Source organism: Sylvia atricapilla, chromosome 26, assembly GCF_009819655.1.
Source record: "Sylvia atricapilla isolate bSylAtr1 chromosome 26, bSylAtr1.pri, whole genome shotgun sequence".
NCBI classification, from domain to species: domain Eukaryota; kingdom Metazoa; phylum Chordata; class Aves; order Passeriformes; family Sylviidae; genus Sylvia; species Sylvia atricapilla.
The window spans coordinates 4,780,344-5,062,550 of NC_089165.1; the positions used below are offsets into that span (position 1 = coordinate 4,780,344).

A 282,207-nucleotide genomic window follows, 5' to 3' on the forward strand; every position below is an offset into this window, starting at 1 on the left:
AGAGCTGCTCTCTGCTGCCCTGGAGAGAATTAACACAACTGGGGGAACTGAGGCATCAGCTTTGCATTCAGTGTTTGGCAAACAGAACCTCCTCTGGTGAACTTTCCCCCCTGATTTTTCCTTTTTCCTACATTGTTTTCCCGTCTTGAGCAGCAGGAGCATGTCAGGACATTTTTTCCCACATGCCTTGACACATCCTCCTGTCCTTCCAGGTTTGCCATGTCCTGATGGTCCCCTCAGCCCTCTCAGATGGGGACTGTAACCTGCACGGGGCACCCCAATCACAGCACACCCTGAAATGAGGGAGAGTGCTTTATGAACACTAAAAAAATCCCCTTTCAGCGATGCATCATCATGCATGTTTTCATGTCACAGTTAGGGAAGATGATGAGATTCTGTAGTTGGTGGTGCTGCTCCTGGATCCCTCTCCCTGGGAAGCCGAGTTTCCCTGGTTACCAGGTCCAGGGCTACGAGCAGTAGAAAAATTAGAATCATTAAAAAAAAAAAAAAAAAAAAAAAAAAAAAAAAAAAAAGCGCCTGATCAAAATGATCTGAAATATCTCATTTTACAAACTGGGCACTCCCACTTTTAAGGTCTTCAGAGAACTCGATCAGTGAGGTGTTATCCCAGAGCCCCTTGGAGCAAGGCTGAGGTTACAGGGAATTTCATCAAGCTCTGACACTTGTGATGGTGTCACCACCTCGGGGCAGGGTTTCTGATCGAGTGGGAGGCTCAATATCCTTCTGGTCTTTTGTTTTTGTTTTTGTTTTTTTAAAAATCTTTTTTAATCTTTCACTTTTTAATTGTTTTATTTATTTTATCTCTTTTTTATTTTATCAAAGGTTGGACTCGATGATCTTGGAGGTGTTTTCCAGCCTTAATGATTCTGTGATCTACTTAAGGGGAAACTCTTCACAGCACATGGGAACAGGGGAGAGCTCCCACCGCCAGAGGGTTGGGAGGGTTTCGTGGGGGATTTTGGATAGAGGCAAGTGAAATGTGAAGTGGGACTTTATACCAGGATATGGAGAGATGGGATAAGAGGGGGAATGGCTTCCCACTGCCAGAGGCAGGGCTGGCAGAGAGAAAAGAGCTTTAGTTCAGCAGGCAGGACGCAGAAGTGGCTGTCCTGCCCCCTGTCCTGTGCCCAGGGGCTGGGCTGGGGGTGCCAGCAGCAGCCCTGTGCCCTCTCTGCCATCCCCAGGCAGGAGCTCGGCAGCTCCTCAGCCATTGCCATGGTTTCCTGGAGCATCCTCTCACCCCTGCTCCCAGAGCTGCAGAAAGGGATCTCCTCACTACAGGAGCCCTGCTCCGTGTTTTTCTTCTCTTAGGAAGCAAAAAAAAGAGGCTTTTTTATTATTATTTTCTGTGACATCTGCAGTCATGAATTGGGCCTATAAAACACTGTGTAGGAGACTGTTCCTCCTTCACTTGATCTCCTTTCATTCCCAAGAACGTTTTTCTCATCAAAGCTTGCAGATTTCAGACACGCCATAAGATATTTTTAATCATCTTCTGTCACGAAGTTTCCAAGTTAAAGGAGCCTGTGCCATGCAGAGAAAAGTCTATTTATTCTCCCTTGTTTAAAATACCCTGGCAGTCATTTTAATTACAATGCCTTTTCCCTACCCCTCCTGGGATGTGCAAATATATTTACACAATTTACAGTAGAAGTGGTTTCCTTCCCCCCTCCCCTCACGCCTTCCCCGTCACCTCCCTCTTTCCCCCGTGTGTGTAACGTGTGCAGCTCCAAATATCGCAGCTTGGCAAATAAATATTACAAGATTCAATAAGAGGGAGCTGCATTTGCAAGTCTGAGGCTAATTTAATAAATGATGGCAGTAGCTTTAAAACATGTCTCCTATTTAAAGAGCACAACACCGATCTTTGGAAGGAGCTGTGAAGTGGGCTAAATTTTTTAAAGGCTTTAAATGAATCCTTTTCATCTAAAGCTTGGAAAATTAAACATCTCCCGAGCTGGTTTTTGTGCAGCTTCGTCAGAGCAGGCGTAAAGCAAAGCCTGGCACCGAGCAGGGCGCAGCGTAGGACACCCAGTGACGTCTGCAGACGTTTGCAGGGGAAAGGAAGTGAAATTTGGGTGGAAGGAGATGTAACCAGCCTTTATATTTCTGGGAGGCTGGAGGACGCCCTGCTGCTGTGCAGAGCCCCGGTGGCTGTGGGCTGGGCAGGAGATGCTGCCCAGGGCTGCAGGGATGGCCGGGCTCCTGCTGGACAGCAGACAGCTCTAGGGGAACACGGGCTGGTGTGTGCATCTCTGGTTCAGATAACAACCAGGGCAGAGGGCAGGGCCCAGCCAGGTGTCCCCACCTCTTTACCCTCTCTAAATCCCCCACAGCACTGCCCACGCTGCCTTTATCTCTTGTGCCTGCCTGCTCTCACACTGCTCCTCCAGCACGGAGCAGCCCCAGCCACCTCCTCTCCCTCCCTCTCTCCATGCAGAAACACCGATTTAGGGGATTATATTGGAGCCTTCTGGCCTTGAACTCTATTAAACTGTGCAAGTAGGAGATGGCTCTGGCAGGCTGGCTTGGGTTGGATTACATCTCTCAGATCTTTCGCTTGTGAGATGTTTCAAAGACCCCCTTTAGCCAGAGCTTGTTTCCTCCAGCAGCCTGAATGTGTCCAGTTGGGATCTTGGCTGGATTGGATCAGAGGTGACCAGGTCTCAGCAGCAGAGAAATCCCTGTAAACGTGTGGCTGACTGGGTGTTTACATGGCACACGTGGTCCTCCAAGCCAGGGACCACAGTTTTCCTGCTGTGGTGTCCCCAGGAGCCCAAAGTCCTTGGAGATGCCAGAACACACACGAGGCCCCTGGGCTGGGACTGTCCAAGCAGGAGAGAGCAAAGCAGCTCCCAGGGTCAGGGAGGACACAGAGGACTTTCCAAACACCCATTGGGAGGATTCCTGAAAGCCTCGAGGGCTCTGAGAGCTCTCCATCACTCCAGTGTGCCCAAGGAGCACTGGCTGCCACCACGTCCCCTTCTTGTTCTCCTGGGGGGTCAGGTTATCCCCTTCCCTCTCCTAATGCCGGCAGAGTCCTCACACAGCTCCCTTCAGTCTTGGTTTCAGACTAGTCTCTTTGCTCAGCAGGGTGAAACGAACTCCAAGTTTGAGCATCTGGAGCTGGGAGGGGGCAGTGGGGTAAGAGAGGACAGAAAATATGCAGAAATCCTTCTGTGGGCTCTTATCCACAGTGACAGCTACAGAAAAAGCACTTTATGGCTCAAGTCACATCACATGTCAGCATGATGTGCACCACAGGGAGACCCACCAACGATGGCTTGGTGATAAGAAAATGGGAAAAAGCCTCAGAAAAGACCCAAGAGACTGATGTAATTCCCTGGAGGAGAGAGGGCATCAGAGAAACAAGAATGGCCTGTTCTGGAAGCTCCTGCAGCTCCATCCTGAGGCTGCTGTGCTCCCCCTCGGCCACTGCCCCAAACCAAACTCCACTCCTGCAGGGAAATACCCATAATTATATGTTTTTCCCTTCCTGCAAGTTCACAATTCAGGAAACCCTTCAACACACCAGGTGAGAGGTGGGGGGAAGGTGTCCAACAATCCAAGTTCTTTGTTGTGGTGCACCCGAGCTGTAGATGCTGATTAACAACAGCTGCTCAGTGGCTACAACTCCACAGGACTGGGAGGTGTTTGCAGGCTCTGCCTGAGCTGGTGTTTGCTGAGGAGCTGAGGAAACCCCCCTGAGGAGGCTGCTGACCAGAGGTAAGGAATGAGCAGTTTCTTTGCCTGAGTTTGAAAATTAGAATGACACCACTGGGAAAGAAAATAATAGTTGAGAGAGAGCTTGTAAGGAAAAGCAAATCAAAGTACACCAAGGATCTGTCAGTAAAGAAGCCTTTTCATGCCATATTTTAAAATGTATTTCTTCTTTTGAATTACGTTTTGTGTTTTTCATTATATAAAATGAGGAATAGGAGCCCCTGCAGCACATGGTCTGGTTGGATGTCTAAGATATAAACTGAATATTTTCCTGCCCTAAGGGTCCAGCAGTAACTAAGATTTCAGCCGTTACCTCCCATGTTTCCCAGGTATTTGAATAAAATTAATGTTACTCAGAAGAATTGTAAGAGCTTGCACAAAAATCAGGTTCCTGGAAGAGCTGTGCTGATTTTGGGGCTATTATCGGTGTGATAAGGCCTGTAGTGAGAGCAGGGACAGTGCAATCTGCTTGTTAATCATGAGGTTTGCAGCCTGGTTCAGGTGAGGGCTGCCCCAGGAGGGAGCTTAGGGAAGAACACTGGGACGTGTGGGGTGTGTGCTTCTGCACTCTGCAAACGGGGAAGAAATGGATTTACCTTGTGAGGGTGTCACGAATGGTTGTTCCCCCTTGTGACTGTTCAGGACCTTTCCACCAAGGGGGAAGCTGTCAGATGTGGGGGTTTGCTGCAGCCAAATATTTTCATAAACCCTTGAAGAGTTTGGGTTGGAAGGGACATCCAGAAACCATGGCTGCAATGAGCAGGGACAGTTTTAGCTGGTTAATGTGAACCCCGGTGAGGAGGGGGATTTGGGGAAGATGTTTTGGTTTTGATGGTGTTCATTTGTGTGTTTTGGTGGCGCTTTTTTTTTTTTTACATTATCACCAGGAGGCAGGGGGAGCCCCCAGTGAAAAGCTGAGCCCAAAATGGAGTTCTAACACGTTCCTGTATTGCACAAGGTTTTAAAAGGCTGTGGCCTGTAGACAGAAACAAATGCCATGGTGAGAAGCTCTGGGAACCAGCTTCGCTCCCTGGAGCTGTTCCGAGGGTTAAGGGCCAGGGGCAGATGCCACATTTGTGCCGTTCTTGGATCAAATTTCCAAGGAGCTCTTTCCCACGGTGTCACTTTCTGAGCCCTCCCCAGGCACAGGATTCCACTCTGCCCAGCAGAGCCCAGTGACAGAACAAGCCTGGTTTTGCTGCTGAGGTTTGGTGCAGCAGCACAGAACGTGCCTGGGGGCTCAGCTCCCCGCTGCAGCAATCGGAGCAGCCCCAGCTCCATCCCGGGAATTTCGCTGCATCCCAGTCAGGCCAAGCCTGGCCCGTGGACCCCATCTGCAGGAAACCTGCTACTTAGATAAACATTTCCCCTCTAAGCCAAAGAGACTGGAGCAGTACCAGTTTTTCCCAGTTTGTGCCCTCAGGGAGCCCTGGGTGAGCTGTGAGGTGCCTTTTGCCAGGCTCCCACTGGAGATGGCTGTGGGGCACGGAGGGCTGTGATGGGGGATCCCACAGAAAGGTCGGGGATCTGCTTCCAGGCCCTGCTCCTGCTCTCCAAGAGAGCTCGGTGGAGCTGCCAGGGAGGAGTCCCCTGGGGAACAACACCCAGCTGCAGCTGGAGGAGGATGCTTTACAGAAAAACTGGAAGAAACACTCCTCCCCACGCTGTTATCACACCCCGCTCCAGTCTGGCAGCTCCTGTCTGCTGTACCTGCTGCTCTGTTTTCTGCTTCTCTAATCTGATTTAGATAATAACCCCAGGAGGTGCAACAGATCCACTCCCCGGGAGCGGGCAGCAGTTGGAGCTTGGCTGCCACTGGAAAGGGCCAGGTCCTCCTCTCCTACGTGTAGCAAGGCAGGAGAGGTCAGCTCTAAGACCCTTCAAGGTGTTTTTTTAATGCTCTGTGTAGTGAAAGAGAGATCAGGGCTGGCCAGAGGCTGTGATAGAACAGACTGTTAGTGATCTGTGGGTGCATTCGGTAAATACATTTATTTTGTGTGGGCAAAGGCACCCACTGCCCACTGCTGCTCCAAAGGCTGCTGGCATCATCCTGATCCCGGTTGGTCCAGGGTATATCCGGGTTTGAACAAACCAGATATATATCTGTTTTGTCCCTCCAGTCTAAAGTTTTGTCAGGGAGGATTTGGGGATCCTGCCCGTCTGTGGGATTTCTCCCCAGGGTGTCAGACTTGCTGTACAACTGCAGTGGGACTCACCTCCACGGGCCATCTGCTCTCCAGGCTAGCTGTGCTGCATTTGGTGCTACACGCTTCCCTGATGGGAAAGTCTCGGCCAGAAATAGAACAGCCTTTCCCAGCTCCTGTGCTCGGGGCTGCCTCATCGCTCCCTGTGCTGGGAGAATCCCTGCACAACTCAGGGGCTTCCCCTCTGCTCTCTCAGCCCTTGCTGTGCAGCCCACCACACCGCCTCGGTGGGACGCCAGCGCTGACCACACCTGCCGAACCTGCTCCTGGTGTGAGCAGTACAGCTCTGACCCGCTCTCTGGGGTGGGCTTACCCCAGCCGCGGTGGCTGTGGTGGGTCCCCCAGCTGTGCCATGGCAAAGGGAAGGAGCTGGAGAAGCCCAGGGGAGCAGGGCAGCAGCCCCTGCCCATCAGCAGCAAAAACAAGCGCGTGTTTGGCCCCGGGGACCTGCGTGTGTTGAGCAGAGATTAAAAGCCCAATCAGCACCTTTTCATCTGCTCCTGGATAACTGCTGTGACCTGACCACTCACACTGCCTTTCCTCCCAGACCTCTCCTGCGCCTCTCCCCAAAGCCCTGCGTGGGCTGTTGATATGTTTTTATTGATCGCTTTTATGTAAAGCTCATCCCTGCCGTTCCCTCCTGAGTAATATCCAGCGCTCTTTGTTCCCCGGCACAATGGAGCGTCCCTGGACAGCCCCGGGGACACCGGGAGATGCTTTCAAAGGTTAATGTCTCTGTTAGGTTACAAATCACTCCCAAACATCTGCTGTCACTCACAGGAGGTGGGAAATAATCACCTGCATCCTCGGACTAATAAGTGAGCCCGAAGAAGATGCGGTCCCAGCTCTGGGAGGATGCTGTGTCAGTGCTGCTGCCCCTGGCTGTGGAGGGAACGCCGCTTTGGTTTCCTGACGGGAGAAGCTGAGCAGGGCAGGTTTGGCTGGGCTGCACCTCCCAGTGCTGACACCCGGCAGGGAAATGGGGTGCTCACAGCGAGGTTTGCGAAGGTCCTCCAGGGGCTGGAGTGCTGCTCTGGGATGCTGAAGGCTCTGCCTGTGTGCTCCGGACCCCGTCACCGTGTGGGGCTGATCCCTGTGCTGGGTGCACGGTGTGTGTGGGGCTGATGGCTGTGCTGGGTGGGGACGATGGCTGTGGGGCTGTGCCCTGACTGTGTGAAGGACCCTGCTCCACTCTGAGCATCCCAGCCAGGCAGGGAAGGGCAGGGCAGAGAAACAGCTCACAGAAGGGCACACAGAGACTGAGATCCCAGAAGTGAATCTGAAATATTGTTACCAGAATTAAAAAAAGAAGAAAATATCAAACTAGACGTGGTTTGTGACATTGGTTTGTTCGGGGAAACAGCTGGGCTGGGCTCTGCCTTGACGATGAGAAACAAATCCTCTGCAGTGCCTCCTTTCACCTCTGTCCCCAAGCCCCCGCCGCAGCTCCTGGGCACAGCGTGGTGGGAGAAGCCTCGTTAGCATTTCATCCCGTCACATATTTTTTGTGTTTGTTGTGCTCTTGGTTGAGTTGGCTCCTAATTTGTCTGTCTTTGGGGGACAGCAGACAGCTGCTCTAATGAGGTAACAGTAGGGTTTGAAACAACAGGCATCTGCTGTGTGTGAGCAGGGGATCTCCCGCCTGGAGGGGAGCTGTGTGCTCGGGGTCTGCTCCCTGCGGGTGTCCCAGCCCCGGCCTGTGCTGCCCTGGTGATCTCCTCTGGCAGCACAGGGAGCCCAAGGCTCCCCCAGGCCTGCACAGACCCTGCAGCCACACTCCGTGCCATGGGCTCCTGGTCAGACCAGTCTGGCACTGCCAAGGTGCCTGTGGGTGCTCATTCCTCCCTGTCCACCTGGTCTTCGAAGCACTTTTTCCTGGCAAACACCGGCGTTCTCTGCCCTGGGCACAGACTCAGGGAGCAGACTGCAGGGTTTGTGTGTCACCTCTGTGTGTGACCTGGCTCCATTCACTCGTGGAGTGTCAGAGCTCAGGGAGCCAGGCCCAGCACTCAGAGATGTCTGAACCCTGAGAGAGGCTGGCCTGGGACCCCACATCCCCTGGGACCCCACATCCCCTGGGACCCCACGTCCCCTGGGACCCCACGTCCCCTGGGACCCCATGTCCCTGAAGCCCCAGAGCCAGCCTAGCTTCCTCCCCTCTCCTATTTATTGGGCGTGGGAGGTGCTGGAGTTTTGTTTTCCCGGATACACCCAGCGCAGCAGTCTCTGCACGACACCAAATTAATTAATGTTGGGCAGGCGGAATGCAATTAACTACCCTGGAGCCTGGCCAAGGCAGGGGCAGCATTCCCGGCTCCTCCAAGAAACAACCCAGGAGCTTTCCTGGGCAGGACCTCGCTCTTTGCTGCACGGCTCTGGGGCAGGAGGCTTTGACAGGGGCACGTCCCTCTGGACATGCCTCCTCCAGGCCCCTTTGGTGCCCTGCACTCAGCCCCCACCCCATGTGTGACCCCACGGCTCCTCCTGCCTGCTGCAGCCCGGGGAGGTGGCAGGCACAGGGAGGCAGCATCTGCAGGAGGCTGCAGCACAGTTGGCAAAGTCCTGGGCAAAAGTAATCAAGCCATGGTAGCGTTTCAAGGACCAACTGGCTGGATTTTATTTATTGCTGCCACTCACTGAGAAAATGGACTCGGGAGGAGATTCCTGGGCTGTGGCTGCTGTGTGAGACGAGCAGCTTCTGTTAAATAGAGCATCGCCTGACAGAGCTGTGATTGAGCTGGGGCTGTTTAGAGGGGTTTGGAGGCCGCCAATGCAGAGCATCTGCAGGCAAAATGGGCAGCTTTGGCAGGTCAGCTACTTTGAAAGTCAACTGAAAAAAACATTCTTCTGCAGAAACACACGGAAGTTGAGGAGGTGGCTGCACTGATGGATTTGGGGTTCAGCTGAACCCCATTTCCTGTCATTCCCCTGCACTCTCAGCCCTGCTGTGTCTGGGCCACCACCTCCTTTAGCCTTTCCACTTTCCCTGCTGTCTATCTGTGCCTCTGGATGTGTTCCACACACGGGACATGGGTGCTGCTCCCTGAGCCCTGCTTGCTCCGTGCAGGGGATGGGTAAAAACCCGGCGGCTCCAAAAGACAAACAGGGCTGCAAATCCCCACGGTGACGGGGTGTGTACAACCCCCAGAGCAGGGCTTGGCAGGACATCCCATCATCCTGCCAGTGACAGGAGCACCCTCCACCCTCTCCTCCCACAGCGCCCCATGGGTTTGGAGTGAATACTTGGGATGGATCTTGTTGGATCTGAATTCCCAGCCTGGGTGAACAGCTGGTTCCCTCCAAGGATGACACCCAAGGTGCCCAGTCACCAATGCTCAGCTCAAGCCCTGGGTCTTCCATCAGCCCATTGTGTCCTTGGGGTGATCCCAAACCCTGAGCTGTACAGGATCTGTGGCACTGGGTTCCATGGGGAAGTCAGTGTTTCTGTCAGGATTTCATGGGCTGGGGCATCCCCAGGAGCAGCCCCGTGCTTCACACATTATCTTCCTCCCCAGAGGGCAATTTAGAAGTGTAAGGATCAAGATCAAAACGTCAAATCCACCTTTCTTTGTTCGTGTGGTTCAATGCTTTACTCCACTGAGGCCAACCTATCTCTCACCGCAGGTGTTCATTGTGAGCTCCTTGAAGCTCTGGTGCAGTGAGAGCTTCTCCCACACTCACGATGAAACAATCCGAGTTACCAAAAATGCTGGATCTGCACCTATTTCAGACAAGGCTGAGCTGTTCTCCCACAGCACCAGTACCTCAGCCGGCAGCCACCTGGTTCTTCCCCCATGGATGGTAACTCTGCCTCCGTGGCACAGGGAGCTGCTGGAAGCTGTTCTCTCTTGCATCTTGGCCAAAACTTTGTCGTTGAGAAGCTATAGATAGCAAGGGCTGGATCAGATTTTTAAAGCATCATATTTCTGGGAATATTCCCATCAAAGAGTTTATTGGCAAGGCAAGCTAGGCCAGGAGTGTCTGACTGGTGACAGTTTATATGTATTCAGGCTCCTGTGCTAGCCGGAGTCCTCCAGACATTGCAGTGAACCTGCAGAGAGGTTTTTCTTAAAAACTCCATGATAACAGAAGCATGTATCTTGTGGATCATCCTTCCCCAGAGGAAGGCACCCAGCGAGCCCTGGCCAGCTGCATTGACAGCTTGGATGCTGCAGGGAACAAGGCTGGGGAAAATCACAGTGTGGCCCCTTCCTCCACAGGGCTACCAAGCTGCCACAGCTGGTGTGAGCATCTGTGTCACAGAGATATAAACGGGCACATGGCTCAGCCCTCCTCCACCCTGCCAGGCTCTCCTGGGAGCACAGATCCCCCAGAGCCCACACACGAGTCCCCTCAACCCTGGGAAACAGGATCAGAAACCTTGGACACACAGGTTTGCTTTGGGAAGCCCAGGCTTCTGCCTGATGCCAAAGAAATTTTTTTATGTGCTGTTCTTCTCCAACATGACACAAGATTAATTACAGCCATAAAAACATTAGGAGCTTTCTAAATATTTTATGTGAATAAGCATACACAATATGAAGGTTTTACTTGTTGCATTTTCGTAAAGGACGTTATGTTTGTAATAACTAGGGAAGCTGACAGGTGATTTTATTTTTAGTGCTTCTGTCTGCTCTGAAGGACTCCAAACACAGAGAGGAGACAAGGGCAAAGCAAACCACACTCAGAGTCCCAGGGAGGGGATATAGACCTAAATTAGAAGGGGATTAAAAGGAGAGAACCACAAATTTAAACCATAAACTTAATTGCAGTTGCCCTTGGGAAACTGCCTCCCTTCCCTTGTTCCAGAGGAGATCTGGCCTTTGTTTATCTCTGACTGGGAGCACTGGTGCTGTGGGAAGCAGCTCACAGGCAGGGGAGGCTTCACAACTGATGTTTCAAATGCAGAGATTTCAAGCACAGTTGTAGCAGTGGCTGCATGTGCCAGCAGAGATGATTTGCACCGGGACAATTTGTGCTGAGGATGTTTCACCTGCTCTCTTCTCCCAGCTGTTTTGTGATCTGTAAATACCAGAAGCCAGGCCAGCGCTGGAGGGCAGATGTTTGGTCTCTATTTGGGTCGTTGGAATTCCACAGGAGCCCTGTGTGTCAGTGATTTTTCTGTCTGCTTTAGCATCCATCTGCCACTGGAAATCAGAAGGCATTAGTCTGGTTTTCTCCTAGGATGAGTTAGCAGCTAAATCAGGCTCTGTGTGATGGGGAATGTGGAGGGATGTTTGGGGTGTTTCACCCACCAGCACCACCCAAAAGGAGCCCAGGTCCTGCACTGCCGAGTGGGGACATCCCAGCCCCTGGTGCTGCAGGAGGTTTGGCAGAGCTGCCCCTGGTGGCTTTGTGCCAGGAGCAGATCCCTGCTGGGGCACCCAGGGAAGCCTCAAAGCTCTCTTAGGCAGCCAGGGAGGGTTTGAGGATTTGACTTGTCATCTCTGTGTTTGAGAGACTAGAACTTGCTCGGTGTTATCTGGAGAGACAGGACTTCACCAGCAGCTCCCGAAGCAGGACCTGCTCCAGCCAGGTAGGGCTCATTTGCTGCCAGGCTCGCTCAGAAGTTGCTACATCTCCCTCCTTGTTCATGCCTGGCTGCGGTCCCAGGCAGAGCAGCCTTGGACATGCAGCAATTACAGCACAGAGCCGCTCTCCTCGCCGCTCCTGCTCTCTGCAGCCATCCCAATTCCTGGTGTTGCTGTGGCAGCACAAGGCAAGCAGCCATCAGCAGCTGGGTCTGGATGTGTCTCATCCTGGGTTTAAATACTGAGGAGGCTCGGGGCAGCTGCCCTGGAGTGGCGTGTGCTGTGTGGTGCAGCTGTTACCTTTGCTGGGTTTCTGCCCGTGCAGCCCTGACACGCAGCAGGGCCCACCGCTGCTGCTGAATATTTCATGCAGACACATGCAGACAGAGGCACCAGCCTGTTTTCACTTCTGATTTTCTCTGCTTCTTGAGGTGCATAAATGATGCATATTGTTTAAGCTTCCTGGTTTTGGAGGGGGGAAGAGTGACAAATGCCTTTGCTGCTGGTTGTCTGAGTTTTGGGGGAGGCAAAACTCCTGTCTGCACTTGCCTGTAGAGTTCTATAAATAAAGCAGTTTTCTGGCTGAGCCCCGGGCAGCCCAGCTCCATCCCCTGGCAGTCAGTGGTGACAGCAGGACTGTGGCTCTGCAGCCAAAACAGTGACCAGAATGGGTCAGATGGTGATCAAATGCCTCTCTCCACCTCCCCGAGCGTCCCAACATGATTCCTCAAAGCTCTGTGCTCTCCCACGTGCTTTTATCCACGTTTCTCCTCTGTTTTCACATTTTGTGCCGTTTCACTGAGGCAGGAGGCTCCACATCAACCACACGTGGCTCACGGTTGGGCCAGATGAATTTAGGGGTCTTGTCCAACCTGTGTGACTCTCTGACGTTCAGCCCTCTCCTGCTGGATCCCTCCCACTCCAGGGTCCCTCCCGGCTGTGGTCTGGGGCACTTGGCCACCGAGAAAGTGTCAGGAATCACCACCCAGAGCCCCAGCTCTCCTTCCCCTGCCTTCCTCTGGGACATTGCCTGTGGAGCCACAGAGAAACTGCCTCTCAGTGAAAGCCCTTCGTGGCGTTTTCAGCAGCTGGGAACGGGGATTAGGGGAATTCCCGGTGTCACCACAGGTTTCCTTTGTCACACTCTGCTGGGGGAGGCTGCCCACCTTCTCCTCAGGAACTTACCTGAGACTGACAGGACAAAACCAGCTGTCACCAAATGAGACAGGGACTGGTTGTCGATCAGAGCTTTTCTTTAAAGTCAGACCGAAACGATAATGCAGCCCCCAGAGGTGTGTTTTAGAAGGATCACTAAAGGCAAAATCCATGTCTGCAGAGGGGTGAGCGAGGGATGGATCAGCCAGGGCCTCCTCCTGCCCACAGGGATGAGGCACCACCTCCATCACTGGGGATGAACTGAGCCTCTGGTGCCTTTGGAGATGGCAGGGGCCAGAGGGAATATTTTTATTCATTTTCTTGATTCTGTAAATAATCATCCATGTCTTCTTTTTTATGTAAATCAACAGAAAGTCCCCTCTCCCCCCACCCTTAATCTTTTTTCTGGAAAGGTTTGGGATTCAGTGACTTTAATTATGAAGAAATTTATGAAGAAAAGTCTTAGTTAAATAGTTGAATTAATTAGGAAGAAAAATGTTAGTATTAATTACTAAGAATTAATTATTATTCTTTGTAAATTACTAAGAAATTCTGAGTTAATTAATGCTAGCAAAGGCCCGTTAGACCTGGGGAGACCAACTCATGTCAGCCTGTGCCTGCACAGAGCTAATGGCTTCTTGGTGTCTTTTACCAGATCAATTTTTGCTTTAAATGATTGTGCAAGTTAATAAAAAAACCTGTCAGAGTAAAAATGAAACATCTTGGCCAATATTTCTCCAAATTGTTCTGAGGGCTTTGACCTTTCTTTCCTTGTCCCAATTCCAGGCTTGAAAAGCTTTGCAATATCTTGACATTTTGGGCAAGAGAGGGGAAAAAAACCCCAAATTTGCACCTAAATTAGGGAATGAAGCAGTAAAAATGTAGATTTAGTCCCTTGGACAGGCTCCGTGGTTCAGCCTCACCTCCTTTATTCCTTGGTTCGTATCTACTGCTACGTTCTCCATAAATAATCTTCAGACTTCCTGGGGCTTTTAATACTAATTAAGTCTTCAAGTAGGCAGAAACGAGCTAAGGGACATTTATATCACAGGTTTCTCAGTCAGCGTCGTGAGCACTTTCCTTCCTGGCTTCAAAGGATTTTCAGGGGAAGGTTTTGGAGCAGTTTGTAAGGACCAGGTTTGGAGTCTGGAGTTGTTCCTCCCTACAGCCTGTGTGATCCATAATTACTGGTTTGGGGAAACTTCGTTGCTGTTTCTCCCCATTTAAAATAACGGAATTGGCTTTGGGGGATTGGGGTTTTTCTGAGATGCTGGAGGAGGGTTGGAGGACAAACCCTTGTGAACTACAGAAGTGGCTCTGGCTGCACAATCTGGTCCCAGTGGGAGAGGGCAAAACCCTCTGTGAGGGGAAATCTGCCACGTGGCAGCTCTGCAGCATGTGCAGGGACTCATGGCTGGAAAACAACATTTCCAGCAGGTAATTAATTATTCTTCTCAGAATGACCCTCAAGAGCTGCCGGGTGCAAACACCCGATGAGAGACTTTGTGTGTGTGAGAGAGGACCCAGAGACCTTTTTCTGTTCTTCCTCTTTGTGTTTCCAATCCCTTCAATGCTAAAAGCCCTCATTAAAGTTTAATCCTCCACACCAACTCCTCACATCCATGATGCTGCTGGTTTGGAGTCACAGAGCTGCCATCCTGCCTGGTTTATTGGGTTTGCTCCGAGCCCTGCAGTGAGCACCTTCCCAGCAGCATTTTCCCTTCTCTCTCCAAACAAAGTCTGTTCTTATCTGTCACAGCGAGTTTAGCCCCAGTGTTTGCAGTTGTTTTCTGGAGAAGATAGTTTCTCTCTGTTGACTGAAGGGAAAAGGAGTGAAAATCAGTAGTTAATTTGAAACACCCAAGAGTGAGCACCGGGAGAGGTTCAGAGAAATGCCTGGGGAGAGGGAGGGGGTGCTTGGTGGTGGCGGGGCTGGAGGGCCAGGCTGAGCCTTCAGATCAGAGTCACATCGAGAAAAAAGTGCAGACATTCCCCAACCAATGTGTAGGTTGCACCAATGTGCAGGAAAACGTCATCTAAAACAGACCTGAGATGTATCTTTTTGGTGAGTTGGAGAAAATCAAAATGATTTATTCTCCGTGCTCTTTTGAAGCCACTTCACAAATGGATTTAATAATTCCTAGGTTAAACTTTTCATGGCTTTACATGGGAAATGTTGGGGTTTGAAATGCTGAGAAAGAATTTTGACTCCTGAAAGAACTTTGGCGTGTCCCCATTATTGCTTCACCAAACTGTAATGTGCTTTTCCTGGTCAATTGGATGCAGAAAATGACCTCGCCCAGGCCTGGTTAGATGATAAACAACAGGTAACAGAGGTGAACAGGGGAAGGGAAAATAACTAGCCAGCTTCATCCAAAATCCCAGGCAATCAATGCAAAGTCTCCAGTGGGCTCAAGGCCATGGCCCGGTGAGATGGAAGAGATAAATAGGACAGGCAGATCAATCACGGGCAAGAGGAAGGAGAACAAACGTCACAAATTCAATATTTTATAAAAAGAACAATCCAGAGTTAAAAGCTTTGGCTTGATGGGTTTGGCATTACAGTTCAAAGCTTTTGTCAGCACTGGAAAATATCGCACCTAAAGTTGACTCTCTTTGGCAAAAATAAGGTGGGGGAATGAGATGGGAAAAAGGGGAAAAAAGCAGTTTGTTTTTTTGTTAATCCTGTACAAAGAAAAAAGCACCTCAAGAGGGAGATTGCTTGGATCAAAAAGCTGTGTAGCATTGTGTGTCCTCCCCGAGAGACCACGGCGAGCAGAGCCCAGTCAGTAATTTGAACAGAGCAGCAGATAAATACACAGATCTTTGAAATTCCAGGCATGGAACAGGGAATGTGGTGAGTCACAGAGCTGGAACAGATCTGGCTGAGAAAGACACCAGGGCAGAGGCAGGCAGGGCTGCAGCACCCAGGTTTTGCCCTCAGTCAAAAGGTGCATGTGGCCAGGATGAGGGGAAAGGGATCCCTTCTTGGCTATTCCTACCAGGAAAACAAACAGCCGTTCAGATAATGCAGAGGATCTGTTTAAAAACATGAGTAATTTTAATCTGGGAGATGGCCAAGGAAACCCTTGACAACATGCCCTTGTTAAGGCTGGTGGATCCTGAGCAGGACTGGGTAAAAGAGTTTTGAAGTTCATCCCTCCAAGTATCAGTTATGGCTTCAAACCAAACCAAACAAAGCCCTTGACCCAAATTTCCGAAGGGATGGGATGGGTACGAGCCTGACAGCTCTGCTAAAAGCATGGTCTGCTCAGCCATGCAGCGAGATGCGAAATGAGGGCACAATTCCAGCTCCGTTTGGGGCACAGGAATTAGGGAGGACAGGGAAGGAGACTAATGCTGGCATATTTTATTTATTTAACAGCAAAGGGATGTGTTTTCTCTGCTGCTGCTGCTCAGAGATGGTGGAGGCTCTCCCAATTAGCTCCCAGCACTCCAGCACGCTCACACCTCTCCCGAGAGGCTCTTGCTTAGGTTATCTGGCAGGGATTTTCTCTTTTCCAGCTTGTTGGAGGTGAAAGGTGCTGTTTTCTCTCCCGTTTAATGAGCTGTTTTGTGCATGTCAGCACTGGCTCCTCATTGTGTCTTCGTTCACACCTTGGTGCAGAATTTCGAGATGCGACGTCTCGTTCCTGCTTTGGGCTTTCAATCCCTGCACGCACTCGATGTGCAGCAACAGGAATTGCTTCTTAAATGGGTGGGGGGAAAAGTAGATTTTCTTCAGAGAACGTATTTGCAAATGGCTTCTGTCCCCTCTCACTGTGCTGGGTCTAAACAGCAGCACGAAAGGAGCAGCACAGGAGGGAAAGACACACAGAGACAAAAGCTGGGGCAGCCTCCTTACACTCACTTCCCAAAGCCAGGGCGTCCGAGTCTCACAGGTACTTTTTCTTGTTAAAACAAAAAAGAAAAAGGTGCTCTAAGTAGCTTTCCTTATCTCAGGGCAGTATATTTGGAGTTTGAAAGGACTTGAAGGGGAGATTTGGGAAGCTGGTGGCAAAGCTGGGCAGGTTCTCCCAACTCTTGGCTGCTCATGAAGTTCAAGCCATGCTCTGAACTGAGGGGATCATCTCTGGTCTGGTCTTGGGGCGAGGGAACTGTTCCCTCTGCAGGAGCCAACATAAATTCCCTCTGACTGTAGGGTAGGACTTGACAGGGGAAGGTTTCAAGGCAGGAATTCAGCAGAGGCACTCTCCAGGGTTCCAACAAGAAACCACTCTCTAGAACCTCACCTGAGGAGAGATTGAGATGTTCCTCAGCAAGGACCTGGCTGTGTAGTCTTGGCTCTAGTCACAAAGCCTCAGCCACTTTTCCTCTAAAGAGGTGGGATTTGTGCTTGGAAGGAAGCCTGAAATTTGCCTTTTCACTGGAACGGTGGTGGATGGTGGATCTGAGTCTGTGGGAAGTGCTCCAAGCTCACAGCACCATCCCAGAATGCTTTAAAAGCACAAAAAGTCAAACCTCGTGTGAGCAGCTCAGCTGCTCCAAATAACACAGAAGGAGATAGGGCAAAAAAATAAACAAACCCAGATTTTAACAAACATCTTCTGCTAAAGCCTGTTCTGGATTTGTTGGCAAGGTGAGTGCACTTTCCAAAAAGCCATTTAGATTTTTGAATGGGGAATTCATGTGAGGGGGAAATGACAGAAAACAGGAATGGGGCAACAACACAAACTGCCCCCCCATTTTATAGAAATCGAATCATCAGCCTGAAAGTAGACAACAAAATTACAATATAGCTCTTGACTTTCGGCAATTAAAAGCATTTTGTGATGACTCACTTGATTAAAACAAGATCATCCATTTAAAATGAAAATTCAGAATGAAAATTGCTTTTGTTGCACCGATTATTCTATTTTAAAACTCCTTGCCGTTATCACCCTAATAAAAAGCTGTCACTTCTTCTGTCAAGCATCTCACAACATGAGGCATTTGCATTTCTCTCCGACTTGTGTTTATTTCAGTAATTACAAATGGATTCTTCTTTTAACCCCCCTCTCCCTCCATCCTTCGCTGTCCTCTCCTCCCTCACCATCTCAGGGAGAGCTGCTGCCCCTCATCGGGGCTGTGCACACAGAAACCCCACACAGGGAAATTAGGAAAAATAAGACGTATCAGCAGAGTCAGTGGTTTCTAGCTGTCAAAAGCGGGAGTGGGTTTGCCCTGTGCAGCCAGGGAGGCCAGGAACCCCCCAGCATCTCCGTGGCTGACAGGGAGGTGCTGCAGGAGGCTGCCCAGGGCTGGAATCTGCAACACGACAGCCACTTTGTAATAGATTAAAAAAAAAAAAAAATCCCACCACAAAACCCTCTTTGTGCTGAATGGAATGATAATTCCCTGCCATTAATTGAAATTTTGATTGAACAAGTAATGATAAAAGCCAGTTTCACTTCAAGATCACGGGCTGGATGGTGGGTGGGTGTGAGCAAGCGAGCCAGGCTTGGGGAAGATGGGGAATCATTTCATTTCTGCTGTTAGCCTTTCCCTGTCCTGATTCAGTGCCAAAGCACATCAGAGCCAGAAGTCATCCTCCTTCTCGTCCTGCCAACCAATCCAGCTGATGAGACTGGCCCAAAACCTGGTCCTGCCATCCCCATCCCCTCCCGGGAATGCTAAAGAGGCCTTGGGGGCTGTCACTTGCAAAATGTGAAAGGATGGGCCTAAAGGAGTTAATTGGGAAGGGTAATCAGTGCAATCGCCGCCGGCGGAGGGGCAGAGTGTCCCTGCTGCAGGCAGAGGGGGCTACTGGAGTTGTGCTCACCCCGTTACATTGCTCAGCCCCAGCTCGTCCTGGGCTGCGGCTCCTCCTTGGCTTTTCCTGTGCCACCAATGCTGAGGAAGCGGCTGCAGCCAAGTGCTCGGCAGGCTGCTGCACCCGAGGGGTTCGGTCCCGCGGTGTTCCTGCTCTGCCCATCTGCGGCTGGCCTGGGGCACACACTGCAGGGAGCCAGCAGCGGCTGAGGTGTGGAATTCTCCCAGCACGTGTCTGTGTGTGGATTTGTGTGCACGCCTGGGTAATTGTATTTGGGATCCGCGGAGCTGCGTGTGTGGGTGTGTAATACAGAAATAAATACATATGTTTCAAAGTTCTGCATTTTCCCGTCTCAAAGCCATCTCCGGCTCACAGTTCAAGACATAAAGGCACACCAGTCTCTCTCTCAGCTTTTAATCTCCCTTTCCATAGGCAGCTGCTCTCTGTCCTCTCGAACCTGACAGCGCCGTTCCACCAGTCGCTGTTCCAGGGCCGAGGGTTTTCAATTTATCTGCACAAAGCACTTGTGCTTAATCTGGAGACTGCAGGGACGTCCTCAGCCCCTCACCCGGGCTGTGCCAGCTGGCCTCAGCAGGGCAGCACTGCCACCTTCTTTTTTCCTCTTCTTCCCTTTGGGTAAACTGCAGCCAAGAGCTTAAAGGAAAAAAAAAAAAAACAAAAAAAAAAAAAAAAAAAAAAAAAAAAAAAAAAAAAACAAAAAAAAAAAACACCAGCCATGTTTTCAAGGACAGTGTGCTGCAGGTAACTTTTTTCCTCTTCTCTTTTAGTGTATTTGGCCTAATATTCTGAATTCTGAGCATGGCATAACCCTTCTCTCTCACCTGTTTTTTCGTGTGTTCAAGAGATGTGTGGATGTGGCCCCTGGGGTCATGGTTTAGTGCTGGGCTGGCAGAGCTGGTTTAATGGTTGGACTCAATACTTAGAGGGCTTTTCCAGCCCTAATGATTCCATGATTCCCTGTGTGTCCCCTGGGTGCAGGTTCATGGCCAGGGCTGTGTCCTCGGTGGGGTTTAGCTGAGCCACCTCCAAGGTGGAGGAGAAATCCTCACACTTTGTGCCCCAGGTGCCCAGAAAGCTCCTGTCTCTTCCGAGCCTGTCCCTGCAGGAGCATCCCAAACCTTAGTCAGGTTCTGAGGTTTCCTCCCAGGCACCACCAACCAATGCAAGTTTGGGATGAGGCAGATCTGAACACTGAAACACAGGAGAAGAATTCCCTGGGACTCTTTTCCCAACATTTCCATTTCAACAGAAAAAATGTGCTGAATTTGGAGAAAAGGCTCTCTGGGGCCATTTTTTTCTGTTTCCCTGGGTGCAAATCTCAGTGAGGAAAAGAAGAAATAGCAATAAAAATACCATCTGAGTCTTACCTGTCCAGGTTAATAACCAGGTTGGAGAGGCAGATACAGCAGAGGCACTCAAATCCAAAACTTGTGTTTTGGGAAAGAGGAGCACACAGTGGCTTGTGTGTTCTCTTCCAGAGAACAAAATCAAGATGTAAGGAACCAGTGAGGAGGATGAAGGGGCCACTGAGCAGAGTATGATTAATCTGCAACCTGCTTAATCAGCCTCAGGATAACTGAGAGTTGTCTCTGGATAATTGAGATCAATGGAGTATCATTAGCCACTGCTTTAAAGAGCACCCGGCTTCAAAGGCTGAGCAGAGCCAGCGGGACCAGGGGAGCGAGGACAGAGCCGGGAGAGCGGGAGGATGCCGAGCAGCCTCAGGGAAATGGCCCTTGTGCCGCACCGGGCAGCTCAGGAGAAGGTGGTTCAGGGTGCTTTTGCTCAAGATCAGGAGCTATGACTTCCCAAGCACCTGATCTCTGCCAGGGGGACATTTGGGAGCTTTGTTCTCAGCTGAACAAGGCTGTAACTCCTGCCCGTGCTGAGAGGACAGAGCAGTTCAGGTTTGCTGACGAGTGTGAGCTGTGTGTCCCATGCTCAAGGGATGCACAAATCTTTTAATGCTTCCAGCTACAGAGATGTGCTGCCCAGAGCAGCTGTGGCTGCCCCTGGATCCCGGGCAGTGTCCAGGGCCAGGCTGGGCAGGGTCTGGGGCAGCCTGGGGCAGTGGGAGGTGTCCCTGCCATGGCAGGGGTGGCACTGGGCAAACCGGTCCGTGATTTTATGACAGCTGCCCCGACGGGAACATCAGAACTTCACCCCACTCTTGCAGGTACCATATCTCAGGTTGTGCCTGGCCTCTGAAAGAGGGCTGGATCAGACATTCCCATGAAGGGTTTGATTCCCTTCTGCCTAAACTGTCTGAAAAAAGAAAACGTGTCTAGTTTGTTTTGTTGTTGCTGTTTTTGTTTTTTTTTTTTTTTACCCCACTGTGCTGATGAGGTCAGGGAAAGAAGGTTGTTAATTCCAGAGTTTGTAAGAGGAAGCTTTTAGCCATTGGTTTCTGTCCAAGTCCTGGCACAAGAATCAAATACCCAGAAAACAAGACCCCAGTGAGGGAGAAAAGTGTCATTTCAGATCAGGGCAAATCCAAGTGCTGGTAGGCACAAACAAAAGGCGATTTGGCAGCCGTTGACCACGCGGGCTGTTTCTTTCTTCCCTTCGCCGTGGCTATGGAAACTGCCTCGTTCGCCTGCCGAGGAAGGGCGGAACGAACGCGGAGCTGCCGGGGAAAGGACGGAGCCGGGGGCCGAGTGAGGGGCTGCGCCGGGCAGAGAGCGGCACACACACCCACAGCCCCGGGTGTCCTGCCTGGGGACACTGCTCTGTGTCCCCGCTGGCCCCTGGGCTGTGCCCATGTCCCCGCTGGCCCCTGGGCTGTGCCCATGTCCCCGCTGGCCCCTGGGGTGGCCAGAAGGCACTGATCCGTCCAGGGAGGGAGTCCCTGCCTGTGCCTAGCCGTAGGAATGAAATGGTCTTTGAGGTCCCTGCCGAGCCGAGCCGCTCTGATCTGAGCCTGAGTGGCCACGCTGCTGCTGCTCCCCTGAGAGATTGCCTCCCTTCCCACTCTGATTAATTTTAGTCAGCAAACTGGAGATTTTTATATTATCTGATTTTTAGTATCTGTTGTCAGCTTCTTTTGGCTCTGAGTGGTTTTGTTTTTTAAGACCAAAAGCCCTTTACAAACTGCTTCTCACAATCTCTCATCTATCGAGGACTTTTTTTCAATGCAAATCCCTGGACTGCAGAATCTCTGGTTTGAAAAAGGAAAAATAACTGTCATGAGATTTGAGCTGCTGGGCTCAGGAATGGGCTGACAAGTTGGAGGTTTGCAGATTAAGTCTCGGGGAGGCTGCCCCGGCCTCAGGGAGGTCTCAGAAGAGCTCAGGACCAGCCGCTTTTACAGCAGACACTGGGGAGGAACTGCTCTGATTAGCACTAGGAGCAGTTCGGGACCGGCCCCTCTTTTGCCCCGTGCAGTGCAGGGTGCGAGAGGCTCCTCACAGCCCCTGCATCAGCCCTTGCTGCGAAGGAAGTCTCTTCCAGCTCTTTTGAGTGCTTTGCAAAGGTTAATGAATAAGGAATCAATTAATGGTTTCCTAGCCTTGCACTTTTTCTTTTCATTTAAAGGGTTCCCTTTTTGAAGATTAGTTTAATGTTTAGGAATAACTTGGGTTTGCTGAGAGCTAATTAAGTGTGGCACCATCTCTCCTTGCCCTGTTCTGGCTCCTCAGAGCGCTCTGGATGGATGGATGCCGGAGCTGCTGGCCCTGGGAGCGGCCAGGAGCCCCCCAGCCCCTGCCCGGGGCAGCAGAGGGGCTTTGGGCCCCCCCAGCCTGTGTAGGGCAGAGTTTTGGGGTCTGGGCAGCCCCTTTTGGCTCCAGTTTGCTGAGCTGGTGGCTGCAGCCCAGGGCAGATGCCCCTCAGACAGACACTCACTGCTCGAGGAGGGCTTGGGGCACCAGGAGCTGGGCAGGATTAGGCCCACAGGAGTTTGGAACAGCCAGGAGAAGATTCCTCTCCTGTCTCAAGAGGGATCCAGCCTGAGACACTCAAAGCAGTAACTGGACATTTCCTCAGAAAGACAAATACAGAGCAGGAGCATCAAAGGGAAGTGGGAGAAGCTCGTGGCTGCTCCTTGCAGCTCCATCCAGCAGTGCCAGTTCTGTCAGGGGTCAGTCCCACCACGAGCTCAGTGTGATTCCAGCAGCCACAGCTCACTTGGGACTGTCTCTGCACCAGCACACTGAATTCCCGTTTTCCCTTAGCATAGGCACTGCTTTTCCAGGATATTTCCCCATCCAGGGGAGACTGAAGTGATCACGATCTGTGAACTCAAACCCAAAGCCATCAAATGCCCAGGCAGGACCCACTGAGCTCAGCACACTTGGCCGAGTTTCTCCATTAATCTGGCCCATTTTACTGGACCTACCCTGAAGTAAAACACTCAGCACACATTAGCAGTGGTATCAGGAGCAGCACCAGAAAACTCAGGGGTTCAACCTGGTGGCAGTATTTAATCAAGAAAGTGCTTTTAATCTCCCCTTCTGCATTGGAAACCCATCACACCTGGGCAGAGCCTTTTGGTCTGCGCTGCTTGGCCGAGATTTTTGTCTGATTTATTAACGTAGTTCCCCTATTACCAAAGAGCTGGAGCAGAAACACCCATCAAAGGTTTAAGAGCCTAAAATGGGTGTTAATTAGCCCAGCAGGGAAGGCAGAGGTTCAATGAGGTTTGCCTTTAAACTACTATTAAGTTTGACAATGTAAAGAGATAAATTCGGTACTTAATCTGAGCCTCACCTAATCAAGTAGATTATGGTTGTTACCCGTACCCAAAATGTAAATAATCTTTAACTTCACGGGGTTTTTATGGAAAAGGGGTCGTATCTACACTTGTGACAAAGCCCTGCTGGCCTCTCTCATGTCCCCCCACAGCCTCCACCACCGAGTCCCCCTTGAACCCTCTGCTGGGAAGCGACTGGGGAGAGGAAGGGGTGGAGGATGGATGGAGGATGGAGGGATGGATGGAGGATGGATGGAGGGATGGAGGATGGAGGGATGGATGGAGGGATGGATGGAGGATGGAGGGATGGATGGAGGCATGGAGGGGAGCAGGGCAGCACAGCGAGGGCCGGGGCTCTCGTTGGGTGCTGAGGGGTTTTGGCTCCAGCTGTCCCTGGGCACAGGTACCCCGAGCTGGAAGTAGGCACTAGTTTGGCTGCAGTGGGGCAGATCTCAGGGTATTTTAAGGAAAAAAAGTCTATTTTAATGATTTTTTTTTAAAGTGTGAGGGGAGAAACCCTCCCAGATGCCTAAACCCAGATGAACCTTGCCCAATATTCCCTTTCTATCTCAAAATTCTGCATAAGGACCACATCTCTATCCAGCCTGCAAGGAAATTCTCAGCTTGAGCATTGTGTCAGAAGGAAAAGCCACTTTTCTAAAGCTCTATTCCTTTTCTTCTCCTTTTTCTCCTTTTCCTCCCCATGTTAATGTAATCACCTTGCACAGGAAAGTCAGGGGGAAAAGGCAATGGGAATTTACATGCAGCAGGATTTTCACTGGGACTTTTAGATATTTACAATACCTCATGGAATAAAGAAAACCATTATGGATTATGGACTTGGAAACCAGGCTGTGCACTGTGTGTGTGTGTGCATGTGTATAGGCACTGAGATATTAGCCACAGACCCAGAAGAAGAGCCCACAACAAATTTATCTTTACAACTCTTAAATTATCTTTCAGTTGACACTTATTAACCTCCTGCCAAACTCATTATCTACGTGAATAAAGCCCAAGCTATCAAACAGAAATGGTTCATAAGGCTGCTGCCCATGCTTGGGAAAATTTGATTGTGAACAGGCAAGCTGAAACAAGGTTTTATGTATTATTTTTATTTCTCTAAAAAGCTAAATCCTAGACCTTGCTGAAAGAGGCTCCCAGCACGACGCAAGCAGAGAGTGCAAGTGGCCAAATTACCATAGAGAGAGCTGTGAAATCCGGGCAGAGGAGGCACATTCTGCTCTGATTTACACTTCTATGTCTCGGAGCAAGGAGTCCTCCTATCCCTGTTCAGGCTGGGCTCGTTGCTGTGAGTTTCCTTGGGCTGGAACGTGACACCCAGAGATCAGGAGTGGAGCGGGTTTTGTTTGCTAACAAGGACACTTTGGGTCTGGGATTTGCAGCCTTTGTGAAGGGGGAATATCTGTTACTTCATAACTATTAATTTATCAGTGGAAATGAGCATTTCTTTTGGCCAAATAGCACAGCTTCAAAGATTAATTCCTGGGTCTGGACCAGCATTTTCCATCCTGCTCTGACACTTTCCTTCTGGGTGACTTCAGGGGAAAAAAAAAACATGTTACAGACATGTTTCAGTACAGCTCCCACGTAGGGCACAATGAGTGTTAGTGTCTATAAAGACTAGGAAATGGAGGTTTTTGGGAAGGGGTTTTGTTGTTGCTTAAAGGAAAAAGGGATTTGCATACCCATACCTCCTGGAGAGGCAGAAAGCCCCCTACTCAGCAGCTGCTTGTTGAGCCTTGGTATTTGATGGCTCCAAATTAATCGAATAAACAAGGCATTTCTGTGCAAAGAGCAATTAGAGGCAGCCAAGTCCTGCTCCTTTCCCCAGCTGCCTCTGTGACAGGTTAAAGCCCCTTCCCAGAGCAGCTTCTGGAGCCTGCTAAGCACAGCTCGGGGCTGACAGCCAGGCTGAGATCGCCCTGGTAAGGCAGCGGCCAATTAACCCGATGAAAAGGAGGGAGATGGATCAGACAAGGCTTCTGCAGGGGCAGGCAAGGCCTTGTCAAGTGAGGGGAGAGAGATAGAGAGAATTCAGAGGTCCACAAACCCCCACTTCATAAACTGGTGTTTTATAGGACACTTTATCTCAGCTATCCCTACAGAGAACAGCACATGGGACTCCTGTTCTGAGATTCCCTGGTTCCCAAAATAGTCCCCCCTGGATATTTGTGCACTTCCAAGCTGTGATTCCCAGGCCAGCGATCCCGTGGCTGTTTAATCCACAGAATCCATCGCTTTGGTGTGGGTGTTTCGGTGTCTGTGTTCACATTTTGGGTGTGCTGGTGTGCCACAGACCTGGCAGCATCTGCACGACGTGCCACCGACAGCCTGGGCACACACAGAAGGGGACACAGGCTGCCTGCAGGCAGTGGAAGGAGCAGGGCAGCAGAGACAGGAGTGTGGCCATCCCTGGGGACCCGGGGACGTGCTGTGCTGTGGCTGAGTGTGCTGGCAGCGAGGCCACGCCGACGGCAGGAGCTGCAAACCTAATTGCGTGTGGCCAATCTGCACCACTGACTGGGCCTCGTTTCCATCTGGCCTCTACATGTGTGAGCCACGCAGCAAATACGTTTTCTCTGTGAACTGGAAGGCTGTGCATGTTCTGCAAGGTCAGTTAATGAAGTGATGCTGGAGGTGGGAGGGAGAAGCCATCCCCGTGCTGAATCCCTTCGTGAGTCAGAAAAATGTGCTCAGAGCATCTCCAAAGCCAGAAGGAAACCAAGCCCCTCCTCAAGCAACTGGCTTTCAGGCTGAGCCAGGGTTTTTTGGATTTCCCCTTGTTAGGCTCTAAATTACTTCCTTCACTCTCGTCAGCCCTGGCATTGTCTCCAGCCTTGGGGCAGGCACGGGGCTGATCCTCTGTGAGCTCTGCTGGCTGGTGGGCTCCGGAGACAGGAACAGACTGAGGCAGTGAGAGCAGCATCCATCACACCCACGGGAGACAGCTGTCAGCAGAGCTGAGCATCCCCCGTGCTGCTCCTGCCTCCGGGAAGGGCTGGCTCTTGCTCAGTGCCACCAAAGGAATCCAGACAATCCTGAGAGTGGAGGGCAGGAGGGTCAGAGCCTGGCCCTTCCTCCTGCCTGTGCCACCCTGACAGCCCAGTGGGAGCTGGCAGGGCCACAGCTCACTGCTGGGGTGTTTGTTGGCAGGGAGAGCCCAGCCTGTGCATCAAGCTTTGTCCCAAATAACGCAGAGAGTGAGGGTGGCACGGGAGGAGAGAACTCACGGGAGCTGATCCTGTTGACCCCAGTGGAGCAGGATACCTGCTGACCCATGCCCTGCCTGTCCAGGTGAGCACTCCTGTGTCCACCCACACACAGGAGAGCTCTGCCCTCAGCTGAACTTCCTGCTGGAGGCAGATGAGAGATTGCAGCGTGTTTAATTCATGGTCCTGTGTTTCTATTTCTGGCCGGGCTGTGTGAGGGAGGCTCCTCTCAACCACTGCTTCTCGTGTCCTCTGTATGCTGCTCTCCCAGCTGAGCGTGCTCAGGGCAGGCTTCTCGGCCAGGTTTGGGGTGACCTGGGCCACAGGAGTGGGGACAAGGGCAGAGTCCTGCTGGAAAGGGCCACCCTGCTGCAGAGGGGCTGCAGCTCCAGGCTGGGCTCTGCGGCCCCACGTGTTCATCCTGTTGTGTTGGGCACTGATTCCCATTTTAAAGGCAGAAGGACTGAGACTCAGAGGTGCCAAGATCATACACAAGTATCATTTTGAGTTCAGGCTCCCCTGAGTGTGTGAGATAAGGCTGGAGATCAGCCTTGATGGGTCAGATCCTGTCTTTGGCCTGGGTTCACCCTCATGTGGGGTTTGTAGGAGGACACAGCCTCTGCTGCAGCTACCCCTCCTCCCCAGGCTGCTCCTCATCCATGAGATTATCCTCCAGACAGAGCAACCTGCACAAGGGCAGGTAATTCATGGCTGCAGATGGGCTGTTGCATCACTCTAACCTACAGCACTGCAGTCCCTCCTGCCATTGGCTTCTGCAGGAGTTTCCTGGGCCAAGGCAAGCTGCAAGATCAAGATATATGGAGATACAGATATATATATTTATTTTTTTTCCTCTCCTTTTCTCTTCTGCAAGCTGCTTGAGAACAAAGTCATTGGCATAGCATGAATAGGGAGCACACTGGGCATCCACCGGCTGAGCCGAGTCCCCCGGCACCCCCTGCCGTTTCCAATTTGTAGCCCACGTTTTAATTCCCTGCCCCACGGTTCCCTTCCTGCTCTGGTGAAAGGCACGTCCCGCCCGAGCCGGGCTGGCAGAGCAGCTGCCGTTCCCAGCCAGATAATAATGGAGACACTTTGGTTCTCGTTGGGGTTCCAGCTGCAGGAGCTGCTGCTGCTACCACCAGAGGACAAAGTCGCTTCTCTTGCTTTTATCCTTTTCCTCTCTGCCTCCTTTTCAACTGCAGGCTTGGGGGTTTTTTGGTAGGGTTTTTTTGGTTTTGGTTTTTAATTATTTTTCTATATACACTCGGCATCTTGTTCTGTTAGAGGCGGAGGAATGGAAATGTTGGCAAGGCAGGAACGGTACCAGAACTGCTCGTAAAGCATCCTTGTGCCTCCTGGGGTGTCGGAAAGCACGGGCAGATCCGCGCCTGAATTAAGAGCAGAATAAGGCTCTTGCATCCTTCCTCCCCACCACACGGCAGAGGATTTGTGCCGAGAGGCACAGCTCCTCTCGCTGGCAGTCCTGAAGTGCTCGCTGGGCTGGTTTTGCGGTCTGGGAGGGGAGCGAGGGGAGAACGTCACAGGAGCAGGAGCAGCCGCGTAGGGAGGAAGGCTGGGGATGGATGGAGCATCCTCAGCTCCCTCCGCTCCAGCTGGGCCCCAGGACAGCCTCCGCAGCCGCCCGGCACGGGCCAAGGCGGGGAACCTGCGGGCCGTGGGCACGGGAAGGTCTCCAGAGGAGGGCTCTCGGCAGGAGAAATCCTGCCCGCAGCTCCCGGAGGAGCCGCTCCCGTTCCTTGCGAGGTGGGCAGGAGGGTGCGGAGAGTCCTGGAGGCGCTCAGCTCTCTCCCCGCAGTTCGGCTCTGCCTTCGGGCAGGGGCAGCACACCCGAGAGCCAAAGGATCTGCCGGGGGGTTCCGCCTGCAGCGGCAGAACACAGGTGAATATTTTCCTGGTTCTGTCTCAGATCCTCAAGGCTCTCTTCATCTCAGATGGACAGGCATCAGTAGAAACCCTCTTTCTTCTTTCTTCTTCTGCTGGCTCATGAGTCAATTCAGTAAAATCGTGGGAGATTTGTTAGGATTAAGGTCAAATAAAGAGTGAAAAGGCAATTGGATTTGTTTTATGATTGATTATAGAAAGTGCAGATATTTATTAACAGCCAACAGGATAACTGTCAAAATGATTCTATATCAACAAAAAAGAACCCCCAGCAGATGAGTCAAATATTTTCAGCGTTGTGGGAACAAGATTAAATCAAATACAATTGATGCAGCAAATAAAGATGCCAATGTTAACAGCTACTATATAATTTCAACTGGTCAATCTCTATTTATTTATATATATAAATGTATTATGCTTCCCCCACTCCCACTTTTTAAGGAGTCTCTTCCAATTGCAAATGCTGTCCATGCCTTGGGTTAGGGGTTGAGTCATCTTGTGTGTTCAGCATCTGATACGTGTCAAACACAGGGAGAAACAGAGGCCACAGGGAAGGGCCACGGGGCCTTGGAGAGCTGCAGCTCTGGTCACTGCCAGGTGAACCTGGGGCAAGGACTTACCTGTTTCTTGACTCAATTTTCCCAATTTTCTGTTTGTTTTTAAAAGAGTGCTTTGAACCTGCTGGGTGAAACAGAGCTTGGGGGAACCCTGGAAGCTTTGGGTGCTGCCAGCCCCTGTGCCCACGGCGACCCATCCCCAGCCACTGCCACCACAGAGTGGTTTTCCCTCTGCCAGCTCCCCCAAAGCACACTGCTGGTGGCAAGGGGTGGCCACACAGGGTGCTGCTGAGCCTGGTGTGCCTTGGCCAGCCCAGCCCTCCCTCCCCCAGGCTGTTCCGGGCCTCCTCCTTCCCTCTCTGAGTGGCTCCTATTAGTACAGAGCCATTAAAATTCAAGGTCAGATTTGATTCTGTATTGATCATTACCAGGCAAATTAAAGACATCTTTCTTCTCTTCCTCCTGTGCAGTGCCAAAAGCCTTCCCATTGTTCACTTTCACAGGAGGCTGCTGCTGCCTGTGTCTCCTTGGATGGGATGTGCTCCAGCCACCAAGGCTTCGTGTTTCCTGTTAGAGAGAGATCCTCCAGGCTTTAACAAAAGCAAAAGTGACTGTAAGTTTGAAAGACTGTAAAGGCTGTTGGTTAAGATCTCTGGATTGCAGCTGAATGCCGGAATCCCTCTCAGAAGGGGTAACTGCAGCATCAGGCCTGTGGCAGCTCTCTCCTCTGCTGGGTTTTGGCTCTTCACAGGCACAGCGTGGGACACCTTGAGACTGAGATTTTACCTTTCTCCCCTCCCTGTTTCACCCAAAATAACCTGCACCTAAAATAACTAAAACCTCCCCTTTCCTTCCCAGTGCTCAGCCCTGCAGGTCTCAGCCCCTGGTGCCCACGGGGGACCCCCTCTCTGGGCACTGGGGCACATCAAAGCCAGCCCCAGCTGGGAGCTGCTGCCCCAGCCTGTGCAGACACACAGGAAAATCTGTTCTTGCCTGAGCCAAGGCCAAACCACTGCCCGGTGTTCCTGGTGTTCAGCTGCCGGGTCTCAGCTCTGCTCAGGCTGTGTTACCCCTCCAGCTCTCCCTGCCTGATGCTGCTTTTGCAGCTGCCCTCTCCCTCAGCCGAGCTCTGGGTGACAAATGCCGGCTTTGACCTTTCAGGGAGCACTTGGAGGGGAGTCTTGACGCCAGAGTGAGATCAAAAGAGAAACTCTCTGACAAGTCCCTTTGTAAAGCATCAGGACAGCATCTCCCAAATTATTTCTGTTTATACTTCGCCAGTGACTCATGCGTTGATGTTCTGTCCTGTAGGTTACTCTAAAAACAGGAATAATTACACTGCTAATTATCATTTGAATTATTCATTTTGTTCCCTTCTTCCTTTCTCCTGGAAGAGGGAGATGTATTGTCAGTTGTGGCTGTCTTTGTACGGCGTGATTAGATCCTCTCTTGTGCAGTGACGGGAGAGATCTCATCAAAATCTGCTTCCAAAAATGGAACCGGGATGGGGAATTTCACAGGTTTCAACAAGTGGAACACCTCTCCCCTGCAGCAGTGTAAATATGCACCTACATCTCCGCATGGGTACACACACATGCACACACACCTTAACCAAGCACAAAACCACATTCATCCCCTTCATCAAAACAACCCCCTCTCCTCAGCTGAAGGAGAAAGCAGGCTCTAATGAGACTGGGAGCATGTGGCACACGTGTTTGTGTGTGTTTTCCTAATTATCGCCTTTCAAGTAAGATTAAACATCTCTCAAAGCTGGACATCTTTCCAATAGGTGAATGAACTCCAGGGCTGATGGCAACATGAAAAATTTTCCCTGTCACAGGCAGACAAACAAATTGTGGGGGATTTTTTCCTTAGGAAAAACATTGCAGTGAAATTACTATTCGTTTCTTGTTGCCAGAAGTCCAGTTGAAGGGAGCCCAGTGTTGTTCTCACTCAGGCTGGGGCAAATCAGGACAAAGTGCAAAGGTGGCTGTGACAGGAAGGAGGTGTGAAGCTGGTCTGAAAGGTACCTTTGGCATCTGATTCTCACTCCCAGATGGCAGATCTCAAAGTCAGGGCCCTGCTCTGTGGATTCAGCACAGGCTGAGGATGGAGCTGTTCAGTGGCACAGTCTGAGTAGCTCACACTGAGGGTGTTCCTGAAAGACGCTCACCTGGAGGACATATGCTGGGGACAAACTCTGTATCATCCCTCTTTCCCCTTCCCCAAGGAATCTGGTCACTTGAGGTGAGATCCAGGGCAGAGCAGCCCTGAGCCAAGACCCGTCTGCGCTGTCCCTTGGCCCACGGCTCTTTCAGGAAATCACTCCTTGTCCAAAGGCCCAACAGCCCTGACACCCCGGGGGCTGCTCTACTGAGCAGGGCTGGGGCTGCTCCCACCGGCTCATCCCCAGCACCTTCTGCCCTGTGCAGAGCGTCCCTCCTCTTGCTCCTGCCCCTGCCCTGTGCAGAAGGTCCCTTCTCCTCTCTCCTGCCCTGTGCAGAAGGTCCCTTCCCCTGTCCTGCTGCAGCAGAGGTGTCGGGCCAGGCAGACCCGGCCGGGGCAGCGCTCCCCGGGCTGTGTGCGCAGGGCGCGATGAGCAGCAGCAGCCGCAGCCAAGATCCCCATTCGCTCCACGCTCCCTCTCTGAGCATCACCCGAGGATATCCATTAACTTGAGCAGGCTTGTTCCTTTATCAGGGATTCCTTAAGAAGATCTTGCTGCCTGGGAAGCCGAGCGTGTGCTTCAGACAATATGTCTGCACTTCACAGCTTTATTTGTTTAACAGGTCTGATAACAGCGCTGCCGATTGCACCGAGAGACGCCCCGTTCAGGCAACAGGTTCGCTCCTTTATCATGCATCAATCTAAACTGATTCACCCTGGAGGCTCTAGAAAAAAGGTGCACAGTCAGGTTATTCCTCTAACAGCTTTATGTTGATATCAGGTCATTGTTTCACTGTATTTAAATTATCAGAAAAAAAGGACACGATGTCTCTCTCTTTCTCTCCCATTATCCTTTGCTGAAACAAAGACAGAGGAATGTGTCAGGGAAAGGATTTATCAAAGCCAACAGTCCAATAGTTTTATTTCCTTCTTGTCAGACACAGGGCCCTTATTCAGCTCTTTTATAGGAACCCTGGATTTGCCAGTCTGGATCAAACCCAATCTCTGTCTACGACAGCAGCCACTTCTGTTGGCTTCCACGGTGGCACACAAATCCCCTGGAGCACTGGCGGCACCCCAGGCAGGCAACACCCCACCTTGGGAAGGTGTAGGCAATGCACTGGAACACTGAGGTTTATGTCCTTTCTGGAGATTTTAGTGCCCATCGATCCAGTGCCTTTGCCTTGTGCTTTTGTTTACTTCAGAGGAAAGCAAATAAATCCCATCAAGGTTGGTAAAAGGCCATTATTCTGATTCCAAAACTGCTTGTGCAAACACTGCTCTGGTGTGAACGGTGTTGCAAGGTGGGCAACAGGCTCGTGGGATGGTTTGATCTTTTCACGACCACGGAATATTTTAACTAGCTGTATGTATGGCCTAACATTACCTGGTTTAGTTTTATTTTGCCTTTGGCCCAAACAGAATTCTGAGACCAGGCTGGGAAGAGGGGAGTGATATGGGACCCTCTTTTCCCAGGGCCACCCTACGAGACTCCTGTCCTTGCCCAGGCAGGGGAATGGTGCTGGCAGCCCGGTTCCAAAGCCACCCTGCACTTCCCTCCTGCTGCTCCTCCCCGCAGGATGCCAGGAGACATTCCCAGGGGATGCACAGGAGCAGGAACCATCTGGCTTCAGCTTTTCAGTGCTGACACGACGTCCCCCTGACCCCCCAGCTCTGAGCCTGGAGGAGCAGTGTGGGCCCGGCTGGGAGCAGGGAGAGGAGCAGCGAACGGGAACCCCTGAGAGCAAAACAGGCACCAAGGGAAGGGCAGCAGGGACAGGGAGGGGAGAGGAGGAGGGAGAGCACTGAACAGATGGCTGAGGAGAGATGGTGGAAGAGGAGAGAAGCAGCCAGATGGAGGACAGAGAGGAGTGGGGTGAGTGACATAAGCGATTCTCTGTGCTTGTTCATATTTAATCAAGAACTTGCTGCTGCCGCTATTTGCATTTTGGCATTATTTGCTTTAGAGGAGCACCTAATCTCTGCCAGAGGCCAGGCCCTGGAGCTGTGCCCATGCTCAGGGAGCTGGTCCTGCCTCCATGAACTGTGCCCCAGAGCCAGGGGCCTCTTACTGCTGGAACGGGGCAAGGAACAGAGATGCCTGGGCACCCATCTGACATCAGGCGTGGAGGGGGAACTTCAGTCCCTGCTGTGGCTGTGCCAGGATGGGGCAGCTGGTGGGGATGGTCCAACCTCCTCCAGCCTTTCCAGACCTTGGATGCACTTCTGAGAGTCTCCCTGAGCTCCTTCATCCTCAGCACGGGGAGGCAGCAGTAAACTGAGGCACGGTGTGGTCACTGCCAAGTGTCCCTGGTCACACAAGGGCATCACAAACCCGTGTGAGAAGGGACCCCAAGAAGTGGGATCACTGCTCGTGCTGCTCAGGGAATGAGGCTAAAGAGAGCAACACTCTCAGCAGAAAATGTGGGTGTTTCTATCCAGCAAAGGACTCTGATTTTTAGACAGAAATTCCAGCTTTTTCAGAGATCCACATAAGCCATAATGTCTTGCCACTTTGACACATCTCTAGCTGATGATGCCTTAGACCAGTTCTAGGAGGAATAATAAGAGTAATCATTATTATTTGTCACATCTAATCCAAGCTCATATCCTGTGGGATCTCAGAGCTTGTTAGCAGAGCACAGGGCTAATTCTGCTCATCTCTGCCACCTGAGCCCTGCTCCTAGAGGCAGGGTTTAAAATACTTGGTATAAGCCTGTAGTATGCTGGATAAAAATACAAAAATAGCTCCTGGAGTGTCTTCCATTGCAGATTGGAAACTGAGGCACAGTAACTTGCCTCTAGGGGAAACAGTGGTAGAATTAATTACCAGTCTAGTTTTGCATCTTTCTGCAGTTAATGTTGCCTGGTACTTTATCAAAAGGGAAAAAAAAAAAAAATGGAGGGAGGAGGTGTTCTAAGGAAATCAAAAGGGAGGATGGACTTCCCAAAATGAAGCTTGGGCACAATGGTTTCGGCATCACAGTAAGATGAAACCGCCCTCTCCTCTTGTTTTTAAAATATGTTTTAAAGCAATCCTTTAATTTCTGGGTGACAAAGACAAAAGCATCTGAAAACCTCTCCAGTTTTCTCTGGCTCCAATATTTTTTTTAATTGTAATTATGAAACTGTCCCATTATCATATTGTGATGTGGAGCCTTTCAAGTAATGAGAAATTCAAGTGAAGTCTTGATTACCTCCCTTGAGAACAAAATGTGATGGGGAGAACAGAGAAAGGGGGAAGGGAAGACACAGACAAGTTTTATAATAATAAAATAAAGAAAAAAATTAACCATGGATCCTTTAGTGTTAATACAAATCCTTTATGACTCACCTCAATCATTTCATATTATTTAATAACAGAAAGTCATTATTTCCTGGGAGAATTAGGATAAAGATTGTCGAGGGGAGGGGGAGTTGTGTAGGTTTTGTGTGGTTTTGGGTTTTTTTTACAATAACTTGGAATTGGACTTTATGTACAGGTAGAGCAAGACAAGGTGTGTGGCAGGGAGGTGTTTTAACCCCTCACAGCCATCACCTTCCTGAGCTGATTGTGCTCCCAGGGATGGGCAGTGCAGGTGAACCAAGAAAAGGGAGTGGTGGTACCCAGGGCATTGGGAGAACATCCCAAAGCCCTCCCTGGGCAGGTCTTGGGGCAGCTCAAGTCCTCAGCTGGGTCTGGCCGTGCCTCAGGGGGGTGTTGGCTTTGCAGGAGCAGGAGGTTCAGCTGCTGGGACCTGACTGTGAGGTTGTCAGATGGTCAGTGCAGGACCCTTGGGCAGGGGCTGGGCCGTGGGGAGACACTTCTGGCTCCCTCTCTGAGTGTCTCAGCCTCTTTTTGAGCTGACCTCACATCTGCCTGCCAGACTTTAATCTTGCTTTCTCTCTTCTTGTTTCCAGAGATGGTGCTACGCTCATTAATGTTGTTCCTCCTGTGGCTTTTAAATCTCTTGCTGTCTGCCTTCAGGTGGTGTTAGGAAAGGATTGACTTTTTGTAGGAAAGGCATCCCCTGAAAGAAGGGAGATGCCACATTCCTGGCCAGGTGGATGGTCCACAGTTGTCGCCAAAAGAAGGACAGGAACCCCAATCTGATGCTGGCCAAGGCACCCTGCACTAATTCCAGAAGCCCAGAGCAGGCCAGGGTGTCATTTCCCCGGGAATGTAGATATGGGGAAAGTGGAGGGAACCATAAGCAGGACATTGTTCACATGCAGGCCTGTGCCCAGGCTCTGGATAACACAGGAATGTGTCTCTGGCAGCTGTAGCTGATCCCTGTGTGCTGGTGGGAGGTGAGGGAGTGAGTCAGCTCCTGGAGTGGCCTCCTCTCTGCAGGGGCTGAGTTAGGGACCATCTACCAGCCCGGAGGTGGAGCAGCACAAGGGTGCTCTCTGCTGATCCAGGCTGGGGGAGCTCCCCTGCTTCTGAACTGCCCAGCAGCTGTGTGTCCCTCGAGGCAGATTTAAACCAGATGGTTCTGTGCTACCTGCACACAACCCAGTGAATGACAAGGTTCCACTGGAGCCACTGCACTTTCCAGTGCCTCAGTTCCCCCATGTGTAAATGGAGATAAGTGGTTTGGTTCAGGTGTATTCTTTTGTAAAATGCTACAGCACCTGTTTGCTTCTTGCAAATCTACCCTTCCACTTAAAAAGAAGGTTAAATTATATATGTTTTCTACCAAACCCAGTTAAAACAGGATTTCTGTCTTGCAGGTTTGTGAGTGCTGACGTTGTAACAGCTTGAGATGACCTTGCTGTTGAAACTGGAGCTGTTTATATGATGAGCATCTTCCCGCCCCATCAGGTACTTACTGCTGTTGTGGGGTCCTGGGTGCTTTATGTGCTCAGGTCAATATTCAGTGTCTGCCTTGAAATGCTCAGAGACAATAAGCAAAGGAGGAATTATTCCTTTCACCTCACTGTGAGCAGCAGAAGGACAGACACAAAGGCAATTTTCTGGGCAGCTCAGCTTCTGCATCAGGGCTGGGGAAGGTGCTGACTTCTGCGTGTGTCAGGCAGTATTTTAAAGAAAAAAAAAAATCCATCCTTTCTATCTAAGGAGAGACCAGCTGCTTAATCTAACCATGGGAAACATGGCATGTAACTGCTCAACTGCTCAGTGAGGGCTGGGAAAAGATCCTGCCAGACTGAGGGCATCCTGAGGAGGCCTTGCCAGTGTCTGTTTACCTGAGCACTGTAATTGCTCAAGCTGTTTGCTACTCAAGGAGTTGAGAAAGTGTCAGTGGCATACAGGACACCCAATTTTCGGTGGAAAGTTAACTTTTCCGATTGCCATTGAAAGCTTGGTTCTTTTGACCTAATTTCACACTCCAAGGGTTAACTGCTCTCTGTGGTACAGCAGCCCTCCAGTGAGTGCAGCCAGACAATGCCATTTAAGTGAATATTCCTTGCCTACAGAAGTCCTGGAGATAGCTCCATCTTGCTCACAGTAGGTGTTACATTAGCTGCTCAAACCATATTCCAGTAAATTAGAGCTGGGCTGATTTAGACAATCACTGGGTCATTCTTTCCTCCAATTCCCCGTCTCACACAGAGATAACAGCAGCTGGGGAAAGCAGGGCGGTGGACGAATGGCAGTTTCCCTGCTTATTAGGGGTTAGAGGCAGCCTTGAGTCTGTGATTTGCAGTACACGACTGATACCAGCAACAAAAGCCTCAAAGTTAAATGATGTGGTGTTTGTTTCAAGTCTAATAAAGACACTTAAACAAGCACCAGGCACTTTCTTCCTCAGAGGCAAGTCAATACATTAAAATGCCTTTATAAACCAGAATGAAACATATGGTGAGCTGGAATTTAGAGGTGAGGGCTGGTCAGTGCCCATGGGAAAGCGTGGCCAGAGCCCTGGACCAGGGGTCAGACCCTCTAAATCCATGGTGTTTGCTGGGTGGCTCCAGATGTTTGTCTTTCTCTTCACTGCCTCAAGCTGTCATAAAGCTTTTGCAGTGGTTTTGCAGCTCACCTAGTGCCAGAGGAACCCAATTTTCATTTGGCCTCTGAATACAACAATAAACTGCTGCTATTGGAATGATCTGACCTGCTTGTGTCAGCCAGTGAGTAAGCAAGAGAGCTTACAACCCTTCTGCAGCCCTTTTATGTGATTTGCTTTTTTCTTCAGTCAGAAACGTGTACTATGTTCTTTAGGAAGTGGGTGAAGTGATATCAGAGCAGTGTTGTACCAAGGAGTTCTGCAGGTGTTCAGAGGCCTTTTTTTGGCCCAGCTTCAGCCTCCAGCCCAACAAAATATTGAGCAAATGCTTAAAGAGAACTCTTCCTCAGTGTCTGTGGTTGAATAGATTTCTCAGAGCTGAGCTGCCCCAATGCCATAGAGAGGGGCTGATGCTGCTCCCCAAGGCAGCCAAGCCATGACCTCATTTTCTCACATTGTAATATCCCTGGCACTGTAAAAATGCAGCATAAATGCTCTGAAAAGCAGTGACTGCAGGTGTGCAACAGCTTCAAGGGATTAAGAAGTGGGAGGAAGCAGCAGAAGACAGGAGCCAAGGTGAAGTATAAGTGCCTGTAATTTAAAGGGGAAAAGGCTGTTTTCTAAGCTCCGGAGGAATGGTTGGTGCTTACCTTGAATTTTTTCAGCTCTGGTGTGAAATGCTGTATTTCAGAAGGTGTGTCCAAGGCAGGGAACTGCTCTAAGCTTCAGCATACAAATAGAAAGGGCACCACAGAGAGAATTATTTATCTTTCCTATTCCCATTGCTCTCTTTAAAACTCACTGTAACGATGTTGCTGTGACCCAGGCCTCTGTAATATGTGCCTCAGGTAACGCAGATTGATATATAAATACCTGAGTTTATTACGCTTGAAAAACCTTTTGAAAACTCAGGGGGAGAGAGAAATTGTGGGATCTAATCTACTGTCCCTGAGGGAGAAAATTAGTCCATGGGTAGTGCTAAACGATACAGCAGCATTTGGATGCTGCAGGAAGAGTGTTGTTTATGAACTGGGTCAGTTCTGTCCTGGAGACAGCACCGAGGCAGATGGAATTCAGCTCTAGAGCCCCATTTCCAGGCTTGTCACCCTCCTGAATGGCACAGGTTGTGCTTAGGTGGTCCTGGACTGGCTGCAGGCTGTGCCTGCTCTGGTGGCAAGTGAGGAATAGAACATTTCCTCTGGCAGCAGGTAACAAAGAGCAGCGCAGACTATGCCTCAGCAGGTGCAGAATCCCACCAAGGTCTCACTGGGAATCATGTGAAAACCCCTCAGCTGCCTGTGCCCAAGGCATATTCCAGTGCTCAGGGCGGAGGCTGGAGGTTCCTCCCGGCTGCCCTACAGTGTCCTGCAGAAAACACTGAATGCAATGGGTGTGACAGTTCTCTGCTCTGCCTGTTCTGCCTGGCTCTGGTGACCTCAGCTGCTCTGATAAATTTTTCTCACATGTTAAATCATGTTGCACCCATGGTTATAAATGTTCTTGCTACTACCAAGTCGTAAAGTTCTGAAGGACTCATTTTTTGAGCAACGTTAGAAAGTGACAAACACAATCATGTGGTTTCCTTTTGAGCAGCAACAGTTACCCCAGGGACTGGCTGGACTATGAGACCTCCTTCTCTGTTACTCATCAGCTTGCCTGGCTGCTCACAGGCATGTAAAATCGCCCTGCTCCGAGCTGGTGGCGATTCACACTCTGTTTGTTTTAGCACAGCAGAGGCCGGGGCACGGGGGATGAGCTGTCTGCAGAGCTCCGGTGGAACTGGGAGCTCTGCTTGTGCTCCCTGCAGCAGTGATCCAGAGGAAAATCTCATTCCCCGGGGCTTTGCACACACGGGCCCTCCACGGGCAGCCTCTCCTCTCCCTCTGTGCTGAGCCCGGGGACAATCTGCTGATGGCCACACGGGGACTCTTGGTGGCACCGATGAGGGACCAGACCTTTTGGCATAAGCTGGGAGCACAGATGTAGCCAGAACTGTATTAACTGATTTCAAAAGTGCTCTTTAACACAGGTCATAATTACCTTGAATTTCATTGCCACAGGAAGCCACTGAGGCCGGGCACGTAACAAGAGTCACCAAAGACATGGGCACTGCCACAAAAAGGCAAAAATATATAAAAACACGGCAATATATTTTGCTGCAGGTTTATTAAACCATGCATCTAGGCCAGTCTCTTCCCAGCAGAGTCCAGCATGGTTCTTGATGTGAGGAGGAGAATGGGCAGACAGACGTCGGATGTGATGCAGTTTGACAGTCCCCCAAGGGAAGTGTGTTTGACACAGACCTCGTCTCTGTGCCTGGCTCAGTGTCACGGCTCTGGCACTGCCTCTCCACACTGTGGCAAAGAAATCTTCATAGCTCGTGAGCAATAAAAGTGGGAGCACAAAGTTGAAGCCAGTTTTCATCCCCCTAAAGAGGAATGCATTTCCCAGATCATTACTTTTTTGGTTCATGCGCTGAGGGTTTCTCTACCTGGGAAGTTTTCCCAGTAGATTGAATCTGATCATTGAAAAACTCATCTGGAAAACAGGCTAGATGCAAGAATAAAATGCCTCCCTCCCCTCCTGCTTCTCTCTTCTTTCTTCTTTGTACACCAAGAGAGAAAAAAAAATATTGTAAATTTAGCAGGTTTTAATTATCATTTATTGCCTGAGTGAAATCTCAAGCCTCCCTTCCTGGGTTCATCTCTAAAGAATGAGTCTTAACTTCTCATTACCTGCTTGAGGTGAATGGGTGTTTCAGCTAAGCACAGATATTGCTTCTGCAAGGTGAATCTCAGGAATCCCATAGTGCTGCTCACTTTAAAAGCCAAGGAGAATCCCATAGTTGCTCACTGTAAACCAGCAAAAGCTAATGTTACAAATTAAAATTATTCCATTTGCACCTGGAGATACAAATCAGGACTCCAGAGGGCTCGGAGAGATCAGATGCCTTATCAGGGGCAGCAGGGTCAGGCTGAGGCCCTGACATGCCAGGGTGGTCAGACCAGGGTGGGTTTGGCTGCCAGCTGCAAGGGCAGGGGAGTCCTGCTGGGAGGAAAGGTCCCCTCACCTGGCTGAGCATTCTGAGCCATGTTCCTGGAAGTCAAATCACTTGTGGAGCCCTGTAGGGGCCTGTGCTGGATTGTGGCTGTGCTTGTAGGTGTTGTCCCTGCCCAGAGGGTGCCGTGGGGCACAGATGAGGCTCCAGTGGCCAAGGGAGGAAGGTGAACCGGGCCTTGCAGGGAGCTCTCAAAAGTTGCTGGCACTCAAATCCAGGCTCAGCCTGCACCAAAATGCTCTGGAAGAGTCCTGGAGGATGGGTAGAGTTAATGTGAAAGCTGGCCTGTCAGTGCCTGCTTTTACTCCCTGCACTGCAAACGCTTGTTCTGGTTATAAATGGATCCATGAAGAATTTATTTCTTTTGCTGTTTCTGGGTTCTGTATTCCTCTGCTTACATTTTTGAGCACAGAGGGATATCACTCTTGCTTTGTGCTTTGCTGTCCATCTCCTTCTTGTGCACTTTTTCTTTCTCTCCTACAGCAGAGCCATTTAGGCATCCATAAAACTCCCATAAAATTTTCTCTCCCACAACTTTTGCAAGAGCAAAAAAATGTCTGCTTCACTTCACAGACATTTTGATGCGGGGGGAACAGACTTTATGTTAAAAAAATGAACAGTGAGTAAAATAACAAGCACAGAGAAAAAGGGCAGCCTTGGCAGGGCTGACATTCTCCCGCCAGCTCACCTCCAGAGCAATTACCCCATGTAAATCTCCCCTCTTTAAAAAAAAGCCAAGCAGAGCCAGAACCACCACCAGTCACTTCCTCTTGTGTCCTGCATGGAGAAACAGCCCTGGAATTAACAGAGCTTGGCTGTGGGCCAGATGCCTGTGCAAGGAAACATATTTAAACCATTGAATGAGCAGGGGATAAACAAGAATTTTCAAAGTTTGGTGGTTTTTGCAACTCCAGGCAACGCGAATTAGAGTCTACAGTTATTAAGTTCCCATCTGGTGGCTTCTTTATGAAGGAATGATATTTGCATGTTTCCAGCAGAGAAAAGCTGTTTTTAGTTCAGATAAAATGGAACATTTTGCGACAGTATGGGAAATAACAGACGATGCTGATTTTAGCAACTGGGGTTGTAGGTTTCACCAGCTGCCCTTTAAAAAAATTATTTATCTTTAAGTAATGTTTTTCCAAGTGCTCTTAACACCCGTTGATTTGGAAGACTTTGGTCAGAGGAAATGATGGCATCTTGCGGAGAGAGAAAACAGCCCATTGGGTCATCTGTAAGTGCTGGACCTCGGTGCATCTTTTTTCCCCTTTAATTTGAGCAGGTTTGGGGGCTGGTGTAGCCACAGGTTATCAAAATGCAAGAGGATCTGATTATTTTCTTTCTTGCATGGGAGTGGTGAGCAGGGAAGGCTCACAGCTGCTGCACTGCATTGCAGCTGTGGGGACTGTGAATATTCCCAAACACACCAGGCAGGAAGTGCATGGATTAGCCTCGAAGGAAACCTGTGCCTGGCTTGTTTTGAAATATCCTCTTCCACCACTGCAAACTGAGTGTGGTTCTGGAACTAGACACAGTTTCTAAACCAGCCTGTTCAGGCAGACAGTGCCAGCTTTGAGCCTTGAAAACCATAAATACAGCCTGGGCACCAACTGAGCCACACCACTGCTCACACACAAGTGCTTTCCCACCCAAACAGCTGCTCTGCTGTCACAGCCAAGAGCAGAAGGAAAAGTAATGCCCCAGCAGAACTGCAGCAGGAGGTTGTACCCAGGCTCAAAGTAGTGCCAGCATCACCCTCCCCACCCTGGACTCAGGTGAGTAAATGCAGTTTAGGGGGGAGAAGGGAAGGTGTTCTGTGTTCTGCACACAGCAGAGGAGAATGTCATCTGCATGTGAGATTCAGCAGTGGAACCACAGACTTGGTTAGGTTGGAAAAGGTCTCCAAGATCATCACACCAACTGTTCCCCCAGGCCAGCCCTAGCCCATGTCCCCAAGTGTCACATCTTTTAAGTCCATCTGATGGTGACTTTACCAGTGCTTGGGCAGCCTGTGTGAGGGCTGGAGACCATTTTGGTGAAGAAATTTTCCCTCATATTCAGGGCAAACCTGCTCTGATGTAACTTGAGGCCATTCCCTCCTGTCCCTTTCCCTGTCCCTGTCTCCTGTTCCCAGAGCCCAACTCCCCCGGCTGTCCCCTCCTGTCAGGGACTTGTGCAGAGCCACAAGGTCCCCCCTGAGCCTCCTTTTCTCCAGGCTAAGCCCCTTCCTCAGCTCCCTCAGCTGTTCCTGGTGTTCCAGACCCTTCCCCAGCTCTGTTTCTTTTCCTGGACATGCTCCAGCCTCTCAGTGTCTTGCTTGGCATGAGGGGCCCAAAACCAACCCCAGGTTTTGAGCCCCAGCAGTGCCCAGCACAGGGAGATGATCCTCTCCCAGCTCCTGCTGGCCCTGTTGCTGCTGATACAATCCTCACAAGTCTCTGGATGTGTGTTTGCACCCCCCTCTGGAAGCCTTTCAGCCTTGGTGTAACAGCACCAGCACTGCACTGCACTCCAGAACTCTGCAAGGGTGGAATTTTTTATAGCAATTGGAGCTATTTGCAGCCTTCTGATAGTGAAGTGTTCTAGAAGGCAGCAAGTCTGTTACTCCCAGAGAAATCTCTGACCTGCCTCCGAGTCTTATAAGATCTTTGGGGTATTGCTAGGTTTGAACAGTGGCCTTTGGGGAAGATATGTCTTTGGAGAGGAGCTCCTGCTCTCCTCTTTTGTAGAAAGCCACAGCTCATGGTGTATTTAAGACTTTTGCCAGTGGTGGTACTAGTGTCCAAGAGAGCCCATGTTTGGGAATTCCCTCAGCTCTTTTCTCTTGCTCCTGTTCTAAAAATAATTTCTAATCCTTCCTCGAGCACTGAAGAACTGAAGAAGCTTGCACTGGCTCTGTGTGCAGTGTTGTAGCCTCCACCTTTCTCCAGGACCTTTCTGGGCACAGGTTGGAGATTCACTCAGCTGCTGGTGACAGGTCCTGGAATAAGAGTGGTGCTGCACTTCAGGGCTGCAAATACATGAGCAAAAGAACTCAGTGCTCTGCAGTGTACTGCTGAGGGCTGTTCCGTTAAACTCTTCTCCTTCTTGCCTCCTTCAAGATTTTCTGTTCATGGAGGAACATGTGAAGCAACAAGTCTGCAGTTCTGAGTGTCCTGGGAGCTGCTCTTCCCACAGGTGTGGACAACCAGAGCGTGCCCAAGAGCTGAGGCAGGTGTGTGTGATCCTGGATCCTGCAGGTTGCCTCCCTGCAGAGCCTGGCAGTGGACAGTCCCGAGGCACTGAGCTCATTCCATTTGTAAGCACAGCCCAGCAGATCCCACACTCAGCTCGGGGCTGCTGTGCAGATGATCCTGCGCTGTTATGACAGTCCAGAGAGCCATTATCCCCAGCTCTTGCCAATCACCAGACTGCTGCCAGTCTGTGTCAAATGAAGCATCCCAGGCCCTGTCACATTAAATCCAGCAGCTCTTTCATTTCGAGCAGAGCAGTTTGTTTATTTGTGTTGCCTCCCCTCCTTTTGGGATGCCACACTCAATCATCTCCGGGGCTTGCTCTGCTTGTGCAAAGCCTGTGAGCACAGAGAACCTCAGTGCCCCTTGCAGGGCCCCTTGTTCAAGCTGTGGTGGTGTTTGGGGAAGTGTCAGGGTGTGAGGGAGGGGAAGCACAGTGCTGCTGTGGCTCCAGACCCAGGACTCACACGGGTTCCAGGACAGGAGGTCTCAGCCTGCTGGATCCCGTGACTGCTGTGCTCTGCTGGGAATGGAAATGATGCAGGGCAGGAGCACATCTGGCTGCCCCACCCAAGGCTGGGCAGCACCTCTGGGCCTCTCTCTCCCCTGAGAATAGGAAGGGGAGTGAGGAGTGGCCCATTCCCTGGGAAATGGAAGATTGAGACAGGTGCTGTGGCCATACGGAGGATTGGAAAGGGGAATGGTGAGATTTCAGCTGAGGATACAGAGCTCACTTCCTCCACCAGCATTTGGGTGCACAGCTGGATTTTTCCAAGGTAGGACTGGCAGTGAGGCAGTGCCCCTGATGCAGCACCCACCCTCTGCAACCTGTCCCTGCCCCCCTGCCAAGCACGACAGAGCTGCAGCAGCTGGGTGCAAGGAGTGGGAGTGCTCCTGGAGCAGGGGTTTCCCTCAGGCAGAGATGGCTCTGAGAGGAGGATTTTCCAATTCATGCAGGGAATGCAGGTGTACAGTGCAGGGAAAGGTCTGTACAGAATGGAAAAAAGAAGGGAAAAATCATCAAGCACTGGCTGGAAACATGATTCTAGGGAGGAACCAGCGTCCTGCACATGGTGTTCCTCCTTAATCAGCACAAATCCTCCTGTTCTTGCAGGAAGCCTCTTGAATCAAGCCTCTCTGTGCAAAGGCTGTGAAGTCTGGTCAGCTTCTCTGGACTTCTTGGCTTGGGAGAACAGGAAGAAAAAAGGATATTCTTTGGGTTTTTTTATTTATAATGCATCTGCAATAAGAGGTGGTTCATTTCTTGTCATTGCTTCCTTTGGTGTCTAATTTGCCTCCTGTAGGATTTGAACTCAAATATTATGATGAGAGTATTTTCCCTTTACAAGAACTAAAAGCAAATGCACAGTTAAAAGACAGAATTCCAGGCCTTCCAATCATTTGACAGAATGAAGTCTGTGAGCCAAATTAACTGAGCTTCCTCATTACGGGTGTCACTTTGTGTGCCGGCTGAATGCTCTTGAATTCAGCCCTGATCCATCACAAAAAATACTCTCCTCACCTTTCTTGTGAGGGGCCCTCAAGCTGATTAAAAGCAAAAGGGATTTCAACTGCAGTCTTTTTCCCCTTGAAGAGTGGCTTTTATCTGTTGCTGCTTGTTTCACAAGAGAGTTTCTGGTTACTTCATGCTTATTGTGGAAATTCATGGGGAGAGCTTCCCTATGGATGAATGGAGATTTTTTAAGGAAGAAGGATGTCTACTGCTTTTCAGGAGTCTCATGTAACCTCACACAAATCCCCGTTTGAGGTGCTGCTTCCATACCAATGTCCCTTTAAGGATGAGCAATGGTAAATCCAGCTTCATTATCCAGCATGTCCAACAATCAGCCGGGTGACATCCTTCCTTTTCCTGACACGGGACAAGGATTGACTCACTGGGTGACTCTGGTGCAGCTGAAGCCACACACAGTAACTGGAAACCCAGGGAGACTCTGCAGTCTCCATGGAGACAGCACACTTACAACTTAATGTCATCAACAGATGCTGCAATAATCTTGAAAGATGGAGAAAATGTTTCAAACTGAGTGTTGTTTATGGTGTTTCAGTGGATGTTCAAATTTGCTCTGTTATGACTGAGCTCCATGCAAACACACACTCCAGAAAACACACAGACCTCTGTGCGTGTGTGTGTGGAGGGGGAAATCTCTCACGGGGGTAAAGCAAGAGGAAGTGGGTGACCATTTTTCTGTTCTCAGCTTCTGCCCTTGGGGAGGTCACCTGACTTTCTCTTCTATACCAGTTTATCTGTAAAATGGGGCAGTCACCCAGGTAATGGCTACGGCATCTTTTATGCTCTGGGGTGGATGACTGTAATGAGATGAAACTGGTGAGACTCTGATGGATGAGCCTATAATCCCAGTGAATTGAATAGGGATCTCCCTCTGTGCTGCATGACCTAATGCTGGAGCTGACGTCAGGATTTGCAGAGCAGATTTATACTTCTGCTTGATTTTCCTGTGAAATCTCTAATGAGTGATCATTTCCCACTGAATCTCATAAGCTGTTGTAAAGAAATGACCTGTTTTCTGTCTTCCCTGCTCTGATACTGCTGCAGCCCCCCTTGCTGTCACATCTGGACCCTTGCACCAGTCCCAGAGGGAGGAAGATGCACTCCTCAAACAGGAGGAAGGGCATGCAGATGCTAGTTTCAGATCAGAAAAATTCCTGGAGCATTACTACTAGAAAGAATGTTCCAGATGTAAGAGCTGGCTCAGCCTTCATTTCACTGACTTACTGGTAAGGTAAAAATTCATGCTGTACTTGTTTCTTATTCTTTCCCCAAGCATCCTCTGCTGGCCACTCCTGGAGATGGGCTGCCAAAACCGCATTGCTAGGCAAACTTTATTTATAAGCACACAAACCCTTGGATTAGTGGGCTGAAAAGCATCAGGACCACGGCCCCAAAGGCAATTCATCAGCACTCTGATGAGGACCACTTTTCCAAATACTGTCAATGCCTCTCCCCCTGCCCCCTGAAGGGGCAACACAGCTGAATATGAACTCCCTGTGGCAAAGCTTTGCATGGTCTGGTATCCTTCAGCAGGGGACCAGCTGCCCTGAAGCTTTGCTGGGCATGTCGCTGAAACCCTCTGCAGATGGGCACTGATTAGTGCTGCATGAAGGAGGAGGCATCTCTGCAATCCAAGCACCCTGCTGGAAACCACCTGTGGGGGCTTCAGCAGAGCAGGATGCAGTCCCTCCCCCTGCTGCTGCTTTTCCTCCCACCCAGGGCCAACCTTCTCAGCCTGCAAGGCTCCCCTCAGCCAGGCTCCTGGGCTGGGCCCTTGTCCTGGGGGAGAGGTGCTCAGCACTGAGAGCTCTCCTCTCCCCGTGCACCAGGGGCCAAGAGTTTCCAGGGAGAGACCTCCACTGATGCTTTTTGGGCATCCACCCCAGAGAGACCCTCGCCCCTGCAGGCATGGACTCCTCATCCAGTCACTGCTTCCCACGTGGCTGTACAGGTATGTACAAGGCACTGCGACCCGGGGAGCAGCCATAAATACCAGTAAGAATTATTGACTGGGGTCTGTCTCCAAATAATGATAGAAATGCATCTCCTTTTCAAACAGACATGATACCTAATTCAGTGAAAGGAATTCCTCATTGAAATCCCAGCTAGGCCCATAAGATCAGCCTGATTATTTTTTGAAACCTTGGTTCCTCCAAATAAGACTGAAAATTGAATTAGTTCAGAGAGAGACAGCCCTGGCCAATCACTCAGGGAAGCTGAAGGACAGCTTATTGATTTTCATGTTTCAGAAAAATTAAATGATATCCCTTTTTGTTATTTAAAATGCTGCTTAAGCAATTTAGTAATGTGGTGTTGGAGGCTCAGTTCCAGGTTTTGAATCAGCTGAAGGAAGGGGAGGAATTTCCCTTGACAAGAGAGCTAGGTGGAAGAAAGATTTAGTATAATTGCCTTCCCTTCCAAATAATTGATGGCACCAAAAGAATGGTGATATTTTGCTGGCTTTCTTTCCTGCATACCATTTATTAAAATACAGTAATTAATTATGTAAATAGTTGATTTATAATCAGCAACACTGTGGTTAATTGATTTTTGTGCGTGTGAATTTATATGACAGGGAAATACTGATAAGGTGATTAGACTGTCCTGCCAGGCCACAGCATGCTTGAGGAGGGGAGGAGGTGGTCTGGTGAGCCTCAGCAGATGGAGTTTTGGTCCTTTCCTTGGGAATTTAAGTCTTCTCCAACTGGTTGGGACCCTATCTGTCCAAAGCAGACTCTACTCCAAGGGTGTGTGGAAAGAGAACTTCCAAGAGCTGCTGTCTCCTTCAGCTGAGAACGAGCTCAGCTGCCTCTGAAGGGGTTGTGTGGAGAGTGCTGCCCTTCGCAACGCTCTGCTGGGATTAAACTGTGGTGCATGATTTCTCTCCCCTGCTGCCCCACCCCTTCCCTTCATACTGTTTCAGGCAGATCTTTCAGATACAGCTCTTAATCAAATGAATGTGCAGTTATAAATAAAATATCTTCTCCTCCCTCTTCTCCCCTCCAACCTCAAATCGTGAACCTTTGCCTAAGCAGGAGAATGGGAATTGCTTCCAAATGCAAAGGGTGGCTGTAAGAGGATGTTTTTGCTGTGGCGCTGTGTCCAAGGCACTCATCAGAGGCAGGGAACAGCCTGAGGACACCTGGCTGGTCTTGGTCCTTTAGCATGGAAGGAGGGAAGGTGTGCTGTGAGTTGAGTCTCTCTAAGAGTATCTGAATGCTACTCCTGTAGCTGTTTTAATCCCCAGTCCAGGTGTGTTCTGTGCCTTTGTTGGCTGAAGGTAAAATGCTCTTCCATCCCAGTGGCTGCCAGTGTGGGGGGAAATCTCTGTATGCCAGTCTGGGGGGAAATCTCTGTATGCCTTTCTCCCCCTTCCTGCAGTGCTGCTGGGTTTGGGATCAGCACCTGCAGCTCATGGCTCCATCCACCTGGGGAAAAGGCTCCTGCCCTGGGCCTGGCCTCTCCCTGTGTGCTGGGAAGCTGGGTGCTGTGTAAATCTGTCCCCTGCTGCCTGAAGTTCCTTGACCTTCAACTAAGACCTGAGCTCCCTCTTTTCTGTGATGAGTCGATGCTATTAATTGGAAATCCAATTTTGGAGGATAGCCAGGCTAATGCTGAGCCAGCATCACTTGGCTCTGCAGGCAGGATATAGGACATGCCTTGGTCTATCTATAGCCAGGGAAAGTCAGCTTGTTCTGCCTTATTGCAGGGGAAAGTGGGGTAAATAGGTCCCAGTTCCTCCCTCACCAGTCTGGCACCTCACATGGTTTTACTTTTTCCTATTTCTAGCTTGAAGCAATAGAAACTGTACAACAGAACTGCCAAGCAAAGATTTATTTTATTTTACTCAGACAGAAAACAGGATAAAATGACATCAGTCCTCTGCAAGGAAAGCATCCCACTGAGGTTCCTCCAGCACAGGTGAAGAGCAGTCAGTGAAGGTCCTCCCATCCCAAACACTGACCTTGGGGCAAGTTCATTCCCCTCAGAGGGGCTGGTCCTGCCCCCCTGACTGCAGGGGGAGGCACCACTCAGAGCACTGTTGTGAAGTGTTTGATGTGATGGAAAATGAGCTGCTCCCGGGAGTGCTTGCTGCTCACACACACGTGGCACATGAGATCACACTCCTGTGTCCCAAAGAGGGGATTCTTCAGTGCATCCTCAAAATGCAGAACAGTTGTAGGGCTGCCTCTCAGAGGAACCTGTTGTGTTACATCACCCGAGGGGTAAACAAGACAAACAGACCCTGGTGAGCAGCTCCTCCAATCTCAAAAGCCCCACTTAGCAGAGACCTCACAGTCAGAAAAGTGCCTTCTACTGGCATCCAAGTTATCCCAGAGCTCCAGAATAGTTTGGGTTGGAAGGGACCTTAAAGCTCACACATTTCCACTGCTGCCATGTGCAGGAACACCTTCCACTAGCCCAGGTTGTTCTGTGGATATCCCGTGGTGTGGAAATGCTGCAGTGGTCCAAGGGGCAGTGGCTCACTGCTGCAGGGGTCAGTCCTGGGCTGGACACAGCCCTGCCAGGTAACCCAGTGCTGGCAGTGAGCACTGAGCTGTGACAGTGCCTGACAAGGCAGAGCCTGAGCTGGTCAAACTCAATCTGATTAATACTAACTGCTTATAAAGTGTGTCAGGCCCAAACGTGTATCCAATATTAATTAATCCTCTGAACTGTCCTGGGAAGTGAGGAGGAAAGGAAACTCGTATGTATTTTTACAGGAAGGAAACAGGAGCATTTCATTAGGTGGTGCTTGGAACTTATGGGTTGTTTCTGCTTCTCCATTTGTCTTGAAAAGATTTGGTGGGCAGGGCACAGGTTTTAAAGCAGCACTGGGGGAGAGGTGGCTGCACATTTGGCTCTGCTCCAGGAGATGCAGATGACAGATTCATCAGAAGTCCCTGTTGAATTGTGAAGGAATTCCCTGCTGTTGGGTCAGAGGTCCCTGCCTGTCCCCCGCAGTGCAGGTTCTATCCAAGGGCAATGCGAGTCTCTGTGGGTGCATTCAGGGTGAGAAGGCTGTTAACGCCTCACCAAGGGCTCTGCAATGCTGGGGCTGTCCCTTCAGGCACCAGAGCCAAGTACAGAGGTTTGGGAGTGAGGGAATCTAGCTCGGTTTGCTCTGGACCCCTGGGAGAGCTGAAAAGGATCTCTCTGCTCCAAAGCTGTTGCCTTGTGCACAATCTCTCTGCTTCTTGTCAGGCACCACTGTATTATCTCCCATTATTGTCACATCACAATGTGCAGCTGAAACTGCAAAATCTGGGCCTTAGTTTTAATTTCAGTCAGGCTTTTGATTGATGCAGTAAAGCCAGTGGAAACCTTTGGTGCAGGCACAGCTTGGTGACTCCCATGCAGGGCACCACATCATGTACCTGACCAGCTTTGAGGGCTGCTGACAAAGAGCTTCCAGACCCTGCAGGTGGGAGTAATAAGGTTTTCAACTGCTTTGGCTAAAAGCATGTGAGTGCCAGGGTCCTCGTTTGGTGTCTGTGTAGACACAGTGCATTGTTAAAGATGGAAATACATATCAGAACATCCCAGTGGAATCCTTGGGAACCCCTCCAGAGCTTGGGCCAGACCTTCTGCTGCTTGTGACAGCCCTGTGAATAAACAGAGCACCTTGTTCTCCATGCTGGGAATCCAGGGCCTTTCACACGCAAGAGAATTTGCACAGAACACTTAAAACTGTAAGGTACAAAAATGTACCTTTAGACAGCCAGATCTTGCAGGAGCCAAATGAAATAATAAAGCTCTGGGTTTTAATTAATCTCCCACCTCTGCTATATCAATCATCATTGCTCATGTCAAACCAGTGCTTATTCTGGGCTATAAAAAGGCTCAGTCCCCTGACATGGCTGAGGGATGTGAAGCTGGAGAAGGGGACAGGAACAGCCTTTTGGGCTCATGTGGTTCCTGGGCTGTGCTTTCCCTGGCCCAGTGCTTGCTTGGTGCTTCTAGCACAGATGGGCCAGAGTTCCCCCCCTTACTTCTCCTGGGATGGGGCAGAGAGCTCCAGGGAAGGACCTGCACCCTCAGTTGTCCCAACCCCAAGGAGCTGAGCAGGGTCAGGGACGTCTCAGTGCCTGGGGACCAGAACTGTGCGGCAGGTCCCAAACCAGCACAAGGTTCCTGACGGCCCCTGAGGACCCTGCAGACGTCTGGCACACGAAGCTTGTGGGTTTTTTTCTCTTCTCCCATCATTCTGCCATCCATGGATGCACAGATGGCTGACACAGCTCTTGTAAAGGGTTATTACAGATTGAGGGTGGTTTTTATTTTTTTGGTCTCCCTTTGATTGATGCATGAACAGACCTATACAGATGTGATAAGGTCAAATGTAAATTTAATCAGTTTTGTTAATTTTTTTTAATCCCTCTGTGATGCATAAATAGATCAGAGTGTTGGGAAGAAGCTGGCAGTGGGGGAGCCTGTGATAACTTTCTCTCAGCTTCTGTCCAAATAATTTTAATGACAGACTGCTGAACTGTGGGGTTCCAGAGCTTTGCAGGAAATTCTGGGCACAAGAGCTTTTAGACCCATGAATTCCTGGAAAGCACCAGAAAATTTCTACAAATTTTCCACAGCACAGCATCAGATCCAGCCCTAAAATAGGTCTGAAAAGGACACACTGTCAAAGGTTTGTACATCCTGCCCTGAGCTCTGCCTTGTGCTATTTTGGGAGGTGAAGCTGGGGTGCAAAAAGGGGCTTGCAGAAATACAGGTGCCTGATGCTGGTAACCACTGTCAAAAGGATTAGCCCTGACTTCTCTGTTCTGCTGCTCAGCAAAGCAAGGCTGCAGCATGGGAGGCTGATGGGGGTTTTGGCACGCTGCTGAGTCCTTTGGTCACAGGAGCAACTTCAGGGCTCAGAAACAGCAGTGAAACAGTGGGGTGGGCAGGGCTTGCGGCCACACTTGAGGTGAAATGATGATGTCCTAAACAGTCGTTGTGATGCTCCAAACCCATTCCTGTGCCATCACTTCCTCCCCTCAGGCAGAGCAGTCTGTGCTGTAGACAAGCACTGATGGGTGCCACAGTTGTGGGGCTGGTGCAGGATTTATGCATCACGTTCATTTGGTGAGTTTGGCTGGTTGTAGAGTCAGGTGAATGCATCAGTCCCAGCTTTTTATTATGCCTCAGCCTCTTCATCACCTCCATAGCCCTCCATAGCTGCAGGAGCTCCAGGTCTGTCCTGAGGAGCTCAGAACTAGACACAGCACTCCAGATCGGCCTCACCGGGACTAAGAGGGGTGGCATCACCTCCCTGATAGACACAAAAGACACTCTGACTGCAGCAATGGGGAGGGCTTTGGAGGAGAAAGAGGAAGAGTTCAGCTACATGGCAGTGGGCCACGCAAGGCTCTTCACCCTCAGGCAAAAGAGCAAAACTGTGGCCTGTTTGTTTTGCTTTGCTGTATTTATAGCTGCAGCCCGTGCTGGGGGGAAGAGCTGCCAAGTGTATGGCCGGGGCAGAGGCGTCCCCTGGGCCGGGCGTCCGTCCCCTCACCCGGGTGTCCCCTGGGCCGGGTGTCCCCGCACGGACCCGGGTGTCCCCGCAGGGAGGCTGGCTGTCCCTGGGCCGGGTGTCCCCGCACGGACCCGGGTGTCCCCGCACGGAGGCTAGCTGTCCCCTGGGCCGGGTGTCCCCTGGGCCGGGTGTCCCCGCACGGAGGTCGGCGTGGGGCCGAGCCCTGGCAGCAGCAGCCTGGCGCCGGGTTTAGGGACAGGCTGGGCCCCGGTGTGTCTGTCAGCGCGGCCTGTTCTCGCTGCCGGGTGGAACAGACCCTCTGTGTTTCCCCTGGCAGCCGATGCATCTGTCCCTGCCCGCGGGCAGATGGCGACAGCGGGGACGCCTCAGGTGAGCCGGGCTGGGGGACACAGGTGTGAGCAGACACAGGTGTGAGCAGACACAGGTGTGAGCAGACACGTCCTTGCCCTGTCCAAACCTGGGGCTGTGTCCTTGGAGCAGAGCAGACGCGGCTGCGGAAGGCAGCAGCTGGGGCACACGGGGTGGGTCAGTGCCCCGCTGCTCCGGGCCCTGCAGACAACAACACGGACACTTTAATGCCATAAAGCTCCTCTTTAGCGGGGAGATGGTTTGTAATGAAAGAGGTTGTTGTGCACGGCTCCTTTGATGGGTCTCGGCAGATAGAACCAATTATAAAATTATTAACAAACGAATGTGCTCCTTCGCTCCAATTAAATGATAAGAGCCGAAGCAAAGGGGCAGATTTTTATCATTATCAGATTACAGGCCCATATTGTGCTGATAATAAAGCGGGCACTTTCTAATGCGTTACCTCCAATATGGCTCCTTAGATTATTGTTTGGCTGCAGAAGAAATAAAGAGAACTTTGCAAAAGCAATAATAATGTGGAAGTGTCTTTATCAGAGGCCGTTCCAGGGAGTGTAACAAAAAGAGCTCACAATGACTCAGGCCAATGACAATGAGGATAATAAGAACATCAGGAGTGGGGAGGGTGCCCGCACAGCAGAGCACTGGGCCAGAACATCTCCAGTCTGTTCAGGAGATAAAGCCTTAAGAGGGAGTTTGCTTCAATCGGGGAGGCAGTTCACTGCAGCCTCTGGAAAAGTGAAAAGAGCCACAGGGGGAGGAAGAAAGGAATATTAAAAGCTTTCCGGGGTGTGGAAGGAGTGTTTCTCTCCTATTCTTTTTCCTATGTAAAGTCAGGTAGGATCCTGGATGCAGCTACAAATACACGGCCCCTCTTTCACTGCCTGAAATCTGATGTTCCAGAGGTGATAAAATGTAATTAGGCACTGTAGTACTAATTCAGCTGCCATGTGATATGTTGAAGGAGGAGAATACCAACTGCAAGGGAGGAGAGACAGAATGAGTTTCCCCTTTCTGACCCTGAAGCAATCATACCTAGAAGCCTGAAAGCTGATTTTATTTTCTTCTCTGCAGGTGAGAGACAGCAGTTTAAAGGAGTCCTACTCTGACTCTGCCTTGCTACGTGTTAGGTTGTTAGGCTGGTAAAATACGTAGGGGATATGATTCCCTTCCTGTACTGACATAAATCAGAAGTCACTCGAGCTGTGCTGATTTACACAGGCTGAGGGTTTGCCTTAACAAAATTGTAACAGCATAAAGCCAGTGAGGAGGAAAGGTCAAGCCTGTCATCTCTGTCTCAAAGCATGGGTGATATCAGCCATGAAGCTGTGATCATGACTGATCAGGGAACCTCGTCATTAAGTGATTAATTATTATTAATTATTATTTATTACTCTAGCACCAGGGAGCCCTTGTCACATCTAAGTTAAGTTCCCTGGAACCTGGATCCCCTCCAAGTTTTCTGAAGTCCTTGAGCTTGCAAAGCAAAGCTGCTGATCTTGTAAGAACAGGTCTTGGAGTTTAATGCTCTCAGGATCTACAGTCCTCAAAGGAGAAGTGCCATAATGTGTGTGTGGCTTGGAGTGGGAGGAGAGGGGTCCTGGAAGGAGCACAGCAAAGTAAACTGGGGAATAATAATGCTGTGGAAGTGGTGAGGGCTGGGGAGGCTACAGGCTCATGTGCTTCTAGTTATCCATCCCTAATGATGAGATCAAACCATCTCAGAGGGCTAATTCCAATGAATTTTGCTCTCATTTTCACCAGTATAAGTCACCTCTCTCCTGTCAGTGAACTGGGATGGATTTACACCCAGTGTAAGAGAGGCTGGAAAGCCTCTGCACTGAATTCCTGCCAGTTCTTTCCTGAGTCTCCCAGCAGAGACTCCAGACCCAAGTGATATTGGCCTTCCTGGGCATCAGAAGGCTGCTTGAAAGGCAAATTAATGTTATCTCTATGCCAGATCACAGAGGTAAAAGACTGTTTTCTTGTCCTGATGCAGCACCAACATGTGCAGTTTTACAGCCCCAGCCTGTTGGCTGCTGATTCTGCTTTTACTACCTGTTATTTACAACCCTGCACTCCACAAGGTCTATTTTGTGCATTTGTATGTTCTTGCTTCCTGGGAAGATCTTCACCACGAGCTGAGTCAGCAGGATCTCTGGTCAAATAGGGAGCCTCTGTCCCTGCAAGTCATTGAAATCCTGTGATGTTCTGTCTGACAGGAGAGAACTCTTTCCTTTCAGTGTGCCACATCACTGTTTTGCTTCCCATCTTTCCCTGCAAGCAGGAAGCAGCCCTCTTGAATATAATTTCTATTGAAAGCAAATGGTGTCTATGTCTGATTAGTTCTGGCCTGAGGCTGTATCAACAAGCTCGCTGTTGGTCCTGCATTTGCAGCCTGGAATATTTTAGGGCACTTGAATCTGACAGATTCATGTTTATTACATGAATAAAACCATTCTGTCATTGACTCCCCAAAGTGTTATTTTCTCAGATGGGAAGAGGCAGTGGGGAAAAAAACCCCACAAAGCACTGACACCACTGGTGGCAGAGAGGACAAACCCTGCAGCCTTCACTTAGAACATTGGAAGGTCTGATTCTGCTCTTGTTCAGAGACGGATCCTGCCTCTGCTCCAGGAAGTGCCAAAGCTGTGGGAGAAGGGCCACACTGAAGGTACACTGATGATGCTGATGAGGAGAAACCCCTCTGAAATCAGTGGGATTAGACTGAGACAGGATGCTGGGGGAATAAGAGGCAGCCCAGACAGGTTCTGCTGTGCTGTGCAGACCCAGTGCAGAGCCCTTCCACCCTTCAGGAGCTACATTTCATATCAGCACAAATCCTCTGTGTCAGCAAATAAGACTTGCAGGACAAAGACGGAGCTCTGAGGGAAAGTGTCTTTGTTTTTACTTTATTCTTTCACTGAGTGGTTTCTGTAACTAAAACTGAACAGATTAAGTCACCTTTCCCCCAGAAAAGCCCAGGGCCTCAAGACAGGGTGGGATTCTGTTCACATTTCCTCTCTGGGGACAGGGTTTCCATTATACCCCTCTGCCTCACTTTGGCAGCCTACAAAGGTCTTGAAAAGATTGGAAAAAGCCCCCTGATGGCTTCTCTCATCCAGGAGAGCTCGTGGCTCACACAGGGCTGGCAGGAGGAACCTCGGCTCTATGGGAAATCCCAAGGGGAGGAGCTGTGATCTTTTTCAAAACAAAAGTGTACATTTCAAAACATTCCATGGAAGGGAAAGTAACAGCCCCAACCAGAAAAATGTTTAAAAGCAATCAGGCTGTTTCATTTAAAACCAGCCAGAGTCTGGCAGCCTCCTCCATTATTTTTCTTTCTTGTTTAACATTCAGAAGTCTCCAAGGAATTTGCTGGTACATTTTGCTGTGCTTCACCACAGTTCTCCACAGAGTGACTGTAACAGGCAATGTGTGGCCTGACTTTGTCACTCTGCCCATCCTGTTGTTCTGATGGAATAATCAGAGGAATCTGTGATATTTCCCAGAAGTAACTTGTGTCTGGGGCTCCTGCAGGTGTTTCACCTGTGCTATTGGCAGCTGCACCAAATGGGAAAGACAAAGGAGTCCAAGGAATGGCAGGTGCTGGGGGTAGTCAGAAGTGAGCTGGAAGTTAAAATTTTAACCTAAAATATTTGTTTAGGTTTGCCTTGTCAGTAAATGTGAGAAATACAAACTCCTGGAGTATAGATGTCCTATTTTGTGGGGGTGAATAGTAATTTGGGGACCTGAGAGCAAGTGGGTTCCTGGACTTGATTAGGGAAGAGGTTGGTGCTACTTATCCCAAGTGATTTGGTATGTGGTGCTCCTGGGAGCTGTATCTTTACCCTCATTTTATGGATGTAAGACAACTAGAGAAGGGACCAGCAGTAGATCTGGGAGTGGAACATCTCTGCTGCATTTCAGGCTTCCTGAATCCCAGGCCTGTTCCTTGCCCATTACACAGCACAGCCCTCCTTGCTGCATATAGATTGTCCAAATTCAGTCAAAGACTTACTTACAGTCTAAACCATTTGAAAATTTAAATAAAGAGACAATAAACTAGATGAAAACTAATCAGAAACTAAGCAAAGCCCATTAAGAACATCCTTGGTAACTCTCCATTTAGCCTGTTCTTTAAAGAAACTGGCTGAACATCTGAGATGTGTTTTCTCTGTAGACAGATAACTCTGAAAGTAGAACTCAGTCTCCAAAGAGCTTTAAGCTTTCTTAAAAGGAAGCAAACGACTCTGTGTCGTGCCACATAAGACATTAATCATTAAATGTTACACAGATGACTGGGGAAAGAGGCCATTTGTTACAGGAGGGAAAAGAGAGAAAGGAGGGAATTTTTTTGGCTGCGCTGCCAGGAGAGCCAATTCCCATCTGTGGGTTTGATGCATTGTTTCATAAGTAACAGTGTTGGTTTTGCACAGGAGCAGCTCTCAGAAACCATAGCATTTAATGCAGAATGAAATGTATTTGAGGAGAGAGGTTTTCTGTGCTATTTTCGCTCTTGGTGGAGAAGGATGTGTCTCAGAAAGTTGCTCTCTCCAGTGTCCTCTGATCCTGCAGCAAAGACATCGGTTCGTTTGTGGTCCTCATATCAAATGTTGCTTTATGCACCATAGACCAGCTCTGGGATATTTTTGCCTTCAAAAACTGTTGCCATTGCAGAAAGTGAGCCAGAAAATACACACATTATGTTGTCCTGGGCAAGAGATGTTGTTTTTGTTCTTTCTTCTTTGGTATGTGTCTTTGTGAAAGCAAAAGCGATTTGGGCTAATTGAACTTGCTGTTTGTGGGCAGGAAAGAGTGCCCAGCACTGAAACACTGGAAAATGCAGTTGTCGTGGGGATCCTGGGTTTGTGCTGCTGTAGAGCAACAAGTTGTGGATGCAGAGCAGTTTCCCAAAGATGGTTCCCAAGACAAAGAGCCACGCTGTGAAACCTGGCCAGCATCCTCCACAGAATGACCATAAACACAACTCAGAAACATGTTCCGTGTGTCTGCCTCCCCACAAGACACACGTGATTGTGTTTGGCTTTCCTCTGCTACTCCTTACCACTCGCTCTCCAAATTAAAACAGGAATTCTCCTCAAAGTATTCCACACAGAGCAGCTCTGCATTTCCTTCCTATTTTCAATGAGTGCTTGTGCTTCACTGAAGCTCTTACTGAGGAGTAACAGTTAAAACCTACCAGTTTCGGTGTGGTTTATCCCAGTCTGGAGTAAAAGCCTGACCTTCCCGTTAGAGATGGTTCTGCTTTGAAAGCAGGAAATATTCTCAGAATGCTGCGTTACCCTCTGGCACGTTTGTCTCTCCATGGGCATAATCAGAGCTCCAGCTATTGCTGCTCCACCATCTAGCACAGCTCCTCCTAATGATAATATTTTTCTCATCTTAAAACAACTCAAACAACCATGACTAAGTACCCAGCAGGTCAGTTGGGAATAATCAGGTTTCTGCCTTTGTCTTTCACAATGCCTGTAAGGCATCTCAGGTTCTCTGCCTCACACACAGAGGCTTTGGGGGAATTGCCATTAATGGCTGGGTACGTGTCTTGGCTTTTCTCTTAATCTCTTATCACAAGATTAGCTAATGTCTGTGAAGCCCAGGAGGATTGGGTAATGATAAGGGATCATCAGGAGAGATGGAAAGATAAGTATTGTTCTCTAAGAAGCCGTTAGGGTTTCTTCTGAAATAATTATCTCCTGCTCTCTGCAAGGCTCTTCTCTCACAGGCCCCCAGCCCAGAGGCCCCTGGAGCCCCCCTGAGTGCTCAGCCCTGCGATGGGGCACAGCAGAGCAAGAGGGGGAGTTGGTGCCTGGATCTCCTCAGCCCTGTGGAGATGGTGCTGGCTGTGGGTGTGAGCAGCCCACACCCTCCTGCTCAGCCTGGGCCATCGGGGCTCTGAAGCCTCTGGCTCCAGGATCCCCAGTACCACCTGGAGATCATCCTCCCTGTGTGGGGCATCATCAGCCCCTCTGGTAGCGGTGGGTTTTAGATTCCCCTTTTCCTTTCCTCTGCCCAACAGAGGGCTGGAAGAGCAGAGCAAACACCCTGCTGGCTGTCTGTGCCTCGGCACATGGAGCTGTTGGGCATTTGCAGGCGATGGAGCAGTTTGAGACATTCCTTTCCATCAGCTGTTCATAACCTGTCTCATCTGAGACAGTCACCCACAGTGTGTGCACATTCCCAGCTGTTCCAGTGGAAAATGAGACTGATTCCTCTAATCTGCCTCTCCCCACGACTACAGCCCAGGGCTCCCCGGGGCAGTTATTTCTTCAGAGCTGATGCTTTGGAGAACAATCGTTCATACCCCGCCAAGCAAATGTCAGGTCTCCAGCAGAGCAGGAAGGGCAGAAGCAGCCATCCTAAAACAGCTGGTGGTTTGGAACTGAGCAATTGGAAATGGGTTCAAGATTTCCTTCACATTTTGGTGGTTGCAACACAAGCCACGAAAGAGAGGGATTGGAAAAGCACTGATTTCCAAACCACAGCATCTTCAGGGTTAAATTTGGGCTGTCCCCTGTTCCAGAGTGGACGGGGACTCCAGCACACAGGAGATGAGGCTGGTTCTCCTTCCTCCTGCACCTCCTGCTGTTATGAGCACGGTTACCTTGGATTCACTCTTTAGAGACTCTGTCTGTGCTGCTGACTACCCAGTTCATTATCTGCTTGTAATTGTTTTGTCTTCTCTGATCTTTTGTTCACCTGTGATGAGTGTACAATCAGATTTTGCTCTGCTCTGACATAAGTTACAGGCCTTTTGAACCCTGACTGATTAAAGGTTCTTCCTTCTCCAAGTAAATTGGTTCCCCTAGAGCTGTCCACTAGTGTGACTCCTTTCACTATCTGAATCACATCTTCCCAGCTGACAGATGGATTGCTCAAGGGCTTGTGGTCATTGTGGCAGCCTTAAAAGTTTGGGGTAATTGTGTTCCCACCCTGGTCACCTTGCTTTTGTTGTTTTCTGGCATGTTTCTTTTTCCACTCTCTATATCAGTGACTGATGTCCAGCCTTCAGCCCGACCCTTCTCATGCTGCCCCAGCTGTGAGGGAATATTGCTGTTACCTATGAGCTGAGTTGCACTTTTGAGGCTCCTTCCTGGCTGATATTAGTGTCAGGAGCTGCCCCCAACCTTCACTGCAGTTCAGTGAGAAATGGATTCCTGAATAGGAGCTGAAACCTGCAAGGCATTGCACCATTGCACCCGATTGTTTTTATTTTTGTACATAAATGTACAGAGAACGGTGCAACTCAAAGAGAATTTGAAGAATTATGCTTGAAAGGCTGTGCTGAAAGGGGGGGGGGGGTGAGTACAAATGAGGTGAGGTAATGAACCTAGAGTCCTACCTGTGCCCTGTGCAGCCTGGAAATCCCTGCCTGGACCCTCTGGCAAGGCTGGGATGACAGTTCATATGTGCACAGCTCAACAAGGGAGGATTAAACTCAGCTTCATTATTTTCAGAGGCTTCTGCAGGCCTTGTCTGGCTAGCAAAAATGCTTGGGAATTTGGCCAGTAACCATGTTAATTGGCTAGTATGTTGGGTATTTATTTGAATGTCAATTTGAACAGAAATCAATTTTAAAAACCCTCTTAGTATGAAACTGAATAACGTAGGAGTAGTAGAATCAGACATTTTTAGCAGAAAGAAATGCTTTTTTATTACTTAAAACAAGCTTAAATTAACAACTGCAGATAATGATTCCCTGGAGCTAGATAAGGGGTTAAGGATCATTGCTCTCAGTGATGACAGGCTACTCACTAAATTTGGTGAGTTATGTTCCGAGCTGAGGTTTTATAGCTCAGATATATTGTCTCCAAGTGAGTGAGACTTGGTTGACTGGCAAGCCAAATGACTCACAAGCTGACCTGAAGAATAGCTTTCCCCCCTCAGCCTCCATTGGGTAAATGATGTTTGGAAACCACCAGCTATGTGACAAATTATAAGAATCATTTTATTTGAAGAAGTGGGAAAGATGAGTGCAATCTGGAGACAAAGGATCTTGTGTCCCAGGTTTTTGGCAGAGGAGCTGAGTGCTGATGTCATTTCAGAGGCTGCTGTTGCTCATTGTGGCTTTGGGGAGTGAGGAGAGTGATGCCAGTTTTGGAAAGACAGGTCTGGAGCATGTGGGATCATGCACCAAAGCCCATGATGTCAGGAACAGGCTGAGGGTGTCCCTGCTGATCCATCTCCACGGGCTCTGCTCTGACGTGGCTCTGAGTGTGTGGAGTGGGCTGTGGAACTGATCTGGCTGAGCACCAACCCAGAAAAAAAGAGGGTTTTTTGCTTCTCAGCTGATCCACTTTCCCAGCCCTTTCCTCTGCCTCTCCACACACCTGGATGGGTCAGCACAGTGCAGGATAACGAGAGGACAGGGATGAAGGGAAGAGCCTGGATGCAATTGGCTGAATTTGCCACTGAAGGGTCCATCGACCAAAGTTGCCTGAATATGCATTAGAGCAAAGTGAGGCCACCCACTGCTTTCCAGAGGGTTCAGTATCAATGGATTAGAAGTGGGATTTCAGTGGAGTCTGCCTCAATAGCAGCTTTGTGAGACAAGATGAGAGTCAGTTTTTGATGAAAAGCTAAAAATATCAAACAACTCTGGCAAAATGAGAATGGCCAGTTATGGCAAACCTTCATGGAGACATTTGTCCCAGCACAGGGTGCCTGTGGCCAGCCCAGAACACGTACCAGAGTCCAGCTGCAGGGCACCAGAAAATCCTAGAATCATTTAGAATCAGTCACATTTTCATCCAAATGTCACAGAGGGAAAGTTTCTTTCGTGTTTCTGGTATATTTAATGGTGTCTGAGCTTAAAATAGACCTACTAAAGGTTCAGCTTCACCTTGGATGCAGCTCCTCTGTAATCATTTGCATTGGTAAGAGTGGTGTAATTCACATTTCATTTATGCCCACGCCACGGCACAGGCAGCAGCAGGGGAATGTGGCCTCTTTTCTCTCACTAGAAACTCTGATGTTTCCAGCTCCGAGTGTAATTGGACACTGCTGCAGGGGTTTGTGAGCCTTGTTTGCCTCTCCTTAGAAGAACGGAAAGTAATTCATAACCCAAGTGAAAGTAGCAGCGAGAGCAGAGCAATTTGCATTGAACCCTCCATTTCGAGAGGTCGTTAAAGGTGCCAGGTTTGCTGTGCACTGGGGCTGGGGTACCCCAGGGAGATGATGTGTGCACAGAAATGAGCCAGGGCTGCTGTGACTCCCATGTCCAGGGCCTGCACGTTGTATGTTACTTGGCCTGGAAATATTTGTGAGGGGAGCCTCATCCCTGGTAGTATTTACTGGAGTCTGTCTCACTGTAAACATCCCCTGTTGATGCTGTTAGATATAAACCAACCCAGGTAAATCCAGTGCAGACAAGGATATACTGGAGAAACACCGACTAAAGCCTGTCAGATTTATTTTTATTTATCTCAATTTCTACACACAGAAAGCAAGACTTTGAAGGAGCCAGGGAGATTCATGTTGTATCCCCCATACCCTCAGGAGCTGCATGCAAAACTACACATTGGGTTTTGACAGCAAGGATTGATCCCACAGCCTCAGGTTAAAGCTAAATTATTTGAGCAAGAGAAACAATCCCCAGACTGTGAAAAACAGCTTAAAGCCACTCATATCTGAAATATAGAGAGCTTGAACCAGTGCTTACTGAAGCCAGTGGGTGTGGGTTACTGAGGAAGTGGGTTTGGCTGCCAGGAGATGAGTTCCCACCTCTGCAGGTATCCAGGAAAAAAGGGGACTTCCAGACACAAGTGTCTCAGACCCATCAGTGGTTGCATGTCTAAAGCAGAGCTCTCACTCCGTTGCATTTCAAGGAACAAACTATACTCATCCTCCTTCCTTCCCTACTTCAGCATGGGGACAGGAGCTGGCTGCTCCAACAACACACATCCGCAGCCTTGTTTTCACGGGCACAAGTAATTCTGTTTCAGTGAAAGGCTGCTGGAGTTTTTCCCTGTCCATCAGCCTGAGAGTGGTGATTTATTGGTGAGATACAGAACCATTTCTGTCTTATCAGCTTGGAGCAAAACGTTCAGGAGCTGCTGTTTCTCACTCAGGTCCAAGTGGATTTGTAGCTGAGGGAGCCATGGCCTCTCCTGGCAGTCTGGGGGACTTTGCTGTCCCCATGGGATTCATCTGCAGCTCCTGCTGTTTTTTCCAGACCTAGAACCACAAATATCTCACATGTTGGGACAAGAATAAAGACTGTCTTTCTCAGCAAATATAACCCTGCATTATCTACAGCGCCTCTGACTCAAAACCTCCCCCTTTTAATTTCTGCTTTCTTCTCTTCAGTCATCCAGAGGAGCACCAGTGGATCCTGGACTCTCTGCAGCCACCTGGAGAAGCTGAGCTGTTGGCTCTGGATGCCCTGGCAGCTCCAGAGCCCCCTGTGTGCAGGTAAGTGCTGGGAGCAAAAGCACAATGTCTCTGCTCTCTGCCTGGCACCCACATTGCCTCTCCCTCTAATCCCATGGCTAATGCATCTTTAATTTGTTCATGGGTAAAGTCCTTGACATCTCTCCACTGAATTAGAGTTTAATTGTGTGAGCTTCCCTGATAATGCCATTCACTGACATAAGGCTTAGTATAAAATGTTGATTTCTTGGTTGCCTGTAATTGTGGTAGTGATGCTCTGTGGCCATGTGACGGTGACTGTGACTTTGGGCAGGAGGATTACAGCAGGGGACACTTCTCACTTCAAACCCTGAGTGAACAGAAACAGGCAGTGCTCCTGTCAGTGATGAAGGTGGGGAAGTTGAGGCAAAGGACAGCTACAGCTGATTCTCTGCTAGCAGAGTGAAGGAGAAAAGGAAAACATGGGATTTTCTCCACGAAAAGTCCTTTGGACTTTAAACATCTTTTTCCAAAGAAATAATTTCTTTATTTTCTTTGCAAAAAAGTCCCATGAAAGGACAAGTTTTTAACTTCAGGAACATTTGATTTTGATCTTCCTGAAAGCCCCAAACAAAAGTGGAGTGGTCTGGACACAACTTTTCAATACTTCAAAAGAAATAACTAATGTTAAATTTTACGGTCACTGACTGTTTGGGAAGAGAAATCAAGTTCCTGGATCTGCAGAGGCCCAGAGAAGCCCCACAGCATCCCCATCCCTGGAAGTGCTCAATGCAGGTTGGATGTGGCTCTGAGCAAGCTGGTCTGCTGGAAGGTGTCCCTGCCCACGGCAAGGGGTAGAACAAGATGAGATTTAAAGTCCCTTCTAAGCCAGGCCATTCCATGGCTCTGTGAAGTGCCCTGTGTCCCACACTCTGCCAGCAGGAGTAGAAATCCTGAGGCTGAGGGGAATCATCACTCTGTGGGGAGGTGCCACTGAGAATGTTTTGGGTAAAGATCTGTACCAAAGGCCTTTGTTCTGAGCATTTTTCTGCCCCTCCTTCAGGCCAGACCTCTGCAGGCTGCTCAGGGGAGCTCTGTGTGTGTCTGGGGCTGCACTGGTGTTGTCCTGTCTGGTGCTAATGGAGAGGATGTGTTCCTGCATTAGAACTTCACTGACAGCAAAGTGATTTCTACTTTGCTGGTAGTTCCAGGTCCCCTGTGGTTAAGTGAGGACTTTGGAGGTTAAAGTCTGCCAGGTCTGGATCAAGGTCAGGGGACCTGCTTTTGATTCTAAAGATTTTAATTAACTTTGCACCACACAGAACCTGGGCATGCTTGAAAAGAAATATAGATAAATTTTACATTTAAATATTTGAATAGTGTCTATATATTATGGCAGAGGTAAAAAGCCCTGTTCAGGCAGGCTGCAGGAAGAGAAGAGATTTGCATAGCAGAATAATTGGTTTTGCAAATAAATCTGGTTCTTGAAATTTGTAGATTAGCAATAATATGTCTCCAGATGAGAAGGAAAGGTCATGGATGAATAAAGCAACAATTAAACTTTCAGGAGATTATTAAACTAAACACAAACCTGGCTAAATGCGTATGAGAGAATGTCAATAAAGGACAGGAGTGGCCTGTCAGGACTTGTGAGCCTCCAGGATATTAATGTTACTTGGAGATCTTTTCTTCCCATGCAGCTGCTCTTCTTGAAGTAACAGCCTTTGCAGATTCCTCCCTAATCTGGACAATCCATTAAATAACCCAGTTAATTTAAGCCATTTAAATCCAATAAGGCTGGTGTGTAATGCTATAAAACTCTAAACAAAATCCTTGGAGAATTACCACGTTAACTGCTGCCCTGCAGGCTCCATCCATGCCTGGTGCTGGTGAGAAGGTTCCTCACGGGGGGACAAGGAGGTCTCAGCACAGGACAGGGAATACTGAAGTTGTAGAAAGGTGAGTTCTGAGTCTGAAAGAAAAAAGGACAGAACTAAAAAGCAGTACTTTCCAAATGGACCATGAAATAGATCTTTTATGACAAGGGGAATGAGGGATGGTGGAAATCCTCATTTTAAAGTATTGAAAAGTAGTGTCCAAAGTCTTTTGTTTGAGGCTTTCATAAAGATCCTAATATCAAATGTTCCTGAAATTAAAAATTTGTCCTTTCATGGGACTTTTTTTGCAAAGAAAGAAATTATTTCTTTGAAAAAACAATTTTAAAGTCCCAAGGTTTTTTTGAGGAGAATGTTCCATGTTCTCCTTTTATCCTGTACCTCTGCCAACAGAGAGCATGGGAGGTACAGGGCTGACCATGCTCCAGACACCTCCAAACCCTCTGAGCTCCCTCCCACTGCTGGATCTGAAGAAAGCAGAGGAGGAAGGCCATGCCCACCTCCTCCCACCTTGGAGCTTCTCAGAGATCCAAGTCCCTGGTGCTCAGCACTGTGTGAGCAGGAGGAATCACATGTGTTCTGCTCTCCAGCCCAGCGCACCAAGGATGAAACCTTCAGCAGGATGTGACTCCTGGGTTGCTGCCTGTCCTCACCTCCCAGAGCACCACCGTTCCCCAAGGGAAAGAGGGCAGTGGAGCACAGGAAAGGAAAGGTTCCAATGATTTTTAATTCCCTCTCTCTCCCAGATCTCAGGAGGGGGGCAGGAGTTAAGTCAAGGTGGAAAAATAAGGGTCCCAGTGGATTTTACTGGACCAAGGCTCAGCCCTAACCAAGCTTTCCCAAGCCTGGTGCCCTTGGGGTTGGAAAACCTTCTCTTCCAAGCATATTTTGCCTCGAAATGTCAGGTCTGGATTACTCCACACTGTAAATGGCTGCCTGTTGCCTGGATCCCGAGCAGCTTCTCTCCTTCCCTCCCTTTGCACACAGACACTGTAGGTGGCTAAAAAACCAATACACACGGGGAGCCCTTCTCCCAGGAACAGAGCCCAGACACGGAACAACCCTGCCAAGGCAAAGCACACCACCATAGACCTCATTTTCCCTTTGGGGATCATAGAGAAGTTGCATATGACAGATGTGAGTCACGTTGCTGGGTGCAGGTCTGGGAGATGCTCAGATACTCACTTGAGGAGGGCAAGAAAAGGATCAGATGGAGCAGTAACTCTGTGATGCAGTGCTCCTCTTTGTGAGCTCCGAGCGTGCTTTAAAAAAGGAAGGCAGTGTCAGGATCCTTGTTCTAAGAGGGGCACGGGGAGGAACCATAAATTCTCCAAGGCCACACAGCCTCCAGTGTCAGGGCCAGGGGGAGAGCTCGGGGTACCCAGCCCTGCTTGGGGCCGTGCTGCCCCAGTCACACCCTTGGCAGCAGCCTCATTGCCTGAGCAAAGACTGCAAACCCACAGGTCCAGCCTGCAACATCCACGACTTCTCTTCTTTAATTATGCTCTCTGCAGGTCAGGGGAGAGCACCTGCCCCTGGCTCCTCAGGACAGGAGCATGGCCATGTACAGGTTTGTTCATGGTATTTCATTCCTTAAAACGATTCATTGTATGCAAAGTTATATTAGCCTTTATTGGCTGTCCCCACAGACCCTCCCAGCACAGACAGATCTAAACCTTGAAGTGCCATTAATCTGTGGTGTGCTCTGCCTGCTCTCTCTTGTGGCCCTTGGTGGCCAGAAGCAGAGGATTTCTGTTGTTCCCTTTCCTCAGGAGCCCTGGCAGCACCTGCAGCAGCTTCTGCTGCTCTTCCTGCAATGGGAAGGAAAACAGGGGGTTCAAGGCACCTTCATTGCACTGACAGCTGAACACTGAGCTGCTTTTCGTTTTGCAAGAGATAATCAAGTCCTGGCACAGTGGGGAGGGCCAGGAAAATTCCTGCAGAAGTTCTGGTCAGAGCTGACGTTGAGTGAGTTGAGGTAGTGGTGCTGGTTGTGTCTCTGGCACAGTGGGGCTGATAGGCCTAAAGGTGATGGTAAGGTGGGGCTGAAGGCAACTAGAAACTCAGTAAGAGTTCTACTGCAGATATGTGATCTGAGGCTCAAGTATTATAAAATTCAACCCAAATTTATGTGTGTCAATTAATGGGCACATTCATGTAAGGAGGCACTGGATCTTTGAAGGAGACAGTCACAAAATCTGTGTTTCTCTCAAGGTTAAAGATGCCTTTTGGGGACCAGGGGGGCACAATCACTTCACCTGATGAGCAGTTTTCCCTGGCAGCTCTGGAGACATCTGGGTGCTGGGAAAGAGGCAACTTGGGAGGGAGATCCAAAGCAGAACTTGGAGCATCCTGTCCACCTGAGGCTCAGGGCAAGGCTGTGCAAGGATGTCTCTGGCTCAGTCCCTTCTGAGGTGGTGTGCGGTAAGGTTTGAGATGACATTTCAGATATTCCCTTCATTACAGTGTCTGCCAATCCTGATCAAATATGTATTTTTGCCATTTCTCTTGGGATGTGGCCTTTTTGAGACCTCTGCCTCTGTCAGATTAGAGTTGAATTGGCCACTGAGTTCAAAATGATGGTGGATAAGGAAAAAGGGAAAGGATATAAGTGCACACACACTGATCATTTAAACTTGGTTTGGTATGAGACCAGGCTGAAATTAAATCTGTTTGGCAATTCATTGGTTCTGTTGAGAGTAGGTGATGAGTTGGAAACTTGCTGTTTTAGGAAGGAGAAAAGTTGTATTGTAGCTGCTCATGTCAAACCACATCACATTCCCTCCTTCTCGTGCTGTCATGAGAACAACAAAGGACACTCTGGGGCTGCTGTCTGCAGACATGTCCTGCTCCTGATCCCTGCCCTCACAGATCATGTCCTGGTGGGCCTGACTCAGGTTTCCTGCGTCACATGGAACCTTTGCAGATGCCGGAGCTGCGGCACTGTTTACAGAGAGGAACATGCTGTCTGCCTGAATTAATTCAAGCAGTTCTCTGTTGTGCTCAGGCAGGATTGATCTTTACAGGAGGTACCATGGGAAGCAGAAATAGATGCTGGAGTCTCTTGCTATTTGCACCTGAGGAAAGCACAAGCCACACTCAGAAATCAGCAGTGCTACATCAAGCTGCCATTGCCATGGGCAGGAACTGCCTCTGTTAAAGACACTTTTGAAGGAGATGCTGCAGCCGTTCAGCAGAGAGGAGAGGTATTCTGTGCAAGGGGGAAAAGGTCCCCCTCATAACTTACTTCCTGAGTGGATGGAGGGACAGAAATCTCTGTCCTGTCTGAAGAGTTCTTGGAGGAGCAATCCTGTGAATCAGAAATGGTCTTTGTTACCCTTTTACTAAACTACAGAAGAGCTGGATCCCTTCAGCTCTACTATCACTTGCCACTTTCTGCCAGGCTTCAGAAGTGGAAGACAAAAGAGATTTTATTTTCCCTCCCTCTTTCGTCTTTCGTGAGAACCATCAGAAAGCAAATGAAGCAGACTCAAAAGGTGACACAAAAGTTGTCAACACTTTCTTGGTGAGTGTGTTGAAGCTTGGTCAGGTGTGAAGCAGGATTTGGTGTTACGTTCTTAGTCCCTGAAGAGCACCTGAGGTCACAGGCAAGGGAGGGATTGTCCTGCTCTGCTCTGCACTGGGGCAGCCTCACCTCCAGTGCTGGAGGCACTTTGGGCACCACAAGGATCCAAAGCTGTTGGAGAGTGTCCAGAGGAGGGACACGGAGCTGGGGAAGGGTCTGAGGAGGGGATGAGGGCACTTGGCTGGTCCAGCTGGAGCAGAGGAGACTGAGGGGTGGCTCCTTGTGGGCTGCAGCTCCTCCTGAGGGGAGGCGGAGGGGCAGGGGCTGAGCTCTGCTCTGGGACAGGGACAGGAGCCCAGGAAGGGCTGGAGCTGTGCCAGGGCTGGGCTGGAGCTCAGGGAAAGGTTCTTCCCCCCGAGGGTGCTGGGGCACTGCCCAGGCTCCCCAGGGAATGGTCCCAGCCCCAGGGCTGCCAGAGCTCCAGGGGGGTTTGGACAAGGCTCTCAGGGATGCTCAGGGTGGGATTGTTGGGTGTCTGGGCAGGAACAGGGGTTGGGCTCCATGATCCTTTGGGTTCCTTCCAGTTCAGGGTATTCCATGATTCTATGACCCACACACAGCCCCAAAATTCAGAGGCTGCTTTTAGAAATGTTCATGTGTGAATCAGGGCCTCTTACTGTATGTTACTTTGCATCAGCTGGGAAACCATAAGGAGGTTTTCATAACCATCATTAGGAATTTGCTTTAGGAAAAATATACTGAGAGTCAGTGTGGCTTGTTAGATAGCCAGACTGTGAGACAGCTGGGCTGAGGGCAGCATGGAAATTGCTCTTCTGGCTAAGGACTGCAGCTGAGTGAGAAATCTCTAATTTGTTTCATGGCTTTAACTGGAGGAAACTGGAGAGTGATGGGTATGAGGGAAGGCCACCTGAAACAAAGTTTTTTCCATAATCCCTTGCCCAAGTAGAAGTAATTGCCCTCAAAGAATTGTGTTTCTTCCCCATCAAAACAAAGATTCTTGCTTTCTTGGATGCATTTACCCTGTTGGTGCAGTTCCAAACAAAATGCCCCTTTTTCAAAGCTAAGTATTGAGAAGGGTTTGTTCTGGATCCTTCAAAAAAAGGAAATTTCCCACACTGCCATTTTGGCCCAAGTACATGAGCAGTTCTTGCTGACCTGCAACCCAAAGTGCATTTTTTTTTTCAGTAAGTGGGGAAAAAACCCCAGGCAGTCTCTGAGGAGTTAAAGGTTTGGCCAAGACTAAGTAATTGTTCCATCCAAACATCAGGTGAGAGATGCTGTCAGAGAACCTCCCATTTCTTTGGCTGAGGGTCTTCCCTTGGATTCTATTTTCTTGTTTGTACCTGGCTGTGGAAGCAGGGCCAGACACAGCAATGTCAGGGCGTTTCATATACTTTTGGGTTTCAGTGAACTTGTTACTTCTGGGGCAGACTTTCTGTGCCATGGCAGGTGAAAGTCCATCAGCGCTCATTGCTGGGCTCCCCCTTACCTTTCTGCTCCTTTCTCTTTTGCAAGCCCACAGTCAGAGCCCACTGTGTGACCCCGGGGGCTTTGCCAGGGTGTTGGTGACAGCAGGTCTGGCAGCAGAAGAGTTGGAGCACAGGTTTTTTCTGTTTGAGCTGGTAGAGTGGTAGTGAGAGACAAGCCTTTGAGAAGCAGAACAGCCTTCCAGGGAAACATGCAACAGGGATCACTGCTGTCATCTGAGGTGCTGCATTCTCCATTGCACACCAGCAGGGAACGTGTGGGCAAGCCCCGAGGCCCAGTGACTGTGCCACCAAGGAGAGCTCCAAGTCAAGGATCATCATCTAATTAGTCCATGCAACACTTAGCAAGGTTATTTTTATCTCAAGCCCTTCAGAACATACATAATCATTCCACCTTAAGTCTTTTAAAACTTGGTCTCTATGGAAACCCTGATACAAACGACTGCTCGTTTCATTTCAGAAGGTCTGAGCTGTGCTGCAGCCTCCCCGTGCGTGTGGCCACACATCCCTGTGTACCCACCCACCACACACTGATCTGCATTCTTCCCCACTGCTCTTCCTCTCCACCCTTCAGATAATAGTGCTTGGGGTTTATTTCTTCCAAGAACTGCATATTTAGATCTGCAAACCTCTAAGGAATCTTTGTTTCCAAACCAGAGGGAGGTGGGAGTGAGAGGGAAGGGAGAAACCTTCACGACACTCAAGTTGATGTTCAGCTTGCTCTTGTGGGATTTGAGCAGAAATCTGTAGGATGCTGCTCGTGGCTCCCTGAGCCATCTAAACGGAGTTTAAGGTGTGGAAAAGCCACTTTTCTGTTAATCCTCTCATATTCATGAGCAGTTGTAGTTGTTACTGATTTCTCTGTATTTCACTTGTGAACACAAGAGGGCCACGTTTGGTGCAGAAAAGAGGCTGCCAGCAGCTTTGGGAAGGGAAGAGAGGGAAACTGGCTGGAAGAAACATTGAGCTTAAGTGCTTGTGGCTCCGAGATGGTGGAGCTGGGGTAGGATGCAGAGCCTGACTGACGATTAGCTGCACCCGAGGCACAACAGCATCAGTCGCTGCTTCCCTTCTGCTGTTCTGCTCCTCTGTCAGTCCCACCACTCACCTGAGGCAGATGAATACATTTTGGATTTAACAAACCTGTCCTCCCAGCACTCAGGACTGTCATTTCCTTTCTCTGCAGCAGGAAACTGAAGCATAGGCAGGTTGCAGTTTTGACCCACTGCGGGACAAAAATTTAACTTCAGAATATTGTTTTTAAGCAGCTGACTTGTGGATAGCGACGTACAACAGCACTGAGTTGCCTCAGGTCTCATGAGTGTGCCATCGGGAGATGTTCCCCTCTGGTCCAGGAAGATCTCTGCTTATTGTAAGTGCCTGCCTTTTCTTCATTCCAGGGACAGCCGTGGGGGCTCCGGGCTGTGCTGGCACACCAGGGCTGTTGAGCAGGCTGCGGAGGTGGCAGACAGGCTCTGCAAGCAGGGCCAGGAGCAGGCAGCTGTGCAGCCACTCCTCCACACGTGAGGAGCTGCAGTGACACACCAGTGACAGCTCCGGTCCCCCTCTCCTCTCCCCTTGTTAGATCTGTCTGCTGCTCTCTGGGAAGGAGCTTCTGAATACAGCAGTGACTTCTGTGTGCTGCTGAGTTTGTTAAAGCTGCCTCCATGTGCCTTCTGGAGAACACTGCTTCCCTGTACACGCTAGTAGGAAAGGGTATCACAGGGGGTAGTCGAGCTTCACCCTACACCTGCTCAGCTCCTGTGACAATGTGAGATGTCTCTGCCTGCACCACGTGGTGCTGCTGAGCAGGAGTGAGGCTGAGAGCTGGAGAAATCCCTCTGAGAGCAAACCAGAACTGAGTTCCTTTGAGCAGTGCCAGAGTTCTCCAAGGGCAGCTGTCTTTTCCCTAAGAACTCCTCTTCTAAGTCTTCAGCTAATTCCCTGCTTCTCCCCTGTCCTTCCACCCTTCCAATCCAGCTGAATGGCTGCAGAACATCAGGGAGATGCTGGCTCCCTCACCATCCTCCCTGTTGCAGTCTCCTCTTTGGGGAAGTTTCAGAGCTTCTCCAGCAATTTTAGTTCTGCCCTCATTTCAGTGTCCCATTTGCTGACGAGTCCATAAGGACCTGGCTGCCACCACCCCCAGAAGCTGACAGTGAGGAGCATGGCCCACCCAGCAGGCAGAGGAGGCTGCTCCGCATGCTCCGTGCAAAAGGCAATTTCATTAGTTTGCAGCCCTGGCTGGGAACCAGAGCTGGCACCAGAGATTGTTTTTATGAATAACACCCTGGCAAAATAGAACTGCTAGCAGCTTGGGTGGGATTTATATTTAATCTGTCCCTTGTCATTCCTGGACTGGCACACTGGCAGGTGCAGAGTGGCTGCTGTGGGTGCCCTGGGTCACACCAGCACTGGGCTGTGGTCCCATGCTCTCCAACCAGCCACCAGCTGGCACAGAGAAAGGGCTCAGGCTTTTTGTATCACGTTCCATGTGGACTGCTGGCACGCTACACACTCAGAATCACGGTCATTAAAGTTGCAAAAGACCTCCAAGATCGTCAAGTCCAAGCTTTGACCTTATCCCACCATGCCCACTAACGATATCACAGAGTGCTACAGGTACTCATTTCGTTAACAAAAGTGCCTTGCTGACTAGGGTGTAGTGAGAAAGCCTAGAAAAGGAGAGGTTTTTAAGAAACAGGTAAAACCGGATCACCTTCAAATTGCCTTCCCTTGAAGCACTGGGCTGGTACCTGTTTGTTCTCTGCAGAGCCCTACAGAGCTCACAGCCTTTTGAGAGTAGGCAGTGTTTGGCCTTCTACTCAACTAACGAGAAACTGGAATAGCAATGCCAAAGACTTCATAGAGCTATTCAACATCTCAGCATAAACTCTCAATCTGTGAAGAAATCCTGTTTTGTGCCTATCTCAAGGCTATCTAGGCAGCATGCAGAAATCATTGCTTACAGTTTTCTGTTGTGAGCACAAATGACATTCATTGCTGCTGCACAGGAGTACAGCAGAGGTTAAACTTCAGAGCTTGAGCATAAAGTCCCTTCCTTGGCTTCTGCTGCTGCAGCAGGCTCAGTTTCTCAGGCTGAATGAGCTTTTCCAAGCTGCCAGAGTTATTTAGGAGCTCTCAGGTAAGTTCATAGAGTGCAGCAAGTTGTGCACCATCTCCTTTGTGCAGCTGTGCTGCAAGGCAAGGGGAGTTAGCTGAGATTTAAACCAGGGGCAGCTTCCAAGCTGCCAGATCAGGGCTAAGACACCTTTCTGGCCTAGAAGAGGGGGCACCCAGCATGGCCCTTTGCTCTGGCTCCATAAAAATGCCCCAAATCCCACAAAAGCCCTGACAACCCCAGCAGGATTTTCCATGCTGGTCTCCAGTGGGATGGATGCTGTCACTGAATCTCGCTGGTAGGTTGTTCTTCCAAGAACCTTATTCTGAGTGAGAAAAATGCTGTGTGCTGTTCTCCAAGGCACGATTTCTTAATTAGAAGAGGGAGAAATTAAGGCAAGAAAAGTGGAAAACTCTGGCAAATCAGAAGAGGAATTTCAGTGATGGGCAGCCAGGCTGGGCCCCACAACCTCGGGGGTGCTGCTCAGCCCTCGCTGAGAGGCTGTTCTGTCCCGTGGGTTTGTGGAGCAGAGCCTTTCCCTGTTTACAGACACGAAGCACTTCCCAAGGTGACTCATTCACCTTGAATAGGAGGCAGCTCTCCTCATTGCTGCGCTGGAGAAATGTGCAAAGACCAGTGGCCTTCCCTTAACTGTTGAGATGATATCACTCTCCAGAAACAGCATCCAATTTCCTGATCCTTTGTTTGAACAACAAACAAATAAGATATGAGGGCTGGAGCTACAGGCACATCTTCTTCATAAATATCGAGAGGCACGAGGCTCTGGCATTAAACACCCATCTCTAAATAATGCCTGGAGCCAGAGCTGATACCCGCTACCTCGAATACAGCCCCACTCCATCAGCAGGTTACAATAATAACAAATAAAACATGGAATTATAGCTGTGCAATACTTGAAAATGAGCCTGTCACTTTGCGTCTGGGCTGGAAATCAATCACCAAGTCTTCGAATCAGGTTCTGCTATTAAGGGCTGGAAGCAGGAAAGATTAAAGACATGTCCATGAAAGTCTCTTTCCTCAGGTATGCTGATCTTCCACAATTCTGAATGGATTTTTTTTTTCTTTCCTTTGCTGTGATCTCTGTCATGGTTGTCTGAGTGGTATCCTTTGGGGCTGTTATTATTAACTAGTACATGTTAAAAGGATCTGTCTCATAGATGGGCAGGGAAGGGGGAGATTAAATTGATTTGACTTTATAGGTAGGGTAACAAGCACATGCAAGACTCCTGTTCTCCTTCACAGCAGCAAAATGGAGGAGTTGATGGAACCCCAAAGTTTGCAACATCCTTTCTACTGGCTGCAATCCCATTGCCTGCATCTCTTCTGTGGAATCCTCTTGGGCTTCAGAGCCAGTTCTACCAAAAGATTTCTGGAGAGCAGGAAGCACAGCCAGAGCAGTGTTTTGCTGAGGGTACCACAGTTCATTGGCACACTGAAGTCCATGCTCCAAACCTCAGCTTTCTGCAGCAGTGTCAGTGCATCCCTGTAAACAGCATTTTGTTTCCTGTCGTGGGAAGCAAGGCCCAGGGAAGGAGCAAAATATCTTTGTGCAGGAACTAAATTTGCAGGGCTCCAACACCTCTCAGCAATTGTTCTTGAAGGTTCCAGTGGGCACTGCCTCCTCTTACTTTCTTCTTCTGGTTATTTAAAAGACATTTCTTCCCTACACTCCCATCATCCCATGGTGACTAGAGCAGAGGAAAGGGGTGTTCTGAAGTGAGCAGGAGCCTGATAAGCTCCAGGGGAAGGGGCTCCCATCTCCCTGAGTGGCAGTGACTGCAGCTCACTGTGCCAAGCAGTGCATGCTGGAAGCATAGACAGGGCTCTGGGTGACTCAACAGGTTTCTCCATTTAAATATCTTTTAAACTTACAAAACGAAGTGCTTTTTGCCTTTACTCCTTCCCTCCCTCTGCTCCTCCACTGAGTGCTTTGAAAGAGCTTTGTTTTAACTAAACAGCATTTTACATTTCATGCAGAACTATCGTGTTCCGTGCGTTTGTTTTCTCTCTGCCGTGACAGGCTCTGACATTATTTTGATGAGAAGATTCTTCAGCATTTTGAAATGATGTTCAGTCTTCCCTTGCTTGGGGTTGCTTTTAAACTCTCTGAGCTTCAACAACCCTGTAGCAGTTCCTGAGGGAATCTGCTGAAATGTGGGGAGCTCCAGTGGCCAATTCCCTTTTCCTCTTCACTTAGCAGACAGCAAAGGGTCAACAGGAGTTTGTCCACCCAGGGAAATTCCCTCATGTGGTTGTGCTGGATGGATTATTCTGCTGTAGATATGGGATTAGTGGCCTGTAGAGCTGAATTTTGATTGGAATAGTAAATCCTTGCCATACAGGCAAATCCTCCTGGAGAAACACTTCCTGACCACAGAAGATATGAAGAAAGCTGCTTTGCCAAACACAAGGAAAACCTTCACTACCTTGGAAAAAGGACACAATATAAATGATTCCTTCATGGTAGGGGCAAAGGCGTGTGAGGCCAGACATGGTTCTAAGGAAGGTGTGTCTGGGTGTGAGGAGGAGAAGAAAGTCATGTTTTCTCAGGTCTGATCAACTTGAGGATTCCAGCAAAATTGGCTTCAGAGTGTCTGTGCAGGCACTGATTTTGGAGCAAGTTTCAGCCTGACTATAGCCTGATTTCATAGCCAGATGCCTGATTCTGTGGTGTTTCCTCTGCAGCAGTTTCCCTGTAGCTGAGGTTGTCTGGCAGAACTGAGGGAATGGAGATCACTCCAGGGCACATCTTTGAACTGCTGACACCTGAGGCTCGGTGCTTCTGCTCCCTTCTGCCAACACCTGAATTGTGTCACTCTGTTGTCCAACACACAAAGATGCAGATGCCCATCAAGGTCTTGAAACCCAGTGGTCCCAGTGGACCCCATAATCAATACAAACCCCAGCCATGGGTTTTTCAGCTTCATCAAACTGCTGGCTGTACCAAAGACCTGTTTGGGAATGCTGGAAGGGTGTCCTGCGACCACCTGAGCTGTGGAAAGGTGAGTGTTGCCCTGTTGCCATGAATTCAATTCCCTTTGCTTTCACTGATATCAGGAATTTAATTCTGTTTTCCTGTGGGGTGGGCAAAAAATAGGGGAGGAAGAAAGGGAAGACAAGAAAAGTGTTTAAAGGCCAGTAGCTCTATTTTGTGCTTGAAACTGGAAGCTTTTCAAAGCCTTCCAAAGGAGCTTAGAGAAGTCTGCAGGTAGGACATGCTTTTAAATTTCCTGGCATCTCTTAATCATTAGCTGCATCCAAGGGGAATTAAAGGATGTCAATCAACATAAGTTATTCTTCAAGGGAGCATCAGTAGGGTGGGCAGTTTTTATTGTAACTTAAGCAGGAAATCAAAATATCAGCATCAGAGTGTGAAATAGCCATTGCAGAGAACTCTTCCTCATAATGCAAGAGGAGCAATGGGAAGAAGATTACACACTATTAGTCCCACTAGAATTTTGTGGGACTAAAATCTTAATCTGCCTTAAATTGAAAAATTGTTTGGAAGTGTTAACAGTTGTCTTGTGCCATGAAATGGAAGGGTATCACAGGCATGTGGCACCCCAAGTTTTGAGAGCAGAGGGGTCTCAGCACAGAACAGCTGAGGTTCACATTTCCCAGGTGTTCACCTGCTCACCTTCCCTGTTGGAGCAGAGCGAGGTGGTCTCCACTGTGTGACTGTGGCACTTTGGGGGAAGAACAGCAAACTCAGTGCTGGGATGGCAATGGCAGGATGCTGCAGGGAAGAGCATCCTTGTGTCTCTCCTCAGCATTCAGTCCCTTTCTGGGCCAGACCCTTTCTTCTCAGGCCTCAGAGCTACATCATATCTCAGAGCTCATAAATCTTGAGCCACATTAGGGGTGTTGCAAATTTGAGGCACCTGAATACACTATCCAGTTGAATCCCAAATATTTTGAAAGCAGGGAGGACTGTCATTCCATCAGAACAAAAGAATGACATTTGTTTAACACTCAGGAAAAGAATATTCTAAGAAAACATCTTCCTGGCCCTACTGGATTGATTGTTTTGTTTCAGTTGTGCATAATCATTTTGCCCCATAACATTGAAAGATTTCATTTGGGCTTTTATTGTATTAAAATATTAACTACAGAATACAAAATTATAATAAAACCTTAGCATTAATATTTTAATATGATCCAAAGGTTGAAACAAAACATTAAAACTGCAGAGAAAGGTAGGGTGGGGAAGGCAGAGTATAGACAAGGGAGATTTATGCACATCATCAGCCAGGTCTGTCCTCTCCATATCCCAATCATCCTGACGTGCCCACTGTACCTGGGCAGACCTGATGCTTCCTCAGCATCTGGAAAGCTCCTTCTTTCTTTAGATTTAGGAAGAGACTTGGGCAAGAAGAAAAAAGGGGTCCTCACTATTTTTGTAAATGAATGACTCCTGATCTTTAAGTTCACACCAAGGAGACGGATGCACATAGAGGCCCTGTGCTCCGGGGCACTGTGAAGAATGTCACTGAGCTTGGAATGCATGGAAGAAGAAATTTCCTTGCAGGGAGAGAGTTTATATCCACAGTATGTCAAGAGGAAAAGGAAAGAGAAAGAAAAGTCTCTGAGGGGTAATTTTTATAGCATGCATTGAGAGAAGAGACAAAGTTTTCAGGCTCCCCACAGCTGATGATCTGTTATTGCTGCACAATTCCTGTTACCCTTCTGCTTGGAAGAATATGAATGATTCAGAGCCAATGAAGGCATAATGCTATTTACCAGCTCTGGCCTTATTACAGACATTCATTCTCTTGCTCACAACCTGCCCTTTTATTTTGTAGGGCACAGGGACGTGGACAGATGTGTGGTGAGATTATTTACTCTGCCTCAGGTGTTCTCAGCTCACTCAGGGTTTGGGGATCTGCTCTTGGTGCACAGGGCTGGTGCACAGCCAGCACAGCTCTGTGTGACCCCACAGCCAGTGGGAAATCAAAGCTGTGTCCCAGATACTGACAGTCCCCCAGAGGAGTATTGATTTCAGCAGAAGCTGGGGCTGCCAGGGAGCCAGGGCAAGAAGAGCTCATACATGAGATTCATGTTCTTTAGGTGCCCTAAAGACACAGTTAGTAACTGGCCCCATTGGGCAGTAATGAAATGTCCACTGAGGTTGGAAACTAGCTGGACTATTTGAACCAATAAGCCCTGAATTTCCCCCTTAAGTTGTCCACTGCTAACAGAATTAAGCCTTTTATTACTGGGCAGAAGATTAATGGGTTGGAGAAGCCTCAAGAAATCTGCGTTGTCTCTTTCTCTCAGACATGGAATTTGTGGTCATGGATTTTCTGATCTTAGCTATCTGTTGTCCCTATGTCAGGTTTCCTGGTGTGGGGCAGAACCTGGTACTTTTTCTCAAATTTCCAGTCAAAGCCTGGGAGCTTTGTCCTCTGGTTTGCTCAGAGGTGAGCTCCAGCTGTGGAAACAGCTTTGGAGAGGCATTGTGGTTCCAGTGGAGTTTGATGCTGTATTTAACTCCTGCTGAGGAGAAGACTTTGAACAGGGAACTTCTTTTGACCTTTGGTTATGCCTCTGAAGCTTTGCTCTCCAGACAGTGACTGAAGGGTGAATAAAAGCCCTGGAAAGTGGCCAAGGCCTCAAAGGAATCAAGGAGCTTTAAACCAGAGCTACAGACCCACAGGATCTTCCAGGAAGGTGCAGAGGACAGAGGGAGGGACAGCTGAGACACTGCCTGGAGGCAGGTAACCCTGCGTGTCCCATGTCACACCAGGCTGGTGCTGAGCCTCTGCTCCTCGGGGACCAGGGTGATGGTCACTGCACTGCCCACCCCTGCAGCCCTCTTCTTCTTCTTCAGCCTCACACCTCAGGCTGCTCCAGCGCAGGGTTTGCAGGGGTGCAATGGTGTATGTGGGCTCTGGCAGAGGCTTGGAATGTGTCTCAGAGACCTCCCAAACAGTGGATTAGCCAGGCTGGGTCAGGGCCTCTCAAACCCTCCGAGCTCATCCACTGCTGGCCTGAAAATCCCACTTTTCACTGCTTTCTGTTAGAGACTCTTCACCAGCAGCTGCTGGGGCTGTGTTGGAATCAGCTGAGGGAGGAGCAGCCATATTATTTCTTCTATTGGAAATCGTAAGAGGGAAAGGCACAAGAGATGAAGGAAGTAGTGCTGATTAGAAGAGGCTCTGCCTTTGAGCAATTATCACCTATTTTATGCCTTTCCTTGGACATCATCTGTGTCTCACTGCTGGATCCATGGCAGTAGATTCCTGGATCTGCAGCGTAGCTGTTTCACACAGCAATTGCCCTCATCAAATCCTCAGAGATGGCAGTTTGAAGCACACAACCTTTGTGCTTTGGGGGTCACTTTTGGGGTCATGCTGGACCTTGTAGAGTTTCCAAGGAGTGGGGCTGAGTCCCCACCTAACTCATCTCATATGGAGTGAGTCAGTTTGGACCCATTTGTTGCTCTCCTCTGGTGCCTCAGGAACTTGGGAGGAGCAGATCAGTCACAGATAACTGGGATCTCCAGCACATTTGTGCCAGAAATCTGCCAGCTTATAATTAGCCTCTATGAATAATTCATGGCAGACACTGCGTCCATCAGACCTGACAGTTGTAATCGTTTTGCCAGCAAAATATGGGGTTTGTCTTATATGTGAAAATTACTCAAGCAGTAGGTTTTTTTTGTTTGTTTGTTTTGTTTTGTTTTGTTTTTTTTAATAGAAAAGGGAAGGGTACATGTGTCCATGCCTGTATATAAATATATGTATATATTATATTTTGTACAAATGCACAGAAACAGATACATCCCCCAGGCACACACACATGTATATGCTCTGCATGCTCTGTAATAGAATCTCTGGATGTCATGGATCAGACCTATCAGTGATGTAATTGATTAAGCCATTGGGATTGCAGCAGGAATGAAGACATATTTATATCTGCTCTCTTTTACAGTCTAAAAATACACTGTAATTCTGAATGGATGCGTTTTTAGGCAGAGGGGTGAGGTTTTAGGGAGCTGCATTTAGAAATACCTCCAGTCCCTTATTTTGTTATTGTTTTTGGAAAGCAGGGAAGGAGATCAGAATCGTGGGGTCCTGTCAGGAGTCTTCAGATGTTCTGTCTCTTTAATGCTCCATCACACTCTCTCTCTCTGTGCTTTCATTCTTAAATATGGGATGTGTCCAGGCTTTATTAATTTATAACAGTAGCTGATGGTGCTGGGGAATGAATGGGGCTAGGAAATATCTGACATGGCAATTAGGACGGCTATCACAGTGAGGCCTGATTTTTGCTGGAAGGCAATTTGCTGTAAACCACCAAGGTTAATTAATTGCCAGGGTAGGGGTATGGGAGGGGGAGGAAGGAACAAAAAGAAAAGCCCCACACAAATGATTTGGGCACAATTCTCTTCCTGCCATGGTGTAAATCTGGAGCAGATCTTCTGATGTTTGCATGGTTATCTGTTGTATATGACAGAACCCTTTCAAGCACACTAAAGATGGTATTGCAGGCAAAGGTGTGTAACACAGACCAGCAGTCTCCTCAAAATAGAGCCTCTATCTATTGCTGCACACTCTAATTCCAAAGCACATCACAGGTCCAGTGGTGTTTCTCTCCACTGGAAGGGAGATGGTGCAGCCCAAGAGGCACTGGGCTGTCTGCAGGTGTCACAGGGCTTTCTGGCCAGTTGTGTCAGAATGAGGAAAAATCATCTCCATGTTTTCTCCTCTTGTTTTTTGGTATTTTGCTTTTCTCCCTGCTCCACTGAGTTGTGCTGTTCAGCCCTTTGATGTCACTGCACTGAGGTGCAAGGTTGGGTTAATGCAAACTGAAAGAGCTGAGAATGATCTCAAGGCTGGAAAGAGGTTTAGACTAGGGGGGCAAGGACTCTCTTCCTGGGCTGGCAAGGGATAAAATGATGGTCAGCAGAGTAGAGCAGGATGCCGAGGTTCTGCCTCTGCTGTCACATGTCACTGCACTTGGGAAAGGCCACGTGCTCTCAAAGAGCACAGAGTCCCCACAAACACATTTTGCAGCAATATCAAAGGCATTTGACCATGGACCTCAGAAAGCACTGGGGAAATGGCACAGCCTCCCCAGGCTACTGGACCCTGGGAAGGGAGGAGACATGCTGGCCCCAGAGCAGGGTGGCAGATGTGACTGAATCCCAACCCACCTTTGGCTGCCAGCAGCTTTAAAACAAAGCAGTGGAGGGTGACTTCAGTAATGCAGTGACAAACAGCAGCAGGAGAGGCACTGGCAGAAGGTCACATGTGTTTTCAGTTCCTTTCCTCATCACTGATCCCAGGCAGAGGTGTGACACCACCTGCTAACACACTGCTCAAGCTGACTGATCCAAGCAGAAGTGACAGCTCTTGGCAACACATCACAAGCCTGAAAATTCAACCCAGGTCCTCCAAAATGTTCAGCTGATTGTTAGAAAGGTGAATTCTCTCTACTGCCCCTCTTCCCTCATCCACAGTGCAATGGTGGAGGGGGACAGACCACAACACCCTCTGAGTTCTCTTGCTCTAGCAGGGAGCATGGCCATGGCTGTGGGGTTGGGAAGAAGGTCTGTCTATCACAGCAGGCTCTGGAGGCAGCTGTGGGCTGTTCCTCTAAAAGAACCTGTCACAGCCTAGATTTGGTGCATAAACCCATCTCTTCCTCCCCATCTCCAGAGCAATGAGAGACACGCAGGTATCCACAGCCATTGGATTCATGCTGTTTTGCAGTGATGAGGTACCTGTGTACAGGTACATTTTAGGGCCAGGTGTATTTATCTGTACATCCTCCAGTAGCATGAGCTCTGAGTGAGGTTATGGGGATGTGGAGAAGGATGGGATGTGCAAGTGAGGGTGGAAGCATGCCCTTGACCATTCATGAGGAGCCAGAACACATGTGGGAGGTGAGATGTGAGAGGAAGCAGGTGAGTGGAGGGCCAGGTGACTGTGCAAGTGTTGTGTCTGCACAAGGGCTTCCAATGGCCCCATTATAAACACAGAGCACTGGAACCCCAGTTGCTTTTTCCTCTCAGCCAGCATTTAAATGCCAACACACTAACAAACACGATGCATTATTTAAAAGCCACTGTGCTTGACCCTACAAGGAGCTTTTCAACTGCCTGATTGTCAAGGAGAAAGAAGTTGCTGTTTCACTGATGACTTCTGCATCAACTTCCTTCTCATTTACAACGTGACCAAGGTGAGAGGCAAGGAGCTGCTGAGTGTGTGCGTGGGTGCATGAGGGGACAGGTAGGAAACCATCAGAGTCACCCCAGTGGAGCAACCCACGGAGCCGATGCTCAGGGTTGGGAAAGGTACGTAAGGGGAAGATCAATCCGCAGGAAAGTTCAGGAGCAGCAGCTCTTAGAAGATGTTCAGAGCTGTCAAGGTGAGTCTGGTGCTTGAGCTGGGTGGTCCTTAGGGCTGGCACTGACTCCCCAGTCAGGCCAATGTGTCTGCCCATCCCTCAGAGAAAGCAAGCCACAGTCTGTGGCTGCAGTGCCCAGTGGGGCTGTACACACACAGGGGCTGGGGATGGTCTGGTAAGAGGTGTTGGGTTACTTGGTCCTCACTGTCTGGAGCTGCTCCTCAGCATTATTTCACCTGCTGCCCCTCTCCCTTTCCTTGGGGCAAAGCAGGTTTGGCTATGGGTTTTATACTGATTGTTTACCAAGCTGCAAACCCTTCCTTCTTTCACTCGTTCAGCTCTTACCAGGCAGCATATTGTTCTTCCCTGGGCATTGGGAAAGGAGCTGGTCAGAGAAAAGTGCAGAATTTACTGGGTGATGGCTCACATTACCAAGGCAAATGTGTGCTGCGGGGCAGCAGCATGAACAGCCATGGCAGATCCTCGCTGCAAATGTTACAGGGATTTCCAGATGAGAATTAATGGACTTTCCTTGGCTAGCGTAGGAGAAAATGTTCTACGTGTGGTTGTTTATTATTTCTGTTACAGTCCCTGTTCTTGCTTATTGCTTCCATCTGTTGGCATCAAACTATTGGCTCTCATCTTATCACTGGGATGTAAACCCTTCATGGGCAGGGAGCATGGTTTGTCGAGAGCAGAAGAAAGGCACCGCAGAAATTTCGGTGTTTAAAGACTGGGGTGCCTTAGAATCAGTTCCAGAGAGGAACTCAGGTACTTAATACCCAGAGGTTTCATTTGGGAGGAAATATGTTTGATGGCCTGAAATATTAAATGCATAAACTGTTACCCTGTAAGTCTTGTGAAGTCGTTTGCTCCAGACCATCATTTGGTGCCGTGGGACGTCGTTGCCTTTGTTGCTCAGGGTTCTCAGGGAGCCAATCAGCCCAGACCAGCTCTTGTTTAAAGACCACTTGAACTCCTACTTGGGCATAAGTTGTTCTGCTCATTCTTCCTTGCTGTCCTTAATGCTGCCAGATTAGACAGAACAGGATCAAGCAGGTCAACTGGGAGATCCAGAACCATTGTGAAAAATAAAGCCACTCTCCAGGCCGTGTCTGCATCCAGTCAAAGAAACGAGGGCTGATTTTGAAGGAGCCATGGGACCCACCGGTGGCTGTAAGACTCCACAAACAAAACTCTCTGTCCATGCAGGTGAGCACTGACCCTCCACTACCACAAGGGATCCTCTGGATAATCCCTTGGAGGTGGCACAAGCACTGCCATTTATCCACAGTGGTCTGGGCAACTTGGCAGGAATGGGAGATGCTGCACTAGGTTTTGTGCTGTTCTACAAATTTTAATCCTCACTTTGAATTTTCCAGCAGAATGGGTTTGTTCTGCCTCTGGGCTGGAGTGAAACTTCTTTTTGTTACCCTGGAAACATGAAGACGACAGATCCATAGTTCATTGGCAAGAGGGAGAAGATGAGAGAGAAGTACATGACAAAAAAGTGTGAGGGGGAAGACCAAGGGAGTAAAAAGAGCTTTCAAAGGTGCCATCTTGACCTGCTGCTTCAAGGCTGGGAGCAGGGGGAGTGCTGAAGCTACCACCAGTGCTCAGGATTTCCCAGCACTTGCTTGGCTTTCCCACAGCAGCTGACTCACTGGAGTTATTTTGCTCAATTTTGACAATAAAGCAACGGGTGATGGATTAATGTTAATATCTGCTTGCTCCCTTCCCAGCTTGGGCAGCCTGGAATCAGCTCAGGCTTTATATCCTCAGTCTTCTACCTCATTTAAACCCAGAGTGTTGTGTATGCAGAGTGCACCCAAAGGTCACAGAGCTGCTCCTTGAGGAAATGGCTGAGCTGCTGGACAACAGTTCATGTCCTGATACTGCAGATGGGAACAGGAGGAATCCAGACATACCCACTTGGAAGCCACTTCTCCTCCACAGGAGCCCACAAGGACATCGAGGCAAATCCACCTGATTCAAGTCAGGCAGGAGTTTACATCTTCTGGTTAACTGGCTTTGTGAGGAAGGCACTGCATGATTCTTGGCCAAGCAGCCACAGAAGAAATTTTAACACCCAGCGTGGGACAACTGACCATGGACACAAGACACAGAGGGACAGGGAATGGATTGGGCTCTGCATCTCTGTGCTGCTCTTGCAGAGAGCCAGCAGTGAAATGTGCCCTTGGCTCCAGGTGAAGTTGGAGTGTTTCTGGGTGTTGTGTCCTTGGCAGCAAGGACACAAGAACTGGAGAAGTTTTCTGTTCTGGAGTCTGGAATCTGGCACAAGCAGCTGGGGGAGACCTGCAGCTGGCCATGAGCTGTATCCCCTGGTGTATGCATCCATACACATCCACAGCGCAAAACTTGGACTTACGGCAGGGGTCTGCACTCAGCCCTTGAGTTACTTGGTGTCATCACTTGCCCTGGAGGGTACAGGGCAAGGAAATCCATAGTGCCACAGAATCCCTTTTCTTGAGATGTGAACTGAGAGCTCCGGAGAAGATAAACTGCTCTTTACTGTCTTGGTGAACTTATAATTACATTATTCAAATAAAAGAATGTAGATTTCTTCCCCTCCCACTGAACTTGCAGGAGTTAGTGTCAGGAATATTCTTTTTTCCTGATGGAAATGTGAGTGAAGAGCAGGTGGAAAGGATACTGCAATGCAACATCCAGCTGTTTAACATCAGGATATGTAGTTCCTGCCCCGCTAAGTTCCCTGTGCTCACCTCCTCGTTCCATGCCTTGATGATATAAGTCCCCTTCCTGTACTTTGTCTCCCTTCTGCCCTCCAAAGCACCAGCTCATATTAATCTTCTCTCTCCTTGCTGAGTTGCAAAGTGCTTAACGGTAAGGACTCCATTTTTGTGCTCTTATGAAGTCCCTTGTGTGTTCATGGCACCATGCAAATAAATGCCAGGTAATGAGCAGGTGCCTCTCATCCACACTACTCCCGAGGACAGGGAACCTGGGGTTCAGCAGAGCTTGCAGGAGTGCCATGGAAAAGGTGTAGAATCACAGAATAGTTTGGCTTGGTGGGATCTTAAAGCAGTCTCACCCCCCTGCCATGGGCAGGGACACCTCTCACTAAACCACGGTGCTCCAAGCCCTGTCCAACCTGCTGTGGGAGGTTTCCAGAGATGGAGCAGCCACAGCTTCCCTGAGAAACCTGTGCCAATATGTTCCCCTTCCCCTGCTAGGCAGCTTTGTTCTCCATCTGCCCCGCTCTCTACCTCACACCGCTCCTCCTGCTCCCGCCGTTTTGCCTTTATGTCTCAAATTTTCTACTTGCCACAGTCCTGCGTCACTGTCTTCCATTGCCACCCTGCTTCTTCCAGCACTACTCTGAGAATGGCCTCGGCTCCTCTACAGTCCAGAGGGCAAGAGAAAACAGAAAGAAGACCTTTCCCTTGAAGAAGGAGGATGAACCAGCGTGGGCCAGGTAAAAGTTGTTGGTTTGGTGGCGATGGGAGGAGCCGCATGTGCTGAGATCCGCAGGCTGCAGCACAGCACAGCTCTGAGCTGAGCTGGATTTTAACCTGCCACTGCCATCTGCGGGGCTGTCGGTGCCAGCGGCAGAGCTCGGCAGTCTCGGGAGGATACTGAGCTGTGTTAATGGTTATTACCCTCTTCCTCAAGGAAGTTTGCAGTCCCTTTTCCTTCCCCTGCCCTGTTGCTGAAGCAGTTTCAGTGCAGCTGCCAGGCAGAGTAGCAGCAGCAAGAGACAAGTGCAGCAAATGCTGTTTGACAGTGTGGTTTGGATGCATTTCAGGTGAAAACATAAAAAACCCCTGAGCCTGTTTGATCCTGGATGTACCTGCCTTCCATTTCCATGTTCGTGTGCCTCCATGTCATTACAGGATTAAAGCATCATTAGCACACAATGAAAGTCTTTGAAAATACTCTGCCCTGTGCTCTTCCTTGTCTCTCCCTTTTGCATTTCTCCTGCCCCATTCTCTTCCTTTTTTTTTTTTTTTTTTTTTTTTTTTTTTTCCCTCTTTCCTCTCTCACTCCCTCCCTTTTTTTTTTTTAAATTAATCCAGTCTTTTTCTACCTTCCTTCAGTCTCTTCCCAGTCATTAAATGGATGATCTGGGGTAACACCTCACCAAGAATCAATACAGGGGAAAGGACTGATTCTGACTGTTCTTACACCAGTAGGGATATTGGTTTTAGTGTGACAAACTGGAGGCAACATCACCCAGTGGAAATCCATGCAGCTGTGCAGCAGTATCCAAGTCCACTGCAGCTGAGCTGGTGCAAAGAGGGTGGGGAACACAAGCATGTCCCCAGCTCAAGGTCCTGGTGTAAATCCAGAAATTATTCCACTGACTTTGGGAAAGCAGCTTCAGATTTACCCTGCTTTCAGAAAGCAGTGATCAGTATGTGGTATTCAACATCCACTTCACAACTTGTTACTGAAAGCTGCAGCATTTGGAGCAACTGCTGTAGAATGCCAGTAGTATTTTTAATAAGGGTGCTGAGACCAATCTACTCCTGTATGGCAAACGTGACAGCAATTTAGATTGAAAGCCTCTGTTTTCCAGACAGACACTCAGCCAGTTAGTGCAAACAAAAAGGCACTTGTAGCTCCAGTCCTTTAATCTTACTCTTTGCTTGGTGATAGATAAGGCGTCTTGACATCAAATTGCACTAATATGGTCCTCTGAAGATTAGCACTGCGGACAATGCTCGTCGTCTGGCTTTCCCTGATATGGTTTCTGAGTGTAGCAAGGTCTAGTGGTCAAAGCAGGGATGCTGGGATGGAAAATGGGCTGTTGTCACTCTCCTCCTGCCTCTAACTTCCAGTCTGCCAGTGGCTGACCTTGCATCTTGGTTTTTGCAGTTGTAAAATGGGCATAAAATATACTAATTGCCAGGGTGGGGAACTCGTTAGGGGATGGCTAAATGATTATTGGCTTGAAAATTACAGAGAAGAGTGCAAAAGAAACAGAAGGAAGGTTTTGCAATGAGTATAGGATGCAGGAACTGCTTCTCTAGAGATCCCAGAGCTGATTCCTACACGTGGTCTCATTCCTCTCATTTGAACTAAGGGGCAAAAAATGTAAGGTCAAGCGATTTGCTCAAGGTCATGTGAGAAATCTGGAATGAACCCAAGTGTTTCAGATGCTGCCTGCAGGCCAGGGCTGTGCTGCCTGTTCACAGACAGGCTGTAAAGGCTGTCATCACACAAAACCCTTCCCCACCTGGGGTGCCTGGGCAGGGCTGGGGCCACGGCAGCAGATCCAGAGCAGCAGGGGAAGGCACATCCTTGGTCTGTTTCTGCACATCCCATGTAAGGCCAAGGAATGTAGAGCCTGGGCTGAATTCTGCTCTCAGTTTCCTTCCATTTAAATCCAAAGCAGCCTCTGGGAGATGGGGATGGATGTGGGAAAATGACAGGAGCTTGGAGCTACTGTATAATTTCTCGGACTCAGCGGTGTACTCTCTCCACCTTCCTAAGGACTCCCTCAAAAAGCCCAGCCATAAAAGCCAGCCTGAAGCCCACCTGGATCTGTCCTGAGTCTGTGGATGAGACACTGCCAAGCCCAAAGGCCTGTGCTTTGCTGTTGCTGGTCAGAAAACTCTGCATGAGGTAAAGGAACTTCACGTGGAGCCACGGCAAAGCAAGCAGCTGGAGTGGAGAAGCAGATGGGCAGCACAAAGGCACGGACTCAGCAAGGGATGCTGAGGAGGGCAGTGGGTTAAATAGGCCTGGGAGAGGACGTGCTGTGGGATGTTGGATCCTGCATGTTCCCTGATGAGGCTCCCTTTGGAGAGGCTTTGCTCAGCATGGAACAGCCACGGACAGACACTGAGTGGAAGGACAGGTAGAAGGGATAGTGTAAAATGAGTGAGTAAAAGAGGTTGACCATCTGTCTTCCCAATACTGGGACTGGCAATGTTAGGGAAGTGTTAGGGAATGGCTGGAGCTGTGCCAGGGGAATTTAGATTGGATGTTAGGGACAGGTTCTTCCCCCTGAGAGTGGCGGGCACAGCCCAGGCTCTCCAGGGAATGAGCCCAGGCTCTCCAGGGAATGGTCCCAGCCCTGGGGCTTCCAGAGCTCCAGGAGCCTTTGGATACTGCTGCCAGGCACAGGCTGGGATCGTGCAGGGCAGGAGTTGGACTCGATGATCCCTGCAGGTCCCTTCCAACTCAGAATATTCCATGATTCAGACTTATGGTCCTTCCCTTTCAAATACTTCCATGCCAATATAAGCAGAGCTCTGGTGCTGCTGTGTGCAGGATCCTGGTGTCAGGCTGCAGAGCAGGACAGGCCAGTGACACAAAGCTGTCCCTGAGAAAGCAGGCTTTGCAGCACTTCCCCCTGGCTGTGCCAGAGCTCTGTCCCACACCTGGACTGGCCACCTGGCAGAGCCATGCAGAGGATGGAGGGCAGGAAGAGGTGGGAGTGAGGAGGAGCTGCGAGGTGAGGGACCAGGAGTGACTCAACATGTGAAGCCTGACAGCTCTGTGTCAGCTCTGGCCACAGCACAGGGCCAGAGACAGGAATGAGCCTCATCAAATTGAAACTGGGAAGATTTCCAAAACCTTGTCTTCATGAAGCAGCAGCATGCAGGTTTGCATCAATATCTCTAAAATTCATCAAATAGCTCAAATTAAATACACTAAAAGAGGAACCACTTCTGCATTTAAATCTGCACACAGTTGCTCCCCTGTCTTTGAAATCCAGCAATGCCCACCTCTCCATCAGCCCAGGAGCAAGGTATATTCCAGATGGTTCCCCCATCTTAAAAAACTGCACTGCACAGCCGATTAAATTCTGCTTGTTGTAATTAAGCCCGACACAATTAGCTGTCAAGCAGGGCACTCATCTGTTTTATGTTGCAATCTCTTCAACAGGCAAGGCTGCTAGACAAGATTGTCACTTTTCGAAAAGATTTTCATTAGTTACCCTGGGCTCTGTGTCAGACACTGAAATATAAAAATGTGTTCTGTAGCCAAGTCAGGGAAATTCTCATTTAATGTTCCACACAGTATTATGAAAGTAATGTACTCTGAAAATGAATGCATTTTGGAACATTTTGGAAGAAATGCAATTTGTCTCCTAAGTAATAACTGCACGTTCATGAATTTACTGATTTTTTTCAATATGCCTTTCATAAAGTTGAGAAGACTTTTTCTGACCTAAAATGAGAGGAAGAGAAACTGTTGATTTTAGTGTTAGTCTCTTTCCCTCCCTTTCTCCCTCCTTCTTTCTTTCATTCCTTCTTTCTTTCCCATCACTTGTGTGCACTCTCAGTATAAGGACCAGGCATTATGGATGGATGTGGGAGCTTGGCATGGAAGAAATATGTAGCTCAGAAATGGAAAAAACCAAATAATTGTGATTGATGAGGAACAAGGGAGCTCCATCTTTCCATTACTTTAAGAACAGAGAGCAAGAAATCTCCTGTTGCTCCTCACAGTCCCCCAACCAGGAGACACAATTACAGTTTTCCCAAGTTTGGTGGGATAGTGAATTTTCTGCATTGACAAAGGCAGAGGGTAAAGGGGGGGGTCAAACATACAGCCATGGATGCATCTCACCACCAAAATTCAGATTTGCAGTCAGAGAAAATAAGTAAGTATTCCAAGCTTGTGGAGTCTTCTCCCTTCCTTATAAATAGATGCTGGATTCTAGGACAAACTCTTCAGCTGTCTCCAGTCAGTGCACTGCCTCCCTCTGCTCCAGTTTGTGTGAAATTGTACCTTCAGTTCCAGTGCTGAAGCATCCACAACTGCATTCTAGATCCTAAGGCCTAACTTGGGTCTCTTGTGCAGGCAGGATGACAAAAAGCAGAGCTGAACAGCCACTGAAGTAGTGGCTGAGCTTCCATCAGAAGAGAAATAGATGAGTCAGAGTTACTGGGTTGAACTGGGCAGAATTTGGTAGAGAGGAAAATGAAAAACCAGATTAATGGCAACAAGTTAGAAAATAAGAAGAAAATTTATGGGGATTTACAGTGGTAATTGAGACAGTAGTCATTAACTGGCACGAGTGAGCTCAGCAAACTTCTGTATTTACTTTAATAGTTGCAGTATTATGTGGTCTGGGCCTGGGTGAGAGCAGGGCTGAGGTGATGGTGTTACTGCATCCCTCCAAGGGTAGAAATTAATTTTCTCTGATCTGTGATTGGCCCACACTTGTGTACTCAGGGCTCTGTGTGCCCTTGAACAGGAACAAGTAGAATGGCATATAGTACTGTCTTGATATGCCTGTACAAATTGGGGTTGTCAGTTTATATATTGAGATGAAATATAGTTCTCAGGTCATAAGAAGTTATGTGCTGAAGTTTGAACCCTGCTGTGACAAGCATTACCCGGCTTTGTTTTCTGCCTGTTATTGGCCATTAACTCCCCAGGCATACTCTCTGATTCAGAATTCAAGTGGCTTTAATCAGGCTGCACTTACCTTCCTCGGGAAGGAATAAAGTTCATTCAAATTAACACCACTTTATCTCCAAATAGGAGCACCCCCATACGAAGTTGAGTGTGTGTTTTAAAGCCTTGCCTTTCATGGCACCCCTTTTCCTCACTCAATTTCCTTTACAGTGAAGCCTTTCCTTGAAAAAAATTCGCATTTTCCCCCGAGCAGATTTGGAAGTTGTCTCGTTGCTACCCTGGGAGCTCGGAGCTGCAGTGGAGCTCAGGCCATTGAGCAGAAGGAAGGGAAGGAAAAACTCCACAAGAGCATGAGACAGAGCAAATAACAGCAGAGGAGTGAGCGGGAAAACACTCTCTTAGCTGAGCTGCGGGAGAAGACGTGGCAGGGGTGAGAACAGGCCTTGCAGACCGATCGGGAGAGCTGTGAGCCCGCGATGTGCCCCGCGGCGCAGATCCCTCCCAGGAGCCGCGGTGGAGCCGGGGCAGCTGCGGCAGAACCCGGGTGCAGGGCGGCCCAGCTGCCGCCCGAGCTGCTCTCGAACGCTCCCAGGTCTGCTGGGCCAAAGAGCAGAGTGCCGGAGCTTTTCCCCTCCAGAGTTCCCCCTGCTGCAGCCAGGGGCACGGCAGCTGTGCAGGGCTCTCCTGTGCCCAAAGCGCTGCTCGGAAGGATGCTCCCGTTCACTGCGGCGTGCAGGGACGGGGCACAGCTCTGCGGACTCGGCCTGTTCGCCACAGTGACAGCCTGAATAAACCCAGTAAATCCGAGGGCTCCGCGCTCAGCTGCACGGGCGCCGTTTGCCCAGGTCTCTGCACATCTGCTCTCCACCCTGAATACGGCTCCAGCCCGGCTGCTGAGGCTTTAACATTTCGGGGAAATGGCTCACGTCCTTTTTATACACTGGGATGGAGTGCCCGGGCAGAAAGAGAGGATCAGTGAGGAGGCACAGATGTATCTCAGCTCGGCTCCAGCCCCTCCGGCCGCCTCCTGGGCAGGACCCTGCCTGCGCCCCCGGCCCCTGCCGCTCCCACTGCTGGCCGCGGTGGGCTGGGACCCCCACGGGGCCCCTCGGCTGGCCCCGGCCCCCGAGGGATGCTCGCGTGGCTGCTGCACGTCAGCACATGGTGCGGATGTGGGAGCAGGGATTCTTGCCTGGCCGTGACTCACGGATTTATTGCAAATAGCTTTGGGCAGTGCTGCTGCGATAACAGTAAAAAAATCAACCCCCCCAAATGCCTTCCTGCTGCATCCTTTAGCTGGATATGCCACTGGCAGGGGTTGGCAGCACTAGGTGCAAGGGGCTGCTCACAGGGTGCAATGAAACCCAGCTTTGATTTTTTGTGTCTGTTTCACCCTTTCCTCCCTCTATTCATATTCGTCAGCAGGACTTCCTCCCTTCCTAGGTAATGAAACTGAGGGAGATTTTCCCCTCTTGTGCTTTAATGATGGGAGATGAGTCAGGAAGAGATCACTGAAAGAAACAGGCCTCCAGGTACTGGAATAAAGCTGCAGGTGTCCCCCTGCTCCCCACACTGATGCTGCTTGCTGCAGGCTGGGGTACACAGGCAGCTTCCTCTGGGTTCTTGTCTGGCTTTGGTTTGGGGTGGCATATAAGCAGAGCTGCAGCATTTGCATCCCACGCAGCTGCAGCTGCATCCCTGTGAGTTCCAGCCTGTGCTTGAGGAGACTCAAGGCCCTTTTGCTTTCTCCTCAGCATGTCCCTGATGAGGGGCGGAGAGTCCTGGTTTGGCACAGAAGACCTTTGCACAACTGCCTGACACATTCAGAGCCATCATTAGGTCTCATTGAAACTCCACACTGGTGAAGGTTTCGTTACAGTGACCTCCTACAACATCACAACCCCAAACTATCACCCCTGTTCTCCAGAAAGAACCAGAAGAGATGGATGGGCAGCTCTCTGTTGTCTTTCAGGTGAGCAAATTTAAATATGTAAGTCTGCCTGACAGTTTCAATTATTATTTTTTAGGGTTGCTACAAGACAGAAGAAAAAAAATATATTTATCACAAAAGATTACTTTGGGGAAGGGAGGGGGAAGGATGGGGGAACACTAGAATGTTTTATTTATGGGGAAACTGCAAATTACCTTAATAAATTCCTTTACTAAGCTGTGTCAGCTACTAAAACATTGTTCTTTGTGGGTGAATAACTTTTAATTTGAGTGTTCTAGTATTCAGCAGAGTGAGGTAATGGATTAGCAATTGCCTGTATTGTAAATGTCATCTTGGCATAATTAGGGTGATTATTGTTAACCAGTGGAGTTTAGTATTTATCTGTCACTGGGTGAGGGAATATAACAAAGTCCCAATTAGTTTTAAATGGTGGTGGGTGGTGGAACAGTCTTGGAAACGTTATTTTTGTTTTAAATTTATTTCAGTGTTTATTTGGTTTTAGCATTGGTATTAATGTGATCTCCCCTGACTGGAGAGATGGAGAACCATGGCATACATAGATGCCATGCGTGTCAGGGCAGGAATTACAGAGAAGGTGGCAAAAGTGGGATCAGCTCTTCAATTCACTGCACAGGGCAGGGGTTGCTGTCTGTGTAAACTCTCCTCCGCCGTGCCTAGCTGCAATGTATGTAATCCCTCAATCAGTCCAATACTGCAGGCTCAAGAAAGCACAAAAACGTGTAAGGAAAGCTTTTTTAACTGACCTCGTCCTGATGTCTCCTTTCCCAATCCACTCACCTCTGTCCCTTTGTCCTAATTGCTTTACACTGCCAGAGGGCAAGATTAGGTTAGATGGCAGGAACAAATTCTTGCAGTGAGAGTGGGCAGGCCCTGGCACAGGGTGCCCAGAGCAGCTGTGGCTGCCCCTGGATCCCTGGCAGTGTCCAAGGCTGGGATGGACGGGGCTTGGAGCAGCCTGGGACAGTGGAAGGGGTCTCTTCCCAGGGCAGGGGGTGGAATGGGATGAGCTTTAAGGTCTCTTCCAACCCAAACCATTCTAACATTCTCTGTCTCTGAAGTCATGTTTGCCCTTTAAATGGCCAAATGACCATTTGATCTGTGTAACAATCACTCCCTGAGAAATGGGAGCAGAGAAGCAGCAGAAGTTTCCATCAGTAGATAGGGGAGTTAAGCTGCTGGAAGATATCTAACATTACCCAACCATTTGTGGTGCCTCTGCTCCCTCCTGTTCCCAAACCCCTGCATCCACAGGCTGCAGTGCAGTTCAGGCCTTTCCAAACGCAGCCCTGAGCTGTCCATGGCTGCCTGACTGGGCTGCACCTCTGTGTCATCCCCTCTGATGGGCACCAGCACGCCCAGGCTCTGTGCTAGCAACAACTTTTAAATCTTAATTCCCATTGGGCTCCTCACTGCCCATTCACTTCTCCCAACACCCTGTATCTGATGGTCAAATGGGTACTTCAAGACGAAGTGGTCTGAGTTCAGCTCTGCAAGGGAAGGGATGCAAAACCTTATTAGAGCAGCTGTGAAGCAGTGTTCCCTTTTGGAAATCTCATCTCCTTTCCCTGCAGGGCAGTCAGCAGCTGGCTCAAGGCTCCAGGGTTAATGTCCTTTGCGAATACTTATCTGGCCTAATAGAACTGGGGATATTGCTATCACTCACAGATATTTCAAATCCTTCCTCTTAATCCTGACAAGCTCTTGCCCTTAATAACTTCAGTGGGACTTTTGCCAGAGCAAAGACTGTCAAGTCAGATTCTCAAATTAAATGAAAAGCAAAGCAGGAAGGGAAGTTCAAGGTGAGGGTTTTTTGTTTTTTTTTTTTTTTCCTTTGTGCTTTTTATGGATGCTCATAGCTGGAAACTGGATTTTTTTCCTTGTGATTATCTAAATGATGGATGAGTCAAACGTCCTGCGAAATGTTTCCAGATCCAGACACAAATGACAGAGGATGAACTGAGCAAAACCATCAGAGGCTGAGAAAAGACAGAGAAAGAAGACTTAGAGAGCTGATAGGGAAATAAAAGACTCAGTGGAAAGAAGGAGTTTTCAGAGGAATACAGGGAACATGTGCTTTGTGAAGCTTACACACAGAAAGAGTTCATGCATTTTTAATTAATGGTACTTTAAGTACATTGTAATAATCAGTTGGTTTAGGCTATGTCAGACAACAGGTTGCTGTGGCCACAGTATCTTGGGGGGGAAGCTCCTTAAAATCCTGGGAAACCTTTAGCAGTGTTCTTTCTCCTGTGCACAGATTATCTCAGTTTTCTCTAAAAATGAGAGGAATATTTCTGTACTCTGTCCATGGCACAAAACCTGGAAAATATGAAGATGAGAGCCAAAAAAGCAAATAAAGACCTGGTTGTTGTAAGATGTTCTGGAGTTGCTGGGGATGCTCCTGCACTAGAGAGGGAAGAGGTTGATAGATGGGCACAGGGTTCAGAGCAAGCACTGCTGATGAGCTCCTGTCAGGATATGAGCCACAGCAGACAAGGAGCAGCAAGAACAGATCTGAGCTGCTCTTGGGAAGAATTACCATTTTCCTGCACCTTTTTATAAGTGCACAAAAGGTCATGGGATTCCCCTGGGCAGCAGAAACAGGATGGCTCTTTCTCTGCCCAGCCCAGCACAAGGTGAAGTTTGGCAAGTGAATAATCCCTGGGAGCTCATACCCTTCTAAATCCAACCTAACCTTGAACTGTTTGTTTCCTCCCAGTGTGCAGAAACTCAGCTTTTCACCCAAGGAAGGAACTGATGTCACCCCTGGAAAATCTGTGACGTCTCTGGGAGGATCTGTGAGCCTGTGGCCACAGCAGGGCACCCTGCAGCAGTCAGAGTCTTGCCAATAAAAACAGGAGTTGGGCTGGTTTTGGAGTGGCTGTGACCTGGATTTACTCCCCAAAAGATTGCACAAGTGCTGCTTCCATTGGAAACTATATAAAATCTGCAAATATTCAGTAAGCCTAACTTAGATCCCAATTATACCTGAAGCCCATAAATCCAGTGTTTGGGGGATTTTTGCAAATGCAGCCAAAGTTCTGCTATTATTTATTTAGATGCACCTGGGAGTTAACCAATTTGCAGTGATTTGCCAGTGCAAATATTTTTCAAAGCAAAAGGTTTCCCCCCTGCTCTGTAAATATTCTGCATCTAGCCTTTGTGAGAAAAAAAAAAAAAAAAAAAAAGATGTTTCAGCCAAAGTAGGAAAAAAATAAAAATCTATAAGCATTTTATAGAACTCATCAAATACAATTTCAGTTTAGTTTTACAGAGAATCAGGACTTTCTATTATCTTCAGTATCTATCAGGGAAGGTCAATATTACTCCTGTAAAATCTTCAGCAGCAAGGTTTTTTACTTGGCCATGTCCACTTTCTATGGAAAGTCAATAGATACACTCAGAGCAATTCCTGAACAGAACAGGAGAGATCGAAAGGGAATTTTTGAGAGGTTCAGCTATGAACTGAAACAGAATCTAATTCCTTAAAGGCTTGATCCAGCATCTGAGAAACAGAAAATTGTTTCACTAGAAACAGGAGCTGACCTTCACTGAGAAACCAGCCAGGATCTGGAGGAGCCCCAGTTGCTTCACACAAGCCCAGACACAGCAGCTGCTGTGCCTCAGCCTGCTCCATTTGGATCACGGCAGTCTCCCAGAGAAAACAGAGATTACTCGTAATGAATGGAGTGGGACGTTCAGTTTAGCAGCACCACTTAACGCCTGATAATCCCTCATCCCAATTTTCTCCAGTTTATCAGACATCCCTGGAAGCAGGCATGATGGCAAGATGATGGCAAGTGGAGCTGTCAGTCCAGGGGTTCTCCAGGGAGAGCAGAGCTGGCACCACACAGGCACTTCGCTCTCCTCTCCCCAGCTCTGTGTCAGCACATGAAAACATCCCCCCGTGGCAGCCAACAGGGACACTTTTTCATCAGGTCTGGAGGGAAAAACAAGCCAGCCATGTCTGCAACTGTCAATGCCAACAATCCTCCTGTAATAATGGCAAAACTCCAGTCTGGGCAGAAAGGGGCAGATGCAAGTGGCTGAACTAAGCTGCTCACGTCTAGAGGCATCAGAGGGAAGTGTTGCTTCCCTTCCCCCAGCCCTTCCATTTCAGTGTTGCCACTTGGCTCAGATAATTCACTTTTAATAGTCTGGTTACAAATGAGATTGTGAAGGAAGCACGTGGCTGAGAACAGGGATTTCTGAGTCACATTCTCATTTTCCCCTCGTGCCTCCTAGGCCTTTAATAAACTACAAAGAGACATTAAGAAAACACTATGAACTCTTTATCTGCTGAGATTTGGGAACTGGTACAGCAAGCAGGCAATAATGGATTCCATGTATTTACAATACACCCCTGAGGCAGTGGCCGAACAAGGGGAACAGGAAGTTCAGGACAGAGACTGCCCAGATCAGGGGCTGGAGGAGGATGGAAAGCAACGTCTGAGGTTGGGTGAACGTGGTTCCCAGTCTCTTGGGAAGCTTTCAGTCGTGCCCATGCCTCACTCCCTGGGAAACCCAAGGGGAATTAAGTAGCTGCGTTTGTGTTTTGAGACATCTTCCACATCATCCCCAACACGTACCTGTGTTACTGGGGCCAGGTTAAATTACAGCAGGAAAAGGGGAAGAGAAAAGGGGCCACATCCTACCTCTGCCTGTAACACCACTTCAGTGGATAACTGCAGGTAGTGGGAAAATCAGATGTAAGGAATGAACAGGTAAATGTTCCCCCAAGGCAAGGAAATCAATGCAAAAATCAAGTTAAAAACACATACACAGAACTAATTACAGAAAGAGAGCTGAGCCTGGAGTGGATGAAAGTCCTTGCTGAAGGAAATGGCTCAACCAGGTAAATGGTGCAGTTGGCCTCAATGGCTTGGGTTACTTATTTTATTTTTTCTCTTTCTTCATGTAGGTCAGATGTCATCCTGAGGGGGTTTCTCTTAACCTCCCTCTTAGGATCTCAATTACACACTCAACACAGATTAACAACAACAACAGATAATAGAACAGTTAGAGCAAAAAAACCTCAGAGGAAAACATAGTGCACTTAGACCAGAACAAATAGGAAGGGCTCAGGAGAAGGAAAATCAATGTGGCTGATATTTATTACACTCTTTATATAAGGAGATGGGACTCAACCAGAGCCCATTTAGAGTTCTGTTCCACTTGGATTTTGCCATAAACAAAAGTAATGAGTCCAACTCTTCATTGCACTTTTGTGCCCAGCACATTTTAATTAGTGTTAAAAAAAATACACTGGGAGGGGGGAAAAAAGACAAGAAAAAATAAGGACAAAGAAAAGAAGTGATAAAAATCTCCTGCTAATTCATAATTTACTATCAGTTCTGCTCAGGCTTCAGTTGGATCTTCCAAAAGTAACATTCCATTTCATTTGTATTGGGTAGGTTCTCTTCAAACAGCCTTTTTATGCCACACATGAAGAGAAAACAAACAACCATGAACAGGGAGGAGAAAGGGAAATAAAGAAGGCAAACAATGCAATTATGTATAAAATCTAACACAACATAGAATCCCACACAGGAAGGCAGGGACTGGTCATGGTGACTGTAATTCAGCACTAGTGGGAACAGCACAGAAAAAGAAAGAGCAGAGGAAAAGCACATTGTGAGTAATCAAATGTTCTTTGCTTTCACCCACAGGTGTGCCCAGACACACTCGGAGGCGCGCAGCAGGACTGCACAGGATCCTCTGACACACACTTCCAGGAATGTCTCCAAGATCCCCGTGAGGGATTGCACACCCATAGCTCGTGGCACAGCACTGTGCTGGCTGGTGTGGAGCAGGTTCTCACTTACTCTTCCCCATGCTGACTAGCATGTCAAAGTCAAATGTATTTGCATACAAGTGTCTGCAGTCACCCAGAAAATGTGTCCTCCCAGCTTGATCCATCCAATTACATGACTGATTTTGCCTGGACTCAGTGGAGACTGATAGCGTTGGGATTGGACTGCGGTCAAGGAATTAGAAATCTGATTTGAGGTGAGTCTTGCTTCAAGTATAGCTCAAGTTCAAATTATTTCAGTTGTGACAGGGAGGGAGAAAAGAGAGTAGGTGAAATAATAGCTACTGCCAGCTACAATAAGCCAGGCAAGACAAAATATTAATTCTGATTCTGTTAGCACACCAAACAGAGAGATTCCATCCACCTGTTCACACCAGAGAACATTACTGTCAGCCATGGGGCATAATTCAGGGGTGATAAATCACTAAAACCAGGTAGAAATGGTAACATTCTGCTATTAGATGCCATTGATATAAGCTTGTCCGAGAAAGCGAGATTTTCAGAGTTAGTGGCTCCCATTTTTTTGGTGATGGAGGTGTGAGTTGGCTCTGAAGCTCTCAGGGTTCACAAGCCTCACTGAATATGACCTATCTCCTTGAGCTCATGCCTGTGCCCATGTCCATGTCCATCCACTTGCTCCAAAGGGGGGATGAGATGGCTTCAGACCTGGAGAGGAAACTCGGCCCTGCTGTGCTCTGCTGGCTGCCAGCTCTGCCAGGGACTTGCTGTGTCACCTCGAGCAATCACCATGGCTAGACACAGCCCCTTCCTATCAGATGGCTCATACAGGTGTTCTCATTAACCTCATTAGCTAATGAGCCAAAGCCATCACACAAGTCTGCAGATGAGACTCACTTGGAGTCTTGGAACACAAGTATTGCTCCACCAGCCCTCAGTGTTCCATCCAACACGATCAAAAGCCTCTTCCTAAGGCTTGCCAGAGCAGCAGGGGTAAAAGGAAATTGGACTGGCCTCACTGCTTGGGAAACAGAGGTTTTCCAGGTGAAACATGAGATGTTCAAATCAGGATTGAGACGAAACTCTTCCCGGCTCTATGAAATCAAAAAGGAAAAAGGGCACAGCCAGTTTATGGAGCATCCTCAACTTGTCATTTTCCCTGCTGCTCCAATCACTTTGGGCTACCCTAGAGAAGTATAATCACCACTAAACACAAAACAAAGCCAGAAAAAAAAATCTCCTGGTTTAGGGAAGTAGGGAAACCTAGGACTCAAGCTGTGTCTTTGCAGGAGCTGGAGAAAGCTGCAGCTTTCTACAGCCACCTGGAGCTTAATTGCCACTTAAAGGAATTATCTTCTGCCTTTATTCCTAAGAAAAAACAACTATTTGTAGGGAGCAGACAGACAGGGAAGCACACTGAAAATTGTTTTGTAGACCAGCTTCTTCTCCTTTCCCCTTGCTCAAAGTGGCAGAAAATAGAAACAATAATTCAGTCAATAGCAACAGGAAGGAGAAGAAGTGCTGGGAAGAGCATGAGCTCCTAGAAGCTGGAATAGGAAAGGCCACTTCCTAGCATCTCCTGGTCTAGTGTTCCTTCCTCAAGCATCTGCAGCTGTTTCATGGCCTGGCCCTACATCTCGCTTCCTGCATCATCTCTCAGTGTAGCTTGTGTTGCTTTTGGCATTATCACAATTAATGGTTTTAAGGAATTCTCCCAGCATTTGATAGTCCAGCGCCTTCACTGGGATTCTGTCAGGAAGAGTATTTCTTCTCTCCTTTTAAGAGAAAAAGCAACTCTGCCCTCTTTCATATCCAGGAAATGAGCTCCTGGCTGTGGGAGAAAGGCACTGCACTGACAGGCCTGAAAACTGACAACCCACTATTAAACTACAAAAGAGTCACCTCCCCAGTGATGGTGGTGGCTTGGCAGCAGGAGACTCCTCTCTTCCAGCATACTTTTACTGTACTAAAAGCTTCAGAGGAAGTTGTAATCAGCCAGAACTGAGCAGATCTAGCCAAATATATCCAGAGCTTAAATAACCCTGGCTTAAACCCTGAATTGTGCTTTTTCTACACTCTCCATTGTCATACAGGTTTGCCTCATGACTTTGTCCGGAGTCCTTCTGAACACCTCTCTGAGCACTTGCTAATGAGCTCAGGGCTAGACCAAGGCTTCAGTTAACTCATTTTCCCTTTTCTTCTCCTTTTATTCCCTATTTTAATGTCTCATTAGTCTATGGGTTGTTCTCCTTACTCCCATATCTGCCTTGTCTCCCTGTTTCCTCTTGATCCAAGTGCATCTGATCCAGAAATGTTAACTGTTACATTCTCAGCATTTGGCTTTTGAGCATTTGCTTTCAGAAGCACTAAAATAATCTAAAATAATCCAGACTCTTCCATAGCACCACATTCTCCAATTCACTATCAGCAAAGATTTAATTTTTTTTTTTTTTTACTTTTTTCACAGTGGAATATTTTAATTAAAACCACCCTGGAAGGCAGAGCAGGAATGCAGTGGGAAAGACCTCAAATTAACAGCATAAAAAGGGATTGATGGAAGAACTGCACTGGGTCAGGAAAACTTGTTCTAGGCATTTACATCCCAAAGAATAAGCTTGTAATTTTAGATTTTTAAAATTATTTGTTTTTCTTTTTAGGAAATAACATTTTTCCTGCAGTAACTGCTCCCCTGGTCAAAAAACTTTATTCCTAGCAGCTTCTTTCTTTAATTTCCTTCTCCTTGATCCTCAGCTCAGGTATATCAGAATATTTTTACAGAAGTCAACAGAGTTGTATCTGCTTATGTGAGCTAAAGATCTGGCCCAAACCTCAGTCTATATTACAAAAAACTTTCAAAGAGATTCTTGGCAAATGAAGAAGGGAAAATAAAAGTCTTTTTGTACTGTGAAATTTCCCAGGAATAAAACAAACGCACAGTCAAAACCATTCAAATGACATTTCAGGAGATCAGTCACAGAATCCATTAATGCATTTCTTTTTAACAAATGGAGTTTGCAAATTTACTCTGGATTTACAGGCTAACCTGTTCTATTGCCATCATGGGCAAACCTGATCCCTACAATAAGACCCAGCTCAGTGTTCACAGAGTCTCTGTGAGGAAATGGAAAGAATTCTTACCAACATAATAGGGTTTAATTAGAGGAATAACTTAAATAAGAATCTTATCAAAGTTGTATCAGCTCTTGAAGGCATGTTACATGCATATGCAAGTAAGTCAAGCATATACCCACCAAAAATCACTTGATTTTTCAGAATGTAAGATCAGAATCAAGTATAAGGCCTCACAATCATTCTGGAATAAAACAGTGCCATTCCCTGGGCAAAGCAGTTCTCTAATCAATATGACTCAGTAAATCTCTGTACAGCACAGCATCTATAGCTAAAGCTTTTACCTACAAGCTTGGGCCTCATTCCCCACTGCATGGTGTGAACAGGAAATTATAATTATTCCCACTTTTGAGGTCCTTGCTTAAAGAGTTTTTCTCCTATAAACTCAAAAAACTGCCCCCCATCCTCCTGTACTGCTGGACCAGAAAATGTCTCTGCAATTGTGATTCTCTGTTGACTCTATTTGGTGGCCCCATTACATCCACCTCAATATCAGCTTTATTTTTGCCTGCACTTGGATCATTTACAGGCAGTGAGTAAAGACCAGTGATGCAGCTGAGACTCTCCAAAGAGCTCCAGGAGTGTTTGGACAACACTCCCAGGCACAGGGTGGGATTGCTGGGGTGCCTGTGCAGGGCCAGGATCTGCACTCAATGATCCTGTGGAACCCTTCCAGCTCAGGACATTCCACGATTCTATGATTGTATGACTGCATATGGTGTAGCCCTTCAGAGAGCTGAGACTGGGCCGATACCCAGCTTCTTCTCATTAGTGCTCTCTTTGCTTCCAAGTTCCCACGTGCCAACTTCGCTGGCATGGATGGAATAAGCCTGTGGTACATGGCAAACAGAGTTAAAGAGGCTGTGATAATGAGTAAGCTGGAGCTTCTCTTTGTGTATCAATGACACCACTGGCAGGTGCATCCTGGCTGTGGGTATTTATTCCAGGTGATGTTGTGAGGGACAGAAACAAGACAGCAAAGACATTGAATTCCATACAGGGTCTGCAGCAGTGAGAAAGCTCTCACAAATTAGGCAGAGCTCACCTGCAGGAATCATAGAATCACATAATGGTTTGGGTTTGAAGGCACCTTAAAGATCATTCACTTCCAGTCACCTGCCATGGGCAGAAATGTCACTCACTAGACCAGGTTGCTCAGGGCCCCATCCAACCTGGCCTTGAACATAGGCTTAGGAATAAGCCTAAGCAAAAGTAAGCCATAATAATCACAGGTCTTTCAAAAGCCTCTGTTTCTTTAGAGAGCCTTTAATAGCGTTATAAAATCAGGAAAATATTTTATCAATTTACAGATGGGGACATAAGGACTCTTGAGAGGGAGTGGCTGGCACATTCATGTGGCTGAGATCCACATGTGCTCTGTTGCTAATGGTGCAGCACAGGGTGATCAGGTACATCTCAGGTTGAACATCTACACATCATAGCAGACACAGACAGGGGCCACTTGGGAAAATCTTGCCTGGTTAATTTCCTGAGGATCACACAGAAAATCAGCAGAGAGATAGAAGAACAAAGACTACTGACCACACAGTTCCCCAGCTCTTCTCCCCATGAGACTGATTTTAGGCCAGGCTCTATGGACCCAGACATCAGGCTCTAGCCAGTACCTTTTTTCAGAAAGGTATACAGGCAAACAGCTACCCAGCTCTCAGAAAACTCTCTACCTTTGATACACTTTCCATAACTGTTTTATCATGTTTGGCTCAAGGTTTGTATCTGAATACTCATTTTGCCCCTCCCTGAATCCCATTGATTTAGGGCTTTTGTTTGTTTGTATGTCTTCTTCTCCTCCTCTTGTTTTAATTAAGATGCATTTTGCTAATTGTCTGAAGAGAAACATGAGCAGAGATTAGAAACTGAACTCAGTAAGAAGCTGGGGTATACGAGAATCAAGTGAAGGGCTGATGTGGCTATGCTCGTGCTCAGATATTGTGTTTTTCCAGTGACTTTCACTCAGGGAGTCAAATTTGCTGCTCAGGCATTAATTAACCCTCTTGTTTTCCCACAGAAAGTACCCACAGGTTTTCATGTTCCCCTGCGCAGCAACTTGCCAGTGGAAACAGAGTGTGACACAATTCCCTAATAAATTAATTAGATTCCCTATTAAATCCATTAGGGAGGGGTTTAGCTCCATTCTGACCATCTACCTGAAAACAGCAAGAGTGAAAGAATGACAATATTTTGCTGATCTACTGAAGGGTAAATCCTATGCATCCTAGGAAACTGCTGGCCAGTACTAGTGAGAGGGCAATGAATTTGCCTTTGGGATTTCTCTCCTTTGGGAAATCAGAATGGTTTTGTCAAGATCTGTCGTCCTCCCTCCCCCCCCCCCCCCCCCCCCGCCCCGGGAGCTCAATCCTGCTACTCTAAAGTGTGAACACAGAGGAGCAGGAACTCGTTTAAGTGACTCTAAACCCAAGCTCAGTACTTCATATTCATTATTTAGATTCTGCAAATGCTAGTGAGAACAAGGCTTATTTGTTGAGGCCTGTTTGCAGGGGTTTTTTGTTTGAAAAAGCTAATCAGCCATCAGGACGCAGAGGCAACTGCTTAAATATAAAGGAAAAGGGTGAAAATGTTCAAAGCTATTCAGATAAGGAGGCATGGTTTGAGTTTTGATGTCGATGTGCAGCCAACTGACAAATGCTGAGCCACTGTCTGGTGTAAATCCAGATGAATTCCACTAGAATCAACAGACTTCCTTCCAATTTATTCTGACGTAACAGGGAGCATGATATTTCCATTCAGATTTACATTAGATTTGTTTCCTGTTTTCCATAATTCAGTCAGTTCCCATTGTGTACCAAAGCAGCTTGGGCCAGATCTTGATCTTATTTGCATTGGATGAAAACTGTTGTTTCAAACAGAGCTACATTAAGTTTATAATTGCATAAATAAGAGCAGAATCTGATCTATTCCAAGAGAGAATTTCCCAGGGCATTGCTGTGTGAGAACACTCCTGCTGTGGTGATCAGGTGCTTTGCCATTGATTTCAATGGAGAAATTTCATCTAAATCCTGGACTGAAGCCCTGAACTTGAGCTGCTTTGCACATCCAAGGTCTAGAAGGCCCTCTTTCCTCCAGAAGATTAGCCAATAAGCCAACACCTCATGACCTGACATACAAACACCATGGATGGCCTTAGGAAAGTGTCGGGACAGAAAGGGCTCAGCCTTGCCTGGCAGAAATCCTCCTCAAAAGATAGACTGGCCCCAATACATTTCATTTGTCACACATGTTGTTTATAACCAAAGTGTTCCATGTTGACTTTGCTTCCTACTGAGTTTCCTCCCTTGAGGCCCTTCTGACTCCCCTTGTTCCATTGTAATTGGAAATTTAGGAGCAGTACAGTTATTACCTGGCAGATAAGACTGCCTGTTTCAACCCAATAGATTGGGTTATTAGTAATAACCAATAAGAGTGTTATTGGTTACATGTGTAATCAAGTGGATTTACTCCTCCCCATTGAAGCTGCTTATTTCACTGCTAGGAGGAAAATAAGGTAATTTGAAGTCATTTATGGTAGTTGCAAAGGCTTTTCTGAGTAGATACACAAGTTATGTTGCCATAGCTTCTAGGAGGACGTTGAACTCAGCTCATCCATCTGGCTGCACCACCTCTCACACTTGTTCCTTCCTTTGAAAACCACCATTTCCATGAGATATGGACAGGCATTGTTCTCACTTTGGGTCTCACAGGTAGCGCACAAACTCAGGTAACCCTTACAACACTGACCTCCTGACTGCCAGCTCTAACACTTTATAAACAGGTATTCCACCTCAGTTCTCAAGGATCAGAAAACATTCAGCTTCATTCTTTGTTACCCATGGCCTGGGGAAATGCAAAGCAGATCTGCAGTAAAAGCAGCTGTATCAACAAAATATTGCTTTACATTGCTAGGACTTGCCATTTGAAATGAAAACATACCTCTTCCATTTGACTTTTCAGGCTCCTGTGTGTTTAATTCCACAGTAAATTTAGATTCCTTTACAAATCTGAACATTTCTCTTCTTTTACAACATTTAGCACCAAACATGGGAAAACAGTGACAAGAACAACTGCGACTGTACCAGTGACAGCATCACAATTACAAGGCCATCAGGATTAGGAGCACATTATATAGCAGACTGAAATTTCAGCATCTCTATGCTTCTTTCTCATCACGTCATCTCAGCCCCTGTGCAGAGACTGGCAATTACCCCATGGGTTTGGCCTGTAGTATATAAAACAGAGCCTTGAAAAAACAAGGCAATCATCAGATTTTTAGTGTGGGTGGAATCTGCGTTAGGTTTGCACACACATACACTATCAGGGCCGCCAGTGCCTAAAGCCAGCCTTACATCGAGCTTCTGCCCATAAAACAAAAAGGCGCAACAGATTCTCTCCTCCTGATCCTTTGCAGAGCAGGAGCAGAGTTGAAGTCATCATGCCCTAACAAAGGCTGACATAACTACTACCTATTCGGGATTTTGTTCCCCACAGGCTTTTATTCTACCGTATGATTTGCATTACAACTGGATCCTAATTGTCCATTTTAGCAGGCAAAGAGCAATCTGGTACAGATTATAATATGTGAGGTAAAGCAGTGGTATCACAAAATAGGTACTACCAGGCAAAAGCAGCCTTCCTGTCTCCCAGAGTTTTGACACCAGCTGATTAAACAACAGAACAGCACTGCCTGGAATTAATGGAAGCCCCCCCCAAAAGAAACAACACCACCAAAAAACCCAGTAGAGAGGAAGTCTGCTTAAACAAAGCAAAAGTGAACCCTTTCACTGGTGCTTCCTGACAGCCCTGAGGCAGTGCCTGACAGCACCACTGAGCCGAGATGATGCCACTGTCCTTGGAGAAGGGATACCAGGAGGTGACACTCTCAGGGCCCTGTGAGGGAGAAAGGAGCCCCTGCCAGGCTCTGCTGGTCCCACCCCAGGGAGGTGACACGGCCCAAATGGCCCCAGCAGCGTGTCAGATACAGCACGGCAGAGCTGCCCTGGCCACAGCCCCAGAAAGAAGCATGTGGCCCTGAAAAGCAAGGCCTGGGGCTGAAAACCTTGATGGAGAGCACTTCCAGGAGGGAATGCCACACAGGCTAAGAGAGGATAATGTGACATAGCTGCCCTGTGCCAGTGGGCCATGCAAGGAAATGAGGTGCAGCTGCCATGGGCTGGAGAGTGTCTGCAAGTGCTTCTGGGGGAGGGAAATCCATAATGAAGCAGCTCAAAGGAGAGTGACACAGCCTGCTTGAGACCCCGGGAGTTCAGCCACTGTGTTGAATTCTCCTGGATGTGGAAAAACCGTGATATTCCCAGAGCCGCTAGTGCAGACTCATTGATTAGTAGGCAGGGCAGGAAATTAAATGAGGCGGGTGAATTAAAGCCAGACTTCACAAGCTGCATCTGTTCCTCCATTCCCTCTGGATACAACACTGATGTAACTTTAAAAAGTAAATTTAGCGAGGAAAGCTGGCAAGTTGATGGCCCCGTAAACTGAAACATTTGATGCATGCATGTCTCAGGTGCAGAAGAAACACAGAGGAGCCACTGAAACATGCCCCAGCCTGAGCTGCCTGACACTGCACAGTCACTGGTGGAGATGACAAGTCTGGGCTTGTCTTCTGCTCATGAAGCTCAAGAGAAGAAGCTGCTGGAAAGGTCTCACTGCAGCTCCAAGGTGGAGGTAAACAGCAGTGCTTTGGATAATCCTGTCTGTGATGCTCCATCAGCAGCAGGATCCCAAAGGTAAACAGTCCCAGCAATCAGCAGTCCCATCCACAGAGCAGCACTGTGAAGTTGCAAACTTCTCCATCTTGCAATACACTCAGGATCCAACACACCTTCCAGTGGTCTTGTCCACACCCGTGTTCACAGATAACAAGGGAAACATCCATTTCACAGTAGTTCTTACTGTCAGCATATTTTCTGGTATGCAGGCAATTCCTCACACCACCACAGTAATAATTTAGTCTTTACAGATGTCCCCTTGAGCAGCAAAAAGCCTTCCAGAGCTGACCAGAGCTGCCAGCTACAGGCAGGAGGTGTTAAGAGTAGATCCTGGACCTAATCCAGCTGAGGTCAGTTTGCCTTTTGCAGAAAGGCAAAACTCTGAAGAGCCTGGTTGGTTTTGAAGGACCTAGAAAAGCAAGGAGAGACAGGACATCTCAAATAAAACACTTAATTTTCCCTAGGTGTGTCCAGAAGAGGATTTGAAGCATGCCTCTGCCCACTTGGTGATCTGACCTTCTTGGCCAGACTCAGGTAAACCCCCAATGTCTAAGTTACACAATAAAAAGTGGTTTCCACTTGTTCTGACAGCAGCTGAGTGGTGTGAGCCCACCACTCAGCAAGCATTAAGGATACCTGCAACTATAAGAAGCAGCATGGGGAGGAGAAGTAGAAGAGGCAGTGTAAAACAACTGAGAAAAAAAGAGGTTATCTCTCTTCACTGGGACTGGAAATGTTAGGGAACCGCTGGAGCTGTGTCTGGGGTTTAGATTGGATGCTGGAGAAAGTTCCCCCAGAGGGCGGTGGGCACTGCTCAGGCTCCCCAGGGAATGGTCTTGGCCCCGGGGCTGCCAGAGCTCCAGGAGCATCTGACACTGCTCTCAGGGGTGCCCAGGGTGGGTTTGTACAGGGGGTCTGTACAGGGCCAGGGGCTGGACTCAGTGATCTTCGTGGGTCCCTTCCAACTCAGGGTATTCCATGATACTCTCATCACTAAGAGATGCACAGCTCCATTAGCAAAGCATTAAACAAATCTCTTACAGGAAACAACACAACAAACGGACAAAGAAAGAAAAAAAAACCAGTCAGTTCTTGCTCCTCAGAGCACAGTCCCTGTTCTCAAGTGTCTTGCATTGGATTGTGGCATAGAGGGGAAAAAGCAGAAATACCTCAAATAGATCCAGTTAGTTTTACCTCTTTTTATGGTAGTCCTGTGGCTCTTTCTATGTGATTTGTGGCTTTTTTCCTACTTTTTCCCTTGTGATAAGATGCATCATTTGAAGGACAGCAACCAAACCAGCTCTTCCTGCTCTGAAAAAAGGCAGCAACTGCACTTAGAATAAAAGATTGTCAGGCAGATTTGAAGTGTCAGTCAAAGCCTATCGCTGAAAAAAACATTAGTCCAGGCAGCTCCCCACACCACCACAGTAATTTAGTCTTTCCAGATATCCCCCTGAGCTGTAAAAAGCCTTCCAGAGCTGACCAGAGCTGCCAGCTACAGGCAGGAGGTGTTAGAGTAGATACTGGACCTAATTCAGCTCAGGTCAGTTTGCCTTCTGCAGAGGAAAATACTGTGATTATCGAGTCCAGGGAAGCAAATCCTGTCTCCCAGGCTTTGTGTAGCAAACTGTACCTTTATTAGATGACGGGCATAGATTTATGACTCTGTTTCTCAGTGTGTCCCATCTCCAGTGGCACACATTGTTCTTACTATTATTATTATTATTATTTTAATTATTATTTATGACTACACCCAGGGCTGTGTGAGGCACTTTCCAAGCACTCAGGGAAGTACTGGCTCTGCTCTAAGACATTCATTATTTCAGGATAGACAGAAAGGCAGAGGCGCCGCATGGTCAAGTGGCAGAGCTGCTGACCCAACAGCACCAGGTCTCCACAAGCACCTGCCTTGTTGGTTCATCTTGGAAAACTCACATTCCTTCTTCCCATGCTTAGTGCCATCCCACTCTTTGTCCATCCCAGTTGCTTGGACTGAAAGATGTTCTGCTGTGACTGTGTTCATGTTTTTGTCTTAGAATCTCTTTCTATACAAAGTCTAAGTATGTTCTTGGGGGAATATTTTTGTTCTTTGAGAAGAATAAAATGAAAAAAATTTCCACAGCATTTTGTCAAATGCTTGTGTTGGAAAAAAAGAATGTTTTCTAATGGCCAAAAAAAATCCCCAGAAGATGCAGGTTTGGTGCATTTTGTAAAAGTTACCAGTCATTGGAATTTTCTGGGGAAAGTACTGTAGAGATTAGTGAAACATCCTTTTTTTTTTTTTTTCCCTGAAAATAAATTTCAACCTAAAAATCAAGTTGTTCTGTGAGTAAGGAACTGGTGAAACTTGTTCTTCTTCTGATTTGTATTACAACTGCTTTTTATTTCTTCTTTTCTTGGTGCTCCCAGCTGACTGCAATATCCTCAGGGTACCTGATGCCCTCCAGACCTTCCCAGCAAAATCCCTGGCTGTTCCAGCAGCTTCTTGCTGTGCAGGGAAGGGGTAGTAAGTGCAGGGGCTGGTTTGAAGCTGGACGGGAACTGATTGACCAGTCATATCTAAATGCCAGCTGGTCACTTGGCTGCTGCATCCCAAAACAGGCAGGGAGCAAAAGATGTAATTACCTTTCCTTCAACAGAGTATTAACTTAAATGTCTCTCTTCTATCCAGCTGCTGTTTGTTCATGAAAATTGCAGGAATCTTGGGTCTGTAAGACCTCTCTCTTTCAATCAAATTGGGTTGAATCAGGTCAGCTGGTTCAGAAGTTATTGGAGCAGGCAAAGCAGGGGACCAGCTGCAGATAGAAGAACAACACAAGGAGGCTCATTGCCATATAAACCCTGGTTCCAAAATGAGGCAGTTTTGGTGTAACTGTGGGTCCCTGAGATCAGATGAGGTAGCTGCTGTAACAGACACCAACCAGTTCCTGTCCTTTGGATATGCAGAGGCTGCCAAGCTCCAGGACTGTCTTTAGTGCACTTACCACTTATTTGCTGTAAAGAGCCTGTAACCTGGAACTGGGGCTTCACTGTATAGAAAGTGTTCTGGAGCCCAGACAGTCCATAACCTGAGCAATTTACAGCTGCATGGACAGGGTGAAAGGGAAAAATAATAATCTCACACTTACAGGTATGAAAACAAAAGCCAGCCAACTTACTGCAGAATCCTGAGAAGGAGTCCGAAGGAAGATCAGATGTCCCATGTCCCCATCCAGGGCCCTAAGCAAAGTTCACCTCAGCTCCTTCTCGCTCCATCACCCAGGCAGAAATCTCCTTTCCTGGGTGTTTCACTGATTCATTACTCTCAGGAGCTGAGTCAGTTTTACCAGGCTCCTCCACTGGCAGCCTGGCTCACATGGTGAGCTGAGGAGGAAAGCTACTTGTTGTTTTGTTTGGGTTAATTATTCATGGGCACCATGCTGAAAACACTTGGAGCTGCTTTTTGAACAGTCCTTGAGCTGGCGTGCAGGGAGGGACTTACCAACACTGATGGCCAGGCTGCCTTTCCATGGGCAAGGTCTCTTCCATCTGCTTCCCTTCAGCCCTTGTCACACTCCCCGTCTCTCATGGCTTTGGCTGTGCTCTTTGGCATTATCTGAATAAGAAAGAGGCAAATACTTGGAGCACTATAGAGATGCAATCAAAAACGGCATTTGACCAAGCAGGCACTGACCCTGACATGAAGAGAAGGTAAGCCTCATCCTCTAACTGGTTTTGTTTTTCAGTCACACTCCATCAGTCAGAATAAGCCACTTGCAGGGTTTCAAACCGGTTTTTCCTTCCACAGAAGATGCCTTCACCCTCCTTCAATTAATCCACAACTGTCTGGAAGCCTTTTTCTCATAAGCAAGGCTCTTCCTCTTTAGTGCCTGCTCCTGGAAATCCATTTTTCATCTCAGATCAAGGGCAATCTGTAGCTTTAGGAGCATTTTGAGAATGTCTGCAGTAAGACAGAATTGTTCTCAACACATTCACCCTCAGGCATTAGCACAAAATGGTGACTTTCTGGGGTTGTGGGTCCATCAACATTTTCCAACAGGGGCCCACATTCTCCATAGAAGGCCTAAACTTAGCAAAAGTAGAATTTTCTAAGTTACTCTTCTGAAGACCCAGTGCTATCCCCTGGGGTCTCCAGAACAGAGCCTAATGCTCTTCTAAGTTTGTAGCGGTTGGGATTTGCTTGGAGAGCTCATTATCCTATTTTGGACTGCAACTAAGGTTCTCATGGCCCACAGCAACTCTACCAGGCAGCCACCCTACCCAGGTGATCCAGTAAGAGCAGGGCTGAGTCTTTTGACTGCTGTGAATTGCAGTTTTCAATTATGTTTTCAATTTAGGACAAGAAACTGAGCCTGTGCTGCAAATATTTCATCAGGTCTTAGAGAATTTCAAAGTCTTTAGGGTGGGAGTTTTTGTTGTGTTCTAGCAAAGAATCAGTCTAGTGAGGCTGATATCCGTCACTGGTTGGGTTTTCTGTAAAACCCAAAACAGGATTCATATTTCAGCACTTTCTTCTTCACTTGAAATTTCAGGGTATTGTGATAGCTAAGGGTTTGCTGTGAGCCCACCTTGTAGCACATCTGTCCCATAAAAAACCATGACACAGGAGGGGGATTTTATCCCAACTGGGCAAAATCCTCACCCGATATAAATCAGCACAGCTACAGAGAAGTCCAGGAAAGCTGGGCCATATTGCATCAGAAAGAAACCTACTTTAGGATGTACTTCCCATTCATTAATTCTTTGCCTAGAGCCAAGAGAGACCCTGGGGGGACATATTAGCTCAATTTCATCTAGTGCAATCCCATGCAACTGCACAGGGAGGAATTCAAATCCTGTGGACCACATTCTTTATCGATGCAACCCTGTGTTTTTGTTAAATGAGCTTCTTGGACTGAACAATAAGTAAAGGAGCTACATACAGGTGTGATTGTCTGGCCTGTGTGCTGTGAGGTGTCAGCAGAGGTAACTGCAGCAGTGCTTTCAGAACTTAAAAATCACTTAACTGAGTACACCAGCAGAGAGCTTGGCCCATGAGTAACACACATAAATACTACCTTCAGCCACTGAGATGTAGTCAGCCCCCCCACCTGGCTGTTGCCTCAGTAACACATCTCTAGGAGGATATTTTTAAGCCAGTATTATTTATCTGGTAGGTGGAAGCGGACCTGTTAAGGCCATACCAGGTCAGCATATGTCTAAGCATGTACTGAAGAACTTAATTAGTTCTCCCTGAGAAAAGAGACTCCCAGTGCTATTTAAAGGATCGTTATCCTACTGCGAGATGCCTCGGAGCCTGCTGCTAGGCCTCAGCTTAACAGGGCAAGGCTGTAAAAGTTGGATGGGGGTGAAAAGTCTCCCCTCCATGCTGAGGAGTAATTGCTGAGCAACCGCAGGAGCGGGAGGGTTAGTGCAAAGAGCAGCATCACAAAGCCACACTGAAACTCAGAGTAAAGAACTTACTTCAGGTCTGAGCTTTCAGGGTCAAACTGTGTAGATCCCATTACCTTTTTTTTTTCCAATTCTAGAGGTCCAACATCACCTGCTGTGCTTGGTGACTGCATCCCAGGCAATTCCAGTGACAGTGGGCAGGGGTGATAGGATAGTGATGTGAGTGTGGAGTGAGCCACTGCCGAGTGCCTGTCATTGGTCCTTATGTCATCACAGAGGCAAACATAGGCAGGAGTTTAGGATCAGCTAAACTGGACCTTGTGTAAGTGGCTCAGTCATAGTTCTCTTTTACAGTTCAAAAAAATCAGACACTGTAAACTGAATGTCAAGAAGGGAGTGCAGTGGGCTCCCCGAGGGCGGATGGCTTTGTTATTCTGGCAGGAAGTAAAATATCCATCCTTGAGTGGATGGGCCTTCGGAAAACTAGACTGAGCAGCCTCTGAAAAATAAAACAGGTTCCCAAGCATGTCAAAGCTTCTATAAGGACTGGCACTCACAAGGGACACTGGGGCTGGATTGCAGGAGAGGGAGGAACCTGGACATGCTTATTTTGACCTAAGAGTGGCCATAATATACAATGTGGGACCTTGGTCTGCTCTTGGAGTTGTCAGTTGTTCCTAGATGAGTTGTTATGGTAACTGAGCTAATGCCTGAGATAGATTCTTTCAGGTGGCTCCAGGCCAGAAAATCAACACCAATAGATTCCAAATAATAGACTTCTGCTGAACTCAGTGCTGGCATCTACTTTATTTAACCTATACACCAATGACTTCCGGAACTCCATTCTCCAGGCAGGCCATACATGATGAGAAAAGCTGTCTGGCCTCAATGAACCACAGCTTCCAAAAGGCTGAGGGGATCCATGTCCTGTGGCTGAGTCTGTGCCAGTAAATCAAATGTGCCTGGGACATTCTCTCCCATTTAGAGAACACCTGGTGCAGAATGGCCAAGGTTTTCCTATTAAATTCTTACTCTCCAAACCTGTGTGGACACATCCAGGCATCCCATCAGGAGCAGTCCCTGGCCCATGATGGCTCCTGAAATGCACCTGGACTGAGCTAAAAATTGCAGTGCAATACTCCAGCATTGTAACAGAGAGAAGTCCAGGCACTGCTTAATGTATCAGCACAGACTTTGCCTGGGTCACTGCTAGAGGAGACTGCACAGGAGAGGAGCCTGGAACCAAGAGTGAAGGCTCTGTCAATGTAATTGTACTTATACCACATACAGATCCAGCTGGAGCTGTACCCCCCTAGAAACAAGCAGTGACAGGCACACTGGGCATGTCTAGGGATCACTGGATCAGCCATTATTTGAAACAGCTCATGGGTTAAGTAGTGGATTCACCAGTTCAAGGCAATATTCCTCCATCTCCCATTGAACATCACAACACAGCCAACAAATGATCAGCAAGGAGCAGCTAATTCCATATGCCCACCAGCCAGCACTGCTGCTCACTGCCCCATGGGTGGCCTTGTTGTTTGGTGCTCCACAGCATGCAGCCAGCAAAGAGCTTCCAGGCTCTGCAGCAGGCAAAATTCAGGAAGAGTCGTGCCAGTTTCAGGAACTCCCACGTCACCACCAGACCAGCTGAGCAGCTCCCTGGCTCTGGGGCCCTGCGCTGCCTCCAGAGCGAGCCAAACAGGTTCTGCTGTGGCGTGGTCCACAGTGCCAGGACTGCTCATGCCTTGGGCGTTTGGGACAGCCTATTGCATCCCTGTGGATGCCTCTGCATCCATGCTGAGTGGCTATTCTACTCATGCCCACTGCTGGTCTCCTGTTAGGCACTGATGGTTTGAACACCACATGCTGGCCCTTGGCCACTGAGCTGGGGCATTTCTCTGCTTGTTCATTCCCATTTCAACTCTTGCTTTGCTTGTTTTACCCACTAGCAAACCATGTTATTGTAATATGTCACTCTGTAGGGCAGAAACTGTTTTTCAGTGAGTTCTTCGTGCAGCCTCTACTGCAACAGGATTGCAATTTCAGTCAGCACAGCAGTAATGTGATTAACAGGCTCTGCACAAAGGGGAGTTGCATTCTAGGTGGATGTGATATTTGCAGCTCTGGGCCAGCCTATGTGTTTTCCCAGGGCAAGAGGTCATGTTGACTGATCTCCAAAACGGCTTGCTTGAACTTTTAAACATTAAGGTCTAAATAAATTTTCAGCATTAACTGGTATGCTGATCCCTTTCCTGCCAACCTGCTGCCTTAAGTGAATTTTTATGACTAAGTTACAAACCCCAGAAAATACGAGCAAGAAGTGGAAATGCTGACTTAGCCTTTGCTAAATGCCAATTATCTACAAAGGCATTAAGCGAGAAGGGGAGGATGAAAAATAGGGTCATTTTCATGTTTTCTCTGGTTCAAAGCAAACCGTCCCGTGAGCCCATTGTAGGAACACACAGCATGCAGAGTGACCATTAATATTTATAGGCATGACACTGAGCTGCAGATCTTGGCAATCACAACAACTCCACTTTTGGAATTAACAGTGCTCTGTTTGGCTGGTACCTCAGTACCAAAGAGTAAGTAGGAGACATTACGATTTTCAGGGAGAACTGAAGAAATAGATGCTGCTTTTGATGGGGAGGGTTCAATCTTCACTGAGCTGGCGAAACACTAAAACCAATTCTTAATCCTCAAGACTGCTGGCCAAATGTAGCACTGTTTCCACTATCCTCTCTGCTCCTGTGGCTCCTAGACAGTCTCAATATAGCATGGGCTACTCTTGTTATAGTCCCCATAGTTATTCACTCTTGCCCAGCTGATACAGACCAGCATATTTCCAAAGACACTATGGGTGCAACATGGATTTATAATACCTAAAGGTCTGGATGAGTAATCTTAAGACTCAAATTGGTACTGTAATCTCAGTTACAATGCAGCCTTCTCCCATTCTGTATTTCCTAAGTCCCAGAGGCATCTAAAGGCATCTAAAATCCTCTAAAACCTCTCTGTGCTGAAGACCTGGCAAGGTGCTGAGTCACAACCTGCCCTCAGCCCAGGGCTGTCCCACGCAGGGCGGTGCTGCCTAGCCACACAGATGAGCATATAAATATCCCTTAGAAATATCTAAGGGAACTATCCTACCATAGCTCAGTCACCCCATGAACCTTTACAGAAATGTGTACCCAGTATCTGGGCATTTACATGCCACAGAAAACTCTGGGAGTAGGTGAGGTTGGCACTACCCAATAATGTCAAAAATATCAACTTTATGTTGAAAAAATCAAGGAGACATGACTTCCGGTAGAGACTGGACACTCCCCACATTGTACCTAGCCCTGGAAAAAGCAATAGGAGATTGGCCAAAGGTGCTTTCTTAGGAAGCAGGAAGGTTTGCAGGGAATCCAAGGAAAAAATATTAGAAATCCCACTCCCTTTTTAATGTACGCACAAAAATTGAGCTGGGACTTTGAGCAACAGGCTATAGATTTTCAAAAATGGCCAGTGACTTCAGCTGGGCCCTCTGCACTCAGCACACCGGGGCAGGATCTCCTGGTGAGTTTTGCATTGCTGCATTACACCCTGCTTCTGCAGCATGTGGGAAGGTGCACAGTACACTACGGAAACCAGGCGTCTACCAAACAAGCATCAGTTGATGCACTCCATCAACACAGATACTCCAAATCCTTTTCTACTCTCAAAAATTCAGACGTAAAGATTAGGAAAATAAATACTGGAAACAACAAATAGAAGTGCTTCTGCCATTAAAAACCAGGGGAAAAGGAGGAGCTGAGCCAAGTTAATCAGAGAAGTGAAATGAGATGTTCGAGAAAGGAGCCGTTGGTGACTTGGGGTTTACAGTTACCTGAGTGATGTGAAATCTCTTGTGTCTGGCTGAGCTCTGAAAGGAAATGCTTTATTAAATCTTCTCTGTGTGATATTTTAAGCTGCCTCTGGACTGGAAAATAGGACCATTCCAGTATGTGGGATATAATCAGGAACTGAAGTCTTTAATGCAGGTTTTTCTGCAGAGGAAACTCTGATCAGCATAGACACATAACTCAGAGGGCTCAGGATTTAGAAAGATGAATTAGACACAACATACCCACAACATACCTCTGCTACCCAGTATCCCCAAAATGCTTCAGAATTAATCATGCTGGCAGCAACAACCAGGCACTAGGAAAGACAGTGCAGGTGGGCATAAATTCACCACACTGAATCAAAACTGTCCTGTGGGCCCGTGAGTCCAAGGTCCATTATCTCAGCTTTCATCCCCACTAGAACATAGTGCTTGCTGTGATTGATCTCCCATGCACTGGCTCTCCTGGGAGTCTCTAGTCTCACTGTACTTTCTGCTGTGATTTTGACATATTTTGGGCAGCTGCAGCCTCTTGCCACCCTGGCCCAGCACTGCTCACTGCTGTAAGCTGGCAGCTCACAGCTCTTCTCCTGTCACAGCAGGACTGTGCCACCCCCAAATACCTGCAGGAAGTATTTATTACAAAGAAACGAGGAGACACGGGCACAACAGAAAAGGACAAGTGAGAGGTTCCCAGAACACACTCCCATGTCACACAATCTCCCCTGCCCTTTTTCTTGTCATGTTTCTCCCTCTGTGCTTAGCCACATATCCAGGAAAATGAGACCTGACCAGAAACAGGACAGGCAGCAGCAACCAGATTTCCTCCTCTGAACAGCTTATTTCACAGCACAGCATGTCTGTGAGCCTGGAGTCTCAATCCTGCTGGAAATGGCAGGATTTGAGTTCCTGGTCTGGATTCTTGAAACCCCGACAAGAAATTGTCCCAACGGGCTGAGACACACCGAGCATTTCCCTTCCTTTGCACCACCCCCATTGCAGATGAGCTCCTTGCCTACCTTTTATTGCTGACAAGGAGGAGGACAGAACCATTCTGAATATTGGCTTCTTTGAGAGTCTCGTGCTCCTCGAGCTGCCGGGAGTTGTAATAAAATGTCTTCTTCCAGGAAGTGATACCCTCCCGTACCAAGAGAGCCCGTAGGTCCATCACCGTGTCCCTGGGCCTGACCGTCAGGGGCATCATCAGGTCCTCATCAGCCAGGTGCACCTTAATGTGGTACCTCTTCCATCGAGAGAAGCTCCTGCGCAGCGTGTCCATCCTCTCCAGCTCAGCAGGGCCAGTGAGGCAGAGTGGAGCATCCAGCTGGGAGATCAGCAAAGCAGGGATGTGGCTCTGAAGAGCCTGTCTGCTGCAAACAGCTTAAAACGTCCTGCCAAACCTGTTTCTCCCAGTTGCCACACTGCATGCTTCACATTCCAGGGAAGAGCTCACCTGGCTCCATGAGCCTGCTGGCTGGGAAACATCTCCATGAATCACTTCCACACACCCCTAAATCCTGTCATAATTACAACATCTTCACAAAGTACTCTTCATTCCAATGGCGTGCAGAGGCCTTTTAAAGCTGGATCTCTACAGACATTAGAAATGTGGGTGCATGTGAGAAATGAATGGGTTTAGCAACCTCCTGTCTCCTGCTCTAAAAAGCTGCCAGCTGGGGAGAAGATCAGTTAGCAGAGTAGGCATTTAGCAACCGCACAGCTATTTAACGTGGCCACTTTAATGAAGAAAAGTACAGCTGCATAGTGACAAATTCCTCACAGAGGAGAGCCACAGCACCCTGATGAGATAGAGCCTGGCTGTGTGAACACCTCTCATCATTGCAGCGCGGATTCCCCCAGGTGATCTGCACAGTTACTGTTCACAAACAATCTGGGACCCTCCAGAAGGGGTAGGACTCATTCCTCCTCATCATACCCTCAGTATAGCTGATATTGAATCACACGTGCTCCTCATCATCTTGATTTCCTCTTCCTTCCAGATCACTGTCTAATTGCAGAGCTGATCGTTTCCTGTGCAACACGTGAGTGGGATCAGCTCCACAGGGTTGCAGGCACAGCAGGCAAACAGGTGGCACAGGGGCCTTGAAGGGCCAAGAGTAACCAGCCATACTGTGGGAAATACAATGCCACCTCTGAAAGGCAGGAGTTGATGTCAGCCACAGGCTGTAATGGGCTGATCCTGCAAGGCAGACTGGAAGTCACAAAATGATAATTCAGAGCAAACACCACAAAGATAAGGAAGCCATTTTTGCTCTTTTTCTCAAAAAGATCAAGTCACACTCTTATCTTGTAGGTAACTTTTCTGCAGCCCATATTACAGGCATTATTTCCCTTGTCCATTCTTCTCAACATAGACCAGTATTTTCAGACTTAAGTACTGCAAGACAGTTGAGTTCAGGGTCTGCTCTTCAGTAAAAAGGAGCTGCTCTTGCCCAGCAGATAACAAAACAGCCTGATTTTCAGATAAGGCAGCAATGAACTCCCATTGAGAATAAGAAAAGTGCCCACTTCCCCATGGGGGAACAAGGAGGTTTCCACCTTTCTTCCACACCTTCTTTTTTCCTCCCCAGCACATTATATCTCTGCCAAGAACAGCAGCAAATATCTTCACTTACACCACAGGCAGTGGAGATTTCCCTGTGCAATAGAGAAGAAATGAAGCTTCCACTTGCAACATTTTCTTTTCAGCTTGGGTCACTCCAAAGGTATGATTGTTTTGGTGGAGTCTGGGATTCTTGGGTCCTTGCTCTGGCTCTGAGCTGCTGCAAAGGCTTGAGATGAGTCATGTCATCTTCGTGTTTCTGTTTACTCACCTCATGACTGCCGTATGGTGTAACACATGTTCATTAAGCACCTTGTAGGAAACAGGAACTGCATTTAGCACAGTCATGGTTTGGGATCATTTAAGGATGTCTGGATCTACAAATATGCCAATAACCTTGAAGCCAGAATAACACTACCCCTATTAGAGATGGAGAAACTGAGGGATAAAACTTATAACCAAGGAAAGGCAAAAGGTCAGGCTCTGGTCCCCATATCTATGTACCTCAGCCAGGGTCTCATTTTCAGAGACCTGCAGAAACCCTCAAGCCCAGGGCCTGGTGATTCCTTCTCCATTGGGGTGACATTCACTTAGGGAGCCAAACTTCATCCCTGGTGTAAAGCCAAAGTCTCAGGGGGAAAGCAAGGGTCTGATTCAATTCCCAGAGCCATCCAAGGGCAGACTCTCATTGACAGCAGCCAGACCTGGAACCGGCCCCAGACACACCGTGGTCTGATGCCTCTGGCCAACAGAATTTGCCCAGTGAGTGCCAAGGGGAGCATAAGGCATTCTCATTTCAGCAGAGCCTGTCTGGTGTCAGCTAGTCCATCAGCTCCATCCTTCTAGCATACGTGACAGCCTGACAGTTGCCAAATACCTCCCTCAGACACCTTTCAGACAGATTCTGTTTATTTTTAGGACAGCTCCTTCCCATCAAGGCTCAGATGCAAATCATTACAGAGAAAGGAGGGATGGTGGCAGGAAGAAAGCGGTTATTATTTTTATGTCTTTGCCTATGATGTGGTTGCAAACTTTCCTCATGTACCCCCATCTGCCCACATTGAGACCCTTCATTTTAGGAAAAGGGATGATATCCTAGCCTATGAAAGCAGGATAAGGAGAAGCATAGCAGTGAAGTCAGCTTATGAAATATTGAAGCAATGAAATCCTCACTGGAACACGTGAATGTCTAATGCCAGTTTCAATTAATTCTGGATTTTTCATTAAACCACTATTAAAAGCAAGAGGACAGCAGAAATTGGGAAATTGACTTGAGCAGTATATTAAATACCTTAGTTTGGCTTGAGGATGTTTTATTATCTGTCCAAAGCAATTATTTCACCAGCTCTTGATGGTTTGTGGGCTAAACAGAGGTACAGGGTAAAGTTCTAGATGGTCTTTCCTCAAAATTATTTTAATTTCTGTCTCGTACCCTGCACCTGGCAGCCTGTCTCTGGTGATGTCTCTAGCATGTCATATCTGGAGGATAAGACATGGAGTCGGAGTTCTGGGAATCCATAATAAAGTGTCACTCTGGCATTATTTACAAATCAAATAAAAACTTGTTGACTTAAGCTTTTCCCCATATTGAGGGCAAACAAAAGACATGCAAATATTCAGAGACATTCATTAGGAAAGCCTGAAAAGAAATTTAAAACCCAGCTGGGCTGTGATTTTTAATGGACAGAAGAAATAAAGCAACAGCATTTATAAAATGTCTCCTGTTCTCAGAGCTTCCTTACTCCATTGACCAGAGCAAAAGATAAACACCTACCTAAATTAGGTGCCTTGTTTCAATGTCTCAAGATGGTTGATATATCTTGGGCCTTATAACTTCTTCTCATAACAACAGAATAGAGATATTCATTTCTTAGGCAGGTGGGTTTTTGGTGGGGTTGTTTGTTTGACAGTAGCTGTTTTGCTGTTTGCTGTGCTGCTCTCCTTGAAAAAGGCAACAGAGAAGTGGGATGCTGCCCAATAAGAAAATAAGGGCTTTTGTAAGGAAGTAAAGGTTTCAATGTGGAAATAAAGGTTCCTTCCTAACAGGAAATAAAGGTTTCTTTATTTTCTGGTAGCAATCATAGGGAAACTGAAACATCTGGGAAAAAACTGATCCTGATTCCACTGGCAGAACCTATAAGTCTTTGACAAAATCACTCAGTCAGTGCTGTCATTCTGCCAATGTGGACCTTGGCTGTTCCTCCGATCCCCGGACTTGTGGTCAGTAGTGCTGAACACCAAGGATTTTCCTCTGATGTTTCTTTGGGGTACTTTGTGTTTGGGAGCAGAGAGAGAGAGCAATGGATGAAGTATGAGAGGTGATCACCCTGGTCAGGTTGACCAGACTTTACACCTGCAGTTTTACAACACTGGTACTAAAGAGGGGCTTTTTGAAGGACTCCCCAAAAGACTCAATTCAGCTGCTGGGCACATTTTCAACCCAAACACTGTTCTCCTGCTCCATTAACCAAAGGTGCAGAGGGAAGGCTGCAGCATTGCAAACTCTGACATCCCACACTAGGTGCTGGGGAGCAGGAGGCTGGGAAAGGTTCATTCATAGAGTGAACGGCTGTGCAGGCTTAACAGTGATAAAACAAGGTTATAAATACTCAGTTCAATATGCAGCTGTCACCTAATTCATCAGTGCCTCAGATATCTCAGGTGATGGGGCTGCTTAAGGCACTGGTATTTATATTTCTAAAGTAGCAGATGCCCCAACTAGAGCTGTACCACCTCGTGCCAAGATGAGTAAGGCCTTTCCTATCACTCAGTACTTTACTCCTCCTGAGATGTGCTTGGTTGTTAAATGACTGGGCTCACTTTATATGCCAAGTTACATCTACAGCAAATGAACAAAGAGCTAATAAATGAGTAGTAAATGCTTTGAGAAATGAGTAATTAAATGCAACAGCTTTTTAAGAGTCCAATGGATAAGGACAAAATATGTAAGCCCAAGTGATAACGCTTTCTCCTGATACAACTTATCTACAGCACTCTGCTCACATCTGAAAGAGGGCTTAGGAACACTATTAACTTCTTGTGCACCAGGAAAAAAGCCTTTCTATGATAGAGGAGCACTTCTCCTGGGGATTAAGACAAAATCCTCCTTGTTTAGACATTTTAAATCCAGAAAAGCGGGAAGGAGCTTGCATTAATGTATATGGGAGCTATGAGTGTCAAGCGAAGCCCCAACCTCCCATCCTTGCCTGGCATGGGGAAAAGTGTCAGCATCTTCCTGCCCTGTTCTAAGCCACAGTCAGGAGCTCTCCATCTGCTCCACCAGTATAATAGATTTTTTTAAGAAGATGGTACTGTCATTATTCCTGCTACAAATGAGGACTTCTGCCACTAACACAGCTGAAGTCTACCAAGTAAGGCAGATCCTCCTGCAAATATCTAAATCAGATTCCAAAAGGCCCTACAACTGCTCTGGCCAGCTGCCCAGCAAAAATACTGCACTACTGGGAGTTGGTGTGCTATTTGGCATGGAATTGAACTTCAAACAGGCTCCGGGGGGAAAAAGGGTATTTATATTTAGTTTTGAAGGAGCAAACCTGCCTGGTTTTGGAACACAAACAAAATTGCAAGTTTTCTGAGCAAAAGTTGGATGTGAATTGGTAACATTTTCTGGTGGAAAAGGCAATGTGAAGGGAAAAAACCTGGTAATGCACATGTTAAATGAACCAGTCAAGTGCAGACAATGGAAAAGATGAAAAAATTGATATGAAGGAAAGCATTTTGTGGTGGTAGTTATTTTTCACTGCAGTTCTTTATAACTTCCCAGATGGGAGATTCGTGACCCTCAGAAGAAGTCCGTATCTTTGGGGTTTGGCCTGAGGCAGCCCATGACTCACTCGCCTGAGAGGGTTGGCTATAAGCTGAGAAGTAAGCAAGACACCAAAATGGTGGTGGAAACACTGAAACAAAAGACAAATGAGTTAACTGATCGAAGAGCAAACAAACCAAACTGCACACAAAGGAGGGCCTGGATGGAGAGACAGCAAATGCTTGTGCCAGTGAGGACTCAGAGGAGCTGCCATCCCAAGCAGCCAGCTCCATTTCTTTCAGGCGAAACAAATTCAGATGCCTCGGTCTTCAAAAGTGAGATGTGCGGAAATAGATTTGAGGCTCTATGAGCCGTTCCAGCTGCAGCACCGTCATTTTCCAGAGGCTCAAGGAAGAGAGAAAATCTGTGGATCTGCATTGCCATCTAACGGCAAGGGAGAGCTTGAAGCATTGGCTGTGGCCCAGTAAAATGGGCTGGAACAGTAAAAAACAAGGAGGAGATGGCCTACAGGGATAGTCCTTTGCTTTAAATGCAATTCTGCCTCTGCAGATGAAAGGTCTCACCGATGAAGACTATTCCAGAGAAATGAAGAGCAACCAAAATCTTCCGGTATAGGCTGCCGAATCCTTCTTTTCTGAGATCCATTCCATTCTGTACTAGTCAGAAATATTAGCATGCATTCAGGGTGGGCATTTGCTTTCTTCTGTTGCACCCAACACTGGCAGAGAGACAGCTTCCCAAGCAGGTGTATATTTCAGGTATCGATTGAATTCTGCCATCCTATTCAAAACAGTGTAAAATCCATTATCTCAGATGTTCAAAGATCCTGCTGGGAAGTGCAGGTAACCAGGACTATTAAAGAAAAAAGGTAGATTTGCCTTGGATCTAGGCACAGGAAAAGCAGATCTACTATTTGCATCACACTCAGTCCAGTACCTTGTGTTCATCAGTGGTCAGTAACAGATACTTAATGAGAACATTATCAGAGAGAGGGTATTTCAGATTGGTAATAGCACACACACTGAGAAGGGTAGAGGGAGAGCACCCCGCAGGGAGAGCCCACAGAGTAAAAAATTCACTGAGGTGTGAAGGTTTACAGATCTTGTAATTTAAAAGGAAATGTCAGGAAGAGATAAGTTTGATGTTCAGTCCAGTACCATCTTTTCTACTGATACACCATATCATATAGTTTCTACAACAGAAAATTTACAAGAGAGTGGGACTGTTAGGAGATACTTATGTTAGTAAAATTAAGGAATTTCATTTTAAAGGTAAAGGATTATCAATAGCTTCTTTCTTCTGCTTTGAATTGCTTCTAGCCTTTCTAGCCTGACACATGCAGCTTTATGTATGAGGAGCTGGAGCTCAATCAGTGTGAAAGAGAGGAAGGAGTTCTTTTATGACTGAAGTTTGTAGCAGAGAAGGAGCTGCAGGAGAAACTGGGGGATATAAAGTGTCTGTTTTTCCCAGCTAGTGAAACGGGCGTGTTGTGGGTCTCAGGTAACTGGTGGGATACAAAAAAAGGAGTAGGGATTGACAGTAGAGAAAATGTCGAGACCTGCCTAACTTCAGGCCACAGGTCTGACCACCCCCAGTCTATTCAGATGCCTGTTGTGACAAGCTTCCCATGCAGCCTGCTGCCAAAGGAATGAGCACACTCTCCAACAATCCAACTCCATTTCCTTCTGGTGTCCTCTCATATTTACACACCAACCTTGCCAAGCTTTGCTCAGCCCAAACAATCCTTCAGAAAGAAAAGGAAAAACAAAGGAACTCTTACAGCCTGTAAAGCACCTTCCTGCCTGCCTGAAAGAAATGAAAAAAAGAAATGGTTTGGACTGCTCTTCTTTCTCTCTTGGTTGCTCACTGTTTCCCAAGCTAATGAAAAACAGAGGCTGCAGGACTGATGGATTATCATCACTGAATTCTTCAGGTGTTTCTCTCCAGTTCGTGAAGCAGGGAAGGGAAGAAGGGCATGTACCTTGTTGAAGGGATACAGAGGGTGACATGTTTCTTGATGTTCCTTTCCAAATGTGGCTCTGAGTCATGCAACGGAGTTGATTAGAAAAATTATCTTCCTGCACTTGGAATAGAAAAGAAAAAAATCTTGTTCAGTGTTTGCTTCCCCAGCCCTGATTCCAAGCCTGCCTGAGCCTGTGGCAGGAAGGGGGCTGGTGTGCTGACTGGAAAACCCCTTGTGCTTCTCTCAGTCATAGAAATTATGAAGAGGCTGTGAGAGCAGCCATAGGAAGAGCTCAAAATGCACACCTAAGGGTACAAGCAGCTGCGGTCCCAAGGACCAGCACACACAGCCTTGCATCAGCCTCCATTCCACAGGACCCTACATGTGCTGGGTCAAACAGGGCAAACACAGTCCTTCCCACTCCATTGCCTCCCCTTGTATCTTCAAACTACATCCCAAAACTTGCTCCTCTGAGTCAGAGAGCCTGTGGCACATCCAACCTCGTGGCATGCAGGACCACGACGTGAAACAGGTCTGAAGGCAGGATGGCAGTGGCAGCATGATAAAGGGAAGGAAGACCTGAAGGAGCCATAAAACTCGGCCAGCTGGTTTGAACAGGCAGGAGCAATGTGAGCTGGACTACCAGGTTGCAGCCAGCTGAGGAAAGTTATTAAAGGTGTATCTTGTCCCAAAGAAATCTGGTGGGTGTGCTGAAGAGGCAACTGCAGCATGGCTGTGGCTGCCATAACTCCGTGTCCTGTGGTCACCCGGTGGTCACCAGCACTGACCCTCAACTCCTTGGGTCCTCACCCCCAAAACCCTGAAGAGCCTGCAGCTCTTGATCAGCAAACTTCCAGGGCCAGAGGGTGAGGAGAAGTGCAAGTGATCATGATTAACATGGTTTATTGGGCTGTAATTACATTTCTTGAGGTTTGGAAACACTGATAACGCAATGCTTCCTCTCTACATCTTAAACCTGCTGATGTCCTATGTCACTTTACCTTTCACTGCTCAAATCACAGACTAGCTTAAAAGTCATTGGAATTGGACTAAAAAAATGCCCAGGGGCCACCTTGCCACAGAGGTACCCAGAAAAAGCACATTTAATTATGTGAGGTGTTCAGAGGGATACAGGCACACACCAAGCGCCGGCACTAGTTTCCAAGCAAACACTGAACCTAGAGTTTTTAAAAATTCCGAATATTTTTAATCAAAACAAACAACCAAACCAACCAACCAAAAACTAAACAAAACAAAAACAAAACACCCCCCCACTCCCCCCCCCCCCCCCACACACACAAAGAAGGAGAAGAAGAAAAAAAAAAAAAAAAAAAAAAACGGGTAAAAAACACACACACACAAAAAGCAGCTCCAAGCGGCCGCTCCGGCGGGTATCCGCTGCCGTTGGCAAGGCGAGCGGCGCGGGGCCCGGCGCGACAATCCCCACAGCCCGCCGGGAGCGACAATCCCCACAGCCCGCCGGGAGCGACAATCCCCACAGCCCGCCGGGAGCGACAATCCCCACAGCCCGCCGGGAGCCGCGCTCCGCGGGCGCCGCCATCTTGGCACCGCCTCAGCACAGCGCCTGAGGGTTCGCGGCAGCCATCTTGGGCCGGGGGGCGAAGGCCACCCATCAGGCGGTTTTTGTAAAATTAATTCATTTTGATTTAAACAACTGTAAATCGTTGTCGTGTTTTAATCCCAGTTGGCTACCAAGCACCATGTAGCGACTCGCTTGCCCACAAGCAGGATCAGAGAGAATCAGAAGGGTAAAAGCTGGAGAACTCGTGGGTTGAAAGAAAGTTTAATAGGAAAAACAAAAGCTGTGCCCACAAGCAAAGGAAAACAAGGAATTTATTCCTGTGGGCAGGTGTTGTGCACCTCCAGGAGAACAGAGCCCCATCCCATGGAATGGTGATGTGGGAAGACAAATGCCATCACTCCAAAAGTCCCCCATTTGCTCCTCCTTCTCCTCATTTATGTCCTGAGTGAGATGTCAGATGGTCTGGAATATCCTGGCTGTGCCCCCTCCCAATCTCTCAGGCACCCCCAGCCTGCTCCTGTAAGTGGCAGGAAAGGCCTTGGCTCTGTGCAAGCTCAGCAATAATAAAAACGTCTTTATATTCTCAACCCTGTCTTCAGAACAAATCCAAAAGACAGCCCCGTACCAGCCACTGGGAAGGAAATTAACCCTATCCTACCCACAGACATTGTGCTGGTGTTGGCTTTGTGTGCACTCTACCATCATGTTTAGCTCGATAAAGGGCCATTTTTTCCTTAAAAGTCTCTCCCAAATACCTTTCAGTACTGTGCCAGCTCAAACCCAGAGGATGGGGAAGTTGTGGGTCCTGTGCCGAGTGTCCTTGTGCCCTCGTGGCTGGGGATGCTGTAAGGACCTGTGCCAGAGGAACTGAGATGGTGCAGGGATTCAGGCTGTGAGTGGGAGGGAGCACAGGGCAGCATAGGGCAGAGCATGACAGAACTGAACAGGGAAGGGGCATCTTGTGGTCAACTGGACCTGGACTGGGGAAAGAACTGGGGGAATGTCAAGGCTGGATATCAGGAAAAGATACTCCCTGAGGGTGGTTGGGCACTGGACATATTCCCCAGGGAATGGTTACAACCCCATGGCTGCCAGAGCTCCAGGAGCTCCAGGACACCACTCTCAGGCACAGGATGGGATTGTTGGGGGTATCTGTGCAGAGCCAGGAGCTGGACTTGATGATCCCTGTGGGACTCATCTCAGTATATTCCATGGCTCTATGCAGGTGGTCAGGGTAGTAAAGTCAGAAAGAGTTGCCAGGCTGCCCTGGAAAGTACCGTACATCAGTACATCAGAAGCTCAGAGCAGTCAGGACAAGGCTGTGTTGGGCTGTGAGGCCCAGTAAGAGCATGTGAAAAGAAGGAATGGTTTTGGGGATGTGTTTAATAGAGCTGCAAAAGGAAGCAGAGCTCCTCCTGGGGCTCTTGGACACTCTGTCCTCACTCAATGGAGCTACTCCTGTTCTCCCCAGAGCCTGCTCTTCCCTGACAGAGTGAAGGGGACTCCTTCATACAGCAGAAGGAATAATTTACGGTGCTCATCAGACTGCAACTTCAGGTGGTGTTCAGTTCCCCAAGTATTTAGTGAGGGAAATTTCAAGGACAGGCACTCAAACTCACTGAGTTTGCCTTGAGCCTGAACTTGACGTCTAAATCCAAGCTCTGTTATGTGTTATACTATCACACATTATAGCTAGTTCCTTAACACCAGTGCTTATTTTTACAGCAAAAGCCTCTACTGTCTTATATCCTGCCTCTTTTTATAACTTAAATTTAGCTACCTCTTAAGCATAATTTTTTAAGAACATTTATTTATTTATTTTATGTATGAATTTATTTTGGAGTAACCTAAAGATATCCTTCCCTTCATTAGCCTCATGCCATTATTCCAGGAAAGCAGGCCATCCCCGAGACTCACTGGGTTGGTTAATTGCTGTGCACACACAAAGGGGAGCTAATCAGCTTTTCTTTAAGCATGTGTTCATATGTCAACACTTTTGCTTCTGTCAGAAGCTTAAAAATGGAAACAGTTTTCTCTTTAAGAAAACAGGACCCAAATAAGGAGATGGAGTGCTGAAGATTCCTCTAGTGAGGCTGTTCCAGCTCATTCCTTAGAAAGGCTGTGGATGGAACACCGGAGAAGAGGCCAATAGATCTGGGTTTTGTCCAGGGGGCTCTGGGTTTAAAGCACTCTACAACCACTTGTAGCTCATTTTCCCTGTGACTTGCCTGGGTACAACTTCTTTCTCTGTCCAAGCTGTTAAAAATCTAAAATTTTACTCATCAGATCCTTTTAGTTGCGTGACAGATCCAGCCTGTCCTTGAGCAAAAATGGAAGCTATCAAGAAAAAGATGCAGATGTTGAAGTTAGACAAGGAGAATGCCATTGACAGAGCAGAGCAGGCTGAGACAGATAAGAAGGCAGCTGAGGATAAATGCAAGCAGGTAAGTGGAAATAAAATCACTGACTGTGTGTGTGCTGTGGAAGTAAGTGTAACAAAATACTGTGTGGCAATGTTCTGATTCAAAAAGCAAAATAATTTGAAGTCGGTTTACTGTTAATCTTCTTTTGAAGTTTTTTGCCATTTTGTTATGCTTGCACAGCCAGGACTAGGCTGTAACTTCTCAGCCATCTCAGTCTTTCCAAAATTAACATCATCCACAGATTATTAACAGTACTTTGTCTAAGTTTCCTTGAATTTTATATAATTGTCCTAATTTTCTCATGCTTTGATTCCATGCAAAAGGTCTTTACATATTTAAAATCAAAGCTGTAAACCCTGACACCTGTAGGACTAGTGCTAATAGAGTCGGCTGTGTCTAAACATTAATTAAGCCTCTCCTTGAAGTGAATTAATAAAGTTCACTTCAAGTTCTTGGTGCAGAGAGTGCCCCTTAGAGGTGCCACCTGAGACTCAACAGGAGATACGTTATCGTATTTTTTTGGTCAAGAATAATGGAAAATATCTTAATTTGAATGCTGTTCTTTTAACAGAATTCTAATGATAACATTGTCATATTCTTTTGCTTTTCAATGTCTTTATTCTGGGTGTCTGTCTCCTATTTGAGCTTTAGTATTTCCAGAATGATCTTGAAATGTTAGCTGACTACATTCACATTTTTACAGCACTTCTTGTAAAAGTACCACATCTTTCCCTTTTATGTTCTCTAAATTTGGCTGCTTCTACATCTTCCACATTGCTCTAATATGTTATAAGCATTCATCTGGCCTAGTATTTCTTCTTTAGAAAAATAAATCTTTGATCTTAGTCCTCTTTTCTGAATTGTCTCAAATTTTTCAGCTTCTTTTTTAATGTGGGCACAGTCCTGAAAAGTTACTTTAATATTCATACACAAAGCCAGCATCTGCTTCATGCTGTTCACTGTCCCTCTGTTAGAACATCCAAGCAAGGTTTGCAGTTCTCTCACACTATCTGGTTACTGTCTGCAATATAACAACATTCCACAATAGCACGCTACCAAAAAATGTCTTTTAAACTACCAGTGAAACTAAAATGAAGGAAGTACACCAAAACAAAAACTATTTTGATAGGGTAAATTTTAGTGAAGGTGGAGCTAAATGGATAAATCAGTGTCTCAACAGACTGAGTTGTTTTGTGTTGCAAATGAAAGGATGAAGCAGATGGGTTTGCAGGCCCACCCTTATCAGCAGCAAGCCTTTGATAACGTGAATTCTTCTGGGACCATGAGACAGTTTGTCACTAAACAGTCTCCCAGCAGGTTATAAATAGCACCATTCTAGTGAACAATATGGATTTATATGGTATGGAGGAGTCTGACCCTCATTGTATAAAGAAGCATATGGTGCTGAGCCACAGTTAAAGAATAATCCAGACTGGAAGGGACCTCCCGAGGTCACCCAGTCGCACCTATAGCAAGGCCAGCCCTGTTCCCTCCTACATCCAGAGTATCTCATTTGGGTTGAAGTGTCCTGAACCACACACAAAGATCATTAAGGAAGGACAACTAATTGTTTTCAGCTGTACAGGAATTGAAGTTTCCCGAAAAATCACCAGGTAATAGTGTTTGAACAAACACTAAAAGGACATAATTTTAAAACAGCTATAATTGTGCTGCAAACTGCTGCAGGTTGTAAAAAAAAAAAAAAAAAAAAAAAAAAAAAAAGGTGAAGTGAAAAAGGGCTTGTATTAAGTTCTGTATTAAACCAGATCCTGTGTGTGTGGTGGTAGGCAATGTGGTTCAAGGATGACGTTTTTAATGATCATTCCCTGACAATTGCTACCAGTCATTTTCAGACTACTCTCACCAGCAGAACTTTGATCTAGTCTTTTGTGGCTTTTTGTATGCTATATTGGGTTAAAACTAATAGTAAAGAATGGTTTTATCATATTCAACCGTAACTGATACTACAGTTATGCTCAGTTCAGTATGCTCATTTTGGGGTTTTTCTCTCTTTAAAGGTAGAGGATGAGCTGGTAGCTCTGCAGAAGAAGTTGAAAGGAACTGAAGATGAACTGGATAAGTACTCAGAGGCTCTCAAAGATGCCCAGGAAAAACTGGAGCAGGCTGAGAAGAAGGCCACTGATGTATGTATCCATGGCTAACATTTGCCTGTAACTGCTCTGTGTATTTTGTATGCACTTCACTGGTTATACACATTTTTGCCGGGGGATAGAAAGGCGGGGTTACGGTGCAGGGTTTTTATCTCCTCTCCCCTCTGCTAAAGGGAGCAGGGCTATTGTGCACCGAGACCATGGCACACGCAGCTGCCCCCGGGAGCCGGCCGCACTTGAGGCTCGATGGGTCCCCGGACGGGACCTGGTGGGACCCTCTCCTGGGACCCTGGGGGCCTCTCTCCCCGCCAGAGACGGATGGGAATTCTTTAGAAAAGGAGAAATCTCCTTTAACAGAAATAAACTAAATGGTGACTTTTGATGGAAAATGGGACGGCAGCAGAACTATGCCGTGGCATAAGGATGCCCTTTGCCTTCATCCCCGCGGCAGGGTTAAAGGCCAGTCCAGGCTCCCCGCCGCACCCCGCCCCGTTGTGGCAGTGAAGAAGGGCGGGCGGGGCCCGGCAGCAGCGTGAAAAGCTCCCCTTTGGGGGGCCGGGGGCGCGAGGAGCGCGGCTGCGGGGGCCGCATGCCCCGGGCGGGAGCGGGGACGAGCGGGGACGAGCGGGGACGAGCGGGGACGAGCGGGGACGAGCGGGGACGAGCGGGCGCCACCGTCCCGGCCATGCCTGCGCCGGTCCTCAGCGCTACGTCACCACCTCCACCTCCAGCCGCGTGACGTCACCGGGCCATTGAAAGGCGCGGGCCCGCCACGTGCAGCACCTCCGCGCCCAGCCCGCCGTCCGCGCCGCGCCCATGGCCGCGCCGAGCTCCCTGGAAGCCGTCAAGAGGAAGATCCAGTGCCTGCAGCAACAGGCGGATGAGGCGGAGGATCGCGCCCAGGTCCTCCAGCGGGAGCTGGACCTGGAACGGGACCTGCGGGAGAAAGTGAGACCGCCCGGGCTGCCTGCTCGCCTCTCTCGGTCGCTCTCTCCCGGGCTGCTCCTTCCTTCCTGTCTCTGGCTCTCTCTCGCTGGGGCGCGCCCGGCTCTTCCCCGCTGCGGGAGGACGGCTTGGCCGCCGGCCGCCTCCATCCCTCGGCTGTCCCCGCGCTGCTCCGCTCCACTCGGCACTCACCGCCCGCGGGAGCCGCCGGCGCTGCCGCAGCGCCGCGCCCGCGCCATCCCGGCCCGTCCTGCGGGGCAACCGGGCGCGGCGGCTGCTCGGCCCCGGCGCCCGCCGCTTAATCGCGCTTTGGGGCCCATTCCTGTGGAAAAGGCGTTCGAGCACCGATGGGCACTGGGGAGCGGTTGAGAGTTTAGTAGGAAATGGCTGTTTAATTAGGGGAAAGCACTGCATGACACGGAGCGGGGAGTTCCCGCCTCTCGGCGCAGCACCGCTGGCTTCAGCACAGCTGGGAAATGTCCGAACTGCTGAAAAATAACTTTCCGTCCTGGTTTTCACAGAGAAATGCGAATTCTCCGCTAGCGTGCGGCTCTCCCGGGGTTGGACAGCTGGTTTCACTTAGATTTGTGTGCGATCAGCCTTCCCGGCATCTTCCTGCTATTTTATCACATGTCAGCGAGTTAGTTTTACCGTATAAGGGCTGCGGGCTGCTGCTGGGAGAGGTGGAGCCAGACTCACCCCAGATTCCCAGTGGCCCCGGCTCCATAGCTTTGGAATCTTGCTGAATTAAAATGTGACTTAAAAGTACCCTGTCTAGTGGAAGGAGTTGCTGCCACAGAACAGATGCCAGTTTTGTACATGATCGATACCTTGTGTATAAATCGGGAAGTTAAACACTGCACTGGGTAAAAAAAAAGATGAAATGTTGGATAATTTATTACTAGAAGAATCCTGGGTCAGCCTCCATTTGGATCAGCCACTGAACTCCTTTCCAAGATGGCTCAGAAGTGAATGGAAACCACTTCCTCCAGCTTAGGAGTGGTCAGTGACCAAATTTGCTAAGCTGCAGCAAAACACTTTTTTTTTTTTTTTTTTTTTTTTTCCAAAGTGTTTTAACATAAAGCATAAAACAGTTGCCCCTCCAGGGTCTATATCCCGTAAAAGTGTTTGGAAAAAAAGAAAAAAATAATCTTGTTTATGGCAATCCTTTAAACACCTTTATGGACACCAATTTGTCCATGTTGTGTGTATCAGGCATTTCTCCCAGTAGTCTCTTCCATTTATTAGCTAGTCTTATTTTTTATACATTAACGGTGTTCCAGTTACTGTGTAGTTTATTCAATAATACACAAACAGATCTTATTATTAAGAAATGCATCCTGCCTAATTCCTTAAGTACCACAGGAAGTGAACTTATTTTAAGACTATATCTAATTTTGTCCCAAAAAAGCCTGACTCTGCCATGCTGAGGCCACTGTCTGTGCCCAGCTGACCGCATAGATTCTACAGCATTTACAGTCTCAGGAGCCAGGATGGATCAGGAATTGGTTCAAACTTCACAGTGAACTGTGACAGGGTGTCACTGAAACCAAGGCCAGAGAGATGAACAGTGAAGGTTTTGGAACTAAGCTATCGTGGAAACAGTTCATTTTTTAAGTTTGGATAGATGCAGCCCTGTGAAGTGCTCTAAAAATATCCATTCCAAATCCTGTAGAGTTCCTTTTTGTGTGGCAGGAATGATAAGTGCCATTTAAAAAAGAAAGAACAAGTACACACTCCATACCTTGACATTCCTGACATGCCACAGTTTAAGCAAACAAAAAAGCAGAAGCAGAAGGGCCCCTGAGCTCCCCTGCATGTCCCAGGGAGATGCTGTTGCAGTTTTAAGGAAACCGATTAGCTGGGAGCATTTGCCAGCAGCAGGTGGCCTGTGTAACCCCTGTGTAAACCCATTCTGGGCGGTTGTTTCACGCAGGCTGAAGGTGAGGTGGCAGCTCTGAACAGACGCATCCAGCTCGTGGAAGAGGAGTTGGATCGTGCCCAGGAACGACTGGCCACAGCCCTGCAGAAACTGGAGGAGGCTGAGAAAGCAGCAGATGAGAGCGAGAGGTATGTTCCTTTTTTATTTTCTGTTAAAAAAGTGAATTTAGTGTGTGCATGTGCTAATGTCGCCTGCAAGTCAGAGATTTGAAACTTTTTTACAAGCTTGACTGGGTAATCGGTTAGCCTTGATGAACACAATAGTCATAATGGGCCACTTTTGGCCCAATACCAAATACCAAATTCCACTTTCTGAAGTTGAGATACAAGTGCCAAAATGCTTCTACATTAAACATGCTTTGACTTCTGCAGAGGAATGAAGGTTATTGAGAACAGAGCAATGAAAGATGAAGAGAAAATGGAAATTCAGGAAATGCAGTTGAAGGAGGCCAAGCACATTGCTGAAGAAGCCGACCGCAAGTATGAGGAGGTAAAAGGGAGAAGGAAATGGTGAAATGTACAGGAGAGCGATGAACAATAACGTTACTCGTCAGTTTAATCCCTCTGTTCAATTGGCACTGGGTGATGCTTCAACCTTGGAGCATTCCCAACAAGGAGGAATTTTAATAGGGATTTGTAGCATCTTAGGTACCTAATGCTAAAAATACTGCAAAGTCTAACTAATTTGGAAGGGCTGTTACATCCGTGGGTGTATGCTTTACCCTAATTTCCTTATTCCAGAGGAAGCAGGAACGGTGTTCCTGAGTGCTTTTTGAAATCTCTAAGGAAGGTGTCCCAGCCTGTGGCAGGAGATGGAACTAGACAGCTTTTGAGGTCCCTCCCAAGCCAAGCCATGCTGTGATTCTGTGAACTACAGACTGGCTTGACACAGCTGTTGTCTTTTTACAGGTTGCCCGTAAACTGGTTATTTTGGAGGGTGAACTGGAAAGAGCTGAGGAGCGTGCAGAGGTGTCTGAAGTGTGAGTAACTTTTTAGAATACAGTGAAGATCAACACTACATTTCATTTAAAAAATCTCCTGGTAGGCAGGCATGTAGGTAGGCTTGTAGAAAAGTTTGTACACCATATACCTGGTTTTCTTCTTTTAGACTTAACTACTTCCTCTCTTGTATTTTTCAGACTCCTCCAAATCATAACAGGAACACTACTAATTCATTCTTCTATTTTCCCCTTATAGGAAATGTAGTGACCTCGAAGAGGAGTTAAAGAACGTCACAAACAATCTGAAATCTCTGGAAGCTCAATCTGAAAAGGTTGGTTCTTTCAGTAAACTAAAGGATATGGGCAAAGCCAACACTTGTAAATAGAATTCATAGAAATAAACCAGAAATATAAAGCAAATGAGAGGTTTTACCTGCCTGCTTGTGGATACCACTCCATCAGTTTTGCCCAAACAAGCCTGAAAGTCTGGGGGAGAAAAGAAAAGCACGGAAATGGTGTTTGCAGCTGTTGTAAAAGGAAGAGTGCTTATGAATAGGTCACAGTTTCATAAACATTTATTATTGTTGCTGCAACTTCCCTTAAAGAGTGTTTATTGTTTTCACAGTACTCAGAAAAAGAAGATAAATATGAAGAAGAAATCAAGATTCTCTCTGACAAGCTGAAAGAAGTAAGTTTGGCCATCCCCAAACTGCATTTGGGCTAATCTTTCTAGGAACATCCACTGATGCTATTTCAACTTTTTCAGGCTGAAACTCGTGCAGAATTTGCAGAGAGGACTGTTGCCAAACTGGAAAAATCTATTGATGACCTGGAAGGTATGGAATGACTCAAGTTTCTTAAAAAGTGGTCAGTTTCAAATCAGAGAACAAATTCTAGGAGTGGTTGGTGCATTTTATTGGAAGAGAACAGCAGCACTCGTCAGGCATATTGGTAGATTGGTGTCCACTGGGCACCTGCCCTGTGTGGTGGAAGTTCTCCTGAAAAAGGCTTTCTTTCATAAAGTTGGTAACAATGACCTGATTTTGTCCAACTTAAAAATAGAGGGACTCAAGGGCTCAAGATCCCCACCTTACTTAAACTGCTTACTGGAAAATAATTGTGAGATTACAAAAAGACAAAAAGTTCACATAGGTGAAACTTCTGACCAGGCAGCTTTGCGGGCATTTTGCTTTTCTTCTGATACTCAACTACGCCTCTGTTTTCTTGTTTTGTTTTCCTCCCCAACTCCTTTGGCTGTGTTGCCTTTTGCCTGTCTCCGTTCTCCTCCTGTGGCCTCTTCTCTTCGCTGCATCTCTTGCTGGCCTGTTCCTGCTGCCCTCGTGGCTGACAGATGAGCTCTACGCTCAGAAGCTGAAGTACAAAGCCATCAGTGAGGAGCTCGACCATGCCCTCAACGATATGACTTCTTTGTGACCTGCCCTTGTGTGGTGACACAGGGGGCTCCCACTCACTGCATTTCTCAAGCTTTTCTTGCCTGTAATCCCTGTCACTCCTTTGCCACTTCCACAAGCAACCCTTCCACCTCTGTGGGAACTGAGCTCAATAAAACACAATACCTCTACCTTTCATTTTTCAGGATTTACTTCTGTATAAATCACCTCAAATGCACTTGTGATGACTCCAAACACACATTCAGCTCCTCATGTGGGGTTGGGCAAGACATGGTCTGGATGGGGCAGGACCTGGCTCTGGCAAACACTTGAATTTTTAGTGTTCCCAGGGATGCAGGCATCAGCGAAAAGCTTTAAGTGCACTCAGTGTTAACTTGTGCTCCACCAGCCTAGTTAAAAACCTCCAGTCCAAGGATGTGTCCTATAAATGACACATTAAAACACAGGTCTTTCACATTCCATGACATTTCCAAAAACCTCCCTTAAGAACAGCAGTTACAAAAAATTTGCCCCATTTTGATGATACAGCTGTAAAGGTGTCTTAAATATGAGGGTAAGTTGCCCCAGATTTTAATTAAAGAGAAAAGGCTATAAAATAATGTGATTTAAATCTCATGGTTTTCTTCTTTCTCACCAGAAAAACTTGCTCAAGCCAAAGAGGAGAACTTGGGCTTGCACCAGACACTGGACCAGACGCTAAATGAACTGAACTGTATATGAGAGGCGCAGAGCTGACAGCACCCAACAGGAACTAGCCCTGTCCCTGCATCGCTCCTCTCTCCTCTCTCTCTCTCTCTATCCTGGAAAAGCCAATTAAGTTATGACCAGCACAGCCACACGACAGGCTCTGGGCATCCCTTGGGGCCACCTCAACCAGAGAGACCCCAGGGAGCCCCCACCGCCCGGGGCTGCTGCATGTCCTGTGCCTGGCTGTTCCTCACGGTTCGTTACTCCTTTCATATAAACCCCGGTAGAAGCTGCACCCGAGCGATGGCGCCACGTCCGCGGGCACCCATCCCTGCCGTTTCATATTAAACAATTTCTCAAAGTACCGAGGCCTCTTCGCGGCTTTTTGTACCGCTGCTGCTCGGGGGCGTGGCGTCACGGGGCGGGCAGTTAGGTGTGTGACGTCACTGACACCGCCCGCCTCGCTCCGTCCTTAGCAGGAAGTGACGGGACACCGGCGGTGGGGCCGATAACCAATCGCAGCTCCGCTCACCCCGGGTCAAGGCAACCCGCCAATAGCGTGGCGGCCCCGTGCGCTCTCAGCTGGGCTCGGCCAATGAGCGAGTGGCGGACGGGGCCGGTGCCCACCAACATGGCGAAGACCTACGACTACCTGTTCAAGCTGCTGCTGATCGGCGACTCGGGCGTGGGCAAGACCTGTGCCCTGTTCCGCTTCTCGGAGGACGCCTTCAACGCCACCTTCATCTCCACCATCGGTGAGCGCCGGCAGGGGACGCGCCTCGCTGCGCTGCACACCGGCCCGCCCGGGGGTCCCGCGGCGGCGGCGGCTCGTCCCGTTCGGGGTTTTGGCGGCGGCTGCCGCAGCTCCGGACTCGAGGCGCGGGACCATAGGGGCGGGTTCGCTACCGTGGCGGGGGACTCTGTACGGCGTTCTTGAGGGGCTGCGCCGTCCGGCCCCGCAGCCTCTGGAAGCCGGCCGGTGCTGGGGAGGAGCGGGAGGGAGCACTGCGTACGTGAAACTGAGAAACAAAATTGAAGGGAAAGCCGTTGGATTTGACCTTTCGGCAGGACCTGTGAGTAAAGTGGTTGGTTCTCCTTTCAGGTATCGATTTTAAAATTAGAACGATAGAGCTCGATGGCAAGAGAATCAAGCTGCAGATCTGGTAAGGCTTCTCTGTTCCAATGGGCATCTGATGGCTGAGGCTCTGTGGTGTGCATATCCAGTTGTGCTGTTCAGTAGTTTATGATATCTTAGAACCCAAAAGGTGGTTCTAGTGCTCTGAAGACTGGTTCAAATTTATTTAAATGTTTTGGTAGTGTTAACTTGAACTAATGTGGAGGTGGTTAGCATGAGCCCCGTGTTCTGTCTGTTCCAGGGACACAGCCGGGCAGGAGCGATTCCGGACCATCACAACCGCCTACTACAGAGGAGCCATGGTAGGGGCAAATCAGTGATTCAGTGACAGGGGTCGTGATAAACCCAGCTGTGTGGGTCAGGTCAGCTAGGTCTGACATGGAACACTCACAGCTGACCCTCTCCAGCGTGGTGGTGTGCCAGGCTGGGCACTCACAGCTGTGCTCCTGCTCCAAGTGGTGCTGGAGCTATGCTGGGATCATATGGGACTTTGGAAAGGCAGCTTCCTCCATGTTTCGCTGTATTAATGCATGTCCCGCACACCTTATTTCACTGCTCTTAACTGAGAACCAGTTGTTAAAAATAGCCCCTGTTGAGTTGCTCCTCTGATAAATCTTTAATTCCTGCTGAAACAATCTTTCTCTTTCTTTACCTTTAGGGCATTATGTTAGTGTATGACATCACCAATGAAAAGTCTTTTGAAAATATTCGGAACTGGGTGAGGAATATTGAAGAGGTAATTTTTCTCTTTATTTATTACTGACTGTTAAAGGTATCATTTCTTTCTCTGAAAGTAATTGAAGCTTGATTGCTTCAGAAGCATTACATTTCATTATGTACTGCAGGGTACTTGGATGGTAAGTGGAATGGAAATCAGTAATAGCTTCTGGAATACCTTGGCTGGTAGTAATTTGTTGTGAGGGCTGTAGCCCCTGTACTTCTGAGGGCACCTAATGTGACAGTTTCCTGGCACAACTGATCCAAGAACTGCCATGGTGCAGATCACATGCTGGGATGAGGGGTGGGGGGGGGCCTGGAAATCTGTGGAAGGTTCTCAGCACTGTCATCTCTGTGTTGGGTACTCAATGGGTGCCTCATCTCTCGGAGAATGTTCATCTGCAAAAGCCAAGGTCAAGTCTCTGATTTATGTTTGCATCAGCACGCCTCTCCAGATGTTGAAAAAATGATCCTGGGGAACAAATGTGATGCAAATGACAAAAGACAAGTCTCTAGAGAGCAAGGGGAGCAGGTAAGTGCTGTGGCTTCAATGTATTTTGACTTAGGCTTTTCAGAGTCTAAAAACTGCACTGATGATAGTCTGCATGCTGCCATGGTACCACAGTGGTGTTCCCGAGTGGAATGACTGAACATTCCCCAAGCTGTCATGGCAATGCTTCTCCCCACTGGGATCAAAAGCAGAACCTGTGTTAAGGATCCTTGTCAATTATCTAACAGATGCAAGGCAATGAGTGACACTTCTCTAAAAAGATGCTGGAGTTGGATATGGAGAAAGTGTGTGTTTTGGCTGAAAGCCACTGAGGCAAGGTAGATGGGATTGTCTTTTCTGATGTCAGGTGTTACTTAGTCAAGACAGAGGTTTTTTTCTGCACTGTGGTTATAAGACTGACAAGGTATCTATGCAAGGAACAAATGAAAAAGAGCAAGTTAAAATGTGTTCAGAGTGTAAAAGAGCAGAACAAACCCAGTGAGAACAGATACCAGTTGCAGTGAGATTCAGTTCCTAATTTTTTGAGAATTGTTCTGTATGAGTAAATCCCCAACTCCACTGACTGGTGCAGGGACACAGCATGGACAGATGCTGTGCCCAGAATTGTGTTTGGAGCTGTTCCTGCAATTGTTCAACTAATGTGCAATCTGCTTTTGTTCAGCTTGCTGCAAGTTTCGGGATTAAATTCATGGAGACCAGTGCAAAAGCAAATATAAACATAGAGAATGTAAGTACTGATGCCTTTCTCTTGTGGTTATTTGTCCTCTTCGTGCAAACCAGCAGTGGGGACAGTCCTGGTAGGATGCAGAACTCTTGTTGGGTACCACAGATGGGTTGTTAACCTGGCTGGGGCAGCCAGTGTGGCTGTGAGGCTCAGAAGGAAGATTGTGGACCTAGAGAAAGAGCATTTAAACCTGGAGCAGACAGAAAAAAACTGAAAACCTAGCATTCCTTTATAGTATGTTGAAACTTGGGAAGGCAGCTTATTGCTAAACAAAACTCTTAGAAAACATTTTATTTACTCTGTAACACTGAACTGTTTGACTTGTTACAGGCATTTTTCACTCTTGCAAGAGATATCAAAGCAAAAATGGACAAGAAGTTGGTGAGTAACTTTGACTTCATCTGTGCTGGATTTAAATAGGAAAAAAAAGGCAAATCAAAAGCTACATTGCAAGAGCTGTTTCACACTGTATAAAAATGTATCATAGTCTCTCATGAAGGATCACTGAAAGTTCTAGAAATGTATTTTTAGTTTGTCAAGCTGTGCTCTGACACTGTCTGTCTCTGCATTTCAGGAATTAGCGGCAATGGTTGAGGTTTTCTAAATAAGATTATTTGTTTTATCAAAAGTTGGGTGGGGGTAGAGCAGTTTAATGATATTTCTCACTCTTGCAGTCTGAAAATCGTATAAATTAGAGGAGGCATCATTCTTCAGAGTAGAAACTTCAAACCATTTAAGAATAGGTAAAGAGTTAATGGTTTTGGAAAATCTTTGCACGAATATCCTAAGCAAAAATTGGCTTGTCTTTTTACAACAAATAAGTGCATAATGATGTTGGATTGTTCCTTAAGGGTTATGAAATGAAGCTAATGAATGTTCTTTCTACTCTTACTGATATTTCCTCCTTCATGAATTGATGCAGTGGGATATTTTGGGTCTGGCTGATGATTTGTAGGCCTTTCAACAAGAGCCAGACATACCCTGTATTTTGTTGGGTTTTAATCTCGGCTGTTTTTGAGTTAATGGAAGCTGAGGCAAAGGTGCAGTGTAAGCAGGTTGAAGCCAAAAGCTGCAGATGCAGTTCTCCATTTTTTTGTTGTGGCTGGTGTAAGACTTGGATGAATGAGTGAAGCCTCTTCTTGATAGTGGGAAAGGTTTCTGTGTATGTCAGGCTTGGTTCAGCAGAATGTCCAGATGAAGTATGGATGGAAGAATCCATAAAGTATAAATAAATAACTGGATATTTTTTCCATCTTCAGGAAGGCAATAGCCCTCAAGGGAGCAACCAGGGAGTCAAAATCACACAAGACCAGCAAAAGAAAAGCAGCTTTTTCCGATGTGTTCTTCTGTGAGGGACATGGCCTTAATCTGAGCTGGACTGTGCCTGTGCTAAGTGAGGTTTCCTCTTTCTGTGGACTTAGTGCTCCCAATGTACCTTGTCACTTTGTGACCATCTGAATAAGAAATGGTTTATTTTGGTAATCTCCACTTTTGGAGATGATACAAGTTTATTTTTGTCAGAATGCCACTGGGCATGTGTATTGTCTATCAGAGGAAGAACAGATCACATGTGACTTGGGAGGCAGCACCATTGCTGACAGACTTCAGTCTTCTCTATTTGTATCTGTCACGTGTCCAGTTTAGAAAGATGAAGTTATGATCAAAATAATATATTTAAATGCCACTGTTAATGAAGTACAGGTGTGTATACATGGTACATGTGCATATCCAGTGTGTAGCTGCACACAGAACAGGGGCGTGAGACCATCCCAGAAATGCACTGAGGTGAGCAGTGCAGGCTGATGCCTTCCCAGGAGGTACGAGGGAGCTTTCTGCAGCTCCACCTCTTTACTACTACAGATAAACTCTTTTATGTGCTTGTCTCTTACTCAGTTGTGTTACTCTAGACAATCCACAAGTACAATTGAAGTTTTAAAAAAATTGTTCTCAAAGAAATCTCTATTTTTTTAAAAAAAGAATGTGTGCTGTAAATAGAATGGGTCCTTACCTTTGGTAATTCATCCATGTTAGACTTAACTTTGCTTAATTAAGTACTCCAGACATGCAGACATGTTTTAACAGGAGCTGATAGCTACGCTGAATCCTATACAGATGATCTGTCATCTGTTTTTGGAGAACTAGGGTCAGGCAGGGACACTTACACGAAATCTGTCACCTTACAATGGGTGACTTTACCATTCTCCAGCTGGGAATGACTCCAGACCTATCATGACACAGTAGGTAGTTTTAAATCATGACAAGGAAACATATTGCACTACTTCCAGTTGTGTGTTCCCAAGCACACTTGCTCGCATATGCAAATAAATGTTGCACATCAGAACACTTTCTGAAAAGCGACTCCCTTAGACTGAGACTGGCCTTGCTGCTGGGTGTCGATCACTGTAGCTGTCAGGCAGCAACAGCCTGTTCACAGCATGTATCAGCACATGTCCAGTCCTCACAGGAACAGTCTGTGTTACTCGTTCTCACAAACCCAGTCCAGTACATTCTGATGTGTGAAATGCAAGAGCCAAGTACAGCTGCTCGGTGGGTGTTGCTCTCAGGTCAGGGGCTGTGAGGCTGACTCTGGATTAGACTGAGAAAAGGAGCCAGTAAGAGCATCAGCTTCTGAGGCTGCTGCCAGGGGATTGCAGTGATGGTGTACCTGCCACAGTGAACACACCAGCTGTGTCCTCAGCTGGCTGGAACTGAAACATGCTTTGTTTACATTGAGAACTGCACTTAAAAGTAAAACTAAAGTTGATTTTGAAGTTGTTGAATTTACTCACCAGTTTTGTTTTCTTCAAGTTTGTGATATTGAACTCTGGGCCTCTGAGTAGCACTAATAAGTTTTGCTGTAGTTAAATATTGTTGGATTCATAATTAAACTGTATAAATCTGCAGCATGCAGTTGGGCCCAACAGGAATACCACCTGTTCTAAAAATGGAAGATTTCACTGTGTAAGTTACTGGTTTATAAAAGTGCATTTTAGATGCATTCAGATGATCTCTGTCCTGATTAAAGCTTTCCTCTAACCAGAACCTTATGATGGTTTGGTTTTTTGTTTACTTGTGGCTTTTTAGCAGGAGGACTTGATGAACATGTGTAGTGGATTTACACACAGATATATTTATAGGATAAAACCATGTTAAGTTACTGTGGAGGCTTTTAGACAGTGTGTGCTTCAGAGTGTAGTAAATACAGACCTGTAGGATGGACAAGCAGCGTCTCTGTCTTGAGCTAAGAATGTTTTTAAAATGTTTGTGTGTGCTTCAAGAAATGATGGAGGCACAACTGGGGTGGTGATAAGACAGGCTGAATTTCCTCCATAACTGTGTAATGATTGGCTTCTGGCTTAGTAATAACTGGATTGTCTTGCATCGGTCTTACGCTTTATACAGCCAGATGTTGAGCCAGATTTATTTTTCAGTGACTGGAAAAATTGGTGGTTTATCTGATCTGATATCATGGGTCTGCCATGATGCTGGTTCTTGCCTGTGGACTGTATCAATAACTTATCTCAAGATGGGAAAGCAAACCATATTCATTTACAAGTGGGTAAAACATGAAGGATAGTATTGTGATTTTTCACTCATTTTCTAAATCTGAAGTTACTCTTGCATTCAGAATTCTTTGCTTATGAATACCTTCTCTTTAAACTTACACTGGTTGTTGCATGTGTTTATGGACCTAATTATAACATTATTTCCTTTGGTTGGGTTTATGAACAACAACATTATTGCTTGATCTCAGGAAGTCTCATACAGTTACTGTGACCACAGTCATCACTGTACTTCTGGGAATGAAGGCTCTACACAGACATTAAATTTATGTAAGCAACATGAAACCTAAAGTGCAAATGTAAGAGAAGAACTGCACATGGACCTAGCTATGTGTCACTAAACATAGGTATCAAATCTAGAAGTACAGTATGTTTTCATCACATCATTCATTTACTTTATTGTGTTTCTTAAGTATGAATGTAACGAAAAATGTAATTGTGGGAGAGGTACTGTGTAAATACATACAGCAATCTACTTGTGTCTAAGCTTTCTTCAACTAAGCAGGAGAAAATTGGAAATTTAGTACACAATCTGTAAAACTGAGGAATTGAAGTAGGTCTGCAAAACTAACTGTGCTTACTGCACATTCTCAGTGTCTAAATACACCTAAAATGTCAGGTAATGGATTAACATTTGTTTTGTAGAGAAGCAAACCCATTTTTGAGCATGTCCTCAAATTCCCTTATTTTAGTGAGTATCATGGAATTCTGTGGTTGACCTTATTTTTGAGGCTGATTGCAGTACTTTGCATAGTCGTCACTCCTTAGGGTAGAGACCTGTCAGTCTGTCAATAAATGGTGGAGCTGCTGTTTTAACACTTTACAGTCATGTTGTCTGTGTCCTGTACTGACAGGCACAGCTTATGTTTCCTGACATCAGAACCTTATGTGCCAGCATTAGATTTCCAGCCTCTGATGTATAAATCCTATGGATTATTTTAAGTCTCTTTACTGCTGCTGAAAATTATTTGGTCTCTCCTTTCATGAGATGCTGATCATCTCCCTGATGATTGCTAAGGGGTTATTGTGGTGGTATGTTTGGCTGATGATCATGCTCAAAATGGCCATGATTTCATGTTCTCTTGGACTTGCCAGGGGAATGCACATACAGCTGTGTGAGGATGGGCCCCTTTGTAGAAGTTGTAGGGCTTGGGGAAGAATGATGACTAACTTGTGTCTTCATTTCTAGCTTAACTAAAGATCTGTACAAAGGAATGTGAATGGTAACTGCAGTCTGAGTGTTCCAGGCTGCTTTATTCCCTGACCCATCCTTCAGTGATTGCTGGAGTTTCTGTGGTTAATAAAGGTAACTGGCTGGTTAACTGGTCTCTCCAGCCTTTCTGCAGGAATCATCTGCTCTACATTGTTGGGAGTATGTGTGAATTGGGACTTACGACTTTGTTTTGAAGGAAATTTAATGCATCCCAAAATTTGTAAAAATAACTGTAAATTGTATTTTTTGAATGGTCACTTTTGGCTGCCACCCTTCCCACATTACAACTGCTTTCTTAAACACTTCTCATTGATTTTCATGTTTGTACTAAAACAAAACTTGTTTATTACAGTATGTCTGTTTTTACTCTCTTGTACAGGACCCTGAGCACTGCATAAATAAACTTCTTATGCAAAGAGAGTTTTACCAACTTAAGTTTTCAGTCCTCTTCATCATTTGTGCATAGGGACCCTGGTGGGTGTGGAAAATAGGGGATTTATGAAAGTGGAGAAGAGGGACAGGACCTGGGGCAGACTCTTTTTTTCTCTAAACTATGCTGACTTTTTCATTGTAAGTCCTGCACTGCAGGAAAATACTTCAGGAATTGATTCACTGGACCATTTATTAAGACCATAAATAATCAGAGGAGTTACTTACGGCTTTGAAACTAAAGGGATTTTTTACTGGTTAAGGCATTTTTGGGTGAATTTTTAGAGGTTATAATTTGATACAAGTTCCTTTACTACCTCGTGGTATCTGAACTTAAAAAAAAAAAATACATCCCTTCTGACTATCCAGGCCAGGTTTGCTCTAGCTGAGGGTGGGGAGTAGACATTTTGCTAAATTACAGGGAAATCCTGATGAAGAGCTTAATTAATTGTTCCTTTTAAAAAGATAAACAAAAGACTGGTTCAGGTACCAGAAGTTGTCTTCTTTCCCCCTCTCATCTTGTGGTATCATGGTTGGGAATTTCAGGTGAAGTAATAGTAGTTGAAAGTCCCAAAAGCGCTCCTGTCCCTGTGGTTGACTAGATTCATATTCGAATATGAAAGGTGCTGTAAAAAAAAAGAAAGTCATGATCACTTATGTATCACTCTGTTTAAAGGATTTACTACAATTAGTTGTAGAACTCTGTGATAAATTGGAAACTTTCTTTTTCAAAGTATTTGCAAAGACTGGGTACATTAAATAAATGCAAGATTTGAGTGCTGTTCTGTGTAAGATGTACATCAGAAACCACACTAACACTATGTTAAGCGCTGAGTGAGCAAATCTCATGCATCTCAGTGAGCAATCATGAAGGGAGCCCAAGTACTAATGCAAACTTTTTAAGTTACATCGACCTTCTGTCGTATGAAAAGTACTTTGGAAGTTCAAAAGCAAGTCAAGAAGCCTCCAGGCTTTTTCAAACACCTATTTTTGCAGTGTTTGCAGTGGGCAGCTCTACTAGAACCTGCCAGGGAAGAGTGGTGATCTGCAAAAGCTGAGGAGATGTAAACGCACATTCAGAGGCTTCTGACAAGGAAATTAAGAAAATTCTCCATTAGAAATTAAAAGCAGATATTACCTGAGGAAATCTGGAGCTCGTATGATCATATGCTGAAAGTCTGCCAAGGACAGCTTGCCATCGTTGTCCACATCAGCTTCGTAAATCACCTTTTCACACACAAGGCTGACTTCTTCCGGGGTCAGTTCATTTCGGGTTAACTTGTTAACAGTTTTCTCCAGATCTGATTTGCATATGTAATCATCATTGTTGAAGTCTGACAAAGGAGACAAAGTTAATTTAAAGCAACAAAACTCAGCATTTGACTTGGTTGTTTGCCAAGACCCAGTTGAAGGTTTTGGTTCCCAGGCTGTGATGGATTTTTATCAGTAGAACTCTCAAATCAGAAATTAAGTTACCTCTGTCTATTTGTAAAAGAAATGAGTTACAAACTAAAAATCTCTTAATTTCTCCTTTTCATACATAAGTGTAACAACTGTAAGTAGTTTAATGGCTAAACATAGCCTAGCCATCATTAAACCATTCCAGCAAGGTTCTTTTGGTTTGATATATTGTTTGTCTTTGGCTGACCCTAAAGAAAGTAACTGTAAATGGTACTTTAAAAAAAAAAAAAAAAATCCTTACATTTGTCCTTGGAGAAAAAAGCCTGCAGTGTGCTTCCCTACCTCCCCCTCCCAAATCCACCCTACAGATTCATGGGCAGGCAAATCCCCTGTGCTGTACTTTTCCAAGCAGCCCCTCAGACAGAAATATTTCTTAATGTTTATCAGATCTTGAAAACTGCAGATAATTTCAAGTTGTAAATTTTAACACCAAATAAATTAGAGACAAAAATATAACGAAAACCGATCGGTTTTAGAAGAGGGAGAACAAACATTCAAGTGCAATTGAAAGAAATGGTAACTAAAAATCATTATGGTGACAAAGTGAGGATTTTGCAGCCCTACATGAAGCTGCAGGATTTCCCCGCTTACTTTTTACGCATGAATCACTCACCATAAATTTTAAAAGCATAATAAGCTTTCAAGTCTCTAGGAGCCATTTCACTTAGCACAGAAAACATGTCCAAAAAGTCATCTAAAGTCATATTGCCGTCCCCATGCTCTGAGAACACCTCTGCTATTCGCTGGCGGAATGGGTTGTCCTGGGAAACAGAGCACAGGAGCAAGGGAAGGTCATCCTTACTAGCATTGATTTCAGTGTAGGTAAGACAAGCGGAGCGAGATTACTTTTGTTGAAACACCTTTTTGGCAAAATCTCCCCTTTCTGTCTTTAAGTTCTTGCCTAATGCTGTGTCAGAAGCAGACACAACCGCATCCTGTTTAACCTTTGTGCTGTTTCAGGGTGTTTTCTGGGAATTGCTAGAAGCTTCCAGAAAGACTTTTTACTTCGATAGCCCAAATTTATTTCTATGTCAGCCTCCCAGCAATTAGTCCTGGATGAATTATTCAAAAAGGGTAGATGAAATGTGTCACTCGAGTTGTGCGCTCAGTACCTTGAGCTCTGGCATGCTGCCGATGAGCTCGTAGGGGAGTGTCACGGCTGGTTTGTCCAAGTAGTCAGCGGGAACAAGCTGCGGGGCCAGATCTCGGTACCTGTAAAACAGCCTGAGATAGAGAGAAAGGCTTGCTGGCTGAATGGGCTCTTTAGACTTCTGAGAACAAGGTGTTTTGCTTTTCCACCTCATTTTTCACACTTTGCATCCATTACCACATAGAGATCAGTCACTAAGTAACAGTTAGTATGTTTTTGTTGGAAAAACTGTTATTAAAACTGGTGAAAAATACAAAGCTTCATTATAGAAGTGTTAGGTGAAAATGCTTACACAGGAGATGCAGCTAAACCCTTAGGAGAGGAGAACAAGTTCATGTTTTCAGTGAGGACTCTCAGTCCCTGAACAGAATCCTGATCCTGCCTTTATCAGACCCTTTGGCCAGAGATTAAATAGGGAGTTCAATGAGGCACATGAAGGCTTTGGGGAAAATGCATCTTTGACCAGTAATGTAATCATTTACAAGAAAACATGAAGAAAACTTGACACAATCATTAAAGTTTTCATCAACCAGCAAAGTATTCCAGAGAATAATGGTACACTTTGAAACATCTGTCTGAAAACCATGTGAGAGAACCATGGATGTCGCTGCCATTAAGATGTAATTCATTACATTTATTTCTAATAAATGAAGAGGGACTAGTAGATTAATACAAAACTTAGAATTCTGACTCAGTTTAGGGTAGGATTTGTAAATGAAAAAAAGCCAACAAAAATGCTCAGATTGCCCCAAGGTATCACTTTAAATTTGAGTAAATCCATTTAAAAATTATTTTTTAAATACCTTACCCCATATGTAACCTGCCTTTACAGCATTCTGCCCTTTACTCACAACATACATACAGAAGACTCACCTCAAAATTTCTTTCCTTGTGAAGAATGTGCAGTCCTATGAAATAAGAAAAGGTATAACATGTAATTACAGTTTTTAGCATGCATTGGCCCAAACTTTTCCCATGCAATGGCTTAAATGAAGTTATACTGTAGTGTATGTGTAAGCATTAAAGATTTCTTTTTGGCATAAAATTAGGAATATTTTATAACCCTTCCTTTTGATGTAAAAATCAAACTATGTTACTAAAATCTTCACTACTTCTACTTATTAATTTTTAGAAGATGTTGTTTTAAAAAACCCAGCAACACCTTTGCCATTATTCGATGTCCTGTCCAAACAGCCATTTAGTTTGCTTTATACCTGATATGCATCCAGTTGCTCTTGAGTGAAAATGGTTTGCTTGTTGCCCATTTTGAGCTGGAAATACTGACTCTTGTCAGTTCTTTCCTCAAAGGCACCTTTATACGTCCTCTGGATATTCAGTTATTGAAAGCTGCAACAATGAAGCTCAGGTACAACAGAGGAGATCAGGTAACCAACTTCTACAGGCTGCAAAGTATCATAATAGAAGCATTTCATCAAATCTTTAGTCTGGCTGCTTGAGGCTCTTATCCAGCAGTATTCACCCGTCTCCTGTGTGCACCACAAAGACTCAGGTTACAGGATTTAGCCAAATAAGTAATAGCTGCTCATTAGTGCCCTTCAGCTGCAGGTAGACCCAGTGGATCCTGCTTTTTCATGCCTTCAGATACGGTGAATTAACTGAAAAGTGTTAGTAGTGTTTTCCTTCTTTAAAATTTAACACTAAATGATGGAAATTTGGTAGACCCTTCTCCTTTCGTTCTCAGTTTTTTTATAGAGTCACAATTGTAAAGGTTGGAAAAGCCCTTTTAGATCATGGAGTGCAACCATTAATGCAGCATTGCCAAGATCACCAGTATACCATGTCCCCAAGTGCCACATCCACATGTTTTCTGAACACTTATAGGAAGGGTGACTCAACAGTCCATGGATGGTGTCCACCATTGGGAAGCTTGTAGGGGTATTTTCTCTTAATATACATTGTTATAATACACTAATGCTGTGGTGGTAGCTTGTACTGGTGGTAATACCCATAAAGTCTGCTCACTCCCTTTCTTCTGCCTCGTCTGCTGATGTCGCATACTACTAATTAATGGTTATTAGCATGACATCCATCCATACTGATACATATATGTCATTTACACTGAAAAGATGTGTGTGTATAGTTCATACATGTGAACAGAAATGTGATGCCATAGGCTATATGAAAGATGAAAAACAGGGGAAAAAAGGAGGAACTGGCTGCACAGCATGAGACAGGCTGCTATTCCATGCATCTGTAAAGTCTGTTTCTGGGTCACTGGTTCCCTCTGGCTGGTGGAAGATCTGTTTCTGGGGCAGGCTTGCTCCTCAGGGCATCTTCACATAGCAAAAACTATCTGGAATGGCTCTGTTCAAGGGTGCAACAAGAAATGTGGGGAGGGATGGGGCTGGTTTCCCCTGGTGTAGTCTGGATCTCTGGGTGTTCTCCTCAAGGCGATTCCATCCTGTTGTCCTCAAAATCAGATTTATTATGTGGTGTGCAACAAGCCAGTAATTACACACTTGAGAAAGACATTATTTGCACAAGCCTGGATGCTTGGTGGATTTCCACAAATCTAACACACGCCACTGGACTTTCCACACCATTATTTACAGAAGTTCAGAGTTAGTCTTTTTCCAAGGTCAGCCCCTCAATTATATAGTAATTTCTATACAAGTTGGCCAGTCCCCAGCTAACTTTTCCACATGCAGTGGGGAAGGGTCTGCACCTGGACAGGGTCTTTTCGACCCTTAGACATGATCTTAAGTATTATAATGAAGATAGTTCAGCTGTAGGATATACTGATCTTCAGTCCTTTGCAAATTATTAATGCATACACACACACACATCAACATTTTGATTTACTACATCACTAAAACTTGTTGGCTCCCATAGACCGTTGACTAAGGACTTCTAGCTGCTGTCATTCAACTCATTAGGTCTACTTGCTGATTAAGTTTGAAAGTATACAAAGAGTTTACATCAAAAAAGATTCTAATTTAAAATAATCTTGATATATTCCACAATTTGCAAGTCCCCCTTCGGTTCCCCTCACGGAGATCCCCCGGAGTGGGCTCACTGCCACTTCCCCTCACGGAGATCCCCTGGAGTGGGCTCACGGCCGCTTCCCCTCACGGAGATCCTCCGGAGTGGGCTCACGGCCGGTTCCCCTCACGGAGATCCCCCGGAGTGGGCTCACGGCCGGTTCCCCTCACGGAGATCCCCCGGAGTGGGCTCACTGCCGGTTCCCCTCACGGAGATCCCCCGGAGTGGGCTCACGGCCGGTTCCCCTCACGGAGATCCCCCGGAGTGGGCTCACGGCCGGTTCCCCTCACGGAGATCCCCCGGAGTGGGCTCACGGCCGCTTCCCCTTACGGAGATCCCCCGGAGTGGGCTCACTGCCGCTTCCCCTCACGGAGATCCCCTGCAGTGGGCTCACGGCCGGTTCCCCTCACGGAGATCCCCTGGAGTGGGCTCACGGCCGGTTCCCCTCACGGAGATCCTCCGGAGTGGGCTCACGGCCGCTTCCCCTCACGGAGATCCCCTGCAGTGGGCTCACGGCCGCTTCCCCTCACGGAGATCCCCTGCAGTGGGCTCACGGCCGGTTGCCCTCGCGGAGGGGCCGGGCGGGGCTCGAGCGCGGTTCCCGGCCGGTTGCGGCGGTGCCGGCAGGGGGCGCGGGCGCGGCCGTTCCGCCATGGCGGATTACGAGGCGGTGCAGCGCGGTCCCCTGCGGCTGAAGGGCAGCGGGGGGGCCCTGGGGGCCGGCAAGAGGTGAGTGGGGTCTGGGGGAACCGGGGGAAAACGGGGGACGGGGAGGAGGGGACGGGAGAAAGGTGGGCGAGGGGGGTACACACAGCCCAGGGCTGAGCGCTGACCAGAGGCTCCCCACAGGAAGAAGAAGAAGGCGAAAGAAAAGGCCCAGATCCTGGAGCAGATCGTGAGCAGCAAGAAGCAGGAGGAGGAGAAGAAGCGCGGGCTGGACAAGCGGACCCCGGCGCAGGTGGCCTACGAGAAGATGCAGGAGAAGCGGGTAAGGCTTTAAAAACCCCCGTCACCCCTCGAGTGCAGCCGCTGAGGGGCCTGCGAGTGCCGGGAGTGACCGGCCCTTTCTGTGTCTCCTGCAGCAAATGGAGCGAATCCTGAAGAAAGCCTCGAAAACCCACAAGCAGCGAGTGGAGGTGAGCAAAACCATCCTTAGTTCCTCAGGCCCGCGTGTGTTTATTATTGGGCTGAAGGAACTGTTTCACCTTATGAGATACAAGCAGGGACGCAGGGGTCTTGTGGTTCAACTTGGTGATGTCAGCACCCGTTTTCTTTCTCTTTCCCTCCCCTAGGACTTCAACAGGCACTTGGATACTCTGACTGAGCATTACGACATTCCCAAAGTCAGCTGGACTAAATGACTGGGCTGCTTTTCACGGCTCTGGAGCTGGAGTTGTGTTTTGTTTGTATCAAGCAGGGTTGCCGTGTAAATCTGTCTTTTCTCCATATTGTCTAATACATCTGAACTTTTATGACTTTATATTGTCTTATTTTATAGTCTTGTTTTTTAAAACCAGGCATCCAGCAATGTCTCCTCTGGGCTGAGGAGCTCTGGTTTACGTCAGTGCAGAAGGATGGGGTTTTTTAGTGTTTACAGTGAGATTAAGGCCAAAATTAATTGCTGTGAGCCAGATGGAAAGCATTCCTTTATTTCCTTGGTTCTAACAGTTCTCCCTTTTTAAAGTGAAGGGTCTGACAGTCTCACAGTTTAAGTTTCTCTTGTAAGTTATGTGAATTGTATAATTACTTTCTATCAAGCTCTGTCAGAGGCTATGTTGCAAAATTTGAAATATGTAAAATTGTCTGATGAAAGGACATGTGATATTTGATCTTTGTATATTTTCAAGCCTAATCAGCAAGGAGGGAGGCTTAATCCATGAAATAAAAAGCAGCCAACAAGCCATAAGTGATGTCCGAGTTTGGATAGCTGATGTGCTGAATTTCTGGAAACCCACCGAGCACCCAGGCTTGTGCAGCTCTGAAATAAATAATCAGTGTGTCTCTCGAGTGTGTAATTACTGGCTTGCCGTATTTCGAGTACTGGATCCAATTTTTGTGGAAAACAGTATCATTTCTATCTTGAGCTCTTTCAGAGGGGTCTGCTGCAACTTGTAACTCCGATGTAACTTATTAAAACGCTACTTTCATCCCTTTTATGGTGCTGTTATAAAATCGGGGTGGTGTGCTGAGCAAAGTTTGTGTGGAGGTGTTTTTTTTGTGAAGCACCAAACCCGCCTTTACCATTCTTAACCCCTTTGAGGGATGACGTTTATCTTGATGTTCGACATCCTAACGCGCCAGTTAAATCGATATTTTGTTCTACTGGGTTCCGCCGCGGGCGTCGTTAGGCCCTGGACGCTCAGTGTGTCCGGGGCGCCACCTCAGGCTGGGCTCCTCAGCCCGCCCCGGGGGCTGTGCCAGTGCTCGGGGACCGGCCAGCGGGACTATATAACGTCCTCCGTCTGCCGGAAGTGCCGCACCCTGCGCCGCGCGTATCGCTGCGCGCAGCCGCTGGTTCCGGCTCGTGGCGTCACTTCCCGCGGAAGCGGAAGGCGCGCGGGACGCGGCCCGGCCGGGGCGATGTCGGCCAGCGCCGTCTATGTGCTGGACCTGAAGGGGAAGGTGAGGCCCGGCCGCGGGGTTTCAGCGGGGCCGGCGCGGAGCTGGGGGTTCCTCTGCCTCTGTAAGGGCTGCGGGGACTGCGTTCCCCTTCCGGGCACCGCCTCGCTGCCAGCTCCGAATTAGCCGAGCGGGAACAGGGGAGTTGTGGCCCGTAGCCCCTCGCCGGTAGAGATGCTGAGTGGGGCGGCATTCCCAGGATAATTAATCTCTGCCGTTATTGTAGCTGCTTTGCCTCAGAGAAGTTGCCCGTTTTCCTGTCGTAAAATCACTGTTAGAGCGTGAGCAGTAATAGGAGAAGGATAGGTCTGGAAAATACTGATTCATGACTTTCTCATTAAATATTAGCGTTTGCGTTCTAATCGGCAGAGTATTTTGGCATTGTGATTTGCACTCATAAATGCAGAGAGGCTCGAGGGAAGCTGGATGACTTTATAGAGGCCTTTCAAGCATTTGTGTCTTGCATGAAAGAGAAAAAACAAGTGAAAGAGAATAAACAAGGATTTGGTTACTTTCTTTATAGGTTCTGATCTGTCGGAATTACCGTGGAGATGTGGACATGTCAGAGGTGGAACATTTTATGCCAATCCTTATGGAAAAAGAAGAAGAGGGGACCCTTTCTCCTATCCTAGCACACGGAGGAGTTCGTTTCATGTGGATTAAACATAACAACCTGTACCGTATCCTTTATGCTACATGTGTTGACATGCTAAGTGTTTCTGGTTTGTTTCTTTTTTTAATGTCAGAATGAAAGTTGGAGAATGGGTGAAGTGGCATCAAGAGGCTATATTCATTGAAGTTGGTTATATTAGATAAGTTTTTTTTACGCTTTACATAGTGTGTATGGACCAGCATCATAGGGTCCAGAAAAGTGTTTCTAAATTTCACTCTACTTAATGACTTCTTGAATGTTTATCTTCATATCTCCTTAGATCATAGGTGCTGTTAAATAGTTAACACATAATTCTTCTAGGCAACTCTAATTGCTTAAAATCAGGCTTTTTAAAATGCACTTAGTAAACTTTCTTTAAATGCACATTCCTGAACATCCTTTATCAGTTGTTGCAACTTCTAAAAAAAATGCTTGTGTATCACTGGTGTTTTCATTTTTATATAAAGTAGTTCAGGTGAGTATATTTCATAAACAACCTTTGTGTTCTTTTTTGTCTAAATAGAAGTGCATAGAGCTTTCACATTTTTATAAACTTCGATAATAGCATTTTCATATTTGATTATTCTGTAGAATAATTTTCTGTCTTCTTAACCACTAATAAGGGCACTGATGTTTTGTAGCTGATGTAGGCAGAGGATGGGGCACAGTGCTGTAAGCAGTTACACAAGACCTGAGCACCAGGAGGAGATTGTGAATTGGTGCATGTGTCATGGTGCCTCATGTAGAGTTTGGTTCATCTGTACCTGATGTGAAAAATATTTTCTCCAGAATAAATATTTTTCGTAATTGCTTCTTCTCGAATTCTCTGTATCTGTTTTAATCATGGTGGGTTTCCTGAGGCTGATGTGAGCAGAATTGGGAGCCATTTGGAAAGTATGGGGTTTGGGTTGGAACTTCAGAAGATTACTATTTTAGATGCAAGAATACCTTCTGCATGTGCTGTGCTTCCTCAGTTAATGTCCTTCTTCTCCCTCTCCCTCCTGTTGTTGCATTTCAGGTTTTTTCTGAATATTTCAAGGAGTTGGAAGAAGAGAGCATTAGGGATAATTTTGTTATTATTTATGAGTTGTTAGATGAGCTTATGGATTTTGGTTATCCACAAACCACTGATAGTAAAATTTTACAAGAGTAAGTATCACTCTGCATCACTTACAGCGACAAAGCCCTTGGAATGTTTTGAGCCTTTTTCCATTGGGAAAAAAAAAAAAAAAAAAAAAAAAAGTTTTGATGTGTTTTAATTATCAAAAATATTAATTTTCTTTTTCTTTTCCATGCCAATTCTATGGTTGTGAAGGTACATCACTCAGGAAGGCCACAAACTTGAAACTGGAGCCCCACGCCCACCTGCCACTGTTACAAATGCTGTTTCATGGAGATCAGAAGGGATAAAATACAGGAAAAATGAGGTGTTCCTGGATGTCATAGAGTCTGTTAACCTTTTGGTGGGTACCTTGTACTTTAACTTTTCTGTGAGAATTGTAGTAGGAAGTGTTAAAAAGGGCTTTTTGTATGAAAACCTGCAATAAAAAGTCTGACTGTAGATGGTGTGCTGTGATACTCAAAGCAATGTAATCAAGTTCCCCCAAGGAAATCCAGTACAAATAAGGCTTTAATTGTGTCTATTGCTGATTTTTGCATATGTCCTTTCCTCCTCTGTGTCCCTTCACATCTCTGATCTAATTCATTCTCCTGGATCAATTCCTCATAAGAAGCACATCCAAGAAAACCCAGGGCATGGGCATAGGGTGGCAGTGTTTCTTGATGTCACAAGGTGCCACATCAGTGATGTCTTACCTTCCTCTTCATCTTTGTTCAGGTCAGTGCCAATGGAAACGTGTTACGGAGTGAGATAGTTGGATCCATTAAAATGAGAGTCTTCCTCTCAGGAATGCCAGAGCTGCGCCTTGGATTGAATGACAAAGTTCTCTTTGATAATACAGGCCGTGAGTGTTGAAGTATCATGGTAATCATGACAGATGCTATCTGGAGTCTTGAGATGCTTGGGTAGCATTGTAATCGTAGAATCATGAAGGTTGGAAAAGCCCTCTAAAATCATGAGTCCAGCTGCTGACCAACACCGTGTTCACCAGTAACCCATGTCCCCAGGTGCCATATCCACAGGCCTTTTGAACACTTCTGGGGGTGGTGACTCCACCAGTGCCCTGGGCAGCCTGTGACGATGCATGACTATCCTTTCAGTGAATAAATTTTCCCAAAATACAACCTAAACCTCCACTGGCACAACTTGAGGCCATTTCCTCTTGTCCTGTCCCATGTTGCCTGGGAGCAGAGCCTGACCTCCACCTGGTTTCATCCTCCTTTCAGGGAGTTGTGGAGAGCGAAAAGACTCCCCCTGTGCCTCTTTTTCTCCAGGATAAGTCCCCCTCGCTCCCTTAGCTGTTCCTGGTGCTCCAGCCCCTTCCCCAGTTCAATTTCTTTTTCTGGACACACTCCAGGCCCTCAATGTTTTCCTTGTTGGGAGGGGCCCAAAGCTGATCCCAAGATTTGAGGTGCCTCAGCAGTGCCCAGCACAAGGGGACAGTCACTGCCGCAGTCCTAAAAAGTTGGCTAAAAGGGAGGAATTTCAACAGGCAGCAGATGTGGTGAGACTTGGACCATAGTTTGTGTGACCTGTGTGTTTTCTGCTAGGTGGGAAAAGTAAATCAGTAGAACTGGAAGATGTGAAGTTTCACCAGTGTGTTCGTCTGTCTCGCTTTGAAAATGACAGGACAATCTCCTTCATTCCACCTGATGGAGAGTTTGAGCTCATGTCATATCGTCTCAATACCCACGTGAGTCGAGATGTATGCCTTTTTAAAATGAGAATGGTTTAGATCGTAGCCAGAATGGCTTTCCCTTCATTTGTTTTTCTTAAAACATGGGCAGCACATGGGTGTTCAAGTCAACTGTTAATAACAAAACCCGGTGCTTGCTGGTTCTGAATAAAGAAGAAAGTTTAGACTTAACTTAGCAATAAGTCTCTGTATTTTCAACTACTCTTGAAACTTTTTGAAATACTGTAGCTATGTTTTTTATGTAATTGCATAATGTCAGTGTATAACAAGTCATTGTGCATGTCAACAACAGTGTTTATGTCACGTAGTTTTATTGGAGTATGCCAGCCATGGTGATAAAGATGGCCTTCATTTCAGAAAAGTCAAAAATTCAATCTAGAAAAGGTCTATAACAAAGAAATAATTCAGTCCCTAGGATGTTAAACTATCAAATATTTTCCATTCCAAGTGGTTTTTTTTTTAGGAATTAATCTGAGACATACATTTTTAAGCCTATAATTCTTGTACATTTGCTCATTGGTATATCAGTGCTTGCTCACTTGTATAATTATTTCTCATAAAACTACAGTTGTGTCATTTTGAACATCCCAGGCTGCATTTTCTGTGTGGTTCACATACTGAGTGTAGTTTAATGGGAAAGCAACATTTTAGTGACTTTGTCAGAGTAAAACTTAGAGCTGTGATGTGTTTTTTTCACCACCAGGTAAAACCCTTGATCTGGATTGAGTCTGTGATTGAGAAACATTCCCACAGCCGCATCGAGTACATGATCAAGGTCAGACATCCTTAAATAATTATGGGTAATTTTAGTCTTCTTTTGTTTGCTTTCAAAGCTTGATGAACAGTATATGCATTTTTGTGCAAGTATTCAGTATTTCTGTGGAATTTAGATACCTTTGAAGATTTCATTTTTAAGTTATGATCTCAGTTGCAGTTCTGGTTCTCAGGAGGCAGGTTGGGGTGGAGGGGAGCTGTGTGTCACATAGCTCTCTGAGCTTGGCAACACCATGGAAATACTTAGACCCTGCTTCTCTGCTTTATATTTTCTTCTTTAGGCGAAGAGTCAGTTTAAGCGTAGATCAACTGCCAACAATGTGGAGATTCACATCCCAGTTCCAAATGATGCAGACTCGCCAAAGTTTAAAACCACTGTTGGAAGTGTCAAATGGGTTCCAGAGAACAGTGAAATTGTCTGGTCCATTAAATCTTTTCCAGTGAGTGTTAGTTTTCACTCTTACCACTGAGAGTGTAATAATTACTTAACACTAATATTTCAATCACATTTAGACTCTGCCTAAAGTAAATTCCATCAGTGTCAGACAAGCAGCAGTGGACTCTTCCTCTTTTTCCATGCATGAAAAATTGAAACTTTCTAATAGATGTTGTTTATATTTGGTTCACTTGGATATTTTTTCAGAACCCAAGTAGAGGGCAGATTTTTGAATCATGTCTCTTGGTAGTGTAATCCTTGGCCTGGCTTTAGCAGCAGCTGTTTGAGTTTCGTCAGGCTCTGCTTCTTGGGTGGTTCCATGAGCATGAGCTCTATCCACTGCTAATGGTGCAATAGTGCAGCTGTGTGTCACTGTTTAATCTGAATTATTGAGTATGAGGCTAGAAGAAAATTATACCTCAGGCTGGATCTGCATTAAAAAAAAAAAAAAAAAAGATTTAAAAAAAAAACAAACATATTTTACTTCACTCTGAAGCCCCGGAGAAGAGCTGGAATAAATAGTGGAGTTCAGCAGTTTGACATTAAGAAAACTACTTGTATCATTGCTAGTTCATTGGGGTTTTTTTTGTTTCAAGAAAAAAATATTGTCCCTTTTGGGTAGGGTGGAAAAGAATACCTGATGAGAGCTCACTTTGGACTTCCAAGTGTTGAAGCTGAAGACAAGGAAGGAAAACCTCCCATTAGTGTAAAGTTTGAGATTCCATATTTCACCACTTCAGGAATCCAGGTTAGTGACTGAAAACAGAAATACTGATAAATTCACGTGCTGGGCCCTAACACGTGAGGTGTTTCTCCTCTTGATGATTCCTGTTCGGTTTTATCCAAAAGACAGATTTTTATCCATAAAGGGTTGGGTTTTTTGCTTTTCTTTTTGCTAAACGCTGCTTGGCCAACATGGGAGACTTTATATCTTACAGATCTTTCTTTCCAGGTTCGTTACTTAAAGATAATTGAAAAGAGTGGCTACCAGGCTTTGCCGTGGGTCCGGTACATCACCCAGAATGGAGGTGAGATGGAGGGAATATTGTATTTCTCCACAATACACCTACAAATTGAAGCTCATATTTTTGACTATGGACCTACCTGGTTTACATGTACACTAGGTTAAGCTACACTGTTTCTTTTCTAGTCCTCTTTTTGGTGTCCTAATGAAAGGCCCAATGGGGTAGAGTGGTAATGCTGTTCAAGTATTTTCTGATTGAGCTGGAATTGTTTTTAAATTTACCAAACACATAATTAGCAGTATGCTCACACATCATTTTGCCAGCTTTAAATTGTATAAGACACTGCTAGTACAAAATTCTAGATTTTTAGCAGGAAAAAATGGTGGGCTTTGGTTTCATTGGGGTTTTTGTTGCTGTGGTGGTACTGTTGTTGTCATTTTGGTTGTGTATTTTGTTCTTTTTGGTGGTGTTTTTTTTAGTTAGTTTGTTTTTCACTCTTGTTTTTGTTTCTGTTTTTTCAATTAATTTTTTTCTGGCATTTAAGCATGATTGCTCACAATTGCCTTTATCTCTTTAGAGCTCATTCTCATAGCCATTCTAAGCAAATATTTAAGTTTATTTTTTAGAACTGTTGAATCCCAGACTGGTTTGGGTGGGACAGGACCTTAAAGCTCATCTCATTCTGCTTCTGCCTTGGGCAAGGACACCTTCCATTATCCCGGGCTGCTCCCAGCCCTATCCAACCTGGCCTTGGACCCTCCAGGGATGGGGCAGCCATGACTTCCCTGGGCAACCTGGGCCAGGGCCTCACCCCTCTCACAGGAAAGAATTTATTCCTAATATCCCATCTAACCCATCCCTCCTTCAGTTGAAGGCTATTCCCCCTCTCAGTGTTTTTTTTTTATATTTACATATTCTTGTATTAGTATATATTAGTATAAGAATGCATTTTATCACTCTATCCCAACTTGCTGCTCTGCTTTACTCCTTTTAATAAGACAAATTACTAAAATTGGGTCTTTGTTGTTTTTATCCCCTTTACAGATTACCAGCTCCGAACGCAGTAAAACACCTTACAGGCACCACAGACAACAAACCTTCAGGCCTAGAATTCATTTGTAGAAGCTTCTGTGGTTCTGAGAGCTGTGAATGTTGTTGCCAAGGGTCTCATTTCTGCAATCTTGGATTGACAGAAGAAAGATTGGAAGTTTATTGATTTCAATAATGTGTCTGAGCTTTTGAACCATTAGTATTGATTGTGTGGATATTTATTTCATTCTTAGAACATGCTGATCTTGCTGCTAAATGCTAATTACATTAGGAGTAGCAGTTACATTGAGGAGCCAGGAATCCAGAATGAACCTTGGGAATGTCTTGTCCATTACAGTCAAAGAGTTTCTAGTATTTTATTTTAGGGTCCCTAAAGACATTGGCAGCATTGTGCTACAAATTAGGGAGAGGATTGTGCAATTAAATGACTGCTAAACATGTTGTTGTATTTAGCCCAAGGTATTTATTTTTTTTTTTTCTGGGCATTTGGGTGCCTTAACTCATTCATAGCTCTGTTAACGTAAAAAAACTGCAGAATATGAGTTGAAATTATCTGAAGTCAAAAAATACTGTTAGCTTTTTTTGCATGGTTTCAAAGGAATTAATCTGAAAGAACAAGCTTCAAGTGAAAGATTTGGAAACAAAAATAGGGATTTGTTAAAGACTGAGGTAACTGAGAACAAGAGATGACAGGAGTAAGTGTCTGTGGGAGAGTTTCTGGAAGAAGGATTGCTGGCTCCAGTCAGTCGAAATGCCGATGAAAGAGTTCCAAACTTGTGACACCCCAGGGCCTGGAAACCCTCTGCCAATGGACCAGTATTTGCTTTTTTAAATTTATGTTCATCAAACAAGTTTTCAATTTTAATATGCAAGCATAAAGCCTTAGATTAGGTATTAAGTAATTTGGTAGGAAAATTGGGAGTTTATTATTATTTTTCCAGATAGTAATATATGCCAAGCTCTTCCTGGAAGTTAGTGTATAAGGAGAGGCAGACAAAAGTACAGTTGCCATCTTTCTTCCAGCTTGCCTTTTGTGTTAATTTAGGGCAAATACTTCCCCTTTTTTGCTATAGTTTGCCCTAAGGAGAAATGTTTTCTTTCTCAGTCTTTTCTGTTTGTAAACAGCTATTACTGTATCTTCCTGGCAGAATGAATAACAGTTCACAATGTTATTCTTAAAGGTGTTACTTTTTTTTACATGCCTATTCATTTTTTTTCTGAGAAGCTACGATTGGCATGGGTGTACATAGTTATTTTGGGGTTTGGTGAGGGTTTTTTTCAGGAAAATTGTGACCGTTATCAGTATTTTCTTTACACAACTTTTGGAAGTTTTGGGTTGAATTTAGTACTCCTGAGAGGTGCTAAACTTAAACCATCAAAACCTAAATATCTGTGTCTGCAGATGTGATGTGATAAAACACTGTGCAAAATTCTCCACTGGTGAGAGAGTCCAGGAGTGTCCACAAAGAGTGAGAAGGTATTTCAGTCACTATCCTCACTGAATCCTTGTAGACTGTATATAGATACACTTGTGTGTACAATTAGCCAAAAATCAGCTAAATTCACTCAAGCTGCAGCTGCTGTGACAGCGCAGAAGATATGCCTCAGGAAATCTAATGTCTGGTGGTGTTTGGCAACAACTAGACACCAAGTTTTCTGCAGCCATGGGTGTGGACAGGTGTATTCTGACTCTTGTTTTTCACCCAACAAGCTTGATGTTGAAACTAAATAATCTTGTTCAAGATTTCAGTTCCACTACTCATTTTCATTTGAACAATTAAGCTTATGACTGGACTAAAACTTTTTATATTAAAACTGTAACTGGTTGACAAATCACTTTCTGCTGATTTTATTTTTCTGAGTGTTTGCTCTAATTATGCCTGTAAAATGTGACTCTCTGTAGCTTTGTTTTCATCTTGAAGTTTAGATCTTGCAGACCAGAACCATGTTTTCTCCTATTTTGCTGCAGTTTAACTGCTTTGATGATGGGGCATCAGCCATGCTTGTCCAGAAGGTAATAAAGAGCAAAAAGTCCTCTTTGAATCAGTTGTGCTTTGCCTGTTTCTTTGTCAGTTTGATCTCCACCAGGTAGTAGTCTCTAATCTAAGAGTATGCTTGGCTCTTCTAAAGTGAGGCCTGGGTAAGTGGAACAGAACTGTATAAAAGCAGGAAATACTGATATTCCTGATTTATTTACCAAGTTCTGAAAAAACTTTTGCTTTTCTATTCTCTGCAAAATCTACCCATGCACTATAAAATTGGTGCTCGGAAAGCGAAATGCCCTCGCTTCTTTTCATCCATTCATTGTTACAGTGGGGGTGACTCTGTAGCTGCACAGGCAGGAAGACAGAAACAAGGGATGATCTTCCAACACTTGATCTCATACGAGGAGGCCGGGTTTGGATGGGACACTGAGAAGAAACTTCCCTGAGAGTAGGGTGGCCCTGGCACAGGTTGCCCAGAGGAGTTGTGGCTGCATTTGTAGCCCTGGGACTGTTGAAGGCCAGGTCAGACAGGGCTTGAAGCACCCTGGGATAGTGGAAAGTGTGCTGTTTAGAATGAGATAGGGTGTAATAACTCTTCCAACACAAACTAGTCTGTGATCCTTGAGTAATTTTTTTCCCTGCAAGTTTCCCTGCAGTTTAGACCACTGCTAAATCTTATCTCACTGAAGTGTGTTTTCTGCTTAATGTGGTAAATGTAATGTCTTGGTTTGCCACCATGTTATAGCTAAGTCCCTAATACAAAAGACTTTTTAAAAGACAATTTGCATGTTTCAAATCGCAGTGAAGTGTGTAATCTGTGTTTTCAGCCCGCTGTGGTTTCGTAGTTGCGTTTCCAACTGGCTGGAGATCCTTGCAGCAAGAAACATTCCCTGTCTCTCCCCAGGCACGCAGATCTGTCACTTCGTTGCGCACAATTTAATTGCTCCTTGATTAGATAACTGTCTCTCCAGGTGCGTCAGCAGCGTTCTCTGTTCGAGTAGTTTTATTTCCTGTGGGAGTGCGTGTGTGTAACTGCTCTCGGCTTTCTTACAATGAGGGAGAGCTACAAACCAGCGCTTCTGTGCCGCTGCCCTCCCTGGCCGGCTCTGCCGGTAGATGGCATTCCGAGCACGCCGCTCCCCAGCGGGGACCGGTGAGAGCTGCGGGAACGGTATGTACCAAACGTGCTTTGATTTGGAAGGCACAGCTGTTTTAGTGACTCTGAGTGCATTAAAAACCACCCAAAACATGTTATCAAAATTTTTTTTTAAGCCTTATGCAGTGTGATTTTTGAGTTAAGTAACTTCTCAATTTAGCTAGATAGTTTTAACATTGTTTTTTCTTTCTTTTTCTCTCATGTGGCTGATACTGGTGCTCCTGCAAAGTGCAGTAGAGGGATTGGTGCCAAGGGATGGGATGATCCGGTGCAGCACCCCAGGAGTAGCTACACAGTGTTGTACATTGGTGCTGGACGTGTCTGGGACACAAACCTCAGCTGAAAGCTTCTCTGTGATATAATATGAAAGAAACAGGACCTATTCACCCCCACACAATTGATTAGCTCTAGAGAAAACTGGTTTTGTCTCAATAAATTAAGCCAGAACCTACTTCCCAATCACGTGAAATGGGTGCCTTAGAAAAGTTTCATTCCACCTCAGTCTTCCAGCTGAAGAGAGTCTTTCGTTGAGTGTTTTTTTAAGGTTTTCCTACTCTTCCTTCTTTCTTGGCATCTTTTTCTGCTGGAATACTGTTTGGACTGCTTATATTTGCTTCCCAATTCTAGTCTGAGCTGGTTTGTCTATGAAACATCCTTACACTTAGAGAGGTCATGAGACTATCTGGAATGGATTTGCCTCTGGTTAGGAGATTGCACCTGTTTATTTCTGACTTTATTCTGTGAAAATAAAAAGGCTAAACCTTGGCACCTCTGTCCTTATCTTGTGCCAAATGCAGTGTTGCAATATGTTCAGTGCTTTTTTTCCCCTCTGTGGTTGACACCCACTGCTGTTGTAATTTCAGCAGCCCTGGCATGGTGAGGGTTGATGGCCTTGCAGAAACAGCATGAAATAGCAAAGTTAAGGGACAATATGAATAATCTTAATTGCCATGGTAATTAACTATGCAACAATGTATTTATTGCTACAGGAGAAATCAAAATGTAAACAAACAATTATAAAACTTTTTTCCACAGAACTTGTGCAATTCAATGTGTGCTCTAAGTCATGATCTCCCTACACACAGATAAAACTAGTTTCTCCTGTAGTTACAGCACATTGTCTTGACTCAACATTTGTGAAAGCACAGTTGAAGCTTGCATGCAGATGCAGGAGGTTCCCTTTTGTAGCTATTGTACATTTGGGAATTAGTGATAATCCTGGGATAACTTTTTATCTTTGGGGGCTCCAGGGCAGGAGGACATGGACCTGTCGGAACAAATCCAGAGGAGGCCACCAAGATGATCAGAGGAATGGAGCAGCTCTCCTATGAGGAAAGGCTGAGAGAAGTGGGAAGAAAGTCTTTGGGGGTGACCTAACTGTGACCTCCCAGTATCTGAAGGGAGCCCAACAAGAAAGCTGGAAAGAGGACCATTTTGAGAGCCTGGACTGATAGGACAAGGGAGAATGGCATTACACTGACAAAGACAAGGTTTAGATTGGATATTAGGGAAAAATTGGATAATTTTGAGTTTAACATCAGAAATTATGCCCAGCTTATAAACCTCTCTCTTCTCATTTCATTCCTTCTTGACACTGCATGCCCTTATGTCCTGCCCTGACAGTTGCAGCTTTGTGTCAATGAATTTCATTTTGCTGTAGGTAGAATTACTCTGAGTTACTCTCAACAAATGATGAACTAGGTCATGGAGCTTCCAAGTCGTTTGCAGGCTGATGGTCAAAATAAATAAAGAGAAACAGGCCTGCATCAAATGATCAATACCATGAAAGAACAAGACACTCTTGGAGTGAGTATGCTGGGCTACAGCCCATTCTGCAGAAAGTTTCGTAGGCTTATTTCAAATCTTGGCTGTGGATTTGTACCTTGGATCAAAGTTTTGTTGCAGGCCTTTTTCCAATATAAAGCAAAGAAACATAAAACAACAAATATCTAGTGAAATCCAAACACAATCTGCTCTATGTTATGCTACAAAAATGAATGAACTCTGCCTCCCAACCCACTCCCACTGTGACTTGCTGTGAATAAGCACTACTCAAAGGAAACCACTGCAAGAAGTTCTGCTGCTTCTTTCCAGCAGGAAAAACAATGGAACAAGGAGAATGCTGACTAGGTTTACCTTTGCTATTCCAATTGGGCAGGTGTAGGTGAAGGCAAAGGGCGGTTAAAAAGACCATTGCAAGGACTCACTCTTTCTACTAAACTGAAGCCCAAATATTCAATTATGAGGTTCTAAATATATTTTTTCTACTAAATTAGGGAAAAAGTGCTTTTTGGTCCTCTCAAGAAATGTCCTATACCTCGTGAGAATTTCTTGACCATCTGAGGCAGCATGGTCGTTGCACCATTGATTTGAAGGATAGAAGACTATCTAGGGAGATCAAGTACACAGGGTAAATCCATCCATGTGTTATTCATGGATCTTCAAGCCACTGGGTTATAAGTCACTGATGTACCTGTTGGATTTCAGGGAAAGCTTTGCAGAGTGATTCTTTATGGACAGACTGGATTGCACTGATGAGAACTGGGTGTTGCTCCAAATCAGAAAGAGGGCAAATCTTGCTCTGGATTCTTACACTTTGAGTAAAGACATCATAGAAGCTGCTGGCTCCTCCCCAGCAGAGAGCAAAGAATTCAACTATCCCACAAAGTCCAGGAGCAAGTAGGGGCACTGGGTTTCCTGTATTATCAAGATTTAGGGGGGTTTTACAGAAGGGCTTTGTGGGCTGGCAAATATCTATTGGGTGGTGGGTGCAGAAGATCTCAAAGGGGTGCTAGAACAGGCATTTACTGAGAGATGACATAAACCACAGCTGAATTTGAGTATTTTTTCAAGAAGTCCTTTCTTAAAACTCCAGGAATGCTGCTCCAAGCTGTACCTGTCACTGCTGCTGTCTGGCCAAGGAAATGGGACAAAACTTCACAGACAGGAATGATTTGAAGAAATTTCAGTAAAAAAGTTGAGGGAAAAGCTTCAGGGAAGGATAATGAAGGAGGATTGTTCAGAAATGCTGACATTATAAACAAATGAAATCTGCTTTTTCATCTTCAAACAAAACAGCAGTCCATAAGTTGAAAAGGAGTATGTTTTAAATGAAAAAAAATATTACAGTGTAGAATTCCACCTTTGCTCTGTATTTGTTTAGAAAAGGACTTATCAGTCAAGCGCTGCCCTGCATCAGAGGTAGGAACCTGTTGCTCCTTGAGCTGAGCTCTCCTCTATGTTTCAGCCACCTCTAATTACTCCCCGCCAATAATGAGCACATGGCTGCAGAACAAGTGTTTATTTTCTTTCTTGCTTATTTATTCAAACAAAAGCACAAGAGGAGAGGCTTCTATGTGTTGTGGACTCTACAATTGTTAAAGTTTCCAAGAGGTCACAAGGGTTCCAGATAACATTAGCAGCTAAGTGCTATGTTGTCCTGTTGTGTTATCAACAGGAAACATCTTTACCAGCACAGGAACTACAGCTTTGTAATTGGCCTGGTGCAAGAACATGACAGTATTTTCTCATCCTATCAGGACTCGGATATTTTGGGAACTGGTATATAAAGCTCACAGCACACAGTGTCTCTTGGACATTAGGAACAGGTTCATGTCAGAAATCAGTGTGCTTTGCTATTTAGTAGTTGCTATAGTTGCAGCACGAATTTCTTGCCCTGCATGTTTCAGGATGGTATTTCATTACAGTCCATATGTGTATTTTTATTATTTGAGTGCAGATGGACATGTTTAAAGGAATTAATATGGTGATATAAGCCTTGTAAAGAAGCCTTTAGCATATAAACAACAAATCCATAAATCATATCAATGCAGGCCATGTTTAGCTTTCATTAAATACTCATAGACTTCTATGGTGCAAGATTGAGCTCTATCCAAGCAAATTTCAGATTAACTCGATGATAAAATGTTATATTTGGGCTCTGAATAGAGCAGCATTCTGCATGATCCAGGTCTTGAGCAGAACAGCCCTTCTGTCTCACACAGTTAATAGCAAAAAAAAAGTGCAGTAACATGTATAGCTAGTGTTATATCAGAGTAAATAGTGTTTCAAGGAGCTGTAAGAGCTCTGTTGAAAGGGGGCCAATATTGCAATTAATATTGCATATGGAATTACACCAGTCGCTGATTATAGCAAGCCTCACTTGGCCCATTTGATAAAGCTGGAGAGGGTTTTTCCACAGCTGTCCTCACTGTTTTCATCCAAAGTAACTGTACTACCAAGAAGGAGAAAGTACAACATCAAACCCACACCATGGGGATTGCCCAATTTTTTCATAAGAAGTGCATAATGAGAAATTCTAATAACTTGAGGGTCATTTTGATCCTTCAGAATAATCAGTGCTACACAAGTGTTAATGCAGTATTGCATGTTGCTCTTAGAGACCTCACACAGCCAGATTTTCTAACTTCCACTCTTATTACAATTTTTCTTAAATGTCTCTTGACATCAGAAATCAAAGATATCTTTTATAGAGTAAATTTTTTGGTAAATATGGACAAAAGGATCATTTGGTAACCAATAAAACTGAGAATTTTCTACAATGAGAAAAGTCAGGATTTTCTTTCAAATTTGATCTATAGAGTACACCCTAAAAAACCAATATAAGCTAGAAATTGCAGGCCCATTGTGACCAGCTAATTGTGATTAGCTGGCCAAGGAAGCTTTATTTGGTCCACACTGATGCCTGCCTCAAAACATCCTAACATCTCCAAGCAAACCCAGAACCAGGAGGTGCAGCACTTGAAGGCTCACAACTGCAGTGCAAAATTATGTCCCATGCAAACTTATCTCCCATGTTTTGTGTCAAATACCCAAAATATCAGGGGCTGATGCTGACAAGCATTATTTTGGAGGGGTGACACAGTCATAGGTGATGGCACTAAGAGCTTTTTTCCTCCCTCTTGCTCACTCTTGCAACATGCTGGTGGAGGTTGTGGGAAGGAGGGAACACTTTGGTCTTCCTGACTGAAGTGTTGGACTGCCCAAACTCTCTGAGGCAGCAGCACTGAAGCAGCTTTCACTTTTCCAAGCAGTATGCTGTGACAGTAAAGCCAGAGGGATTCAGATTAATGAAGTGAAATTATTTTGTAGGAAATACAAGATTATTTTTTTATTGGGGTGAGAATGTGAATTCAGCAGAGAAAGAAACAGCAGCTGCAATGCCTGGAAGTTAAAGCAAAGTCAAGCTAGAAGAGTTTGCTTCTAGGAGACCATGTGTTTGTGTGCAAGCATTTTCTGATCGAATTGATGCAGGGGAGAGCTCAGAGTCCTCTGTGGAGAGTGGGAGGGAACTTCCACCAAAAAACGCACCTCTTCCAAAAACTGCAGCCCCAGAGCTGCTGCCATGGGTCCTGTCCTTAGGTGTGGACCCTGCAGGTGATGCTTTCAAGGATGGCAGGAGCTCCTCACCTCCAGAACCTCAGTGTAATCCTTCCTAGAAGTTTTTCCCCCTGTTGAGCTCATCAAAGCCCTTGCCTTCACAACACACCACCTCCACACTTAGTTCAAGTTTCCTGCAGGTGCCATGGGACATCCCCAGCTGTGACTTGCCACACGCTGAGTCAAGGCATAGCACAGCACGGAGGGAGGCTGGGCTGGGTGCAGGATTATTTCTGCTCTCGGAGAACCTCTCACCCACGTTCCTGCATGAATCCTGGGTGAGAGTGCTGGCTGCACGGGGGCACAGGGAAAGCCAGAGGTGTGGGAAAGTACAGTGGCACATGGTTTGTCCCATTCTACCTTGTTGGGCAGCTGGTACACCAAAAATGTTCTGCTCCCTGCCCCTCCATCCACACCCACAACTGAGAATGCTGCCTCATTTTTCAGACTGAGCACAAGGTATTTTTCCCTTTTCCCTCCAGGCCATTGGTTCCCCTGTCCTTTATCATATCAGTTAGAAGCTGCTGGCTTGCTGCTTGTGTGGGGGATGTTGGCCTCACATCTCCTGGCTCCTGACCATCTCCTCTCCCCATAGCCACAGAGTGAGAGAGAAAATAAATGTTACAGCTGCTTTTCCACACATCCATAGTGCAGTTCTGAAGGGAGGCTCTCAGCCTGCTGTTTTGTCGCCCAACATTAAATGGTGCCTCCTGGTAGAGCCCATCAGCAATAGTCTTGGTTCAGAGCCATTAAAGCTGCATCAACAGAGGAAAGGTTTAAATATCACATTGTAGGTTCAGGACCATCTCGGGGCACAGGAGGAATTAGCAGGTCAGTCATGATGAATCACAATTGTCAGTCACAATTAATCTCCTTTAAGATCCCATTCTTGGCAGTGTCCAGAAGGTTATTGGGACAGCAGGCACTGCCTGAGCCGATGTCCTATAAAGCCCATGTCCTATAAAGCAGAGCTTAAAGGACTTGGGATACACCTGCTGGAGCTTGGGGAATGGGCCATGACTGAGCTGTGCCAAGCAAAGATTCATATCTTGGTGAAGCCTGGCAAAAGGGGCTGCTTGTAACTGGAGTGGAGGTACCAGTGAGGTATCAGAGCTGGTGGTGAAGGAAGCATGAGTACAGCTGCACTTGGCTCATGAGCAGGGTGAGCAAACCAAGCCTTCTGCAGGGCTTCGAGAAGCTGCAAAGCACAGTGTGTAGCACCCTCAGGGTGCTGAGGTGTCTTGGGCTGCAACTATTTGCTTCTCTGGGTTTTTTGGTGGCTCCACCACTGCTTTATCTGGTATGTAACAGGGGAAGAACAGTTGTAGCTAATTCCCATGGGCCTGAAACAGCAACAGTGAAATAAGTGGAAACCTCCTCAGAGAAAGGCAGAGAACTATTGCTACCAGCGTGGCTGAAAGTGAGAGGGCTGAAGGAGCCTTTGGTCCACACAGGGAGGGAACTGTCTTCTTGGTTTTTTTGATACTCTTGAAAAGAAAGAAACAGCTGCTTTTCATTTTCTGTGTAAAACAGCACCCATCAGTGCTCCATGAAACTGGGCTGAGCCCATCTCAGGGTGGTTGGGGCACCACTCAGGAAGAGCAGGCACAGAGGCTAGGGCACAGTGGTGGGAAAATGGCCTGAATTTTAGATTTTATTACAAAAACCCACCATATATTCAGCTTGTTTTGAGGTTATTGTTAGAATGAAAGAATTGGGCAGATAATACATCACACACTGTACATTGAACTTCTGCACTAACAAAGAGCCATCACTGAGTATGGTGCAAAGGATAGATTAACTTTTTCTATTATTCTGTGAAAGAAAAATTGCAATCTTCTGTAAAAACACCTTTGGGCAAAACAGATTATTTGACTTTGGACAACATCATTCACGAAACACTACACCACAAGCTTGGTCTGAAGGAAACCACACATGATTTGACTCTTTTTATCTCAAATCGGCGGCGGAGAGCTCGGTGCGGTTACAGTTCTCCTCATTTCTCAGAAGAGACGATCATATTTAATCATTGTGTCAGTTGGCACAAACACCATGTTTGTAGTGAAATGCTAAAAACAGCACATTTATCTTTCCCTCTATCAAGATTTGTACGATAGAAGCTCTTAAACGTTAAAACTCATCAGTAATGAAACATTTGAAGATCTCAGCTACTCAGCTTGTTTACTGTAGCTTATTTTAAAGAATTGTCTGATCTCTCCTGCCTAATATAACAAATACAGCATCGTTAATCTCCACCCAAGGGCATTCATTCCTTGGCCGGCTTCACTTTGACTCTAACATATTATTTCTGCACTTTTTTGAGGGAATGACAACTACTAACTGCTTCACTGAGCAGCACATTTCAGAATCCAGAGTGCCTATAGGGGTTGTCTCACAGCATGTCCTTACCAGCTGCACCAGTGCAGGAGCCAAGAGTAATTTGGAGGGGGAGAGAGAATTGGAAGTGGACTGTGACTCCCCATCTGACCCACACCAGAGGGGCCAGAGAATTTCTCCTGCATTTCCTGTGGAGAATCCATCACGTCTGCTGGGAGTTGCTGCAACTCTTGGTGACACGCGGCTGCTTTCAACGATGTTACATCACCCATTGCTCCCGTACTGACCTGTCCTAAATTATGTAATTTTATTGGCACTGTCTCATGCTGTGGTATCGAGAAGTCCCAAGCATGCAAATCCTCCCCCGCACCCCAGAGTGAACAAGCACCAAAGAGAAAATCAGTCCTTGCCTAAAGAGCCCACTTGTCATTCGTATTTCAATCTAATTGTGTTTGTCTCTCTCCTGTAGGGCCAGAGGTCCATTCCCCACCTTGCACACCAGTGTCAGTGATAGCACAAGGTGAGGGCTCAGGGAGACAGGCAAGGCCACTGGTGAGATGCAATGAGTCTTGTTTGTGTTCAGGCTGCAGTTTCAAAGATGACAATGAGTCTGAAAAATTGCTTTTCTGTCAAAAAGACTGTTTGAGCTCTCAGAAAACCAACAGGAGATGGGGACAAGAAGTCTCAGTGCCTGGCATGCAGAGCTGTCCTGTCCTTCTGCAGGAGTGTCTTCCCTGGCCATAGCTGCACCCTCCAAACCAGCTCCAAAGGTCAAAAAAGGAGCATTGCTAATAGTCACTGTAATTTATACCATGTCAGTTCAAACCCTACATCTGTTGCTGCTCAGCAGCTCAGGGTTGTGGAACCATTGCTTTCATAGAGGGTTGAGTTTCGGTGGTTACCAACGACTTGTTCGGTTGATATGAAATTGTGGAGGAGTTGAAAACTCAGCGGTGCTCTAGGCCAAACAGACAAATGTAAAGTCAGTTTAGGGCCCGCACCTTGTCCCTGAAGCAACTCGATACACACCCAAAGCTGCCAGTTTCCCTCCTGCCACCAAAACCCCGGTGCAGTGACTCCTGGAAGATGTGCACTCGTGTTCTACAGGATCATCCATTTGCAGAAGCTTCTGGGATGAAAAATTGAGCTGCTCCTCTGCTGCCACAAGCTCATTACTCAGGAAGTGCTGCCACACAGCCAGAGGCAGTGACAAGATGGAAAAAGCACCGTGTTGGCATCACATCCCATCAAAACAACCCTTCCCACAGCACAGCTGAGCCAACACATCATTGGAGGGGTGATGCTAGTAAGCAAAACCCCAGTCAAACACAACAACCCAGATGAGCTTGTGACAAGAGAGTTTATGAGATTTATATCCATGGGGTAGCTACTCGAACCTTGCAGGTTTTCTTTCCACCTTTTTAAGGCTTGGGCTTTGGGCAGGCTGTTTGGGGAGATTTAACTGGGGTGTGCTTGTTTTATGCCATGTGACACTGAGTTAGTGATGGTTTCTGGTGTATTAGTACACGTGTAACATGGATTTATTATACAATAAGGGCGTTTGTTTTTCCTAAAAAATGTATGGAAACAATTTTGAAAACCTGCCTTGTGGCTAAACAGCTTCTTTTTGCACAGGCTCTGGCCTTTCTCCTGTTGTAGCCTTCCTTCCATGCCCCTTTCAGATAAAATCTTTGGATTTATATATACATGTGTATGTACATGTAAATACAGCTCCTATCTTATAAATATATAAATATATATATATATCATTTAATCAGAATGCAATTACTTCACTATGCTTGTTCTAAAACACAGCAAAAAATGAATTACAAATGTCAGCCAGGAAACTGGATCTTCGCTAATATTAATGAATTCAGCACCTCTCACTATCTATGACACTATAGAAAAACAGAGAGACATGCACATTTCACCATTTCACTGGCATTTTATTGTAATTGGGAAGGTTTTCTCTCTCCTCTCAGTGTGTCTCAGAAGGGAATTGATCAGAGTAAACAGAGAGCTAGTGCTGATATGGTTGATTTACTACTCTGCTACTGCACTGATTGAACACAGATACAAATCCTAAAGACAAAGTCAAACATCCTGAAGCATTAAAATTCCTTTATTTCTGTTGTCATCGTGTATTGAACTATTTTGGGTGCCTCAGGAAAGCTAAAGTTCTTTGAACATGATCATTTGGGCTGGATTGGGAAAGAAGCATCTACAAAGATAAATTTACACAGCCAAAAGACTACGTCTGTGCTATAGCCCCAGTCTGGGAAATAGAGGGACAGGGCAGCACAAGCAAATATAGGTTAAAAAAAAAAAAAAAAAAAAAAAAAAAAAAAAAAAAAAAAGAGTATACTCAGGCGGAGGGAGTTGGTCATACACATATCGAAGGTTTTCTGCAGGTGAAAAACTTTTCTTTCAGTTTCAAAGCTACTTGTGTCCTTTCCTACAGAGCATGTGGCTGTTCATGGCTCCTTGAGGTTTTCTGACCAACTCTTAGGCTGCTGGAGGTAAGAGCAGGGATTTCCATCGAGCAGCCATGGAGGGAACTGATGGTAAAGACCTGCAAACCAGCCTGGGTGAATTCAATTACAGCCTTGAGATGCAAGTAAAGCAACAGCAAAGGCAAGTCACTCCAGCCTTTGAAATGCCAGTTTACAGTGTGAGCAGGGGAAAATAACACTTTGTTAACTTCTTGTTTAGGAAAAAAGCAAGCAGAACACTTCCTTTAATGACACATTAGCTGACAGTGGTGCTTTTATGACTCTTTCCTAGTCACCGATGAATCACTAGATGGAAGTGCAGGAAAAGAATGTTCTTATCAAAGGGTTGCAATCCAGTAGTTCAGTGTCACCCAAAACAAGGTGCTTCTCTTGCTACTGCTCTGTCTCATGTCATTGTCATCAGCAGTTCTTCCTGCCCAAGCTCTTGATCAGCCCAAGATCACATCTGATAACCCTGGAGGTCTGTGTGTCACAAGCAGCTCCACACCCAGACCAGACTCTGAGCTCTAGACACCCTCACTGCCACCACAGCTCCTGCTTCCCATCACAACAAGCCAAGGACTCTCTGGACTTTACCAGGCGTTTTCCTTTGTATTCCCTTCTAATGCAATTCATATGTTTAGGCATTTCCCTTCACATCTGTTCTTTCCAAGTTGCTTACACTTTAGATTATATATCCTTGGTTTTGATCCTTTGCATCAAAAAAAAAAAGTTTTTTGAAGCTTAATAGTGAGGGTTCAGTGCATCTGCCAGAGTTCCTGGCACAGCCAGCATCCTGCAGGAGCAATTACTTTCCAGTAAGTCTCTAAAATTGCTTATTTACTTCCATTTTGTAGGCCAAAAATACTTTAAATCAGGGCAGTTTTTTCCAGTTACACAATCACCCAAAATATCTCGAATACATAGACTTCCACTGTGGTTCAATAGTCAATCTGAAAATAGCCAAAACAGTGTGTAAAGCATGTTAAAAGTGCAGGCTTTAGAAGTGCAGCTCTATCATCCAAGTCAACCAAAGTCACGGAGCAAAATCAATTTCCCTGATTTTATAACAACACAAGGGAAAAGAGACAACAAATGAGAGGGCAGCCAGTCTGTGGTGCTCTTCAGCAGCTTCCTGGGCAGAATTATCGCAACCAAACACTTTGAGAATGTCCTTTCATGTCTATAGTTTATTTACTGCTGTTGGTATAACAAAACCAGTTGATTTCTGACCAGCCATGAGATTTAGGATATTTTTATTTTAGAGCTTTTAATTAATTATAGTGAGTTTAGAACATTAATGTGGGGCATCTGCTACTCTTATCATTTTCATTTATCAAAAGCATTGATAAAACCTGTTTTGGGCTACAGCAGTTTAAAAATCAGGACCCATCCCTGTCTGGAAGGTACAGGTAACAAAGTGTACAGTGATCTTATAAAGATCTCCAGAAAATCTTCTAAAGATCTCAAGGCACTTTGTCAAGTGAGGCTCCATTTGTTTTCCTTACTCATGCATATTTTAAACTCCCTTTAGAGTTTCGACAGTTTGCATGGGTGTAATTCAGAACAGATTGGGCCTTACATATTTTGCATACCAACAAGTTATGTGAGTCCAATTTCTGAAAAAAAGATTATATGAGTATTATGATGCAGTTGTGGAGTAACTCACTGGGAAAAAAAAAATACAACAAATCCAGAAGGATTTACTTTGTAATTTTAAGTGGATGTTCACAATAAAAGCAAGCTTTGTGTCCATCAACAATGTGCAGAAAGGAATCAGCCTTTCTCCAAAACTACTGAAGAACCATGGTCTTAATTTGTAGGTTTAAGTTACTAGTACTCTTGTTACATACCCTTGTATGGTACCTCATATATATGAGTATACATATATACATATATATATATATATACATCTAGACTTTAAATTATATTGAAAAAGTAGAAATATCATGATAAACTTCAAAGGCGAAATAAAAAAGAACCTGTGTTTTAACTTAGTGTTGAGTATTTATACAGCCGGCACCGTTTAGTCCGGCATGTTTGAATGAGTGCAAGTCTGTGGTTGCAGTTGTGTATAAAAATACTGTAGCCTGCTCCTGCTTTAGGAACTAAACTTTAGTTCCCAATAGCTCCCTCTGTAATTCTGTTTCCAAATAAAGGACAAACTATTCCTGGCTCGTAACGGTGGTATTTCTGTGGCTTCTTAGACTATAATGAAGGCAGTCTGGAATGTTAAAAATTACATACTCAGTGCCAGTTCTGAACCCATGTAATTTAGGCTTTAAATGTTTTGAAGTTTACATTTTGAGTCTGTTATTGTACAACTTTTAATTAAAATGTTGCTGTAGTCCAGATCACTAATGCTTCTTGCTCAAAGATCCATTAACATCTATCTTAAAACCACTATGTAGGGAACTTGATAATTTTGGTATTGAGGGCTAAGGCCATCTGCTTGGAAAATTATTTGGTTTTTATTTGGCTCCTTCTAATTGTAGAAATTCAAAGACATCTTTGATATCCACTGAATTCCAACAATGGAAACATCAGTTCTCTTTCTGTAAATGCTTCAGATCTGTCTCTGCTGCAGACTTAATGCAGTTCAAGAAATAATCTGCCAAGCTTGTCACCAAGGAATCAGGTTTGGATTTTTTCTGCAGAGACAATATGTACCATTGATGCATGTTATCATCTCCATGTTTTCCCATTGGAATCTTCTAAATAAGTCAGAAAAACATGACATACCCACTTCTAGATGTCCTCATAATCCAGTAACAGCTATTCTTAGCATTAATAGCTCCATGGACTCTTGTTATCATCTGTAGCAGAGAGTTTGGTAGACTTCATACTTGACATATGTCTTCACATTTATATCCTGTGTACAATGAAGTGAGACTTAAACCTGACCTTCACTCTCAAGTTAAAAGCCTCTCATACCCTGGGTAAACAGTGGAAATTAATTCCAGTATCAGTGAGAGATACAAAATCTGAAAGGTAACACCACAAGGCTGGAGTTTCAGTGGGTCTTGGGGTGGCTTTCTTTTGGGCAGGTAGGGAGGACCCTCCTAAAGCCAATGTAGGACCCAGCCCAGTTTTTGAAGGAAATTCTCTCAAGGATTGCTCTGCAACGCCCCCAAAAATATCAATTTGCTATAGGAGTAACTCAGCAGGACAACAATGGCTTTGTGAAATACTGCATATTGAGGGGGAAGTCAGAGCTTTCCAGATGTTTCTTGTGCCAAATAACTCAGAAATCTATTTACATTTAGTCCAGGTTCAGATAATTTTGATACTGAAGGCTAAGGCCATCTGCTTATAAAACTGGTTTGTATTTGGCTCCTTCTAATTGTAATTCCTGTACAATGTAAAATCATAGACCTATTATTGTATCTGCATTTACTAATCATTGTACAATAATAATTTCCAGTGTAGCAACCACGGGATTCTTGCACAGCTGCAAATGTCTAAACGCTTAGAGAGAGAGCTCTGGGCAGCTCTAAGGTAGTAAGGAAACAAAAGCTTTCCTATCTGAAGCAGCCACTCAGCCGAAAGGTACATTGAAAAATAGACTGGACCTTACTAGTCTCTATCTGTGTTGCCTGTGAAGGCTTCAGACCTTGACTTTTATCATCCCACACCTCAATATTATGTACTAAGAGAAGCAAGCCCCCTCTGACATGACAAGTGGCATGAGCTGTCTTCATAGCAACCACATGCTTTCACACCCAGGGCATCTCTTGTGATACGGAATTCTGCATTGTACTTTATTTTTTTTCTATGAATTCAGGTTTTCAGTTGTAAGCATAATGAGGTGTTATTATTTCCACCTAATCAAGGCAAAACCAGTTTCACTTTCTTTGAAGCTTTTTATCTCCCTATAACGGGATTTGAATCTCTGACTTCACCACCACAACCCAAGAGCCATAACCACAAGGCCACATGGTTCCAGAGCTGTTTTTGGAGGTGGTAGTGATGTGAGTTATTTTAGAAGTTGCTAGCTATAATTTCAGTTATATTTGAAGGAGGTTATGTGAGCTTTGAAAGTCCTTGGTGAGTCTGTCCTTCAGTGCCTAGTAGGCAATTACTGAAACTGTTAGCAAGAGTGGGAATGGAAGGTCCTGCAGCTTCTACCAGAAACCACTGAGTACAAACAGCAATTGTGAACAACAGTTAAACTAATTGTTCTTGTTGGTATTACTGTCCCAAGATGGGCTGTGACGCAGAAAGTCAATCTGTACAAAGTCAGTTTTTCATTATAGTGAGCTCCAAATAGCATCAAAACAAGTCATTTTTAGACCTCTGGGCTGTGCATGATAAACCACCCAGCCACCTTGATTCTTTTTTAAAAAGGTTTCACCCTGAACCTTCAGTTTATGAGGCATTTTTGCACTTCTTGTTTCCTGCTTGAAAATAAAGTGAATCTGTTATTCCATACCACTTGTTCCATAAACTACAACGGCAAGTGCTGGGAGCTCTGACTGGAACCATTTTACATTTGCAAAATAAGGATCACTTGCCAAAATGATATGCAGGATTTAAAAGCCTCACTTGCCAAGATCCATTCAAAAGAGAGCAGCCTTGGCACAGCCAAAACCCCATTGTTTGGTATGATGTGAAATAAAAGCCCCAAAAAACTACTGAACTGCACAAGGAGTTACTAAAAGCTAGAAAATGTGGAAATTGTAGGAACTGTTTACACTTTTCTGTTCTCATAAGAGTAATTTTCAACTGCACAAGTTAACCACATCTATGTGAAATGTAGATAGATCAGGGAGTAAAATGATTTCAATCAGAGTAAGGGTCATCATAGAGATGGTACAAGATCATGCTTGATACACTCAGCTCTCTGTTCAGTATTTCCTTGTCTCTGGTTTAGCAAAGCACTGCTGTTTGAACAGTGTAACTGAGACACTTCTTCATGATATAGATGAGCTTCCCATTGGAGGTGCCCTCACAAAATAGCCAAGCTCCAAAGGAAAGCAAGAGGGAAAAAATGCTACTGTCATACAAACGCCACAGAGATGATCAACCTGAAAAAGACACAGTAATAGGGAGAATTAAGTGGTTCAGGGCACAACGAAGGGAGTGAAGGTAATACTTTGAGGAGAAAATAGAAGAGAATTTCTTGTATTGCAGAGCTACAATAGTATAAGCTACAGTTGCCTTTGTCTGGGTAAAAACTGGCCTTTATCCCAGGGAGGGATGAATTCTCCATTTTTTCCTTCAGGTACAGAGCCTTACCACTTCTGAGCCTACACGCTCAAGGTGGGGATGATTAAAATTTGGAGGAGAGAAAAAGCCCCACCTTACTGCCCAAAAATGGGGAAGTCACGGAAATCCTCCTGCTTCAGTGAACTTGCTACCACCAACCACTCTGAGACAAACACTGGGACTACAAAGGATATGGAGAAGTTACTGATGGTTCCTATTCATGCCTAGGGCAATTAATAACCTTTAAGGTGATGCTGATGAAGAAAAGGATGTGAAATACTAGAAATACTCCTAGAAAATCAATAAATCTCACCAGTCTAATAATCTGCATTTATCATCTATGATTCATCCATTTATCATCTATGATTCACCAGTCTAATAATCTGCATTTATCATCTATGATTCCAGGTAATTTTTACTCACAGATATAAGAAGTGATTGAACATTAAGATTTCTTAGTGTGCTATACAATGGCAACACTGGAATAAGATAGCATTCTCAGCCAGGAAGATCACATCTATTTTGATACTTGAAAGCAATTTTGGAAGTAGGAGTCCCTTTGGAATTGAAGTGAAAACTCTGCAAGAAAAAATTCAATACAATTTACGTTACATGTAAAACGCATGTGTATAGTCAGCGATAAAGTGCAGCTGACCTCTCCTTTTGTCTCTCAGGAAATCAGAACTCAGTCGTGCCTGTTATAACTATTATTTAATAAATGGGGGAATAGCAGCATTTAAAGACTTGTGCTTAGTGTTGGACAGAAGTCTTTTAGTGAAGAACTCACAACAGCGATTTTGTCCTGGTTTCCAGAAGAAAAGGTTGCTCCTGGAGCCCAAGAAAACTGTCACAAAATTCTTGAAGGAAAAAAGAAAACATAAAAATCCAAACAAACAAAGAAAACATTTCACTAGGACCCATCTTTGGAAAAATATAAAAATATTTTTCCACCCAGAGAAATAACTATAAATAATGTTTGAACTATTAAAAGAGTGAACACAGAAAAAGGCTATTTACATAGGAGTGTTTTGTGCCGTTTCAGTCTAATTTGTCACTGATGTAGGAGCCTCATACGTTAGCTGGAGGAAATCCAGAGTTTTCAAAGGTTTTCTGTCAGGGCTTGAAAAGTTGCCAGTTTTTTTAATGGAGCCGAGCAGTCTCAGGCCTGTTGTTCTCAAAGATTTTGTGAGCCAGGGCTGAATGTTAGCAGGAAACAGAGCCAAGTGGGCTTCCTGAGCGTCTGAGAGAGGAAACACTGTAATAAGCATGGAGGCTGTGGTTAAAAATAACTCTGGTATATAAAGGCTGCACAGGATCCCCTCTCGCTCACACTCGCCGCTGCCTCTTGGCTGCTGCTTCCCGCTGACTCCATGTGAATGAGATGCTTTGCCATCCCCTCGGAGCAGGTGGTTTTTAAGCAGAAGAAGACAGAAAACAGCCTGCAGAGAAGCTGAGCACAAGGCAGCTCTTATTGAGTTTCCAGCAAGCAGGATCCAGGCTTTATTTCAAGAGCGTTGTCAGGCTCAGTTGAGCCACAGCCACGGACACAGCATTTCAGTGTCTAACTTTAGGCTGAAGTAAAAGTTATGTTGAAAAAAATAACTCGGTTTTCTGTGATATGAAACCTGAAAAGGGGAACAAGGCAAATCATGCAAGGTCTTGAGCAATAGGTGAAAGGGCCCCCTAAATTGTTACCATCAGGCCCAGTACCCAGGCTTGTACCACTTCTGCTACAGAAGGTTTAGTCCCACCCTCTGCCCCCTCACCCAACTGGAGGACATGCATGTGGCAACCACAAGCTGGAGGACTGGCCACCCACCATCAATCACATCTCTGCAGTCCCCCTGCCTTGGTTTCTCACACTGCTTCTCCTCACCAAATTAATTTTGCATGGGATTAGGCCCATCTCTTTTCTCTCAAAGCAGTGATTTTCCTTGCAAATGTGGGATAAAACCCACACTAGTTATTTGGTAAATTAAGGCACCTTTTCCTGTGCTGTAACCTGACACTAACAGCTCCATGCAGTCCATGCTGAACACTTCTTTGTAGCTCACATTATGCTGTAATTGGCAAAACACATTCTTCCCAGGCTAGTGTTTTTATTACAAACATTTATTTGGCACTTTATGTGGCAAATGAAAAGAGAATTTCACAACTCATTCTACAAAGTTGCATTGTATCAGGCTGTCCCTTGAAAAAGCATTTTATTGCTCAAGACTAGCTGTAACCGTTCAAGGATTTCAACAGCGTTGTTCTTTTCAGCTACAACTGCTCTATATACTACAGCACCAAATATTAATAATTTTGATCAGTATTAACCCTGACAACTGGCACTTGATTCCACCCTCAGCAGTAAGTATGACATTCCTCACAAGCATCAGCTGAACAACTTGGAGTAAAAGCTCAGGTGTGTGGAACAAAATAAACTTAAGTTTTGCTTCTGAATAGAAAGCATTTTCTATGTAACTCAAAGAACTGATCCTAAACTCAGACATAGCCAGGAATTTAAATATGTAAATATTCTAAAATGTAGGTATTAATAGCTCAAGAAAAAAAAAAATTATCACAACAATGGGCACAAGTGTCTGGAAAAAAAGTCTATCCCAAAATATCCCACTGAAATTTCAAAGTTTAATCATAATTATATAACTAATTGTGATCATAGAAAAAATTTATATACCATATTGAATATTTTAGTGATCTATGTCTGCAAGGACTTGAGAGGCCAGGAACACAAATGAGTTCAGCTACTCTTTACATGCAGCCTGTCCTGCAGAGGTGCCTGTCTTCCTCCTACTGCCAATTCCTACCTCTGATTCACACTTCCATATATTCAAACAGGGAAAGTAGTTCCAGGCAGCCAGCAATACCAATTCATAGTGTCCGAGGTTAAGGAAATGCTTGCTCCAATATTTCCCATTACTTTACTACAGGGCATATGACTAATAAATCATACAGGTGCAGTATAAAGAAGGTATTTTATAAAGGAGAATTAAACCCCACATTTTCATCACGTTAAACAAGGCTTTGCAACCTACACACTACATGAACTCTTCCTTTTTATATTTGGGGAATAAAGCTCCACTTATCAGATTCAACCATAAACTATAACCATGTTTTACACGCCAACAAGGGAAACAATCCCAAAGCCTTCCTCACTCCTAAGTAATTCTCTTCCTGTGTCTGGTTTTAAGCTTTGTCCAGTTTTTTCACCCTCCACCTCCCCACCCCAGTTAAAACATGTAAACTTCAAAGTGGAAAAAAACTCTTCTAAGAAGGGCACCTGCATCTGTGCTGACTCAGACTGCAACAGATCTCACAAATTAAAGAGAGAAAAAAAGCAGCTGATTAGGGCTTTGAAGCTCCCTGAAACAGATTTTTCCCCTGCATTTATTAAACCCCAAACACAGGTCTTACTTCTAAACCCAGTTAACTTGGCACATCTGACAACACTTACTGTCCTAAGTGCACATGACAGGTAAGACATCATTTCCCTTTTCTTCCTGTCATCTCCAACCAGTTATACAAACTGTCTATTAAAAATGCAGGCCAGGGATGACCTGACCAGTATGAACACTCAAAGTGTAACGCTCCTGTATTACAGAATTAAATGAGTTTCATCCTCTCGGGTTACTGATGTTGTAGAGCCCATTAAATATTTATTAACCATAAGCATTCTTCTGAATGAAACCACATAGGTGCTTCTGCCCTTTGCTCTTGTTATCCCATGCCCTAATTGCCCATTTCTTCATTAAATATTTGGTTCTGTAGTCTAAAGTATTTGGCAGCAACTGAAAATTATTTGTCATGATCAGTGACTGACATTTCAAGCAGTTTCACTAATATGATTCAACACGCTTGCCAAGATTTGGAAACAGTGGTATCATTTCACAGTTCTGCAAAAAAAAAAGAATAAATTCAAACGTGTTTTAATTTGACAGCTGAAAGGGACATCTGCAGTAGAACATATGGGCATTCAGCACACATGTCAGTAGAAGCTGGCAGAAACACAGCTACATACCTAATCAAAGCTGATCATTAAAAAAGTGACATACATTATTCAGGCTTGAAGAGTCCCCAGATCAAAAATTACAAAAAATCATTTACAGCTGAACACTATCATTCTTCACACAGCAAATCCAAGTAGCTATACATAATTACCTCAATTATATTCACTAAATAGCTAGATTTTTGCATGATTTATTCAACCATTAACATATTTTCTTGCATATTTCTGAGAAAAGTTTTATTTATATAGTTTGATTTACTTTTTAAAATGGAATTTAAGCTGGTTTCCCTCTGCATTGATGCAAGTCTGCCTTGCTAAAGCAGGTTGGAAGCATCAGAGCTTGACTTTTGCTAATCTTTGGGAGCTAAGTTAATAAGACTTCCACTAAAACCAGTTAAAATTGCCATCACAAGGAATGGAAGGGATAGAACTGCCAATAATCACATTGAAAAAGCAGAAGTGCTAAAAAAATATTTCTGTTCTCTCTTCGGGAAAAGGCCAGATGCTGTATTGAGATCAGACAATAATGATGTTGAAATATTTCCATTACAGTAACCAAGGAGGATGTTAAAACAACCGCTACTCATCTCAAATAGTATTAAGTTGCCAGGTCTGGGTAATTTAGAAGTGAGTGTTTCAAAAGAACCAACTAAGGACATATCCAGACGGTTAATGTTTATTATCAATTCATTTCAGAGCAGTGGGGAAGCCCCAGGTGACTTAAAGAATGTTAATATTATGTCAATATTGCAACAGGGCAAACAGAATGACCCAGATATGCCTGTCAGTGTTACATAAACCTGGGCAGAGACAGGGAAGACTTGAGACATAAAAAGAATTCTAAATAAAGATGGTTTGCTAATGATGTGTGTAATGGTGTTTTAAATAAGTACGTGCCTTGGTGCAGTGTGATTTTCATAGTAAGAAATAAGCACATGACAAATTACCACGGTGTGCTCATGCAAATTGCTCCAACTACAGGCCGATACATCTGGAAATGGAATTTAGATATTAATCAAGCAAGTTTATTGGTTCTTGATCTTTTCTATCATTACTTATCATTCAATTTCGTTCACAATAACCTGGAAGAAAACGGAAATTGTTTCTGATAAAATCCTAGATTACAAGGATCACCGAAGTGCAACATAATTTGAAGAACATGTCATTGTTAAAGGACTATTTTAACTATCTAGGCAGACACAAACCACACACATGGCAATACAGAGAAGCTGAAGGCTACAGTTCTAGGAATGGAGCATGCAAGCAGCCTCGCTTTATGGCATGGACAAAAATAGGTTCCTACGTAGGCCAACAGGGAATTATTCAGAAAAACTGGGACACAAAATTGCTCTGCTCTCAGACATCTTGTTTCCTGGTATCTTTTTTGCAGCCTCTACCTTCCATCTGTGCTACCCTAAACAAGATGGATTTCTCCCAGTGGTTCAAATTCTCTCTTGATGCTTCCTAGCCCTGCCACCAGCACTTCCATCAGGTCTCACATGGCCTTGTTCCACCTTCCAGTCTTCCCCCATATCCCATGTGCTCTGCTTTCCACATTGTCATAAATTCAACCTTCTCAAAAAGCCTGGGAGCCAACACTGAGTGCAGAGGATGTTCACGGTGGCCCGGACTGAGGAGCTGAGACAGTATCATGGAATCACAGGATGGTCTGAATTAGACGGGACTTTGAAGATCATCCAGTCACAGTCCCTGCCTTACGCAGGGACACATTCCTCTAGACCAGGTTGATCCAAGCTCCATCCAGCCTGGCCTTGGACACCTTAAGGGATCCAGAGGCAGCCACACGTGCTCTGGGCACCCTGTGCCAGGGCCTCACCACCTCACAGGGAAAATTTTTTTCTCAATATCCCATCTAACCCTGTCCTCTGGGAGGCCATTTCCCCTTGTCCTGGCACTCCATGACACAGAGCTGGTGGAGAGGAGGCCTTTGGCAAGCAGCTACTCAGCAGAAGACCATGACAAACAGCACAAGTCAAATCCTTAAGAAGAAGTGACTCATATTTGTCTGCTACTCCACTTTTTCAGTGCTCAAATCCCCAGAAAGACTTTGAAAATACGCAGATAGCTCAGAGGAGAATCACTAAGAGAAAAGGTATTAAAGGAAAATGTGTTTTCCAAAAAATTAACGAGCCCCTTCAAGTTCAGCTCATCAAAGGGATGGCTCACCTTCATCTGTCAGTACCTGCATGGGAATCAGCTCCAGCCATGAAAGCCTCCTTTCTCCAATTAATTAATGATGCTATTTTATTCAGACAAAAGACCTACTAGATTACATCACTCTCCCCAAATTAAGATGTGCGTCTCTGACGTATACCTGTATATTTCATTTTATGTGGTTGTTTACAACATTTTATCAACTTCCTTGACAGCAGATTCTAAAATATGCTAACTCGGAACCTGCAGTTTAAATTAGAAAAAAAAAATCTATAGTCAACAGAACTGTGACAACTTGAGACAAAAGCAAGGAAATCCTCTGTCTCATTTCAATATGAAGGGGTTGGTCACGGTATTACCTGTACTGTGTACTCTAGGTGCTAAGAGGTGTCATTTTCGGGTCGTTTACCCTGCTATTACTACTATTACTAGTTTGCTCTAGGTGCAGTCAGGAGCTTTTTGTTTGTTTGAGTTCTGTAATGACTCAGAGCTGGGGCAGACAGGTGACGTGGGTATTGCACCAACCCATTCAGCTGCGAGCTTCAGTGGGCTCAGCCCAGCACAGCCCTAGCTTGGATTCTTCTACGAGCATGCAAAATCTTGTATGCAATCCCTTTGAAAGATTCACCTTGATCTAAAAGCAACAAGTGACAGCAGCAGCAACACCTAGGAAAATGAACTTTGCCATATAAAATGGCTGAGTCCGTGTTTACTTTGGCTGGAAGACAAATCACACATCATTTAGTTCTCCTCTACAGAAGATTAACAAATACTTTCTAATCTCACATTCTTCACATTTATACACCAGTGGCATCACTCCTGATCTATGCTAAATGAGATCATTGCCAGGCTCTTGCATTTAGGTATTCAAAATAAGCGTTGTGAGCAGCAAAAAGCCAGAAAATGTCAGCACAACTGTCACAAACGGAGTGGAAGGTCATGGCAAAGTTGTTCTCAATTTGCGCAGAACCAGTGACTCACAAGGTAAATAAATTCTCACATTTGTCTCCCCAGGTTTAGTGCAGCTCTCAAGTTTTAGCCTGCTTTTCTTAAAAATAAAAAGAAACTAAAGGCAGTGAATTTATTATTTTTTGTGCTTGGCTTTCATCCTCTCTGCCCACTAAACATTCCTTTACACACAAAAAAAAAAAAAAAAAAAAAAAAAAAAAGCAGAGTTTGGTGACGGAGCCATTGCAGGGCTATAAACAAAGTCCTTCCAGTGTCTACTGGAAGGCAGCATCCAATTGGAGCTTGTCAGTGAAACCTACACGTCCAGTTGTATATCCTAGAAACCAAATATTTTGTTATAGCTGTTGCTGAAATCACAAGCACATAAACTGACACAGACATTCAGGGTGTGTTATCAAGGGAGCATTCACATTCATTCTGAATTCATCAGAGTATATTTTCTTGGCTGACTCACAGCCCCATATATATGTATCGTTCACTTACGGACATTTTATTAGAGGAAAAGAGTTTACATTGAAAGATTACACAAGTGTGACATTACAGAGCCATGAGTCACACATCTTTGTGTACAGCGTTACCATGCATTCAGTGTATTGATTCTGTTCCAGTCACAGAAGTTTGGCTGCTCCTTCTGGCCAACCTGTGAACTTTTAGAATGAAAACTATAGAAAGTTAAACAAGAGATATTCCTGATTTTAAAACACGTGTAGCTATTGAAACGGTCATTTACTCACCCTAGCAACTGAGTTTTCCCAAGGTGGCTAAACACAGCCACAAGCTTGGGATGGGCTTTGGTGAACAGGCTTAAAGTGCTTAGGAGAACCAGAGCCCATCAAGGGCATTGCTTCTTCCCCTCCTGGGCACACCATGCATAAAAGTGAGATCTGTTCTCCTGCACTCTCTTGATTTCCAGCTCACCTAAAAACCCCTTTAAAAGCAATTGCAGAGGAAATACGGAGGAAGAGAGGAGAAAGCATAGCTCTTTCTTTGAACAGGCTCTCAAAGAATCAGTCTGTCCCTTGACAGATCATAGTTTTTCCACCTTTCAGATCTGCCACTTTTGCTCCTGGATGATAGCCAAGCAGCCATGATCCTCAGGGACAGGAGTCTGGAGCATGTTATCAGAAGTTGTAGGAGAATTGCTCCTTCAGACTCAGCATCTGAGCTACAGACCAAGGTAGGGGAGAAGAACAATCTTCCCTTCTGAAAAATCAAGCCAAAGACCATAAACTGCCCCCACGATGGGGGCCAAGAGGCCCCCATCATCAGCTCAGCACTTTGCCCATGGGAGGAGGGCATGGGTCTCTTCCTCACTGTGCTCCTGACACCTTCCACTCTCATCTACTTTTATGAGTCTGATTGCACCACATGCCCCAGGGATGAGGCTGGGTTGTGGGGCAGTTGCTCTGAGGTATGGGGGCATCAAACCTCTAATTCATTGTCTTAGTGTCCCCAGCGCAAGGACCCCTCAGTGTTCCCCATCCCACAGCAAGTCCCTCATAGTTTCTGCTGAAGCTTGTAGCTATCAGTGTCCCCTATTGTCACAGATGGTCCGTTGGTGTTTCCAGGCCAAAGAGCCCTCCACTCCCACAGCAGGGCCCTCACAGTGCACCTCAGCGCAGTGTCCCCTCATGTCAGGAAGTGTCCTGTAGGTGCTTCCAGGGCAGGGTCCCTCAGAGTCTCTCTTAGCACAGGACAGGGTCCCTCAGTGTCCGTGGAGCAGGGACGTAGAGACGCCTTGGCGTTCCCCCAGCTAACTTGGGGCACAGACCCCTCAGTGTCCCGTCACTGGCCGCTGGTCCGAGGTGGGGGTCGCGGCTCTACGGCCACTGCCCGAGCCGGGGGTCGCGGGCCCCGGGCCGCTTGCGAGCCCCGCTTGCGAGGGGAGGGCGGCGAAGGGGGCCCGTCCCCGCTCCGCTCCGCTCCGCCCCGCTCGGGCTGGGACCGCCGCCGCCGCGTCCTTTTATACCGGGGCTAAATTTAGGCTGCGCCCGAGCCGCTGCCTCCCGCCCGCCCCGTCCGGGACGCGTTTCCTCCGCTCCTGCAATTGGCCTGAGGCCGTCCGCGCCCGCGTTATAAGGTGCGGAGGGCGGCCGGCCGCGCTCGTCCCGCACCATGGCGCTGAGCGACACCGCCCTGCCCTCCTTTGCCACCTTCGCCAGCCCCTGCCGCGAGAAAGCCCTGCACGAAGTGAGTGTCCTCCGCTCAGCACCGACGGCTCATCGCACTGGTGGGCGGCGGACCCGCCGCCCCGCTGCGCCCCGAGTCTGTGCCACCCCCGCTCCCCGTCCCCCGAGGCGAACGGCACCTCTAACCTTCTCTCTTTTCTCTCTCCCCAGAGGTGGAAGTGTGAGCAGGAGGCCAAGACCCCCGCCGGTACCTGGGGCGGCCTCTCCCCACGCAAAGAGGATGAGGATCTCAACAACGTGCTGGATTTTATCCTTTCCATGGGCAGCGATGGCTACGGCCAGGGCGCTGGCGGCGGGGACTATCCCCCTGCCCAAGGTGAAAGCGGTGGCTTTTACCAGACAAACCCGTCCCCGGGATGCTACAATGCCCTGGAGCAGGGCAGCCCCCCGCCCTACAACGCCGGCATCGTGCCGGAGATGATGCGTTCCGAGATGGACTCCAACTTCTGCCCTTCTGACAGCGTCCACGGGCGATTCTTTGTGACACCCACCTTCGGGGGCCCGCAGTTCGTTGAGAACATTAAGCCCGAGCCCGACATGGACAATTATGGACCGGTCCTGGGTCTGGTGCCCCAGGCTTGCCCAAAGATCAAGCAGGAGGGGAACGCGACCTGCATGATGGCCTACGAGCAGCCCCGGGTGGCCAGTTCCCCTCAGATCCCTGGGGCAGAGACGCCCCCGCTGAGCCCGGACGATCTCATGGTGAATGACTGCCACACACAGATGATGTGCCCCTCGTCCGTGTCCTACCAGCAAAGTTACCACCCGGCCTCCGGCTTCCACCACCCGCAGACCCACCTCCAGTACCAGAACACCTCCCAGTTTGGCCTTTTCGAGGACAGCCTGCCCTTGCAGCCCTCGGCTCCGAGGGGCATGCTCACCCCTCCTTCCTCGCCTCTGGAGCTCCTGGACTCCAAACCAAAGCGAGGACGCCGGTCCTGGCCGAGGAAGAGGACGGCCACTCACACGTGCAGCTATGCCGGCTGTGGGAAGACCTACACCAAGAGCTCACACCTGAAAGCCCACCTCAGGACACATACAGGTAAATATTGCTGATGGCCTTCATACGGAGATGTGCTCTCTGCCGCTTGGGATAGCCCTGTGTAAAACAGTTTGCAGCTTGTTACCCCGTAGGGTGTAAAATTCACAGCTGAGCTAAATGGCTGGTGATCAGGTCTGTAACATCTAGGTGTTTACCCATGCAGTCAAAGCTTTTCTAAAGACTTCTAATGCCCTTTCTCCAGAGATTTTCACTGCAGGTATGGGTGGGTAAGGGAATTTCTAGTAGTTTAGCTTAAAAGCACTTGGATCTTGCTGTGGAAGGGCTTGGTAGCAAATAAAGGGATATGCCACAATAAAACTCGGCAGGTTGGCTGGTATATGATGCCATGCTGAGTCACACTTTCTGATTTCCCCAAACAGGTGAAAAGCCCTACCACTGCAACTGGGAAGGCTGCGGTTGGAAGTTTGCGCGCTCTGATGAGCTCACCCGTCACTATCGCAAGCACACAGGCCACCGGCCCTTCCAGTGCCACCTCTGCGACAGGGCGTTCTCCAGGTCAGACCACCTGGCTTTGCACATGAAGCGGCACATGTAGCCCCAGAGACTCTGCCCTGCCAACAGTGGACCTTATTTAACTGCTCAGGTGCAGAAGCGTTAAAAATCTGTAGCTGGTACTACATAGGGAGGCACCGACCGACGCTCCAGGACGGACACTGAGGATCTGACACAAGGAGACTTAGCCAGGCCTCTCCTGCAGAGAATCTCCCGTGACTGAATCAGTGACCTGCCCGTCCCGGTCAGGAGAACAGGGGTTATTTATGCAGCTTCTGTGAAGGGTAAACTCTGTAAGACTCCATACAGATTGTATAGAAGAAGCTGTAAATATGGTCTTTTCCCCGAATTCTTATGGCCAGTTCCTAAGCTTTACAAGACAATGTTTGTATGGAAACTGCCTGAAGTTGACCCTAGAAGAGATAAAATGAATGTTACTGTAGCTAACAACGTTAGTTTAGATCTCAGTTGAAGGCATGGCTAAGAGAACACTCCTCTTGTTAGACTGTTTGGTTCACAGGTGCAATAGTATTCTTGTTTGCCATGATCTACACTAGAAGTACAGGGCTTGATGTCTTGTAAGAAATAACCTATTTACTGTAATTTTTAAATATTGTAAATAATTTTATACAAGGAGAAATATTGTATATGTAAATAGAAGACAAATGGGTATTTTGCCTATTTCTGTTTTTATAAAAACAAAATTTTTCAATGTTTGAAAACATTTCATCTTTTTAATAAAATAAGTTTTTAATTGCTGTGATTTTTATTCTCCTTTGAGGTATTCCTGTTACTTTTTCCCTGATGGCTAGACCAGCAACCACCTGGTTGTGTTTTAAATAATTGACAACTGTAAAAAGACACTAAAAAAAGCTGAGTCATTAATTTTTCTGAAATAGATAACAGAGTAAGTAAGGTATTCTCAGTGGTAAATAAGACATAGTAAAGTGCTTTATCAAAAATTCAAATAGGAAAGCAGATCATATTAAAAATATACTTCCTAAAAATAGTTAAGTAAGCAACACTGTAATTTCAGTCTCATTTCTAGTTTATGCTAGACTATTTTAATAGCATTCTTAATGTTTTCCAGATGCAGTTATAGTTTTGCCAGCAATGTGTGGGTTTTTACTATAAATTTAAACACTGCATTTTTGTAATTATGGAGGCTTATTTTAAGGCATTCTTGTACATAAATTATCCTTGTTCTCAAGAGCTCAATGCAGAATTCCAATAGAACAGTAGTGGAATGCAAGCATGAATTCAAAATACAGGTTGAAATACCTTCATAACTCATTCCCCAAAAACTTAAATTCGCTTAGTAATTTGTAGTGCCTCCTAGATTTCAGGAGTTAAGAAAGTTATTAACTATTTGGGGGAAAAATCAGCCAGGAATCAAGAGTCTGAAAACTAATTGCAATAAACTGGATACTGCAACAGCTGTAGCAGTAAAGACAGCTACAGAAGTCAAATTGGACCCCCCAAAAATTCTTCACAGCTGTAAATGAGCTCAGAAGGCCAGGCAGTAAATCGAAGAAGTTGTTCTGACAGTCTGATGGGTATCCTCTGTCTTTACAAGCTCCTGTGTTGTGATGAGTCTTGATACTTGTATATCGCTGCTAATCAAATATGCAGATTCAGCTTAATGTTGCAGCATTTTTTCCTTAACATCTGGATACTTGTAACTTGGTTTTAATCAAGATTGTGACCTTTTTTCTGACTTTACGTGTTAGAGTACACAAGAATGAAATCAACAGGAATACATTTAGAATAACTACAAATATAGCTGTTCTTCTGTGAAAGCAAAGGCTGAAATTGTTCATGTGGAACAGATGTATTTTGGGCTTCTAATCATTGGCATGGAAGAATGAGTTCCACATTTCAGTTTTGTAGTTCTTTCAAAGTGAAATATAAGGGAGCTTTAACATTTCTTCCTCACAAACAAAACTCATTTATTTGGTAGAAAAAAAAAATTGCACAATCTAATTCCAGAAAATGAGGATGACTTAAAGATGTTCTAAACTTGGCACATGCACTGTTGCAACAGTTCTAGGTATTTCCTTCTCTTTCCCCATAGCTGAATATTTTCATATTTCGGCATGTCCTTTGATGTTTATAACTTTAAGAAAACAACTTTTAAAATTCTTACTCTCATCTCTTCATCTGGCTTTCCCTTGCTCTTTCTGAAGAATTTGGAAATGGCTATAGCCATTCCCAGTTTTCAGCATTCCCAGTTTTTGTTATAACCCAGGTTTCAGCCATGCAGTGCAAGCTTAAATGATTCCCTTTTTTGTGATGCAATTTAAAAGAAAAAGAGGTGTGACACCTCAGCTCCCAGCCCCGTATCTGCCTTGGGAAGGGCCCAGCCAGAGCTTTCCAGTGATGGAGGACATCTTGGAAGCATCACAACACGGCAGCATACTTACCTTGCTCTGCTTGTCCCCAGTCCTCTCCTGACCTCTGGCTGGTCTGACCAGTTTTCTTCCCTTCCAAATCCTCAGCCTGGACAAGGGGGCTCCAATGAGACCTCAGAGCCCCTTCCAGTGCCTAAAGAGGCTCCAAGAGAGCTGGAGAGGGACTTTGGACAAGGGCTGAAGTGACAGGACAAGAGGGAATATCCTCACACTGCCGGAGGGCCGGGTTAGATGGGACATTGGGAAGAAATTCTTTCCTGTAAGGGTGGTGAACGACTGCAATAGGCTTCTCAGAGAAATTGTGACTGCTTCATCCCTGGAAATGTTCAAGGCCAGCTTGGACGGGGCTTGGAGCAACCTGATCTTGTGGAAAGTGTTGGTGGCCATAGCAGGGGGTGGAGCTCCCTTCTAACCCAAACTATTCTGGGATTCCGTGATTCCAAGTCAGCTGCAGCCAGTGAATGGCATGAAGGCATTGTGTGCTGCTCAGAGCCTTTGTGCAGAAATAAATGTCATCACAGTCACCAACCCTTAAAAAACCCCTGTGGCTATTCTGCAGCACCCACTACATTGGGTCTTTCTCCTCCTCCTTCTCCTCCGGTGCCTCAGCATGGGAGAGCACACAAATTTGGCTTTGCTCCAGGGAAGACTCTGACCTGTGAGGGTTATCACCTCTGCTGCCTTTGCTCTTACTCACTAAAAGGTCTTCAGATATGACAGTTGATATCTGCCTGATAGTGTGTTACCAAATTGCGCTCAGACCCTGATGAGCAGTGGAGATGTGGAAAGAGGAGCAGATAGTGTTCTCTGAGTTTTTAGATTTGTGACTCTACTGAAAATAGAGCAGAGGAATCCTCATACGTAAATATAAAAGATCTCATATAAAAATCTATGAAGTCAGTCCTCTGAAAGTGGGAAGGGATGGGGGGACAAAGCACTAATAAGAGTTCACAAGAAACTTTCTTGTCATTGTTTAAGGGAGGGCATCTGTGATAATTGCTGTGTGGTCTTTACAGGAAACTGCATGTTCTTGAATCTTGAGATCATCTTGTAGCAGAAAAAAAGAGATGCTGATCTCATTCTTCTCACATTCCATTATGAGTAATTGTTAACTCTCTTTTTTTCCCCCCCTTTCTTTAATTGTTTTGAATGAGTACATCCAAAGATATGTCACTATAATTCCAGTAATCTACCAAGCCTCCCCTAGTCAGCAGGAAACCACTAATGTTCCACATCATCTAGTAACTGACCATCAGGTTGCCCTCTCTTAAGTAATTTTGTTCCAATTAACCATCTGCCTCCCAGGAGCATCTAGAGACCACAACCTGCAGCTATTCTGGATTTGATTTTGACATACCAGGGAAAGGAAAAAAAAAAACTACAGAAGTTGTAGGTTAAACCTGATGGTAGGAAATGTAGAGTCCATGAACAAGATTTTCACACATATTAATATAAGATATCACAGCCATGGGCTTCCTATTTTTGTAAGATAGATTGTGAAATAATTTGGAGAGGTTAAATGCAGAAACAAGCAAATCCTGTGCAATGATCCTAGTGAAAACTGTAGTAAATATTGCCAACTCAGGTACCATCCAGAGCAGTCACTGCTCAAAGTCGGATCAGTCCATGTGGAGTTTCAGAGCATTGTGTTTCAGCACTCTGCTGAAAATGTTTTTTCCTCACCCACTGACTTGAGAAGAGTCAGTAAACTCCCCTGAGATAGGACCTCCACTGTCAGAACACACTGCAATTCTGAAACAGCCCTGAGTGGGACCAGGTCCAGCCACTGCAGGGCCTTTTGGCTTAGTTACCTTTTGGCTCTCAAGGTGAAACAGCACCCTGCGCTCCCCCAGCACCATCCAGCACCACTCCAGCATCACAGCAGCACCTGTGAAACAGCCCAGCACCACCAAGATCACCATACCAGCACACTGTGCATACGCAGCACCACACTACCCCCTGTGAAACAGTCCCGCACCACTACCCTGGCATGCTGTGCACAACCAGCATCATCCTGCAGACAACCAGCACCATCATAGCACTGCAGCAGTGCCCTATGAAACAGTCCAGCACCGCATCTGCACCCTGTACACAACCAGCACTGCACCAGCACCCCATGCTCAACCACCACCCAGCAAGCCAGCAGGCAGGGCACTTTCAAATCTCTTTTTTTCAACCCTGAAGTGGAAGGCTAGACTAGAAACCCCCTGGCTTTTCTGGATGTTTATTTTAGATTCAGTTTTGTAGCTACTCACATCTGGAAAAACTGAAGCTTTAGTGTTGGACATAACTCAACTCATGCAGGATGGGGCATTTCAACCTGTGCAAGCCCTTGGTTACGCACAGCCATTTACAAACTGCCTGAAAACACTGACTGGCTCTAAACTTTGGTCTTTCATCCACAAGAATGCCAAAATAAGTTTGTCCACTCTTCAAATTATAGGATTGTGTGGTCTGTGGTTTTCTGTGGTAGCAGCTCTGTGGTTTCTTCAGCTATTTTGTGCACCTCTAACACAGAGTAGCTGTTAGGCTTTGCTTAAATTGAATTTTCAAATGCAGAACCCCAAGCTCTAGCAATTTATTTTGCTATATTTAGATAAAATAACTACAACAAAGTCATGCAGTCATCACTATGGTAACTACCAAAAAATTCAACCTAAACCACACATAATTAACAGGGAGAAAGCCATCCCCATTGCTAGGATCCAAAACCTACTTGGTGACATCTACAAACCGTAAAACCTCTTGGTGTCCTCGAAGTAGCTGCTCTCAGCCAGGTCTGTCCCAGTTCCTGCCTGCCCATGTCCTATGTGCTGTGTGTGAAGCAGTCAGCGCTTTGAACTCTGGCATTGCAGCAGATCTGCTATGGCCCAGGCTCTGGCAGATATGTGCTTCTAATTTGATCTAGAGAAGTAATTGGTTTACAAGCCAAATACAAGTAACCTAAAGCACATAGCCATGCTCAGTCACAGGCCCTGGAGGTAATTAGTTCAAGGTATCCATTCCCAAACAACTCGCTGCACAAACCAACTCCTTCCACCTGCAGCACACGAAGGATTTATCCTAAACTTGTTAGGTAGAAAATATATTTGATTTATTCTTTTGAGGTCTGATTTTTCAGCCACAATTATTTGATCTTATACTATTTAGTGCAGACACTAAAGACGAACCATAAGGACTGCTTTATAGAATGAAGAAGGGGTTCACTTACCAAAACCTCTTTTCTAAGCACAAGGAGAGCAGAAGGGAACCAAGTTTTCATTTATTCTGTAACCAGTGTTAGCATTAGTTACCTGCTTATTTACCTACTCCCACTGTAAGTACTTCTAGCAAATCAGAAGTTCCTGCCTGTTGTCATGAGCCTAAATTCAGCAACAAAGAAACTGCAGGTGAACTTACCTAGTACCGGTTTATAACTTAACCTCAAAATTGCTTCAAATCAGGTTTACTATGGTTTCCTGCACTTCTTAGAGCTAAGAGTATACCTGGAGTTCTGACTCATTATTCACCAAGAAGCATCTGGAATATAATTTGGGATATGATCTCCTGTGACATTTAATATATTAGGTGAATAGCTACTGAGCCTGAGGGTTAAACACAAATCAAAACACACACAAAAATATCTTGGATCCCAACATCACTTTTTTCACAGCCTGTGTGCAATGACAGCGTAAGTGGGTTTTTGGGTATCTTAATGATTTTATTTTAAATTGGCAAATAGGGATATAGAATGCCTGGATGTCCTTTCTGTGGATGCAGGGATAGGCTAAGAGCACTAGCCTTTTCATTCTGAAACTGTGGTGAAGGACCTTTATGGGAAGTTAAATAGCAGAATATGTTTGTTTGCTGGAAGAGTCCTGTGAGATTTCATCAATTAGGAAGGCTACAATTTTAAGAGATGCTCCATTCAGCACCAAGAAAAAGTTTTAATTGGGGTCATTACTTTTTTTAAAAAAGCCAACCAGACAGGAGGGAAAAGGTACTCAGGAGTGACTACACTGATTAGTCAACGTACAGCAGATGAGAGATTCAGCAATTTCTGAGATAAACCTGATGGCACTTCCAGAGTAGGGGCAGAACCGATGACTCCCGGAGCTCAGAATTCTAAGAGGAAACACTTGGCTTGGGACATATTTAGGTTCAGTCAGTAAGTACTACTGTTGTGTACAACAGTTGGGCTCAGACCTTGGACAGCCTTTAGGGTCAAATTTCCACATCCTGAACAGAATGGTGATGCTTTTCTTCCCTTCCAGGTGAAGGGGCTCTTAGGCCATGCTGGGTCCAGGGCCATGCTGGGTCCTTTTAGATTAAGCCAGGCATGTGGATAAGAAAAGCATTTGGGAAAGCATAGGGATGAGAACGCTGTGTATGTCAGACCCAGAAACTTGAGTGGTAGCAACATATGGAGTGCTCGGCCATGGTTTTAGGAGATGAGAAGCATGACACAACGAGAAGAATTGGGTAAGGGAGTTGTGCCCATCTGTGACACACTGTAGTCAATCCTCCTAAATGTAAACACACTAAAAATATCGGAGAGAAACCTGCCTTGGCAACCTGCTGCTCACTTTAGCTAGGTGAGCAGGAGCAGCCAGTGAATAGCTGGGAGAAGAATGAGTCGAAGTGAGCAAATGGAACAGCCCAATAGTGAGGCGTGTTTTTCCAGCCAGGCAAAGGTTGTCTCTAGTGATCTCCTGTTCCTGGTGTAAATTGCCAGGACATCCAGCATTGCTGCACAGTTTGCTTGGAAGGGGTGTGGCACTGGATTTGGGACTGGTCCACTCAGCCCAAATCTGGCTGGGACAAGGAAGAAAGGGGAGGACAGGAGAGAAAACAGTGCAGAGGGCACCAGCCAACAGGAAGAAGATTTCAGTGCAGAGAACAGAATTGTTGTTAAAAGCAAGATTCACACATTTAACATTAAAACTTGTGAAACTGGGAGGGGGAAGTAAAGAAAGAGTGCTGAAATCTCAGAGCTCCAAAAAGTAACTTTCATTTATTATATTAAACAATAACATTTCTTTATTATATTAAACAATAAACACATGAGATAGGTTAAAATTAAAATACCTTACAATTTATTATAACATTTGAAAGATAAATATAACCACAATAATGTACATATTTGGAGATATTAGTCAGATTTAGGTCAACATTGCAGTTTCCACTTTGTGTTTCCACCTTTTCCAGGTCACACTGAAGAATGATATATTAAAAGGGACACCAGAAGAGCACTCTGTACTTGCAACAGCAGAAGAAACCCACAGTCACTAGGAGTTTTCCTTTGAAAACTTAAAGGGAGAGGCAGAAGTTGGAAAAATGAAAATTCCATTTTATAACAAATAAGCCTTTATTTATAAAACTTTCAAGTAAAAGAGCAGTATCAGGTGTATCAGATCAAACAGGTGTATCAATGAATTAGTTAACATATTTACTCTAAAATAAATCTATGATTCCATCATACTCCAAGCAAAATTTCCTTTTTAAGAAAGAGGGTTGTTGTGAAGTCTACATAGATGCAATATATAAGCAAATATAACCAAGAACTTGGCTGTTCCACTAGTATAGGAAGATAATTGAATTAGATCACTAACAGCAGAGATCAATTCACTTCACTGAGTACCAGCTCTAAATGAGGATTAAGCAGAAATGAAATTCCTGAGAGGGATGAATAAAATGCAGAAGAAAGGAGAAATCAAACTCTTACACAAGGGAAAGCAATAATTCTACTTGGACCAAAACTCCTTGGGCCACAGTTCTACAGAACGAATATTCTTCTCAATGGAGAAACACTAAAGAAGAAATAGTAACCCCAAAGGATTATAAGAAGAATTCAAGAAAGTGCATTATCTTTGAGCATAAGATGACAAAATAATTTCTACAATAGTGCCAACAGATTTCACAGATGGGAATTAAAAATAAAAGGCTTACATAGACATAGCTTAGAATTTCCTACACTTTGAGAGCACAGTACATGGAACAAGATATAAGAAGGACTGATGACCTTCACAGGGCAGAGGTTCCATGAAGAAAAAGTTGCCTATATAAAAACATTTCATATAGCATTATTGTGGAAGTATTACTTTTATGAGCATCTGTTTTTTATTGCAGGGTGACTGGGAGGTTTTACAGTGAGACAATATGAAGGTAACTGAGGGAAACCACTCAAGGCAAATGTGAACAGTTCTGTGAAGGGTAATGTGGTAATTCAGTATCTGCATCCTATGTGCACTGTCTGCATGTGCAGGTTCAATGTGAATAATTGTCTATCTGTCCTGTTTAACTGTTGTGCCTCAGTGCTCTGTGCAATCCAGGGCTTTCCCCGAGTCATTCCAGTAGTACATATTCTGCATAAAATGTGCGCTACCATAAAACCCTGCTGAACTCTTAGTGATTGCTCAAGGTACCACAGAGTCTAATAATTTATCTAAGTAGAAAGAAGACTCACCCCCACTCTTTCCTCTAAGCCAAACACGCAATGGATATTCATTCCTCCTAAAGTAAAAGCTTGGGTGGAAATGGAGGAAAACCAGAACAGGAATCCAGACGACAATTATGTGCAATCAGTCTAACTGGAATGAAGCAAGAAAAACATGTTTTCCACCTTGCCTGTGATTATTTGGGATGTGTGTATGGGAACAGCTCCTTAAAAATAATTTTTTAAAAAGGAAAAAAAAAAAAAGGAAAGAGGGAAGTCAAACTATGAGCAAAGATAGGAAAAAACTCATTGCATCAGCCCAGAGAAGAAAGATGACATGCAAGATCAGCAGCTGAGCCTACATTCCAAACAGGTACTTTAAAAGTTACAAAAAAAGTGAAATAACATCCAGTGCAGATGACTACCACTTTCTTCCAGGGTTCTCTTACACCTAATGGCACAGCTAATGAACACAGTTTTTCGTATCAATGAAAGAAATCTTGATACAAATTGATTAGAAATCATTTCTCCTCTTATCTTTAATCAGGATTTTGAAATTCTCAGAGTCATGAGCAAATCTGAATTTCTGTAAAGATTCCAATTCTGTATCCATCCGTGGTTACAGAATTCATACATACACACAAGCTTTAATATATAGAATATATATGTGCATATTCTACATATTCATTGTATATACACATTTTATGTACAGCACAAGGAACTATATACTGGACATAGCATGTGGACGTGGAATATATACACACACTATGATTACATTATACAGTACTATATATATATATGTGTATATACATAGACACAAATAATATGGATCTCACTGTACATTGTATATGCACTGGGGGTATTCACATTTTCCTTATCTTACATTGTACATATTTTCTTTGCCCAAACAGCAACAGGTCTGTTTGTGCTTTAAATTTCATTGGTCTGGAGGAAGTAGATCAATGTCTTGCAAAAAAGTTTTGCCTCAAAGAGCAAGTGCAGGTATTGTACAAACACTGTGTTAGAGCATAGGGAAAGAATGCGGGGAATCTTTCTTTTCTATTGAAAATTATTTTAAATACAAAGTGAGAAATCACAGCTAGGTTTTTTTTCTACTGCAGTGACAACATTTTTGAAGATTTTGAATCAAGTGTGTTTTGGTAAAGGTTCCTAAATATAATACTGTTCATAGACAACATGCTGTGTTCTGTCCTTGTTCATCTGTTGATCTGCAGTTACTTTCCAAGCAAATATGAAGAAGAGTCAATAAGGAAGTACAAAAACGAGCCCTAATACTATACAGAGTGCTGGATTAACTAACATTTCTGCCTCCCTGCTGCACATCTTGAAAACATTAATTTCATTGGCCTAGAAGCATTATAAATTCAGTATTTTAGGGCCCTGACAAAGCAGCAGAAGGTCTTGTTATGGTACAGAACTTCAAAAATGCATCAAGCTATTTAGTCATCCACCTGTCCCACTGGAGTGACAATCCAGTCCAGAACTGGTATTACTTTCTAAATTTTATTGCAGCAGAAGAGACATCACAGGGACTCAGGTCCAAGTAAACAGGAGGATCTTACACATGGACACTTTGTTTAACTTCACTGAGAATCCTGCAGCCACTTGCTTTTGAAAATTGGTCTTTCACAGAAAAAGCTTTATCATGTTACCTAAAGACAGACACAAATTAGCTCGCAGAGACTTCAAGTTGTATAAACCAACAGAAGAATGTTTTGACGTTTTAATATGTTTGATCATGTAATCAAACATACATTAGAGAAAAATTATCGCAAAGGGAAGGGATGTCAAATCAAGTTATGCAAAATTAGACAGAGCTTCTATTGCATCCCAAAGGACTCATTAAAAGACACTATTAAAGATCATTACATGGTTGGTTTTGTTATTAGAAATAAATCTTCTCTCCTTCTGAGGAGAACAAAAGGTTCACATTTTTTGTAGTACCATTAGCACAGAAGACACACAGCAAAAAGGGAGTTGTGACCCCTAAAAATAAGATCCTAAACACGGATAGATGTGTGTGTCTACCCACTCATCTACCTCTCCAGAAAAGCCTGCGACTATAAAAGACATGTCTTGGCTTCATTTCAGAGCTGAAAACTACCAAGATGCTTAAAACAATCCAATCTGACTCCTCTGTGTAAGGAAAGCATCCAGGATAAGGCAATCCCAACAGAACAAGGAAAGACTCTTTTCATTCACTGAGCAGGCACTATCATTGTAGTATGAAAATAAAAGTAAGGAAGCAAGGACATAAAAAACAGAAATGCATTAAAGATGATGAAGGAATATCACATTTAAAAGAAAGAGAAAATGTTGTAAGGTAAGGGCTGCATCAGTAAAAACACTGAATGTAAAGCTTTTGTATTCCCAGAGAACAAAGGGCAGAAAAGAAGACTAAGGACATTTAAAAATGCTTGCTAGATCCCTACTCTATGAGACAGAAAATTCCAAGGCAAACCCAACTGAAGTTTTAGAATTTCTGTAACCAGAAAAGGCATTTATAGTAAGCAAATTAAATTCACAGACTTATTTTTTCTATGATGTATCAAACACATTCTGTGTTCTCTTCTCTTCTCTTCAGGTGGAAGCATTCCATGCATATAAAACCTGTTCCTACCTGATCTGAGTACTGCAAAATATATTTTAGAGCCAACCAAGACAGTGCCGCCAGAACTGATGTGTGAATGTGTATTTGGCAACTAAAATCAGAGTCAACTTGGCTTCATTTCAGCTAAATCCACTTGATCTGTAACCCCAAAGATGTGGAATTGAAGAAGTAGAGGTAGAGACTGTCCCAGAGAGTCACTTGGATAACACAACCTAGTCTGTGTGCTGGGAGTTGGAGTAAATGAGGGTACAATGAGTTCTAAGGGTGAGCGCTTCTCAAACATGGCAACTTTTCCACCACTTGATTTCTTGATGTCACATTAAAGCAGTACCCAATTGTGTATCACCATCTTGCAATCCTGTTTGCTTACAGTAAAGCAAATTTTTACTTCATAACTTAACTGCTAAATTATTTTTCCCATTTACTACAACCAAATTAACTTCCTCTTTTAGTCACATACAATTATTACAACTCAATTTAAAATGTTTAAATTAGAAGTACTACTGATTTCTAGAATCTTCAAATTTGTACTGTTTTTATAGAGTTCACTGTTTGTATCCATCATATATAAGTTGTCAGATTCTTTTGTCAAAGCCACAACTTCTGAATAAAAAGGGACCATCTAATAATGAATTTATGCTTTCACACATGATGTAGAAGTACTAATTAGCCTAACATGAATTAGTAAATAAATGTAACAAGTGAAAGCTAATTCTATAAATACTCTCCTTTTATGACATTTTCTTTGATATCCATACTGCAGCTTCAAAGACCCAGTGGAATTCAGATTAAAAAAAACAGATTCACAAGCTGCAGCTTACTCTATGCAACAGTTGTGTTTCAGATAAAGAAACTTTCAGTATCTTAGGATTATACATTAAATTTCTTACAAGCAATAAATTTTATCTAGAACATATAATACAGCTTATACAGTGTTTCCTGCAGATTATGCACTTGAGAAGCCACACAGAGCCTGGTCAGACACAACCAGCCAGTCCTGTCTAGATCTGAAGGTGACTAAAATTATTTTCACAATATAAACCAAGAATTTAGCATTTTTATAAAAGCTCTGTTCCAAGGTTTCTCTTAAACAGGGTGAAGACCCTCTTTAAGAGTTTGGCATGTCAGCCTTACTGAGTGCAATGGCCAACTCAAGGTCTTCTTGTTCTTGTCTCCGCAACCGAGCCAGCCTTTCCTGCTCTGCTTTTTCACTCTCTCGCTTCGCCCAGGCCAGCTGCTGTTCCTCATTTCCAAACTAAAAAAGGAAAATGGGAAATAAATTATTAAAATTACCAACCAGCTCAAAGAAATTATGCAAAAATTACAAAGAATTAGACTTACTAAATATACAGCTCAAGTACACCAGGCTGTCTTAGATTGACATAGAAATGCACTCACTGATTTTCTCCAGTGAGGAATTTCACTTCATCCTTTATTTCCTCAATTTCTTCCTCCTCCACCTCCTCCCTTGATTTGTTTCCTTAATTCCTCCTTCCTTTACTTCCTTACTTAGTTTATTTCTTTAGTTTTTTCCTCCTCCCACCTGAAAATTAACCCACAGAGGATGCAAGTCCGCATCTGTGGCTCAGCTGGGTATGAAAATGGCCAAAAAAAACCCCTACATGAGCACAAAAAAAAGGAAATTAATGGTTTGGAAGCACAGCAACTACAACCATTTTTAAGAATAAATAGCTGGTAAAAGGTGGTAAATAGCTGGTAAAGCTAATAGTTTATTCTTGTGCAACTGCATGACAGAGAGTTTTACTGCGGTAGCTCCTGCTAAGGGTGAGGGGTTTGGTAAGTGATTTTAGATATTGCTGACATGCGGAAAGTTTCATCATCAAATCAGAAGTCATCAAAACTGCTTCTGTTGCTGTTCATAAAATACAGACAGAGTTTCACCAGTAAGAAATAATATGAGCGAATGTAATTTGCTTCAGCCTAGAACACTAAGAAAATATCACACTTTGTAACACTCAGATCCTAAACCTGTTTGGGCTTCCCAAAACACAAGTACAGTGCAGCAAAATTTGTCCAAAATTATATTCTAGCATTTACCACTGAAAGATGCAAGTTTGCTTGTCTGAACTTTCTGAACAAAATCTGAAACTATTTCATTGAAATTAGCAATTTCAAACTCTAATATAATCTGTTCCCAGTTAATTTTAGCATTTGCTGAGGAGGAGGATGGAAACAGCTGCATGCAAATGTTTGCATTAAATCCCACTTCTAAAATCTGTTTTGTGCTGTTTTGGTTTTGGTTTTTGGGTGTTTTTTAGGCATTTTTTGTGTGTGTACACGAAAACATATTATTTGAGGGTTTTTTTGAGGAGAAAAATTTCAGCAGGAGGTATACTGCAAAAATTGCTTCAGGCCGGGGGCACGGTGACTGAGCTCAGCTGTGCCATGGCACAAACTGACCCAGTTACACCTGCCCAGACCAATCTAAAATATTGAACCGAGTGTTAAAATGCAAGCTTCAGAGCTAAACCCTGCCTAGCTGCAAAAACACTATGTGATGGCCCCACCCCAGCCTCCTCCTCCACTCTGCAGTGTATCTGTAATTTTTATTTTTTATGTATTTTGAAATAAATCTGTCTATTTGAATTTCTTTCAACCCAAACCAAATTCTCATTTACTTATAACTTAATCATGGCACTGGATGCCCATCATTCCTCCTTTTATTTTTCCCAGTATGACTTTTGAGATGATTTGAGAAAATCATCATTTAATTGAGATGAAAAAAAACCTTTTCTTCATGCAATATCTCTGCTTTCATTGCTATAAAAATTTAATGAAAATCTTTGCATTTGATGTTACTGAAATACAATAGAAGTGTCACACTTCTTGATATTTTACTTTTAAAATGGAGAGACCCTACTACAATTCCTCATTTAAATAATGTCAGCTGACAGGTAAGATTAAAAAGCTCACTAAGATTTTAAATAGATTTTTTTTTCAAGGTAAAGACAGATATAAATGGAAGTAGGAATTCTCTGCTTAGTCCAGGAATTTAGGTAGATCCAACAGCTGGGATGGAGAATGAACCATTACTATTCTCAGAAATACAAGATGCTTTGGTCAAACTATCTGAGATATTTTTTTAATGTTGAGATTAAAAAACAGTTTTACTTCTATAACTTCCATTCTAGGACAAGGCTTCCAAAGTTTATGAGAGTCCCAATTATAACTTGTTCATGGGACACAAGTTATATTTTTGTGGTTAAAAGTGCTGAGTAGAAAAAAAAAAAAAAAAAGGAAAAATAGGGAAGTGATTCATTGGAAACAAATCTGGATGTGCCTTATTACAAGTGGTTGGCACAAAGTACAATTTTCAGGAGATAATTCTCACCATTGAGCAGTGAAATAAATACAGAACAGTACATTAATTTCACAGGTTCTTGCACAGATTGTCCATAAAAAGATAATTTGCAGGTAATTTAATACAATAACATTTTTTGCATATGTCCAGGTTTCAACAAGTCTATAAATATGTCACACATGTAATTGCATTAAATTCCTCCTTTTCTTTTTTCTTTTTCAGAAGTACAGTTAGACCCAAGGCATAGATGAGGAAACCAGCAGACTGCAGCAAGACCAATCAAATCACAAAAAGGTTCACTAACTTCTGTATACTGAATTACCAGCTTGTGCTGAGACAAAAACCTTAGCCCTAGGTGTTCTGTTTCTTGGAAATTTAAACACTTTCTGTTGGCAAAAAAGTAGCTTTTCTTGTTGTTCTGTAAACTACAGCTGGAACCCAGAAACATCTGAAATCTGGACTACCAAAAGACTGTTTTTTTTCAATGAATCATATATACTGACAGCAACAAACTTAAAAATGCAATGAAAATATACAGAAACTCTGGGTGCATGAATTTGCCAGTGTGTGAAAAAAGCACCAGATTTTCCTCCTAAAATATAATGAAAGTTCTTATGTTCTTTCTTGCAACAGTCAAGGATTTCAATTAAAAATCAGGTTGTTTGATTACTCAGTTCTACATGATTCTGTTCTCAGATTCCATGGATTCAAAGTAGATGTCAAAAACCTTCTGTAGGCAAAACTGGTTTTCATTCCCATTATAAACAAAGTTTCCGAACCATGAGGCAAAGAGAAGCACAATATTCTCAATGATTTCAAGGTAACTGGTACATTCAAAACATCGTACAGAAGGATTAGGAATTGTCAAGTGTAGCAGCATAATTATGTTATAGAAAAGTAAAAAATCCCATAAACTGAGAAAAGGGATCAAATCTGTCTTTTCAGCCAAATTCAGTCAATACTTCTTTTTTTCCTACAGGAGGAGAAATTAATTCAGAAAAAAAGTTAAAATTTTAAAAATTTATTTCATTTGATGAAATGTCATTTAACAGGAATTGTTTAGTGGCTACTGCTTATTATCTCATTTTTTCCTACTTCTTCCTTATCTTCTAAAGTTAATCTAAACTGAGAAACTGATGGCACAGCAAATTTGACCCTGAAGTACCCACTGGGACTGGGATCACAGATTTTGGTTAATCATTTGATACCATCACTCAGAGTAAACCATGTTTTAACTTAAGAAATACGATCTGGAAAATAAGATGACAATAACTGGGTAACAGTCATTCCATTCCATCATTTGTCTTTCACTGCAGGAACAAATTAGATGTTGAAGAAACTTCAGATAAAGCAGGTTTTGTGTCTTATTTTTATTAAGAATGTCACCAGTTTGTATACAATCAGAATTTAACTGTGCAAATCCAACTAGCTGTAGTCAAACACACAACAAATCTTGAACTTGGACGTTTCAAAAGTGATAAATTGAAGCCCTGAGGCCAACTTAAGTCTGCATAGATGGCCTCAGCTAACAATATCAAATAGGAAAGTGATACATATTTAATATTAGATAATAACTAGGAAAAAAAACCCTGAAACATTAAAAAGAAACAACCTGAAAGATTCAGCTTAAATATCTCCCCTTGCTGAACACTGACTTGTGTCCAGCAGAGTTAAGGAACAGAGTAAATTTGCAATTTTACTGCATGGCAACATGAAAGAACAAAAACATGTAAAAGGAGGAAGAAGCCTTGGGCTGTGGATGGAATAGATTCTATCCACTTATGGAAGCACTAAGAACCACATGACCATTGCATTTACAATGGTTCCCATTTCCAGCACTAAAACCAAAGCCAGGCTTTGGAAACCCCGATATTTTTAACTGAATGGGGATCTGGTTTTGTTTTCAGACCTTCCGGGACTGTCTTTTGGAGTGCAGTGTGGACCTGTCTATCTTGTTTCTACAAAACCATTTCATTTTCTCTTTTGTCTTTTCTACAACATCAGTAACAGGAACAAAATTCAACAGCTAAATTTTCAATCTCCGTCTCATCTGTATCTCTCTATTACCACATTCCATCATATACAGTAAATGTTTCAACAGGATAGTCAAAACTTTCTCCACAGTTACAAATACTTATTAGAAACTTTCCCTTTAAGGATTTGCTCCTCAGGACATGGTGAAATTGCTACAGAAATGTTTTCATCAAGTGTTTTTGAGTCTTTGCAGCACTGGCTCCCAAAAATCTGTTCACAAAATAGCCTCCATTCAACAAAACCAATACACATTCTGCTACAAAGAATTTGAGAGTAAAGGCACACTGTACTAAAGTAATTTAAATGCACGTAAACCCTTGAAAATTTAGTATGAAACTTCTTTTTTATTGAAATAACGCCTTTTTATTACAGAAATATTAATACAAAAAACAATGAGGACAGCATGAAGGTACTGAGAGACAGAAGCCAAGGAACAGTAGGTTTGCAGGTAAGACAAAAACCCAACAGAGATTGCTGCAAGCAGAGCAGAAAGTGGTTTGCTCAGAGACAAGGAACTTAACTTACAGAGCTGAAGTCTGCAAACCCCAAGGAAGAGTCTTTAGAAGTTTTACTTGAAGAGGAGGGAGCAAATGGATCTTTTCCACTAAATGGGTCCCCAAACCCCTTTTTACTTTGAAACAGGTCACTGCTGTCAGCCCCAAATGGCTGGAATGGATCATGGGGCTTGGGAAAATCTGCAGACCCAAGCTGGCTTACAGGAGTACTTTTACCTGGAAAGTTTAGGAGAAAAAAAAAAAAAAAAAAAAAAAAAAAAAGAGAAGTTACTTACCATGGACAATGCAAAGCCCCGAAATAGGAAACTGTGCTATGCACTTTAGCATCATCCATCCTTCCCGGGGGTGGGTGAAAATTTAACCAAATATAATGGTATTCATTTCTCAATGCAAATAATCTAAAACAGTTGTTTTATTTATATGGATTTATTATCTTACACATACCAAAATATTAACACCATCAAGATTTTAAATTATGAAACCCATTATGAAGTTCAGAAAAATTTGGTCAGAAAAAAATTGACAAGTATGACTTTGCTTTTCCAGGATTAGAGATATTTCAAATTTAAGTATGGTATTATATAGAAGACAAAATAAAAACCCATGTATCAGTAAAGGCAAGCCATGTTAAATAGGATAAAAGAGTAACTTAGCTGTCACTTTACAGAATGCCTGCATTGTTTTTTTCCCCTGAAACTGGTTTATCCTTCTACCACCACATACACAAAGAAAAGGAGGCTGATTAATACAGCACAGCACCTCTCTCTGGGGTGTTTGCTCCACAGCCCAGCTTTTGTAGGTAACTGTTTGCTCTTATATTCTAATCCAACAACAAATGAAATCACAGGAATTATTGTGTATGCTCATAAATATGTGCATATTTCATTTGTTGCAATCAAAGCCTCAACGGTTGATTTTTAATTCCCCTTGCCAAAAGACTATTTTGTGAGGTCAAATAATCAAACAGATAATATTTCTCCCCCTCCCACCCCACCATAAAAAAAAAAAAAAAAATATATATATATATATATATATATATATAAAATTGATCATGACAGGTATTTGTCCAGCTTCCAGGGAAAATGTTCCTTGGGTTAACATTCTTGATTGCAATGTGTACTTGATAAAGGAAAATCTAAAAATATTCTTAAAATAAACAAATATTTACAGCTTCCTGTGTAACAACCTAAATTCTATATATTATTTGTAGTAATACAGCTGTTTTTAAATGTCCAACTCTTTGAACTGTAATTTAATAGGAATCTTATCATTTATTCCCATTATGATATACATAATAGGAAAGCACAGAGAAATGGAATCAATCCCCAAATTTCAGAGTGTACTTGGCACATCTAAGTCGTAGCCTGGGAACTTTTCAGAAAGTACTTTGGTATATGCTCATGAACTTCGTAAGATATGCTCAGATCTGTGGGAATACTTTTATCAAAGGGAAATAAAGATTAGAAAACTTGCACTAAATAAATTACCTATCCAGCAACTTCCAGTAAATCCCAGCTCAGCCTCTCCTACGCCAGGGCTAGCCAAAAGGCCATCCTCTCTTGTATTCAACTGGCCTCTATTCCCCATAGTCAGAGGCACATGTGGACAGTGAGCTGAAGGAATTTGGTGTACAAAATTTGGAACAGAAAGAATCAGGATTACATGGAGCTGAGGATATCACGCAGACTCTCATTAGCGCAGTGTCAACGTCAGACTAGGATGCAATATAGGCACCACTGGCAAGCATCGAGCTGCACAGAAAGTGGGAAGCAAAGTAGTCCCCAGCCGAACAAGCAGACAGAGAGACATGGAAAACAAGGCATATGCAGTAGGAGACAGAACTGGATTTATTAACTCCCGAGAGTGTTCAAGGGGAACTTGATTGTAGTCCTGCAAGTCTTCCATCAGGAAAAAGGTGAATGGATTTAGACTGGACCAGAAGAGATTCACATCAGACAATCCACAACATTTTTAAAACCTAAGGATACCCCAGATTTCCCAGGGAGCTTATCACATTCATACTATCAGAGAACATCCTGAGTTGGAAGGGACTCATTGGTCCCTCAACCCTGACCCTAACCCTAGCCTTCCACAGCCACCACAACAATCCCACTCTGTGCCTGAGAGCATTGTCCAAATGCTCCTTGATCTCTGGCAGCCTTTGACCCATGACCATTGCTCTGGGAAGCCATTCTATCAACACATTCACGAGGTTTGAGAAAGTCTGCAGAAATAACACCTGTTCAGCTGCCTTGAAGCTGGAAGATAAAGATCTATTAAAGCTCACCCCAGCACTATTTTCCATGGTTCAGTACATGCTCCATCCTGGATAACACACATGACATAGATACACAGATCCCCAAGGCAGCAACCACTTGTGCGATTCCTAAAGAGAGGCAGATGAGGCCAGTGCTTTGTCCTTCATGGAAGGAAGTGACACAATATACAGGAAATTGCTCTCCTCACAAGCACAGACCCTCCCTCACTCCAACCTGCCTTTCCACAGGCCACATTTTGTTCTGTAGAATGGAGTGTTGCACTTCCATCCTGCTCATCCTCGTTGAGCTCTCCATCTCATGGAGAGCTCATCCTACAGCTCTCACCACTACCACAGCCATCCCATGCCAGGGGACATACAAACCTGGCAAGGGATGAGCAACTCAGCGTTTCGCATGCAATGCTCCACATAAAAGAGTAACTTATTTTAACTTGTTTTAAATTAGAGTCATAGATTTCCAGAATGGTTTGAGTTGGAAGGTACCTTAAAGCTCATCCAGTTCTAGTCCCCTGCTGTGGACAGGGACACTTTCCACTAGACTGGGTTGCTCCAAGCTCAATCCAAACTGCCTTGGAGAATTACAAAGAGAATTAAAGTATCTGCATTTCCAACTTCGGGTCAAGGCAAAAAAAGAGCCCCCCATGCTATTTCTCCTTCCTCTACTGCCAGTTACTAGCAAGGAAATTCCCCCTCATTTGGGCAATTCATCCTGTGTTGCCCAAAATCAATTTGGACTGATGGAGGGAAAACTGACCCATTTAAAGCTGCCCTATTCTTAGGTTAAATTTTCTGCTAGCGAAATCACTTTGTGGAATTGGTGACTGTTAACACAAACGCCAGGTTTGCAACATATTTGTTCAGCAAGCCTGGTTTTTCTGGGTGGCCTGTTTAAGGTTTTTGCACAAGCTCCAGGTGGTTTTGAACCTGCACAGAGCATCAGGGTTTCTCGTGCTTCATCTTCACAAAAGATCACAAAGAATCCCTCTGTTGTAGAGGAAATGCCACCATGTAATGAGAGTTACTGCTAATGATATTGAAAGCTTTCATTTGACACACTGAGTGCCACTTTCTTCAGATTTTTAGATGTTAAAGAATAGAACAGGGTGGTAATTTTTCTATTTTGAAAAAAAGCGAGAGGGGAAACTCTTATGCAATCAGGTTTATCTTTTGCAGAGCAATTTTAAGGGCAGCACCTACTCTGAACACATCAACCCCAGCATGCACAAAATCGTCAAGGAGCACTACAATCAAAGAACCTCCTGAGCTGGAAGAGATCCACGACAAGCATCATGTCCAACTCCGAGTCCAAATCTCTCCTTTAGTGCCCTTTGTACATTGCTGACAGTTTGCTTTATCCTGCCACACTGCAAAAGTGGTTTTGAGGCCTGGCAGAAGTTTGTTTGGTTCAGTTAGATGTTCAAATTTACTCATTTATTAGACACAAATTAGCAATAACAACACCATCATTATCTTTCTGATGTCTTTGCTGACTCACAGCAAGTGTAGTCTCCCATCGTAATGAGTGTACACTTAACTGCACAAAGATTTTTGTAGTCCCATGTTTAGTGTATCAAACAGGATTTCTACAACATAAAGCAAATGTACCCAAGCCACAGTAAAACGTTACCAGCTGTTCTGACAGACATTGGTAAAACTGCAATACTGCAAAATATAGTCGTGACTGAGATTGCATTAATCTTCCATTTGCCGGAAAATGTTGTATTTTTACACTACTCTGCTCATCATTCTGAGGTATGGCAGACAAACAGTTGTAACCCTTATTTGATTTTCCTGCTAATAGTTTCAGGGGAAAAAAAAAGTTCAGAAAAAAGCAAAACAGGTCCTATTCTGAAACCACAGCAGTTTCAGCAGTTACCCAAGTGGTGCACCCAAACCACACAGAGGACTCACTTCAGCAAAAAGAGATGATGAACAAAATGGTTTACCACAGCAAGTGCTGTTACTTAGAGTGAACTCCACCCATACAAAGGTTTATCTAATTTCATACCCCACAGCAAACTTGAGTTTGGAGGGCTGAGATCTATATTTCAAAGCAAATATAACCTCACTGGTAGGATGCAAACACAAAATTTGTCTTACTGAATTACAAGATATTGACAACAAAGTGAAATATTTAGAGCTGTCTCAATATTCTATGTTTCAATGCTGGGCCTGACTTTCTGCTTAGAAGATGATCTTGCTGAATGATGCAAAGCAGCATTTTTCCTGCCTTTGAAGCCTGGATGGATCATGCTCATGGGAAACAGGACAGAGTGGAAATGACACAACTTCAAACTTTCACTAAACAAGGGCTCCTTTCCAGGAAACTTTCTAGACTGAAAAATATCCTGTAAGAAGTCAGAGTTGTGCTGCAGAGGATAAGGAGTGATAGGGTGAGTTAAGTCCATACCTGTGATTATACTGGACCATATAATCCCAGGATTTCCATCTCTCCCACTGTTCAAATGGCAGAAGAAGCCTCAGGTGCCTTCCAGCACATCCAGGCAGTTTGCCAAATTTACATCTCATTCCCAATTTACTCAGCATGTTTTCACCATCCTGTTAAGATTATCCTCCAGTGATGCAGAGTAAAACCTTCATAAACTGAACTTTACAAAATCACAGAAAAATGATTACTAGTTTAAACTTTGCCTGAAAGTTAGTTACATTAAGCTAAATTTTCTACAGAATAACTGGAGGCCTTTGTCTTCCACTCAGGCTATTACTGCACTGTATTTCAAACTCAACTACTTGATGATAATGTTCTTTGCAAAAAATCACGTGTTTTTGTAACAGAAGGGAAAAGTATTCCCATGCAAAACCCCCTCAGAACTGTTTTTGCTTAATAGTTGCAAAGTTTGCACCTGGAGTTCACTGAAAACTTTTGCTTAAGAGAAGTATTCTGACAATCTACAAACTTCTTGAAAGGTGAGAAATCGTTACACGTACAGCCCAACAATCTGCTCTGAAATAGCTTTTGGACAGCCTCTTTCAACCATCAGTACTGAAATATGTTTGAGAGGCCAGCATAAACAAGAGAATCAAAGCGTGAATGGAATTTTTAGCTTGTGGCCAGGCAGGTGCTCCACCCATGAGTCATTTATCCTACACAACAAGGGATGCCTGTGTTGTAATGCAACTGTCAAGTCTTCTAGAAGACATGAAAAATAAAAAAACTTTTCCTGTCAGTCACAACTTTGAGGCTGATTTTCTCACTCTCGGCTGCAGATAAGGGGAAAAAATAAAGGTAAACAGGCACCATGGTTCTTGTGAATAAACTCTTGGTGCTGAAAAAGTTCTTAGGAAACAGGTGTGTGGTATCATGCTGAAATAAACATCCCAACACTCCTATGATCTCACAATGAGTAAAGAAAAGAACTTTATATATCCTGCTCCAGACTGAATGATTGATCCCCACAACTTCAATATATCTACATAATTTAGAGTCAAATCTAAATTAAATTAAGGGAATTATATGACTTTTTTTCTCTGATTAACACAATCCTTTATTTTGTTCCTAACTCCTTATTACATCCATTATACCTAACAAGACGTCTTTTAAAACTTATCTGACTAAATACATAGAGCAATTCTCTACATGGGGACATTGCACATGGTGCAAGTAAAAAAAAAAATCCACAAAAACTTGATGTGTTTAAACACTAAGTATTCACAAGACATCATTTTCTTTCAAGAACTGAACTCAGCAAATGCACAAGACAAAACATTCAGACTTTGGCCTGCATTTATAAACAAGATACTGAACAAACTGTGAAGTCTTAATTTTGATCTACTTGAGACACTGAAGACACATCTTAGGCAAACAAACAACTAAAATCCACTTATATGTCCAACTCAAAAAGTAGCAAAGATCTAAGCTTTCTTTACCTCACTGGAAAGTGTCAACATGAGGTCAATGTGCACTGTCAGTGCTCTTGGGCTGGCTTAAAGATGAAAAATAAGTGCAAAATGGCAAAAACAGTCAAACCATAAAATGCCTTAAATTAGAGAAGTGACACATACAAAAAAGAACTATATTTATCGTTGACATGAAGGAGGAGGAAGCATCAAACACAAAGGAAGGGAGCAGCAGAAGCTGCACAAACATCACTTGCACTGCCCTGAGCTGGGCCAGCTGCTGGTTACACAAAGAAGGAGCAAGAGGCTTCTGAAATGGTCCCAGGGTCCAAAAGACAATCCAAAAGAGTGAATCTAGAACTTACAGTTGGACAATCCTGGTCCAGGGAAACCTGGAACGTGTCTGCATACACATTATTATCTGGGTATCTATTCACTTAAGCTTCGAGGTCAAAGTGCCATCAGAACACACTTTCAGGATTCCTCCGTAATTGTGAGCACCTGGGGGGCAAATCTATCCGTAATTTCCCTTGCAAACCCCCTGCACCACACGAACTGAACAAAAAAAATGCTCTGCTAGTAATTTGTTCTTGCACTCCTAGCTTCTCTGGAGCTGACAACAACCCTCTGCTACCACACTTCTAAGAAAAGGCAAAGGATGGCCACCCCTAATTAGAGAATTAGTATTTCTGTAGATGATGGATTACAACATTGACCGCAGCTGTAAGTTTTCAGATTGGTTCAATAAACACAATATTAAGATCCTGAAGTCCTGTTAAGGTCTTAAATCCCGACCCCTTTTCATTTTTTTAAGCTACTAAGAGATCCAGATATGGTTTATCAGCAAACTGGCAAGATGAAAAAACAGGAGTTGATCAGTCAGATCTTGCTTGAATCAGCCTTTTCTGGTTTTTTTGGTAGGACAGCAAAATACATCTAGCAGTCTTGCAATTAGTGATTTGGTGAAGCACTGAGCCTTAACACCTTGATTGATTAAATTTATTATCAGTAACATCATTACTATTATTGTATAATAATTTCTAGTCATTCAAACACTGTGCAAACCCTTGTGTTCACACTGAGGTCTGGAGCTCCACAGAACCAGGCCTCTATGAGAGATCAGGGTCATGCTTCCTAACCAAAGGCAGGCTACTGTCCCCTATATTTTTCCATTATTTTAACCTTTCAAAACCGTAACAAGTAATAAAAACACTGTGAGAACAAAACTGAAGCCCTTAACTCAAAAAAAGTTAACACAGAGGTGTTAACCACTAACTTCTGAAATGCCAATATTCAGTTGCCATCAAAACCAGAACTACAAAAAATAAATGGATCACAAAACAAAGGTGATGTTAATTGACAAACTCCTCATGTGCACTCTGGAACAGTAATTTCCCAATGGAATTTATTTTAATAACCTGTATTTCAAACAGCAGCTAAGTAACTCCACTAATTTATTTCTTATATAGGATGAATCCAATATGTTATTCCTTTAAATTTACTCAGTGGTTGTGGACTCCTCAACCCCGGAACTGTTCAAGGCAAGTTTGGACTGGGATTGGAACAACCTGGTATAGAGGAAGGTCTTCCTGCCCAAGGCAGGGTGGTTAGAACTGGATGGCCTTTATTGACCCTTCCAACACATATCAGTCTGAGATTCTATGATTCTATGCATTCCAAGTTACACTTGGAATGTAACTTGGAATATTTTTCTGCTATTTACATATTTGCACCCTTAAGAAAAACTTAATTTTTGAAGGGCATTAGCATTTAAGAACTTCACTATTAATATAATATTCACTACCTCTATTATTCACTACTATACAATAACATAACATAAATTATAACATTTACACAAGCTAAAAAATGGTAGTGCTAAAATAATTGCATATATTAAATAACCATTGCAAGAAAGCAGCACACTGAAACTGAAAAGTGTACTTTCGTCCTGTGTTCTTCTTTCTTTCAAAGTTAAAAAGATGAAAACCACTATATGCAAGCAACAAAAATTTAGAAAAGGCTGAAGCTTTCTTACTGCTCTGTGGTGAACGCTCTTCCACTGATATCACAGAACCCCAGAATGGTCTGAGTGGGAAGGATCTTAAAGCTAATCCAGTGGCACCTCTGCCATAAGGAGGGACACCTTCCACTCTCCCAGGTGTTTCAAGCCCCATCCAATCTGGCCTTCCAAGAATCAGGCAGCCACAGCTTCTCTGTGTCAGGGCCTCACTACCCTCACAGAGAATAATTTCTTCCCAACATCCCATCTCACCCTATTCTCTGTGAGTGTGATGCCATTTCCCCTTGTCCTGTCACTCCATACTCTTGTAAATATTCTCTTTCCATCTTTCTTCTGGGCTCCATTCAGGTACTGGAGTGCCACAGTCACATCACCCCAAAGATTTTCTTGTCCAGGTTGAACAATTATTTTAGCTCTTCCTCATAGCAGAACTACTCCATCCCTCTGATTATCTTGGTGCTTTGTCTGGACTTGCTCCAACGATGCCAACTAGTACCTGGTGGCACTGACTATATCTTGTCATTTTAGTACCATGCAGTAATTCACTGAGTGAGCATGGGTCACTGAATGCACCAGCAGCCTTAAAGGCACTCAACTATCTCTCTGGCGCTTGGGTGCTTGAGTTTCCTCTGCCATCCCCTAAGGAGGTCTACAGGAATACTCAGTGGTAAAACCCAAGAAAATGCAAGGCACCATTTGGAACTGATTGTATCCTACAACTTGGTGTGCCTTGTGCCCTTGGAAGCCAAACTCCTATTGTGGTGCTAACTTGATTGGGAAGGAACTCTTGTGTCTGAAAGGGCACACAAAAGGCAGATACAGCACCACAGTGTTCAATGCCTTTGTCTTCTTCTCCACATCCTTAATGTACAGCATCAGTAAGGCAGGGCACAACCTGCTGTAATAGGAGGGGTCAAGTGTTGCTCGTCCTCCCTGGATATACAGCAGCTTCCTTCAGGAACCTGAGGGCCTGACAAGGAGTCCAGAGTATAGAGAGTAATGTGTCAGATGCTTGTCAGTAGTGGTTAATCTCACTGGTTAACAGCGCTGTTATAACCACAATGTGGAATGCATGGGGCTGCACTGAAAGGATGTGGTAAGGGTGGGGCATAAGCACTAGGTCCCACGATCAAAGCACTAAAGCATTTTACTTATAACCCAATCACTGACACCCACACAGCAACTTCCTGTACTTTAAAAAAAAAAAAGAAGAAGAAAAAAAAAATCTGTTTCTCTCGTTCTGTAATCAACAACTTTTACCTAGAAACTAGTTAGCGGCAAACTCTGACTGATTTCAATCTGCAGCTCACAGCAGAAAACATAATTTTTAATCTGTGAGAACCTACCAGAGCCATTTTAACTGACAGGTTTCAGTCTACCAGTTCTTTCAGATTTTCTTATCCTTAATTACACAGAAGTGTCATAAATCCTGAGAACGTGCATAAGAAACATAAAGCAACCAGAAGTCAGGTAGTGCTGAACACCACAGGCAGTTCTCTGCCAGAAAATAAAATGTAGTTATAAATCTACAAAACTCAGCAATGTTTTAGGGGAGTTTGAGAAAATAGTGTGCAGCGGAATGTGGATCCTTGTCACAGGGCATCTTTGTTTAAGAATGTTGAGATACTTCACTATTACTTGCTTTTTGTTTATCCCAGCTTGTTACACAAAGCACTGGCACTTCTTCAGTGCTTTTTCAGCATTATTCAAGAGAAAACATCAATAAACTTACAAAACGCTCCACTCTTCTCCAAAGAATCCTGCAAGTTCTCCAGTAGCACCTGGTGAATATCAACTTACTCCAGCCAAGTCCTAGGGGAGCCCTATGAAATCTAATGTCCATTAGGAACTTCATGGAGATGAATACCTTCCTGAAGAAAAAGAACATGCACACACTTTTCTTAGGGATTTTCATTAGAACAGTCTTGTCAGAAGAGCTAAAGGACTTTTTCTTGGCTGATCTTCCTCAGCCTTAAGAGAATCTTAAACCATGTATGGAACACAGATCTTAAACCATGTATGGAACACAGATAGTGACTCTTCAATTCTTTTTGTGAAACAGTAAGTTGGAGCTTTGAGGTACCCCAGCATCTAGGTTTGCTGCTTCTGGAACACCTTCACCTTGCTATTCTCTACTGGCATTCACTGAGCTATTAACCCTCCTCCAATTCTCTTTAAAGATTCTGCACTTAACCTCTAAACAGTTATACTGAAAAAAATACTCAATAATAAAAACAAACATGAGATTTGTCTTGGACCAAGCAAGGATCAGATTAGGACTCTGGGACTTTGAAACATCTGAAAGATCTTGACAGACTAGTCAAGAACAGATAAGAAGGAAAATTAATTACTATGAACAAAACAAGCATAAGGCTGAGATTCTACCCAAGATATAACTCTAATTAAATAATCTCATGATTGCCGTACTCTCTCTTAATCTTAGTATTCAAGAAGGGAAAGATATGGATCTGAAGGGTGCCTAATTCTTGCAACACAATAAGGGCTTGCCTAACCCTGATAATACCAATTAGAGAGAGCTGTGAACTGAACTACCTGCTAATACACTCATATCACAGCTGCTCCTCAATGTTCCAGCTGTGAAAAAACCCAAACATGAACTATAAACAAACCAACCAACCAAAACAACCAACCCATTTTCACTTTACAAGCAGCCAGCAAACAGGTGAGGATGTGTAGGACCAGATCTGATGACCCACTGCAATCCTGCAGCTGACAACCCTGGCAGCAGCAGAGAAGTTCCTCTATACGCTGTGCAATGACTGTGTCCAGAGCCTGGACATGACAGCAGCTCCCGTGAACCACAAACTTCTTTTAGAGGTCTTTCCAGGTAGGAAAAGGCCTTTTGCTGTCATGCCCAAAAGGCTTCATTTCAGGACCAGTGCTCTACAACTTCCTCATGAAGGACTTGGATGTGGGACTGGAAGGCAGACTAAGTAAGTTTGGTGATGACATGCAGTTGGGAGGAGCTGTTGACTCTCTCAAAGGCAGAGATGTGCTGCAGACAGATCTCAACAAAGGAAAGGGCTGGGCAATCTCCAACTTAACATGACAAGTGCCAGATCCTGCCCCTGTGCCAGGGCAGCCCTGGATGCATTGACAGACTGGGGAATGAGAGGTTATGGACCAGCCATGTGGAAAGCATCCTGGGGTCCTTGGTCGGCGGCAAGTTGGATTTAAGTCACCAGTGTGCCTTGGCAGCCCAAAGTGTCACCACATGCTGGAAGGCACCAGGCCCAGCATCACCAGTTGGCCAAGGGAGGGAATCCTCCCGCTCTGCTCTGCACTGTGGTGGCCACACCTTGAATGCTGGGGGCACTCTGAGCACCACAAGATCCAAAGGAACTAAAGCTGCTGGAGAGTGTCCAAAGGACAGACACAGCGATGGGCAAGTGTCTTGAGGGGAAGGGTCTTGAGGAGAAGGGTTTGAGGAGCTGCTGAGGGCACTTGGCTCATTCAGCTGGAGCAGAGGAGACCACGGGGAGGCTCCTCGGGGGCTGCAGCTCCTCCCGAGGGGAGGCGGAGGGGCAGGGGCTGAGCTCTGCTCTGGGACAGGGACAGGAGCCCAGGAAGGGCTGGAGCTGTGTCAGAGGTTAGGATGGATCTCAGGAAAAGGTTCTTCCCCCAGAGAGTGGTGTGGCACTGACCAGGCTCACCAAGGCAGAGGTCACAGACTAAAGGCTGTCAGAGCTCAAGGAGTGTTTAGACAATGCTTTCAACCAGAGGGTGAGATTGTTGGGCTGTCCCCATGCAGGGCCAGCAGTATGACTCTATGACCCTTATGGGTCCTTTCCAACTCTGGACATGCCATGATTTTAAGTGCTTCCCTGATCCTGTGCTCAACTCCATGGGTCTGCGCCGCCTCTGTTTTCATGAAGGAATGAGACTTGATGCTGAGCTCCTCATTCATCCGGACAAAACAGAGACTCATGGGCAAGGTGAGAACTGCGGCACACTTTGGTCCAGGATATTGTGCAATCCCTCAGTGGATTATCAGACAATGTTTGCATGTCACATGCAAAAGCTTCGCATACAGAAAAGCATCACATCAGGGATAATCAGGAACAATCCCTGGAGGATCCTGTTTAGTTTCCACTACCAACTGCCTGGGAAATTAGACAGTTTCCAATGCTCTGCAAAAGTATTTCTATTTTCTACTTGACTGCAGATGTTTGAGAACAAGTAAGTTTTCTTTTAGAGCTTTTTACACCTGCCTATCAAAATGCAACCAAACCACAGAAGTGTTTTTCAGTATTAAACCCTCCCCCCGACCCCAACAGAAAGAACAGTTTTACTAAAAAGAGTATGAGAGCATGGAACAGAAAGGCAAATTACAGGTTTCTCTGGTAACAACTAGCATTTATTCAACCTTCAGCAAGATCTGTATCACTTACTTGTTTTTTAATAAACAGCCCAATAAGCAAGGTAAGAAACAACGGAAGTTTCTTGTCTGTTGTTTGTTTGCTGAGCCCATTCTAACACACATTTTATGCCTTTATCTCTTGCTACAATCACACTATATTACTATATTATTTCTCATGCTTTAAGTAACCACTGAAGATTGCCTTAGCTGTGGAAGGAAGGGAGGAGTAGAACTGCATAAGCACACAAGGCTCATTTGCTTTAAAAAAACCCTGTTGTTTCCTCCTTAGTCTATTTTATCATAACAACATTTGCTTTTGGTAGAGCAGCGGAACCTCACAAATATTGTATCTCCCTAAAAGGAGGGAAGAGACACACTTAAACCATTTTTAACCAACTGATTAAAGGGTGAGTGCACATGTCTAAATTAAAAACATATTAATAAAGGTGAATATTCACCAAATTCCTCAATATGTACAAAAGAGAGAATGAGGGCACAGAAATCCAAAATCCCTCATGTCAGTACTCACCTTTGCTGCTACTGTTACACTGCATTTGCTAAGAGTAATCATGTTTCTAACAAGGAATAGAAATAAACCACATGTAAGAGATTACATGGGTATATTTAGCACTTATTTGAATCATCCAACTTCATATAGGCCCTGTTATCACTAAAATATTGTACATAGACATTTTTTCAAAGATGGCCACTTGCATTCTTTCCTTGAAAACCAAATAAAGAAAAATAACATTATTCACAGTGTAAAATAAGATTAGCTTCAGCTTTTTTATTTCTCCTTTTATTCATGTCTGTCCTAGTGATTGATATTTGTCAACATGACATACTATGTGGGGTTTTTTTTTAACTACTGAAAGCTCTTTAGTACCTCAGTAGTAGAAAGTACATAAAGCAAGCTTGGAACAAACTGCTTCAGGGGCTTTTCCACAATCCTAGAGCATTTCCTGGCAAGTTTGCATCAATACTCACCTACAAAAACCCTCTTATTTGTTGCTTTGAAGGTTTTAGGGTACACAATCATCTCTTTAACAATAAAATCACAGCAACAGGAACAAACTAATGCTGCTGCGCTTGTAAGTCTACTGCGTGAAACAGTGTCTTTCATATCTTGGATCAATGTATGGGACAGGTAATGACTTTAAGGATACCTTGGTAGTAGCTAAGCGCTTGTCACATTATCCAAGGAGTCCATTCTAGAATAACTGGTTTGCAAAACCAGTCAGATCAACAATGCCTGCCCCAAACAGGCTGCATGCTCTGCTCCAAAATGTACCAGCATAAAGGCAGAGAATCCACACACTGCAGGAGACATTAATCATGGATCTGTTCTCTTCATACTATGCTTTCTATCTTTATATATCCACTGTCTGTGGATATATAAAGATACTACATGATGATCAATGTGTTTAGTGCAAAATTCTGTGCCTATTCATAAGCAGAATCCAGCTTTTGTTGGTTTTTTGAGCCTTAAAGTTCCCTCTTAATATCAACTGAACTCTGCCACTGTTGTTAAAAGGAGACTTGAAACTACATGGCTTCAGTTCTTTAAACAGCTTCACTGGTAGCTGAGTATCTTGAAAATAACTCCAGGTGGGACCAGAAATTAAAGCTCCACTAAGAGAGATCTTATTTTCAATTAATGAGATTTATATATCTCCCAGATTTCCATAAATAATGGACTTGAAGCAGGAACAAAGCAATATATATTCAGAAAGTGTTTTCTGTTTAATTCATGCAGTAATGTGCAAATGCAAGAATGATCCTACCTGGAACAGACAGACCAGGACAGGTCTGTCTAACCATACAGCCTGTTCTTGTTAGTATCTAGTGGAAGACGCCTCAGGAAGAACATCAAAACAAGATAAAGATGCAGCCACAGTCAGACTGCCTTGCCACTCAGCTACAAAGGAACTAGAGCCAGTATTTTGGTTTTTGGGACTTCCCATTGCCTCTCCTTCTTCTAAGAGTTATCTAGACTTTTTAAAGACCATTTAAACTTTTTTGCATTCACCATATTATCTGTCAAACATACAAATAAATCCTAAATTTAGATCACCATGTAATAACAAACCTCTTTATTTTAAAGATGCCACCAGTCTAATCTTACGTATTGCCTACTTAGAAAATACAGGGGTTTTCCCCCTGTTTTCTCCTGCCATATGTGGTTTTACAGATCTGTCACAGCACTCTCTCATCATCTGTTTTGCAGTTTGAAAAGTTTCAGTCTGGTTTACTGATAATTTTGTAAATTTACTGATAACTTTGTATCTTCCTCCATGGTTGAAATATAAGATAGATAGTAGACTGTCAACTTGTTGTTATATCCAGGAATACACTGGTAAATTGAAAGAAGTAGCTTTTAAAAGAAGAAAACCTCCTTACCACTGGGTGGCTTGGGTCGTGGAGGGACATTTTTCTTCGGTGGTAATGCTGGTGTGTCTGATTTGCTTTTGAAAGGGTCATCTGCAAATCCTGCCCCTCCAAAAGAGGAGGCAAAGGGGTCTGAAGCTACTGACTACGCGAGGAAAAAGAAAAGAGATGTAAGCACACTGTAGAATACCTGCTTTTTCATGAAGCTACAGGTAAAGTCAAGCAAAAGCATTAACTTCAAAAGGTGAGGGCAGATGTACAGAATTGTCAGTGGTGTAGGAGGCTAATGCCAAATGACAGAGGGGCTAAGATTCCACTAACATTCAAAACACCTTATGCTCTTAATCATTTAAGTACTTCTAGAACTTTTAGTCCTAGCAAGAAAGATGATTAGAAAATAAAAGGAAGTATAACTCTACTTTTTACTATTTGGCAATGAACAGTCATACCACAGCCTGACCTTCACTGATAAACAGAACCTGGAAAAACACAGCCCACTGCAGAAGACATAACTTTATTCCAAGCTTTTCTGAAGTTACACACAGGTATTTGACTTTTTAGCAAAACCTTAAGGAATGTCCAAAACCACATGTTTAAATACTCCTATATTCAGATGGCTTTTCTAAAGGACTGATTAAGGTTTTTTTAAAGGATTGATTCAGAAGTGCACAAGTATTATGCCAAGCAGGAAAATTTATCATTGCAAAATGAAGGAAGAGGAATTTTGTGAGCAAAGGTGAAAACTGCAGTCAAATCTTGGCTAAAATTTCTACCTCAAGCCAGCTATGTCTATCGGTAAAGGCTGTTGCCATCTAGCGGACAGCTAAAACCCTCCCCAAAATAGTCATAGTTAGGGGAGAAAAAAAACCCCACCAAGAAATGTAATTAGTCAAAGTAAAATTATAATCTATTTTCTTTTTTAAATTTACTTTACTGTATTCAAGCATTACTGTAGAACTAACGTAAGGAGTTGGGCACTGATGTTAACTGTAAATTATAAAATACCCCTCAGGAAAGTAACAGCAGACTATGATCCATTTTTTTATATGTGTCCTGAATCATCTTCTTCATCTTCTATTTAAAATGAACAGAAGTTGCACATTTAAAGCATGGGAGAGTCTGTATGACTGTTAAGAGCAGAGTAATGTTAGTTTGCATACATTTAGTAGTGTAGTGTTTCATTAATAGTTGCACTCAATCTTAGAGGCCTCATCCAACCTAAATGATTTTAAGATAAGTTTAGAAACAAGTTAGGATACTTACTACAAAGTAACCAAGACACAAATTCCAGGATTAGACAAAGACTGGACACTGAACTATATTAATATCCACAACAACTAACTCTTCCTACAAGTTAGAACTAATTTCTTTCCCTGATCTGGTATTTGAAAATATTTGTGAAAAGTTTATTTATCCCTACTGAATCTACCAGCCTTAGTAAGGCGTTGCCATATCTGACATGATTGGAAAATTCTTTGCTATGTTCCTAGTGAGGCTGATTGGGAAAAAAATGAATAAAACCAGATTGTTCGCTGAAAAGTTATAATCATACCATACTCTTTAAAGAAGTGTCTGTACATACATTTTTAAAAGCACAGTTGCTTTCCTTTTAACCTTTACCTTTGACATCTGACTGAAGTCTGCAAATCCCTCACCACCACTGAAAGCACCACTTCCAAATGGATCCAATGTTCCAAATGGATCTGGAACAGATATGCAGGAAAAACCCATTATTTTGAATAATACTTAAGAATTACAAGGAATGCCTGATGGTGCCAATGAAGCACAAAACTAGGCAGGTCATTAAAACACACCTGCATTTTGACCCATCGTGAGATGTTTAAAGAGAATTCCACAAAACAATAGGTTTTCTACTAGTTGTTTGGAGGGGAAATGCAAGAAAAAAGTGACATATATAGTGCCACAAAGACAGTCTTCATGAACTGTAACAAGACCATGATGCTTGTTGCCAATGGTTCACAAGACTCTTTATTCTCAACTTTTATATTTGATTCTTCCTTCATAAAAAGATACCTTCTAATACACCTTCATGTGAAAATGTTTACCTCTTACCTGGACCTTTTGAAGAGATACTGGAAGATGTAAAAGGATCAGTGCTTTCAAAAGGGTCAGGCTAAAGAAGAACAGATATACATAATTATTCTTCTGCTGGACTGTGCACGTACCTCATCATGCCTATCAAAATCTCTCATGGTTTTTACAGTTACTCTTCCATCTGACAAGCTGGCTTTTATTTAAGTACAATCCTATACTGCAAGATGAACTAACTTCCCACCAACTGAAACTGATCTTGAGTAGCAACACTCAATGAATTACATCAGAGTGAGGAAAATACTAATAAAAACAAACCCCAAAAAATTCATACTCCCCCCAAACAAGCACACACATGTACATCAGAACAGTTTAGAACTGCGGCGATGGCTCTAACAAGCGTGCTCTGTGTAGTCCTTCCACTGTGCTGGATCCAGTGTCTGCTGAGGACTCAGGAATCCTTTAGCTAGAGCAATTCCTCCATCTCATTCACTATGTGACTGCACAAATCTTTGGAATGGAGGGAATGGTGGGAATGAAGTGGGTGCTGCTGGTTTGAAATTCCCAACAGAGAGAAAAAATATGCACCTAGCAGCACCTTCATGGTGAATGTGTACCTCATTATCATGGAACCAGAGAGAACACTCCTGATTGCCTTAACAATCCATACTTACATTTTAAGAATATAATCAATAATATTTCATCAGTTAGGAAAAAAGTGTTTCGTATTATTTCACTCCTTTTAGCTTTCAGACAATAAGCCTGCCAATAGTAAAGAAATCTATTAAGTGTAGATTAAAAAATTACTGACCTTTGACGGTAAAGTGGGGGTTTTTGTGAATGGATCAGAGGTAAATGGGTCATTCTTCACCTGTTTCTTGAAGAAATCCTCAGGGGCAGAACTACGAAACGGGTCACTTTCCTTAAACGGATCTCCTCCAAAGGGATCTAGAAGGAGCATGAAAACGTAAACAGAATGTAGTACTAGTGCATCTATAAAGAACATTCTATATTTGACCTCACACTCATTGATATAATTTTTATTACACAAACACACAGTGTTTTGGTAAATCTGATAGACTTCCAGAGAGGGTATTTACTATGTTTATATGAAGCTTTCAGATTTATTAAAGCGTTACACGCTTCTCATTCAACGTACTGAGTCCGAATGCACACCCTGTCAGGTTTCTATGTTCCCACATGCAAACCAAAAATCTGAAGCCAGGGAAATCTTAATGTTTCCGTCGTGTTTGGCTACAAATTGTTTATACCACACCTGTCCTGTCATTAAAAAGGGCTATTACCTGCTGGAGCAGGTGGTTGTTCTGCAAAAGGATCATGCTGGAATGGGTCACCTATGCAGAAGAGAAAAACAATTTCTTTTACCTACTGTTTAACAAGATGACAAAAGTTTGTTAAAATATAACTTATTCAACAATTGGTCTTCAAGGTCTTAGATAAGCACTCGTCACTTACTGCCTTTGAAGGGGTCTGCTCCTTTAAACGGGTCAGATTTGAAAGGATCTTCTGACTGGAATGGGTCTGTATGCAATTCTTGCATATTATTGGTAAACATCAAGGCTTTATTCTTAAATGGATCATCCTAAAAATTAAGATGAGAAGCATCACAGCAGCTTGTCATGATGAAAATGCCCAGTTACCCATTTAGCAGAAAATGCACGCTATCTTGGTTCCTGTTTAACAGTCTTTAAAATTACTTCCTAAAGAACTTTCTGAATATGTGACTTCTAAGAAGTAATTACACAGCAGAAGGAAATGCGTACTCCAAGGCTACACAAGAGTGCCAAAAGATAACAGTACATATAGCAATTAAATGTTAAAGTGTTGCCCATATTAATATATTCAACTATCAAATACTTAAATAACAAAAGCAAACCAACCCCAAACATCACAGTATCAAAAACTTTCTCTCCACTATTACAGCTCTGCGTGAGGTAAGACACTGATTTAGAAGGAAAGGATACATAAATAATCTGTGGACTACAAATAATTACTACTGAGTAGTCAGACACTAGATTGCTTCTTGTTAACTCATCTTTGAGCTTAAAGCTCCAAATACTCATTTCCCGTGATAAGCCACTTCATGCAGGAAGTCACCCCAACATTTTCATGACAAGAGGTTTCTCAGCAGAGGCCAAATCTACGTTTGTCAAGTTGCAGAAAATACCCTGCATGAACAAGGAGCAAATTGAAGTTATGAAACCTCTTTGTAACATTCATTTGCATAATATCCCTGGCTTGGGTCTGGTTTGGAGGTCTGTGATGAAGCCCCAAGTGCATACAGCACCCGAACGGCAGAATTCCAGGGACAATGAGAGTCATTCCATCCCAGTGTAAGGAATATCAGCAACTACCCACTGACACTGTCCCCAACACCAGAAAGAGACTGGATTTCTTCCCTTCCTTTACAAGATGCAATGAAAACATCCTAATTAATACTTCTCAGAACAGGGGGAGGGAGGTGGGGAGAGAAGGAAGGAGAAAGAAGAATTGAGAAACAGGAAAGTGACACAATGGTTTAAAAAACTTGCTATGAACACAGACTGGTGTTTTCTGCCAGTAAGTGGCTCCTAGGTTTTGCAAGTAAGTGAAATATCTGTAAGTTTTCACTGGAAATTAAATATATTTATGCAAGCCATGCAAGCACAGAAACTAAGCGCTAAAGTTTAGTGACCTTTTTAAGACCTTTAAGTACCTGTTTCTCAAAGTACTGTCCTTTTTTATCTACACTGTTCTTCTTTTGAGCAGTTTGCTTTTACAGAGCAAGTGTAAAGTAATGCATAAAGACAGCAACATCTGGTAAATATTTACACATTATATATTTATCTTCATACTAAACCCATAGCAAATGCTGTGCATACAAGGGTAAACGTTTTCATAATGAGGGAAAACAAAAGAAAGTTCTAGTGATTTAGAGGATTATTTAATACCCAAATAAACATTAACAAAAAATGCTGAAGAACTTGAAAGATTTTATAATTTGGGAAAAAATGCTGATTAAATAAAAAACATAATAAATGAAAAAGATGGTGCTGGAATTATTTAAGTGAAAGAGAATGACCCTTTTGGAAAGGGACCATGAGAGATAATAAATATAGCTCACTGTAGAGCAGAAATTTGTAGAGCTTCTTTTGGAAATAAGAAGGAAATACACGACAAAGGGAAATTTACAGCGAGACAAGATTTCACCTTGGTAAACTGGACAACATTCAGAAAAACCAAAACACCTGAGCCGGAAATAAAGCCCCACCTCTGTCCTGAGACTCAACATGTGACAGGTTACAAATCCACAAGACCATGTGCCAAATACCAACTAAACAATACTTCAGATTAGGCGCAAGTCAGAAGATTAATTAGTGTAAAATGAACGAAACTACAGTATTTTTTTTACCATAGGTCCATAATTGCTTCTTTCTGTCTGCCCAAGGCCTTCACTCATGTCTGCTAAATTTGTCAGACTCCCACCATGAATCCCATTGAGAGCTTCATTGTATTCTTCAATGCTCTTATTCACTTCCTGATGGCTCTCTTGCAGCTGAGAGAGTTTATTCCTTGCCTGAGAAGGAAAAATGCTTTAGCATGCTACACATTCAACAACACTGTCATTCTTATAGTCTCCCTAAACACTGGTGCCTGACAGTTGCATTTTATTCCCACCAGAATTGAATGCTTCCTGACTCAAACCAGGAATTAACCTACTAAATACCAGTCAAAAAGGCTTATTTCACAAACCAGGACTTTTTCCTCCTCTGAAAAAGCATTTTTCAACTCAGCATTTCAAGAAGCAAAAAATCGTATAAAGTACAGTGAATACCTGGTTTATTTCTTCCTGGGTTGATTTTAAAGATTTGATTATTGTTTCAAGCTGCACTTTTCCAGCCTGGATACTCTGCTCTAGCTGAGTCTCTTCCTGCTGGAGGCGATTCAGCTCTGCTTTTGCTCTATTAAGATCATCTTCCTGTAACTTTAAATCTGATTCCTGAGACTGAATCTGCATTTTTAATGATGAAATCTGAAACAACACAGTAGAAAAATCAGAGTGAAATTTGGAATGAATGAGACTTATTAAATATACAAGAAGTAACAGAAGGTGGTAAAGCAACCTATCAACTACTAAGGAAAATATTTAGAACTTAATATGAAGAAATGCATGCTGCTTCCACTGTTACACAAAATCCTTGATAAAAGTACATTCAATAAAACCAAGAAATACTATTTTACATCAGAGAAATACCCCACTACTTATAAAGGCAATCAAAAGCTGTTTCCTAGATGTTCACCTTCAGAACTCGGTTCCATTCAAATTTATCAAGTAGTTGAAGGTTGATTTTTATCTCTTTTAAGAGATAAAATTACACAGTTGCTTATAAGCTTCCTTATACACTTTCTTATGTGACTTCCTTACACAGTAAGTTTCTACCTTAAGATAACATCCTATTTCCACTAGCAATTGCATCCACCTGAAAACTCAATCCTGATGACATTCAGAGTGATCAAAACCAGCACCACTGCCATGCACTGCCTGGGTTAGGACTAGTGATTTTCAACTGCCCTACTAGGATGAATAAATGTTTCAACAAATGAACAAATTAAATGTTGTTGTTCAATAAATGAACAACAATTCCTGTAGAAAGGAACCCCTGGAGATCATCAGGTTCAATCTTTCATTTATGACTATTATGAAAGGTATTAAGGAGAGCAAAATCCTTTCTTGGACCTCTGTATTTGTGTGGAAATCGCTGTTTATGGTAGGAAGGAGGGAAAGGGAAGGGGACAAGGGGAAAGGAGACAAGGGGATAAGGGGACAAGGGGATAAGGGGACAAGGGGAAAGTTTATTCATTAAATAAATAGAATTTCCCTCAACAGAAGACATATTACTCTTGAGCGGGTCCAGAATTCACATACTTACCACCTGTGTTTCTTCCTGGCATTTCTGCCTTACATCATTCAGCATATCTTTCAGTTTTGCTTTCTGCTGGTCCATCTCATCCAGGCGGTCTTGCGCATCTTGTTTTTGAGCCTCCAGCTCTTGCAAGTTACTTGTTTCCCTATCTAAATCATTTTGCAGTTCCTGAAGAGAATTCCACAACTTGTAACTCACATTTAGCTGTCATCTTAAGGAAAGATCAGCCACAGACAAAGAATTTAACAAAATTCAGAGTATTTTCTACATTATACACTCTGCATTGACCTGTTTTGTTTCTGCAGGAACTTGTGTAAGACATCAGGAAATAAATCACTGCTCACAAGAAGGAAAAGGGATTGTGACACAGAGCACACGGTACTGAGTTATCCTAATTATCAAAACCAATACTCTCCAAACAATGATTTCCTAAATTACAGTGTTAAACACTAACAAAAAAGACATTTCAAACTGTTCACTTATACTATGCTTACATTAGCCAGCATCAGATGAAAATACTTCTGAGGGAGAACAGTAAAATGAATTTTTTTCTGCCAGTTAGAGGGAAATCTCAAAAAAAGAAAGAATGCCAAAAAATGATAGAACAAGAGAAAAAAATGCTGAATTGTCATATATTACTTAGATTAACATGAAAACTACTGATGAAAAAAACAGTTTTTACCTGAACTTCATTGGTTTTCTGTCTGATTGATTCTTCCTTTTCCCTAATGTCCTGCTCCAGAGAATATTTTTCTCTGTCAGACAAACAAGAACACGTATTTGTGACTAGTTAAATAATACAGCACACATGCAAAAATCAACTAAATACTATTCTGAAAACACCACGCAGACAAAAATGCCAGCCCATGTTCTCATGTATTTTTTAAAGGAGAAAAGGTGCATATGTATCAATTATTCTTTGAAAAATACCATCTGTGCCCATCATCAATCTTCTGAAGTCACCTGAGAGACGTGTAGGGTATCATTATGAAATTCATCACCAATTACAGCAACAAATAATGGCAAAATGACTAAAAGAAAATAAAAGTAACTGACACACCAGTAGTATAGACTTATTTTGTTATTCTGCACCAAGATTTTGTTAACAGTCCACAACTATTACCTCTGCAGCTGTGCAATTTCTTGACTAATATCATCCAGTTCCTTCACACCTGTAAATTCGCCTGATCCAACAGAACTTGCACTGTCCTGTTAAGAATGAAACAATCTGTTAAAATGTCAAGTTGTAACAGAAGCTCTTCCTTTAACAAAGGCTGAGGACAGACACGGGATACAAAATCCTCATTATTTGCATTGGCAAAATTCTATGAGAGACATCAAATTATTCTGTAACAAGCAAGGAACATGCCACACAATTCTACTCCTGAGACAAGAGAATTTCTAATGTGCCTGTTTAACAGACAGGACAGTTGGAACACATAACAATGAAAGGATAGGCACAATGTCAACAAGGAAATTGCAGACTATGGTAGAATTAAAATTCAAAACCTGAAACTCAGCTTTGCTGTAGTCAATAGTAAAGTTTACAGGGGACTTAATGAAATCAGATTGTAACTGCAGTCCTCTAGAGCCCTGCCACAAATTAATGGCAATTTCTGCAATTATATCCCATGCCCTGTAGGTTGTTTCTACATTCATTCAAGTGCAGATCAGAGAAGATACAGAGGGCATCCCCTGCCTTCTAGATAAGACAATCACTATCCAAAGTTAAGGAAGGATGTCAGCATTAGGTACAAAACTGCTTGTTATAATAAAAAGGATTGCTCTTTGAAAAAAAAACCACCGCAACTGAGCAAAAACTGCATCACTGAACTTACTGCTAGTATGACAAAACAGGAGACCTACAATTTTTATGTAACATTCTAGAAAGAACAATGCAGAGTTTGCTTGCTTCACTCAATTTGAGACTGCTGTGATAACCACAGAAAGCTTGGCTTTATTAAATACTAAAAAACAAACAAGAACCTAATCGACAAGCCAAGACCAGCAGAGTAAGATGTGACATTTTTGTAGAAACAATGGTGAATATACAGTTCAAATAATTGAATTAAGTCCTCACTTTTGGGGGATCATTTTTTTGGTAATACGCCATTTAGTAATCACAAATAACAACAACAATACAGGCTAAATCTTCAAGGTAGCAAATCAAAAATCGCTTTTATACAGAACAGATACGGATTTGCTGGGAGATCTCTAATGAATGTTGGACAGGATCACAGCCAAGTGTCACCCAATATGACTACAAAATAAGTTAAAATGAGCTGCTGCACTGGTTAGGGTAAGAGTTGCTTAAATAAGCTCACAGTAGCATACAGTTTATTTTATCTTATGTTCAGCTAAACACATACTACACAGAAAAAAAAAAAGGCAATTAACTGAAAATAGCAGGAAACTTAAAGCCCTCACACCAAGATGTATTTACTGCTCACAGCTGCAGAGAACTAGTCCAGGAATAACTTCAACAGCACTGAGCTGCCTGTCCCAGGAACTTCCTGCCAGATCAATACATGTCCAGTTGTTGAAGGGAAGGAACATCACCAGGTTGGCAGCCAGTGCTGGGCACTTCACATTGCTGGGACATTATCACCATGCCAACAGCAACTGGCCCAGAACTCAAGAGCAGAGACAGGTAAAGGTGTAGAAATAAAAACTCCTTTGAAGTTACAAAAAGCATGCATTAGAAATGTGCATTCTTTGGACAGTGCAATTACTCACACGCCGCATTTCTGTTAGTGCTGAGATCTCAGTTCCTACAGGGGTCAAATAACCTGACAGAGTCTATAGGAAAAGGATATAGGAAAAACCTTAGGAGGATCATAGCAACAGCAATAATTAAAATATATTTAGAGTTCCAAAGCTTTTGATTGGAGAAAGCAAATAAAAGTAAGGAAAAACACAATACAATTTATATAAAAGGTGAATGTAGTGACATGACAGAAGTATTTCTTCAATTCAGTTTCAGAAATGCACTGATATGCTGTTGAGGAAAGGAACAAAGCAGGGTCAGCAAAGGATCAGATGCTCCAGTCAAGTGATATTCGCAGTGATGGACACAGGGCTGTGGCCTGCCATGCTACAAAGGATGAATCCCAGAAACTAGGAAGTCATCACTCCTCATTTAGCCATTTAAAAATTTTATGTTTCCACAGGAGGATTTTGGTGCTGATCACAGTCAGGGACAGTATTCTCAAACAGCTTTTAATATTTGCTGTTACAAGTTCCCTCACTCAACTGAAAAAGAATTATTTTTTATGTTAGATTTTTTCCAGCATTATAACTCCTTGGTTCATGGAATATTTTACTGCATTTTTCTTTACTTACTGTCTTGGTTGTTAAAAAATTAGTTATTTTTTTCAAATGTTAAAAGAATTTTGTAAGAGGAGATAAGAAAAAATATTGGCGGTTCTTTGTCATAATATTAAAAAAAACCCATACAAAATTCATACCCAAAGGCCATTACTTTTAAAGCACATACGTTCAGTGTTATCTACAACAAATCGCCGACTTACCTGGATGGGTGTGTTCCTGTCTGTGGGAGGGATCATATCTGGAGGTAACACTTGAGGAGGATCAATCCCTTTGCTGACCTTCTGCTGAATGAGATACATGGCAAGTGCAAACTGGTCTTTGCTGAGCTTTCCCATCTGTCTCGTGTCTGCCAAAGCCCTAATAAAAAATAGAGCATACTAAGAAACAAGAAAATCTTATTATCTTATTTCTGCTCTACCAAAAAGCCTGAAATATATATACATACATATATATATATATATACATATATACACACACACATATATGTAATTTCATTTTGGTTCATCCTCATCAGAGCTTACTTATTCTAGTTAGATTTCTATAACAGTGCAGTATTTTATTACACATATTTAACTGAATAGAGGAGTGTTAATTTGAGAAAATATTTAGAGCACTAGAACTTTGTTCAAAAGACAGTCACAATTCACAGACTGACCTATGGTCCCTACTCCCAGAAAAGCAAAGGGAGTGTTTATTTCTCCCTTAATTTTCCATATAGCCCACATATTGTATTATGTGGACAAGTAAAAGAAGTTGGTTTTTTTGTTTGTTTCTGGCATTTTTTTAATGTTAGGATCACACTCTGAATCTGAGTTCCCACATCAGCAAGTTAAAAAACCCAGCTAGTACGGAATTCTTACCATATATGTGCTAGGAGATTCTGAGACAGACCTGAATGCATAAAAATATCCTTTACTTCCTGGCCACTCACAAACCCATCCATGTCTGTGTCTGTTTTTAAGAAAATTTCATCGTATCGCACTTTTTCGGACATTGGTACCACCCAATTCACAGCTGGCTGCAAAACAAAATTTGGTATTTCAAAAGAACAGAAACAGCCTTTATGAGCACATTGAGTATATATGACATTATCCAGAGCTGGATGTGTTGAACATCTTGCATACTCCACAGTCTGCCTGGTAAATAAGTATTTTCACTGCATGTTTTAACTTCACGCTTTTTATCTGAATAAAAACACTGACAAACAGCTATTCATCAGCTGAAAAGCATTAATTTTTTGCCAATACAGACCAACTAGGCATAGAAATTTCTCATGCTAATAGCAGGAGATTTAGAAGTAGATTAATGATTTCTTTGGTATTAAAGCACATAAACAAACAAAACCTTTCTATGGTTTCACTTTCTACGTAAAGTGAAAATTCCCCCTAGGATTTTCTACCTCGTGGCCACTGATGAAAATTCACCTGATGCTCTTCCAAGTCTTACCATTCTGATTTCACCCTCTCCACCCAAATCACCTGAACAAAAGTGCTCACAAGAGGCAGAAATCAAAAAGCAGATTATTTATTTTTCCTACAGCTTACAAATATTCAAAACTACAAAAATAAGAAAGAAAGACTCGCACCTGTGCTTGCTTGATGCTGTGCTTGGGAGACAAGCTCCCTGTGCTGTTCAGACTGGTGACACTGCCATGGGATGGTGTGGAACGGAGGCTGTCTTTTGGTGGAGGACTTGCAGGGAGAACAGGAACGGCACCAGGAAAGACCGATGTCTTCTTTCTTTTAGAAGGTGGTATGAGAGAAGGGGGCAATTGTGAAGGAACTGACTCTTTCTCAAGAGCTCTATAAACCAAATGCATTGCCTGCAAAGGCAAAAAAGTCAGATAACATTTATAATTATTAAAAAAAGCAATGAGATATTCCGGTGTCAGCCATTTACATGTTAATAAAACAAAGACAGTAAGACTAGAGATGTAAACCGAGGCAATTAATTTTGAATGTAATTCCAACAAGTTTAATCTTGACACAGTCAGTAGAAGGATTTGAAGAAGGTAATTTAATAGCTCCGCATGAACCATTTAGATTAGCATAGTCGACTGTAGCACAGAAAGCTGCAAAGCTCGAAAAAGAAATGAGCTATTTGCTTTGACAGACTCACCAGGCAGTGAATTGAGAATTTAAAGCAACCTACCACAGCAAATTCATCCTTGTCCAGGTGACCATCTTTATCAATATCACTGAGATCCCAGACCTATAGCAATTAAGATTAAAAACTGATTTGCAGACCAAGTTACATTTTATGCATTCATCATACTAACATGCCCTCTAAAGACACCTCATAGATTTTGGTGAAAACCGTATTAGTTATATTACCTATCTAAACATTCTCTGATGAAACAGACTGGATTAGAGTTTTCTGGCCACATGAATCAACACTGGCTCTAACAAATTCTGGCTGCAACACAGGTAGGTTTTTCATCTTTCTATGATGCAATTAGAATCAACAAACTAAGTAAAAGCATTCAGAGGTGGCTTTCCAAACTGCCCAGAGGGCATGGGCTAGCAGACCATTCAAATTCCTCATACGGAAGTCCGGTAAAAAGGTCAATACATCTCTAATTCCTATTTCATTCCTAGATGATCAGGGTTTTCTACTAAAAACTATGTGCAGCTCCCTCTGGCCCCACTGAATTTCCTGTTGGAGAGAATTTAAGCGTTTATCAGCTTTAGTTCATTATTAAGTAAGGCACAGCCGATGAAACTTGCAGAAGATTTAGAGAGACATAAAACTTTGTGAACTCCAACATAGCACCGTTTAATCTTCGATATGATCTGGAGAAACTAAAGTGCACAAAAAGTCAATACTTGATGCTCAATTGTGAGAACTCTGCTTTATCACTGGACCCTTGACAAACTTAAGCTACTTGATTAGTCCTTTGTCCATTTGCCTTATCCTGTCCACAAACTTTTCTGGAGGAGGCAAAAGCTTCCTGGATTTCTATTGTGACAATAACAAGATAAAACCCAAAGCCTTTCAAGACTTCACAATAATCAAGTACAGAATTAAAACAAATCATACTTAGATTTTGTAGATAATACAGAGCAAGAGGCACTTTTTCTTGAAAAGTATGTCACACAGACAGGGCCCTTACACAGAATGTAATCATTCTCAGAAATATCAATATGCAAAGCATTAAAAAACTAGTTTTTAATGAAGGCAGAAAATTACTTTAAGGTCTGCTTCTCTTGCAAATATACAATGGATGCACTAAACTCAGACATCGGAAGTATTTATAAATACACATGAAAGAAAAAAACAACTTGAAAAATTCTACTACAAAGAAAGGAGGATGTTTTAAGGTATTCTCCTGTACAAACAGGGGATAGATTTAATGGTATGTCTAGTAACTCGTATTTGTAAAAATGACAAAAGAGTAGAATCTAATGTTATAACAGCTATTATGCTTCAGGAAAGCTTTTTCTTGTTTTCAAACAACCAAAATCAAATTTCCAGCTCTTAAATGAATAGAAAGATAATGAAGCCAATCCACTCTAGGGCCGAAAATACTATTCTTATTTCTGAGTGGAAGACTTCAGAGTCTTAATGTTCCTGTTTATAGCATGCACATGATGCAAAATCTCAGCCAAAACCCGATCTCTGTTATTAAATTACATTTTTAACACTGCAACTATAAGAAGGTAAATGAGACAAGCTAAATCTAAACAATTTACTTACCCTTCCGAGAATATCAAGAGGTAGCTTTGAATTCATCAGTACTGGTTTTACTTTGTCTCCTGAAAGTAAACCATTTACTGGCAAAAGGCTTTCAAAAATACCATCAAACTTTGCTTTTTCTTCCACCTAGTTGGTAAGAAATAGTCTGAATAAGTAAAAAAGTGTGTTGGTGTGAGTAATGAAAATGAGAACTCGCAAGAAATTAAGACTGGTCAGTAACGCATTCAACCTAAATTTCGAAGCTTTCTTGTAAGTGCCACTGTACTGCATTTAAATGTAAATCCACAGAGGAAGCTTTGAAATTAAGCTCCTAAATCTAAGGTTATGATAGCTGAGAGATTTTACCATGCAGCAGACAAGGTGTGCTTCTGTTTTAAAGTAACTTTGATAAACTCTATAGAACTAAAACTTGTTCTTCCCACTTTAAAGTACATGTAACTACAAGGTTTTTTATTAAATTTCTACCTTTTGGAAATGTTTGCAGCTGAAAATTACCTAAGCATAAATATCCCCACATATGCATCAAAAGTTATTTTTTCCAAATTATTTATACTGCTTGTATCATTGAATACTAAATACAACATAGGAACTCAAGCTTTAAATTAATAGTTCACACTGCATGTGATGAAATAATTTGCTGTTCCCAGTGCGGTTCCTTTATACAAACAAAGTGCCTACTTGTAGAATTCTGGAAGAAATCCAAGCAGAAGATCTAAATTCACTGTTTTAAAAACATCACATCAATGGCTGTCAAAGGGTTGTTTAATACTTATTGCCTATCTAAAACTACACCTTGATGTTCTCTACTGTGCACAGGTTTGCACAGAAAGGGAGGACTCCTGAAACAGGAAATTAGTTTGATACAAAATTCTCTCACTGGGAAACTTACACACAAGAAAAATATTTACTTCTAAAAAATGGATGGAATGTGTTCTCTTTTACACTTACCCTAACAGCCCAATGAGTCTCTGTCGAGGGCGGTGTGATCAGCAAAGGACTGCTAGTGTCACGCTAAAAATTAGAAATTTTTTTATTTTTATATATATAAAAATAGATGAAATATGCACACTTCTGGCTCTAATACTTACTGATTGCATTAAGTTCGAGATAGTCATAGACATGAAGCTTAACTACATTGAGGATAATAGACTGCACATGTACCTAAATAAAAGTCACACTCACTTTATAGCACTACAGTACTTGGGTAAGGACATTCAGTAGATGCATTCGGTATCCAAACACAGAACCAACACAAGCCAAAGAGGTTCTGCAGTAGCTACTGCAAGACAAAGCTGCAACAGTGCCTTTTATGACTCATTCCTGTCAACCCAGCCCCAAAATAACCTTCTTCTTTCCTTTTTTTTTTTTTTTTTAATTCAGAGTTTAGCCACATCAGCTTCCTGACCAAGCTGACCAGACTTAAACACACACTGGTTTTGCAGTCCCAGAAGGGGCCAGTTTCTTGTCACTCAGCAGGACAAGACCACGGCAGCCTTGGCTGCCGTGTCCTAAGGAACTGTTTGAAAGCAGCCTGAAGTCCCAGAACCAAGACATTTATGAAAAAGAAGATTATCCCAATGTTCCAGCTGAAGCCTTAGTTCTCACATAACACATACCTGCATTTAAGCGGTTATTACTTACAAATTTAGGAGGTGGCACAGTCAAATTCAGACTGCTCAGGTTTACATCGTGGCCATTCTGTGCACATGCTACAAGACGCAACGCAACATAGAAACCCTACAAATAATTGTGTTGTCTATTAAAAACCAGTTTAAATCACAAAAAATAACCCGCTTACAATTTTTACTAACACTGTACATGTGCAACTCAGTTAAAAAAACCCAGATGTACAGTCCCATAATGACAAGTACCCCTTTGCTTTTAAGGATGAGTCAGGAAAAATTTTACAGTAACAGGAAACAAAGAGGAGAAAACTGGAAGTTACTTTTTATGAAGAACTTTCTTCTAATTAAATTCAACAATTTCTCTAGAAAATTACTAATGTTTTGAAGTTTACTTGTATCTACAAGTAACTTGCTATTTGATATTCCAAGTCATTTTTCATAAAAATGCTAGATATTTTCGTGCACAAAAGTCTTCCAAAATCAAATCATACTTCTCATTTGTGACTCAATGACTGTGTATTTACAGAGTACACACCCCGATTATTTACAAAACAAAAGAGATACAGAAAATTAGAACCAGACTTCTCCTGCAGCCTCACTGAGTAATACACTTGGATATGAGCAGTGCTGGGGAAAAAACTCATCTTATAAATAAAAATTCAACCCTGAAAAAGATAAAGATAACTACTAGTGGTACCAGGGCTTGATCAAAACAAGGTTAATCTGGGAAAAGCAATATAGGAAGTCTACATGAAAATCTAATTTACCTGTTTATCTAAGTATCCTTTACCCTCTGGGTCAGCCAAATCCCATATCTGTGGAGATACAAAAAAAAGTCGCCATGAATTTCAAAGAAAACTTAGCTCAACAGTTCCTACTGTATGTCTTCTTAAAATGTTCATTCGTCTTTCAAATAATGACATACAATGTTACTGAATTGTCCAGTTAACAACAAAAATGATACACAAAAGACAAAAAATTTTCTTTTAAAATTTTTCCTTTCACTTAAAAGGAGTGTACAGACAATTACTGCATTATCCAATGCCTTCAACTTACTTTTCCAAGGATGATATCAGAGAGACCAGATTTTTTAAGAAACAGAGCAGCTTCACTTGCCCCAACTCTCCCTGTGTATGTTGGATCTACCTGAAGGAGAAAAATTAACATTTAATTGAAACATGATGTTGTGAAAGCAGATTTAAGAAATGCAATCTCTCGCCTCTAGGTCAAAAGGAGTCACACAAACTGCATGACCACTCAGAATTCACAGTTTTAGCACTGCAATGGGGAAAAGAAAGAGAAGGAAATTTTGGGGAACACGAAAATGCACTTTAATTTTTTTTAAGAACATACCTGCTTATAATATGTTTCATATATTGGATTCCCAGTAGAAAACTGGAACACAAGTAAGAAAACAGAATAAACAATGATCAGAATTGACAGGAAAAGAAATCTATAGTACTTTGTGTATTACTTCTATTGAAAACCTAAAATAGTGTGTTAATTTGATGTGTTACAAACTGGACACTTGAAATTTAAGTGTGGATAACAGTGACCCATCAAGACCACAGGCTATTGTCATCTCTTAAAACTTTTCATTAATCGGGATTACTACCCCTCCTCGTATTTTTACTTAATGACACTACATAGGGATAAGGTTTCGAAAAACAGATTTGAATTATTTGCTGAAGTATTTCAGATCTCATTATGAGAAGTACCAATAACAAAGGCCCATCTTTCAACATAATGCTGACCTGACTACCTCCTGCACCATGTAAATCCTTACAGAATATTTTCAGCAGACAATTATACGCACACAAACACACACAGAGCCCTGTGTCTGTGTTAACACATTTTCAAGAGCAGGATCTTAAACTGAAACAGGGTAAATAAAATAAAATTTAAAACAAAACAAAACAAAAACCCCACACCGCAAACCAACCCAAAACAAACAAACAGAATATAGAAGGAATGACAAATTAACAACTCTCGCAACTCCCTGACAATGCTTTTGGAGGATTTCAACTTGTAACCACTGCATTACACTAAAACTGCATACCTAAGGCAAGCCCTGCCTTTTCACTCTACTAAACAAGCAGATCCCAATCCCTCTTGCTGACATTCTGAGCAGATGGGAACAGAAATGCCAAAAGATGCAGAAGCCCCAAAATCTATCTTCTCACTCGCCTCCTACAGTTGCCACATGAGTTCTAGCCCTGTGCAGGTTATCCCTCCACACTGTTGTCCTCAGCCTCAATGCCAACAACAAAATCAATCCAGTCAAAACCAGGTCAGTCCTTAGACTATTCGGAGGCCTTAAAAAGAAAGCAACAAAACAACTCAATGAAGAGTTTAATGAGTGAGATGCAGAGATGTCACAAAACCTGCTTGGGACAATCATTCTCCACCTCCAGGACAGCAGTCAGATACCTGAAAAGAAGTACTTCGCACTAAGGCCCAGCACTACTATGTCCCCTCCCAAATGTCACCTGCTTCCTTGTCATCCTTATGAATTTCCAGATGTTTTGCCTATTCTGAGAAGAAGGAAGGCAGGAACATGATGAAAGAAAAAAAAAAAATCAAGAACATGAAAATTGTATTTTATGCCAAGAGAACCTCTTTGTGAGTTTACAATAAACATGCTAAATTTTCATTTAAGGAGCTATCCATAATAACTAAGTTTTCTGAATTGAGCGCAAGCAAACACTGACTCTCTGAAGATTACAGTTCTATTTGAATAGAAAAATCCTTATTTTCAGAACAGTTTCGTAAGCGTCTCAAATGTACTTCACTCATATCCATCAACAAAATAAGCTGCCGCATTTTCCAACATCAGCACCCTCCGGAAGCTCTTGCTCTTCCTGATGGCGGACAGGATATCAAAAGGATGCTGCAAACATAACCCATAAATCGGACTATTCTTTGTGCTGGCATGTAAACGATAGGCACACACAAGCACTGCGTTCCCATCCAAGCAGGAAACGCAACATTCAGAGAAAAGGTGGAAGTGGGAAATAGCCTGTTCCACTCCAGTTAAAAGCCAGCATGTTTTCAGCCAACTATCACCAAACTACGCACCTCTTGTTTATCAGAAAGCTCAGACAGGAGAGTTAACCACCAACTACAAGTTCCTCTGACTGATGCAGTGAGTGACCTAGAGCATGCAGAGACTGGATTCGTACCAAGATATATTCGTACCAAGCAAATTGCTCCAGCAGCAGGACTGAATGATCTCATCCCATCACCAGACATTCCTGTCACCCTCACTTGATATTGTCAGCCATGACGTGGAGCTGACTTACCTGGCAGAGGCAGCAGGAAGCCAGGGTGATGTGCCTCAATGCTGTGAAATTTCTTCTACTGCAAATTACTCACCCAAACACTGTTGGAAAGCACTTCAGAATCAATTCTCTACTTGCAAAATTTTACAAAGATTCTCTGCCCGATTTACCTAAATGACTGTACCTCTGTGATGAAGCAGACCAGACAAAATGGGTTCAAGTGATAAATATAGCACAGCTCTCTATCTACCCATCACCACACGTGATGACATCACCATCATTCAAGAGAATTCTGTAATTTGGTGACATCTGCTGATGAAAGACCAACCCTAGACTGTCAATGCCAGCAGAGACAAAAATTCTGAACAGCGCACTGCTGACGGTGTCAAAGCACAACCTGTTAGAGAGGTTCAGTTTGACTAACAGTTTATCCACCCTGTGATTCTTACCCCTGTTCTGTATTCCCCAAAACATCACCTCTGACCAACGCTTAAGGCCATCTCTCAAACAGACCCTTCAGAGCCCTAGTGCCTTGCTGTTTTATCTCCAAGTTGATTTCCTGCTCAGAAGTTCAAGTCTTGCTCCTGCACATTCACAGCAGATCTGCACACTGCGTATGTGGTACGCAGCGCACACGCATGGCTACTGCTCCAAGTCCCTTAGTGCAGGTCTGGGAAAAAGGCAGAAGTAAGCACCTGCCACCAGAACAATTAATACAGCCAGTTCTCTTTCCTGAGGTCATCTTGGGGTTACAAAGAGCTCTGGATCACATTAATTATTTTAAATAAAATTGCTATTATTAGAGATGATTAATGATAAAATACGATCAAATATTTTAAGCTGCTTGAATTACCTGTGCTGTTTGCAGCTCTTAATATGTTGGTATCATTAGTCTTATTTTATATCTTTCTGAGTGGACAAGCCTCAACAAAATAGCACATATACCCTCTCCTATTCTGTCTAATTCCATTTCTGGCATTTACTCTTATTAACACACATCTCCTTAGTAATCACAAAACTGAGGCTATTAAAAGGGGAAGGCTATTACTTTAAAGGAAATTCTGTTCACTGCCCTGATTACAGCTAGATTGCTCTTGACAGTTAAATATAGGAAAATAAGTTTTAGAATTACAATGCTTCCACTGAATTAGTTGGAAAATACTACAAAAATAGTATTTTTGAATGTGGTCCTTTATCCCTTTAAACATAATGTTTTCTATCAAAAGGAATACCATTGATGCCAGTGTCTCAAAGATCAACAAGAATTTAAACAAAGAAACTGGATTTCTAGAGTAAATATTTGATAATTATTTGATTTTTACTAACGTACTACAACACAACAACAAACTCTTTCACATCCAGAGTTTGACTTACATATTTTGCACCGCATTAATCACTTGAAAATTTTTGATAACAGTTTGTGTGCACATGGATGTTTTCAGATGTTTCTGAGTATGTTCACTTTCTTAAACTGATATTAATCAGGACTCCTGCTAAACAGAAGCTAAAGAGCAGTACATGTTCTTAGTAAGACACATAGCAAGTTATGTTATCCAAGCACCATGTAACTCCATTGAGAGATAAATTTTTAGAGTACCACAACTCAAAGATCATTATTAAAATAAAATCGATATATTTAAATAATCTGAACTACTAATAGGAGTCATTTTGAATGCCTGACTGGCCTCAGCACAGTGTAGAAAATAGTTTTAATTTCAAGATATTGAAGGGAGATGTGGTAGTGTTGCTTTTCTTCTGCTTTAAAGCAAATAAGTAAACAGATTCTCTTCACAGGGATGTGGAAAATAATAAACAGAGATCACCACATTGCTTAGGCTTGAATTATTTGGGTGAGAAATCAATCAAAAAACTTGTAACAACAGAAATCAACCCAGGGAACCCAAGCACTCAACCAGAGCTGTAAACAGCCTCTCCCAAGGGTCAGGGATATGTGCCCTGTCCCCTGCCCTGCCGAAGCTCATCCTCCCCCTGACAGGCGAACACCTCCCGTTCATCCCTCAGTCTGTTCCCGGCGTCCCCGCGCTACGGCCGCGCTCTTCATGCACCTCCTAAACACCTCACACAGTCACGACATCCTGTCACAACAGCTCAGCAGCTCCAGGCGGCATCAACCCCCCAGTACGAACAGGAAAACCAGGTGACGTGCGGAGCACCAGTCTTTTGCCTTCAAACCCCTGCGGCTCGGGGTGGGGAAGCGGCAGGAGACCCTCAGCCCCACCCCAGGGACGAAAGACCACGGCCTCCATGAGAGGAGGGCGCCGGCGCAGCTTGTGGCCTTCCAGCAGCGCCCGGCCCGGCCCTGGGGCACACAACGGGCCCCTCTCGCCGCCCTTTGCCCTGCCTGTGTCCCGCTCCCCGCCGCACCCCGACCCTCATTCCCCGCGGGCCGAGCCCCTCCCGGCACAGGGCCTATACTCAGCGTCAGTCCGGGCCCGGCTGCACCCGCCTGCGGTGCAGCCCCGCTGCCGCTCCCCGCGCCCGCCCGGCCAGAGGGCCTCGCGTCCCTACGCAACGCGGTACCTGCTGGCTGAGGGGGATGAGCGCCGCCATCTTCCTCCCGCTGGGTCGGGCCGCGGCCGGGGCGGAGCGAGGGGCGGGAGGCGGTGGCACAGCCAGACCGGGCGGGTCCGAGGAGACGGTGGCGGTGGTTGAGGAGGTGCCGGAGAACCGCCGGCGGGTGATCGGGTCTTTATCGGGGTCCGGCAGGCGCTCCTCGACGGCAGCGATGCCCGCAGCGCTCTACATAGTCACCCACTGAATCATTTAGTACGGAAGAGACCTTTTAGATCATCGAGTCCAAACTTTGACCGATCACCACCTTTTCAACTAGATCAGAGCACTGAGTGCCATGTCCCGTCGCTCGTTAAACACCTCAAGGGATGGGGACGTCACTACCATCTCCCTGAGCAGTCACATAATCCCAAAACGAGTGAGGTTTGAATGAATCACAGTGGGCCCCCGGGTCCCACGCCCCTGCTCCAGCAGAGCCATCCCAGAGCGCATGGCACAGGATTGTGTTCACACAGTTGTATAATATATCCAGTGAGGGATTGTAATCTGTTCCAGTCCTCGGTCACTGCACAGTAAAGAAATTCTTCCTCATATTCAGGCGGAACTTCTTGGGCATCAGTTTCTGCCTGCTGCCTCTTGTCCCTTTGCTGGGCCCCACGGAGCAGACCCCGGTCCACGCTCTGATGTCTCCCTGCACACACTGACAGACAGGGGTGAGGTCGTCTCTCAGCGTCGTCTCTCCCAACTCCCTCAGCCTTTCTTCGGCAGAGAGGTGCTCCCGTCCTCGATCAACTTTATAGCTCTAAACCATGTGAAAGCATCCTTATCCCCAGTGAAGCTTCTTCTGGTCTAGGATCAAAGTTTCAACATCAAAATACGCCAAAGTTAACAAGCCCGTGACTGCAGAGTATAAATCCTGAGCAGCAGCTCGACCGAGGGTGGATCACTGTGATCACATAAAAGTTAAATCAACAGGAATCTGTTTAGGGGAAAAAGGTATGTAATTGTATTACAAGTATATAATGATGTTAGGTACCTAATGCCGAATTTCAATGTGACACACGAAGTACAAGTTTCACCAAGTCCCTGGAAATAACACACAAGTACAAAGGGCAGGTAGTAGCCTACAGTATGTTGTTTTAGTGAGGGGTCCTAACGCAAATCCTGCTGAACAACTGGATTAATTCTCAACTCATTCAAATAATTAGCAAATCGCGGGTTTGTAAAAATCCTCATTTATTGACTCCGATGCATACTAGGGCTTGCAGTCGGGGCGCCCGCTGCCGACGGCTGTAAACCCGCTTGTGATTGGCTGGCGGTGGCGAAGCTCTCGCGCATAGCCAATGAATGAGCGGGATATTGGGGAGTCGCGGACTCCAGGAGTCCAGGACTTCACGGCCGCGTACCGCCGTCTGTGGCTTGGCCCAGGGAAGCCCTCGCCGCTTCGGGTCGGGCGGACCTGGCAGCGTGTTCTCCGACCCTGTCCCATCCCAGCCCGTCCGTCCTGCCCTTTTCATCTCTGTCTCCTCTCGTCCCGTCCCGGATGGCCGCGATCTCTCGGGCACCCGCGGGTCGAGGGCAGGTGAGACACCGGCGGCCTATCTCAAGTGTCTGTACCCAGGCAGCTTCGGCCCGGGCCGGTGTTTGCGTCCTGTGTGGGGAGGGATCTGTACAACCCCCTTCCTTACAGCTCCGTGACAGATGTGTGCAGTCACGTAGTGACCAGCCCTGCTACCAGGGAACCAGGGACAGGACGAGAGGACAGTCTTAAATTGTGGCAGGGGAGGTTTAGGTTGGACATCAGGAAGAATTTCTTCACAGAAAGGGTGGTCAGACATTGGAAGGGCCTGCCTGTGGAGTAACTATCCCCGTGGAGTCACCATCCATGAAGATGTTTAAGGAAAAGGCTGGACATAGCACTCAGTGCTTAGTGCTTTGGTCTGGTTAACAACGCGGGAATCAGTCCTAGGTTGGACTCGCTGATGTCAGGTCCTTCCTAAGGTCAGTGACTCTGTGATTCTTGGCAGGGCCACAGCCGTGTACCCCGCAGGACCAGCACCCGTGGTGACCTCACGGCGGTGGACACAGAGCTGGAGAACGCTGGAAGAGCTCCGTCCCGCCACGGCAGGTTCCTGAAAGTGTGCGATGGAAACTCTCGTGGGATCCAGCGGTGCCAGATGCCGGGAAGCACCGTGTGGGCAGGGAGCAGCCGTGTAGCCCAGAGCGCTCTGGGCTGCGCCTCCCACAGGCGGTCAAGCTCAATTCTGGATAAAGTGGCACAACTAGAAAGCAAAATCATGGGTCAAAAAAAGCACTTGGAATTGCAAAACACTGACTCGGGCCTGAAGCCTTTGGCTGAGGAGTGTACTTCATCTGCTGCTGGGCATGAAGGTGGTGCCAGGGGCAAGAAGTACTGTAAGAATTACGGTACCACCAGTGGGAATGGGACCCTCAGGAAAGCCTGTTCTCAGGAAAACATCCATAGCCCTAAAGGGAATGTTACAGTTAAACAACAGCTTGATTTGGATAGTGATGAAGAGGAAATGAGAGAATGGATGGAGAGCTCTTTGGGGTTTTCCACTGGAAATGGGAAACAGAAGGTTCCGGTAAGTGATGCTCAGTAGGGTAGAAAGGTAATTACAAACTTTTGCTGGATTATGTATTTTTATTAACGCTTTCATATAATTGTTCTAATCGGTTGATCACTTTGTTTAGATAACACCAGCAAATAAATTTTAAATCTGCATTTGTGTCTTGCTCATGATAGGATTCAGGTTCACATCTTAAAATTACTCTCTTTTACCCACAATGATTTATTCTCCCTTCAGCAATCTACACATAACAGTGAAGTAACACACAATAATCTTTTTCATGTTCTTCAAAAAGAGCAAGACTCCCATTCCATCAGGAAGTGCTCTTCCATTTCTTAAGGAAGTTTCACCAGCAGAATTATCTAAAGCATCTTCTTTTTATGACAAAGACTCAGAGAAAGGTGTGTTTGATAGAGTTAATTCACCAGCACCTGCACCCACCAGCAGAAACCTGTCAGGACATACCATGAGATCTCGATTGTTGTCATCTTCCATGAAAGACAAGACTGTAAAGATTGCTCTGCCTAAAGAAGGCTACACCAAGCAAAGGCAAGAATCCCTTGAAAGTGACGGAAGTGAAATAAAGTCGTTAGATGAATTATTTTCTCAAGGAGCTGATGCAGAAGATCCAACCAGCAGCAGCTTGAAATGTAAGATTTCTAAAATACTGTCTCAGTGGACTCAGTATGAATTGTATTGATAATCTCCTCATAAATTCTCTTAATAAATTTGGGAAAACAGTCACTTCAAAAGGATTCACTGATTAAATTTTACATAAACCAGGGCCTGATCAAAGTAATCTGTTTCTTTTTTCTAGTGTAATAGGTTTGTATTTTTCTTGGCTTTTGACTTAATGGGTTCAGATTAATGATGCTGCCCTGAGTGACATTATGATGTCAAAACAATTAGAACATTTAGAGTAGTTTTCATGTATCAGTGGCACAAGGTACCAGTGGGTCAGAGTGAGAACAGCTGGAAATGAGAGGCAGCAAAAATCTCTTGAAATTCAGGAGTGTCAGCAGATCGAAGGAGGAAATTTTAGGAGTTTCTGTGAAGTTAAAGAATCAATGATTGCTATTACTTTTCAATACTAAACTAGGAAGGTAGTACTGATTTTTTTTTTCACTTTCTTCACTTAAGGGAAAATGTACTGTAATTTTCATGCAAATTCTTACGTGTAGGTGTCATTTGTTTGCAGACTTCAGACTGAATATTCTGAGCCTCGATGATTTGGCACCAGATACTACCAGTAAGGCAGCAGAGTTAAAGCAGAAAGTAAGTAGAAATTTCTACAGTAGCTCATATTCCCTGTCTGCCTTTGTTTGGTGGAGTGTGGAGGTTCTAAAATAAATACGTTTACAGGGAAAAGACATTCAGTTTACTCAAGAATCAAACAAATACGTGAAAAAAGATACATTGCTGGCAGAAGAGGTCCAGGCTTCTCTTAAACTGACCAGTGCCGTAACTGGTGCTAGTGATTCTTCCGAAGAGGATGTTGAAAGATGTGTCTCTGAAGCTGAAATCTCTGAACATTTAAGTGGAGTTTCCTCAGATTTCCCTCTACACAAACAGGATTACCTCAATGAGAATGACAAAACTCTTAATTCAGAATATTCTGAAGATTTTGAAAGGTCTCTGTCTACAACAGACAGGGAATCTGTAGAGGGACGTGCTGGGAGCTGCACGTGTTCTGGAGCACACCCATCTCCATCGTCATCCCCATTGGTCACCCAAGAGCAGCACAGCCAGGGGTACCAAGTGACGGTCACAGAAGCTGCAGTTCAGACAGTAGAGCCTCCTCCGTTCACCTACTGCTGGGCAAAGGGTGAGTTCAGCAGTTACTGCCCTAGTCAGGCAAGTTTTACACTTTTATATATGCCAGCCCAGTCAGCCTTGATATACCAGTGCCAGCTTCCCCTCACTGGTGCTAAATAAAAAATTTTATGAAACCCAGCACTTTTATCTGCTGTCCACAGAAAAGACTGGGCTTGAATATCTTAATAGGAAATGCTTTTTGCTTAAAAATACTCCCCAGCAACAGAGCTCACAATAGTATGAGTATGAAATTCTCAAATGAAATTCAATATTCTGATATCTTTACTATTGTAAATAATAGCATTGTAGTGTTACTAAAGTGATTGCTCATTCGTAGTTCTTTTGCATTGTACTCCTCTCCTGAGAAAACATTATGGCCCCATGACAGGATCAGATAAAAGCTTTCACATCCTGAGGGGTAGCTACCTGCCTACATCTCTTTATTTAAAGGAGAAAGTACTAAGAGCCACCATTCCTTGCCACACTCGAGGAGAAAGCAGAAACTTGAGTGTGCTTGAAAACAGAAGCACTGAGTACAAAAGTCTTTATTTTTACTCTGCCTAGGGTTAGAAAAGGTGCTTTCTGCAATGGTGTTGTGAGCCTAAGATTAAAAAAAACAGTGGAAGTTATGTATAACTACATCAACATTCTTTTGGCTTACAGAATTGTCCTGTTAGGCTGTACAGTGGTTTTAGGACAGCTGCTTCACCAAAAAACCGGTGAAGAACCAAGCAGTAGCAGCAAACCTTTCCACTCTCCCCGCCTGGTAATTCTGATGCTATCCTATGTACAGCAAACCCCTCTGCAGGGCTTGCCCCAGCTGCTGGAACCAGCTACATCGATCCAGTGCCAATTGCCAGTCACGTGATCAGCATGGATGCAGTAGAAGGTATGGAAACCAGATTTATTCTTCTCTTTCACTCTATTTTTCTGCACCTAAGCTCAGTTTGTTCAGCCCTTGCTACCAGCTGTGCCTCACCGCAGTACATCCTGTCCCTTTCTCATAGCCCTGACCACCTACAGCCCCTCAGTTCTCGTTTTACACACCATGTGCAAGCAGCACGTGATGCTGACCCAGCAATTTGTCGAGAACGTTCACCACCTTCACACATCGCTTGTGGAGTCATTAGAGCATGAGAAGTTCCACTACCATACCCTGGAAGAGGCTAAAGAGGTATGTATGACAAACCAGAGACTGAGTATATGTATATTCTTTAAAAACACTTGTGGTATTTGCAGCAAACCCAATTTCTTTGCATATGATTAATAATACATTTAAAAGAAAAAGACTCAAGTCCTGCTGGCAGCCATAGTTTTTAAAGATTAAGATTCCTGCTATAGCATTTAGCTGGCCTCAAATGAGCAGAGATCATTCAGATGCTGCAACAGAAGGGTCACTTTCTGTTGCTAGTACAGAAACACACAGGTATCTTGATGTGAAGATTAGTTGCTTTCTACTATTCAATAAATAAAAATCTACAAAATAAAGACTTTTTTTTTTTCTTTTTGCAGTACATCAAGAATCACAAATCCCCACCTCTAACAATTGAGCAAGCGCTTGAAGAAATTCGGAGAGCCCAGGAGAAATAACTGCTTGGACAGTTACTGAACTTTAAGTGACATTTATATTCACAGCTCTATGGCTGAAACAAGAAACCTTTCCAAGTTGCAGAGATAAAAGGTTATAAACTGTACTGTTATAAACTGTTGTACAAACTGCTGTGTTAGTATAAGTTAGTTAGTACAAGTTGCTAATTATTATATATAACTTACTTATCTATACCCGAATGTTTTACTCATGTACACAATACAGGGATATGCAGGAACCTTCAGCCAGGCTGTGTCAGGAAAAGAGACATCAAGGTAACACTTCTGTCTAATGGGACCATGGTAAGTCATCATGGTGCACACATTTATCCAGTGAATTGTGAGATCTGTGATTGCATCTATGATCGTGGAAGAAGTGAAAGTCTGTACTACAGCCCCTGAGAAACATGACCACATCAGAAAATTACTATATCCTGACTTTAGTGCCGTTATCCCAACAACATTTCTATATAATGCTTCTGTGGGTGGCTCCTCTCCTTGCTAAATGTCAGTCGGTGCAAAACCAGCACATCATCCTTGTCAGATTACAACAAACCCATGCACACACTTGGGTGTGTTTATTAAGATAAATTCAAAACAAGGAAGGGTTATAGTCAAGGCACAGGAATCCACTTACTCTGAAGTCTCAGCTGCCTTTTTATTTAAAAAAAAAAAAAATTTATTGGAAGGCAAAACAACAACATTCACAACTTGGTAACATAACAGGTGTTGTATGCTGATTCACAGACAGGTACAGTTCCACAACTACAGTAGATCTAGAACAAACTGATATTCCACCATATTAACTGAATGGTCTTAAGAGGGTTTTTGCTCTACAAACGACTGGAAAAGGGAACCGCCAGGCAGAGCTGGAGAGTGGAAATGCAGTGTAAGGGCCTAGCATCTCTAGCTGGTGGTCTCCAGAAACAGTTACAAAAGGTGTGTTTCTGTTTTCATTAGATAACAGCAAGCTTTCAAGAACATCTGGTTGATAGAAATGTGTAGAGCAGAGAAAATGGATTCTCTTCTATTGAACTAATTAGCTTTTATTAAAGGGTATATACAAAAATATAAAAAAGCTCAAAGACTGTGTTCCATTACAAAGCATCGCCCATCCCTCAGAGTGCTGGGAAAGCTACCAGAGAACTGACCCTTGTGTCTTGCCCCGAGTGGCGGCTGCAGCAGCTGCTGGGCGGGGCCTGGAGGTGGGTGGAAGGTTCTAAAAGCTCGCACAGTGCTCAGAGGTCACCTGCACTGGAACTAGATGCTTCATTCCCCATTTAGACATTAGGATACACTGCTCAGCATCAGTCTGACTTGATCCCAAGGCAGCACCCCTCCACTTCAAATAGAATTAACCTTTTGAGAGAAATAAACATACATTATGGAACTAGAGAACATACAACCACATCAGATAATGTCTGTATTCCACAGGAATGAATGAGGCACAGTCCTGCACCAGGAACTAAATGGGGTTTAATTCTACTATAAAATAGGGAACTAATTAGAAAGTTGTGCAAGATAAATGGAAATTTTTAAACTTGCTAGACATGTCGTAGTAACAACTGGCCTTTTTTAAGCACTAATTGACAAGTGTTGAAGTACATGTCATAGCTTTCCTTTTTTCACCATAGTTTTAAAAGTAATTCATTTGTCACTTCCTCCAGACTAATCCGGATTTCTAAAAGTTTAATGTTTTGTAGAAGATGCAAGACATCTTTCTTCAGAGAGTCTTATTCGGGTGGTGGAGGGTCTTGTGTTTCACGCTTCACTGAAACAATAGGGAAAAGAGTTCTTACGCATTCCGCAGTTACCTAAGCTGTCTGAAACGTTTCATGGAATGAGGGTTTTGTTAATAAGGCATTTTTCCTTATGGGCTTCATTTGAAGCCATTTGATTGCACAGATCTAGAGGCAGAAGTGACATTTCATTGGGCGTGCCAGCTTTTTCCTTTTCGCTGTTGGCAAGTGCCTATGTTCAATATATCACAGACTCTCTGCAAAAATCCATCATTCAGGTAATTGTCTTCAACTCTTATAAACACCTCCACTTTTTATGAACCCTTCCTGCACTACATATAATTTATTACCAGTTCTGGCTTTGGCAGAACATGGTACTAATGGTAGGAAACTCTGAATAGGGCGGGGGTAAACAGTAAGTGTGGTCTAACTTGATTCCAACGACAAGGACCTCTCTGCTGCGGCAGCTGTCCCTTGTGTGGCACAGCTCCCTCTGCACTAACTTTGTGACTGCTCCAAGTTTTCATGGGGTAACGTTCAAAGATGCAGATGCTCAGTGTGGCAGCCAGGAAGTGGCTTACACAGAAATACGCTCATTAATTAGCATTTCAGAGATTAGAACACAACACAATACCTAAAAAGGAAAACCTGCCAGGTTAATTAGAGTACACATCCACTTACCTGTTGTCTTACTCTTATCAGTTACATTAGAAAAAATCAAGAGTTACTGATATTTTAATTTGGGTTTACAAAAATAACTTTCAAGTCCACTTGAAATTTAGAGGTTTCTAAATTGCTGAGAAACATTCACTTACATTCATCCCTGGCCTTCATGCGTGCAATAAACGAGTAACTTTTATTTCTTCGGTAGTTTTCATAAGGGTCATCCAATGCAACTCCCACTCCTTTGTACTGATCCCATTTGTCTCGAATATCACCTCCTTTAATTGGATCCTGAATTCCTTGTTCCTTGGCTCCCAATCCACCCGATCCACTCCATCCTGCAGCAAGGACACGACATTGCAATCCTTTCACTGTTTTTTTATTACTAGAATTGTGACGACAAACACGGACATTTTGGAAACAACCAAAGACAGCGTCCGTTTGATAAGGCAGGATGGGAGCAAACAACCTGAAACAACACATCAGCTGTCCCATTTATTTCACAAACAATAATATGCAGAGATTCTAGGAGCTGACAGCAGCACTATCCCTAAAAACTGTTACGAGGATATGAAGAAAGGCAGCACAAGCCCAGTCTGTCTGGTCAACCCTGCTGACCTGCACTGCAGGGAGATGAAATACCTCGGGTAGGGTCAGTTCGATCTGATGCCAAACTCGCATCCCTGTCTTCTGTATCTTTCCCAGAAAGGCAACCACCACTGCTTCATATACTTACATGTCTGAATTTTCTTATGCTGACCTTGGAATGCCAAGGAAAAATTCCTTATGAACATGCATTAATTAATTATATCTAAGACTTTGGCATCTAATCTTGTTTCCTGGCTTGTGTAAGATTCTAAAACAGCATCTTACCCATTTTCACTAGCATTTGATGGCCTTTATTTTCTTCTCCAAGTCTCGATTCTGGTATAGGAGGCCCAGAACTGGAGCCCAAACCAGCAGAAGAACTAAGAAAATACGAAGAACAAATTAGGAACCAGTGATCCTATTCTCACACAAAGCACAGTCAGTTCTGTTCTGTTAAGCATTAACATCCAACACAATTCCATCCACTCTACTGAGCTATTCTTTATTAAAGCCATTAGATGATGCAGTTTTTGAGGTGCCAGAAGCACACCACCTGCTTCTCGGCACAAGGGAAATCAAACACTGTGCTCTTCCCAATGGTGCACTCACAGAATTACTCCTGCTCTCAAGGAAGGCGTACACAGACTTCACGGTTGCACGCAGTTTTGTTAAAGTAAGAAGCAACAGTACAGTAACAGTCTCTCTATAAGCACTTATAGCAGATAAATTGTTTCTAAATATGCTCTTCGTCATCTTTTCTCCTCTTTGCTGAAATGTTTTTTATCCCCTGGTAACAAGGCAGTGCCCCTGCAGGTGCTCTGTTCAAACAGCCCAGGTAAAAGGAGACAGGACCAAACCAAAGCTTACGGAGGAGTGGGACTGCGAGAGCGGGAACGGCGTCGCCTTCCTGGGGAGTACGATTTGGACCGAGACCGTGACCGAGACCTTGATCGGCTGCGAGAGGAGCGGGACCTGCTCCGGCTTCTGAAAGGTAGAGCACACGAGTTACCAGAGCAGCCCTGGCGGTTCCTTGGATCAGCCTTGGGTTCTCCCCACACCCCAGTTCCCAAGGTTCAGCCCCGCAAGCCCTACCTGGACTGTGAACGAGAATAGGATCGCGATCGAGAGCAAGAACGAGAGCGTGATCTCGAGTAGGAGCCAGATGATTTTGAAGATCGTGAATTGGACCGGGAAGACGAACGACCTCGGCTTTTAGATCGACTGCGAGACCGAGAAGGCCCACTGCACAGATGAGCAGAGAAAACTCCTGTTAGATTCCACGGAGGAGTACCAGAAACACGAATCTACTCCTGATCACATTCAAATTACACACAAGCACTACTTCTGCAGTGAAAGTGAAAGCTTGAATGTAAAAAACTGTTTCACAGAATCACAAAGCCATCTGGGTTGGAAGGGACCTTCAAGCTCATCCAGTTCCAACCTCTGCCATGGGGCAGGGTCACCTTCATCAAGACCAGGTTGCTCCAAGCCCCATCCAACCTGGCCCTGGGCACTTCCAGGGATGGGGCAGCCACAGCATCTCTGGGCAACTTGTGTCGGCTCCATTTTCTGCAGATTAGGCAGATCAGCATGTTGCTGAACAGACTTTCCCTCTGCGTTTAGCCCAAGCACCTTACAGATGAACAGCATGCAGAAGAAGGTGGCACACAGGAACTCTCACCTATTTCTCTTCTCCTGACCTTTCCTCCGCCTTGCTCTCATTTTAGCTCTGAAGAATTCGTACAGTCCGTTCTGCTCCCATCCTTCACTGCAACGAATCAACCACATAGAACCCACTCGTGTAAATTCCACTTCAGTGGAAACCTTCAGGATTTTCACCAGATTTTGTACGGAACAAAGGGCCTGGGCAAAATTGTCACGCAAACCTCAGCGTAAGATCAAACGGCAAGTGCAGTTGCAAAACAAAAGCATTAGGAGAACCAAGACACAGGCGAAAGACAGGAAGGCACTTTGTGGTTTGAGACACTTTCTTAGGGCATTTGCTTTACCATTTTATTGGCTACACTTACTCTTACCTGTTTCTAGGCCTGTCATGAGATGGTGGACTATAAAATGCCTCAACTGCAGCCAGGAGTCTTTCACTGGGGGGCATTGGAGGTGGAAGACGTATATCTTTAGGATCTAAAGGTTTATACTCATGGTCTTCAAGCTGCCGGAAACAAAACAAATTACATTCCTGTCAAGTGTCATGGGGTGGCTACCTGAAGAGTTAAATACAGATTTAGCTGTGTAGAGACCTCAAGTTTCAATACTGGATAAAAAAATTATGTGGAAATAAGGATTCTTCAGGTGACCTGATGCTTCCTCGTGCTATCACTATTTTGAGTTCTCTGAGAAAAGCCTGCACTGCACAGATTGCAGTATCAAGTGAGTCACCAAGTAGATAAAATGCATATCTCGTCCACCTTTGTGCTAATGTGCTGGATGGAAGCCTGGCACAAACTGGTGTATGAGAACACCACAAAGAGATGGAAGAGGCTTATTTGTTCATCTCGAATACAGAATATATAAGTATCCCTGAAGATGCTGATACAGGTATGTTTCCTGTTCTCTATCCTTCTATTTATAACATTGATATTGTAAAATATCTTCATGAGAATTCTGATTACGAAGAACTATTACAGTGGTCCCATCAGACCTGTGAGGTCTCTCTGACCATCTGGAAATCAATGGGGATTTCCATTTCCTATCAATAGCGGTCAGACTTTCAAGTATAAATTCGTCTTTCACACTGTGAATTCAACCGGCTTCCTCTAGCTCATCACCGTTTTCACTACCTAGTCCCTCCAACTACTCCTGCTCTTATACCCTACACAGCCGGTTGTGGAAGGATTTGAAATTATACGCATCCACGTTGAACTGTCCCTAATAACAGCAACAGGGTTTGGATCTTTTAATTCCACCCGTCAGTCCCATAGCAAGCACTTACTTTGACAAGTGGAGCCATCAGTCCGGCAGGAAGATCGAAGTAGGGAACATTCGGCACCAGACTGGGATCATCGTGATTCATGTGTGGGGGCCCTTGGCGCCGCATGTGAGGGGGCTGCCCATTAAATCCATGCGGGGGAGGCCCAAAATCAGGGTGCTGTGGCCCTCCCCAGGGAGGATGCTCGCTGATTCCAGGATGAGGCAATCTGTGACCAGGATGATGATGAGGAGGTCCAATTTCTGCAGAGTGAGAGAGTTAAAATGTCTTATTTAGCTATCAAGAAAGGAAGGCAGTCAGAGATGTACTTCAATAACTGCATTTATCCTAAAACCCAATGTCAGCAGATCCAGCAGAGCACCAGAACCCAAGGACCAGAGGCTGGCTACAGGTCCACGTTCATGAATACCCTGCAGTGCATATGCCTCCCTGGCCACAGCAACCGCTCTCCAGACAACAGGATAGTTCAACCCCATGCCATTGCTTCCTTTGGGAGGTACTGTGGTCAAAAGGACCACAAGGAAGACACGCTCAAGGACAAAATGTTTCAGATGCAGCTGGGCAGCTACTGGTGCAATTTATTTCTGAAGCTAAGTACACAACCATGGCTCAGCTTGGAGCTGTAATTAGTTCTGTCTCTCTGTCAAATCAACACACGTAAAGAAATATATACGGCAGCAATTAACTCCCATCAGTGGGTGACAAGAAAATACTTCAGGAGAAAAAGAAAATTTGGAGAAGAGGTAGAGATAGTAATTCTGTTAAAATAGGGAACTCCTTTTAACCATCCACTGATGGACAAACACCATGAATGCTAGGAGACCCTGCTGAACTCACTGCACTCTACTAAGAAAAATGCAAGACTGAAAGTCAACACCATTTTCAACAGGATTAACAGTTTTTCCAGAAAAGCCATTACAGCTACTTCCCAATCTCGAGCTGGTAGTATCTGACTCATTGTCATCAGAACCCGAGAAGAGTCTGTACTGTCATTGTTTCACTGCTTTCCTAATTTTAACCATCTGGTTTAGTAGATCCCTTCCTCCAACACCTTTGCATGAAACAACAGATGTATTAAATCACCATTAGAATCCAAAACCGAGCATCTAATTCTGAGCTTAACCAAAACTCCCTCAGACAAGAGGGAGTTCTCCTTTTCTCCCTACTCACTACCATAATTCTTAAAAAATCCCATCCAAACAATAAAACCCAAGGGAAAAGAAAATGAACGATCTCTACTACAGAAGTTAAACTCAATCCTAAATATATAAACTCAAAACCAATGGTTTTCAACCATTTTTGGACTTGGAAAATTGAGAAAATTTTAGCATTAACGTAGCAACTCCTACACAGAAACATAATGTATCTTCTACATGACCTGTCACACAGAACTAGGGTGATTTTTGGTCTTTACACTGACAAGGATCATTCCTGCAGGTGAAATGGAAACTACCTCTGGGCAGAACTATAGCAGACTTCCGGACAGCCACAGGCCAGGCAAGCAACACCTGGTTACACTCCCATACATTCCCATGTTCCAGCAAGAGAACAGACCCAATGAGGAGGAAGAACCGGAGGTAGGGATCATTTCACCACACACTACCAAGCCACGCAACATTAAAGGCAGAAAACTAGAGAGCTTGGCAGTCAAAATAAAAGGAAAGAATGAGTGCATGCACAGGAACAAATCCTTTTAGTGCCTTCCTAACTTCCTCCATATACACAGCTCTCATCAGTCCTCACCTACGGCTGATGTACAGGTGGTAAAATTTACAAGAAAATTCTGCTTCTCACCTTTGAACGTACTACTTTTAAAGCAAAAGAGGTGCCTGTAGAGTTGCTGACCTGAATTTGGACTATGATTTCTTATCCATTAGTGAAGACTCAAAATGCAAGGAAGCATCCAACTCTTCGTGTGTTTCCTACCGAGTTCTTAGCAGTAGCTTCCCAAACTCCCAAACTAAACATTTCTGAGTATAATCACAACAGTCCACCAAAGATAAACTGTCATTCCAAATCATCTAAATAATTTTGTAATGGCAATCAGCATTATGGTGTAAGAAAACCTGGCCTGGTACACACTTTACCTTGAGGAAAATCCCCCTGGGGGTAATCAAAACGATGAGGATAAGGAGGTCTTTCAAAGGGATGGCGAGGTGGAAAATCATCCTGCATGAAGCGAGGTGGAAAGCGGTTGAAATTATGTGGATGCGGGGGCTGGTTGAATTGGGGATGTTGCTGATGTGGAGGAAATGGGCCTCTGAAGTGAGGTGGCCGCTGCATTCGAAATGGAGGTTCCCTCTGACCCCCACCCCATGGAGGCTGTTCATGCTGGTTGTTCCACGGTGCTTCAAACTGGTTGTTCCAAGAAGGATCAGGCTGGTTGTTCCAAGGTGTCTCTCGCTGATTGTTCCAGCCTTGATCTCTCTGTTCATTCCACATTCCTTCATGGTTGTTATTCCAGGGAGGACAATGAGGTGGTCCCTGGAAGTGAAGTACAGAAGCCTGGTCATTAGGTTACAAGAATAAAGACAACAATAACATACCTTCTTAAAGAATACAGCCCATAGGCAACATGCGCAATTGAGAGAACATTTCAAATACAGAGCCTGAATGACAGCAACTTCAGAAAAAAGATAGGGAAAGACCAAACTGTTACTGAACCAAACAGCTCTTGTTCATAGGAATAGCGTGATAGTTAACAAACTGAAATACGGTTAACATTTAGCCTTTAACTGCGCTCAGAATGACAAAGCTCGGCATTGAAATCTGGATTTATAACTTCCACAGCTTTTCACTGCACCTCTACAACCAAGATAGTCATTTCCCAACCTCCACAGCCAAGACAGTCTGAACTTCCACATCCTTTTTCAGAACTGTATCTTACCTGTTGTTGACCCCATGGTGCAACTGGGTGAGGTTGGTCAAACCAGGGTGGTTTATTTGGAGGAATCTGATCATGAGATCCAGGGCCACGTGGACCACCTGAAGCAGGATCCTGCACTCCAGACCCAGTTGTGTCATACTCTGTAGAACCAGCCAGAGGCAGCTGAGATTTACCATCATCTGGAACAATTTAGAGACTACTGTCAGCATCAAAGTCATATGCAATTAATAAAATATCAGCACACCAGGCTCCAGATGAATTTCTGCTGCAGAAATCTAATTACTGGGAGACAGGATTTCTGATCCATTTAACACTCATCTCTTTGGTTCTTTTTATACTCAAGCATCAGCCTCCACCTCCTGCAAGGCTCCGAACAGATTCAAGCTTTTGCCTGAAACAAACCAGCAGTGTATTGCGCCTCATTGTTAAAAAAGGAGGGGAAAAAAAAAAAAAAAAGTCATAACATTGTCACCCACTGATTTTTGCACAAGTCCCAGGTCAGCTCAGTACCTGCTTGTGTGACCGGAGCAGACGGTGGAGCTGAGGCTGGGGCTGCTGTGGGGGCTTGAGGCGGGGGTGTCGATTTCACCTCGTTCTCTAGTGGGGGTATTTGGATCTGTTGTTGCTGCTGCTGCTGCGTTAAACTGTTCACAAACTCCTCGTGTTGCGTTTTCAGGTTCTGGATCTGCTGTTGGAAAGCCACTTGCACAGGCTGTACAACCGTTGCATATTCAGTGATCAAATTCGCCTGATAAAAGAAATGACTGCACCTATAATACCTAGCCTATCCGCTTGTTCAGAATTCCCTGCATTGCCCTTCACTCTCTCTCCCAAAAAGCGCATGAGGATGCAAGATAATGCTGGCAGAACCACCCAGTCTCATTATGAACCTTTGTGGCGACTTCCAAAATATCCTCTGCAGCCTGGAACCCACCATCTTTAGAACTGTCTTTCCAATACAGCTCAAATCTACAGCATTCATTATTATTAATAAAAAGGAAGAGTTCCTGCTGCCACAATTTTTATATTCAATGTATCCAATTTAAAGCCATGTTTGCCTGTTTCCTTTTGACTAAACACTCCCTGCTATACAAGACGCTGTCAAATATGTACAGCACTGTGCCATACGGTCCTATGTCCAGGACCATATCAGCAGCAGGATTATTGAATGCTTGAAATAACAAGGTTATATTTTACATTATTTTTTGTAATCCCTTGTAAGCAACTTCAAGGGAGGGGAGGGGGAGCAGGAATTAACATTATCCTTTGAAATGGAAAATAATTTTCAAAATATTTGCATAAATAAGAAAACAGATATTTTTGTGGCTAACCTGGTACTGGCCAAGTCCAAGAGCTGGGCTTTGTAACTGCTGAATAATGGACTCATCAAAGTACCCATTTTTCTCCCATAGCTGAAGAAGCTGCATGAATAAGAGTGAAACGATTTTATAAATTATGAACATTCAAAGAAAAACTGAGGTACAGCATTTTTGTGTCTTCAGTTTTTCGTAAGACCTAGGATTTTGGTATTTATTGTTGAACCAGGTGCATTCATCATTACGATAACTCTTAAATAAAGCCTAGGTACTTTAAAGTTCTATTTTAAATGTGAACTAGAGCACCTCCTGTAACAGACTTTATGAAGACAATCAGATCAGAAGAATCTCTTCTTGCACCTGCCTATTTGTGAATTTACATAGCACCAACCTAACAAAGCAAAAGTTACAGTTAAACCAAAACCAGATACTCACTCTGGCAATTTTCTGTTGCTTATCCTCCTCCACTGCTAGAAAGCTGGTACAATAAATAGGCACAACCACCTTCTGTAAAGCAGCCAGAAGATCTCGTGCTTGCTTTCGCTGGCTTCAAGAGAACAATGAAAAGAATTATGCCTTTCACTATAACACTAAGTGTACTGGAATATTCAATTCATCTCAACTTCTGCTATACTACAAGTAGTGGAATCACAAAACAGAGCTCTCTCCCTAACGACTTTATTATAAAATCTTGTCTGGAGGAAAAATACACAAAGTAGGTAAAATGGTTTTACCTAAATTTGATTACTAAAGGTCTAGATCAAAGCTGTGGACCTCTGAGGACAGCTGCTAAAAATAATGAGTATGTTAAAAATATGAAGTGACTAGTCAAAACAACATTGTATCTAGGAGAGGAACTTCGTCAAATTAATCAAAACAGCAAACTGAAACCCATATCTGAATTCTCACCAGTGATGCAAAACATCATTGATTAAGTAGATGAGGTGCAGCCGCAGCTCAAAGTGAGCTCCTTCCGCTGTGATACGGTTCCGCAAGTGCCCGGCCATCAACTCGCAGTGTGCAGGAGACTTTGCATTACTAAACATCCAGTTCTTACCAGCCTTAGAAAAGCAAATTTTAAATATTTCAAGTCAGTCTAATGTGTTCCCGTGATACGGGCTTCTTATAGCTCTGAAATAACTGCAGGAAGGGGAGATTTTAGGTAACAGCTTTCATTTTACCTGCCACACAACACAGATATAAAGCTGTCGTTAACACAGAGAGAATCTCAAAACACAAACAAACTAACGGCACCACCAAATCCCTGTACAAATTTAGATCACTTACTGAGATCGCGTCTTTTGTGCAAGTGTCAATTATTGGCTGCAACAAGCTGTCAAATTCATTCATATCTAACTGGGTTTCCTCCAAAACCTTTTGCATTTGTTGCTCGATCGCAAGGGCTACTGCTGATGTGACTTGTTCCTGATTAAAAAAAAAAAAAAACAAAACCCCAAAAAAAACAGAAGCAAAAAAAAAAAAAAAAAATATAAAGAATTACATTAGAGCCAACATTCTTTTAAAGAATGAAGCTGCTGTATCTTTATCCTCTTGGACGTAAGTAGCTACCTCAAGGACTAAAATCATTTACAAGCACTGTGACCTCATGAAAATGTTTCAGTTCTTTGGTTCTGAAAAGAAAAGACTCTTCACATATTTAAGAAGTCCAGTTTACTTCTACTTCTAAAATCCATCACGTAATAACAAATAATTGCAAGAAGCTCTTAAATGTAAGGAACATAACCAAGCATAAGAAACTCTTTGGTTTGGTCTTCCACAGCTTTAACAGCTAAAAGTCTCCTGCAAAAATCAGCTAGTTGATAGCACACAGTTCCCGTCCACCCCTAATCACATCAGAATACTACAAATCAGAACATCTTGCAGTTCCCAGCAATCTTTAGCATTAAATCACGGTTAACGCAGTCACAGTTTATTCCACTTTAAAACTAACAATATTTTTCAAAGAGTAAATTAAAGTTTTTAATCACAGATCAATTATACCAACACAACCTGGATATCAGACACATCTATTCTAGGGGACGATGTTATTTGCCACACAATAAAAGTAAGGAAAGCAACATCCCTTCTCACCTCCATCACCGCTCAGAAGCAAACTGGCCTCTCCCCCTTCACTCCTAATTCCTACAGCCACTTACAGGCCAGGATACACCAGGCGAATGTTCATCTTAAACCAACCTGTCTCATAGCGAGGAGATGCTGCTCCTGCTGCTGCAGGTTCCACTGACTCTGCTGGATGAGTTCCTCCACAGAAGGGGTGCCCTGAGGGGCTGGGATGGGCGCAGCCGGTGGGAGCGATGGCTGTGGCAGGGGCTGGATCTGTGCGGAAGCCTCGATGTCTTGGCTTTGCTTGCACAACACTATTAGACAGAGTAAACTTTGAAAGTTTGAAACCTCCCTACTTTGAAACCTCCCAGAGAAACTCCCTACCGCGAGCCTACGGGTGAAAATGGCACTGGTTCCAAACAGACCCTCACTGTGAGGGGGTCTCATTCCCGAGCTGCTTGGACAATGCTCTCAGACACTTGGTGGGATTCTTGGGGTGTCCTGCACAGAGCCAGGAGTTGGACTCGATGATCCTGACGGGTCCCTTCCAACTCAGCATATTCTATGATTCTACGGTTAACAGTATATTCTATGATTCTCCGGTTAACGCAAAATCACGGGTGGATGGTGCCAACGAGGAGGGTCAGCAACTTCCTGTACAATTCCAGAGCGACAACTGCAGGACGAGCCGAGTTCCGGCTCTCCAGGCGCCGAGCTACGCCTCACCACGCTGCCCGTCCCTACGGCTCCGCCTGCCCGCCTCCAAACCCACAACGCGGGGGCCCTGAGGAGCCGTGGCCAGCGCTGAGCCAACTACCTGGAACCCAGAGCGCAGGAGGAGGCTGCAAACCGGGCCCGGCGGAGCAGGGCGAGACCAGGAGAGACAAAAGTGTCTCCGCCGGCCGACCCCGAGAACCCGCGGCCGGGAGAGGGAGGGAGCCCCGAGCCGGCCCTGCCCGAGGCACAAGTCCCACTCACGTTGCTGCTGCTCCAGGGCCAACTTGTACTTGTAGTAACCGTAGAAGTCGCCCCCGAAGAGAAAGGAGAATTTGGGGTTCTCCTTCTGCTTCTCCATCGTCATCTTCTCGAACTCGGGCCCGTTCCGCGCCACAAACTGCGCCAGCTTGTCGATGACATTCCGCAGCTCCTGGTCTGTGGGGAGGCAGAGCCGTCAACCCTCGCTCTCCCCCCTCCCTTCCCGTTCCCGCGGCTGCCCCCCGTCCCCCCGATCGCCCCTCACCCTCGGGCGGCAGAGGCATCTCCATGGCCGCGAGTCCCCGGGCCGCTGGGCCGCGACGCACGGACGGAAAGGCTGCGACACCCGCGCGGCCGCGCTTTACGGCCCCGTGGCCATGGAGACGGCGCGCGACGCCGGTCACGCGGGGTCGCACCTCCCGCCCTCCCGCCGTGGATTTTAGTAAGGGAATATTTATTTTTTCCACTTTTCCATCCTAATTAGAATTTTTGTACATCTTAGAGCACATTTCCAAGGAAATTTACCCAATTAATGTTGGTGAATCAGGTGTTGTTCAGCACCATACCCACAGAATTCTGTGAATTCCCAGGAAAACTTGCTAAGTCTTTAATTATCATCATGATTCATCTCTTTGTAAAATTCAATTTGCTGTATTTGTAATTACACGAATCCCATTAAAACTTCAGTCCTGGCCTGGCTGCTGTTCCTTGGACACAGTGGGGTGGTTCTTTCCTGCCCTTGGCACACGTGTGGATGTTCATACAAAATGAGCTTTCCACTAAGATAGAATTTGTTTCCAGGCAAAACTGGGAATTATCTGGAAAACCTTATTTTGTGGGAGGCACCGGGTTGGTTTTCCATACTGCTGCATAATAAAGGAAATTCCTGGAGCTGTTAGGCAGTGGCATGAGGAGAGAGCTGCATTTATAAAATTTTGTATTTTGTTATTTCGTAGTTTTTACTTTTTAATTTTTGTAATTTTTACGTTCATTTATTTTGTTGTGGTTTTTCATGTTAGCTTTTGGTAATTTGGTGTTTTTAAGATTTTTTCATCTATATTTTATTTTTTTATTTTCTTTATTTATTTTTTTACTTTAGTTTTGATTATTATTAAGAAAAAAACACAGGAAGAGAAAATATGCACATACTATTTAAATAAAAACTTAATCTTTAACCCTTAGAATACCAGGCTAATTTAATTCTAATTAATTGTGGTTCTGATGTGTTAGGTTAAGGAATTCATCTAGTTTAAAATACCATTGATTTGTTCATATTTTAAACACATTAAAAAATTACCTGCAGATAGAAAAGTATAAGTAACAAAAATAGAAATATAAAATACAAAACAATATCAATAATGTAAGTAAATACAATACATATTATTACATGTGAAGTCTATTATAATGTATTATATAGAGTAGACATTGATATGAATATAAAAGATAAATGGTATTGAAAAATAAAATATAAAGAATACAAAAATATTAGAACATAGCTTTAAGTACAAGCTTTTCTGGTTTGAATTTGATTAGTGGTAGAATTGTTGCAATTGTGATTGGTGGTCTTTTGGGCCATTTATTTTAGAGGAGGTTTGGGATAGCATTTTTGGCCACGTTGTTTTTTGCCTTCGCTCTGTGGCGCTGCCCCGAGCCGGGCTATGCGGTAGTGCTGCCGCCGTGTGGGCAGAGAGCGGTACTGCAGCTCTAGCCCCTGGCGGACCCGGGCCGGGCTGTGCGGCAGTGCTGCCATCGTGTGGACAGAGAGCGGTACTGCAGCTCTAGCCCCTGGCGGACCCGGGCCGGGCTGTGCGGCAGTGCTGCCATCGTGTGGACAGAGAGCGGTACTGCAGCTCTAGCCCCTGGCGGACCCGGGCCGGGCTGTGCGGTAGTGCTGCCATCGTGTGGACAGAGAGCGGTACTGCAGCTCTAGCCTCTGGCAGCCCCGGGCTGGGCTTAAGGCAGTGGACAGGTAGCCGTACTGCAGCTCTCCACCGTGCCCTTCGCCGATGCGCATCGCAGCCCTCTGGCCGTGAGCTCGGGGGCAGAGCAGCCGCCCGACCTTCCAAAGCTTGAGGGAAAATCGGCAGGAAAAATGCAGGACTGAAGTTGGAAGAGACAGACAAGAAAATTCCAAGATCCGTGTAGGAAGTGCTTTCTCCCAGGTCTGGACAGCACTGAGATTGGAATGACTTCACAATATTCCTTGTGCTTCTCCTGTTGCCAGCCTAGGACTAAGTCGGTGTTCCCTGAGTGGATGCAGTTCCTTGCCTGGGGAGGGAAGAAGCCTGTGCAGAGGAGGTCTCTTGTTTTTTTTGTTTTAGTTGGTTTGCAGTTCATCCTCTGTCCAATTTGAACTTTATTAAGGCCTGGAGGTTTTCTTTATCTCTGGTAGGTGAATGCCTTTTTTCACTTTCAGTTTGTGTGTTGAGTACTGAGTTTGGATGAGATTGCTCTGACAGGAGGATTTAGGGGTTTGAATACCTGGGGGATAAAATAATATGCGATGCATAGTTAGCGTCAAGTCCTATGTCCCTAATTCCTGGCCATTCCGACAGTAAGGATCCAAAACGGTACTTATAAATTGGTATGCGGGAAAATACTTAGCAGTTTTGTTTTCTTTTGTAAGAATAATGTAGCTCTGGCCAGGCTGAGTTCTTATGCCCCGTGCTGGAATACCCTGCTGTTGTGGCTTTTAGGGAGATGAGGTGAACAACAGCGTCCTGTCCAGCAGGGAGATGCTGCTGCTGCTGCACAAGTGGAGCCTTGTCAGTGAAGACCTGCAGCTGCAGGAGGACCCGCAGGCCCTGGCTCAGAAGTGCCAAAACAAAGAACCGATCAGTAAATGCTAAACTACTTCAAGGAAGGCATATTTCGTTGCAGCTGTTACAGACAACAGCAAAAGTGAGGCAAACTTCTCTGGGAAAGGTACTAATACCTTCTGTGACACTGATGTAGCTTGAGGGAGGAGGAAAAGGAATGGCAAGACATTTTCCAGGTCTTCCTTGTGGTGAATTTTAACATTAACACACTTTGGAAGCTTTGAGGAAACACAGTTTAAAAACGGAAAGAACTTCAAAATGAAACTTAGTTGCAAGACACGTGTCAGGCTATGAAAAATGGTATTCTTTAATGATATCTTAAAAGAACACGCAGTGCCTGGAAGCTTTGTGCTCAGAGGTTTGTATCACTGAGTGTGGGTGAGATCTGAAAGTGATGTGTAAGTAAAACCCATTAATAAATAAAGCAAGAAGAAATGGTGCACTGTTCAGAATTCTAGCTGGCAGAAGCCCGCTACTGGGCATAGAGATCTTTGCAAGAAAGGTGGCCATTTTCTGTGGGAAACTAAACTCCGACCCCAGGTTCCTGATGTTAGTTTGCAGGAGGCATTTCTCATTCCAAGGAGGGCCAAGTTTCCAGCTTCCGGCAGCTCGGATCTGGGAGGAATGCTCCACTGTCCAGAATTGTAGCAGGCAGAAGCTCACTGCAGGGCACAGAGATCTTTTCAGGAGCAGGGGCCATTTTCTGGGGGGAAATTAAACTCAGCCCCCAGGTTCCTGATGTCAGTTTTTAGGAGGTGTTTGGTGCTCCCAGGACACCCGGCCTTCCTACTTATGGCAGCTTGGATGTGGGAGAAATCCTGATCTGTTCAGAATTCTGGCTGGCAGAAGTCCACTTCCAGGCACAGGGTCTTAGACTTGAACAGTGGCAAGTTTCTTTGGGAAACTAAACTAAGCCCCAAGGTTCCTGATGTCAGTTTGCAGGAGGTGTTTGGTGCTCCAAGGACACCCAGGGTTCCCACTTGTGGCAGCTTGGTATGGGAGAAATCCTAATCTCTTCAGAATCCTGGCTGGCAGAAGTCCACTTCTGGGAAAAGGGTCTTAGATATGAACGGTGGCTCTTTTCCTTGGGAAATTAAACTCAGCCCCCAGGTTCCTGATTGTGACGGAGGGTCACACTTGCGGCTGCTGTTAGGAGCACAAAAGGTCGACGCAGGCCAGCAGGAGGTCAAGCAGGAAAGCTTCTACTTTATTTTTCTGACTCCATATATATACAAATTTACAGACAGGCCAAGATTGGCTACACAGGTAGCCACCTCTTCGACCTCGTTGGTGACCATCACCATCAATCATCATTCTCCTCCTAGAGAGGAAGAATGTAAACAATTCTAATAATATACATAGTTTACTTGAAGCTGCGTGAGAGCAAAATGCAAAAAGTGAAAAACAGGCAAACTTGAGGCAACACCTGATGTCAGTTTGTAGGAGGCATTTCTCACTCCAAGGAGAGCCAAGTTTCCAGCTTCTGGCAGCTTGGATCTAGGAGAACTCCTGATCCATTCTGAATTCTAGGTGGCAGAAGTCCAGTTCCAGGCACAGATCATAGACTTCAACAGTGTCCTTTTTCCTTGGGAAACTAAATTCAGCACCCCAGGTTCCTGATGTCAGTTTGCAGGAGGCATTTCTCACTCTAAAGAGAGCCAAGTTTCCAGCTTCCGGCAGCTCGGATCTGGGACGAATGCTCCACCGTCCAGAATTGTAGCTGGCAGAAGCTCACAGCAGGGCACAGAGCTCAGTGCACAAAAGGTGGCCCTTTCTGTGAGAAACTAAATTGAGCCCCCAGGTTCCTGATATCAGTTTGCAGGTGGTGTTTGACACTCCCAAGACTCTGAGGGTTCCCAGTTGTGGCAGCTTGGTATGGGAGAAATACTGATCTGTTCAGAATTCTGGCTGGCAGAAGTCCACTTCCAGGCACAGGGTCTTAGACTTGAACAGTGGCAATTTTCTTTGGGAAACTAAACTAAGCCCCAAGGTTCCTGGTGTCAGTTTGCTGGAGGTGTTTGGTGCTCCAAGGACACCCAGGGCTCTCACTTGTGGCAGCTTGGTATGGGAGAAATCCTAATCTCTTCAGAGTCCTGGCTGGCAGAAGTCCACTTCTGGGAAAAGGGTCTTAGATATGAACGGTGGCTCTTTTCCTTGGGAAATTAAACTCAGCCCCCAGGTTCCTGCTGTCAGTTTGCAGGAGGCATTTCTCTCTCCAAGGAGGGCCAAGTTTCCAGCTTCCGGCAGCTCGGATCTGGGAGGAATGCTGCACCGTTCAGAATTGTAGGTAGCAGGAAGAAGCTCACTGCAGGGCACAGAGATCTTTGCAGGAGTGGGGCCCATTTTCTGTGAGAAACTAAACTCAGCCCCCAGGTTCTTGATATTGGTTTGCAGGAGGTGTTTGATTGACACTCCAAAAACACCAAGGGTTCCCAGTTGTGGCATCTTGGTATGGGAGAAATCCTGACCTCTTCAGAATGCTAGGTGGCAGAAGTCCAGTTCCAGGCACAGGCTCTTAGACTTCAACTTTTCCTTGGGACACTAAACTCACCCCCTCAGGTTCCTGATATCAGTTTGTAAGAGGCATTTCTCACTCCAAGGAGAGCCAAGTTTCCAGCTTCTGGCAGCTCAGATCTGGGAGGAATGCTGCACCGTTCAGAATCCTTACTGGCAGAAGCCCACGGCAGGGTACAGAGATCTGTGCACAAACCATGGCCCATTGCGTGGGAAATTAAACTCAGCCCCCAGGTTCCCGATGTCAGTTTGCAGGAGGCGTTTGGCACTCGAAGTGCACCCAGGGTTCCAACTTGTGGCAGCCTGGATGTGGGAGGAATCCTGGTTTCTTCAGAAATCTAGGTAGCAGAAGCCCACTTCTGGCACAGAGCTCGGTGCACGAATGGTGGCCCTTTCTGTGGGAAACTAAACTCAGCCCCCTGGTTCCTGGTGTCAGTTTTTAGGAGGTGTTTGGCGGTCCAAGGACACCCAGGGTTCCCACTTGTGGCAGCTTGGATATGGGAAAAATCTTGATCTCTTCAGAATTCTCGGTGGCAGAAGTCTAAAGGGCACACGCTGTTTATTTGCCATGTTGTGGTTTCTGTGGAAGTAACCACCCCATATCCTCATTCCAAGTTGAAGGAATCTTTACTGGTTTCAGCATTTTAAGAGTTTAAGACCGCACGTTCAGTTGCACTCGTACCAGCGCCCTAGTGCCAGCTATCTCAGATGGCAGCAAGCCAGAGATATACATAACCTTACCCCTGCCCAGGAGTTTAATCTTTTTCTTATTTTTAATTACAATGTAGATATCCCTACTTAGAGGTGCCAAGGAGACTTACACCACTCACGATGTTGCTATTTTTTGTCACCCTACTTAGTCTCACGTGGAGTACTATATAGTAGCCATTAAGGAACAATTACCTGAGTCAACAACAAATTACCCAAGCTACCCAGCTATGCTGCCAAAATACTGTTTTATTTCTGCTCTCTAGTCTGAAGTAATTATAGCAAAAAAGGAAAACTGTGTTATTTCCTTAAGGAGTATTTGTCTCTATCAAGCCCTTTACTCACCTTGAAGTCAGAGGAGCCAAACAGCTGCTGGTCCTTTGAAAGCTTTTATACCTTGTGGGAGTTGCCTCCTCCCTTTTCCTGGGCATCATGGGAACGGAAGGTGGGCCCAATCAGGGGTATATTAACCCCAGCCTTGGCTAAGGGTCTTCATTCCCTTCTGGGGATCAGCCAGGATAAGTGCTCTCCTCTCATTTCAGTGAAGAGGCTCTTTCAGCTTGTTTTCAGTAGGTGTGTTTTGGCATCTACAAGTAACTGGGATTCTGAGGACACCATGAAGGAGACATTATTGAATACAGTAAGTATTGAAGTTTTGGGTTTTGGTTTGTGCCTCCAGGGGCAATAAGGTGCTTTTATAATTTCTGAGTTGTTTCTTGATTTTTTTTATTATTATTATTATTTTATTTTTTTTTAGGAGAAGCCCAACTCTTGAAATTCTAGGTTGTGTCAAGCAAGTGTTGTATCTGCAGTGACACTCCAGATTCTTTCAGCCGATTTACTACCACGAAAGGAACTTACCTCATGTCAAAGGTGATGTCTGAGATCCAGGTTTCTGATGGGTGAGTTGAGGACTGTGAGCAGGGTACCCAGTTAGGGGTTACTGTTTGGGGTTTTGAAGGCAGTAAAGTGGGAAATGGTGTCCATTTGAGGGCCTCCCCCAAGGCTTTTTCACAAGTAATAGCAGATGTATTTATGTTTCTTACAGCACGTGAGTGTATGTAAGACACATAAGTGTGAGCATCTAAGTTGTGCTCATGGAACTGCTGTGCAGCCTCGCCCCCTGTTTACTCAGGTATCACGCATTGTAGCAGCCTTAGCCTTAGGTGTGGGACGAAGGACCCAGGCCCACTTTAGAGAAGGTGAGTGGCCGACTCATCAGGATTTGGCTCTCATGCCACCGAATTCACACGTTGAATTTGGCTTTCTTTTTTGTAGCTAAGAGACTAATCGGCGATCGCAGGGCCTTCTGAGGCAGACTCACGGATCAACGGTCCAACGTGGATTCACCTTCCCAGTCATCCTAAAGTTATATCGGGGTCAGGGCCTGGAGATAAGACGATGGGGGTTGGAAATTCAGGGGGTACATTTGACAGCTAGCAGATGGGAAAGATGTGTGCGTTAAGGGGCTTCTTAGGGCAGCTGCAGGGAATGTCTCTTCTTCTGATGGCAGCAACAGGGCGTGCAGGGTAGAACGGTTGTATTCCGTGTTGTGTCATCCAGCGTGCCGTGTCGTCTAGCCTATTTTCGGGATCCATCAAATAGGGTATATCTGCATTTTCCCTTGGACAGCCTTGTTGCAGGCATTAGCTGTCAAGAGCAAGTCTCACTTTTGATCTCAATGCCGAGGTGCGCAGGGCAGAGCAGTCCCAGTGCGTGTCCTATCACTTGTCTATTGTGAACTCTGTGTCTTTTGGGCACCTTGTGTTTCATATTATTTTCTGTAGCCCTTCAAGGGGCATATCAAAAACCCTGGCATCATTCTTAGGATCTCCGGTCTCTCCGTTCCTCGGCCAGATGCCGATAGCATCGAACCATCGATTCAGGAGCTCAGGCAGGCATGGGAATTATATCTCTCTTCAGAAGCATCCAGTCTGATGTCTTTCCAGGTCTTGTTCTGAGCTGTATGGAGAGCTGTGCACCGCCCTCATCCATTCTGGCGGTTTAGGCCTCGTAAGAATGCAAAGCTACATAGAGGATTCTGACCAGAGCATTCTCGGGCATCCATCTTTGCAGTTTTTGGAATCGGTCTTCCTGTAAGCGTCTTCTTCCCGCAGGGTTCTCTGAGCCCGGTCAGCTCCCCATCGGTCTTACCTCAGTCATCTCATCCCGAGTTCCCTCGGTCCTCCGGGATCATTCTTCTCGCCGAGAGTTTTCTGTCTCTGTTGCATCTCCTCATTTGTTGTGTCTCGTGTCACAGGTGCAGGTGTGTGTTTGGCCCAGAGCTGCTCTGCCCTGCTGCTTAGCTGGGTGTAAGGGTAGGAGAACAAGTCCCGGAGACTTGAAATGCAGGGTCCATTGGATTCTGGGTGGTGTTTGTGGACTGAGACAAGGTGCCTGGAGGTGTCAAGTTATCCAGCAGCACTTTGGCTTTTGTCCTACCTTTCTTTCAGATGGAGAGAGATGAAACCTGTGGCAGAGCACCCCGTAGCGAATGGAGTTAGTTCCCCCCGAGAAGGTCAGTTCTAGTCGGCCTTTGCAGGGGAGGTGTAAATAGTGGCTATGTTACAGCACTGACCTTTGTCTTTATTTTTAGGAGGCAGATATCAGCAGTCTAGGTGAAGCAGCAAGGTGAGCAGTGACTTGTGGACAGAAGAAGTTGTTTTTGCTCTGGTCTCAATTTCTAGTGCTACTCTAAGCGTCCTGTGTTGGATTTTTTTGTTTGTTTGTTTTAGGTGGTATGCTTGTGAGATGTCGTGGCTCAGGCTGTCAGCGGCCAGGTGGGTGCAAGCTTAAGCCACTCTGTGTTTGTCTTTGCAGGGGCAGTGTAAATGGTGAACATGTTACAGTCTTGTTCTTTTTCTTTATTTTTAGGAGGTAAAGCAGGCTGTTGGCTGTGAAGGTGCATCGTGGAAGATGAGCATTGGCCAGTGGACAGAAGAAGTTTGTGTTTCTCAGGTCTCAATTTCTGGTGCAACTCTAACATCCCCTGTGTTGTATTTTTGGGGGTTTGTTTTTAGGTGGTCCAATTGTGAGATGTCCCGGTCCAGGATGCCGGTGGCCAGGTGGATGTGAGCTTCAGTCAGTCGGAGTTTGCCTTTACTGGGGCAGCTTAGATCGTGACTGTTACAGCATTGCTCTTTGTCTTTCTTTTAAGGAAGTAAAGTGAGATCTCGGCAGTGAAGATGAAGCAGGCCAGGTGAGGATTGAGCGGTGATCAGAAGCAGCTGTTATTGCCTCGGTCTCAGTTTCTGGTGGGACTCTCAGGCTCTATTGTTTGTGTTTGAGGTAGTCTGCTTTCATTATGCTGAACTCCCCTCACGAAGCAGATGATGGACCTCGGTCTCCTCTCTCGTGAGCCCTCCAGAGGCATTCCAGGACTCTGTGATCATGTCTTGATTTCTCCATTTGAAGGTGCTTTCCAGGTAGGCTTGGATAATGGCTGAGGAGTCGGGGAAGTCTGGAGGAAGAGTGAGGATCCTCTCAAGTTTCAGAAATGCCACATCACCTCATCCGCTCTTACCCCAGGCATTCCCCGTGACGACGGTGTCAGCCTCCGAGCACAGCCGAGGCAGCGGGCCCGAGGACCTCGGTATTCACAGGAGAAGGTGAGTAGCAGAATGATTGGGTTTTGGGGAATGAGCACACAGTGATGCTTGGTTTTCCTCATTGCAGCTGACTAACAGAGAGGAGCCCGGTGTTATCAGGAATTTCTCAGAGGGGGAGGCAGCCTTCTTTTGCACCCGACGGGACTTTGCATCTCCAGCCATCCGAGAGTTAAGTGGAGGGCCACGGAGGGGATGAAAGAGCGCGGCGCCGGGTCGGCTTTCGGCCAGGAGGGGTTTTTGAGTCGGGCTGGGAGATGGGGCCGTCCAAGGAGCAGCCCCTTAGGATGCCTAAAGGGAAAGTCTCACTTTTGATCTCAGCGCTGAGGTGTGCAGGGCAGAGCAGTCCCGGTGAGCATCGTGTCACTTGTCTGTCGTGCACTCCGTGTTTCGTGTCTTTTGCAGTAGCCCTTCAGGGGGCCCTATCAAAAAACCCGGCCTCCTTCGGAGCATCTCAGGTCCATCCATTCCTTGGCCAGGTGCCGACAGCATCGCACCATCGACTCGGGAGCTCGAGCAGGCACAGGAACTGCATCCCTCTTCAGTAGCATCCGGTCGGATGTCTTTCCAGATCTTGTTCTGAGCTGTATAGACAGCTGCGCACCTCCCTCATCCATTCCGGCGGTTAAGGCCTTGTAAGAATGCAAAGCAATTTAGAGGATTCTGAGCGGTGCGTTCTCCGTCATCCGTCTTTGCAGTTCTTGGAATCGGTCTTCCCTTTAGCATCCTCTTCCTGCAAGGTCCTTCGAGTACGGTTGGCTCTCCATCGGTCTTAGCTCGGTCATCTCATCCCGACTTCTCTCGGTCCTCGCGGTCATTCCTCTCGCCGAGAGTTTTCTGTCCACTTCGCGTCTCCTCGTTCGTTGTGTCACGGGTGTCGGTGTGGGTTTGGCCCGGAACTGCTCTGCCCTGCTGCTTAGCTGGGTGTAGGGGTAACGGGACAAGGCCCGGAGACTTGAAATTTGTCTTGTAGGCCTGTGGAGGGTATTCCTAGGTTGCCACAGGATGTCTGGAGGTGTCCAGTTATCCTGCAGCACTCTGACTATTGTCCTACCTTTCTTTCAGACGGAGACAGATGAAACCTGAGGCAGAGCACCCCTGTAGCAGTGGAGCCGGTTTCCCCGAGAAGGTCGGTCCCAGTTGTTCTTTGCGGGTGCGGTGTAAATGGTAGGTATGTTACGGCACTGACCTTTGTCTTTATTTTTAGGAGGTAAAGCTGGCTATTGGTGGTCCAGGTGAAGCGATCGAGGTGAGCAGTGACTTGTGGACCCAAGCAGTTGTTATTGCTCAGGTCTCCATTTCTGGTTCAACCCTAAGCATCCACTGTTGACTTTTTTTGTATTTTAGGTGGTCTGTTTGTGAGATGTCGTGGCTCAGGCTGCCAGTGTCCAGGTAGGTGAAAGTTTAAGTCACTCTGTGTTTGTTTGTGCAAGGGCAGTGTAAATGGTGACCATGTTACAGCCTTCTTCTTTGTCTTTATTTTTAGGAGGTGAAGCGGGATGTCAGCAGTGAAGGTGAACTGTGCAAGGTGAGCATTGGCCAGTGGACTGAAGCAGCTGATGTTTCTCAGATCTCAATTTCTTGTCCAACTCTAATATCAATTGGTTTTCCTTTTTTTTTTTTTTTTTTCCTCTTTATTCTTAGGTGGTCCACTTGTGAGATGTCCCGGTCCTGGATTCCAGTGGCCAGGTGGGTGTGAACTTAAGTCCATCCCAGTTTGCCTCTGCTGGGGCAGTGTAAACGATGACTATGTTACAGCATTGTTCTTTCCCTTTATTTTTAGGAGGTAAAGGGGGATCTCAGCAGTGAAGATGAAGTGGGCCAGGTGAGGATTGAGCGGTGGTCAGAAGCAGTTGTTACTGCCTCGGTCTCGATTTCTGGTGCGCCTCTTATAATCTTCTGATGATTTTTTTTTTTTTTTTTAGGTGGTCCATTTGCAAGATGTTCTGGTCCTGGATCCTAGTGGCTTGGTGGGTATAAGTTTAAAATGTACATGTGACAGTGTTCCGTCTGACTGGGGAGATTGTGTTTTTACAGTAATTAAGCCTGCTTTTTTCTTTGTTTCTTTGCAGACGCTGCTGCTGCCCTACGCTTGCCAAGGAAGGCGGCCATGGGGTGAGTTGGCATTTAGGCAGGGTGACTCATAAGTGAGCGGTGTGTAACAACATGCTAAATTTGTACCTTGTCCTTTTGCAGGTCTCCTCTGGGCTCTCTTTGGAGTGAAATGGAGGTCTGAGGTGAGCTGGGGAAGCGATGCAGAGGAGGCCCGGGGATTACTTTTCTGTTTGGCAATTGTCACATTTTCTGTTTTGTTGTCTTGGGTTCCGTGAGGTGATGCGAAGCCCAAGTTTGGGTACCACAGCAACGAAGCCGACGCGTTCTTTTCCATCGAGGATGGATTTTGTCTGCTCGTCTTCTGAAAGATAAGTGTCAGGGCTGATGTTTGGGTGAAGGGGAAAAAGCTTTGCAATCACAGGAGGCAATTTACAGTTAGTTGAAAGGAGACGGCCCTAGCGGGATGGACCCCTCAGTAGTAACGGGAGAGGGTTTCGCCTCGGCCTCACCAGAGCCTTCGCTGGGCAGGGCAGTTCTGTTTTCTCGTGCGTTTTGCGTCGTTAGCCATCTTTTAGTCTCCACGTCCCGGAGGACGTTCTCACCCGAGGAGGCCGCCTTCGCGGCCAGAGATATCGCCACGGTCACCCGGCAGTCATCGCTTCCTTCTCTCGGCCTACTCGGCTTCTCGAGCGTCCTCTTAACGGCTTAGGCACTAATTCTTGTAAGGGTTTCTGTTTCATCATCATGTGCTATTGCCTTCAGGCTTTCTTTCCTTCGATATCATCGGCCTCTGGCTCATCTTGCGCTAGGCATCTCGGGTCCCCGAGGTGCGACCGCCAGGCAGTTTCAAGTCGTCTCTCTTAAGTTGTCCACGTCTACATTATGTCATTCGCATCCCTCGTCTTCCGCACCTTAGGCCTTCGTAACATCTCGACGCTTTATCGGCATCATTCCGGCCCGTGTCGGCCACACTCTGCTCGCGTACCTTCCCGGATCATCCTTATTCCGGCATCTTTACATTTTGACAAGTCGAGGCTGACGGAGGGACGCTCGGTGTTCTCATCCATTTTCCTTCTCAGCTTTGGTAGTGCCTTCTTTTCACATGCTGTTCTCTTGGACTTCTCGAGGGAGGGTATTATATTCTCCTCATGTAACTGCAGCGTCTTCCAGAGAGTTATCCGAAGTCCTCGCTTATATTCCGCCTAATGTGGCTTATCCCGTACGTGCCGATACCGTGCGCGTCTATGTCGGCTTATATCGCGTGCGCCTACCTTGCACCTTACTATGTTGTATCCTATTGTGACTATGTTGTATCACATTGTATCACGTTGTACCTGATGATGTTGCATCCCATTGGGACCATGTTGCAGCCTATTGCGACTATGTTGTATCACATTGTATCAAGGTGTATCTGACCATGTTGCAGCCTATTGCGACTATGTTGTATGATATTTTGTTGCATTGTATGTGATGATGTTGTACGAGTTATGTTTGAGCTGCCCTGCCCTGGCACGTAGTCACAGTTAGGTAGAACAGTTGTAAAATTTCACCATTCATCTCTTTTCTGTGGAGTTTTGGGGAGAAAAGTTATAGGCCCAGAGTGGGGATGATGCCTTGTTGTCAGATAACCCCTTGCTGACCGCCTCTTCTTGTCTTGCAGGTGCCTGAGGAGGATTGGTATCTCTGGGTTGCTGTTGCTACCAAGTTTCCTGGACTCTACCATGTAAGCTAAAGAGTGACTGTGTCTTAAAGTTGCCTGAGCGTCTGCTTGCATTTGCCTGCATGAGTGTGCATGTTGCCCGGTTCTAACCATGCGTGCATTTTGCCTTTCAGGTTTTTCAATACATTTTTACACTTAGAATAAAAAATCCCCAGCCAATGTTGGTTTTTTTTTTTTCCCCCCTGGCTGGGTTTTTTTTTTTCCTCGGTCTCGGCCGGTCTGCGAGGCGACGTTCATCGCCAAAGTTTGGGCGCAGCCGGCCTAGGGATCGGGGTTTTCGTCAGGCAGGCTGATTTTTTTTTTTTCGAGGCTCCCGGGAACCACGTTCCCGAGGACCACTGGCAGCCGGGGTGTAACCGAGCAATTGCGAGCAAAGGTGAGTTCATGTGCAAGCTGAAGGAGGTGTGTGTGGTTGACGACTGTTACATTTTTCATGTGCTGCTTTAGTTTTGGGTTTCCTGTAACAATAAAATGAGATGTAATTAGTGTTTCAGGTGTAGAAAAGCAGTTCTTGAGTGTTTATATGTATTAGGCTTGTATTGCCCTGTATTTTTCTGTATTTGAATTTGCTGGTGTCTTTCAATGAATTGCTCTGTATGTAAATTGTATTTTTATCGGTGTGCCTATGGACTGTGTCTGTATTTGCATTTGTATAGGTTGTTGCCATGTGTTTTGCTGAAGTGTAAATAAAAACATTCCTTTAATACAAGTTGAAGTTGCCTTAATAAAGATACACCCCCACCCCCCCAGCCCCCTCTCCCCTCCCCCCCCCCTTTTGGCTCGTGTCTTTATTTGGTGTCATTGAGTCATTTTTTTTCCTCACTCTATTTCCCTACTTAAAGGTAAGTTTCTTTTCCTCTCTACCTTAATGCTATTTCCTTTTATCTCTCAGTCTGATTCTTTATCTCTGCTGTCTTTATTTTTCTCTCATTCTATTTCTAGCTCTTTCTCTGTTTCCTGCTAACTCTGTTTCTCTTTCTCTCTCACTCTGTGAGTCTTTTTCTGTCTCTCTGTCTTTCTCTCTAAGTCTCAGTCTAGCTCTGTCAGTTTCTCCCTAGCTCTACCTCTCTGTCTCTTTTTTTGTGTTTCTCTAGCTGTACCTCTCTGCCTCTCTTTCTCTCTTTCTTTCCTTAAATTTATATTAAATAATATAAAATTCACTTTTAACTTAAAAGTTACCTGGCTGCACCAAAGTTTAGAAACAATTATAATAATTTATATAAATTATCTGTATAAAACTATATAAATAAAAAAAAATATATATATATAACAAATATATATATACACATATTCTATATATAATGTCTATGTATATATATATTTTATAAGAAAAAGAAGAAAAATATATACATATATACACACTATATATGGGGGCGGGACCTAGGATGACAAGGTGTGGTGGTGGGGCGGGTCCTGACCCCTAGGCCCAACCCCCAGACCCCTAACACCTGCCCCCTAACATAGACCATGCCCCTGACCACGGCCCCCCCCTCCATGACCCCTGGCATGCCACCGCGCCCCCAGGCCCAAAAGCCACACCCTAGGCTCTGGCATAGGGGTCAAAGGTCACGGAGGTTACGGGGTCAAAGGTCACCAAAGGTCAAAGGTCACTAAAAGTCAAAGGTCAAAGGTCACTAGGGGTCACGGGGTCAAAAATCACTAGAGGTCACGGGGTCAAAGGTCACTAGAGGTCACGGGGTCAAAGGTCACTAGAGGTCACGGGGTCAAAGGTCACTAGAGGTCACGGGGTCAAAGGTCAAAGGTCACTAGAGGTCACGGGGTCAAAGGTCAAAGGTCACTAGAGGTCACGGGGTCAAAGGTCAAAGGTCACTAGAGGTCACGGGGTCAAAGGTCACTAGAGGTCACGGGGTCAAAGGTCAAAGGTCACTAGAGGTCACGGGGTCAAAGGTCACTAGAGGTCACGGGGTCAAAGGTCACTAGAGGTCACGGGGTCAAAGGTCAAAGGTCACTAGAGGTCACGGGGTCAAAGGTCAAAGGTCACTAGAGGTCACGGGGTCAAAGGTCAAAGGTCACTAGAGGTCACGGGGTCAAAGGTCACTAGAGGTCACGGGGTCAAAGGTCAAAGGTCACTAGAGGTCACGGGGTCAAAGGTCACTAGAGGTCACGGGGTCAAAGGTCACTAGAGGTCACGGGGTCAAAGGTCAAAGGTCACTAGAGGTCACAGGGTCACTAGAGGTCAATAAAGGTCACGGGGTCAAAGGTCACTAGAGGTCACGGGGTCAAGGTCACTAGAGGTCACGGGGTCAAAGGTCACTAGAGGTCAAGGTCACTAGAGGTCACGGGGTCAAGGTCACTAGAGGTCACGGGGTCAAAGGTCACTAGAGGTCACGGGGTCAAAGGTCACTAGAGGTCACGGGGTCAAAGGTCACTAGAGGTCACGGGGTCAAAGGTCACTAGAGGTCACGGGGTCAAAGGTCAAAGGTCACTAGAGGTCACGGGGTCAAAGGTCACTAGAGGTCACGGGGGTCAAAGGTCACTAGAGGTCACGGGGTCAAAGGTCACTAGAGGTCACGGGGTCAAAGGTCAAAGGTCACTAGAGGTCACGGGGTCAAAGGTCACTAGAGGTCACGGGGTCAAAGGTCAAAGGTCACTAGATGTCACGGGGTCAAAGGTCACTAGAGGTCACGGGGTCAAAGGTCACTAGAGGTCACTAGAGGTCACGGGGTCAAAGGTCACTAGAGGTCACGGGGTCAAAGGTCACTAGAGGTCACGGGGTCAAAGGTCAAAGGTCACTAGAGGTCACGGGGTCAAAGGTCACTAGAGGTCACGGGGTCAAAGGTCAAAGGTCATAGAGGTCACGGGGTCAAAGGTCAAAGGTCACTAGAGGTCACGGGGGTCAAAGGTCAAAGGTCACTGGAGGTCACGGGATCAAAGGTCACTAGAGGTCACGGGGTCAAAGGTCACTAGAGGTCACGGGGTCAAAGGTCAATAGAGGTCACGGGGTCAAAGGTCACTAGAGGTCACGGGGTCAAAGGTCACTAGAGGTCACTGGGTCAAAGGTCAAAGGTCACTAGAGGTCACGGTGTCAAAGGTCACTAGAGGTCACGGGGTCAAAGTTCACTAGAGGTCACGGGGTCAAAGGTCACTAGAGGTCACGGGGTCAAAAGGTCAAAGGTCACTAGAGTCACGGGGTCAAAGGTCACTAGAGGTAACCACGGGTCAAAGGTCACTAGAGGTCACGGGGGTCAAAGGTCACTAGGGTCACGGGGTCAAAGGTCAAAGGTCACTAGAGGTCACGGGGAGTCAAAGGTCACTAGAGGTCACGGGGTCAAAGGTCACTAGAGGTCACGGGTCAAGGTCAAAGGTCACTAGAGGTCACGGGGTCAAAGGTCACTAGAGGTCACGGGGTCAAAGGTCAAAGGTCACTAGAGGTCACGGGGTCAAAGGTCACTAGAGGTCACGGGGTCAAAGGTCACTAGAGGTCACGGGGTCAAAGGTCAAAGGTCACTAGAGGTCACGGGGTCAAAGGTCACTAGAGGTCACGGGGTCAAAGGTCAAGGTCACTAGAGGTCACGGGGTCAAAGGTCAAAGGTCACTAGAGGTCACGGGGTCAAAGGTCACTAGAGGTCACGGGGTCAAAGGTCACTAGAGGTCACGGGGTCAAAGGTCACTAGAGGTCACGGGGTCAAAGGTCACTAGAGGTCACGGGGTCAAAGGTCAAAGGTCACTAGAGGTCACGGGGTCAAAGGTCACTAGAGGTCACGGGGTCAAGGTCAAAGGTCACTAGAGGTCACGGGGTCAAAGGTCACTAGAGGTCACGGGGTCAAAGGTCACTAGAGGTCACGGGGTCAAAGGTCACTAGAGGTCACGGGGTCAAAGGTCAAAGGTCACTAGAGGTCACGGGGTCAAGGTCACTAGAGGTCACGGGGTCAAAGGTCAAAGGTCACGAGAGGTCAAGGGTCAAAGGTCACTAGAGGTCACGGGGTCAAAGGTCACTAGAGGTCACTAGAGGTCAAGGTCAAAGGTCACTAGAGGTCACGGGGTCAAAGGTCAAGGCACTAGAGGTCACGGGGTCAAAGGTCACTAGAGGTCACGGGGTCAAAGGTCACTAGAGGTCACGGGGTCAAAGGTCAAAGGTCACTAGAGGTCACGGGGTCAAAGGTCACTAGAGGTCACGGGGGTCAAAGGTCAAAGGTCACTAGAGGTCACGGGGTCAAAGGTCACTAGAGGTCACGGGGTCAAAGGTCACTAGAGGTCACGGGGTCAAAGGTCACTAGAGGTCACGGGGTCATAGGTCACTAGAGGTCACGGGGTCAAAGGTCAAAGGTCACTAGAGGTCACGGGGTCAAGTTCCCTAGAGGTCACGGGGTCAAAGGTCACTAGAGGTCACGGGGTCAAAGGTCACTAGAGGTCACGGGGTCAAAGGTCAGTAGAGGTCACGGGGTCAAAGGTCACTAGAGGTCACGGGGTCAAAGGTCAAAGGTCACTAGAGGTCACGGGGTCAAAGGTCACTAGAGGTCACGGGGTCAAAGGTCACTAGGGGTCACGGGGTCAAAGGTCACTAGAGGTCACGGGGTCAAAGGTCACTAGAGGTCACGGGGTCAAAGGTCAAAGGTCACTAGAGGTCACGGGGTCAAAGGTCACTAGAGGTCACGGGGTCAAAGGTCAAGGTCACTAGAGGTCACGGGGTCAAAGGTCACTAGAGGTCACGGGGTCAAAGGTCACTAGAGGTCACGGGGTCAAAGGTCACTAGAGGTCACGGGGTCAAAGGTCAAAGGTCACTAGAGGTCACGGGGTCAAAGGTCACTAGAGGTCACGGGGTCAAAGGTCAAAGGTCACTAGAGGTCACGGGGTCAAAGGTCACTAGAGGTCACGGGGTCAAAGGTCACTAGAGGTCACGGGGTCAAAGGTCACCTAGAGGTCACGGGGTCAAAGGTCACTAGAGGTCACGGGGTCAAAGGTCACTAGAGGTCACTAGGGGTCAAGGGTCAAAGGTCACTAGAGGTCACGGGGTCAAAGGTCACTAGAGGTCACGGGGTCAAAGGTCACTAGAGGTCACGGGGTCAAAGGTCACTAGAGGTCACGGGGTCAAAGGTCACTAGAGGTCACGGGGTCAAAGGTCACTAGAGGTCACGGGGTCAAAGGTCAAAGGTCACTAGAGGTCACGGGGTCAAAGGTCACTAGAGGTCACGGGGTCAAAGGTCACTAGAGGTCACGGGGTCAAAGGTCACTAGAGGTCACGGGGTCAAAGGTCAAAGGTCACTAGAGGTCACGGGGTCAAAGGTCACTAGAGGTCACGGGGTCAAAGGTCAAAGGTCACTAGAGGTCACGGGGTCAAAGGTCACTAGAGGTCACGGGGGTCAAAGGTCAAAGGTCACTAGAGGTCACGGGGTCAAAGGTCACTAGAGGTCACGGGGTCAAAGGTCAAAGGTCACTAGAGGTCACGGGGTCAAAGGTCACTAGAGGTCACGGGGTCAAGGTCACGGGGTCACTAGAGGTCACGGGGTCAAAGGTCACTAGAGGTCACGGGGTCAAGGTCAAAGGTCACTAGAGGTCACGGGGTCAAAGGTCACTAGAGGTCACGGGGTCAAAGGTCAAAGGTCACTAGAGGTCACGGGGTCAAAGGTCACTAGAGGTCACGGGGTCAAAGGTCACTAGAGGTCCCGGGGTCAAAGGTCACTAGAGGTCACGGGGTCAAAGGTCACTAGAGGTCACGGGGTCAAAGGTCACTAGAGGTCACGGGGTCAAAGGTCAAAGGTCACTAGAGGTCACGGGGTCAAAGGTCACTAGAGGTCACGGGGTCAAAGGTCAAAGGTCACTAGAGGTCACGGGGTCAAAGGTCACTAGAGGTCACGGGGGTCAAAGGTCACTAGAGGTCACGGGTCAATCGGTCAAAGGTCACTAGAGGTCACGGGGTCAAAGGTCACTAGAGGTCACGGGGTCAAAGGTCAAAGGTCACTAGAGGTCACGGGGTCAAAGGTCACTAGAGGTCACGGGGTCAAAGGTCACTAGAGGTCACGGGGTCAAAGGTCAAAGGTCACTAGAGGTCACGGGGTCAAAGGTCACTAGAGGTCACGGGGTCAAAGGTCACTAGAGGTCACGGGGTCAAAGGTCACTAGAGGTCACGGGGTCAAAGGTCAAAGGTCACTAGAGGTCACGGGGTCAAAGGTCACTAGAGGTCACGGGGTCAAAGGTCACTAGAGGTCACGGGGTCAAAGGTCACTAGAGGTCACGGGGTCAAAGGTCAAAGGTCACTAGAGGTCACGGGGTCAAAGGTCACTAGAGGTCACGGGGTCAAAGGTCAAAGGTCACTA

The 282,207-nt window shown here is 45.2% G+C and overlaps 10 protein-coding genes and 1 long non-coding RNA gene across 28 annotated transcripts; 7 read left to right on the forward strand and 4 right to left on the reverse strand.

Moving 5' to 3' along the window:
- Nucleotides 1-117,305: 117,305 nt before the first annotated feature.
- Nucleotides 117,306-118,514, reverse strand: TINCR (TINCR ubiquitin domain containing). The gene has a single exon (XM_066336020.1). It carries the CDS (start codon nucleotides 117,912-117,914, stop codon nucleotides 117,651-117,653), a length of 264 nt encoding a protein of 87 aa, XP_066192117.1. The 5' UTR covers nucleotides 117,915-118,514; the 3' UTR covers nucleotides 117,306-117,650.
- A 10,091-nt stretch (nucleotides 118,515-128,605) lies between these two features.
- Nucleotides 128,606-137,315, forward strand: TPM4 (tropomyosin 4). 4 transcript variants are annotated; one of them, XM_066336421.1, is made up of 9 exons: nucleotides 128,606-128,935; nucleotides 130,933-131,058; nucleotides 133,907-134,040; nucleotides 134,284-134,401; nucleotides 134,821-134,891; nucleotides 135,109-135,184; nucleotides 135,478-135,540; nucleotides 135,619-135,688; nucleotides 136,902-137,315. In XM_066336421.1, exons 1-9 carry the CDS (start codon nucleotides 128,822-128,824, stop codon nucleotides 136,982-136,984), a joined length of 855 nt encoding a protein of 284 aa, XP_066192518.1. In that variant the 5' UTR covers nucleotides 128,606-128,821; the 3' UTR covers nucleotides 136,985-137,315. The 4 variants fall into 4 exon arrangements, with proteins under 4 accessions (XP_066192518.1, XP_066192517.1, XP_066192520.1 ...); XM_066336420.1 differs by lacking the exon at nucleotides 136,902-137,315 and adding an exon at nucleotides 136,204-136,441; XM_066336423.1 differs by lacking the exons at nucleotides 128,606-128,935; nucleotides 130,933-131,058 and adding an exon at nucleotides 131,788-131,973.
- A 174-nt stretch (nucleotides 137,316-137,489) lies between these two features.
- RAB8A (RAB8A, member RAS oncogene family) lies at nucleotides 137,490-145,249 on the forward strand. Of its 2 annotated transcripts, none has more exons than XM_066336077.1 (8): nucleotides 137,490-137,706; nucleotides 138,054-138,114; nucleotides 138,328-138,388; nucleotides 138,745-138,822; nucleotides 139,246-139,335; nucleotides 139,976-140,041; nucleotides 140,369-140,419; nucleotides 144,791-145,249. In XM_066336077.1, exons 1-8 carry the CDS (start codon nucleotides 137,547-137,549, stop codon nucleotides 144,797-144,799), a joined length of 576 nt encoding a protein of 191 aa, XP_066192174.1. In that variant the 5' UTR covers nucleotides 137,490-137,546; the 3' UTR covers nucleotides 144,800-145,249. The 2 variants fall into 2 exon arrangements, with proteins under 2 accessions (XP_066192174.1, XP_066192173.1); XM_066336076.1 differs by having other exon boundaries at nucleotides 137,491-137,706; nucleotides 141,298-145,249.
- Nucleotides 143,974-149,774, reverse strand: CIB3 (calcium and integrin binding family member 3). Of its 3 annotated transcripts, none has more exons than XM_066336079.1 (7): nucleotides 149,335-149,774; nucleotides 149,069-149,250; nucleotides 148,728-148,762; nucleotides 147,817-147,928; nucleotides 147,318-147,465; nucleotides 146,382-146,577; nucleotides 143,974-145,869 (listed from the first exon to the last, which is right to left on the reverse strand). In XM_066336079.1, the coding sequence occupies exons 2-7, from the start codon at nucleotides 149,117-149,119 to the stop codon at nucleotides 145,848-145,850; spliced, it is 564 nt and encodes a 187-aa protein (XP_066192176.1). In that variant the 5' UTR covers nucleotides 149,120-149,250; nucleotides 149,335-149,774; the 3' UTR covers nucleotides 143,974-145,847. The 3 variants fall into 3 exon arrangements, with proteins under 3 accessions (XP_066192176.1, XP_066192175.1, XP_066192177.1); XM_066336078.1 differs by having other exon boundaries at nucleotides 149,069-149,257; XM_066336080.1 differs by lacking the exon at nucleotides 148,728-148,762 and having other exon boundaries at nucleotides 149,069-149,774.
- A 1,659-nt stretch (nucleotides 149,775-151,433) lies between these two features.
- FAM32A (family with sequence similarity 32 member A) lies at nucleotides 151,434-152,872 on the forward strand. The gene is made up of 4 exons (XM_066336081.1): nucleotides 151,434-151,586; nucleotides 151,707-151,845; nucleotides 151,940-151,993; nucleotides 152,150-152,872. Exons 1-4 carry the CDS (start codon nucleotides 151,510-151,512, stop codon nucleotides 152,216-152,218), a joined length of 339 nt encoding a protein of 112 aa, XP_066192178.1. The 5' UTR covers nucleotides 151,434-151,509; the 3' UTR covers nucleotides 152,219-152,872.
- A 462-nt stretch (nucleotides 152,873-153,334) lies between these two features.
- On the forward strand, nucleotides 153,335-162,212 carry AP1M1 (adaptor related protein complex 1 subunit mu 1). Its single transcript, XM_066336082.1, has 12 exons — nucleotides 153,335-153,479; nucleotides 154,000-154,156; nucleotides 154,536-154,603; nucleotides 155,147-155,277; nucleotides 155,444-155,591; nucleotides 155,966-156,092; nucleotides 156,799-156,941; nucleotides 157,648-157,719; nucleotides 158,000-158,158; nucleotides 158,777-158,902; nucleotides 159,107-159,182; nucleotides 160,164-162,212. The coding sequence occupies exons 1-12, from the start codon at nucleotides 153,438-153,440 to the stop codon at nucleotides 160,184-160,186; spliced, it is 1,272 nt and encodes a 423-aa protein (XP_066192179.1). The 5' UTR covers nucleotides 153,335-153,437; the 3' UTR covers nucleotides 160,187-162,212.
- Nucleotides 162,213-162,827: 615 nt separating this feature from the next.
- LOC136371805 (uncharacterized) lies at nucleotides 162,828-164,106 on the forward strand. The gene is made up of 2 exons (XR_010745404.1): nucleotides 162,828-163,325; nucleotides 163,545-164,106. It is a non-coding gene; the product is annotated as an uncharacterized lncRNA (long non-coding RNA).
- A 23,861-nt stretch (nucleotides 164,107-187,967) lies between these two features.
- Nucleotides 187,968-190,402, forward strand: KLF2 (KLF transcription factor 2). The gene is made up of 3 exons (XM_066336490.1): nucleotides 187,968-188,090; nucleotides 188,240-189,131; nucleotides 189,512-190,402. The coding sequence occupies exons 1-3, from the start codon at nucleotides 188,016-188,018 to the stop codon at nucleotides 189,685-189,687; spliced, it is 1,143 nt and encodes a 380-aa protein (XP_066192587.1). The 5' UTR covers nucleotides 187,968-188,015; the 3' UTR covers nucleotides 189,688-190,402.
- A 6,627-nt stretch (nucleotides 190,403-197,029) lies between these two features.
- On the reverse strand, nucleotides 197,030-243,425 carry EPS15L1 (epidermal growth factor receptor pathway substrate 15 like 1). Of its 8 annotated transcripts, none has more exons than XM_066336260.1 (25): nucleotides 243,349-243,425; nucleotides 238,880-238,921; nucleotides 238,583-238,672; nucleotides 238,294-238,341; nucleotides 237,543-237,638; nucleotides 236,850-236,912; nucleotides 235,902-236,027; nucleotides 234,357-234,416; nucleotides 233,791-234,027; nucleotides 233,066-233,223; nucleotides 232,406-232,562; nucleotides 231,612-231,674; nucleotides 229,999-230,084; nucleotides 229,558-229,630; nucleotides 228,882-229,043; nucleotides 227,786-227,983; nucleotides 227,363-227,527; nucleotides 225,427-225,553; nucleotides 225,255-225,305; nucleotides 224,822-224,898; nucleotides 223,972-224,032; nucleotides 223,519-223,601; nucleotides 221,911-222,043; nucleotides 206,984-207,189; nucleotides 197,030-202,357 (listed from the first exon to the last, which is right to left on the reverse strand). In XM_066336260.1, exons 1-25 carry the CDS (start codon nucleotides 243,376-243,378, stop codon nucleotides 202,211-202,213), a joined length of 2,739 nt encoding a protein of 912 aa, XP_066192357.1. In that variant the 5' UTR covers nucleotides 243,379-243,425; the 3' UTR covers nucleotides 197,030-202,210. The 8 variants fall into 8 exon arrangements, with proteins under 8 accessions (XP_066192357.1, XP_066192356.1, XP_066192358.1 ...); XM_066336259.1 differs by having other exon boundaries at nucleotides 224,762-224,898; XM_066336261.1 differs by lacking the exon at nucleotides 231,612-231,674 and having other exon boundaries at nucleotides 224,762-224,898.
- Nucleotides 243,426-244,760: 1,335 nt separating this feature from the next.
- Nucleotides 244,761-250,410, forward strand: C26H19orf44 (chromosome 26 C19orf44 homolog). Its single transcript, XM_066336348.1, has 8 exons — nucleotides 244,761-244,921; nucleotides 245,367-245,945; nucleotides 246,226-246,580; nucleotides 247,129-247,205; nucleotides 247,293-247,755; nucleotides 248,539-248,634; nucleotides 248,753-248,919; nucleotides 249,258-250,410. Exons 1-8 carry the CDS (start codon nucleotides 244,883-244,885, stop codon nucleotides 249,333-249,335), a joined length of 1,854 nt encoding a protein of 617 aa, XP_066192445.1. The 5' UTR covers nucleotides 244,761-244,882; the 3' UTR covers nucleotides 249,336-250,410.
- On the reverse strand, nucleotides 250,002-262,904 carry CHERP (calcium homeostasis endoplasmic reticulum protein). Of its 5 annotated transcripts, none has more exons than XM_066336344.1 (18): nucleotides 262,777-262,904; nucleotides 262,515-262,688; nucleotides 261,669-261,850; nucleotides 260,760-260,897; nucleotides 260,382-260,533; nucleotides 259,908-260,019; nucleotides 259,488-259,577; nucleotides 258,667-258,904; nucleotides 258,157-258,335; nucleotides 257,357-257,753; nucleotides 255,273-255,511; nucleotides 254,359-254,492; nucleotides 254,004-254,090; nucleotides 253,415-253,564; nucleotides 253,190-253,303; nucleotides 252,608-252,702; nucleotides 251,887-252,072; nucleotides 250,002-251,103 (listed from the first exon to the last, which is right to left on the reverse strand). In XM_066336344.1, exons 1-18 carry the CDS (start codon nucleotides 262,799-262,801, stop codon nucleotides 251,066-251,068), a joined length of 2,730 nt encoding a protein of 909 aa, XP_066192441.1. In that variant the 5' UTR covers nucleotides 262,802-262,904; the 3' UTR covers nucleotides 250,002-251,065. The 5 variants fall into 5 exon arrangements, with proteins under 5 accessions (XP_066192441.1, XP_066192442.1, XP_066192440.1 ...); XM_066336345.1 differs by having other exon boundaries at nucleotides 250,002-250,691; nucleotides 253,190-253,306; XM_066336343.1 differs by having other exon boundaries at nucleotides 253,190-253,306.
- Nucleotides 262,905-282,207: the final 19,303 nt, after the last annotated feature.

Coding starts and splice junctions, on each gene's coding strand:
- TINCR (XM_066336020.1), bottom strand. CDS start 117,914: ATGGACACGCTGCGCAGGAGCTTCTCTCGATGGAAGAGGTACCACATT.
- TPM4 (XM_066336421.1), top strand. CDS start 128,822: ATGGAAGCTATCAAGAAAAAGATGCAGATGTTGAAGTTAGACAAGGAG. Junction 135,185..135,477: donor TGGAAGCTCAATCTGAAAAG/GTTGGTTCTTTC, acceptor TTGTTTTCACAG/TACTCAGAAAAAGAAGATAA. Junction 135,689..136,901: donor ATCTATTGATGACCTGGAAG/GTATGGAATGAC, acceptor CTTTCTCACCAG/AAAAACTTGCTCAAGCCAAA.
- RAB8A (XM_066336076.1), top strand. CDS start 137,547: ATGAGCGAGTGGCGGACGGGGCCGGTGCCCACCAACATGGCGAAGACC. Junction 137,707..138,053: donor CACCTTCATCTCCACCATCG/GTGAGCGCCGGC, acceptor TTCTCCTTTCAG/GTATCGATTTTAAAATTAGA. Junction 138,389..138,744: donor CCTACTACAGAGGAGCCATG/GTAGGGGCAAAT, acceptor CTTTACCTTTAG/GGCATTATGTTAGTGTATGA.
- CIB3 (XM_066336079.1), bottom strand. CDS start 149,119: ATGGGCAACAAGCAAACCATTTTCACTCAAGAGCAACTGGATGCATAT. Junction 148,763..149,068: donor AGCAACTGGATGCATATCAG/GTATAAAGCAAA, acceptor CTTATTTCATAG/GACTGCACATTCTTCACAAG. Junction 146,578..147,317: donor TTATGCTTTTAAAATTTATG/GTGAGTGATTCA, acceptor CTCCTTTGTCAG/ACTTCAACAATGATGATTAC.
- FAM32A (XM_066336081.1), top strand. CDS start 151,510: ATGGCGGATTACGAGGCGGTGCAGCGCGGTCCCCTGCGGCTGAAGGGC. Junction 151,587..151,706: donor GCCCTGGGGGCCGGCAAGAG/GTGAGTGGGGTC, acceptor GGCTCCCCACAG/GAAGAAGAAGAAGGCGAAAG. Junction 151,994..152,149: donor CCCACAAGCAGCGAGTGGAG/GTGAGCAAAACC, acceptor TCCCTCCCCTAG/GACTTCAACAGGCACTTGGA.
- AP1M1 (XM_066336082.1), top strand. CDS start 153,438: ATGTCGGCCAGCGCCGTCTATGTGCTGGACCTGAAGGGGAAG. Junction 153,480..153,999: donor TGCTGGACCTGAAGGGGAAG/GTGAGGCCCGGC, acceptor CTTTCTTTATAG/GTTCTGATCTGTCGGAATTA. Junction 156,942..157,647: donor CATATCGTCTCAATACCCAC/GTGAGTCGAGAT, acceptor TTTCACCACCAG/GTAAAACCCTTGATCTGGAT.
- KLF2 (XM_066336490.1), top strand. CDS start 188,016: ATGGCGCTGAGCGACACCGCCCTGCCCTCCTTTGCCACCTTCGCCAGC. Junction 188,091..188,239: donor GCGAGAAAGCCCTGCACGAA/GTGAGTGTCCTC, acceptor CTCTCTCCCCAG/AGGTGGAAGTGTGAGCAGGA. Junction 189,132..189,511: donor CCACCTCAGGACACATACAG/GTAAATATTGCT, acceptor TTCCCCAAACAG/GTGAAAAGCCCTACCACTGC.
- EPS15L1 (XM_066336259.1), bottom strand. CDS start 243,378: ATGGCGGCGCTCATCCCCCTCAGCCAGCAG. Junction 234,028..234,356: donor ACAAGGATGAATTTGCTGTG/GTAGGTTGCTTT, acceptor TTGCCTTTGCAG/GCAATGCATTTGGTTTATAG. Junction 229,631..229,998: donor GAAATTGCACAGCTGCAGAG/GTAATAGTTGTG, acceptor TTTGTCTGACAG/AGAAAAATATTCTCTGGAGC.
- C26H19orf44 (XM_066336348.1), top strand. CDS start 244,883: ATGGCCGCGATCTCTCGGGCACCCGCGGGTCGAGGGCAG. Junction 246,581..247,128: donor AACCAGCAGCAGCTTGAAAT/GTAAGATTTCTA, acceptor ATTTGTTTGCAG/ACTTCAGACTGAATATTCTG. Junction 247,756..248,538: donor CACCTACTGCTGGGCAAAGG/GTGAGTTCAGCA, acceptor TCCTATGTACAG/CAAACCCCTCTGCAGGGCTT.
- CHERP (XM_066336343.1), bottom strand. CDS start 262,801: ATGGAGATGCCTCTGCCGCCCGAGG. Junction 254,493..255,272: donor TGATGGCTCCACTTGTCAAA/GTAAGTGCTTGC, acceptor TGTTTCCGGCAG/CTTGAAGACCATGAGTATAA. Junction 253,307..253,414: donor TATTCTCGTTCACAGTCCAG/GTAGGGCTTGCG, acceptor TCTACCTTTCAG/AAGCCGGAGCAGGTCCCGCT.